At 39.1% G+C, this 258689-nt stretch overlaps 1 protein-coding gene across 2 annotated transcripts; it reads right to left on the reverse strand.

Annotated features, from left to right (window-relative positions):
- Nucleotides 1-89550: 89550 nt before the first annotated feature.
- LOC149138206 (nodulin homeobox-like) lies at nt 89551-237478 on the reverse strand. 2 transcript variants are annotated; one of them, XM_089452944.1, is made up of 18 exons: nt 237337-237478; nt 237202-237243; nt 232662-232787; nt 232401-232559; nt 153325-153408; nt 153104-153232; nt 151665-151889; nt 151285-151416; nt 151059-151154; nt 150766-150927; nt 150341-150662; nt 150067-150192; nt 149816-149915; nt 135327-135390; nt 134869-135087; nt 134142-134759; nt 133930-133967; nt 89551-91010 (listed from the first exon to the last, which is right to left on the reverse strand). In XM_089452944.1, the coding sequence occupies exons 2-18, from the start codon at nt 237241-237243 to the stop codon at nt 90374-90376; spliced, it is 3279 nt and encodes a 1092-aa protein (XP_089309070.1). In that variant the 5' UTR covers nt 237337-237478; the 3' UTR covers nt 89551-90373. The 2 variants fall into 2 exon arrangements, with proteins under 2 accessions (XP_089309070.1, XP_089309071.1); XM_089452945.1 differs by having other exon boundaries at nt 237427-237448.
- Between the last annotated feature and the right edge of the window lie 21211 nt (nt 237479-258689).

The following is a 258689-nucleotide window of genomic DNA, read 5'->3' on the forward strand; positions in this document are numbered from 1 at the left end:
TGTAACCCTAGAGATCCAAATCAATAACCTACAAACAACTATTCAAATCAAGGATACAAGTGTGTGATTCAAATGATTAAAGTCACCTTCTTCCAATAGTATTTTCTACAACCACTGTTCATCAAATGTTATAAGTGCATTATTCACATAAATGTAAATCACTATTCCTAAATGATTAAATATACAAGATCTTATAAATTGAATAAAAAATAGTGATCGGATATACAAGCTTGGTAAATCGAATAACCACAGGACTCAAATATGCATACTCTATTTCATATCAATCCAAATTGAATAAAATAATATTACAGGGTTTGCATTCAAAGCTCAACTCAAATGGTGGTTCCAAGTCACACTTGACTTACTAAAACAAGGGGTTTTTATTTTTCAACAAGTCTTAGTTCTAATAAGTGAAAACTAAGCCACAATACGCTTCGAATCTCAATAGACTTGTTAACTCATTCAACACTAAATGTAGATATCATTATATGATTTCAAACCCTGGTTACAATTTTAACAAAAGGTTTTGAACACCTCAAATATCTATCAACTTATGTTATGATAGAGGATTGTAGGATTTATAGTTCTTGTGTCAATAGTGATGCAAGAGTTGTAGATCTAAATCTCATTTTATGGTATCTCTGTATCATTACTTTATCAAAGCACTACAAATCATTAACAAAAATGAAACCCAAGACAAAACTCATATCAAAGTGTCAATAAAATGAATCACCCCAGAGCATATGAAACAATGTAATATATCTTGATATCCTCACTCGCACAGTCTAATATATAATGTTTCTTACACATATTTATCGCACTTATAATTGTCAACTTCCAAATATGAATATAAAACAAACGTAAGTTGAAGAGATATGAAAATGTTAAAGAGACAAAGCATAAACATTACACACACAAGATAATCATATCTTAAAACAAACTATGTTAGTTAATGTGCCAAGATGTAAAATAATGCACACCACACATAAGATCAACAAACGACTCAAATAAAAATATGAATAAGAGAGGTGATGAGTTAGTTTGGTCAGGACTTAACCAGCAAGCTCGCACCCGCTATATGTAACTTAAATCACAAAGTGAATGTAATCATCAAATACACCATGAAATAAGGATAGAAACTGGAATCATAGAGATTGTATTTAAATTACTCAACCTTTGTTACATCAAAAGTTATTGTTTCATATCTAACTGATAGAAAGGAGCAACACCCATATACGAGACTAGCAGCATGACAATACTATAATGTCGCTAGCTAGGAACAAAGTCATATCTTGGTTTATATAGACATTACAATACATATTAGGTTGTAACAGAGATGATCCAATACAAAATAAAGTAGATGAGATAACATTTTTCCATCGATAGAAGTTTGGTGTAGACACAATCTAAATAGAGGAATTGTAGATCTGGTACCTAAGGAGCTTTAGCAAATAGTCCCTCGATCATCAACCAGAGACTGACTATAGTCAAGGTAGGTGTGTTTTACAATAGAGAAATTTTAAGGTCTAAAATGGACCTCCTAAGGAACATTATAAAATAATAGTGGAAATAATAAAATAATATTAGATTACATCATCAAATTTTAGAGGGAAAAAAGGAAAAACTACTTTTCCAACTCATATTTTCAACTTATCTTTCTATGGTTTTACTCAAATTTTGAGCAAGAACACTTTTTGGATGCAAAATTTAGTTCCTCATCCAAGGAGTACCCATGCTACATACTTTTGATGGACCCTTCTATAAGAAATAAGAGAAATACATGAAAATGGTGATTGCAATCACATTTTTTCATGTATTTCTCATTTTTTGTGTAGTAGGGTCCATTGAAAGTATGCAACATATGTACTTGGATGAAAAAATAAATTTTGCATCCAACGAGTGCTCCTGTTCGAAATTTGAGTAAAATAATAGGGAAATAAGTTGAAATTACGAGTTGAAAAAGTAGTTTTTTAATTTTTTAATCTTTTTACTTTTTTACTCAAAAAATGGTTAATCATCCCCCATGGTTGACATCCTCATATTGAATCCTATTGGTTTTTATAAAGTTTATTTTGGTTGTATGTTTTTGTTTTGAGGCCCATTTTAGACCTCAAAATTTCTCTAATGACTTCAGACTAACTTCAAAAAGATCTATGACAAATGTATCCCATTATATTTAACTGTTGTCCCTTGGGGCACTTCAATGACCAAAGCAGCCTATGTGTTGATTTTCTCAGTGAGGGATCTCTATAGATAGTATAGCAACTAGATAACCCCTTGTTAGTGACTCATTAACAATCATAAACCTTGGCAAATACACATAAGTAAAAGGAATTTGATTAAAAAAATAGATTTTCCTTCTCACTTTTAAATAAATACAAATTGAGTGTAGATCTTCATAATTGCACCAAAAAGGATGTGGAAGTGTTTGGTAAAGGTTCGAAATTGATGAAATAGGGGAACAAAGTAGGGTAGTAAAGAGGCAAAAATAGAGCAATTTGTGGTCATGACAGTATCAAGGTTATCTCTGGATCTTGATAAAATAGACCTACAAGCAGCTTCTGAAGCCACACTGCTTCTTGACTTGTGGCATTGGCTATGATATCCTCTGCTTCTGTTGTACTAAGTGCGATAGAATTCACAAGTCAAAGCCATAACCACCGAAACACTTTCCTTGACTGTTATTGCAAATAACTTTGCCCAACCCTGTTCGCTTTCCCTCCTTCGCTGTCACATTCCCCCCGCAAACAATAGGACCATCACCATCCAATACAGTTTGAAATCTATATGGTTGCGATCCGCACTCTACCTTATTCCATGCACTACTCGAGCTTTATCACATTGCTCAATTCTTCCCTCGCATACCCTCTTCCATGCCAATGTTGTTTCCATCCTTGTCTCCCCCCACGAACATCATTCCCGCTACCAATGTCATGTATTCCCCCTTAGGCCAATGTCACCTTGTCCCCCACTACTAGATTTAAATATTACTTTTTTTATATAGTTAGTTAAATACCTACATTTAATTTGGTTATTTTAATTACAATTATATTTTTTCATAGTTATAATTATGTTCAGTTATAGAAATAATATATTAATTTGGTTTGATAATTAATTTTTTAATAATTATAGTTATATTATTTATTATTTGTGTGTGTATATATATATTAATTTAAAAAAATCAAAGAGTAAGCCAAGATAGATCGAAGAACACCATCAGTTACTAGAACTATGAGGATGAGTGAATTCAACAAGAGATTGGATAAATTTGAAATGATACTTAACTAGAATGATGAAAGATATATGTAGCTATAAAAGAAACCAAATGAGTTAGAATATCAGTTCCACCAAAATTATGACATCAATTGAATGGAGCAAGCAAACCTACAAAACTTGGTCAACCATAACCAAAATCAAGTGATGAATGCTTTAATCCAACTTATGTAATCAGGATAAGATGAAGCTACCCAACAACAAGACTCTTCAAATATGTCAAACTTGAAAAACACTCCTCACACTCCCAAATCTCTGGGTTCATCTAGTACCATACCAGATCCAAAAATCAATATATTGAATCCTCATTATATGATGATTCCTAACCAATTTTCACCATACCCCAACCAATCAATTATCACATACCAACAAGGGAAAATCTTGCATTGTCAAAATTTGACAGTAATGAGAAGCATGAGGTGGCATGGTTCAACAAATCATAAGAGTATTTTGAAATTTATAACATTTATAGCAACGATGAAAAAATTAAGCATGCATCCATGCAGCTTGAAGGTGACACATCAACATATGCAACCATTTGAAATAAATTCAAAGATGGATTGTTTAAACAATTATAAGGTATAAGAATTCTTCATAGAACTCAGTAGAGTACAATAGAAAGGAAGTGTGGATGAGTATACTTGAGAATGGGAAACAATGGCTACAAGAGTACCTATATTATCAACATGATGCCTTATTCAACCATATATTACTAGACTTAATTTATACTTCCATAATGAGCTTAAGCTTCATCATGTTAGAACTAAGGAAGAAGCAATTCATAAATAAAAGGAAGTTGAGAAAAAAATTGACTTATCAGTGTTGCAAAGATTTGATAAATTTTACTCAAGATGGAAGCCTGTACAACCTATAAATACAAAAAATTCAAAATACCTTCCACCTCATTTAAGACAAGATAGAAATACTAGTCTAGAAATCCAAAGACTAAAGGAAGGAAAGTGTAAATACAACGGAGAAAAATGGGACCGCATAAATTGTATTAAAAGAAACAACACCAAGAACATATATATGTGTGAAGAAAAAAATGATTTAGATAGTGAAGAGTTAGATGAAGAGGAAGATGAGACACTTTAGAACTTTTCCCCAGATTTCTAAAATGAGGAAGCGCCACAAATATCACTTGTGACTATCGCAGGGATAGCCCAACCACAATCATTAAAATTAAAAGGACATATAAAAAAGAATAATGTAATGGTCTTAATATATATTGGAATTACCCATAATTTCATCAACATGAACTTGGCAAAAAGACTAAATATTTTCATATATCCAATGCCCAACATGAAGGTCATTGTAGCAGATGGAAAGAAAATTGAAAATATCGCAAAGTGCCATAAGGTTAAATTACTAATTCAAAGCTACAATTTAGAGTCTCAGTTTTACACTATGCCTCTGGGAGAAGTAGATGTAGTCTTAGGAATGTAATGACTACAACAATTAGGCACTTATTTAGCAAATCATCAAGAGTGCTTTATTAAGCTCAAATGGAAATGACAAAGGTACAAATTATTTGGATTCTACCTACCGCGAAGTCAAATTATATCTTCTTAGTAGATGATGAAGTTAATTCGAAAAGCAGCAAAACCTATATGATCAAGTTTTATCAAATGGAATTATTGTCCTGAGAAGTAGTTAGTGATGAACAAATCAATATTCAAGAATTAATTTAAAAACACAAGAAGGTGTTCCAATATATTCCAAATGATTCTTTAAAGGGATATTTTAAAGGGATATTGAGCACATAATTGAAGTCAAGGGTCAAACCCTATCAACATTAATCCATATGGATTTCCACATCATTATAAAACTGAAATCGAAATAATAGTGCAAGGCCTCCTAAAATGCAGTATCATGATAAAGAGTAGAATCCCTTATGTTACTCTTGTGATTCTAGTTCGTAAGAAAGACAGATCATTCAAACTATGCATATATTACAAAGAACTAAACAAGATAACAATTAAGAACAAGTTCCATATTCACTCCATAGATGAAATGTTAAATGAACTCCACGGAGTGAGTATTTTTCAAAATTAGACCTAAGATCTTGATGCTACCAAATCAGAGTAAGAATAGAGGATATCGCGAAAAGCACATTCCAAACTCATGAAGGAAATTATGGGTGTAAATTAATTCTTTTTGGTTTAACTAATGCTCTAGCGAATTTTTAGCATACTATGAATGACGTATTCCGGCCATACTTAAGGAAGTTTGTGCTAGTTTTTTTTATGATATCATTGTATATAGTAAAACATGAAAGGAACATCTACAACACCTGGAACAAGTTATTATGGTATTAAAAAAATCAGTTTCATGCAAATATGTCCAAATGCACCTTTGGAAAAGAAGAAGTAGAGTACCTCAGACATGTAATATCCCAAGAAGTAAAGGTAGATCCCAATAAGATCAAGGCAATCAAAGTATGGCCTAAACTAATTAACACCTCCAAATTAAGAGGATTTTTAGGGTTGAATGGATACTATCGAAGATTTATTCGAAATTATGCCCATAGAAATGCTCCTTTGAAAAATATTTCAAAGAAAAAATTGTTCCTATGGGATGATGAAGCAGAACAATAGTTCAAGTATTAAAGGAAATCTTATCAACAACATCGATATTATCAAATCTTGATTTTTCAAAGCCTTGTGCAGTTGAATGTGATGCTTCTGAGTTTGAAATAGAATCCATATTAATGCAAGATGGTGATCCCATAGCTTTTGAGAGAAATAAGCTAAATAATAGGGAGTTATTGAAATCAACATATGATAAAAGAGATGCTTTCCATTATACATGCCCTAACCAAATGGAAACAATATCTTCTAAAAAGAAAATTCTTGATACATACAAATCACAATAGGCTGCAATACTTTCTACAATAGAAAACACTATCAATAGAATAACAAAAATGATTGGAGAAAATAACTACCTTTGATTTCAAAATTTTACATAAGAAGGGTAAAGACAATGTTGCAGTTGTGCTCTATCTTGAAAAGACAAATATCCATTATTATTTTCAATCTCAACTATAGTTCCAGAATGGTTAGATTAAATTCGAAGTGAGTATGTGAAGAATCTAGAAACATGTAACCTAATAAACAATCATATTCATAACTCAAAATTGAAATGGAAGAATGACATCCTTTGGTATAAAGGATGAATCTATGTAAGTCCAATTTCCAAATTCAAATCCCAAGTTCTTATTTATGGCTCCCCAATAGTTGGACATGTGGTATTTTTCAAAACCTAATATAATGCACATCAATCATTTTTTGGAAAGGTAAGGAAATCTAGAAATATGTGGCAAAATACAGTAAATGTCAGAGAAACAAAAATGATTTTATTATGACACCAAGATTGCTCCACCCTCGACATATTCCAAACCATAATTGGGAAGAAATGTCGATGGAATTCATTGATGGGTTACCCATGTCGAACGGGAAGGAAAAAATCCTTGTGGCAGTAGATAGACATTAAATATGCACATTTCATGGGCATAAAGAGATCAATGTTAGGAAAACAATTTTTTGAAATATTTTGCAAGAATATTTACAAATTACATGGATTTCCAAAAGATAATTGTTAGTGATAGGGATGCCAAATTTGAAGGAAACTTCTAGAAGGAGTTCTTCAAATAAATTGGGACATCCCTCAACTTGAGCTCAAATTACACTCTTGAAACTAAAATTGTCAATAAATTTTTGGAAGCGTATCTTAGCTGTTTTGTAGCAAACAAACAAAACAAATGGTTTGAACAGTTACATCTAGATGAATGGTGGTACAATTCCACTTATCACACTTCAGCAAACATGATACCATTTCAAGCTCTCTATTGTTATGAACCCTCTAAATGGAAGGAGATAGTCATAAATGATATAAAAAAACAAGCAGTAAAGGATCAATTTGAGGAGAACCAAAATGTTCTTCAAACACTCATGGAAAACCAAAATATGTCAAGAAATCTTATGAAGAATCAAGTCGACCAACATAGGCCAGAAAGAGAATTTAATGAAAATATTGGGTATATGTGAAGCTTAAATCATACAAACAATTATCATTAAAACAACAAGAAAAAACAAGCTAGCCCCTAAGTTATATGGGCCATATCATGTTGTCAAAAAAATCATTCAAGTAGCTTGTATTTTAAAATTACCTTTAAAAAGTCGCATCCATAAAATTTTCCATGTTTCCTGTCTCAAAATTGTGTTAGGGAAACATCAAACAATATAAACAATACTTCCTATATTGAATGATGAGGGAGGATTTGTATTAGAAGTAGAAGATATCATTGCCACCAGAGAAAAATGATTATGTTTTAGAGCAATTAAGGAATACCTCATCAAGTGGAAGACCCTACCAAAAGAAGATACTTTTTGGGAAACATAAGATTTTCGTCGACAACATCCTTCGTTACCTATGCTTTGAGGACAAAGCATTTATTTGAGAGGAAGGCAATGTTATGTATAAAAAATAAAATAACCATAATTACGTATTAACTATGTAGAAGGGACACAATCAAATATCATGGCCCCTTATGAAAATTTATTTGAAGGTAAGCCAAGACCTTCATTCCAAACAACCATCATATATATATATTCAAATTTGTGCGTAATAAATATTTAATATAAACATAATTGATATGGTAAAAACAAAGTCATCCACTTTAAAAAAAAAAAAAACTTGTAAAACATTTACAATGAAAAGAAAGGACAGGAATAATATATTGCACAATATCAATACCAATAAAAATTACAATTGATAAGTTGCTTGAAAGATTTTTTTTTAATCGCATAGAAATCCCTTAGCTTGGATCATTGATTGATATCGACTAGTCTTGATTGACTCATTATGAGACCCTATGAACCTCATCTCACCTAGAAATTGCTTGGTTGTTAAATATTGTAGAGACTATATAACCAATTTCCTCTTTAATTCCCCACATTAGCAATCCTTATTGGCTTACCATTCCTCAACTCCCAACTCTATTCATTGCTCAAAATTATGGGTGTGCTCTGTAATAAATTGTAAGTTAGTTTTTACTTGCTTGTAAGAAAGAAAGAAAGAAATTACTTTAACGTCCACGAGGCTAAAGATAGCCTATGGGACAGATTGCTTCTTCATCTGCTTGATGTATTCAACCCTTTTTCTGTGAAGATTCATAATAAATGCTCCTAGCGTCTCAACAAACCCCTCGCTAAATAGATTATCCCAAGAGCTAGCTGCCAGCATATCTGCATAACTTTCCCTGTTGTCTTTGAAGGCTTCACATTGTAAAATGAAATGTTTTTCTATTTCCACTTTTCTGGAAGAACAAAAAATGCATACTGTTTCCTCCCACACTTCCTTTGGCCTTTTCCAGTGCCCTGTTTCACAACGGAGTTGATGAGAATTAGTCCTTAACTGAGTAATAAGAGTTTTGGCTCTCCAAGAGATATTGGCCTCTATGTATGCTTTTGGTTGATGATTATGAGTGGGATTAAACACTTCAATATAGTAATGTTTCTTTCTTCCTAGCTCCTTATCCCAAGTCTGTTTGTGGAACTTTTCCATAACAAAAGCTTTTATCTCTTTGCTGTTTATGGGACACGCGTTCAAGCAAATACCCCATGTACTAAACCATTTGTTATTTTGTTGCATCCAAGTTTTTTTGCTCTTGCACAATCTATCATTAAAGACAACCTTAGGCCATCTACCCTCTTCCATTTTCTCATTTTTTTTTAAATACTTTATGACTCGTACCATAGCAATTGCTTCAATAGGAGCAGTCCCTGTTTCACTTAACAACATATCATAAGGAATTGCGCTTTTAATTTTAAATTTGTTTGTAATCAAATGCTTCTGAATTTTCTCAATTTTTCTCCACTGCATGTCGGAGGTACTGCTAGCCCACAGTTCACAACCATAGAGAATCACCGGAATCACTAGAAGCCCAAAAAGAGTTTGAGTGGTCTTCCAGTCCCGTAACTCTGCCTCTCTACACCTATTTTGAAAAGCATAAAATGCTTTCCAACCCCTCAAAGTTCTTTTCTTTCTAAAACCATTCCAGTTTAGATTTTTGTTAAAGTCAATTCCGAGGTATTTGTAATCTGCAACTTCTTCCAGAATGTTGCCTTCAAAGTAGAACTTATGCTGGTCATGTTTTCTTTTCTTAGACAAGACCACTACTTTCGTTTTGTTGATATTGACTTGCATCCCCACACTTCTACAAAATTGTTCAAGGGATAGTAAGTGCTCTTGCAAACCAAGAGCCAATTGACCAATCAAAGTAAGGTCATCTGCATACAAAAGAAGTCTTATAACAAACTTGCACAAATAGATACCATCACCCCCTTGTGAATTTAACCACTTCTCAAGCTTGTCGATATATAAACCAAAAAGAGTAGGAGACAGTGGGAACCTTGCTTGACCCCGATATCGCTTCTAAAACTTTCAGAAATGCCTACTGAAATTCTAATTTTGACTTTCACCTCTTCATACATCCTATGCACGACTGCTCTCAACTGTTTAGGAACCCCAAGTTCCTCCATTCTCTGCCAAAGTTTATCCCTAGGAACCGAGTCAAACTCTTTTCTAAAATCAACAAAACAACAAAAGACTTCTTCCTTTTTCTCCCAAACTATTTCAATGATGTGCCTTAAAGTTATGCAATGATCAACCGTGGAATGTTTAGGTCTAAAACCTGCTTGCCCTTTAGCACGCTTATCTCTTTCTTCTGCCCACTTGCTAATTTTGTTTTCTAGCATGCTTCCAAATAGCTTTGCAAACAAAGGGTTTATCATGATGGTCCTATAATTGGAGGGATTATTGACGTCACCACTCTTGAAAAGAGGTATTGCTAGACTAGTTGTCCAATCTGTGGGGAGCCCTTGTTGTATGACGTTGTTGAAGATTTTTGTAATGTGAAGTGCAAGAATCTTTGAGCCCCACTTTAGATATTCTGCTTGGAGTTCAGCTAAGTCTTTTGCTTTTCCAACACCCAACTTCTTGATACCCATCTCTACCTCTTGTACCGTGAAGAGTTCAGTATCAGTGTTGACCAAGGGGGGAGGGTCAACCTTGGGAACCTGCTCATAGAGTTGTCTTGCATAGTCAAACCATTTAGAAGCTGTAATATTATTTCCAATTTGTATCTTTTTCGGTTGGAGCTCCTTCCAAAATAATTTGGGATTATTTTTCCCAAGGAAGATTAGTTCTTCCCTCCTTGAAACCATGAAATCAGCCTTTTTCTTGCTTAATAACTACTTGTAAGATTTGAGCTTTATGTTATCCTTGTTTGACTCTTTCCACATTCTCCTTGCCTTTTTGCATTCCTCGTCAAACCAAGCATTAACCGAAAAGCAATTTGTTTCAGACTTCTTAATTTTTGTTCTTTTGCACTTTGCAAGTGCGCATTGAATTAAATGTGTTAATTCATGACTATGAAGGCTGTGAATTGTAATTTTCTCCTTCTCAAAGAGCCTCTCTAGCATCATTTTGAAGGTATTACAATTTTCTGGGGTCAAAAGAATTCTGCCCTGTGGGAGATTTTGTTGGACATGCTGAATTTTTTACTCTAATTGTTTCTTTCCAATCCAAGAGAAACATAAATAAATTGGCTTGTGATCTAATTTCAAATCCCACAGTTGATCTCCAACCAAAACTTCTTCCATTTTCTCACACAAACCATGCAAGCAAATTACATAATCTACCACACTTGCTCCATTGTAAGTATTGCAAGTGAAATTACCGAACTTTGCCCATCTAGTCAAGCCATTACAAATGACAAAATCAAAGGCCCCACATAGAGTAAGCAATTGTTCACCAAAGAGATTGCAGCCCTTGTCCTCTGAAATTCTTTCTCACTGATGATTACTTTCTTCTGTAAGCCAAATAGGGTCACAATCATCTTTACAACAAAGAATGTTAGCTTGCTCACTTGCAATTCTAGCATTGAAATCACCCACTATAAAGACTTCACCTAGTTGTGAATATGTTGCAATATTCGCTTTTAAAGTTGTGAATGGACCTTTGTGGTCAAGCCTTCTACCTTTGTAGATTTTTTAAACCTGTGGCGCAAAATAGCATGTTGCAATTCTAATGTGGTTTCCATTTTCTGATTTTTTAAACCAAATGAATTGCTTATTTGAACCTTCTTTTTCTAACTAAATGAGACGACCTTCTTTCTCCCTTACTAAAGCCATGATACCCCCGTGCCCTTTGTCATTCCTTGCTGCCTTGTTCCACACTGCCATCTTCCAGTATCCTTCAAACAAAGGTGTCTTGCACCCTTCATGCTCATGTGTTTCTATGAGGCAAATTATGTCTCTATTTTCTGCAATAGGCCTTAACCCAGGTTCTTGTTTCCTTGGGTAACCTTTGCAATTCCAACAAACTAATCTTAAGGAAACCTGGGTATGACTTGATTGCTATTTATTTTGACATGCAAGACTCACATTTGAGTCTTTGTCCCTATTTTCCCATACCGACCTTGCTTTCTGATTTCTTGTTGAAGAGTTTGTTGCCTCTTCTTTATTACCATCTCGTTGTTCTGTTCTAGAAGGAGCTCCAAATTGCGCTATCACAACTTTGACTTTATAAATCCATGCTCTCTTTCCTTCATCTCTTGCTGCTCTAACCTTTAAAATTTCTTCCCTTCTTTCCTCATGTTGTTTTACAATTAAATCTTCTTCTAGGAAAAAACAAGAACCCCTCAAGAGATGTTTCTTGCTTAGAATAATATATTTATCACACAAGCTAGGCATAATGACTTTTATGGGCCTGGCTCTCTCCCCGTTAAATATACCCACCCTCCATGCTTGGCATATTTGTCCTTGCCATAGCAACTTGTCTTTCAAGAAGTCTCTTGCAATGCAAGAGTACATTCATTTTTCCCATAGTCTTTCACCCCTTTAATAATTATGTTTGCTGCCCTATTTTGTCTTTCCTTGCCTTCACTATTTTGCATGTTGTCAACCTGAATATTTGTTTCTCTTTCTTTATTAGCAGAATCGTTAATAACTTGAGCCCAAGTTTTGGAAACTTTGGTGGAAGCTTCTTTCATTTTCTCTTCATGGTTGTTTATTTGGGCAATCATTTTCCCTTTATTTTAGGATGATTTCACATTCACCACCTTTGTACTTTTCACTACAGATTTCTTTATGTTTTGCACATCCGCCTTCATGCATTGCCATTCTATCTTCCTTATCAGGAGAGCTTCCTGTAGCAATGCCACTTGTTCTTTTAAAATCTTATTGCTTTCTGCTAACGTCGTGTTCTCAGTCGTTATTATATGAATTTTATGATCTCTTTCCTACCCTTTAGCTTCTAAAACCTCCAACTTTTGTTTTGCATTTAACAATTCTTTTACATAAAAATGAGATGACCAGGTGAGAGGTGTGGATGTGGGACTATATAAGGCAGAATCATCAATGATTTTTCCTTTGGATTTATTGTTGCCACGTGCTTGTGGAGGAGACTTGTTTGAATGCTTTTTGCGAAGAGTTCGATTACTTTTCTTTTTAGATCATTTCTTGCTTGTTTGCTCCCATTTTAGACGCGCTATTCTTCGTTTTAAAATGCCCCGATATTGTTTGGCATTGACCCAAAGCCACTTCCCAGCGTTGGCGGATGAGGCAATTTTCACTTGTTCTAAATCATTTGTCTCCACATGTTCTAAAATTTATGGTTCCTTTGTCATGTTTGAATGCATTTGCCGCTACTTGCTCGCTGCTTGATACTTCTGCTGCATAAAAACTCTCTGCTCTCACACCGCTCACTGTTCACTGCTCGCTGCTCTCACTGCCCACACTGCTCTACTCATAGTGCTGACCACACTGCTCACACCGCTCACCACGCTACTTGCTATCAGTGAACTGTTGGATGCCTCCAAGTTTGAAATAGTGACACCAATTCTATCTGCTGTAGACATCGCCCGATGAAACTGGGTACTCTTTGGAGATGAGATGACTGTCGCTACATAGTTGATTGAAAAACGATACTGTAATTTTGGCCTCCGAGAGCTCCGATTCGCTTCAATTTTGGCGTGCAAATAACCGAACAACCCTAGACGGCGGTGACACAAATCACAAGACTGAGACACGGTGGCCTGCGTATGGCTCCTAATGGTGGCCGTATGGCTCCTAATGGTGGCCTCTTTACTGGTCGCACCACCCATTATTGCTAAAACGCTTCCCTGACTTATCTCCCTCAGATTTCCTTCCAGCGCATACTGCTCATTTAAATCATTCATAAGTCGATTTATCCGTCCATGTGATTGTTGCAATATCCGCTTTTAACCGTGGGCTAACCCAAAAAGGCATGAAGAAGACAAGGCTGACCAACAATATTCTTCAGGCTAGAAGCCTCGAGTAAAATCAACGTTCGTCCTTCATCTTTCAATATTCCATTTGAAGTAGGTGAAACTTGAAAACCGCACTTATTTCAGGAGTTATTTATTTATTTTGGCATTTATTAAATCAAAGAATACAACATAGTTCCGTTGTCTATTTGAAGATGATTACACGTGCTCTGAGGTGGCAAGAAAGCTACGTAGATGCATTGAGTATGGCGAGCCATATTTCCCAGGCTATCGGGCCATAAATGAACGGCGGCGGTATACGCCCACCGTTCGATTTCGGCCTTAGCAAAATCGAACGGTGGGCGTATACAGCCGCCGTTCATTTATGGCCCGATAGCCTGGGATTTATTGGTTGCCATTGAGTATAGAGAAAAGGCCCATGATTACAAAATAGGAGGATTTAGGGCTTTGTAGTTAATTAATGCCTTTATTGTTTTAAATTATTTCCATTCTTTGTGGCCTCCATATATTCAAGTTTTTTATTCTGATTTGGTGAACTTGTAGATTTTTAGAAAATGTTAAGTTTTAATATTTGTTACGAAATAAAGATTATTCATTCTCATTAGTTTGTTTTTATTACTTAAATGTCTTTATATGTAAATTATTTTTCATTAATTGTCCAAAAATTCCATGTAAATAAAGATAACGGAAAAGAGGATGCCACTATAATGTTTTGGTTATCTAATTAGCTAAATGGTTACACATAAATGTCAAAGAGCAATCTCAAGCTAATTTAGAATAATATGTTAACAACTTTATAAAATGTAGATTGAATGAATAAATTTATAGTTCAAGTGCTTCAAACATTAATAAACAATTTACATTCAAAGAATTAATTCTACTCACCCATGTTATTGTGATAGAAAGTTTTAGATAAGATCTCATTATTCTTTTGAATCATACTATGTTTATATCCATGAGAAGTTGGATATTTGTAATAATATGTAGGTATTTAAAATCTAAAAAAATTATATGGTTTGTTTAAAAACAAAATTAAATACTACAAATAATCATTAAAAAAATAAGTTTTGTTTGTTATAGAAAGATATATAATTAGAAATTTTACTAAAAGTTGTTGAAAGGAGATAATCATTGCTCTTTGCATTACCCAACAATCAAGCAAGCCTCGAATCTAATTTCTTTGTGGTGAATAGGATAGGGACAACCCATTTCTTCCATATGAACAAGATGAGCTTCGATGGCACACTAGCGATCACAAACTAATTTAACCTTTGATTCTCTCTAAAAATAATGCATTCTAAGAATTGACAACCAGTTACGAATTCTTCATCTCCCTTTTTGTCTCAAAATGAATCCTCTTCATTCAAGTGATCATAAACTTAGAGATATGACAAATTCCCACCACATCCAATCCTACTATTTAAGCCAAGAACATCCCTCTGGGCACTCCCCTACATTATATGCATACCTTGGATAGTGGGAAAAATGTTGCAAGGAGTTCTTTACAAATATTTTGGTTTGTTCAACCATATCCCACAAAAAATTATCTACACCAAAAGTGAAATCCATATTCAAAGTGCAATTCCCTAGGTTGGTGTGATTACATCTTCCCTCACCTTTATACTAACATCAGAGATAATTTCAACGACAATGCCTTGTAGGTTATCATTGCCATGCGACTATTATCTATGTGATGTTACAAACTCGCTTGCCACTTGTCATTAATGAAGACAGTTCCCTGTGTTGAGAATATGTTCATACATTAACACTCATCTTGCCCAAGGCACTCTTGATTACATCATACTTAATATAAAAATATATATTATAATCAACAATATTGTAAATTATTTCGGAGACTCACAATAACACTCGCACTCATTCTTCAATGTGTTCTTATTTTTATTTACTACTCATACATGGTATAATATCCCCTTTAGTTAAACCTTATTTTCTTTCCCTTTTGATATCACCCTACATCTTATGAACTAAAATTTGTGTTTGTATATGTGCTAAGCACTAATTCTTCTGATTTGTACTTACCACAGTCTTAATCTCCTTAATCTCCTTTACCTCCCTTGGAGTATGATTAAAGTGCATTGATAGTATTCATCGCACAACCTTGTGCAGGTACAAGGCATTCATTCCTCATGATGACCTCCTATAATCAAGCTAACCCTTTTAACCCAACACTAATACACATCATTTCATCATGAGGTTCAAACACAATGCTCCTAGCAACCTCATGTCATCTCTAAGAACTAAGGTTTGAAGTGCAATGCCTAGAGATTTCAACAAGATTTCTTGCAAAAAATAGTAGGTGTGCTAACCTCCAACCTATAAATGCACACCTCAATCGCTTGCATGTGCCCACCTCAACACCTACGCACATAATTTCTCATCGCATTTGAAACAAGGATTATTACAGAAGACCAACCAACACACCAACATCACACCTTGCATGCCACGAAGATTAACAATGGAAAACAACTGACAAGACATTCTTGTAATTAAAAAACAACCAAAGAGACATTCTTGTAAATAAAAAGTATTCAAATGTATAATGTGCACAATGCAGAGCATATGAACATAACATCTCATTCTTTAGGTTTGTTTTCATAATGCCTTGTACACAATATTTACACAATAAATTGAACACTATCATAGCCTAAATTGTGATGGATGTATTTATTTATTTGTTTCATCTTCATTCATGATTTTTTATCCTTAATTAGTGCAATCTAAATAGTACAAACACTATTTTAGACTAAATTGAGGCGTATATATTTCTTTCACCATTTTCTTCATCTTTATTTATTATTTTCCATCTATAATTTTACTAAACAGATATAGTTTTCATCCAATTCACGTCATGGAATCATACCACTATTACATATCGCTCTATTTTATTGTGAGAAAAATGTAAAAGCAACGGCAACGTTCTTCGTGATAATTCTATTTAATTTAAATTCGGTCTAATCTATTGCCTCACAAAAATATATTATTCAATGCCCTTGTCATTGGTGATTAACATACATATTTGAATTTTGTTTCAATTTTGGAATGCTTTTAATATATGAAGGTGGAAATCAATCCCCAATTTATCATGTGAAATGGTTTGATTAATTTTCTAATGAGAGCAATTTTTTTTTCCTTGCAACATCCTTAAGTAGGCTCACCTGAAGGGGCTACATGGCCAATGGACCCAGCTATCGGGACCTGGCCCTGATGGAACCAAGGAAAATTGAACTTGCGCCTCATGATAGAGGTCCAATGACTTGGCAGCAGGGCTTCAACCAACTGGGCTACGCATCAGGCTTGAAATGAGGGAAGTTATAAACTCTTGTATTAACTACATTCACATTTTGATTTCTATGATATAATTGTAAATGAGGCATTAATAAGTAAACAATGTTGACAGACTAAAATTTAGTGGATCAATGGGGACAAAGATGCCCCTTGTGGGTGGATTTGTCTTCTTTGTACCTATGTGGGGTGCATTGAGCTAATGGAATCACATTTACATTTATTTATTGTAACGAACAAGGTTCATATACTTAGAAGTTAAAGGCTCTAGAAGAATTGGAATATGAAGATCTCCATTGAAGATACAAGAATATATATTAAAATGTATGAATGAGTTTGTATACACAGTGGAGTAATCTTCAAAATACTTCAAAGACAAATACATCCATTGTAGGACAAGTAATTGTATATTGAATATTATATATCGAATTGATGAGATGATTACAATGAGGGTGAAAGTCTTCTTATATACCCTAAGATGGTACATCTTCACCAACGGTTATGTCCTTAGGGACATACCTCTTCATTAACTTGTTACTAGCTGATTAATCATTATTTATTATTATTATTGTTTACATTATATATATATATATAGTCCTCAAAGCTTACTGATGAAAAGACTTGATCTATTTTTATGTCTTGAATGTCTTCTTGTCTCAGAACTGTCATCTTCATCGATATAAGACAAAAAGATCCTCTGAGTGATAAGAAAAAATTTCGAACTGAGAATGGATCTAGCCATCCTAAGTTAATCTTCTGTGGAATTGTTTGATTCATGAAGACTTGTGGTGAATTGTTATTACTAGACTAAATTGTGCACACTTCAGTATTCTTTGAAACATAAGTTTGTCGTTTATTTTCTAAGTGATATAGATTTATGGATTGATTGTGGTGTCTATTCTTGTGATTCGGATGTCAATAAGGAATTCTTTTGGTTTGACTTCCTCTTATCAATTGTGTGGCAATTTTCTGATTTACTTTAGGTATTGAGGTTGTTGAGTTGGTTACAAAATCTTCACTTGGATTTTCCGTTGTTTGAATTGCAACATTTGAATATGTTTTTCCTTCAATTGGTTTGTTATTTTCTTGAATTGTGATATTGATTGCATCGGTGTTCGTACATTTTTCTTCAATTTGGACTAAAAGATTCGACGCTTCTTTTGTGATAAATTCTTCTAATTTGTTGTTCAATGATTTCTTATCATTTTTAAGTTTCTTAATTCGAGTGGGTAGACTCTGATTATGATTTTGAGTCGTAAGAGTTCCTCATTTTTTGAGTCGACTTTATTTTGTCATTAAAACTTCTCATCTTTTAAACACTTAATTTGTTCTAATAATTTTTTATGAAGGTTCTTTAAGTGTAAATTTTCCTCTTCTTTCTCTGATAAAATTTCATTGAGCTTCTTCTCAGAACTTTCATTTTCTTGTTCTAACTTGTGCTTCTTAGTTTTACATTTTTTTACTTGTGCTTCTTAGTTTTACACTTTTTAACTTGTGCAAGTAGTTTCTGGATATGATATTTTAAACAAGATTTCTCTTCGTTTTTATTGGATATGACCTCCTCAAGCTCTTTTTGCTTCTCTGGTATTGTGTTTTGATTCTTTTGAGGTATTAATTTTGAAATACCTTTAAAGTCTTATGAAGAAGGCATCATCGATTTTGACTTCATTATCATGTCTGAGAATGTGATCATCCTTCCCTTATAAGAAAAAGTAAAAAAAAAAAAAAAAAAACTTTATGTTTAACATGAGCGTACCCAATTCTTTAAACCAAGGTTGACCAAAAATTAGGCCAACCTCTCTATCATACATAGTTACAATACAAAATTGAAATACATAGTCATAATGATTTATTGTCACTTTTAAGTCATTAATTTCATATTTTTTTACCAAAAATATATTTTGTTTCGCCTACATTGACATCTGATATTAATAGATGATTCATCATATTAATGTTAATGTGATTTTTTTCGTTGTTTGTACTGATAACCATATTAACTTTTTTCCCTTGGATGTTTCCTTTTAATGCAATTGTTTTGTAATCCATGATCGAAAAACCTTTACAGGAAAAACTTCCTTTCTTTATTTTCAAATTAGACTCGATTTTGTGTTTGTCACGATGAACTTAAGTTTTATTAACTCTTCAATCCCTTTAAGGATAACTATATTTTTTTAATTAATTATTACATAAATAGTTAACCTTTATAATTAGCTATTATATAATTATATAATTTATTATTAATCCCTTTGTTTATTTAATTATGTAAAGTTTATATATATATATATATATATATATATTAAAAAATGAATTAGGGAGGCTATTCCGAATGGCGGACAAGATTGGAAACAATGTGTCGGTTGGGATGGAATAGGCCCGTTTAAAGGGCAATGATTGGTTGGGAAGGGACATAGCAGTGGATCGACATAGAGTGTTGAACGAATGACAACACATTGCAAACTTAGCACGACAAAAGATTAACGACGGCTGCAGGGAACAAGTTCAAGAGAAACAAACAAAGGGTTAAACGATACCGAAACAACGGGATTGGACAGGTGGAAGGAGTCGGGCAACGACTCTAGTGGAGGTTGCAGATTTGGTGCAGATATGACATTTATACAGTGGCAGCAACTCTGGCGAAGGTTGCATATTTGGTGCAAACATGACGGTTATATAGTGGTTGCGTAAGGGACCGTTGGTAGAGTAAGGTGGATGACGATGGGTTATAGTGGAAGAGTGAAGGTGTAGTAGCTATGCTCGTTGTGGCTCCATGGTACGCGAAAACGCTGGTGTAGGAACAGGGTGTTTTGACATTGTTTAAATGGTGATTGTGGTTATTAGGGTCCAACCCTAACCCTCTTAGTTATGTAATAGGGTCGATTCATATTTATAGTTAGTTAAAGAGTCAATAAAGCCCATATTAATAATTGTAAGTGGTTGACCCACATTTAAAGAAGGGACCACAGTTAGTTGCAAATGGGCCATGGTATTAGATAGATGGTATTAATAAGAACCATGGTACTGACGCATGATATTGCATGTATGAATCCTATATAAAGGATAGAGACTCCCCTTGAGGAGTGTCATGTCTTATTTTATAATTAAACCCAGCTCTATTGGAGGTTACCCCCTCGAAGAGGCAAGTGAACATTGCTTTTATTTCTGAATAATAAAATACATGCTGTTGTTTCTTATTGTTCTATGTTTTGGGTATATTTCTTCGCATATTTGGTATTATGGTATCTTCTCGCAAGTCAAGAGCATAACAAGTGGTATCAGAGCACTTTCCAGGGCCGGTGGGATCTCCATTTTTAGCAGTTTATTTTTTGTTAGAGACGTGTTCCAGCGTCTTTAAACCACGGGATCTGTCATTGAGCGCATAAACCTGTGGATTTGAGGATGCATGCATGCAGGAAATACAAGAGGTGGTCACGCTTGTTAGAATCCCTTGTAACCTCTGTGGGTACCCCTTCGAGTAGTAGCGCATTAGACAGAACCATGCACGGGCTGTCTTCCAAATACCCTCTGGGTATATCAGAAGCCCCCTAGGCTCTCTTGAAACCTTGCCATAGATAAACCGTTGATCATCTTGTTGCTACAGTACACCGAGAATAACACTCGAGAAGATTACTCACGCATACGATAGGGTAGTCAGGTTGTATGGCTAAGGGTATGGTTGATCCTCCTTGGTTAGTGCCTTGAAAGACTGGGCCGAGTACTACTTTCGGACCCTTATGTATATTGCGATCTGTAGCATCTAACACTCCTTGAGACCATAGTTCCCTTGTATCTCTCTAGATCATGCATCATCTTTGCCAGATCATATCCAGCAGGTTGGGTTTTGTCGCAGCCGCAACAATTAGTTCCGCTATTTAGGATCTCTTAGATCCATCATTCAGATCTATCAGATCCGCCAATCAGATCTATCAGATCCACCATTCAGATCTAGCAGTTTGGGTTCTGTAGCAGTCGCAACAATCAGATCCGCCATTCAAATCTAGCAGCAGTGGTTCGATCATTGCCACATTCCTACTCATACTCTGTAGTTGAGGGTTTCGTCGAAAGATCTGACTATTTGTGTGGCTCCTATAACTGGGCATGATTCTCACAGGACATTGGGCTGAATTAACTTTTCTGGGAATCTGCTACTGCAGTATTCCTAAGTGAGGAGTAAAAATAAAAAGTCTTAGAGCCTCCTGGGACGCTTATAGGAGACTTAGCCCATAAGAATCAGGTCGACAGGCTAAGCAAGGTGGTACCATTCACTTGTCAACGTCAAATTTCGGGTGGTCCCAATTTTTTTTTTTTCACAGTAACGACAAGTGCAACGATTCGATGCATGGTACAAACCAGATCTCAAGCTATGGCCAATGAGAAGATCGACACCCTTGAACAAAAGTTGGAGGCATTAACGAAGCAGATCCAGACCTTAAATAACACATCACAAAGGGCAAGTCAGGGGCACAATCGGAGGTATATGATTTTAATGAAAACCTTGAGGGCGAGTCTAGCCATTCTCTTCACTTCTATGGAAACCAGCAACAATCCCAGCTTCGACCACCCAAGCTGGACATGTATAAATTTGATGTCTCTCATTCGGCCATATGGCTAGCACAAATGGAGCAATATTTCACATTGAATCACATCAGAGATGATGCGACTAAGCTAAGTGTGGGAAGCCTATACTTGGACCAAGAAATATGGCAATGGTGGCAGTGGCATGAACACTGCTATACAATGCCACTGACTTGGCAGATATTCTCAAAAGACCTTTCTGATCGCTTTGACCATGAATCTAACTTTTTGGGTCGTCTTACTAAGCTCTGACAAACAGGTACAGTGCAAGAATATATTAAAGCCTTTGAAGCATTAGCCTTCTGCACAGGATGTCTAGCAGATGAATTCTACTTGGAATGTTTTATCAATGGTCTCACAGACACCATACAAGCCCACGTCCGACTACAACACCCAGTCTCATGGCTGACAGCTTGCAAGATAGCTCGTGAAGTAGAACGCGCGTTAGTGGCCCAATCAACTTGTCTAAATTTCATAGCCAAGGGACACCCCAGCCAGGCTCCGAACACTACCCAAACACTTAAGGTTCAAAAGGTGTCACCAGCGGAAATGGCGGAAAGAAGAAAGCAAGCATTGTGTTACTACTATGATGAGAAATACTCCCGGGGCATAAATGCAAGGAACCCAAATTCTTTCAAATTGATGCTACTGATCACAGTTCATCTGAGGAAGCCCCATCATTTGAGGGACTAGAGGAGGAAGATGAGGACAACCAGTTGGACAATGAGCTCCCAGCTACACCTGAAGAACCAGTTATCTTGCTTCATGCTTTGGCAAGAATTTCTTCTCCCGAAACTCTCAAAATCAGAGGTTTTATGAAGCATCACCCTGTAATAGTCTTGATTGATAGTGGCAGTACGTATAACTTTATCCATCAAAGAGTCGTTGAAGCAGTGCATTGTTTTGTCAAAGCAGTCTCTAATTTCCAGGTCCAGATTGCTGATGGGGGGACAATGAAATGTGAAGGCCGCTGTGAAAATGTCAAACTTCAAATGGGGGATTATCACCTAAAGACCCACATGTTTTCCATCAACATGGGTGGGTGTGACATTGTCTTGGGTGTTGAATGGCTCCACACACTCGACCCAATCACAATGGATTTCCAGGAGCTATATATGAGCTTTAAGCAGAATAACCACATACATACCCTCCGCGGACTCCAGGCAAGTGCTCCTTCTATCATTAGCTCGCATAGGATGGAAAAATTGTTAAAAAAGGGCCACCATGGAGTTATAGCCCAATTTATTGCCATCCAGGCCTTCGAACCCACTTCTCGTCATATTCATCCTGAGATGCAACAGGTTTTAAACAACCATCTGCAGGTCTTTGACAAGCCTCATGAGCTTCCACCCTCAAGAGGGGAACATGATCATAGCATTACTTTGGTCCCAGGGGCACAACCACCAAATGTGCGCCCATATAGATATCCTTTCACCCAAAAGAATGAAATTGAAAAAATAATCAAGGAACTCCTGGAAGCCGGTGTTGTTCATCCTAGCATTAGTCCTTATTCATCGCATGTGGTCATGGTGCTCAAGAAAGATGGGGAATGGCATATGTGTCCAGACTTCAGGGCCCTCAACAAGCTGACAGTCAAAGATAAATTCCCCATCCCGGTTGTTGATGATTTGTTGGATGAACTAAATGGGGCTCAATTCTTTACTAAGCTCGACCTTCGCTCGGGCTATCACCAAATTCGCATGAAAGAAGTAGACATTCCAAAGACTACTTTCCGAATTCATGAAGGCCATTATGCATTCCTGGTCATGCCATTTGGTCTCTGTAATGCTTCATCCACTTTTTAGAGCCTCGTGAATCACCTGCTCAAACCATATCTCAGAAAATTTGTCCTTGTTTTCTTTAATGACGTCCTCATCTACAGCCTCACCTGGGAAAAACATCTTCAGCATGTAAATCTACTCTTGCAACTGCTTTGGAAGCATAAATTATTTGTCAATTGTCCAAGTGCTCTTTTGGCATGGAAGAATTTGAGTATTTGGGCCACACTTTGGGGCGTGAAGGTGTCAGGGTAGATCCCAAAAAGATCCAGGCAATGCAAGATTGGCCTCAACCAAAGACCTTGAAGAGCTTGAGAGGATTTTTCGGTCTCACCGGCTACTATCGCAAATTTGTTTGCAATTATGGTCGCATTGCTAGACCCCTCACTCACCTTCTCAAGAAAAATTCATTCTTCTGGAATGATGAAGCGCAACAGGCATTTATAGCTCTCAAACATGCCATGTGTTCCACTCCCATATTAGCACTACCCGACTTCACCAAATATTTTGTGATTGAATGTGATGCTTCAGGTAGGGTATTGGGGTTGTCTTAATGCAGGAAGGTCAACCCTTGGCCTTCACTAGCCAACAACTAAGTGGGACAAATCTGGGACAATCTACCTATGAGAAGGAGATGATGTACATCTTACATGTAGTGGATACCTGGCGACTATACTTATTGGGGCAGTGTTTCCAAATCCACACAGACCATCAAAGCCTTAAATATTTTTTGGAGCAACACCTATCCTCTCCACAACAAAATAAATGGCTAGCCAAAATGTTAGGATATTATTATGAGATAATTTACAAGAAAGGGCGAGAAAATGTTGTAGCGGATGCTTTATCACGCCAATTTGAGGAGGAAAGCACCCTGCTAGCAATCTGTCTTCCCATTCCAGAGTGGATTGAAGAGGCTCGCAAGGAATGGTTTTCACTTCCTTTGCTCTCCCAACTCATTAATAAATTGGAGGCGGATCCAAATTCCACAGCAGGCTACTCTTGGTAGGATGAGATTCTTCGCTACAAGAACAAAGTAGTGATCTTACCAACATCCACCCTCAAAAGTCGCATTTTGGCAAAGTTGCACTCATCTGCCACTACAGGCCATTCATGCTTTCAGAAGACTTATGCTCGCAATCAACGTTCATTCTTTTGGACAGGCATGAAAAAGGACATTCTTACTTTTGTAGCTGAGTGTCATGTGTGTCAGCACCACAAAGGAGAAACAGTCAAATCCCCAAGCACATTACAACCATTTCCCATCCCTGCCTCAATCTAGACGAAGGTTTCTATGGATTTCATTACGGGTCTTTTGAAGTTAGGAAACAAGTCAGTCATCATGGTGGTTGTGGACAAACTTTCTAAGTATGCTCATTTTTATACCCTACCCCACCCTTTTACACCAGCTTTGGTGGCTCAATCTTTCATGGGCCAGATCTTCAAATTGCATGGCATGCCCACTTCCATTGTGTCTGATCGTGAGCCGATCTTCACCAGTAGCTTTTGGCAAGAACTCTTCAGGCTACAAGGTACCCAACTACAACTCAGTACTTCCTATCATCGCCAAACTGATGGTCAAACTGAAGCAGTCAACAAATGCTTGGAGACCTACCTTAGGTGTTTCACTTCAGAAAAGAAACATCTATGGGTATAGTGGTTACCTCTAGCCAAATGGTGGTATAATACTAACTATCATGCCACCACCAAAATGACTCCATATGAAGCAGTTTATGGTCAACTCCCTCCTTCACCTACTTCTTATATCCAGGGATGCTTGAAGGTACAAGCAATGGATCAACTCCTACAGAACCATGCAACCATGCTGACCCACCTCAAAGAGAATCTCCATCAAGCTCAAAATCACATGAAGCAACAGGCAGAACAACATTGTTCAAAGTGCAAATTTCAATAAGGGGATTAGGTATTCTTGAGGCTGCAACCATATAAGCAAACATCACTCAAAGACAAGGGTTGTCAGAAATTATCTCCAAAATTCTATGGACCGTATCAAATACTTCAACGCATCGAAGAAGTAGCCTACAAGCTAGCCTTGCCGCCCACTACAAAAATCCATCTCATGCCTCAAGAAAGTGGTTGGGAACCATTGCAAAATTCAAACCAATCTACCAGAGTTGGATGAAGAAGGTTCAATCTATCTCCAACCTAAACAGGTTCTTGACACGCGAGAACGGCACCTGCGCGGCCGCACGATCAAGGAATTCCTCGTCAAGTGGAAAGGAACCTCTCCAGAAGATGCGACTATGGAACCAGCCACTATTCTTCAGCACTTTCCACAGCTTCAGCCTTGAGGACAAGGCTATTTTTATGGGGGAGGGCATGTTAGGGTCCAACCCTAACCCCTTTATTTATGTAATAGGGTCGAGTCATAGTTATAGTTAGTTAAAGAGTCAATAAAGCCCATATTTATAATTATAAGTGGTTGACCCCCATTTAAAGAAGGGACCACAGTTAGTTGCAAATGGGCCATGGTATTAGATAGATGGTATTAATAAGAACCATGGTACTGACCCATGGTATTGCATGTATGAATCCTATATAAAGGATAGAGACTCCCCTTGAGGAGCGTCGTGTCTTATTTTGTAATTGAGCCCAACTCTATTGGAGGTTGCCCCCTCGAAGAGGAAAGTGAACATTGCTTTCCTTTCTGAATAATAAAATACATGTTGTTATTTCTTATTCTTATGTGTTCTCGGTATATTTCTTCGCATATTTGGTATTCTGGTATCTTCTCGCAGGTCAAGAGCATAACAGCGGCTAATCGAGGTGGTTAGTAGTACATGTCAGCATTGGTGGCGATGACGATGGGGATAGATAACGACGTCGTTTGCTTCGAAGGCAACAGGAGATGAGGAAATTGACAGTTTTGGTCACCGTAGTCAAGACACTGGCCACTTTGCAGGGACAGCGACTGTAACAGGAGATCACCCAATTGTATTTCAATTTTGTTTTCTTTAGTTTGTTTGTTTATATATATTTATTTTTAAAAATTTATGTCTCCCTCCTATTAATTCCCCCCTATATATAATTTTTTGTTTAGTATTTTTTTAATATATATTCTTTTTTTTTTAATCTTCCTTTTTTTCTTTTCTTTTTATTATTTGAAAATGCAACAAGATGATGGAGCTTAGTGAAAAGAAGTCGCCTTCACTAAGTGGGCCCGCAGGCTATTTTTGGCGCAAAGTCTATTTTTAGACTATGTCTATTTTTAGACATATGGATCATGGTCTATGAGTTGCAGGATGTTATTTATGGATGATTGGTCATGTTGGTAAAAATAGATGGACTTCTATTTTTAGACATATGGGCGGAGTCTATTTTTAGACTGCCAGTCTAAAAATAGAATAGTCGAATATTATTAGCTCTTAATAATATTTGGACTATAAACATTATCTTATCCTCTTGCAGCACTTTAGTTCAAGCTACGGATGTGGCACATGCAACTGCCAGAAGGAAATACGCTTTTCTTATGGGTTAGTTGAGCTATTGCATGATGGACTTCAGTTAGAACTCAAGTGATTGAGTTTGGTGGAGTTGATTAAGGAGTTGATGGAGTTGTGTTCAGTTTGACTTAGTTGAACTAGTTGTATTTAGTCTAACTGCCAAATACACTAGTGATGGGTGATGTGAATTAATTATTAATTAATTCACTAATTATTAACTCATAAATCAACTAAAGAATACATCAGTTAACTCAGTGCATGGACAGTTCAGTGGAGACAAGTGTTAGAGGTGGGTGAAAGGGTGAGTCTACTATCAGTTGTGACTATAGCTGTGCATGAGATTTGCACAATCATTGATTGAGATTGCCAATGAGGATTGCGTAGTACAAGCCAAGGGAATTCGAACTTGGATCCATTCCTATTCTCATCTTGGATTGCGCAGTAGAGGCAGGCAAACAGTGGAGGAGATTTGAACCTGTGACTTGTTCAGATCTAAGCTGGTTTTGTGTGTAGCAGGTGGAGATAGTACTGAGTATTTGTGAGGAGTATTGTACTATGTATTGTTACATGTTCTCTATCATTATAATATACAGATAGTTGGGGGTTTTCAGCTGTATGCTTTCCCCATTACATACTGTGTTGATATGTGTGATTGATGTTTCAATGTGCGCATGCGATTGTTTTTAATTCCGCAAATTGATGATCAATGTAGAGGAGGTTATGTATTATGCATGCATTCCGAAAATAGTGTAATTATCTGTGAATAAGTGTTATATTATTCAAAATTTCTACATTTTTTCTTTCTTATTTATTTATACATTTATATGTGTGCGTATGTGTGTGTGTGTGTGTGTGAAAATTTTTGAATCTAACAAATCAGAAATCCTATTGCAGTAAACTGATTTACATTACCTACTTGTGTTCTTCATTTTAACAAGTTGTTTTAAAAAATATTCAGAAAATATTAATCCAAATACAATGTAGCCTACACCAGTATAGAGAGAAAGTAATGAAAAATAAATGAGATAACCACACAAAGGAAACATTTATTTTTGGACTAAATGTCCCCAGAAAAATCCAATGCGGGAAAATTGGTGCACCAGATATAAGGTTTTTATTATTAAGCAGATTTCTGAATGCAACTAGGGTGCCAAATCTGACTCACCCAACAGAGAATAAACCCGACATAAGTACCTCTATCTGGAGACCAGATATTTTGGCGGATCTAGCAACTGGATGAACAAACCCCACATGTGATTGCGTTGTCCCCATTGTTATGCAGCGATGGTTGCTCCCAGCTCTGCACTGGAACTGCGTCAGCCTCTCAGTGAGCCTTTCCAGCTCAAAAAACGATTTGTTGAACTGATGCCCAATTTACCTCACAGAAACCCCAGAGTTGCCTCTAAGTGACTATGTCAACCCTCCAGCCTCTGCATCACCCTCCTGGAGTTGTGTTGTCTATTTTTGGTGCTGCGCTACCTCTCTGTTATGTATTCTCAGCCTTGGATGAAATTCTTGTTGTCGAATTGCCCCTCTCTGCACTAAAAGCTTACTCTGAAATTCTCAGCAAACCACACCCCAGAATTTTGATCTATCTCAAGTGTTTCTCTCCATGTGTTTATATTCTCCAACTGACCTCAAGCCTTCCTTTATACTTTTCATGTTGAGAAATCAAGGACCCTGATCTAATCTCTAATCAATGGCTAAGATTAAATTAAACTTGATCTTCATCACTTACAAGCTTCTCACCCATATTTACATTAATTTACTTTAATTACTTTAATTTCCTAAGTTTTAACTTAGGCACCATTAAAAATAATTAATTATTTGAATAACATGCACTCTGGTTGGAATTTCTCCAAACGATTTCTCGGTCTTGGAGATCTCATGTGTTCTAGCCCCTCTAAAAAAATTCGGAGTTAGACCATATCTGATGCTACCTAAAAATCAACAATATATATGTGTGTGTGTGTGTGTGATATTTTAATGTCCAAGAGACTAAAAATAGTCTGTGGGACCATATGTTCATTGTTTTTTACCTTTTGCAGTTCAATCATTTTCTTATTCAAATTGATGATGAGTTGGCCCAACCTTCCAACAATCCCCTCGTTGAAAAGACAATGCTAATAAACCAATGCTAACATATTCCCATAACTTTCTCTAATGTCTTTTGACACATCACATTCCAAAATAAAATGTTTTTCTGATTCCACTGCATTAGACGTGCAAAATGTACACACTCGTTCTTCCCAAGCTTCTTTAGGCCTTTTCCACGGTCTCGTTTCACACCCAAGTTGATGTGAGTTCTTATTTGAGCAATAAGAACCTTTCCCCTCCACGAAATGCTAGCTCCAATGTACTCTTTTTGTTGGAGATCACACGTAGGGTTGAATTCCTCAATGTAGTACTTCTTCTTTCTACCCAACTCTTTTCCCCATACTCATTTACGAAACTTCTCCATGACAAAATTCTTTAGATCCTTGCTATTTGTGGGACAAGAATTGAAGTAGATATTCCACTTTTGCATCCATGTGTAGTTTTGTGTCATCCATGTTTTCTTTTTTTCACTCATACATTCATTGAGGATAACATTAGGCCATCTACCTACTCCCATTTGGTGAATTCTTTTTAGATATCTTATGACTCGCACCATAGAAATTGCTTCGATGGGAGTTGCTCCTGTTTCACTCAACATTATCTTGTACGATACCGAACATTTTATTTTGAACTTGCTCATAATCAAGCGTTTTTGGATTTTCTCAATTTGTTTCCATTTTGAGACGGGGGCGTTGCTAGCCCATGATTCACACCCATATAGCATCACTAGACAAACTAGGAGTCCAAAAAGCACTTTAATTGTTTTCCAATCCCATAACTCTGCCTCTCTATATCAGTTTTGAAGAGCATATAGTGCTTTCCATCCTCCTAAAATTCTCCTTTTGGCAGTCTTTCCAAATAAGTTTGTTTTTGAAATCAATCCTGAGGTACTTGTACTCATTTACTTCTTCAAGAATGATGCCTTCAAAGAATAACAGATGTTGGCTATGCTTCCTTTTATTAGAGAAAATCATTATTTTGGTCTTGCTAGTATTAACTTGCATCCCCACTGCTCTACAAAAATCCTCAAGGGTATATAGGTGCATCTGCAATCCATGGGCCGATTTAGAAATCAATACAAGATCATCAGCATATAAATGAATCTTTATCACAAACTCCCCCAACCGAACACCATCTCCACCTTGCAGATTTAGCCACACTTCCAGTTTATTAATATATAAACCAAAAAGAGTAAGATATAGAGGGAAACATTACTTGACACCAATGTCACTTCTAAATATTTCTAAAATACCCACTGAAGTTCTAATTTTTATTTTTCACCTCTTCATAAAGTCTGTGGACAGCAGCCCTACAATGCAAAGGAATTTCAAGTTCTTCCATTCTACGCCACAACTTATTGCTAGCTATGTCAAATGCCTTTTTGAAGTCAACAAAGCAACAAAATATTTCTTCTTTGTCCCCCTAAACCTTTTCAATAATGTGTCTCAATGTATATATGTTTTGGGTGAAAGCACCCTAGGGCTTTGGGTTAGAACCCCAACGGAGCAGAAGCAAACTACAACAAGAAATACTCAAACATCTCCGGAAAGACTATCCCAATCAAAGGAGACACTCCTAGAACTTGGAGGGGGAACATTCAAAGAAACCGGAATGCCCCCTATACCAGAAGACTTTGTACTAGAAATCAAACAGACTCTGTTGTTAGGCACTTAATGCATTAAGGCATCCTTCATTAAGTGCCTAACAATAGAGTCTGTTTGATTTCTAGTACAGAGTCTTTTGGTATAGGGGGCATTCCGGTTTCTTCGAATGTTCCCCCTCCAAGTTCTAGGAGTGTCTCCGTTGATTGGGATAGCCTTGCCTAAGTTGTTTGAGTATTTCTTGTTGTAGTTTGCTTCTGCTCTATTGGGGTTCTAACGCAAAGCTCTAGGGTTCTTTCACCCGAAACAGAATTGGCGACTCCAATGGGGATAAAAATCTTGTTATTCCTGGTTTGGGTTGTTCATTCTCAATCAGGGCTCAGCCTTTGGCTTGCTTGCGGCTACAGTCTTATTTGGTCTACTAGAGTCCCAAGCCTCAAGTCTGATCTTTTGGATCAGACTTTGTTTTTTATTTTTTCTTGCAAATATTTGTATACACTCTTTACTTTGTTTACAGTCGCGTATACACGCTTGTTTCTGTAAATTGAACTCGCGTATACGTGAGTTTCATGTGTCAGCAGCACGTGTGCACGCCTTTGTGTTTGCACACAGTCGCATATGAAAATTTTTGCATTGTTTTTTCAAATCCTTCATCCTAGATAGATTTGTTGCCTAGTCTTTTTCGTCTATGTGTGGTCAATTGTTGTCTGAAGAATTTAATTATTCTGCAAGCTTACTTTTTTGAAGTCTCTCCCTCATTGAAAATATTTGGCCTAGGTGTGCTTCTTTAGAGAGTTTGTAATTTGTGTTTTGGCACACAAGACTTCGTCCTGGAGTTCTTGATTGTTCTGGTCTTCCAGAACACGAGATTGTTTTCAATTTCAGTGTCAAGCCCAAATCTAGTCGCTTTGCTCTCCTTTGTTTCGTGGCCTCATAACTTTTCTTGCTTTTTGAAAGTCTTTTTGACGAATTTGGAAGTATTTATTTCCTGGCTTCTTGGTCAATTTGTCAAACCCTTTGCTACTATTTGGGTCGTTTTGTACAAGTTGAAGTCTTTTTGCTCAAGTTTTCGTTCATTTTCGAGTTTGTAACTTGCAAAGACTCCTTGTGCTCTTTTTTCGAATCTTTTGAGTTTTAGTAGCATTTTGGTGATTTCAAAAAGTTGTTTTGGTTGCTTCTTTAAAAAATAAAAGATCTCAAAAAACTTTGTTTTTGTTTTTCTTTTGCCAAGTTTGGTTTATGGTTTCTTTTTGTTGTTGAAAGTGAATTGCGATCTTTTACAATTTGTCCTTCTTGTTTGGAGAGAATTTTGTGTTCAAAATTTAGACCCTCTTCAGTAGTTAAGTTGGCTCATTGTTAGTTATAAACAATTGATTTTTCTTTTTGAGTGTTATTTAGGATCTTGCATCTCCATTATATCTTGCAATAGGGTAGTTTACATTGTTAAAGCATTCGTAGTCTTTTACTTTTTGGGTATGTGAAGTGTGTTTCAAGAATAGAAGAGAAAAGGTACTTTGCTTTGTAGAAGTTTCGTAGAACCCGTATAGAGATCTCTTTTCATCGAAGAAAAAATGACTGCATTCATGTAGTTATTTTTCATTGATTTCTGTTGCGTCATACAAACATCATTGGTTTCACTCCCATCTTTACTCTTGACTTAAATAAAATCCATTAAAATCAAACGATTAATTAAAATAAACTAGAACTTTTATGTTGTCATCAGAATACACCAACAAGTTTAGGTTTATTAGGGTCTTGGGTTAGGTGAGAGGAGAGTTAACTCTCCAAGGCCGCTCAAAATTACAAAACATAGAAGTTTGATTAATGAGTGAAATCCAATAGCATTAGGGAGACCGGGAAAGCTCTGTAACTGGGAGTAAAGCATGAGGGAGAGTGAAGATAAGGACGAGAGATACCCCCTCTCTTACTTGTCGGATCCCGCCTCACGACTGTTTCGCCCGACTTCTGATACGATTTGGTGACCATAGTTACCTATCCTAGGGATCACACAAGTGACTACGAAGGGGAATCTCGTGGCACCTGAGGCTGACGTTGTATCACGTTCAGCAGTACTTCTGGAGGGTAACCTTGCGAAGCTTGGATGCTTGCACCGACAAAGGCTATTGTCTGGAGGTCAGCGTAACTACCTCTGATACCTTCGCTGGTAGGTCTGGGTTGTCATTATACCAGACTATCTTTGGAAGGTCCCTTACTTCACTTTCTTGTATTTTGGTGTCTGGTCCTAATCACCCGGAGCGGAAATACTTGGAGGTTGCTTGATTGGTTGTATCTTTAGGGATTTTATAGTTGAGTGCTCTTTTCTCCTTGTATATAGTTGGCTTTAGGTATTTTTGTCGTCACTTTTGGACTTTAGATTCTGAGTGACTGACCTACCACTTCGCCGATCTTGAAAGGCTTTTGATCTTTCTTTTGAAAGTTGTGGAGTTTCCTCCTCAAGGGCAAAGGTTTTGATTGTGCATCTATCTTCCTTGGAAAGTCATTTGTACAATCCCGTAAGGGAAGGATCTGTGAATAAGTTAGATATGGCCCATATTCCTGTGGAAACGAACCAAGGTACCCTCCCAAAAGGGGATCCTTATGCTTTTCCTTTCTTTGGAAATGTTGGTACCCCCTTGATGGCCACTTTGAATATTCCTGGATTGAATGTTGGACTACCAGTTTGGTTGTGATCCAATCTGAATATTCCTAATATTCTTGAATCTTCTTAGATGAATGCTTTATTTAAGGGCATCAAAATGGTGTTAATTGTTCATCTTCTTTAAAAGAGAAATCTAGTATTCCTTTTTCTCCTCCCTCTTGTAATAAGAGATCTAAAAAGAAGAGAAAGAGGAGGACAAAGAAGAAGACTAGTTATATCCAATCATCATCAACCTCTGCAAGTCATGTTGGAGATGAACCTTCAGCCACTGCAAGTCATGCTGGGGGCACAATTCTAGTCACTACAAGTCATACTAGCAATTCATCATCAACCTCTGCTAGTCATGTTGTAGATGAGCCTTCAGCCACTACAAGGAATTCTGGGGGCACAAGTCTACTCACTGCAAGTCATACTAGCAATTCATCATCAACCTTTGCTAGTCATGTTGGAGATGAGCCTTCAACCGCTACAAGTCATGCTGGGGGCATAAGTCTAGTCACTGCAAGTTATACTAGCAAAGATTCATTAACCTATGCAAGTCATGTTAGGGACTTTCCACCAATCACTGCCAGTCATGTTGGTAGAATGGATGTTGATCAGAAACCTAAGCATAGAAGTATTAAACCTAAGTTCCCTTGTAATATATGCAAGGGAGACCATCTTACTCATTTGTGCCCTGGTATTCCAGAGGTACAAAGGATATGGTCTGAGTCTGAAAATTCTTCTACTCCTGAATCTGATATGGTTTCTCAATAGTCTCATCAACCATTGGTTGATAACGTGGTTGTGCCAGTGCAATCTCTGGCTGATTACACTCCTCTTTTAGGGGGTGAAGTGCCTAACAACAAATTCTGTTTGATTTCTAGTACAAAGTCTTCTGGTATAGGGGGCATTCTGATTTCTTCGAATGTCCCCCCTCCAAGTTCTGGGAGTGTCTCCTTTGATTGGGATAGTTTTGCCTGAGCTGTTTGAGTATTTCTTATTGTAGTTTGCTTCTGCTCTGTTGGGGTTCAAACCCAAAGCCCTAGGGTGCTTTCATCCAAAACAATATATTTTAATATATATATATATATATATATATATATATATATATATATATATATATATATATGATTTCTTTTATATAGTATTTTATTTTTATTCTTTTTTTTAAGTATGTATACGTTTTTTTCTTTCTTTTTTAATCTTCTATGGCCAAAAGCCTATAATGGAAAAAAACAATTGAATAAAGAAACTCCAACTATGTAGCGAAACGTTTGATCACACGACAACAAACTTGACGGATGTTGATGGTCAAAGCCTAGATCAGACTGGTTCTCTATGCAACAGTTTTGCGGCCAAAGGATCTAACAACTCTAATACCAATGTAATGAACAAAGATCATATTCTCATATGAATTCTATGATACCAATGTAATAAACAAGGTTCATATACTCAGAGGAATGCTTTGGTACCAATGTAAAGAACAAATTCATCTACTCAAAGGAATGCTCTGATACCAATGTAACTAACAACATTCATATACGCAGTGGAGTAATCTTCAGAATACTTCGAAGACAAAGACATCCATTGTAAAACAAGTAATTGTATATTGAATATTATATAAAAAAATTGATGAGACAATTACAATGAGGGTGAGGGTTGCTTATATACCTTAGGCAAGTACCTCTTCACCAACGGTTATGTTCTTAGGAACATACCTCTTCATTAACTAGTCACTAGTTGTTGGTCACCAAAATTGTTCTACTTTTAACCTCAATTTCACCCTATTACGCCATTCAAGCCCTTTTTTTTACCCATCGAACCTAACCCTTGCACCTATTCATGTACTCCTTCACGATTTTCGATATTGTGGGTTATATGAACTTAATTATTATCTAAAAATTTTAAAATGGTTTATTTTGTCTTTGCAACTTATATATTTTCTTTCCTAAGGAGGCACGATAGAGTGAAAGTATTAATCGTTATAGAATATGATGGGTGAAAGAACATTCTTGTACCAAACACCATTCTTATACTCGTGGGACAACTAGAAGCCTTATCGTAGTTCACTGCCAAAGATTATTCCAGTTCAGCAATCCGTGCGCATTCCTTGTCAAATATTAGTTGCACTCTAGATTAGGCTTGGAGTGTTGAGGAAAACGCAAAATATGGAAGTTGGGGTTTCGACTAGTTTTAGCCTCTGCTAACAGCCGAGAGCCTAAATTTGTAGTCTTGTTAATTTTTGTTAATGGCCATGAGCTTAGCGATGTATATTTAATAGGGTTTCTAGGTTAGAATAGGGGCAATACTCTGTAGAATTTTTTCTTGCACTATAATTTTGTGTCGCCATAATTTTGGGTTGGATCCAGTAATCCATCATGCATATTTGCAACTGCTGAATTAATACAAGGGGCTATGTCAGTTGATTTATTCATGTCTCAATATTTTATGTGATGAGTTATCTGGGTATTTTATTTTCCATCTCTCGTAAAAAGGGAAACAAGTTGGTTGGCTAGGGCCCATCCAACCCAACTTGTTCTCCCTCTATCTATAAGGTGTTTATATATATATATATATATATATATATATATATGCAAATTCAAAGCAAGAAGTATTTTGTTTTATTAAGCTAACAGATCTATGTTGTCTTCATAAATTGCGTGCTACTCGGATCCGAGGTTTGATAGTGTGGGTGTGTTCATCTATTTAAGATTATTGTAGTATTTCTTTCCTTTGATGCATTTCATGAACTCCTTTCTGCAAAGGTGTGTTTCAAGTGTGCTTTAATCCTACAAGTGTGAGTTATTTCAACAAGAGTGTTTATTCCTACAAGGCGATTTATTTCCTTTACGCAAGTGTGTTTCATTTCTAAGTACAAGTTTGCAAGTATTCTCAGCAAGAAAGTTTGACTTAGGATTGATTCATTAGTTATATTTCCCTGAGTCTGAATGAAACCTTGATCACCTTGTGAGGATCTTCAATTGTGTCTACTTCCCTGCGAGAATAGGCTAGTTGAGAACTAGAATCCATTGTGGGACCCTTCGAACTGAAACGTCCATTTGAGAAAGGCGCGAATCTAGGTTATATGGTGGTAGTCGTCTGAAAGAGAAGGGATGCTTTGATTCTTAGATTAGATGTTCATTCTTACATGAGAAATCTTTCTATTGCAATAGATATTTCCTTTGATTCCTGAAGTGCTTTTGCTTTTGAATGAATAATAGAGGAGTCTTGTGATTATGTGTGATTTATTCTCTTCTCTAATTTACTTTGCAATCAATTCATATTTAGCACCCTTTACATTTCATGCAAGTGGTTTAGAAGCCTGGTACAAGAATATTGGTTCTATAGTACAGGAATATTTGTCTTTGTACAGGAATCGATACTCTGGTACATGAAGAGTGCACCATGGTATAGGAACCCAGAATCCTAGTATTAAGTAAGGTTACTCAGTGCAAGAATCGAATATACTTCTGGTACTAGAACTTCGTTTTAGTACAGGAATATCGTTCCAGTACATGAATATTGTTCCAATACAAGAGCGTTGTTCCAGTGTAGGAACGTAGATTCAGACCAATGAAGGAAAATTTGTAATAGAGGCAAATGTACCTAAAAGTTTGATTTTTTTTTGTCTCCTAACTGCACTAATACTCGGTCTTAGATGTTTTCTCTCCTTTCTTTCATTGACCAAGATTGTTTATGCTGATTTGAATTCCCTTCATTAAGCTTTTGCAAGTATTTCCTTTTGAATGATTCCGGCACCAGAACTCTTGTCATGTTATTTTCGTTTCATTATTTTTTATTTTGCAAGCGTAGTTAGGAGAGATAGAAGTGGATTTGGTGAAAGTTCATACCATTAGTCTTGGCATTTCCTGTGCTACGCCTCTAAGTTTACGTAACCCCGGGTTGACAATTAAGTGTTGAAGGAGTTTGTTGAATTACAACTTTGGCACCGAACATTTTAGCGCCATTGTTGGGGAGGCATTTAAGATTCAGTAAGAACTTTCTGATTTTTTTGTGCAGTAGGGATGAGTCTGCTATTATTTGTCTACAATGTGCTTCTATTGCTTCAAGGATTTCTTAGTGTTGATCTTTTTATTTGTGCAGTAGGGGTAAGTCTGCTATTATTTTTCTGCAGTGTGCTTCTATTGCTTCAAGGATTTCTTAGTGTTAATCTTTTTATTTTGCAGCATTTCATTTTAGATTTTTCTTTCCTGTAATTTTAAAAGTTTTGTCATTCTTTTGGTTGATTATTTTAAGATGAATGCCTAAAAAGGGTAGGAGTTCGAAGCCCAATAAGGTTTGAAGAAACATTGATAAATCCAAAGACTTTTCTCTTTTTGGGTCTTATTTTGCAAGCAGAAAGTCCAAACAGGCACAGACCTCACCATGCAAGAACTGTCCACTTGGATTCTAGAAACAGTAGTTCGGGTGTGACACAACCCAAAAAGGGGAATAAGTGATCCAAATTGGATCCTAAACATTCTCTAAGTTTTCATAAACTCGTTCAAATTATGCCAAACAGATTCAAGTCTCAGAAAGATCAAGCTATCAGAAGGAATCCTCGCGACAATTGCAATTGTGATTAGCACAGAGCAACGAGGACCCTCGGTCGAGCGCGCAGACTGTTGGCTCATGGTAACACGCGCTAGCGCAAATTGGAAAAACCAGAGGCTAATTTAAGAAACAGGGTTGGTTTCTAATATGCGATTAGCACTAAAGCGCTAATCCCATATCAGAGGGCCTCCCCCTCAGTGAAGGAAAGCCCTGAAGTGCCCTGACCCAAAATGGCTATGAAATGCGGAAAAGTAATAAATTCGGTTCCATGGATTCCACAAAACTGGTAGGATATCGGAAGGCCTCAAGGCGGTAAGCAGTTTTGGCTGAGTCTCGCCCGATGCCACACATTGAGTGACAGGCATCCAGCGGAAGAGAGAAAAAACTGCTCACATCGGATGGGTAAACGTCATGCTACTTACCCGCCTGATATGAACAATGACCATAGGATCTGGGGGGTCCAGATCAACGGCGGAGGTGCGTCTCGATAAATGACCGGATTTGACAAGGTTGTAAAGCAAGATTACATGGGATTTGAAGTCTGACGTGGACGATGAGTTGGCAGAAGATTCGCGTTTCACGGGCATCTTGGAGCAAACGGAAATAACAACCGTTCAAATGTGTCCAAGGAACCTGACACACTCACCCATTGCAGAATAGGTGGCCACCTCCCTGTGAAGCATTACACAGTGATGATGATGCAGAACAGGGGAGTTTGAATGGACAGAGGAAGGAAAACCAAAAACCCAGGAAGCAAAAATGAACTGACAGAAATAAGACTAGCTTTAAAGCCACGAACTGACAGAGACAAAAAAAGCAGAAAAGCAGGAAAAAGAGTTAGTTAAGAGCAGAGAGAAGAAGTCGAGCTGACCTGAGGGCAGCATCGAGCCAGACAGAGCCAGAGAGAGTTAGAGAGTCTGTGCACTCCAAAGAAATCTTGAGAGGTTCAAGCGAGCTCCTCAGCATAGGCCTGTCATGTATTAGTTTCAAAGTGGGCTCATACTACTGTGACCGGTAGAGGTCAAGTACCAGTAAGGAGAGTCTGTGTACTCAAATCCTACTGATTCATATCTGTTGAGTGAGACCCAAATTGAGCTCATTGTTGTAAAGAAACTTTGCTTTGAAAACATAATAGAGAGGCCACCACTGAAGGTTGGACCGGGAGACATAACCCAGGAGTATTGGGTGAACTCCTTATTAAACTTGTTGTGTTTACATGTTTGTTTGTTATGTTTTCTCTAAACTACTTCAGTGTCTGTGTATTTCACAATATTATCGATCCATTGCATAAAGTAACATAGGCACATCCATGGAGATAAGTCTGTAATACCTTTAATTATTTGTCCTGGATAAATTCCAGATCAAGTGGTATCAGAGCTCTAGGTTACTAAGGTTAGACAAGCTTGTGCTGGATTTTGTTGTTGAATGCTAACTAGATCAAAGCGTAAATTAGGAGAAGGAGAGTTGGTTGAAACTAACCCTGAAATTGGAAGAGTCTATCCTGAGAGGAAAATGTCAGAAGAAAGTCCCTTGGAATCAGACCCTCAATTCATGGATAGTTTCATGACCATGAGAGCCATGGTAGAGGAAATGTATAGAGAATTTAAGAAAGGTAGAGAGGAAGATGCAGCAAACTCCAAAATAGATAAAGGAGTAGAAGAATCTCTCCTCCATGACCTCTCTAAAGGCAAAGGGAAAGAAGAAAAACTTCCCACACATCCTAGTAGCCCTGAAAACAAAAAGAATACATCTTTGATTAAATTAGATGTTAAATTTGATTTACCAATATATGATGGAGATTTGAATGCAAAGAAGCTGGATAATTGGATTAGACAGATTGATGTTTATTGCAGAGTGCAGAGCATCGATTCAGACAGTGGTAAGAATCAGCTGGCCAACCTACGCCTTGGAGGCACTGCCTTGGTATGGTAGGAATGCAGGACACAAGCTGACGTGAAGAAACATGGTAAGATTCTTTCTGTCTGGAGTGAATTTGTTTCTGCAATTAAAAATCAATTCTATCCACTAGCCTATATGCAGCAAGCCATGATGAGCTGGCAAACTCTTCGACAATTAAAAGGGAAAAGTGTACAAAGTCACACTCAAGAATTTAGGAAAAGAGCTTTGATTCTAGGAATTTCTGTAGACTCACCTGAAACTCTGTTGAAGTATATGGGTGGTCTACACAGCTACTTAAGACACATAATTCACATGTTTAATCCCACTAGCATAGACGAGGTATCTGTTCAAGCTACACATCTAGAGGCTAGAGGAAAGAATGTGAACCCAGAAGTTGGGGGATCATCCAAACCTATTGCAAGCAAGAAAAAGGAGAAAAGAAAACAGAAATGGAAAGAGAGGAAGACAAATATTGTACAAAAGATCAAATCTTCATGCACTCATTGTAAAAGGGATGGGCATGATGATGAACATTGCTGGATTTTGCATCCAGAGCTGAAACCCAAGAAGTTTGAGGGCAAGAAGAAGAAGACTACTGCAGCTATTCAAAAGGATTTGGGGTCAGACTCAGGAGATGAAACAATAATCGCAGCCACAGGTATAAAAGGTAAAAAAAAAAAAAAACTATCATTCATATTTTATCAAATTTGGTCTTGAGGATGGACCCCCTTTGGGGTTTGAAACGTCGACATAAGAAGCATAATACTGTGGAGAATACGGATAATGCTACTTCAAAAGGTAAAAATTCTGAAGCATCTACTAGTAATTCTGCATAATCTGCTAATAATGAAGAAAATGAGAGGAAAAGACATGAGCTTTTTCATATTAGAGTTGTTTCCAAGAATCAAAAGATTGATACTTTGTTTGATAGTGGCTCACAAGTAAATTTAATTTATGGGGCAATTGTAAAGAAGTTGGTATTACTAACCACACCTCACAAAAAGCCATATCCATTAGGTTGGTTATGTGATAAAGCACAGCTACAAGTGACTAGACAATGTAAACTTAGGTTTTCTTTTGGGTCAGCATTTGTAGATGAGGTTGAGTTAGATATAATCCTTTGGATATATGTGGAATTGTTTTAGGAAGCCCTTACTTGTATGATAGAAAAGCTATTTTCTATGGAGTTGAGAACAAGTATCAACTCATTAAAGATGGAATCGAAAATATTGTAAGAGCTCACAAACTCAAGAATAATTATACTCTCATAAACTCAGGGTAGATGAAAATAATTGTAAATTCATGCAAGCAATTTTTAATGATGGTTGTAAAGGAAAATAAACCTGATAAAACCAATGTATTTGAGGGCTGTAATGCTAAATAACAAGCTGATTTAGAAGAAGTTGTTTCAGAATATGATATACTATTTCAAGAACCTAAAGGTCTTCCACCCAAAAAGGAAATAGTACATGATATTAATTTGCAGTAAGATGCTCCATTGCTTAACATCGGAATGTACAGGTTTTCTGCTTTAGAGAATGCAAAAATCAAGAAGCAGGTACAGGAGCTACTCAAGAAGCAGTTCATCAAACCTAGCACATCACCATGTGGATCTCCAATTTTCTTGGTGAGAAAGAAATATGGCTCATGGAGATTGTGCATTGATTATCGAGCATTGAATAAGATAACGATAAAAAATCGTTATCCCCTTCCTCGCATAGATGATCTATTGGATCAATTAAAGGAAGTTGTTTATTTTTCCAAGTTGGACTTGCATAGTGGCTATCATCAGGTCAGAGTTGCAGAGCAAGATGCATGGAAGATTGCTTTCATAACAAAGCAGGGATTTTATGAGTCGTTGGTTATGCCTTTTGGCTTAACTAATGCTCCTGCTACTTTGATGAGAGTAATGAATGATGTACTCAGACCTTTTCTTGATGATTTTGTCATTGTATATTTGGATGACATTCTTATATTCAATAAAACATGGGAAGAACATTTAAAGCATGTTAAGCAGACTCTATATGTTTTGAAAAAAGAAAATCTCTATGTTAAGCTCTCAAAATGTGCATTTGGCAAAACATCTTTGAATTATTTGGGTCATATTGTAGGGGGTGGTGAATTGAAGATAGATCCCTCTAAGGTTGCAGTCATTGTAAATTGGTCTAAACCCAAATCTGCTACAGAAGTTAGAAGCTTCTTAGGAGCAGCACAGTATTGGAGAAAGTTTATTTCTAACTTTTCCTTGCTTGCAAATCCCTTACATGCTTTAACAGGATTGAACAAGGTGTTTCAGTGGGGAGGCAAACAGCAAAAAGCCTTCGATGCCTTAAAAGAAAATATTAGTACAGCACCAATACTAGCACTGCCCGATCTTCAAAGACCATTTGAGATTGAAACAGATGCCAGTGACTATGCCATGGGAGCAGTATTGATGCAGCACGGTAAACCCATATGTTATCATTCTGAGACATTTAATTCTGCAGTAGTTAATTATCCCACATATGATAAAGAATTGTATGCATTAGTACAGAGTGTGAAAAAGTGGAAACATTATTTAATGGGCAAAGAGACAGTTATACACACTGATCATCAACCACTACAATATTTGCACTCACAAACTAAGTTGCAGCAATCAAGACACTATAGGTGGATGGGTTTTCTACAATAGTTTCATCTTGTCATCATATATAAAAAGGGCATACACAATAAAGTTGCAGATATGTTGTCCAGACCAATCATAAATGCATCTGCTATACTTAAGCATAATTCAATATTGCATGAAAGCTACATTGAACAATATGCTCAAGATATAGATTTTAAAGATGTATATGCAACTTTCAGTCATGGCAAACAAGTAGAAGAATTGGATTATCATGTTAAGGACCAAATCTTGTATCATTTGGGAAAGTTATGCATTCCTCAAATAGAAAGAGTAAAGATAATTCGAGGGGCACACACTTCTCTAATATCCGGTCACTTTGGTGTAAGTAAAATAGTTGCACAGCTGTAAAGATTTTGTTATTGGCCAAAAATGAATGAGACGGTTTCTAGATATGTAAGAGGGTGTACCATGTGTGCTAAAAGCAAGCCCAACAATAGAAAACTAGGTTTGTACACTCCACTACTAGTTCCTTCTCATCCTTGGGAAAGTGTTTCAATGGACTGTTGGAGGATTGCCTAAATCTAGGAAAGGTCATGACTATTTATATGTTGTTGTGGATAGGTTCAGCGAAATGTGTATTTTAATACCTTGTAACAAACAGATTACAGCTGAACAAACTGCAATGTTGTTCTTTTAGCATGTATGGGTTCATTTTGGATTACCCACTTCCATTATATCTGATTGAAATATCCGATTTGTTGGGAAATTTTGGTCAAGTTTGTGGGAACTGATGGACACCAGGCTAAAGAAGAGCACAACTTTTCATCCGCAAACAAATGGCCAAACAGAAGTGGTCAACAAGACAGTGATCCAGTTGCTTAGAGGCTATTGTAGCAAGCATCCCAAGATTTGGGATGAACATTTATGTTATGTGCAGCATGCTTACAACCGAGCTAAACATTCTTCCACATAGAGATCTCCTTTTGAGACCTGTTTTGGTTTCACATCAAGGTCTCCCTTGGATTTTTTCTTTGGTAAAGACATAGCAGTTGATGGACACAGTGATGTGGACAAGGCAACCAAGTTCATCGAACAAATCCAAGAAATTCACCAGGCAGTACAAGAACAGCTGGAAAAGAGCCAAGCCAAGTACAAGGCAAGGCATGACAAGCATCGAATGGAGCATAGTTTCCAAGTTGGTGATCAAGTTTGGTTGTATATCAGTAAAGACAGAATGCAAGGTGAAGGTAAGAAGCTGAAGGCAATAAGGTATGGACCTTTCAAGATACTTGAGAAAATTGGTGAGAATGCTTTTCGCCTTGATTTACCATCTTACATGCACATCTACTCAGTTGTTAATGTAGACAACTTGAGATTATTTGAACCTTCATTAATTGAAGATCCCGAAGAGTAGAGTCAATTGTCTTCTATTGATGATCTGTTGCCTAAATATCTTAATGAATTGCAGGAAGATACAGTTCTGGACAGGAAGGTGAGAACTACGTGAAGAGGGAATGTTGAGTACCTGAGGATTGGACTCAAAGGTTCAAAGCCAATCAGTGTGAAATGGATAGAAATTGGGCAAGCGAGGAATCAGTACCCTCACTTGATTGAAGCTTAAAAATAAACTTTTGGTGGTCCAAAAGCTTTTTTAGTAGGAAGGTCATGATCCGAATTGGATCCTTCAAAGCCAAGCAGTGCAAAATGGATAGAAATTGGGCAAGCGAGGAATCAGTACCCTCACTTGATTGAAGATTAAAAATAAACTTTTGGTGGTCCAAAAGCTTTTTCAGTAGGAAGGTCATGATCCGAATTGGATCCTAAACATTCTCTAAGTTTTCATAAACTCGTTCAAATTATGCCAAACAGATTCTAGTCTTAGAAAGATCAGGCTATCAAAAGGAATCCTCGTGACAGTTGCAATTGTGATCAACGTGGAGCAACGAGGACCCTCGGTCGAGCGCGTAGAACGTTGGCCCATGGTAACACGTGCTGGCGAAAATTAGCAAAACCAGAGGCTCTTTCAAGAAGCGGGGGTGGTTTCTGATACGTGATTAGCGCTAATCGCGTATCGCAGGGCGTCCCCCTCAGTGAAGGAAAGCCCTAAAGTTCTCGGAACCGAAATGGATATGAAATATGGAAAAGTAATAAATTCAGTTTCGTGGATTCCATAAAACTGATAGGATATCGGAAGGCCTCGAGGCGGTAAGCAGTTTTGTCTGAGTCCCGCCCGATGTCACACACTGAGTGACATGCGTCCGATGGAAGAGAGAGAAAACCTCTCACGTCGGACAGGTAAACATTATGCTACTTACCCGCCCGATATGAACGAAAAATGTAGGATCTGGAGGGTGTAGATCAATGGCAGAGGCACGTCCCGATAAATGACCGGATCTGACAAGGTTGTAAAGCAAGATTACATGGGATTTGAAGCCCGACATGGACGATGAGTTGGCAGAAGATTCGTGTTTCGTGGGCATCTTGGAGCAAATGGAAATAACGATTGTTTAAATGTGTCCAAGGGACCTGACACACTCACCCATTACAGAATACGTGGCCACCTCCCTGTGAAGCGTTACATAGTGATGATGACACAGAATAGGGGAGTTCGAACAGACAGAGGAAGGAAAACCAGAACACTGGTAAGAGGAAACGAACCGACAGAAAGAAGACTAGCTTTAAAGCCACGAACTGACAAAGACAAAAAAAAAGCAGAAAGGCAGGAAAAAGAGTTAGTTAAGAGCAAAGAGAAGACGCCGAGCTAACCTGAGGGCAGCATCGAGCCAGACAGAGCCAGAGAGAGTCAGAGAATCTGTGCAGTCTAGAGAAAGCTTGAGAGGTTCAAGCGAGCTCCTCGGCATAGGCCTATCCTGTATGAGTTTCAGATTGGGCTCATACTACTGTGACCGGTAGAGGTCAAGTACCAGTAAGGAGAGTCTGTGTACTCAAATCCTACTGATTCATATCTGTTGAGTGAGACTCAAATTGAGCTCACTGTTGTAAAGAAACTCTGCTTTGAAAACATAATAGAGAGGCCACCACTGAAGGCTGGACTGGGAGACATAGCCCAGGAGTATTGGGTGAACTCCTTATTAAACTTGTTGTGTTTACATGTTTTCCTATTATGTTTTCTCTAAACTGCTTCAGTGTCTGTGTATTTCGCAATCTTATCGATCCATTGCATAAAGTAACATAGGCACATCCATGCACATGATTCTGTAATACCTTTAATTCTTTGTCCTGGATAAATTCCAAATCAATAAGGAAACTACCGGTGATCAAAAGAATAATTTAAACCATAGTCAACCTTCTGATTCTATCGGGAGTGGTTTGATTGGAGGTATGAAAATGGCAGAAAACGAGGACCAAGCTAAAGGCACTAGCGAGAATCAGGTAAGTGAGAAACAATCCACCTTTGGGTTTCCAATCGTGAATTCAGAAATAGTTGCACACATGAAGAACATTCCACCATTAGCTCTCCCTCATTTCCATTGTAAGATACATGAGGATCCAGATTCTTTTCTGTTTGAATTTGATATATTATGCAGAAGCTATGATTACTCTACAGATTCCCAGAAATTAAAGCTATTTCCTGCAACTCTCAAGGATTCAGCCTTACGATGGTTCATGGGATTAGGAGCAAATACTAAAATTTATTGAAAGCAAATGAAGAGATTATTTTTTACCAAATATCAGGCATATCGTAAAACTAGAGAAATACAGGATGAGATCTTCACTATTGTGCAAGGTGATGATGAGACCTTGGAAGATTATTTAGAAAGGTTTATATATATCCTGAAAGGTCAAAACATAAAATTGACATAAGTACTATTAGAACCTTGTTCTTATGTGGGCTTACTGAAGATTTTGGACATAATTTGAATTTTTTAGGACAAGGAGATATTTCTCAAAATGATTTTGATCAAATTTGTGACTTGTGGAGGAAGTTCTCATGGAATCAATCTAGATCCGGTAGATGAGGCAAAAGTAGAAGTAATAAACTGGATCTACAAATGTTATGATCTTTGGTTTGGAAAATAAAATGGACAACATGAAAATGAAATTATGAATATTGTTAATGAACAAATAGACAATTTGAAATTTCAACAGAAATTGGTAGAAGAACAAGAGTCGTTGTCTGTTTAGTATCCAAAGTGTAGGAAAAAACATATTTTAAGAGAATGTCCTCTTGATGTAAGGTACTAATAAATGTGTAATTTTTGCAGGAAAACATACTATTGAGGAGTACCCTTCTATATTGGGATTGAAAGCAACATTCGAAGGAGAGAAATCTGAACCTGAGCCATTGCATGCCATGGGAGCATGAAGAAATTGGCCTCAGGTAGGTACAGGTATGGTTCCTAAACCTCCACCACATTTTTATGGTTATAATGCATCACCATATTCCTATCATAATGCAAATCACTCTCAACCTTGGCAACATGGGAATCACTTTCAGTATGGACAACCTCCTCAACCTTGGAAACAAGGATGGAGGGGTTCAAATCACTCTCATTATTCCTATCCTGCACCTATGCAATCATATCCTACTACATATACACCTTATCCCATGTCACAACCATCTTTACCCTCCTTACCTCAACAAATTCAAGCAATGCCACCATTACCTTTACCACCACCCTTTAGACCACCCCAACTACCTGCTCAATCGATACCAAATCCTAATAATAAGGCGGTGCAATTGATTCATTCCATTGGACCACTCCCTTCTCCCATCTATTAGACCTTGCCGGTTGGGACCCATGAACTTCAATTGAGATCGGGAAGGGTAGTAAACCCAAAAAAAAAAAATATATATCCACAATGATTATGGAGGACAAAAATGAGGAGGAAACTCCCGATCATTCGAAAGAAGATGTCACCATTTGACCCATTCCCACATATTCAAAGTTATCATCTTGTTCAAAACAACTTCCCTATCCAAAGAGGCTAATCCCGATCATTCGAAAGAAGATGTCACCATTTGACCCATTCCCACATATTCAAAGTTATCATCTTGTTCAAAACAACTTCCCTATCCAAAGAGGCTAGTTATGGAGAAAAATGACCCCACCCCCAAGTTTAGTTTGGCTTTCGAGTTTAGGAATATTTGCATAAAGGTCCCTTTTCTTTAGGCTATTAAATAGATCCCCATCTGTATAAAAATCATTAGGTAACTCTATCTTAAGAAGCCAGGAAGGAAAAGAGTAGAACCTCAAACCATTCAGTTTGTTGGAAGAGCAGCCGAGTTGATGACAGGATGTGCACAAATGGAGAAATATACTGATCCTGGAAACTCGGTTGTTTCTGTCCAGATAGGTGATATCCTTGTCCCCAATGTGTTAATAGACCTGGGGGCGACCATTAATGTTATGACCAGGCAAACCATGGATCAACTTGGGTTGACCCATATTCGTCCTACCCCTATTGTGCTTGAACTCGCAGACAGATCTAAAATCAAGCTAGAAGGTGTGTTGGATGATGTGGTTGTTTCAATTGATTCTTGTGAATACCCCACATATTTTACTGTGCTTCAGCCAAACAATCCTATTGGTGGACATCCCTTGAATTTTGGATGATCGTGGCTTTCCAAAACCGATGCTTATATTGGATGTCACTTTGGTGATATGTATATTTCCCATGGAGATACTAGGAAGAAAGTCACCTTGTATCCACCTGCTAGATCTATTCAGGAGCTCTGAGATACCTTATGGCTAGACTATGATAGTAGTGATGAGGAGACTCGATCTGTTTCTTTGATCCACCATCATACCGAGTCAACCCAGGAGGGTGAGATACGGGACTTCTTGAATAATCTAGATACAATGCCAAATTTTGACATGCTTCGTCAAATATTTAGTCTAGATTTTCAAGAGAGTTACAGTTCTCAACCTTCTTCATCACATACTCTAGCAACACCTCCCTGTACTCTCGAGCCTGAGACCACTCTTGTTGAGATTAGTCCATACAAATCCGTACACATCAGCTCAGACCTGGATCCATCCCAACAAGAGAAACTTATTAGTCTGTTGTGAGATCATCTTGATGCCTTTGCATGGAGTTATGAGGACATGAAAGGCATACCTCCTGAAACCTGCACTCATCATATTTACATTCAGGAGGGAACCCGACCTGTTCGACAACCCTAAAGACGCATGAACCTTGCGCCAAGAGAATTTGTGAAGGAAGAATTACAAAAACTCTTAGATGCTGATTTCATTTATCTTATATCTGATAAACAATGGGCCTCGCCATTGGTGATAGTCCTAAAAAAATATAGGAGACGGTGTGTTTCTATTGATTATAGAGAACTAATAAAAATCCACTCTCAAGGACTATTTTTTATGCTTCCTTTTATTGATCAGGTGCTAGATACCCTCATTGGTAAAAAGTAATTTTCATTTTTAGATGGTTTTAGCGAATATAACCAAATTCAAATCGCACCTGAGGATCAAGAGAAAACCACCTTCACATGCCCATAGGGGACATTTGCCTACCAAGTGTTTCCCTTTGGGCTATGTAATGCTCCAACTACCTTTCAAAGGAAAATTTTGGCTATTTTTGCTGACCTCGAGTGTGTAGAAATTTACATGGACGATTTTTCAGCATTTGGTGATTCGTTCCAAGAAGCCCTCAAAATTTTAGAAAAAGTGTTTTTTTGTTGCCAAGAAGCTCGCCTTGCTTTGAGTGATAAAAAATGTAGATTAATGTGCAAATTCTGAGTGGTTCTTGGTCATTTGATTTCTGACAAAGGTATCCAGGTAGACCCAGCTAATATAGAAGTTATTTTGTGTCTTCCTACACCCAAAACACAAAGGGAAGTGAGAGGTTAGGGCATGTGGGTTATTATCGAATATTCATTGAGAACTTTTATAGGATAGCTACCCCCCCTTTTCTAATTGTTAGCTAAGGATAGTGATTTCTCTTGGTCCACAGCTTGCCAACAGTATTTTGAAACATTAAAGGAAAAGTTAGTACAGGAACCAGTTTTGAGAGGACCTAACTCATCCCTTCCTTTCCATATTTCCTCTGATGCATCAGATACTGCCATTGGCACAACTTTAGGACATGAAGAGAACCAGCAGTGCTATGTTATTTACTTCATCAGTAAAAACTTATCACCTGCTGAACTAAACTACACAGTAACTGAGGAGTTCCTAGCTGTAATTTTTGCTATAAATAAATTCAGATACTATATTACAAGATACAAAGTATTTGTACATACTGAGCATTCCACTATTAAATACTTAATGAATAAACCATTGACTAGTGGTAGAGTGATAGGTGGTTCCTTTTGTTACAAAAATTCAATGTTACTATTATTGATAGACCAAGAAAATCTAATGTTGTAGCTGATTGTCTTTCTAGATTGAATAATCCTGGTGAAGTAATTCATGTTGATGATGATTTCCCTAACGAACATCTTTTTTCTATGTCAACAAACTCCCCATGGTTTGTCGACATAGCCAATTATTTAGTCACAGGAAAGACACCACCTCGCTTATCCGCTCATGAAAAACATAATATCATCCAAAAAAGTGCTTCATATTTCTAGATCCAAGGGGACCTCTTTTACACGAACCAGATTTTATCATTTGTAGATGTGTAAGAGAGGAAGAAGTGTTTGGCATTCTAAAATCTGCCAATGATGAACCTTGTGGGGGCCATTTTGCTGACAAAAGAACTACATATAATATCTTAAGAGCTGGCTATTTTTGGCCTTCTTTATTTAAGGATGCCAAACAATATGTCAAGCGATGTGATAGCTGTCAGCAAAGGAGTCAGGTTGTTCAATCCAATGAAATGTCTTTATGTCCTCAGGTTATGATTGAGCCCTTTGAAAAATGGGTTATTGATTTTGTAGGACCAATAAATCCAACATCTTTAAATAAAAAGGATATCTTGGTTTGTACAAACTTAGTTACAAAATGGGTAGAGGCTAATGTTGTTTCTTTCGCTACTGAAAAAGTTGTTGATTTTTTTTTAATGAAATTTTCACTAGATTTGGTGTTCCTAGAGAGATTGTTACTAATAATGGACCGCAGTTTATTTCTAATATGGTTCAGGGTGTTATGGATCAATATAAAATTCGGCACAGGAAATCTACATTGTACCACTTGCAAGAAAATTGCCTGGTGGAAGCTACCAACAAGGTGATCGAAGTCATCCTTACCAAAACAGTAAATCTGCATAGAAAGGATTGGGCCAGCAGGTTACCTGAAGCCTTATGGGCTTATCGAACCACCTAGAGGAATAGTATGAGGCATACACCATATGAGCTGGTATACGGGAAACAAGTCCTTTTGTCGATCGAGTTCCAGATAAAAACTTTCTGAACTGCAATCCAATTGGGGCTAGATCTCTCAGAAGCACAACCGTAGCGTCTATTGCAGTTAAATGAGTTAGATGAGTTGGGAAGGGATGTTCAACAGAATGTGTTAGTACAACTGCAGCGCAGGAAGTGGCACAACAAGTGGATCAAGAAGAAGTAGTTCCAACTAGGTGATTGGGTACTCCTCTATGACTCTATATTTAAATATTTTAAAGGAAAATTCCACACATGTTGGATGAGGCCTTATGAAGTGATTAAAGTTTTTTAAAAAGGGGTAGTAGAAATCAAAACTATTGATGGACGAGAATTAGTATTCCTTGTGAATGGGCATAGACTTAAAGTATATTTTCAACCGCTCAAAAAGGAAGATTTTATGTAGCAAGTATAACAGCTATCTGAACTAAGGATGGTAGGTGGCCATGCCAACCTATTGCAAGTCTGATTTTTCTTTTTCCAGTAAAAAAAAATGATAGATTAAAAAAGAAAAAAATGTATTTTTCCTGTGGTTGTGAAAATAAGTTTACTCACATGATCACAGAAGGATTACCCTGAAAACCGGCATGTTGGCAGGAGGATCAATCTCTAATAAAATGGGAATGTCACTTGAACTTCATAAATGTTAATTGTCACCGAGAAGAGGCAGGTTTTCATGAAATTTTTGGTGCAACAGAATTATTAACGGAACTGAGCCCTTATCCAAGTTCGAGGCAGTCGACGTGGCAAATCTTGTCCAAGCAACACTCAATTCCCGCTACAGTTATTTTTGTTCAGCACTATTTGGCAGAATTATAGGTGAAACTCTGATTTTCTTCTTATTCCTCTTTCGTAATTTTCCTCTAAAAATTATTTTTTTGTCCTATTGAGTTTAACCATCCGTTTCTTCAAAAAGAAAATTTTCCCTATCTAATTTCATTTCTCCCTCTATTTTCCCTGGAAATTTTTCCCTATCCCTTTTCCTTATGTCCCTCTTGGTTGGTCTCACTCTTAGATTCCCTAATGATTTCCTTCCCATTCTAAAAAAAATTATCCTTGTCTCACTTCTCTCTTCCTTTAGGAGTTTGATTGCAAGATCTGATGAGCCATCAAAGAATTTATGGATTAGATCAAGAAGAGCACGATAACACCAGGAACGGGCGAATAAAACTCCTCGGAAATTTGCAAATATTTAAAATCCAACTTGTATATTATATTTTTGTAAGAGACCTTTTTAAAGTAAGTTGCAACACTTTTGAGTGCAGGAACGAGTATTTCAATGCAGGAACTATTCCTCGGTACAAGAATACGCGTTGTAGTGCATTCATTAGTGCAGAAACATGTATTTTAGTACAGGAACGAGTATTTTAGTGCAGGAACCACATGACTCTTTGGTACATGAATATGTGTTGCAGTATAGGAATGCAAGCCCCTGGTGCAGGAACTCATGCTCAGCACCGAGAAGATGGTCCAAGAACAAGGATTTTGTTCAGTACAGGAACCTTGTCACGAGCATAAATGGATGCATCACTTTGAATTATGACATGCAATTAGAGGTTGTATATTCGATTAGATTTTTATTTTATCATTGCTTAATATGAATGATATTTCTAAAGTACAAAGGCATTATAGACATTAAACCTTATCTTAATTTAAGTGTTATATATACCCCATGCAAAGTCATGATGTGATCGGGATATGTGTGAAACCTCTCCGTAATTAAATGTTAACCCTTGTCAATTATTAACGATTGAGTCGATACCCTATCATACCTTGTTTTGTTTTGATTTAAATCCTCCCTATAACCGTCGCCCTTACTAGTCATCATTGCTCCACTTACCTCGAAATCATGCCCATATCTACAGATTTTCCAAGATCGAAATTTTCATAATGAATGCATGACCGTTGAGATCGCCAATAGAGGAGCATGAAGTGAATTCGGTAATTGCAAATTTCCCAAGACATATCCCGAATTCTTTTTTTTTGATTGGCACACTTCAGAATTGCAGGAAACTAGTGTAGTTTTTTAGTCGTTATGGCACCTCTTCGTATAGAACCATGGTTCATGAAGGAGCTGGAGTGAATAGTTGCGCACAAGGATAGTCTACCCTTGTTGAAGGAGTCGGGATTCCTCCTCTTTCTACCTAAATTCGACAAGTATGACTCGATTGTCACGCTTGAATTTTCCTGCACCTTTGATGGAAACATTGCCAGAGTCGGGTCCCTAGAATTTCAAGTCATTGAACAGTCCATCTACCAAGCTACGAGGCTAGCAGCCACAGGAGAACAATGGTTCAAGAAGGGGGAAATTGAAAATGGAGCCTGGCGACAGTTTTTTCTTGATGAGAATTAGAAGATAGATTCGAAAATCAGTTTGTAGAGGAAGACCATGGTGGAAAAGTGGAAGCACCTATTGTATATTTTTCATAAATTCCTCAACAGCGAAGGGAGGTATTCGTTGACCTTCTTGTACCACATATGCCTACTACTTCACTTTGAGTTGGATAAGTTAATCAACTTCCCTTATTTTTCGCTGAAGAGTCTGGTGAAAATGTCAAAAAGTGTCTAGAAGAGTCAAGAACATCAAATAGGGTTTAAACTATGCCACTATGGTCTGATTAAAATTTTAATTAAGAGAGAATTAGAAGAAAAGGGAATGATGTGGAAGGAGTTTTTGGAATCATTTCAAAGAGAAGGCACGGTGGAGCAATCAGAGAAAAATGGCAAGGCTATTAAGAAGAAGTACGGACAAAAGAAAACGTTACCAATCCCGAAGACTAGTAAAGCTCCAAAGACCAAGGTCAAGAAACCACAGTCCAAGAAGTCGGCATGTAAAGAGAAGTAGAAACCTATAATTGAAACCCCTAGCCCTTCGAAGAGATTGGCCAGGAGCTCTTTGAGAAAATGATGTGCCTCCTTAAAAGGAGACCCTGCTATATCAACCTCCCCGATAAACATTGATGATTCAGAGGAATGTGCCCCCTCTACAGAGTCTCATGCAGATAACCCCCCCAGTCTAATTCACCAATTGAAAACAATCTCTCTCTCCTAGCAGACATCGCAGTTCATTCAGTGTTCAATACAAAATATGTAGAGGAAGAAGACAACATTCCTCTGGCAACTTTGATTAATAAAGTCAAGAAAAAGAAAATGTCTGAAGTGCAGGATGCAAGTGCAGAGAAGAGATTGGCCAGGAGCTCTTCGAGAAAATGGTGTGCCTCCTCAAAAGGAGACCTTGCTATATCAACCTCCCCAATAACATTGATGATTTTGAGGAATGTTCCCCCTCTACAGATTGTCATGCAGATAACCCCCCGTCTAATTCACCATTTGAAAAAAATCTGTCTCTCCTAGCAGACATCACAATTCATTTAGTGTTCAGTACAGAATATGTGGAGGAAAAAGACGACATTCCTTTGGCAACTTTGATTAAGAAAGTGAAGAAAAAGAAAATGTCTGAAGTGCAAGATGAAAGTGCAGAAAAGAATCTGACGGTAGACCAGACTGAGGGTACTATTCGTCAGAGTGTGGAAACACATTGTGAGACAGCCCTTGATGACATTGGTACTTGTCATGAATCAGTTGCTGAAGGAGTTCCAACACAGGAAGAAGCGAAGGAGGAAAATCTTGCTTTTTATATGCACAGTCAGATTCAAGAATTGAAAAAACGAATTTTTGGGCTTGAAGTATTAAATCGGACTATTAAGGACCAGAACACGATGATGCAAGGCATGAATGCTGAGTTGATGAAAGAGGTGTAGGAAAGGAAACTACAAGAAAACATATGGAAGTTTCAAGCATCTAAGTGCTACATTCACCTTAAGAAGGTAATGAAACGACTCATGAAGGCCCGCAGTGGAAAGACAAAGACAATGAAGATAGGGACTAGCATTCAAATTCAAGACTAAGGGGAGTCTTCCATGTTGGTTTTTGCAAAAGGTAAGGTTGTGTGAGTACACACAACGAGATGGGGATGGGAGGATGTAGGTCACTGTTATAGCTCCAAATCTCACTCTTGATGTTTGTGATGTTGCACTCATGGCCTAGGGCAACCCCTCCTTCCAGACCTGGTCCAAATACTTAAAAAATAGTGTTTTACTCCCTATACGCGACATTGCCCTGAGCTAAACGCGTGTGTACGTGGGTCTGTGTATACCCAACCCGTGTATATGTCTTAAAACACTTAAAAAAAATAAATCTCCTTAATTTCGGGCAGAGATCACGGGTTTTACCCGTTGATTACCTATCAGTGCTCATGGCCCAACTGTTCCCAACAAATTCCCAACAAAATTACTACTTTGGGAGAAGTATAAAAAGGCTTCAATGGGAAGGCTTAAGGAGGAGAGAAGAAAGAGAAAAATCACTCTGCTGAGATTATCCCTGATCAGGTCTAAAGATCCTTGTGCTTCCATCACTTCCCCCATTACAGGAAACCCTTGTTTTCTTGAGTTATGATGTCTTTCCATTAGTTGAGATATCTTTGAGTGAGTCATGGAAGGAGCTTGTTGAAGGCTTGAGATTGGACGAATCCAGAGGACGGTTTCGCTTGGAGCTTGCGAAAGGAAGACTTAGGTGAAATCATTCCTTTTTGTACTTTAGTTATCTATAATAAAATAAATACTTGTCTTGTTCCTGATATTAATCTTCTTCATGCTTATGATATCAATGTTATGATTTACATATGAATGGTTGTTTCAATTGTATAACTAACTACTTTTCAATATGCTATGAAGTTGATTTCCTTATGATGCTTGGTCCATATACTGCTATGCTTTCTTGAATTGATTGTTTTGCAGGTTGAAGGATCAAGAGGAACTCCAAGAGGGTTTGGACCCTGGCTGGATCTTCCCAAACGAAGGACCCCCAGGTGCACCTCTCTTCGTGTAGTTTGTTTATATTAGTATCATGGTTGTGTGGAATGCTTGTTTTTCTTTATAGATAACCCCCGATCTGCTAGGGTATCAACCCAAGACCCTAGGGAACTTTGTCCCTAAACAAAATTAGCGACTCCGCTGGGGCAACAGTATTTTTATTCCTAGTTTGGGTTTATTCAAGCCAATCAGGGCTCAGCTGTTTATTTGCTTGTTGTGACTGAGTACTCTGTTACTGTAGGAACTTGAACTGTAAGTTTTATCAGTTTCTTCAGACTTTTTTTTGTTTTTTCTTGAGATCTGTTGTATACATTGTTTTTCCAGTTTACAGAGGCGTATGTACGCAAGTTTCATCAAGTAAACCCGTGTATACACAGGTTTCCTTGGGTTGAATAGCGTATACACGCAGTTGTGCATTGACACAGTCGCGTATACCCTAAAATTTTCAAGATTTTTCAAATATTTTTGTTTCTGAAGATCTGTTTGCTGGTCTGAGTCTTTCCTGAACAGTTACTTTTCTATGTCAGTCTTTATTTTTACAACAAGTTCATGATTTCAAACTCTCTCCGGTTGTGGAAAGTATTGGTCTTGTTTTGTTTTGTTGCAAGCGTCATCATTTTTGTTTAAGCACACAAGATTTCTTTCTGGGAATCTTGGTTGTTCTGGTCTTCCAGGGCAGAAAGATTGGTCTCAATCTTTGTGGAAAATCTTGTTTTGGTGATCTTTTTGTTTGCGTGTCAAAACTGCATCTTTGTGGCCATTTACTTTTCTTACTTTTTGAAATTTGTTGTGTGACGATTTTGAGAATTGTCTTTCTTGATCTAGCGATCATTATCACCAAGCTCTTTTCGCTGATTTTTTATTGTTAAGAGCATCTTGAAACACACTTTTTGTTGAGTTTTCACCTGTTTTGTGCTGTTAACTTGCAAAGTGTTTTGTTGCCTATTCTTCGATCATAAAGTTCAGTCTTAATTGGAGCACTTTTGAAAAGTCATTTTTGTTTTTGCTTCTGAAGAAAACTTTTTGAAAACTTGGTTTTTGCTTTCATTGGCCTTGTTTTGATTTAGTTTCCTTTTTGTGAGTGAAAGTACAATTTTGTTTGTCTTGACATTTGCTTTTAGTGTTTGGACGAAAATGAGCATTAGCAACTTATATTCTATCTAAACATCTTAAGTGGCTAATTAGAATTGATAAACAAGTTACTTTCATTCTTTGATTTAGAGTAGTCTTAAGTTTGCATCAGCATGTACTCATTGCATTAGGATAAATTTATGCATCTTTTAGGGCATCCATAGTTTTGTTAATTTTTGTGAGTATGAAGCTTGAGTAAAAGAAAAGAAAAAAGAAAAAAAAAAATTATTTCTTTCTTAGAAGTTCCTCAGAACCTATTAAAAATTTCTTTCATCGAAGAACAAAACGAGTGCATTTTCATATAGTTTGGTTTTTATTAATTTCTTTTGCATCAAAACACCATCAATTTCACCTCCGCTTATCCCTTGACTTAAGAACATCCCATTTAAAAACAAGCGCTAATTAAAATACACTAGAACTTTTTATAGTTGTCGATTTAGACACATCAACAAGTTTTAGGATATTTTAGGGCCTTGGATTAGGAGTGTGGAGAGAAAACTCTCCAAGGCCATTTAAACTGTCAAACATAGGAGTCTGAATAGTGAGTGCAAATCCAATAGCGTTAGGAAGACCAGGAAAGCTCCGGATCTGGGAGTTAAGCACGAGGGTTTTTGAAGATAAGGAAGAGAGATACCCCTCTCCTACTTGTCGGATCTTACCTCACGACTGTTTTGCCTGGCTTCTGACACGAGTTGGTAACCTTAGTTGATTCTCCTAGGGATCTACATAGGTGGCTGTGGAGGGGAATCCCATGGAACCTGAGGTCGACGATGTATCACTCTCAACGGTACTACTGGAGGGCACCCTTGCAAAGCTTGGGGGCTTGCACCGGTGCAAGCTGTTGTTAGGAGGTCAACGTAACTTCCTCTATTACCTTCGCTGGTAGGACTAGGCCGTCATTATCCCAGACTATCTTTGGAAGGCCCCTTACTTCACTTTCTTGTATTTTGGTGTCCGGTCCTCATCACCCAGAGCAGAAATACTCGAAAGTTGTTTGACTGGCTGACTTCTTTTAGGGACTTTATAGTTGAGTGCTCTTTGCTCCTTGTATATAGTTGGCTTTAGGTTTTTTTGTCTAGTCACATTTGGACTTTGTGTTCTGAGTGACTAGCTTACCACTATGCTGATCTTGAAAGGCTTTTGGTCGTTCTTTCGGAAGTTGTGGAGTTGCCTCCTCAAGGGCAAAGGTTTTGATTGTGTATCTATCTTCCTTGAAAATTCATTTCTATATTCCCATAAGGGAAGGGTCTGCGAATCAGTTAGATATGGCCAATATTCCTACAGAAACCAACCAAGGTACTCTTCCAAAGGGAGATCCTTGTGCTTTTCCTTTCTTTGGAAACGTTGGTACTCCCTTGATGGCCACTTTGAATATTCCTGGATTGAATGTTAGACTACTGGTTCGGCTGTGGTCCACTCCGAATATTCCAAATGCTCTTGAAGCTTCTCAATTGAATGCTTTATTTCAGGGGCATCACATGAGTGCTAATTGTTCATCTTCTTTCAAAGAGAAATCTAGGATTCCTTTTTCTTCTCCTTCTTGTAATAAGAAATCTAAAAAGAGGAGAAAGAGGAAGTCAAAGAAGAAGAATAATTCTACCAATTCATCATCAACCTCTGCTAGTCATGTTGAAGATGAGCCTTCAGCCACTGCGAGTCATGCTAGGGGCACAAGTCTAGTCACTGTAAGTCATACTAGCACTTCATCATCAACCTCTACTAGTCATGTTCAAGATGAGCCTTCAGCCACTGCGAGTCATGCTGGGGGCACAAGTCTAGTCACAGCAAGTCATACTAGCACTTCATCATCAACCTCTGCTAGTCATGTTGAATATGAGTCTTCATCCGTTGCAAGTCACGCTGGGGGCATAAATCTAGTCACTGCAAGTCATACTAGTAAATAGTCAGGATCATCGGCAAGTCATGTTCAGGACTCTCCGCAAACCACTGCTAGCCATGTTGGCGGAATGGAGGTTGATAAGAAACCTGGACGTAGAAGTTTTAAACCTAAGTTCCCTTGTAAGATATGCAAGGGAGACCATCTTACTCATTTATGCCCTGGTATTCCAGAGGTACAAAGGATATGGTTCGAGTCTGAAAGTACTTATACTCCTAAATCTAATACGGTTTCTCATCAATCCGATCAACCATTGGTTGTTAATGTGGTTGAGCCAGTGCAATCGCTAGTTGATTACACTCCTCTTTTCGGGGGTGAAGTGCCTAACAAAAGAGTCAGTTTGATTTCTAGCACAGAGTCTTCTGGTATAGGGGGGCATTCCGGTTTCTTTGAATGTTCCCCCTCCAAGTTCTAGGAGTGTTTCCTTTGATTGGGATAGTCTTATGGAGCCTCGTCTTCCTTCCGCTGCACCTTTCCAAATAAAGGTCAGAGTTAATTCCACAAATGTCTATCAATGTATGGTGGATGAAGGGTACTCTTCAAGTATTATATCCTCTTTGACTTGGAAAGCTTTGGGTTCCCCAAAGTTGTTGTCAGCTCAGAGTCAATTGTTAGCCTATGATAGAAGACCTGGTGAATCTATGGGTGTTCTTCCTCAATTGCCTATTACTTTAGGTGGGAAGACTGTCTTAATCGATATGATGGTGGTTGATAGCCCTTTAGACTTTAATATGCTACTTGGGCATGATTATGTCTATGCTATGTGTTAGTGTCGGTCTTGAGCCCTCCATCGGTGATCAAAAGCTCTTTGCATTTTGCATAAGTAGGTGTCTCATCAGTGTCAGTCTTGCATCCCATTAGGCATGCCATAACACTGATGGAGGAGCTGGTCTTTTGTTCCCTTCTTGGTTTTGCTGGAGCAGGTCATGTCATTTAATGAGCTTGTGTTATACTTGTTTATTTTGGTCTTGAGATCCCAAGTCTTAGGTCTAGGGTTTTAAGTCAAAAATCACTGCAAAGTCATGAGTCAAAGGTTCATGTGCCCAGCAAACCAGAAGGAAGCATGTACATATGTTTCATTAATATTTTTCATCAGTTACAGATCATTTATACCTTGGTTTTAAAAACTCTGTTTTTAAACCCAAGGTCATGTGAAATTTGCAAAAATAAAGAAAATTTTCAAAATTCTCCAAAATGCTGGCAATAACCCCGGTCTCCTCACTAGCATCCCTCAGATGGCTAACCTGCAAAAAGAACAGAGTTAAAACATTCAAAAGGCCAAAATCAGGACAAAATGAACTCAAAAACAGTGTTAAAATGAATGCCAAAGCAAAAACATTACAAAGTTGGTTTGGTAAGTTAATTTTTTCAAATTTGGGCATATAAAGGCCAAATTTCCCTCTAAGGAGCCTCATTATGCATTTGAGAGCAAGCAAACACACTTGAGAGGTCGAAGAAGGCGATTTGCAGCAAAATTGGGTATTTGCCTGGTGCGCGACCACTCAGGCAGGGTGCGCGACCACTTGGGTGGGGCGCGACCACTCAGCGCAATTTTTGCTGTGTAAATTTACAAGGGCGCGACCACTCAGCAGGGGCGTGACCACTCAGCACGGGGGCGCGACCACTCAGGCCGATTTGCCCAGGAACCTCCAAAATCGACCCAAACTCTCTCTCATTCACTCAATCGGTCGAGGCAGGGCAGCAATCAGTTGTGTTCTTTTTCTCCACCTTGCTCAATAACATCATGTCAACCACTGAAACTAATGAGCAAGGTGATGACCGGTCTTCTTCTTCGGAGTCTGAGGTACAGAGGCCTCGGAAGGGTGGCAAAGGTGGTCATCATAAGAGAGAAGAGCCCACTTCTCTAGCAGAGTTACAGGCTTGCCCTTTGGCAGTGACTTTTTTCCGGTACATGTCATGTCTTGAGTTTTGTGAGAGGCTGGCCCAGATTCAGCACCACAGGGAGTTGGCCCGATTATTTGTTTTGCACCTTCATGACGAGCAGGTCACTCTTGCAGGGGTGAATTTTGTGTTCTCTCCTGAGATGATTTCAGAGGCTACCGGGATACCCAATGTGGGTGAGGTGTGGCCAAAGCGCAAGATGCTGGATTATGTTTATTTTGAGCCATATGTCAGGCCAGCATTCATGAGTCATTTGTCGGGGATCTTTCCTTTCAGGTTCCTCCGGGCGGAGTATGCTTCTATTATGCGGCTTATCATGCACTACTTCACATGCGAGGGGAGATTTTCTCGGGTCTTCTCTTATCACATTCGCTTGCTGATGCACTTCACCTGGGTGAGGATGATGAACATCCCGGTTTTCTTTTTCCATGATATTCAGAGGATGGTGTCAGTGTTCCAGAGGCGGTCTCCAGCTCAGCAGTATCGGAGTTTGTGCCATCACAGTCTTATCCAGCTTATTGTTGCCCATCAGTTGACTCAGCAGCGCATTGCATGGGCAGACTTCATTTCTCGGGATTTCTTCACAGAGCCACAGCCAGGGCCACAGCCCGAGCCACAGCCAGAGGTCATTTTTGAGGAGGGAGGTCCTTCACATCAGCCTGAGATCACTGTTCCGAGACACATGGCTTCCTCACCTCGCCTCACTTATCAGAAAGGCCCGAGGGCCTTGTTTGCAGCAGCTCGGCGAGTACTTTCTCCACAGCAGGTAGAAGGGGTCTCGCCATCATCATCAGCTACAGGTCAGCGAGTGTTATCTCCACATCAGGTGGAAGGGGCCTCGCATTCTTCATCAGCAGTACGAGAGGGCAAACAGCCCGTGACAGAGGAGGAGAGAGCCATTGACATGCCGGTTGACATCATTGATCTTAATGCTCGCTCCCCTACATCAGATTTGCACGAGATCATCCGACAGAGAGAGGCGGAAAACCGCTTGCTGCAGGAGAAGCTTGATATGGCCAAGTGGACAATAAATTACTTGGAGCAGCGCAACAAGCAACTAGAAGAGGAAAAAGAGTTGGATGAACTATGGAGAATTCGTAGCAACCGAGACTTGAACCGTAGGACGCCGGGTGACTTGTGGCCTAGGGACCGGGAATCAAGGCTCATCAGTTCAAATGTACACTTGCAGCAGCTGTTGGAGAAAGCCAACTGAGACAAAAGGTTGCTCAGACACATGAAGGATCATTATTGGGCAAGAATGCATGTTTGCAAAGCAAGGATGAAGATCCTTCAACGGCGGTTGAACGAGGCTCTTTCGAGGAAGAAGAAGGCCAACCCACTCTGTATCTTGGCTGAGGCATCACTCACTCACCATGATACTCATTAGTATCCTCCCAGCAGCAAACACAAGAAATTTTGAGGATTTTGAGGCATTTTTGGCATTTTTTGGCATTTTACAGGTTTTGGTCATTTGAGTGGTCTCACCCCCTGCGCGACCACTCGTGGGGACAGCTCAGATTGAGGAAAACTCTACATATTTGGATTTTTCATGACAAAATACACTTGGATATGGATGGGTTTCAAATTTTATGGAGATTTGGGCCTCCAGAAGCTCAAAATACATGCAAATTTTGACTTTATGCCCCTTTTTTGAGTTGCAGAAAGCTGCCTTTGGAGAAATTATTTTTGAGGGGTCAAATCAACTCCAAATTCAGAAATTCCACTTGGGTTGGAAAGTAGACTCCCAGACCTTTCTAACGAGCTATCTTGCACCTGATTTGGACACCGGGAAGGCCTTCAACCAGAGCTGCAAAGGGGCGCGATCACTCAGGATCAGGGGCGCGACCACTCAGGGAAAATTGCCAGATTTGACCATTTCGGCCAGCAAAACACTGTTTTTACTCTTGGATGACTTTTGGGCATGTAAATAAGAAACTTTGGTGTAATTTTCATGGCACATGGATGCATTTACTCTCCTTTGACACTTCTAGAACTTTCTTTGATGTAAATAGTGAAAATTTAATGCATGGATTAGTTTCCTAAGTTTTAGAGGCAAGTTGTTTTGACTGCCTATTATCTAGTTCTTAGTTTAGAATTAGTTCAAACTGCTCCTAGGAAGCTGAGCTCGACCCCTAGAGGTGGGGAAAGGAGTTAGATCAGCTATATGATGCCTTCTCATCCTCATTTTGATGGTTGGACTTTTGAGGGAGAAGCTCTATTGTATATTTTACTTGTATCTCTGCAATTTGAGGAAAAGGAAGGCCAGGGTTTTGCAGACATCATTGTGGATTCTTGTGGATTATTGTGTTGATGGTATGTTTCCTACTTGTCATTGTAAGTGTGTTTATGTGTTCCATCTCTTATTCTATTGCTGCTAATTAAACAAAAGAAGTGATAAAGTTTGAATTCATGCATGCCATGCTCAGCTTTCAATTTTGTTTAATATTTATGTTTTCCACTGTCTAAAGAGGATTCAAAGTCATTGTTTGCCCTCTTTAGCTCCCTCTCTTTCTTCCTTGATCATCCATCTCAGCTTAAGGCATCAGCACAAACTCCTTCCTTGCCCCAAAGACCCACCTGCAAAAACTGAGCTCAATCCCCACACCCTGAATTGCACTCCCTCCAATTGCCACCAAAAACCCCAAAAACTTTAAATCAACCCTCCTTATCAGTTTACTAGCCTAATATCAGTGTCACTGTATTGGTCATCTCTGTCCATTGAATATTTTACTGAGATTGACCGGAGAGAGCCTTCTCATACCCCGTAGGGCTAGCTACGAGGTGAAATGGTTTGATGTTGCCTTGAAGGTTTACCTTCCTCAACCTAGGGTGAAATCTCAAGCGCTAACACTATGAATGTTGTGGTGTCTTCACTCTTTCTAGTGATGTACTTTCCTCATGAAGGGAATATTGTCACTATTGATCAGCTTGTATCTGATAATTACCACCCTAATTTGACTTTACTACAAAATACCCCTTGGTTTGTTCCAAGTGTTCAAGTATACTCTACCCCGCCACGAGTGAATTATGTGGCATTGAATCCTCAATGTTTAATCACTACTGAGAAGGATCCTTTGACATATTATTCTCCTTCTTGGGACTTGGTCCCGGCAATTGACCTAGAGATTCTTCCTATAGGGACATGGGACCCCTTAATTCCCTCTTTTGATCCTTGTAGTTCTCATGATTTCTCAGAACTTGATTTGCCTTCACAGGAGGAAATCTTTGAAGCCATGAGTTTTGACTACCAAAGGAGACCTTGGCCTAGTCCCTGCAAGTGGTTTGTCCAAAAGAACTATTATGTGTAAGCCGTAAGGTTGCGTGGTTCCTTGTACCATATTGTATATATGAGGTACGCATTTTCAAGTTTTGTATTCTATAACACAAGATTTTATATGAAGTTTATATGTGGGATGTATTAACTTCTTGTCTAGCGTTCCTATTTATGTTTACAGAACTTGGAAGAATTCTGCTTTGGGGAATTTTTATGGTTGGTCCGTTCTGACAGGTATTGGTTCTCAAAACTGGCATATAGGTTAGGTTTTTCCCTGCATTGTGCACTTATCAGTTTCCTTTCCAATTTTGGCCTTAGGATCGACCCAACCAAGTTATGGTGTGGAACTTTCTCATTGCTTAGAAGTATCATGACTTGTGTGGTAGAAGCCTACCTTATCATGTGTGCCCTAGTTAGTAACTTGTTGTCACTTGGCACTCATGCCGATGTTTTGTCCCTATGCTCAGGAGTCCTCTTTAGTCCCGCCATGACTTATGCGTTGAAGACTCATTGCTCTTTACTTCTTCGCTTCATTCTGACCATATATCCTAGAGGCTCCTTTGTGTTGAGTTGTACTACTGCATTGCATTTTGACCATTTACACCTTTTGGCCTTGAGCCAGCTTCACTTGGACTCGTGTTTAAGCCAACTTTTGACCATGACGACTGAAAAATCAAACTTGTATCCCCTTGACTTCTGCAACTTAACACACCTTGACCCGTGGAAGGAACACACCTTTGAGTGTCTTTGACCAGTTTTCACCTCTCTGCATTGAGCATAAGATTGTTTCAATCCCAGGAACTAGATCATCTATTTCACCGACACTCGTTCTTTCCACTGCATTCTTTAATTCTTTTTCCAGCTTAAAGAAAAAGACAAAAAAATTATATATTCCAAAAAGAGCAGAAACGGGACAATATTTCCACTTATTGTTGGCAGCTAGAGTCAGTCGTGTCGCCCTTGAACAAAGCACTCAAAACAAAGACTCCTCCATTTGGGCGGGATTTAGTTTGACTTAGGTACGCCTTAACCTTGTTATTGAGTTAGTTATCCCCCGATTGATTATCTCTTCCAATCATATGGAGGGTTCGTTTGTGCCTCTTGCATGACGAACTTATACAGATTCATCATATGCTGCCACATAGTCACATTGAGTCGTGCTTTTGTTCAAGGGAATTTAGCCTGAGTCGGCCTCTCTGCGGTGTCTCTTGACTCATTTTTCAGTCGGCCATCCCTGGTTTTCAATGCCTTGTCTATCATCACATCAGTTATATTGGTCCTTTACTCGTGCTGGTTTGAGAAGGTCTCCATTGACTTCTTGTTAGCGGGTCTTGTCCTTATCGACGACGACATCTTGCTCTGAGGACAGGCCTAGAGCCGCACCCTAGCCCTATTTTCATTATTGATAGGTCACCTTGTGCTCAGCATCGATCAGTATCATGGGTCTTTGACTGAGTGGTTTCCCTTGTGTTCGACATCAGCTTACACTATCACACATTGGGATTCGTGCAGTACCTTGGTTTCCATTTGACCCTATTGGTGGATACCTCGCCTCTGTGTCAGCTTTCATTATTGGTTGGTTCAGAGGGTTTCTGTCGTGCGCTAGCCACATCTTGTGTACGCCGGAAACGTGCTTCAATCAGGTTACTACATCTTTTTTCGTCTGATTCCTTCCACATTATTGGCCTACGGGTTACACCCGCGCTAGATTGATGAAGGATGCCTTAATGCTTTCTTTCTAGTGGATCTGTCCCTATCGACTACGACTCATTGCTCTGGGGCAATGATCTAGAGTCCATTTGGAAATACCTTGGGGTTTGCAGTCACTAGTGGCAGATCCTTCGCTATCAACAGTGGGAAACCATCATTGTCTCCTGATTGATAGATTCTTACAGGTGTTCAACTCCAACTCATCTATTCACACTTGTTAGATTGTACTGGGTACCTTGACTCTCATTATCATTATCGGTGAGTAGTCTCGCGTTTGTTAACGGTATACATCAATGACCGGTAATCAAACGATTTCTCACATGGTCGACTTCATATCATTTATTCCCATGATGTAGAAATGTACCACGGCGGTCGGTGAATACCTCAGGTTGCATCAGCATTCATTGGTTCACTTTACGGTTTCTCATGTTGCTGCTAGTTGTTACCACTCCACCTTATATGTTGCAGTTATTCATGGTGACATTCTATATGCTGGCACCTGAGTTTGCAGTGTAGTACCATCTTACTCCATCATGTTCATTTGGTACTTTTGGGATCAGTGTTTGATATTAGTGATCCCCTTCATCCTTCAGCATCATTGACATTCTTATATGTGATATCCAGACATGTGCTTGTTCGATCGTGATCAGATGATCCATTATGTATTTTCCAGTGTTATATACTTGTATACTTAGTGGATCCGCTTGTACTTGATATGTGAACATGCTTTACTTTCTCTGAGCATGGGTATCCCCGCCTCAGACAGTGTTTCTTGCTGATCTCCTTTTGTGGCTTGGCAGGCTGAACTCTGGTGAAGTCCTTCTCAGTTTTTGACAGGTTTCCTTTCCATGCACTTACTTAATACATTTCGGCCATCATGTACCCCTTCTAACCTCATATATTAGGGGGCATCTGTTATAGCTCCAAATCTCACTCTTGATGTTTGTGATGCTACACTCATGGCCTAGGGCAACCCCTCTTTCTAGATCTAGTCCAAATACTTAAAAAATAGTGTTTTACTCCCTATATGCGATATTTCCCTGAGTTAAATGCGTGTGTACGCGGGTCTGTGTATACCCAACCCGCGTATATGTCTTAAAACACTTTAAAAAATTAAATATCCTTAATTTCGGGCGGAGATCACGGGTTTTACCCGTTGATTACCTATCAATGCCCGTGGCCCAACTGTTCCCAACTAAAAAACTACTTTGGGAGAAGTATAAAAAGGCTTCAATGGGAAGGCCTAAGGAAGAGAGAAGAAAGAGAAAAATCACTCTGGTGAGATTATCCCTGATCAGGTTTGAAGATCCTTGTGCTTTCAGCACTTCCCCCATTACAGGAAACCCTTGTTTCCTTGAGTTATGATGTCTTTCCATTAGTTGAGATATCTTTGAGTGAGTCATCGAAAGAGCTTGTTGAAGGCTTGAGATTGGACGAATCCGGAGGACGGTTTCGCTTGGAGCCTGCGAAAGGAAGACTCAAGTGAAATCATTCATTTCTGTACTTTAGTTATCTATAATAAAAGAAATACTTGTCTTGTTCCTGATATTAATCTTCTTCATGCTTATGATATCAATGTTATGATTTACATATGAATGGTTGTTTCAATTGTATAACTAACTACTTTTCAATATGCTATGAAGTTGATTTCCTTATGATGTTTGGTCCATATACTGCTATGATTTCTTGAATTGATTGTTTTTCAGGTTGAAGGATCGAGAAGAACTCCAAGAGAGTTTGGACCTTGGCTGGATCTTCCCAAACGAAGGACCCCTAGGTGCACTTCTCTTCATGTAGTTTGTTTATATTAGTATCATGGTTGTGTGGAATGCTTGTTTTTCTTTATAGATAACCCCCAATCTTCTAGGGTATTAATCCAAGACCCTAGGGGACTTTGTCCCTAAACAATCACCAAAATTGTTCTACTTTTAACCTCAATTTCACCCTATTACACCATCCAAGCCCTTTGTTTCACCAATGGAACCTAACCCTTGCACCTATTCATGTACTCCTTCACGACTTTTGATATTGTGGGTTATATGAACTTAATTATTATTTAAAAAGGTTAAAATGGTTTATTGTCTTTGCAACTTATATATTTTCTTTCCTAAGGAGGAATGATAGAGTGAAAGTATTAATCATTATAAAAGATGATGGGTGCAGGAACATTCTTGTACCAAACACCATTATTGTACTCATGGGACAGTTGGCAACGTTCTCATAGTTCACTGCCAAAGATTATTTCAGTTCAACAATCTGCGCGCATTCCTTGTCAAAGATCAGTTGCACTCTAGATGAGGCTCGGAGTTTTGAGGAAAACGCAGAATATGGAGGCTGGGGTTTCGGCTAGTTTCAGCGTCTACTAATAGCCGAGAGACTAAAGTTGTAGTCTTGTTAATTTCTGTTAACGGTCATGAGCAGAGCGATGTATATTTAATAGGGTTTCTAGGTTAGAACAGAGGCGATACTCTGTAGAATTTTTTCTTGCACTGTAATTTTTGTCGCCATAATTCATGGCTAGATCCAGTAATCCACAATGTATATTTGCAATTGCTTAATTAATACAAGCGGCTATGCCAGTTGATTTATTCTTGTCTCAATATTTTATGTGATGAGTTATCTGGGTATTTGATTTTCTAGCTCTTGTAAAAATGAAAACGAGTTGGTTGGCTAGGGCCCAGCCAACCCAGTTTGTTCTCCCTCGGTCTATAAGGTTATATATATATATATATATATATATATATATATATATATATATATATTTATGCAGGTTCAGAGCAATAAGTATTCCGTTTTATTAAGCTAACAGATCTATGTTGTCTTCATAAATTGCATGCTACTCGGATCCGAGATTTGATAGTGTGGGTTTGTTCATCTATTTAAGAATATTGTAGTATTTCTTTCCTTTGATGCACTTCGTTAACTTCTTTTTGCAAAGGTGTGTTTCAAGTGTGCTTTAATCCTTCAAGTGTGAGTTATTTCAGCGAGAGTGTTTATTCCTGCAAGGCGATTTATTTTCTTTACGCAAGTGTGTTTCATTTCTGAGTACAAGTTTGCAAGTATTCTCGGCAAGCAAGTTTGACTTAGGATTGATTCATTAGTTATATTTCCATGAGTCTGAATGAAACCTTGTTCACCTTGTGAGGATTTGTAACTATGTCTACTTCCCTGTGGGAATAGCCTAGTTGAGGACTAGAATCCATTGTGGGACCCTTTGAACTAAAACCTCCATTTGAGAAAGGCACAGATCTGGTTTATATGGTGACATTCGTCTAAAAGAGAAGGGATGCTCTGATTCTTAGATTAGATGTTCATGCTTACATGAATAAGCTTTCTGTTGCAATACAGATTTCCTTTCATTCCTGATGTGTTTTTTCTTTTGAGTGAATAATAGAGGAGTCTTGTGATTTTGTGTAATTTGTTCTTTGCTCTGATTTACTTTGTAATCAATCCATAGTTAGCACCCTTTACATTTTATGCAAGTAGTTTGGAAGCTTGGTATAGGAATATTGGTTCTCTAGTACAAAAATATATGTCTCGTACAGGAATTGATACCCTGGTACAGGAACAGTGCACCCTGATACAGGAAACCAAAATCCTAGTATTAAGTAACGTTACTCAATGCAGGAACCAAATATACTCATGGTACTAGAACTTCGTTTTAGTACAAGAATATCGTTCTAGTACAAGAACTATGTTCCAATGCAAGAATGTTGTTTCTGTGCAAGAACACAGATTCAGTCCAAGAACGAAAATTTGTAATAGAAAAAAATGTATTGTTGTAGCATTCATTGTCACTTGAGGTTACTTGATAATATTTAATAATAAAAATAAAAAATAGATTAAAAACACAAAATCAAATATTATGTATGTAATTAAAAAAAAAAAAAAAAAATCAAAAGACAATGGGCTTGACCCATTATCTAAAGGTCATGCAAGTTCAAGAGGTGCGATCAAGTGATAGCTTGATAAGTACATTGAGGTGTGCTGCGGGGAAGCAATGAGCACGAAGACTAATTAAATTTCAACCCCCGCAGTTGATCGTGACGTTACCATGGTTGACCACAATGTGTGGCCTAAAATTACTGTGAGGGTTCAACCTCGTTGAAGCTCCCGTAAATTCTTTAACCCCGCGGTGAGCTCCCAAAGCTTTTTGCCCCACGTCGCTCATTCCACATCTTCCAATGCTTTCATCTGTTAATTGCCCACGTCACTCACCATACCCCCCCACTTCATCCACTACTCTATTAAGGCTCAAGCTATAGATTCTAACAACGAGCAGCAATCTCCCATCATTCTCTGATTTCTATTACTTCTTATTATCTTGTTTTCTTGAAATGAATGAAGTGTTTTTACCCTCAAATGTAATATTTTGTAATAAATTTTACTTTAGACAGTTAGGACAATAGTTAAGTTGTATCATAATGTATAAAAAGGGAAAAATTTACAGAGAAGAGGTTCGAACTTTGGAGAACCTGGAGACTAGGACACTGTATTCTTGATAAAACTGTTGATTAATGAAAGAATCAGAAGTTTTCCACACATTGTTGGGTATGATTTTGTGACTTCTCTGTTATGTGTCATTAAATTTTTATTTCCTTTAAGTATGGTAATAAAGTTGCAGGCCTTTCTTTTCTTATGTAAATGAAGTTAAATCCCTTAAAAGAGCGCTTCTATACTTGAAGTTCCCACCTCTGCAATTCTTCTAAGTTACAGATAGTAGTTTTTTTGTAAGACATCATATTATCTTTAACTTCTCCAAGTGTCACAGGTAGTAGATTATATGTAAAATAGCATATTGTCTATGACTTCTTCAAACTTTCTTCATTCATCATTTATATTCAACAATCAAATGGCGTTTTGAGATTTTCCTGTCACCTAAGTATTGATGGTTTAAAACCAAGTCTTCTAGGTCCTTCATTTGAGAATACAACATACAATTAAATGACAAACAAGTAACATTAATTATAAACATTAATGTCTTAAGCACAATTTCTACACAACGAGGAAATTGATTTCTTAAGGGACAACATTAATTAGCGTCATTGCCGGGGAGAGAAGATAAGAACACTTTTCCCTGAGTTTTCAATAGTTTCCTCTCGTTGTTCAGTGAGGAGGAATTATTTGGTTGTTTTGAACAAAAGCAATAACTCTAGCTCCAAAGAGACCCCATACAAGGTCAGATACCTCACAGCAAAAAGTTCGACCCCTTTCAGATCCTAAGAGGATAGTTTCCAAGAGGGTTGGAAGGCCTAAAACACCATTTACACCAAGTCCTACACTGTCTACATAAGGCAGTAGTTCATCACATCTTTCACATTCATCTTTTATTGACCAAGAGTCACCTTCTACATCCAATTCATTCCAAGAACCCAACTGTCAGGAACAGTGTTTAGAGTCTATTTCTTTTCAGTATCTGCTATAGTTATTCAGCCTAAACCTATAAATACATTACCACCTTTGCACACTCAATTTATTCCTCAGTCAGGTTCCACATTTGTTGTTAATCAAGGTTCAGTAAATTCAAGAGCAAATATGGCAGCACCTGCATTTTTTATGAATAGGTATGCACCTATTCAATTGCCACAACAGTTGAATCAAATGCCACAAGAATACTTGAAAATTCTTCCCCATTTCACAGGGGAGGATAAACAAATAGCAAAGAATCATATATCAATATTTTGTAATTTCGCAAAAAACCTAAATGTTGAACACCTGGATTTTTTTCTAAGACTTTTTGTCCAATCCTTGGATGGAGAAGCAAGAAAATGGTTTAAAGGGCTTCCTAATAACTCTATTACAACATGGGAAGAGATGGAGCGCCTTTTCACCTAGAGATGGGGAGAAAAAAGAGACCATGAGTATTCACTCACAAAGCTTAATGCTATCAAGAATAAATTTGATGAAGGTGTTGCTAAATTCATCCAAAGGTTCAATAACTTGTAAAATAGTCTTCCAATGGAGATTAAGCCCCCTCCTGCTGGTGCAAAAATAACTTTTGCAGGAGCTTTTGAGTCAAATTTTGGATTCACAATGAGGGAGAGGAGATCTCCAACCCTTGATCATATCCAAACAGATGCATTAGAGATAGAATCGAATACAGTGGCTGCAGGTAAAACACCAAATGCACAACCTATCCAAGATAAAGGAAAGGCTAAAGTAGAATCCTATCAAGATCAAACATTAGAGGATATGAATAATGTAATTAGAAATTTGTCTAATAAAATGATTAAATTGGAATTAGAGAGTAAGAATTCTTAAAGACAAGTACAACAAAATAGAAATTTTAATCTTCAATATAGAAGACAACCTCTGAAAATTTTACAGAGAGAGAGAAAAGATCAAGATCAAATTCAAGCACCACTGTATATAGAGGCAGATCCTGATGGAGTACCAGAGCATTCCAAGGATCATGATGACCATATTTTCACATTGTATGCAGTAGATGAAGATTAACTAGGTGTTGAGGGAGGAGAATATAGTGAAACAGATGTCATCTATGATGATAATGAAATTGATGAATGTTGGAAGCGGTTTTCTGATTTTATGCAGGCAAAACTACATAAGAAATATGACTTGAGATCAAGGAAAAGATCTAGAAGTCAAGAAGATGAAGGTGAGCAGCAATTTCCAACTTCCTTACAAAAGGCGACTCCACAAGAATAAGAACCACAGCCTGCAAAACAATTGAATAAAGGAAAGCAGCAGCAGAATACAAGTAGCAAGACTCAAATGCTTCAAGGTGAGTCTTCTCAAGACAAAAGTGAAAAAATTCCTTTAGAGAAACTTGTTTCCATTCCACAAGAGATTTCAGTCATGATGAAAAGTGAAGATGAGAATGAAAGGAATTCTAAATAGAGCCATGTGTTTAGTTTCACCAAAGAGTTAGAAAATACCAGAATTCAGGTACACCTCACAGAGTTGGTTAAAACACCAACTTATCAAAGAGAAATTACAAAGTCTACCAATCTATCTCAGAATGTGAATATAAATGACATTGTGAATTTGCAAGAAGATAAACTAGTAGTGGTTTTTGGTTCACATGTGGAGGAGGTAGATTCTTCAACACCTCCTTTTTACATTTCTTTATTGGTTCATGATTTACTCTTGCACAATTGTGTGTTTGATTCAGGAGCCTCACATAACCTTATGCCATTATCAGTGTTGAAACAACTAAACCTATAAGTTACTAAACCTTACAGAGACTTGTATTCTTTTGATTCACATAGAGTCAAGTGTCTGGGGGGCATTAAAGATATGGTGGTGTCAGTAGCCCAGATTCCAACCAAAAGTTTGGTAATGGATGTAGTGGTAGCAGATATCCCTGCTAAGTTTGGAATGTTACTATCAAGGTCATAGGGCGCTAAATTGGGTGGTGTTTTGAAACTAGATTTTTCTTATGCTATCATACCAATTTTTGGTGGGAAAGAAAGGAGGTTGTACAGAGAAACAAGATTTATTAGAACAATCACAAATAACGAAGCAAGTAATTCACCTGTATATAGCTAGGAAAAAGATGACTTTTCTTGCTTCATGCTGCATGACAATGCAGAATTGGCTGAAGATAACCAGAGGCAACTTACTTCACCCTGTGTAAATACAGAGCTGCAAACAGATGGGGTGTGGAAGTGCTTCTTTGATGGAACCTATTCTAAAGAAAGAACAGGGTATGGTTTCCTTTCACAGGATGAATAGATTCAAGATCACAATATTGGAACCCAAAAGGAGCCCAAGTTGGCAAATTGTTCAAGGAAGTTTCACTTAATTGTAAGGAGAGATATATTAAACTTTTTAAGCAATACACTGATGTTTTGGCTTGGACCTATGAAGATTTCAAGACATATGAGGAAGGCATGTTCAGCAGACTTGGATGCTATGTCAAAGTCATAATAGACAATGCTCAAGTGTTCAGTTCAAAGAATCTTGATGGTGAAACTCTACAGCTCCCTATCAATGGGCAGCACCTCAATCATTACTTCCAGTTCTAAAGCATAAGCATCCTATCATTGTAGATATCAGAGTGAACTCATTGTACAAATTCCATAGAAGTTTAATTGGCTAAGTAATATGTGACTCTATGCCCAAGGTGAAGGCACTAATCTATGGTTCTTAGTGCTCCTGAGGTAGAAGCACTATCCCCAAGTGGAGCCAAATGTTGTAGCATTCATTGTCACTTGAGGTTACTTGATAATATTTAAAAAGAAAAATAAAAAACACAAAATCAAATATTATGTATGTAATTTAAAAAAAAAAAAAATCAATAGATAATGGGTCCGGCCCATTGTCTAAAGGTCATGCAGGTTCAAGAGGCGGGATCAAGTGATAGCTTGATAAGTACGTTGAGGTGTGTTGCGGGGAAGAAATAAGCACGAAGATTAATTAAAGTTCAACCCCCGCAATTGACCATGACGTTAGCATGGTTGACCGCAATGTGTGGCCTGAAATTACTGCGGGGGTTCAACCTCATTGAAGCTCCCATACATTCTTTACCACCATAGATAGCTCCCAAAACTTTCCACCCCACGTCATTCATTCCACATCTTCCACCGCTTTTATCTGTTAATTTCCCATGTCACTCACAATACCCTGCCATTTCATCCACTACTCCGTTAAGGCTCAAGCTATAGATTCTAACAATGAGCAGAAATCTCCCACCATTCTCTGATTTCTATTACTTCTTATTATCTTGTTTTCTTGAAGTGAATGAGGTGTTTTTACCCTCCAATGTAATATTTTGTAATAACTTTTACTTTAGACAGTTAGGAGAATAGTAAAGTAGTTTGAAAGTTTTGGTGATTGCCAACTGTCTCATAATGTATAAAAAGAGAAAAATTTACAGAGAAGAGACTAGGCCACTGTATTATTGATAAAACTATTGATTAATGAAAGAATCAGAAATTTTCCACACATTGTTGGGTATGATTTTGTGACTTCTATGTTATGTGTCATTAAATGTTTTCTTCCTTCAAGTATGGTAATGAAGTTGCAGATCTTTATTTTTTTATGTAAATGAAGTTAAAAACCCTTAAAAGAGCACTCCTATACTTGAAGTTTCCACCTTTGCAATTCTTCTAAGTTACAGATAGTAGTTTTTGTGTAAGACAACATATTATCTTCAACTTCTTCAAGTGTCACAGATAGTAGATTCTGTGTAAAATAGCATATTGTCTACGACTTCTTCAAACTTTCTTCATTCATCATTTATATTCAGCAATCAAATGGCATTCTGATATTTTCATGTCATCTAAGTATTGAGGGTTTAAAACCAAGTCCTTCATTTGAGAATACAACATACAATTAAGTGACAAGCAAGTGACAATAATGATAAACATTAATGTCTTAAGCACAATTTCTACACAGCTAGGAAATTGGTTTCTTAAGGGACAACATTAATTGGCTTCATTGCTAGGGAGAGAAGACAAGAACACTTTTCCCTAAGTTTTCAATAGTTTCCTCTAGTTGTTCAGTGAGGAGGAAATATTTGGTTGTTTTGAACAAAAGCAATAACTCTGGCTCCAAAGAGACTCCATACAAGGTCATATGCCTCAGAGCAGAAAGTTCAAGCCCTTTTAGATCCTGAGAGGATAGTTTCCAAGAGGGTTGGAAGTCCTAAAACTCCACTTACACCAAGTCCTACACTATCTGCATAAGGCAGCAGTTCATCACATCTTTCACATTCATCTTTTATTGACCAAGAGTCACCTTCTACATCCAGTTCATTCCAAGAACCCAACTGTCAGGAACAGTGTTTAGAGTCTATTTTTTTTTTTAGTATCTGCTATAGTTATTCAGCCTAGACCTATAACTACATTACAACCTTTGCATACTCCATTTACTCCTCAGTCAGTTTCCACATTTGCTAGTAATCAAGGTTCAGTGAATTCAGGGGCAAATATGGCAGCACCTGCATTTTTTATGAATAGGTATGCACCTATTCAATTGCCACAACAGTAGAATCAAATGCCACGAGAATACTTGAAAATTCTTCCTCGTTTCACAGGGGAGGATGAACAAAAAACAGAGAATCATATATCAATATTTTGAAATTTCGCAGAAAACCTAAATGTTGAACACCTGGATGTTGTTCTAAGACTTTTTGTCCAATCCTTGGATGGAGAAGCAAGAAAATGGTTTAAAGGGCTTCCTAATAACTCTATTACAACATGGGAAGTGATGGAGCGCATGTTCACCCAGAGATGGGGAGAAAAAAGAGACAATGGGTATTCACTCAAAGTTTAATGCTATCAAGAAGAAATATGATGAAGGTGTTGCTGAATTCAGGAGAAGGTTCAATAAATTGTACAATAGTCTTCCAATGGAGATTAAGCCCCCTCTTGCTGGGGCAAAATAACTTTTGCAGGGGCTTTTGAGTCAAATTTTGGATTCACATTGAAGGAGAGGAGATCTCCAACCCTTGATCAGATCCAAACAGATGCATTAGAGATAAAATCATATCTGGTGGCTGCAGGTAAAACACCATATGCGCAACCTATCCAAGATAAGGGAAAGGCTAAAGTATAACCCTCTCAAAATCAAATATTAGAGGATATGAATAATGTAATTAGAAATTTGTCTAATAAATTGATTAAATTGGAATTAGAGAGTAAGAATTCTCAGAGACAAGTACAACAAAATAGAAATTTTAATCCTCCATATAGAAGACAACCTCTGCAAATTATATAGAGGTAGAGAAAAGATCAAGATCAGATTCAAGCACCACTGTATATAGAGATAGATTATGATGGAGTACCAGAGCATTCCAAGGATCATGATGACCATATTTTCACATTGTATGCAGTAGATGAAGATGAACTAGGCGCTGAGGGAGGAGAATATAGTGAAACAGATGTCATCTATGATGATAATGAAATTGATGAATGTTGGAAGCGGTTTTCTGATTTTACGCAGACAGAAATACATAAGAAATATGACTTGAGATCAAGGAAAAGATCTAGAAGTCAAGAAGATGAAGGTGAGCAGCAATTTCCAGCTCCCTTACAAAAGGCGACTCCACAAAAACAAGAACCACAGCTTGCAAAACAATTGAATAAAGGAAAGCAGCAGCAGAATACAAGTAGCAAGACTCAAATGCTTTAATGTGAGCCTTCTCAAGACAAAAGTGAAAAAATTCCTTTTGAGAAACTTGTCTCCATTCCATAAGAGATTTCAGTCATGAAGAAAAGTGAAGATGAGAATGAAAGGAATTCTAAACAGAGCCATGTGTTTAGTTTCACTAAAGAGTTAGAAAAAACCAAAATTTAGGTAAACCTCACAGAGTTGGTTAAAACACCAGCTTATCAAAGAGAAATTACAGAGTCTATCAATCTATCTCAGAATGTGAATATAAATGATATTGTGAATTTGCAAGAAGATAAACCAGTAGTGGTTTTTGGTTCACATGTGGAGGATGTAGATTCTTCAACACCTCCTTTCTACATTTCTTTATTGGTTCATGATTTATTCTTGCAAAATTGTATGTTTGATTCAGGAGCCTCACATAACCTTGTGTTATTATCAGTGATGAAACAGCTAAACCTACAAGTTACTAAACCTTACCGAAACTTGTATTCTTTTGATTCACATAAATTCAAGTGTCCGGGAGGCATTAAAGATATGGTGGTATCATTAGCCCAGATTCCAGCCAAAAGTTTGGTAATGGATGTAGTGGTAGCAGATATCCTTGTTAGGTTTGGAATGTTACTATCTAGGTCATAGGGGGCTAAATTGGGTGGTGTTTTGAAACTAGATTTTTCTTATGCTGTCATTACCAATTTTTGGTGGGAAAGAAAGGAGGTTGTACAGAGAAACAAGATTTATTAGAACAATCACAAATAACGAAGCAAGTTATTCACTTGTATATAGCTAGGAAAAAGATTACTTTTCTTGCTTCATGCTGCATGAAAATGTAGAATTGGCTGAAGATAACCAGAGGCAGCTTATTTCAACTTGTGTAAATACAAAGTTGCAAACAGAAGGGGTGTGGAAGTGCTTCTTTGATGGAGCCTATTCTAAAGAAGGAACAGGGGATGGTTTCCTTTCACAGGATGAACAGATTCAAGATCACAATATTGGAACCCAGAATGAGCCCAAGTTGGTGAAATTGTTCAAGGAAGTTTCACTTAATTATAAGGAGAGGTATATTAAGCTTTTCAGGAAATAGACTAATGTTTTGGCTTGGTACTATGAGGATCTCAAGACATATCAGGAAAGCAGGTTCAACAAACTTGGATGATCTATCAAATTCATAACAGACAATGCTCAAGTGTTCAATTCAAAAAATCTTGATGGTGAAACTCTACAGCTGCCTGTCAATGCACAGTATCTCAAGCATTATTCACAGTTATGAAGCATAAGCATCCTATCATTGTAGATACCAGAGTGAACTCATTGTAAAAATTCCATAGAATTTTAATTGGCTAAGTAATATGTGACTCCATGCCCAAGGTGAAGGCACTAATCTGTGGTTCTTAGTGCTCCTGAGGTAGAAGCACTATCCCTAAGTGGAGCCAAATGTTGTAGCATTCATTGTCACTTGAGGTTACTTGATAATATTTAAAAAGAAAAATAAAAAATAAATAAAAAACACAAAATCAAATGCTATGTATGTAATTAAAAAAAAAAAAATCAAGAGACAATGGGCCCCACACATTGTCTAAAGGTCATGCAGGTTCAAGATGAGGGATCAAGCGATAGCTTGATAAGTACGTTGAGGTGTGTTGCGGGGAAGTAATGAGCATGAAGATTAATTAAAGTTCAACCCCCACAGTTGACCGTAACGTTAGCGTGGTTGACCACAATGTGTGGCCTGAAATTACTGCGGAGGTTCAACCTCGTTGAAGCTCCCATACATTCTTTACCCCCGTGGTAAGCTCCCAAAGCTTTCCACCCCACGTCGCTCATTCCACATCTTCCACCACTTTCATCTGTTAATTTCTCACGTCATTCATCACACCCTGCCACTTCATCCAGTACTCCATTAAGGCTCAAGCTATAGATTCTAATAGCGAGCAGCAATGCCCCATCATTCTCTAATTTCTATTACTTCTTATTATCTTGTTTTCTTGAAATGAATCAGGGGTTCTTACCCTCAAATGTAATATTTTGTAATAACTTTTACTTTAGACAGATAGGAGAATAGTTAAGTAATTTCACAGTTTTGGTGAATACCAACTATTTCATAATGTATAAAAAGAAAAAAAATTACAGAGAACAAGTTCGAACTTTGGAGAACCTGGAGACTATGCCACTGTATTATTGATAAAACTATTGATTAATGAAAGAATCGGAAGTTTTCCACACATTGTTGGGTATGATTTTGTGACTTCTCTGTTATGTGTCATTAAATGTTTTCTTCCTTTAAGTATGGTAATGAACCTATAGGTCTTTATTTTCTTATGTAAATGAAGTTAAAATCCTTTAAAAGAGCACTCCTATACTTGAAGTTCCCACCTTTGCAATTCTTCTAAGTTACAGAGAGTAGTTTTTGTGTAAGACAACATATTATCTTTAACTTCTCCAAGTGTCACAGATATTAGATTATATGTAAAACAACGTATTGAGTATGACTTCTTTAAGCTATCTTCATTCATCATTTATATTCAGCAATCAAATGGCATTCTGAGATTTTCATGTCACCTAATTGAGGGTTTAAAACCAAGTCTTTTAGATCCTTCATTTGAGAATACAACATACAATTAAGTGACAAACAAGTGACAATAATTATAAACATTAATGTCTTAAGCACAATTTCTACATAGCCAGGAAATTGGTTTCTTAAGGGACAACATTAATTGGCGTCGTCGCCGAGGAGAGAAGACAATAACACTTTTCCCTGAGTTTTCAATAATTTCCTCTGGTTGTTCAGTGAGGAGGAAATATTTGGTTGTTTTGAACAAAAGCAATAACTCTAGCTCCAAAGAGACCCCATAGAAGGTGAGATACCTCATAGCAGAAAGTTCAAGCCCTTTCAGATCTTGAGAGGATAGTTTCGAAGAGGGTTGGAAGGCCTAAAAATCCACTTACACCAAGTCTTACATTGTCTGCATTAGGCAACAGTTCATCACATCTTTCACATTCATCTTTTATTGACCAAGAGTCACCTTCTACATCCAATTCATTCCAAAAACCCAACTGCTAGGAACAGTCTTTAGAGTCTATTTTTTTTCTAGTATCTGTTATAGTTAGCGTGAACCTATAACTATATTACCACCTTTGCACATTCCATTTACTCCTCAGTCAGGTTCCACATTTGCTGGTAATCAAGGTTCAGTAAATTTAGGAGCAAATATGGCAACACCTACATTTTTTATGAATAGGTATGCACCCATTCAATTGCCACAACAATTGAATCAAATGCCACAAGAATACTTGAAGATTCTTCCTCGTTTCACAGGGGAGGATGAACAAACAATAGAGAATCATATATCAGTGTTTTGTAATTTTGCTGAAAACCTAAATGTTGAACACCTGGATGTTGTTCTAAGACTTTTTGTCTAATCCTTGGATGGAGAAGCAAGAAAATGGTTTAAAGGGCTTCCTTATAACTCTATTACAACATGGGAAGAGATGGAGCTCCTGTTCACCCAGAGATGGGGAGAAAAAAGAGACCATGGATATTCACTCATAGAGTTTAATGCTATCAAGAAAAAATCTAATGAAGGTGTTGCTAAATTCATCAGAAGGTTCAATAAATTGTAAAATAGTCTTCCAATGGAGATTAAGCCCCCTCTTGCTGGTGCAAAAATAACTTTTGCAGGAGCTTTTGAGTCAAATTTTGGATTCACATTGAGGGAAAGGAGATCTCCAACCCTTGATCAGAGCCAAACAGATGCATTAGAGATAAAAGAAAATCTGGTGGCTGCATGTAAAACACCAGATGCACAACCTATCCAAGATAAGGGAAAGGCTAAAATAGAATCCTCTCAAGATCAAACATTAGAGGATATGAATAATGTAATTAGAAATTTGTCTAATAAATTGATTAAATTGGAATAAGAGAGTAAGAATTCTCAAAGACAAGTACAACAAAATAGAAATTTTAATCCTCAATATATAAGATAACCTCTGCAAATTTTATAGAGGGAGAGAAGATCAAGATCAGATTCAAGCACCACTGTATATAGAGGTAGATCCTGATGGAGTACAAGAGCATTCCAAGGATCATGATGACCATATTTTCACATTGTATGCAGTAGATGAAGATGACTAGGGGTTGAGGGAGGAGAATATAGTGAAACAGATGTCAACTATGATGATAATGAAATTGATGTATGTCGGAAACGATTTTCTGATTTTATGCAGACAAAACTACATAAGAAATATGACATGAGATCAAGGAAAACATATAGAAGTCAAGAAGATGAAGGTGAACAGCGATTTCCAGCTCCCTTACAAAAGGCGACTCCACAAGAATAAGAACCACAACTTGCAAAACAATTGAATAAAGGAAAGTAGCAGCAGAATACAAGTAGCAAGAATCAAATGCTTCAAGTTGAATCTTCTGAAGACAAGTGAAAAAATTCCTTTGGAGAAACTTGTTTCCATTCCACAAAAAATTTCAGTCATGAAGAAAAGTGAAGATGAGAATGAAAAGAATTCTAAATAGAGCCATGTGTTTAGTTTCACCAAAGAGGTAGAAAAGACCAGAATTCAGATACCCCTCACAAAGTTGGTTAAAACACTAGCTTATCAAAGAGAAATTACAGAGTTTATCAATCTATCTCAGAATGTGAATATAAATGACATTGTGAATTTGCAAGAAGATAAACCAGTAGTGGTTGTTGGTTCACATGTGGAGGAGGTAGATTCTTCAACACCTCCTTTCTACATTTCTTTATTGGTTAATGATTCATTCTTGCACAATTGTATGTTTGATTCAGGAGCCTCACATAACCTTATGCCATTATCAGTGTTGAAACAACTAAACCTATAAGTTACTAAACCTTACAGAGACTTGTATTCTTTTGATTCGCATAAAGTCATGTCTTTGGGGGAGCATTAAAGATATGGTGGTGTCACTAGCTCAAATTCCAGCCAAATGTTTGGTAATGGATGTAGAGGTAGCAGATATCCCTGCTAGGTTTGGAATGTTACTATCTAGGTCATAGGGGGCTAAATTGGGTGGTCTTTTGAAACTAGATTTTTCTTATGCTGTCATTACCAATTTTTGGTGGGAAAGAAAGGAGGTTGTACAGAGAAACAAGATTTATTAATATAGGAGCTTTTGGACCAGAAAGAATAGTATCTCCAATCATGACCCCTCTGGGATGCAGAATATACATCTTATCGCCATTCTTGTAATGCACCTTGCAAATGTATGCACTTCTATTAGGGTCGTATTCTATGGTTACCTTTCCGCAAGGGGTGGCTTGCTTCCTTGTTTGCAGGGGAATCCTTCCCACTGAACGTGGAGAGCTCCCGAGAACAATTAGAAAATCGCTAAACTTCAGATGCACAAACAGATTCCTTGACGGGACTGTTTCGAAGCAAGTAATTCCCCTGTATATAGCTAGGAAAAAATGACTTTTCTTGCTTCATGCTACATGATAATGCAAAATTGGCAGAAGATAACCAGAGGCAACTTACTTCAGCCTATGTAAATACAGAGCTACAAATAGAAGGGGTGTGGAAGTGCTTCTTTGATGGAGCCTATTCCAGAGAAGGAATAGGTGATGGTTTCCTTTCACAGGATGAACAGATTCAAGATCACAATATCGGAACCCAGAGGGAACCCAAGTTGGTCAAATTGTTCAAGGGAGTTTCACTTAATTATAAGGAGAGATATATTAAGCTTTTCAGGCAAAACATTGATGTTTTGGCTTGGTCCTATGAGGATCTCAAGACATATGAGGAAAGCATGTTCAGCAGACTTGCATGCTCTGTCAAAGTCATAACAGACTATGCTCAAGTGTTCAGTTCAAAGAATCTTGATGGTGAAACTCTACAATACCTCAAGCATACTTCCAGTTCTGAAGCATAAGCATCCTATCATTGTAGATACTACAGTGAACTCATTATACAAATTCCATAGAAGTTTAATTGGCTAAATAATATGTGACTCCATGCCCAAGGTGGAGGCACTAATCTGTGGTTCTTAGTGCTCCTGAGGTTTCAGCACTATCTCCAGGTGGAGCCAAATGTTGTAGCATTCATTGTCACTTGAGGTTACTTTATAGTATTTAAAAATATAAAAAAAAAAACACAAAATCAAATAGTATGTATGTAATTTAAAAAAAAAAAAAACAAGAGACAATGGGCTCGACCCATTGTTTAAAGGTCATGCAGATTCAAGAGGCGTGATCAAGCGATAACCTGATAAGTATGTTGAGGTGTGCTGCGGGGAAGCAATGAGCACGAAGATTAATTAAAGTTCAACCCCCGCAGTTGACCGTGACATTAACATGGTTGGCCGCAATGTGTGGCCTAAAATTACTGCGGGGGTTCAACCTCGTTAAAGCTCCCGTACATTCTTTACCCCCGTGGTGAGCTCCCAAAGCTTTCCACCCCACATCGCTCATTCCACATCTTCCATCGCTCTCATCTGTTAATTGCCCATGTCACTCACCATACCCCGCCACTTCATCCACTACTCCATTAAGGCTCAAGCTATAGATTCTAACAGCGAGCAACAACCTCCCATCATTCTCTAATTTCTATTACTTCTTATTATTTTATTTTCTTGAAATGAATAAGGTGTTTTTACCCTCAAATGTATTATTTTGTAATAACTTTTACTTTAGACAGTTAGGAGAATAGTTATGTAGTTTGACAATTTTGGTGATTACCGTCTCATAATGTATAAAAAGAGAAAAAATTATGGAAAAGAGGTTCGAACTTTAGATAACCTGGAGACTAGACCACTATAGTCTTGATAAAACTATTGATTAATGAAAAAATCGGAAGTTTTCCACACATTGTGGGGTATGATTTTGTGACTTCTCTGTTATATGTCATTAAATGTTTTCTTCTTTTAAATATGATAATGAAGTTGCTGGTCTTTATTTTCTTATGTAAATGAAGTTAAAATCCCTTAAAAGAGCGCTCCTATACTTGAAGTTCCCATCTCTACAGTTCTTCTAAATTACAGATAGTAGTTTTTGTGTAAGACAACATATTATCTTTAACTTCTCCAAGTGCCATAGATAGTAGATCCTGTGTAAAATAGCGTACTGTCTATGACTTCTTCAAGCTTTCTTCATTCATCATTTATATTCAGCAATCAAATGGCATTCTAAGATTTTCATGTCACCTAAGTATTGAGGGTTTAAAACCAAGTATTTCAATCCTTCATTTGAGAATACACAAACAATTAAGTGACAAACAAGTGACAACAATTATAAACATTAATGTCTTAAGCACAATTTCTACAAAGCCAAAAAATTGGTTTCTTAAGAGACAACATGTACCTAAAAGTTTGATTATTTTTTGTCTCATCACTGCACTGATACTCTATCTCAGATGTTTGCTTTTCTTTTTTCATTGACCATGATTGTTTATGCTTATTTGAATTCCCTTTATTAATATTTTGCAAGTATTTCCTATTGAATGATTTCGGCACCAATGTTGTAATTTCTAATTCTAACCCACTAAAAATTCTTCCTGTACTATCTGGCTTATTTCTTCCTACTTGTTTAATTACTTAACAAGTTATTTACCATGTAAACACTGAAAATAAACACAAGTATAGTATCAACATCTACAGATCATCCACTTAAAGAAAACAAACACACAAGTGACCCCATTAGTTTTGGACCAATGTCCCCGGAAAAATCGTGCGAGAAAATCGGTGCATCTATTCAGAGGGTTTTATTATTATGTAGTTTCATAATACAACTAGGGTGCCAAAAATGGTTCACCCAATAGAGAATGCCCTCAGTAGTAGTACCTCTCCTCGGAGACAGATATTCCGACTAAATAATCACCTGATGAACGATCCCACAGCAACAATTGTAGCTCCCACTATTCTGTGTCACTCTAATAGGCTTTGCGTCACCCTCTCTAGCTCACCAGCACCTAGTCTGTCCCACGAAATCCTTCCAGCGCTACCTCTTGGCCCTACGTTAGCTCTGTTAGCCTCCGTGTCTCTGGAGCCTTTGCATCAGCCCCTATACCCTTTGCGTCTCACACGTTGGCCTCTCCTGGCTTTGTGCAGCTTCTGGCTGCCTTTGCGTAGTACCCAGTTGCCTCTGCATCAACCTCTCCGAGCTTTGCACTGTCTCTTTAGTACCAACTCTGCATCTCTGTTATGTACTCACTGCCCCTCGTCGTTGATCACTGATTCTATCGCTGGTAGCAAACCCCAATCTAGAGAATAGAATGACTTATCACTCTCGTGTGTTCTCCAACTGACCCTCAAGCCTCCTCTTATTCTTTTCTCGTTGGTCCATCAACGGCCGAGATTAAATCTCTAATCAACAGCTAAGATTAGATTTGGCTTGATCCATGACTTTTGGAACCTTTTAACCCAGTTTTATATTAATACCCATTAATAGTTTATTTTTCCTAAGTTTAGACTCAGGAACTCCATTAAAAATATTAATTATTTTAATATCTCTCAAATCGGTTAGAATATGCCCAAACCATTTTTGAATCTTGGATATCTCATGTGCGTTAGCCTCTCTACCAATTTTCATTGCTAGAGCACATTCAATGTTATCCCAAATCAACACTTCCTCTTAGCGAGAGAATGTGCTCTAGTAATACTCCATACTGAGCATCAACCTGATTATCCAGCATCGGTCCCTGTGTTGATGCTAGGCCTCCCCGCCCAACATCCTCTGCACTACTGCATCTTGTACTACTGCCCATGGCCCTGCCATTGCCACTGTTGCATCTGTATGGAAGCTCCATTTGCATCCGTGTTGCTGCTAGTCGATCCTTCCAGCACTGCAGCTACACTGCAGCCCTTCTCATCATGTTGCACCGTGCTGCATATAGCACTGCCACTACTAACTGTTGCACTGCAACTCAGTTACCGAGAAGTAGGTAATTGATCCACCCAACTTTGACATCCCTATCAAGCTAGAGACACTCCCAATGTTGAAGCTCCCTCTATCGCTAAGTGCTCCATGTACTAACCTCTACATTGTTGCAACAACTCCCTGCATCTCGCACCGTTGCACACCTCTGTGCCATCCTGCACTGATGCAACACTCTTGTGCCTCACACTATTGCAGCCTGCTAGCCTCGCACTGTGCCGAGATTCCTGCACTGTAGCACTCTCTGTCGCTTCATCCGCATCCGTCTCTACCGACATCTGCCAATCATGTTACTCCTCTTCAGAGCTCTCGTAGTAACGTATAATCCAAGAGGTTGGGTACCTCAAGGATCCTGCCCCTCATCGCTTGTAGTCCTCCTGACTACAGCTCAATGTCTCTCCACTTCTTCTTAAGTGGCAAATGAGCACTCATGGCACAATCATCCTCCTCCTCGACTTCTTTCTCTGCCTTTGCAGGTGCTACCTTCGAGTCTGAAGCCTCTCCCTTGCTCTTCTTCATAGGACACTGGTTCGCAAAATGACCCAGTTCCCCACAATGAAAGCACTTGACCTTGGAGAGGTCTTTCTTCTTCCTCTTCTCCTGCTTCCTCGCAGATGCTAGAGCCGCATCCTCTTCTTCCTCTTCTCCTGCTTTCTCGCAGATGCTAGAGCCACATCCTCTTCTTCCTCCTTGATTCTCACCCATTTGCCGCTACCCCCCGCCTTGGTCAGCCGTCTAATCTCTTCTTGACAAAGAGCCACCCACAATTCTTCCCAATCTGAAAGACTTGTCCTACCCAGTATGCTCTGGACAAATACCTCCCAATCCTCGAAAACTACGTTCAGTGCGGTCCTCACCATCAATTCCTCATCCGACGTGGCCCCTATGGAAGTTAGCTGGTCACAGATCTCCTTCAAGCAACCGAGGAAGACATCTATCTGCTCTCCCTTCTACATCTGATATGCCCTTAGCTGATTCTCCAGGGGCATCTTCCTTTGCACAGAAGTATGCTGGTACAATGTCTTCAAGGCATCCCACATCTCCTTTGTCGTTTCCTTCTCAACAATATGTGGTACCACATGATCCTCGACCCCATCAAGGATGATGCACTTCGCCTTCGCCATTGCCTCCTCATACCTTTCATTAGCTACCGGAACAACTAGAACAGCTATTACTCTCGTGACGAAGCCCTTGAGGCGATGCCTATCTAGAATGGACAAGATCCTGGCCTTCCAAACCACAAAGTTGGACGCTCCGTCTAGCCTATCCTGATCTCTCAGCCCATTCACGACCATCTCGCTACTCTTCTTTCCACTCCTCCGAGTCTCTCTACTTCCCTCCTAGAAGTCCTTTGTTCGATTCCTGTTGAATCTCTCAACTTCTCGTCTTGAAGTTCTCGGTTCGACTCCCTCTGAGTCTCGATTTCCCTTCTGGAAATCCCTATGCCAACATCAAGTTGCCGCACTCTGATCGTCTGTTGATCTGGATTCCTTGGCTAGAAATCTGTCTCGGCAACAACTCCCTCCACCTTGGTCTTGCCCTGTTAGGTATTGTTCTGACCAAAGTACCCCACCAGCGTCGCTCCACAAATTACCCACAGCCTCCTATACCCCAGCAACTGAAGGATTGAGCCACTTGGCTTTGTGCAATCCCGACACCGACAAATCAGCTCCCCCAGCGAACTGCATCAGCCCTCCTGAAACCTCTGTGTGGGCCTAATTCTGCGTCCCTTAGCCTCTGCGCTACCTCTCTCTAACCCAGAATGATGACGCAGTCTCTGCATCACTCCTTCCTTTGTCGCCTTCTGCATGGATCAGCTATGTCACTTGGGAGAGTTGAATTTGTTGATACTACTATGCTAGTTGATGCCTTCAGTTATCCTATGATCTACAGCCATGCTCTGATACCATGTTGTAATTTATAATTCTAACATGTTAGAAATTCTTCATAAACTATCTGGTTTATTTCTTCCCACTTGTTTAATTACTTAACAAGTTATTTACCATGTAAATACTGAAAATAAACACAATTACAGTATCAACATCTACAAATCATCAACTGAAAGAAAACAAGCACACAAGTGACACCGTTATTTTTGGACCAATGTCCTCGGAAAAACCCAAATGCAGGAAAACCGGTGCAACTATTCAGAGGGTTTTATTATTATACAGTTTTCAGAATACAACTAGGGTGCCAGAAATGGTTCACCCAATAAAGAATGCCCTCGGCAGTGGTACCTCTCCTTGGACACATATATTATGGTTGAATAATCACCGGATGAACGATTCCACAGCAACAATTGCAGCTCCCACTACTCTGCTTCACTCTGATAGGGACTTCATCACCTTATCCGGCTAACCAACACCCAGTTTGTCCCACGAAATCCTTCTAGTGTTGCATCTTGGCCCTACGTCAACTCTGTTAGCCGTTAGCTTTTGGAGCCTCTGCATCAGCCCCTAGACCCTCTACGTCTCACACGCTACCCTCTCCTGGCTCTATGCAACTCCTGGTTGTCTCTACGTAGCACCCAATTGCCTCCGCGTCAACCTCTCCGGGCTTTGCACTCTCTCTGGTACCAACTCTGCCTCTCTGCTATGTATTCACTGCCCCTCGTTGATGATCACTGATTCTATCTCTCTTAGCAAACCCCGTTGTAGATAATAGAATGACTGATCACTCTCGTGTGTTCTCCAACTGACCCTAAAGCCACCTCTTATACTTTTCTCGTTGATCCATCAACGACTAAGATTGAATCTCTAATCAATGACAAAAATTAGATTTGCCTTGATCCATGACTTTTAGAACCTTCTAACCCAGTGTTATATTAATACTTGTTAATATTTTATTTTTCCTAAGTTTACACATAGAGACCCCATTAAAAATATTAAGTATTTTAATATCTCCCAAACTGGTTAAAATATACCCAAACCATTTCTAGGTCTTGGAGATCTCATCTGCTTTAGCCTCTTTACCAATTTTCATGACTAGAGCACATCCGATGTTACCCCAAATCAACAACCAAAACGCTCGTGGTGGTATTTTTCTTTTTTATTTTTTTTATTTTGCAAGCCTAGTTAGGAGAAATAAAAGTGGATTTGGAGAAAGTTCATAACGTTAGTCTTGGCATTTCATGTGCTAGGCCTCTAAACTTACGTAGCCCCAAGTTGACAATTAAGTGTTGAAAGAGTTTGCTGAATTACAACTCTGACACCCAACACTAGCTAATTAATCATTATTGTTTATATATATATATATATATATATATATATATATATATAATTCATAACATTTATGTAATTGAATGCTTGAATGTTTGCTCTTCTTTATGGTTCAATTCTCTCTCAAATTGTCACAATGGTATCACAGGTTGTTTTGATGTTGTGTTAATTGTCATTGTTGCATTTTCTGAAGCTTTTAAAATGGTTATCACAGTTTTTACCTTGGAATAGGAGAGAATTTCACCCTCAAAAGAATTCAGATTTTACAACCATATGAAAAGTGAGAACATTCTTCAGATCTTGATCAATGATGAAGTTGACCTGTTACGTGCAGCAAGACAGAGGGCGAAAGAAAATGGGGCCGCTTTGTTGTTATCATTTTTTGTCAGTCTTTATGACTTAATGCAAGTAGCATGGGACAGCCAGAAATGTTGTTAGCAACTCAAAAATAGTCTACACCGTAGCAAGAGTTTGAATGTCCTATTGGGACAGTTGAAATTTTGAGTTCTAGGAACCCATGGAGTTCAGATCAAGCGGCTCCCCATGTTTTTAGTGACTTTATTGGATCCTTTTGCGGAGGTGATTTGGAGAGTCCCCTGGGTCACTGGCACTACTAAGGTTGAAATTGTAAAAGGGTGTATTGTGCTAAAAAACTGACTGATGCAAACCAAGTTCCTAGAACTCAAAATTTCAACTGTCCCAATAAGACATTGTCCATATGCATATCAACTGTCCCAAGTTGATATGCTTATCAATTGGTTGATGACAGATGCCACTTTTCCTGAACTAATTGATAAGCATGTCAACTAGAAGAGCCAGATGAACAATAAAAGTATCAGTACCAGCTCAGAACATTAATTCTATGAAAGCCAAAAAAAATAGTATTCCTAAGACACTGGAAAAATATAGCATGCAACATACATAAGGTACTTGCATCACCCACACAAACAGTTATCTAAGATCGCAGATACCGAACAATACCTCTCTCAAACAATACCATAAATTAGAATACCAAGAAATTGCAAGACAAACATTGTAGCAGATTCAAAAATCAAAAATTTTACAGAACTCCATCCTAGTATATGTGCTTAAAAAAAAGGTAAATGCATAGGGATGAGCAGAAGTCTAGAGAATTCAAACCTAGAAAACACTACAGCATAGGAGATGCATTAAAAGAAATATCTTCCCAAGATAGAGTGGCATAAAATTCTTAAACAAGTTGTGTCAATATAAAAATACAAAGTTTATCTAGGATACACAACTTGCACTAACTACACTTGTTGGATTTACTGAGAAAAGAATTCTCTATCAAGCTATTGTTACATGAATAGCCTTGGGGATAAGGGTTACAATACAAGAGGTATTCCCAAAGAAAATATGTCAGATGTATCAAATGTAAAATCTGTAAGTTTGGTTTCTTGTCATCCACCTTACAAAATCCTTCCATTCATTTAGACAATCATAAAAGAACAAAGGAATATGACAACCAGAGACATTATTGGTTGAATGAATGCTTTGCCAATAATGATTATACAATAAATGCAACTTACTATATCGGATTAATGAATTCATCCCATCCCTGGTACATTCTGCATCACTGTGAATACAACGAAAGCCAAAACTCTAAAGGGCAGATCTACAGATTATTTCAGTGATCCAGTTGTTTTGGGACATGGACAGTTGGGTTGCCAGTTGGACACACTACTTCATTCTGCCTGGATTCATTGAATAACAAACTGTTACTGCTGTAGCAGACTTTATTGGAAACACTGCAGAATTTTGACCTTGCATGAAATAATTTGCCATGAACTCATGACACTTATATAGCATGAATGGGCAATCTGCAAAGGTTCATCATACTTATGACCCATAAATTAGTTTCCACTAGTACAAAAGCAGCACCAGAACTCGCTGATAGAACCATATCCTTGTTTATGAATCTAGCTGGGACACTTTCCCGTATTTTTAGTATTTCACGTGTATCAGTATTGGATTAATCTTGTACATTTGAAGGCATCAGAAAAATTTTATGTGTATCCCAGGCAACTATCATTTTACTATTCAAGGATTCAGCTTCTTCAAAGGTGTTTCCAGAGATATCCGAAGGATGTGGCAACCTTGCCCATCTCTCAACACTAAGCTTTTTAATTTCCACAACACAAAGACCCTGCTCGTCCAGCTTCCTACCATGCCATATTCCTTCTACTTGGAAAACAATACCCTGTGCAACTTCTTCCCCCGCATCGTTTCTCAGTGAGACAAACTGACCAACTTCACATTGCACAAATCTAACTGGTGCACAATGCCTAGAAGGAGTAACCTTTGCATGGTCAGAAAAGTCAAAATCTGATGTAGACATACCATGTAAATCTTCAGCAGATGACCTCGAATTTATTGGTGTGGAAAACCTTGCAGACTTATTTCCTCTCCTAGGGCCTCCCAATGCTCCATAAAAGTCCTCACCATTGTTGCTCTCTGGTGACTCATAGAAGGAACCCATGATAGCGGGATGCTCACCACTTATGGCTGGAGAAGACCTCGCTAGACCAAGCTTATCCATCATATTCTCACCATCGGGAGTGCGTGATTCACGTGCAGCACGTGCTAACCTGGCTTTTCGATTATTCAGCCTGTCAAAAATTACACTTAAACATTGTCACAAACCATATAAACACAGTCTATCTTAATGATATAATTCATATACATGCCTGAAATACAGAAAAGGTTCAAATTTGAAAACCAAAAAAAATGTACAAAGCAGAAAGTGTATTCAAGTCTTCATGGCAACAAAAATTAATGCATTTATAATAAATTGTAGATACCACCAGAAATATGTTGAAAAAAGAGTGTGGTTACCACACAATAATTTCAGAACTAAAGAAACCTCGAAACTTTAAAGGAATTCCATTTCTCAGTTTTCTTGCCTCTAACCTGGTTCTGAAGTTTAATATGGGTGATTCACTCCACAGAATTTAAAGACCTTTACTTCTCATATTTCTGCCATCTGTTAGTCCAAAAAAATTGTTCTTAATGCCAGATATCTTCGTGACATGCCGAATAACACATAACATTCCTTCTGAGAAATGACAATGGTTGGGAAAGAACCCATTTGGAAAGTAAATCTAAGTATTATTTGGCGACAACCCCAGGGGAGAAGCTCACTTGGCAAAGTGTTCTATTGTGTTATGTAAAATATTATGAGGCCCTCGGTTCAATCCCCCCAATTTACCCATGTCCATATTAGGGGCAGCATGGTGCATTCAGTGGTTACAGTGCTAGCAGATAGAATCGACCCCGGGTCAGACTACCCCTGTTGCCGATTCCACTAGTCAGAATATAAAGAAAAAAAGAAAAAAGAAAAAAATAACATCTATTTGGCAACACTGCTCAACCATTCATTACTCTGTTCAACAAGCTCAAGGGGCAGTTTAGATGAAGTAATCTGAAGAGGGCGAGCTGGAAATATATATATATATATATATATATATATATATATATATATATATCAATGTTACATTTATCATTATCGGCAATTTATTGCCAGGGGTCCAAAATTTAAATTATCGTGAAACTTTAAATAATACAAAAATAAAAAAAATTTGCTCAATGTTTTAACTTCTAAACAAAGTTGCTTGAGAGCAGGAGTGGGGAGTGACATTTTCAAAATCTCCCAGTTCGGGAGCGAATCGGGAGTGAATTTTTATATAATATATATTTTTATATATTTTGATGCATATATGTCGACAAATGCATGTAGAATGATGAATTAGATATAAAACACATAAAACATGGATTGAACCATATAACATCAATCATCTAGAAGTTATAATCTTCATCAACCATGTCCAAAAGTTAATAATATCTAACATATCGTGTCTCATGATTCATCAATCTTAAAGTGTGAAGCTTTCAAAATTCGGGATATAACATTTATCATCATTGATCACTAAAGTTGTAACTTGTACTTGTAACCATTACCATTACCAAGTAACCAAATGATAACAAAGAATATCTAACATGAAATGAAATATTTCAACTCCAACTTTCACGAAGCATCATATTCATAATTCATTACCAATGAGTTATAATTGCCAACTTCAAACTTCAAACTTAAATTGTCATATATTGTTTACAAAAAATATCATAATAAATGTGAAAGAGTCAACAATTATAAAATCTACCAGAAACTACAAAAGACAAGTAAATCTATTATCTATTGCTAATGCTTGGGCCTCTTGCTCCAACGAGAAATGTCTAATTCCTAAGAAAGCATGTAGAATGATGAATTAGTTATAAAAATCATAAAATCATGGATTAAACCATATAACATCAATCATCTAATATTTACAATCTTCATCAACCACAGGTTCAGAAGTTACAAGTTTTGATTTATATAGAATGTAAGGGTGCACATAACTAAAATAGCCTCGAGTGCAATCCATCTCTGTACCAAAAATACATCAAAAAATAGGTTCTGCATGGTCTCTATCATCCAAAAAAATCATGCTACAACAAATACCTACATATCATCAAAATCGTTGCCTATCTTGGGATTTTTGTCATTAATATCACCATCTAAGCATTAACATAAGATAGAAAAGACGTAGCATGTCAAGTCAAGATTTTGTTTGAGTGATGCGTACATTTTTAGTAGGGTCATGATAGAGGCATTGGCGCTCTTGATTAAATACGAGTTCCATACACTAGTACATAACAAAATCTAAAGGAAACATTGCAATTCCCCCAATCCTGAAATCCAAAAAAACTGAAAACTCTGTTGGATTTGATTAAGATCTAAAATTATATTTTATCCATATGAAATTCAATGAGGTCGTAACCACTCTCAAACATCCTGAGTCATTTCATGGTAATGTTAAAAATTTAATTAAAAGGATGAAAATAAAAGATAAAGGAGAATATCACTTTTTAAGAATTTAACATTGCCACGAATTGCATATCAATACTAGGGCCATAGGCGTGATCATTAGGCTGCCCCACTCGAAAATTCTTGTTTCTTTGAAAAAAAATTGCGTTTGGAACGCGTTTACAAAAAAACATTGTGAAAAAAACTAAAGAGCAGAATTTTTTTTTGGGAGTGAGGAGCGAATTTCAGGAGCACACTCCCGGGGTCACTCTCGATGCGCACCAGAAGGGAGCGCACTTCTAGGGGGCGGGCACCTCCCCCGCAACCGTATTCTAAAACAATATCAACATCAAGCAAACACATTGCTACATAAATATGAAAATAAAATTGATATAGAAGATGTGTAAGATGCCAAGTGATACATTAGACATCAGTATTGAAATATGATATTTGTCCCTTGTCATAAGATCTAATAGAATGATACAAAATCATATCAGAAAAAAGTATCTCATGAGATGAATCATGGCAATGAAAACAACATATTTCCCCTTGTTTACTTGATGGAAAATGGTTACAACATCCTCAGTTGGACCAAAAGATTGGTCGAACAAAAATAAATAAAATATTCAAATTTTAAGAAGAACATATAGTTCATGTGCATCCATATGAATCCAAATTATTATACACATATATGCAAAATTTCTCATGTATATAGTGTTACCCACCACCAATGGGTGACACCCATAGGAGAAATTTTCTTCTAGATTTGTCTTCAACCGGCAGCCAGCAACACATTGCAGCCACTACATAGCTCGATCTGCCATCATTCTCCACCACCTAAGCCAACCATTTTGTGCCCTCGCCCATCTGTTATGATCATATGTTTGAAGGTGGACCTTCCAACCCCAAAGGTATGGATTTTCATTATGTAATTGGGTATCTTTGCTTACTTATCATGGACACATATAAACATGAATTAGTGGGGGGATTCGACAGAAAGAATGAGCTTGTCTATACTCTTGTCCCCTTGTCCAACTTGGTGGTTACTCTGGTATCCTAGTCCCATGGGATCTCCTCTACTGGCTACTAGCTTTAGGAGTGGCACTACATAGGAAACCCCGATTTTGAGTGCATGGTCCTGCTTCCTGACACCAAATGCATCACTCCCCTCCCCTCATTATAACCCCTTTTCACATATTTCTCATCCAAGTCCACATTTGTCCATTGGACCCACAAGGAGTTAGTCTCCCCCTCCCTTTGTCCACATTTTGGGTCGGGCCTAGAATGATGCCCCAGAGGTTGATGCAGCTTGTTAAACACACATATGGCAAAGACAAAATAGGAAAGATAAACATGAGATTGTATTTCTTATTCACAATGATACATATTTATAATACATAGGAGCAACCCTTGGTTACATATTCCAAGTGGTCCCTTGGACTCCTTTTGGTTGTTCAGCTTCCACACCAACCCTTAAAGGATTAGGTGTCCAACATTCCCCCCCTTAATCCGAAGGGTTATGTATGAGTCCAAGAAGAGAGCTCCTAGAATGATGCCCCAGAGGTTGATGCAGCTTGTTAAACACACATATGGCAAAGACAAAATAGAAAAGATAAACATGAGATTGTATTTCTTATTCACAATGATACATATTTATAATACATAGGAGCGACCCTTGGTTACATATTCCAAGTGGTCCCTTGGACTCCTTTTGGTTGTTCAGCTTCCACACCAACCCTTAAAGGATTAGGTGTCCAACATTCCCCCCCTTAATCCGAAGGGTTATGTATGAGTCCAAGAAGAGAGCTCTAATACAAAATGTGCAAAAATGCATGTCAGCACTAGGCTGAATGTGCTCTCTAAAATGTTGATATAAGGCAGGTGATTTAAGGATGACCACCAACACTGGAATGCTTAGTACAGTTCCAGAAACTCTTCCAATTCTGGCATGAAGCTCAAGTCTTCTACTAGAGGAAGTGCTCCTCATATTTTGAAGAGGGAAACCTTCAACCTTGAAAGGGGGGTCTCACCCCACATAAAAGGGAGAACCTCAACCTGAAAAGGGAGGTCTCAACCTGTGATGGTTTAAGAATGACCAACAACTCTGGAATGCTTAATGCAATTCATGGAACTCTTCCAAAACTGGCAAGAAGCTGAAATCTTCTACTAGAGGAAGTACCCCCAATTCTTTGAAGAGGTATCACCGACTGAAAGCATGCTCACGGGCATCTTTGTGACTTTGTCTCTAACTACAACTCTAAATCTAGTATGGCAGGTTGTGGCTCAGGCTCGCTTGATGTGACTTTGAAGCTTGTAGATGACCATCATTTCCCCCCCTGTTAGATACAAGGTGAGATGATGGAGAAAACTCAACTGCAAGACTGTTCAATACTCTAGAATAAGTTCGGACATATGACTGAAATATCTTCTTGGCTGTTGATGCCCATTGCCAAGAAGCGATCCATCCAAGATGAATCTTTGTCCTTGCAGGAGGTTTATTTCTGAAGCATTTGTTTGAAGAATCACTGGTTTTATGACAGTGCTTACATGGATGAAGATCAAAACAGTGATCTTTCATATGGCCAACTCGGTCACAGTGTTGGCATTTCACAATCTGTTGTTGTTGTTGTGGAAGAAGAGTAGATTCTGGAACAACTGAAGGTGAACTATCATGAAGGAATCCAGCACTCTGAAACTGGATGGGCTTTGAGTAGTCTGGAATATGAAAGGACACGTCCTTGTCATATCCAAGACCTGTTTTGTGCTTGTTATGGACAAGCTCTTCCCAAGATCTGATGATTGGCTTGGGAAGTGTAGGCTGGACTTCTAAATCTGCATTCACATCTACTCTTGAATCAACCTCAACTTTACTATCTTGATTAGTTTCTGCATGTTGATGGGAGTTTGTGTCAATGTTTTGAACAGAAACAAGTTCAGAATGATGACTATACTTCTGTAATTCTTCCTGTTGCAGTTGAGATTCAAGCTGCAAAAAATCAATATGTTCTTGTGCATTTTGCAGAGAGGTTTGAATATCTGTGAGAGTGTCTTTGCTGACTTTAAGTGTGCTTTCAGCAGTAGACATAATTAGAGTTCTCAATAACTCTAATAAAGTGGTAATTTTAGCCATTTTATAAACAACTCAAACTCAACAAAAAAGGAGATTCAAAAAACTTGGATGCTTGAGCTTGTTATACTGCCTCACAATAATGACCAAGGGAAACTCCAAAAAAATCAAGCTCGATGTGCCCAAAACATGAGTGAGACTTTGATGGTGACTGCAAATTTTTTTTTGAAAATGATAACCAATTTTTTATTTTTTTTGAAAGACTTCCAACTAAAGAATTCCCAAAGGACAAGCCCTACTACTCAAATTATGGACGACCCAACTCAGAATATAGAACTAACTTGGAATTTTAGCAAAGGGATAAATAACTAGCTCCAAATACTCTCTTTAATGAAGAATTCTTGTAAAAACCATATACAAAAACAATACCGAAAACTGAAATCTTCAGGGACTAATGCAGTTTGTTTTAACAAAATATACCCAGCGCTGAATGTGGGAAAATTGTACCAAGAATCTGAAATTTTATGAGGTAGTTGAATTCCCAGGGATCCTCTGACAATCTGTCTTGACAAGGAAATAATCCTCCCCTTTCTTAGGTTGTGCAACATGACCATATCTAATGCAAGGTTTCTCAAACTTCTCGTGTCTAAGCTCCTAGTCGATCAAAGAAGCCAGAGGAACCAAGTGCTACCATGTTGGCTGGAGTGAAATTGGAAGCGATGACGCTTGCTACAAACACTCCGGATGAAGGGCGCACTGTTGTCGACTTTCAAATGCCACCCATTTGTTCTCCGGATGTTCGGCCTAGCAGACCTGTAGATACAACAACTGTGATTTCTGAGCAATTGTTTAGCGTCCTTGCGAGTTTTGGGGTTATCAACTTAAAGGAACTATCAATACCAAAGGGACAAGCAGCTTGGATGGCATACTTGGATATATACTATCTCGATGCCGATGGTGCTCTGTTTGATGTTGCTTTGCTTGCAGCTATTGGTGCCTTTGCACACTTGCGGTTTCCAGCTATTTCTACGACAACAGACAGTGGTAAGAGCGACCACTAACTTGAGAATTTGATGAAGTATACTGTCATACCGCTCCTTCAAACTCACCCACAAAGCATTAACTTCTTGTTTAACTACATTGTAATATATTTGCAGGTGTTTCTATGCATGTACATTGTCCTTGAGAGATCCACACTTCCAGCGTCTAGCGAATTCCTTCGCTTGGCATTCGATCTATAAGATTCTGAAATGCCAATGGCAATGAAACTTCAATATGCTCAGCAATTATTCCTTGTACATTCCAGTCATGGTTCAGATTAGCAGTGCGCAAGTCAAAATGTTTTTCTAGAATTATATTGGCCGCAAAGGATCGTTGATTTGTTAAGCAAGGGTACTTTATTAAACTTCCTCCTGAATTCTAGTTAGGGCAACAAATTCCGTTTCAAAGATGTGCCTTCAAACTTCATTGAGAAAATTTCTGCAACATATCTTGAATCCCTCAGTCATAACCACGTTCTGGTCTTCAAACATCCCAGCGTATACCTTTGACGAATGCATAAAACAATAACCCAAAAGAGTCAAGCCAAAATAGATTCGACCTCCCAGTAAGACATTTAGTACTCTACTTAGGCCGCAGAAAGATTATCTCTCAGAATAGTGCTTTATTTCTATCAGTGAAAAAAAACCCAGAAACCTTCAAAAATTTTCGACCTCCTAAAATAATAATCATGCTGCACAAAGCCGGTATTTCCAAAATGGAGGTGTCATATTCAATCAACAAAGAGAACAGATTTACAAATATACAAACAGCTTACGGATCCAAACTGAAAAGAAAATGATCCGATCCATAGAAGAAATATCACTGCAAAAAGCAGCAACCGAGCTGATTTCCACATAGCTGGAAGACTGTATTCCATTTGAATCAGTTGCATGTCAGGCTACAGAAATATTCAACAGAGCCATTCATTCATGCGCAGAGAATCACCATCGTTCAGAGTCAGGAATTTGTGCTGGCAGAAGGCAGATGTGTCAGGCGCGTTTTTTTCTATTTGAGTCAGTGGATAGAGAACCCAGCACAAATCTAGCTGAGAGAGGTCAGCCGAACAGTGTGCAGCATGAAATAGGCATGCACACAATAATGGAAGTTCTATCAGCACGCATGTAGAATTGACATGCACAGAGAGACCACAATTAGTGGCTCAAATTTGAGCAGGGCAGAAATTCGCCAAAAGCTCTGATACCATGTTAAACACACATATGACAGAGACAAAATAGGAAAGATAAACATGAGATTGTATTTCTTATTCATAATGATACATATTTATAATACATAGGAGTGACCCTTGGTTTCATATTCCAAGTGGTCCCTTGGACTCCTTTTGGCTGTCCAGCTTCCACACCAACCCTTAGAGGATTAGGTGTCCAACACAGCTAAAAGAAAAGTTCAAAGCATAATTTAGCCACTCTCAACCGGAAATGTACCATAAAGTGCGAAAGATGGTCAAGACATAAAAATTTAGCACGTGGGCAAAAGCCAAACATGAGCTCTACCCGTATCATTATGGCCATCACCCTAGTTCCTAGGACCCCTGATGTGATTCCCCTACATCATTAAGGAACCCATGATTGTCCCAAGCCCTAGTGGGCAATGAATTGCCCAATCTTAAGGGGGTATCCATTGATATATCATTCACCATTCCCTGGAGCCCCGAGATATCAAAAATCAATAAAAGGAAAAAGGCATATGGAGAAAGGAAAAAACAAAGGTCGGGGTAACTCACGTACTATGATTTCTCCCTCCTACATTTGTACACCCAAATGTGGGCTTTCCTTGTTATAGTTACCCATGTACCATGGCATGTGGCTTGTAGCCTTCCCTGTTGCCCCACTATGTGTGGAAATTTCTAAGTCTGGCACATCAGAAATCCCTACTGCATTATCTGGTTTATTATCTCCTACTTGTTCTTTCCATTAACAAGTTATTTATTAATATAAATACCGAAATAAACACAAATGCAACCTTCACACATACAAATCAACAACTGATATAACTAAGACAACACAAGGGACACCGTTATTTTTGGACAATCATCCTCGAAAAACCCACTGCGGGAAAACCGGTGCAGCAGATATGAGGGTTTTATTATTATGCAGTTTTCTGAATACAACTAGGGTGCCAGAAATGGCTCACCTTTCAAAGATTTTCCCTGACAGAAGTACCTTTCTTCAAAGACAGATATTCTGGCTAATCACCAATTGGATGATTGGTCCCACAGCAACTTCGACTGTTCCTTAGCTTGACAACAAAAGCTGCTCCAATCTATCTTTTGGAACTGCATCACCCTCTAGGGATTGCGTCACCCTCTACAGGTCTGCATTTGCCTCTCAGCTCTTAGTTTGCCCCAGGAAAACACCACAGTGCAACTCTTTCTGCCTACCATCAGCTCTGCTAGCCTCGGAATCTGCCTGCGTCAGTTTCTCGGCCTCCTGCATCACCAGCATTGGCCCTCCAAACTTTTGTGTCAGCTCTGCATCAACTCTGGCTACCTTTGCATCAGCCAAGGCTACCTCTGCATTGTCTCTCCAGCATTGTCTCTGCCTCTCTGCTATGTATTCTCAGCCTCCTGCCGAACTGCGCCTGCTGCAACAGATCACTAACTCGATTTCTTGGCAAACCCTACCCCAGAAAATCAAATTGACCGATCAATTTGGTGTGTCTCCAACTAACCCTCAAGCCTCCTCTTATAGTTTTCTTGTTGATGATTCAACAGCCGAGATTAAGTCCCTAATCAACGGCTAAGATTAGATCTGGCTTGATCCTCGTTATTTAGAACTTTCTCACCCATATTATATTAATACACATTAATATTTTAATTTTCTTAAGTTTAAACTTAGGGTCTCATTAAAAATATTAATTATTTTAATATCTCTCCATCTGGGTGGAATTTCCCCAAACAATTTATGGTCTTGGAGATCTCATGTGCCTTAGCCTCTCCACCAATTTTCATGGCTAGAGCACATCCGATGCTACCAAAAATCAACACTCCCTCTTAGAGAAAAATGTGCTCTAGTAATGCTTCACCACAGAAACATCACACTGATCCTCCGCATCGATACCTCTGATGATGCTTGGTCTACTGCCTCACATCCCCTGCACTGCGGCTTGTTGATTTGGGGTAGCATCAGATGTGCTCTAGCCATGAAAATTGGTGGAGAGGCTAAAGCATATGAGATCTCCAAGACCCAGAAATCGTTTGGAAAATTCCGTCCAGATAAGGAGTTATTAAAATAATTAATATTTTTAATGAGTTCCTAAGTCTAAACTTAGGAAAATAAAAATATTAATGGGTATTAATAAAGATAAGAATGAGAAGCTTCTAAGAGATAAGGATCAAGTCTATTTTGATCTTAGCCATTGATTAGGGACTTAATCTCGGCCGTTGATTCATCAACAGGAATAGTATAAGAGAAGACTTGAGGGTTCGTTGGAGAGACACCTGAGGGAGACCAGTCAGTTCGATTTCTGGAGTGGGGTTTGCTAAGAAATTCGAACTAGAGGTCTGGATTGCAGTGAGAGATAGCGAGGACATAACAAAGAAGCAAGGATAGTGTCGGAGGACCAATGCAGAGATCAGAGACGCAAACACAGAGGCAGTTGGATTGCACAATCACTAGAGGGCCTGCATGGGTGAAGCAGAGAGGCCAAGTGCTGACGCAGTGAGGCAGAGTGCCGACGCAGAGGTATGGGAGCTGTGCAGAGGCCAGCTAGACTGACGCTAAGCTCAAGGAAAGCGTCGGAGGTTTTATGGTATTACTGTTGTGTGGTTATCTCTGTTGGGTGAGCCAGTTTGGCACCCTAGTTGTACTCAAGAAAAGCTTAATAATAAAATCCTCCTCTGTTGCACCGATTTTCCCACATTGGGTTTTTCCAGGGTCAATTGTCCAAAAATAACTGCATTAATGTGTTTGATTTTTGTGCATGTATTTGTTTCTGTATAATGGTGTGATATCTGCAGTAGAATTTATTTTAATATTTACTGAAGGGATTTCTTAAATAACTTATTGGAAAATAAGTAGGTAAAATAAATCAGTTGCTGCAGTAACAAAATTTTCACATGGTATTAGAGCAAGGAATTAGAGACAGAAAGGGAAAATCGATTATGGGTCAAGATCATGATGCAGAGGCATCTACATCAGGAGACTCGTGCAGATTTTCAGGAAATTGCACAAGAGATAGAAATTTCGATTTCTCTATGCTGGCTTCCAGATTGGAAGAAGTTGCTTGTGTAACAAGCTCTGCGTCATCAAAGGTATGGTATATAGACAGTGGAGCCTCCTGGCATATGACGGGAATCCGAGAATGTTTCTCAAATTATCAGGAGGAAAGGATGAATTTTTAGATCACCATGGGGAATAAGGAAAAGTGTACTCCAGTAGGGAAGGGTACCATAGTTTTTCAAACAAAAATGGGAGAGCAATTCTGAGCTACCAATGTGCTGCATGTGCGAGGACTAGGGATGAACTTACTTTTCGTATCACAACTTCAAAGCAAGGGCTATGATGTTTTCTTCATTAAGGAGAAAGTATATGTCAAACATACGAGTTGAAAAAATAAAGTGCATCTCGGAATCAAAAGTAACAGGTTGTACAAGTTACAGCTAGAATCACCAATGGCACTAATAGGCAGTAATGGAGATAAGGATTTGAATGAACTATGTCACAGAAAAATGGGACATTTGCACCATGGGGCTTTGAGAATTCTCAGGAAAACTATGATAGGAGTTCTAGATCTTAGTACAAAACGAAATGATGAACGCAGAGGATGTGCTCTGGGCAAGTATGACAAAGCAGCATTTCCTAGAAGTAAAAACAAGGCCAAGAGTGGTTCTAGGATTGATACACTCAGAGATCTGCAGACCAATGTCCACTAAAGCTCTTCGTGGTGCCGAATACTTCGTCACCTTCATCGATGACCACTCTAGGAAAAATTGGATTTATTTTCTGAAAACCAAGGATGAGGTATTTTGTCGATTCAAAGAGTTCAAGGCTCTAGTGGAGAATCTGACATGAAAGAAAATAAAAGTTTTGCGCTCAAACAATGGTGGAGAATATGTTGATAAGGACTTCACCAATTTTTGTGATAGGGAGGGCATCAGAAGAGAGTGGACAGCTCCTTACAATCTAGAGTAGAATGGGGTAGCAGAAAGGAAGAATAGGACTATCGTGGAAGCAGCTAGGGCCATGATGTATGATCAGGATATGCCAAAATTCTTGTGGGCAGAAGCATGCAGCACGGCAGTCTATGTCCAGAATAGAACTCCTCATAGGGCATTGGGCAAGATTACTCCAGAGAAAGTCTTCACCGGGAAGACACCTGAAGTCAATCATTTCAGGATATTTGGGAGTTTAGCATATTGTCGTATACCCAAGGAGAAGAGGAAGAAGTTGCATCAAACTGCAGAGAAAGGATATCTAGCGGGATATAGCGAGAACGCTAAGGCATATAGAATCTATCTTCCAGGGAGCAGGAAGGTAGTAGTTTGACGAGATGTGAAGTTCATGGAAGATAGGGCCTTCAAAAATCTCGAGAAATGTCTTCCGAGGAGCAATCAAAAGATGATTCGTTGGTCAAACCACTTCAACCAGCGAAAGCCAAGAATTCTCCCTCTTAACAAGAAGAATCACAGGAAGAGGAGGAGCTAATAGAGGCACCTGCTACCAGAGGAAGAACGAGTCGAGAACTACGATAGATTCCGCAGGATGCAGAAGATTTCATCAGCGCACCAAGAAACAATAAAAGGGAGCGAAAACAGCAATATAGATATCAGGCCTTAGTAGCTCAGGGCGGGGAAGCCTTCCAGTTTTCAGGAGGCCGCTCAACATCAAGTTGGGATGGATGCGATGGTAGAGAAGTACAACTCTATAATGGTGAACGATGTCTGGGATTGTGCCTAGGCCTCAGGACAGATTGATGGTAAGTTCGAGATGGATCTACAAGGTTAAATACACTGCAGACGGCAGTGTGGAAAAATACAACGCCAGGTTTGTGGCTAAGGGGTATGCTCAGAAGGAAGGAATAGACTACGAAGAGACATTCGCCCTAGCAGCCAAGTATACATCCATTAGAACCGTGATCTCTGGCAGCACAGATGGGATGGGAGATTCATCGGATGGATGTCAAAATGGCATTCATGAACGAAGTAACAGAAGAGGAAGTATACATTGAACAGCCATAAGGCTTTGAGACACATGAGAAGTCTCATGTATGCCGATTAAAGAAAGCCTTGTATGGGCTCAAACAGGCACCTAGTATGGTCAAATTGATGGCTACTTGCAGAAGATGGGGTTCGTCAAGAGTGATGTAGATCCAAATCTCTACTATCTGGTTGTAGAGAATGAGCCTCTAATCCTAGTATTATATGTGGATGATCACTTCCTGACAGGATCATCCAAGCTCATCAAGCACTGAAGAAGAATCTAGCCATAGAATTCGACATGAAGGATTTGGGACAGATGCATTATTTCCTGGGGCTGGAAGTTTGGTAGCAGCAGGGGGAGATCTTCCTTGGACAAGGGAGATATGCTACAGAAATTCTAAAGAGATTAAGAATGCAGGACTGTAGGAATTTAATCAACTAATAAAACACTCATCTAATAAATAGCAAAAATATAGAAAAACCAAACATGGCAGAAAAGGCCTCAGCCTTACTATATTCCTCTCATAATGCAAATCAATGTACAAAAAATGATAATAGTACACATAAATACATGAGGAAGTTTGTCTCAAGATAGTACATCTATCTTGGAAATTATGGTTGAGCAAATATCTCAACCAAACACTAATCTAGGAGCCTAGCTAGTTGGAGAGAATCTCTCAACCAACTAAGCCTAAACTGACTCCTAACCATGAGGAACAAACTCAATCTAGAAAGGTAGGATTAAATCCAACTTTCTTGATTTTAATTAATTTAATTATTTTGGACCTATAATTGTTTTCATCTCATGAGAGTGAGGCTAACATTCCCCCGCTCAATGATAAGTCCAAAATAAGAACCAGGAACCATCTTCCAAGTTCTCATGCTGAAACTGTTGATCCTCAAAAAACACTACCTGAAAAACCACCAAATTTGGATGCTGAAGAAACTGCAATATGAAGAGACCATGAGTCAGCTGCATGTCTAATTCATCTCTGAATGTCGTTTGACATCTCCATCATGTGCCAAGCTGCAAAAGGATCCAACTGTCCTTTGCTTGAAATCAACATCTTGTGTCCACTGAAAAAATTTGATGAACGCCCACAGGCGTATTTGTTTGTCCACTGACAAAAGTTGATGAACGCCCATTCGATGATGACGTTGAAAAACAACTCACTGTTGCTTTTGTTTTGTTTGAAAACTGCTCACTGCTGATGTTGCTATCGATTGCCTACAAGTGAATTTTTTGATGCTCACTCGCTAATGAAAATGCCCACTGGCTGCTTTGCGGATATTGTCGAGACTTTCAGTCTGACAACCACTGTCAATTTCATTGACATTTTCCCCCTTTGTCAGCTGAAAGGAGAGACAATCTTCTTCAAATTATTTATGAACTCCCCCCCTTCAGGTGTAGGAGTGTTTCACTGGTGTACTCCCTCGTTCAACCGCACGAGAATACCATCTTCATTTTTACTGTTGGCTGCAATATGTGTGAGTGAATTCGATTGTAAAACTTATACAATCTTTTGACCGTGGATGACCATTCCCAGGGATCAATCCATGAATAAATTATCTTCAATCTGGTTGATTATTGTTGTTTGCTGCGTTGTGCTGATGAATGATTTGACTTGCCACAATGGTAACAAGGATGGAGATCAAAACACTGATCTTCTAGATGACCGGTTTTTTGACAATGAAGGTATTTTGGTTTGACTGCAACTTCAGTTTGTGTGCATTTCTGTTTGTCTTCAACTTTCTCAGAACTAGCCAATGTGAGTTATGCAAGAAACCCTACACTGACAAATTTATGGGCCTTGAATAATCTGGGATATGCATTTTGGCATCATCTTTGACATATCATAAGCCTCGTCGATTTTTGTTACTTTGGATTTCTTCCCATGGCTTGATGATTGGTTTGGAAGAAAGTTAAACTGGATCAGGGACCACTTCGCACTTGAAGTTGGTTGGATCAGTGACTTGGAATCATCCGCTGTATTTGTATTGTTCAAAGACTTGGAAGCATCACTCTTCTCTAGCAACTCAATTCTTTGTAGTTGCAACTCTAGTTGAAGGAACTCAATCATTTCATGTGCATGTTGAAGATGCACTTGAATATCAGCAACAGTTGTTTTGCTGATGTTCACCATGTCGCCAGCTGATGATAAAATCAAATTGTTAAGAATTTGGGACAGTTGAATGTGTGTCGCCATGTTAGCTTGCTCACTTTGAATTTAAGCTCGCTTGTACTGTTGCTTGGCTGATGCTGTAAACACTTGCTAGAGTTTGATAACTTGGTTGCTTGAACTCTTGATTTCACGCTCACTTGATGACGATCGCTTTGCTTGAATGCTTCACTGACACTCTGTGAATGCTTCAATCAACTTCACACTAGCTTGTTTGTTGTAGATGTCGTGCTTTGAACTTTCACACTTGATTTTGACACGCTCGCTTGCATGGTTGTTTGAATGACACGCTCACTTGCTTTGTTGCTTAATGCACTTGCATTAAACACTGGCTTGATGTGATGCTCACTTGAAGAAATTCACACTTGTTTGATGATGGTTGCTTGTTAGATGGCTTGCTTGAACTTGCTTGATTGATTACTAACACTTTGTGTTTTCTTGAATGTACTCACTGAATGTGCTAATTTTAAAAAAGGAAGGGTGTCGAACACTATCAAAAATACACCCAAGAGACAAATGACAAATTCAATCTTGATGACTCAGTTGAAGACTTACTTGACTAGCTTAACAATTCAAATTAGAGTGTCGATTACAACCGAGAATGCACCCATACAATTTAGTTAAAAAATGTTTATATCTATGTTGCCAGGAAACGTGGGTTCGGGGACGGGAACGGGGACGGGGACGGGGACGGGGACGGCATTTTTGGAAACAGGGTGCGTGGGTTCGTCGGGTAATATAATAATATTAAATTTTAATAATTATATTTTATAAATTATAAATTTATAATTAATAATATATATGAAATTTGAATTTGTATATTTTTTCAACTTTAAACAAGAAAACTTTAATGATAATCATTTAAACATGCACATCATTGAACATTCAACATTGACATTGAAATTTCAAAATTTATCACCAAAAAACTGTTCATTGTTTACATATTAACATGAATCATGATATGGGACAGATTTTGTCACACATAGCTTACTGAGATACACTAGCCAAGTTTCCTACAAACTCAGGAGTACGCTCAAAAATCCTAAAGTATTCTGAGTTCTCAAAGACTCAACATTTTAAACTTTATTTTATTGGGTTGCCTTGTGTGTTTTGTGGGACAGTAGTGAAATATATGCTGCCAGCAGCCATAATTTATGCTTTAATGTAGCCACAAGCCTTAAAAAAAACCACAGAATTTATATGTTAACGTAATGATTCAATTTTTCAAAAATTAAAATATATATACTATGAACTGTTTTACTTTTTCCTGAACAAATTCTGAACCATTTAATTGGATTTGATCCATGGTGAAATTACATTGCAAGGGCAAGCAACACCATTGATAGAGGGTAGATAATGAACTGGCTTGAATGTTGTGTAGATGATTGAGTTGAAATACATTCTCACTGAACGGTTTATATTGTAAAGAATAGCATTGAGCTATATTCAGTGTATGAATGCATTTATGTAATGCCATTCATTAATGCAAAAAATGATGAAGATTTTTTGCGCTTTATTAATCTAATTGCAACTATTTCAGGTTAAAAGAACTGAAACGTATACTTCTCATATTATAGTATATAGTATAAAAAATTAAAAGTTTAACAAGTCTGGGCTGAGTAGAGGTAAGTTTGTGGCCTTGTCATCTCTGTTTAGGGCTTCGGTTGGGTACAGGAGTCTGCATAGGGAGGTTGAGGTCTGTTCCTTAGTGAACAGTGAGTTGTTTTATGTAAACAGTGGCATGAATCAAGCCCTACAGCTCAGCGTTTGACAACAACAAGGAGGGACTATGCCACAGCTGTAGGAGGCAAATTGAGTGTATAAAAGTGGACTGACAGTTGTGGATCATGTTGCAGACAGTCCGAAACAACAAGAAATTGTAACATTCATTCCGGCAAGCCTTTAAAAGAACCCAAAGAACCCCACCCGAAGAACCCAAGAATCCAAGAACCCAATTTTTTTTTTGAAGAACCCGGTTCTTCTGGGTTCTTCTAGGAAGAACCTGTACCCGAATCCGGTACTTGGGTGCGGGAACTTGGGTGCGGGAACCCGGGACGGGTTCGAGAACCCCACCCCCGGGTGCGGGAACCCGTGCAACATAGGTTTATATGCAAGTGATACAAAAAGTGTTGATGATGTTGATGTCGTCTTGGCTTGAAATGCTTGATTTTGTAGCATCCTTAACTTGATTGCTTGTAGTTTGATTGATTACATAAGCTTGAATGGAATTGTTTACGTGCATGCATTGCCTTAATTTGTTGTGTACTTTGTGTGTACCATATTAAAAGGATAGTGTCAAAACTAGACACAAAAATAAGCAACATCAAGAATCATGCACTACACAAGGTGTTCCTAAGATCCCCTTATTCAATTTCAGGCGAATCTAGGACACAATCACCATCAAAAAGATATGTTATTATTGAGTACATCAACCTTTTATCTTTACAACATCGTCGTGGAAACTTCTCAAAGTTCCAAAATTCCTTGGAAGCAAATTGTCTTCAAAAACTGGATGTTCACCAACTCAATCTCTCTCAAAGCAAAACATTACTTTACATTACAACAATATCTTTCTCTAAAAAATTCCACTTATCACTCCAAAGACAAAAAAAATCATTTCACCTTATTACTCCAAATACAAAAAATCATTTCACCTTATTACTCCAAAATCAAAAAATTTATATTTATCACTCCTCACCTTATATCTCCGCAATAAAAAAATTTAATTTTCACTTTCATAAATTTCAACTCCATTCCCAAAATCTCATACAAAACACTACACCTTATTACATCTCCAAAAAACTTTTGTTTAAAACTATTACACCTTATCTCTCCATCACTTCAAAATATAAGTTACATAAAAAATACAAACACTACTTATCTCTCCTTGATTTTTTAAATCACTTTGAAAAAAGTGAATTAAACATTTTTCTTTAAACATTCACCATAAGTGAATAATGGAAAAAATGCATTTGAATATGAAAACGTTTGTATTTTTCTTTTCTTTTCTGCATACCTTTAGGCAAGTCCCTTTAAAAAAATGATCTAAACGTTTCAAGATTTATCCACCTTTAAATAATTTCTTTGGAGAAGTGGCTCAATGCGGGTCTGTTTTTTTTTTAAATGCCGTCACTTCCTCGACACTCGTTCAACCATACATTCATGTTTCAGAAATCCACGTAGCAGCAAAAAACCTACATGATATTAACTTTCACGCAGGTCTTGTCGAAGCATAGTCAGCACTTTCATGCTGGTTCATTCACACTGGTCTCTAAATGTTGTTAGCGCCTAGGAAACAAGATGATGCAACTGTCGAGAAGCTTGAGGTGATCCATCCATAAAATGCAGTGCTCCAGTTAACCCAACTCGTATATTTACTTGATCATGGTACAGGTAGAGATATTTCACTCGTGCATCCATTTACACGAACATTATATTGCAGAACTTCAACCATTGGACAGGCCTGAATTATAGTGCCTGTCCTGCGATAAACCCACGATGGTCACTTCTTCCAATCACGCAGCTACTCATGCAATTTCCCAATGATGCTGAATCCCAACCAGTTCTCAAGCAATAAGAAAATAAACTGATCTGCACCTTGCTGGCTCCAAATACAGGTGCGAGGGTTACTGATTGTCCTCTTTCTTTGTGGCTCTACATAAAATCTCCTCGTTACATTTTTGCCATGCATGGAGCACTGTACTATGCAAATCTCACAGCGGAATAATTTAATATGTTCTCTCAATTTAATTCAGACTTTAGCAAAATTCAACGTTGATGCATCTATGCATTTTCTTCATGCCCAACATGGGTTTCTCATATGGGTGATGTTGTGCTCCATACAACGCTCGAACTGTCGTATATCCAAGGTAGCCAACAACAAATGCAGCATTCAACCTTCCATAGTTACGCAAACAACAACATATGCACTGTGGATGGGATGTGCAGAGTTGTGTCAAGGAACAACAAGGATGAAGCCTTGCCTGAATTCTTCAAATTTTGTAAATTCCTCACACGTAGAAAGCATACATACGTTGGCATCTGCTCATGAGAAACGTTCTTCTCTATACAGCAGTGTATGCACTAAATTCCATACATCAGTGAATGTCATACAACAACGAATTCCTTATAGTCACCACTGTAATACATGAGACATTCAAATGGCTTCTATAATCATGTGCCAACGGGTTACTCACCCTGAGTTAGACTCGAACAGCTACTCTCATATCTTGCAGGAATTTATAGGGGTCTTCACTGCTTACTTCCTCCCCAAGAGAGGAGCACAAGTGACATTGGTAGAGAAGTCTGGTATAGCACGCACGGCCTCAAGCAAGGCAGGGGGTTTCTTGGCCTTAGACTGGTGCGACAGCGGCCCGGTCTCCTCTCTTGCAAGGGCCAGCTTCCTTTTGCATCAACAACTCGCCGAGGAGCTCGACGGGTCGACCTCTTATGGGTATCGATGGTTGAACACTCTGAGTCTCAATATTCAAGAACATCTCACTTCGAATTCTGAGAAATCGGCCCTCAAATCCACTTCGCATTCAAAGAACTCGGAGCTCATTCCGTCTTGGGTCGATGGCAACGGTGCTATCAATCCTACCTCCATCGGAATTTGCATACCTTTAACTCCAATTCCCCTACGTGCCCTGCTACTCTCTCCTCTCGCATGCCTCCTACCTAGACCTGGAAACTTATCTTTGGCAGTGTTTGTAGTTCTGGCTTGCAACGGTATTCAAACGAACTCTCCACGCAGATCTATTTTCCTCTGCCCATAATGACATCCATTCATCTGTTCACACGCTACTATGTTTATGCACAGAGTTGCATACACCTCCATGTGCGACATTCTTCCCACACGCAAAAGGAATTCACACAACAGGTTGCATGCTCCGTAGATCTTTTTAGCTCCAATACCAATTGTAGGAATTTAATAAACTAATAAAACACTCATACAATAAATAGCAAAAATATAGAAAAACCAGACATGGTGGAAAAGGCCTCAGCCAAACTGTATTCCTCTCATAATGCAAATCAATGTACAAAGAATGATAATAGTACACATAAATACATGAGGAAGTTTGTCTCAAGATAGTACGTCTATCTTGGACATTATGGTTGAGCAAATATCTCAACCAAACACTAATCTAGGAGCCTAACTAGTTGGAGAGAATCTCTCAACCAACTAAGCCGAAACTGACTCCTAACCATGAGGAACAAACTCAATCTAGAAAGGTAGGATTAAATCCAACTTTCTTGATTTTAATTAATTTAATTATTTTGGACTTATAATTGCTTTCATCTCATGAGAGTGAGGCTAACAAGGACAGTAGGCTTATGGCTACTCCAATGATCACCAACTGGAAGAAAATTGATGAATCAGAAGAGAAGGATGTTGATCCCACCTTATACAAGCAGCGCATAGGGTCCCTGATGTATCTGGTCAATACCAGGCCAGAGATTTGTTACGCTATCAACTGTCAACACCCTCAGTCAATTCATGGTGGAACCGAAGAGGGCGCACTTGACAGCAGCCAAACATGTTCTCAGATATATACAGGGAACAATCGAATATGGACTCTTATACACCATAAGCAATGATATCAGACTGAGTGGGTTTACTAATGCAGATTGGGCTAGAAGTTCAGTAGATTGGGAAAGCACCTTTGGGTACTGTTTCAACATTAGATCGAGGATGACCTCCTGGTGCAGTAGGAAACAGAAATCCGTAGCTCTGAGCTCAGCTGAAGTAGAACATATGGCCGCTAGCATAGCTTCATGCGAAGCCATATGGATTAGAAAATTGCTTGTGAACCTATTCAGATGAAGGATGGAGGCGACTAGGATCATGTGTGATAATCAGAGTTGTATCAAGCTCTCTGAGAATCCAGTATTTCATGATCGGTCAAAGCACATTGATATTCGATGTCACTTTGTCAGAGACTGTGTCCAACGAGGAGTTGTGCAGTTGAGCTACACTCCTACAGGAGAACAAGGGGCAAACATCCTTACGAAGGCCCTTGGAAGAACCAAGTTCGCTTATTTCAGGGATAAGATGGGGATGGTAAAGAATCCATTTCAGTAGTAGAAATGGATAAGTGTCAGGGGTTGTAGTGCTATGAGCAGCATGATGCAACATTTGAGAGAGAGTTGCAGTACAGATGCAGTGTTGGGAAGAACGACCAGCAGCAGCACAGATGCAGAGGGAGTTGTAGTTCAGATGTAGTAATGGTAGTGTTAGAACCATGGGAAACAGTACAGGAGGCAATAGTACAGAGGATGTTGGGCAGCAAGCCAAGCATCAGCATAGGTACCAGTGCAGGATGAACAGGGTGATGTTCAGTGGTGGAGCATTACTGGGGCACATTCCTCGCTAAGAGGGAGTGTTGATTTGGGGTAGCATCAAATGTGCTCTAGCCATAAATAGTGGTGGAGAGGCTAAAGCACATTAGATCTCCAAGACCCAGAAATCGTTTTGGAAAATTCCATCCGGATAAGGACTTATTAAAATAATTAATATTTTTAATGAGTTCCTAAGTCTAAACTTAGGAAAATAAAAATATTAATGTGTATTAATAAAGATAACGATGAGAAGCTTCTAAGAGATAAGGATCAAGTCTATTTTAATCTTATTCGATGATTAGGGACTTAATCTCAACCGTTGATTCATCAACAAGAATAGTATAAGAGAAGACTTAAGGGTCAATTGGAGAGACACCTAAGGGAGACCAGTGAGTTCGATTCCTGGAGCAGAGTTTGCTGAGAAATTCGAACTAGAGGTCTAGATTGCAGTGCGAGGCAACGAGTACATAACAGAGAGGCAGGGATAGTGTCGGAGGACCAGCGTAGAGGTCAGAGAGGCAGACGCAGAGGCAACTAGATTGCACAGTGACTAGAGAGCCTACGTGGGTGACGCAGAGAGGCCAAGTGTTGATGCAGTGAGGCAGAGTGCCGACGCAGAGGGTCTGGGAGATGTGTAAAGGCCAGCTGGACTAGCGTTGAGCTTAAGAAAAGCACCGGAGGTTTTATGGTATTACTACCGTGTGGTTATCTCTGTTGGGCGAGCCAGTTTGGCACCCTAGTTGTACTCAAGAAAAGCTTAATAATAAAATCCTCGTCTGTTGCACCGGTTTTCCTGCATTGGGTTTTTCCATGGACAATTGTCCAAAAATAACTATGTTGATGTGTTTGATTTTTGTACATGTATTTGTTTCTGTATAAAGGTGTGATATCTGCAATAGAATTTATTTTAATATTTACTAAAGGGATTTCGTAAATAATTTATTGGAAAATAAGTAGGTATAATAAATCAGTTGTTGCAATAACAGAATTTTCACATTGCTTCCAGAACTGCTGACCATGACACTGCCACTGAAACTGCTACATTTGTACTACAGCTCCCTCTCAAAACACTGCCTCATGCTACCCATAGCACTACCACTACTAACTGTTGCACTGCAACTCAGTTACCGAGAAGTAAGTAACTGACTTCTCCCAAATACTGACATCCTAGTCAATTTGGAAGTCTCGTGACGCTGAAGCTACCTCACTGTCTTGACATGACTGACGAGAATGATCAGATCTATCTATTTGTACCAGATTCCCATCGTGATCCCCTCTCTCGAATCAAGAATCCATCTTCTCAAAGATCACGAGTCTTTCAAAACAGCGATCATGAATTTTATGATCCAATCATTGGATAGCTGGAACAATCTTACTTGGCGAGTCGTGTTGCAAGTAACAAGCTTTAGCCCTTCCTCGCACTCGCTAAGAAACTTGGTGCAGATGAACACACACTTGTAAGGCTTCTAAGGTTTGTTGAAAACGCTAATCATCAAAGAGGTAAGCATGTGTGTTGGGTGGTTGTGACACATCTTTCTGCCCACAGGCAAGACCTTCTCTCTCATGTGCAAGATTATCAAGTTTTGGTATTTTCTGTTGCACACTATTTTTTCTCTATTATAATCACTTGTATCTTTGTGGTTGCAAGTCAAGTATGCCTACGATGGCTTCACTAGAAATTTCATTTCACGTGACCCCGACTGTTTAGCGTAGGAGTAGAAGTAGTGTTTGCTTTCTAGTTTGCATGTTTGTTTGCTTGCTGACTTGGTTTGGTTTGTTTGCTTGCTCGCTTTGCTTGCTTGTTGTCTTTTTGCTTTGCTTTACTATTTTTGCTTCGCTTTGTTTTGTTTGCTTAATATCATGCTATTTTTATTTTGCCAGAGATCCAAAGAGTCTTGTGACACTGCAGCACTTGATCAGTCATGTGTTCGTCTTCTCTGTGATTGGTTATAGCATTCGGCCGATAAAGTCTTGACGGAAAATACGAGCTATCTACAAGGGAAGCTCTGGTCCAACCATGAACCTGTGTCCACAATGGGAAACCCCAGGCCTGTACTTAGCCTTCTGCTTTGTATGTTCAAGCTCATCCAACTAGTAGAAATGGAGAAGGGGAAATCTAAACGAGCAAACCTATATCAGAGGTCTTACATGTTTCTTTGAAGGAACAAACTCTTCTGCTCTCAATAAGTCAGGATACCTCTTCCGCCCCAAAAATAAATAAGTGCCTATGCATAGTCCTCTTTTAAAAATACAAAGGTGAAAGAAGAGAAAGGCTTCCTAGGTAGAGAGGTGAAGCATGCAACTCCACCGGGGTACCGACCAGACTCACCGACAGTGGAGCAATGTGTGCGTTCCTGAGTGACTCTGTCGGGATACTATGCAGACCTACTGGCAGCAAAGCAACACCAGAGATGAAAACTTATACTCTAAAAATTTTAAACTCGCGAGCCAAACTACCCTTTCCCATTTTGAAACACTGTGATCAAGCTGAAACTTCTTGTTGTGTTTGACTGAGTTGGCAAAAGATGAACCATGTTTGTCCATGGGGTAAGTGAGGAAACCAAAGTAACCCTCACAGCGATTCAATACTCCCTGATAAACCAAGGCCCTGTGCTATCAATGGACCGAAACAAACAAGCTCGTATTCAACCAGTGTGTTGCCAAGTGTTGTAGCGCCTGCAACACCCTCCAAAATTTTGGGTTGCATCCAATTTCAAAGCGTTCCTTAGTTTTTTCCTTGGTGTTTGCAAACACTCAGGCTCATCCCTTGAGCTCGTGTCGAGTCTTTTCACCCTCCTTGCTTGACCGTTCACCGGACATATTTAAGCATGTTGGTCACAATGTCATGCTTGCAGTAATGTTCTGGCTATATTGAAGGTCTGTCTTCATGTGTACAAGTTTTGTTCGCTATGTAAGCAATTGTCACACTCACACACGAAGTTGTATGCAATGTTGCGCAAGTGTCGTCACAGTCGTTCAACGATCTATCTCAAGTGTCGCAGTTGTCGCCCGCACTGGTCGATCAGTGACACAGAGCATATGTTGTCTTGTTGGTTCGAGGTGTCTTGTCGTAGAGTCATGTTGAGTGTGTGTTCGCAAGGTCATGCATGCACGAGTTCACTCGTTCACACACTTAGTCATATTGTCGATGAACTGTCGACCAAGCCACCCTCCACCAGCCAGACCTCCACTTAGCTGCACTGTGCAGTCTCAACCCTCGGTGATCATGTACTACTGCCCAGAATTGTGCAGAGCTTGAGGCTGCCTTCCAGGCAGTTTGCACTACGCAATCCTGGAACTGACCAGGCTGACTGTCACCCAGAACAGCACAGAAGTTGCCCAAGAAGCCATCTCAATATGCAGTGCCCGCAAGCCAATCTATCAGGCCTCCTACTAGTCATCCAGAGAGTTTGACCGGGCAGTGACACCAGGGTTCACTCCTCCAAAAAATTGTGCAGAAGCTGTCAGCATGTCCGCTTCTGCTGGCTGAAAAAATTGCGCAGACATGAGGGATAGGCACCCAGTACCTGTCACCGCATCATCCACGAAATTTGCGCAATTTAGTCAGGGAGTCCCTCTGCCAGTCGGTCTGCTGCTCCTCCTGAAAACTGCACAGTTTCCTTGGGTTGTCCTTGTGAAAATTCTATCGCTGCAGCAACTGATTTACTTTTCCTACTTACTTCATCATAAGTTATTCATGAAATTACTTCAACAAACATTAAAATAAATACTGTTGCAGATATCACACCGTAATACAGAAACAAGCATATGCACACATTGACACAGTTATTTTGGACTAATGTCCCCGGAAAAACCCAATGTGGGAAACCTGGTGCAGCAAGGGATGATTTTATTATTCAACAATTTTCTAGTACAACAGGGTGCCAAACTGGCTTACCCACAGATATACAAATTTCCAGCACTTTTGACCCCTGCGTCAACCTAAAACCTCCTTCGTCAACCTGAAACCCTCTGCGTCAACCTGCTGAGGCTCTGCGTCAACCTACTGAGGCTCTGTGCAGCTTCTCTTGCCTTCTGTGTCACTCTTGCAACCTCTGTGTGGATGACGCAAGCCCTTTTGGCTCTGCGAAGTCTCTGCTACCTCTGGGTGGCTTCCTCTAGCTCTGTGTCTGCCTCTTCTGCCTCTTTGCTGATCTCTCGTCTCTCTGTTCCGTACTTGCTGCCTCCTCGTTGCTCTCCAGACCACTGGTTCAATTTCTCAGCAAACCTTGCTCCAGAAATTGAACTGACTGGTCTCCCTCAGTGTGTACTCCAAGTGACCCCCAAGCCTCCTCTTATACTTTTCTTGTTGACAAATCAACAGCCGAGATTAAGTCTCTAATCAACGGCTAAGATTGGATCTGGCTTGATCCATGTCTTTTGGACCATTCTAACACAGTTTCATATTAATACACATTAATATTTTATTTTCCCTAAGTTTAGACTTAGGGACTTCATTAAAAATATTAATTATTTTAATATCTCCTGAACTATTTAGAATTTGCCTAAACCCTTTCTGGGTATTGGAGATCTCATGTGCCCCAATCTCTCCACCAAATTTTGTGGCTAGAGCACATCCGATGCTACCCCAAATCAACACTCCCTCTTAGCGAGGATTGTGCTCTAATAATACTCCTCACTCAGTATTACCCTGATCAACCGGCATTAGTCCCTATCCTAATGTTAAGCCTCCCTGCCCAACATCCTCTGCACTGTTGCATCCTGTACTGCTGCCCATGACTCTGCTACTGCCACTATTGCATCTGTACAACAGCTCCCTCTGCATCCGTGTTGTTGCTGGTCCTTTCTCCCAACACTGCATCTACACTACAAATATCTCTGCATCTATGTTGCTGGTGGTCCTTTCACCCAACACTGCATCTACACTATAACTCCCTCTTCATTCGTGTTGCTAACACACTACTTCTGAAAGGGGTTCTTTACCATCCCCATCTTTTCCCTGAAGTAGTCAAATTTTGACTTTCCAAGGGCCTTGGTGAGGATATCTGCCACTTGTTCCCCTGTAGGAGTGTAGCTCAACTGTACAGCTCCTCGTTGGACACAATCTCTGACAAAGTGACACCAGATATCAATATGCTTTGACCTATCATGGAATACTGGATTCTCAGAGAGTTTGATGCAACTCTGATTATCACACATGATCCTAGTCGCCTCCATATTTCTTTTGAATAGGTTTACCAGCAGTTTTCTAAGCCATATGGCCTCACACAAAGTTGTGTTTGCTGCCATATATTCTACCTCAGACGAGCTCAGAGCCACGGACTTCTGTTTCCTACTGCACCAGGAGGTCATTCTTGATCCAATGTTGAAACAGTACCCAAAGGTACTTTTCCGATCCACTGAACTTCCTGCCCAATCTGTATCAGTAAATCCACTCAACCTAATATCCTTCCCCTTGTTGTATAAGAGCCCATAATCAATTGTTCCTTGTAAATACCTGAGAATGTGTTTGGCTGCTATCCAGTCAGCCCTCTTTGGTTCCACCATGAACTGACTGAGGGTGTTGACAATGTAGCAAATATTGGGCCTGGTATGGACTAGATACATCAGGGACCCTATGAGTTGTCTGTATAGGGTGGGATCGACATATTTGTCTTCTAATGCATCAATATTCTTCTAGTTGGTGATCATTGGCGTAGCCATAGGTCTACAATCTCCCATACTGAACCTTGTCAAGATTTTCGTAGCATACCTCCCTTGCCCAAGGAAGATTTCTCCTTTCTGCTGCCAAACTTCCAACCCTAGGAAATAGTGCATTCGTCCCAAATCCTTCATATCGAACTCTGTGGCTAGATTCTTCTTGCAGTCCTCAATGAGTCTGGATGATCCTCTCAAAAAGAGATCATCTACATATAATACTAAGATAAGTGACTCGTTCTCTACGACTAGATAGTAGAGATTCAGATCCGTGTCACTCTTAACAAACCCCATCTTCTGCAAGTAGCCATCTATTCAACCATACCACGCTCTCGGTGCCTACTTCAGTCCATACAAGGCTTTCTTCAGTCTGCATACATGAGACTTCTTCTCATGAGTCTCAAAGCCCTCTAGTTGTTCAATGTATACCTCTTCTTCTATTACCCCATTTAGAAATGTCGTCTTGACATCCATCTGATGGATCTCCCATCCCATCTGGGCTGCAAGACATATCACAGTCTTAATAGATGTATACTTGGCTACTAGAACGAAGGTTTCCTCATAGTCAATCCCTTCCTTTTGAGCATACCCCTTAGCCATAAACCTGGCCTTGTATTTTTCAACACTGTCATCAGCAACATATTTGATCTTATAGATCCATCTTGAACCTACCACAGATCTACCTTGAGGCCTTGACACCACCTCCCAAACATCGTTTACCATTATGGAGTTATACTCCTCCACCATCGCACCTAGCCAGACCTGATGCTGAGCTGCCTCCTTGAAGCTGGCAGGCTCCTCATCCTGAGCTATTAACGCCTAATACCTGTCTGGCTATTTTCGCTCTCTTTATTGTTCCTTGGCTCTCCGATGAAGTTCTCTGCATCACGCAGAATCTAACGAAGTTCCTTGCTGGTACTTCCTCTACCAGCAGGTGCTTTTGTTCGCTCATCCTCCTCATCTTGAGAATCTTCCTGATCTGAGGAAGAATTCTTCACTTTCGTTGGTTGAAGAGGCATGACCAACAGATCCTCTTTCAACTTCTCCTCGGAAGGCATTTCGCAAGATCTCTTGAAAGCTCTGTCCTCCATGAACTTTACATCTCGTCGTACTACTACCTTCCTGCTTCTTGGAAGGTAGTTTCTGTATGCCATAGCGTTCTCGCTATATCCTACCAGATACCCCCTTTCTACAGTTTGATCCAACTTCTTCCTCTTTTCCTCGGGTATGCGGCAATATGCTAAACTCCCAAATATCCTGAAATGACTGACTTCAGGCGTCTTCCCAGTGAAGACTTTCTCTGGAGTAATCTTGCCCAATGCCTGATGAGGAGTCCTGTTCTGAACGTAGACAGCTTTGTTGCATGCTTCCGCCCACGGGAATTTTGGCATATCTTGATCATACAGCGTGGCCCTAGCTGCTTCTACCATCGTCATGTTATTCCTTTCTATCACCCCATTATGCTTCAGATTGTAGGGAGTTGTCCACTCTCTTCCAATGCCCTCCCTAGCACAATAATCAGTGAAGTCCTTATTGACATACTCTCCACCATTATCTAAGCGCAAGACTTTTATTTTCTTACCTGTTAGATTCTCCACTAGAGCCTTAAACTCCTTGAATCGACAGAAAACCTCATCCTTGGTTTTCAGAAAACAGATCCAAGTTTTCCTCAAGTGTTCATCAATGAAGATAAGGTAATACTCGGCACCGCTGAGAGCTTTGACGGACATAGGTCCACAGATATATGAGTGTATCAATCCTAGAACACTCTTGGCCCTGTGGTTGCTCCTAGGAAATGCCGCCTTGCCATATTTTCCTAGAGCGCATCCCCTGCATACATCATCTCGTTCCGTACTCAGATCCAGAACTCCTGTTACAGTGCTCCTGAGAATTCTCAAAGCTCCATGGTGCAAGTGACCCATCCTTCTGTGCCATAGTTCATTCAAGTCTTTGTCCCCATGACTGCCTATTAGTGCCATTGGAGATTCTATTTGTAATCTATACAACTGATTACTTTTGATCCCAATCTGCACTTTTTTTTCCAGCTCGAGTGTTTGACATATACCTTTTCCTTGATGAAGCAAACGTCATAGCCCTTGCCTTGTAGTTGTAACACGGAAAGTAAGTTCATCCCCAATCCTGGTACATGCAGCACATTTGTGGCACAGAACCGTTCTCCTGATTTTGTCTGAAAAAACTATGGTACCCTTTCCTACTGGAGTACACTTTGCCTTGTTCCCCATGGTAATCTGAAAATTCATTCTCTTCTCAATATTCTGATAAACACTCCCTGATTCTCGTCATATGCAATGAGGCTCCACTGTCTATATACCATACTTCTGATGATGCAGCACTAGTCATGCATGCCACTTCTTCTTCCAACGTGGAAACCAACATAGAGAAATCGAAATTTCTCTCTTATGCAATCTTCTGAAAATCTGCATGAGTCCCCTGAGCTGGATGCCTCTACATCGTGATCTCGACCCATAACTGATTTTCCCTTTCTGTCTCTGCTTACTTCCTCTAATACCATGTGAAAATTCTATCACTGCAGCAACTGATTTACTTTTCCTACTTATTTCATCATAAGTTATTCATGAAATTACTTCAACAAACATTAAAAAAATATTGCTACAGATATCACACCGTAATACAGAGACAAACATATGCACACATTGACACAGTTATTTTGGACTAACATCCCCAGAAAAACCCAATGTGGGAAAATTGGTGCAGCAAGGGAGGATTTTATTATTTAGCAATTTTCTAGTACAATAGGGTGCCAAACTAGCTTACCCACAGATATACAAATTTCCAACACTTATGACCTCTGCGTCAGCCTGAAACCCTCTGCGTCAACCTGCTAAGGCTCTACGTCAGCCTACTGAGGCTCTGCACAGCCTCTCTGGTCTTCTGCGTCACTCTTGCAGCCTTTGTGTGAATGACGTAGGCCCTTCTAGCTCTGCGAATTCTCTGTTGCTTCTGCGTGGCTTCCTCTGGCTCTGTGTTTGCCTCTCCTGCCTCTGTGTTGATCTCCTGTCTCTCTATTTCGTACTTGCTACCTCCTAGTTGCTCTCCACACCACTGGTTCAATTTCTCAGCAAACCCCATTCCAGAAATTGAACTGACTGGTCTTCGTCAGTGTGTACTCCAAGTGACCCTCAAGCCTCCTCTTATACTTTTCTTGTTGACAAATCAACGACCGAGATTAAGTCCCTAATCAAGAGCTAAGATTAAATCTGGCTTGATCCATGTATTTTGGACCATTCTAACACAGTTTCATATTAATACACATTAATATTTTATTTTCCCTAAGTTTAGACTTAGGGACTTCATTAAAAATATTAATTATTTTAATATCTCCTGAACTGTTTAGAATCTGCCCAAACCTTTTCTGGGTATTAGAGATCTCATGTGCCCCAACCTCTCCACCAAATTTCATGGCTAGAGGACATCCGATGCTACCCCAAATCAACAGTCCTCCAGCTTCCCAACAGCCCGCTCAGTGCAGAAACTGCACAGAAATGTCCTACAAGCTAGCCTCCCAGTGCTGTGCAATTTTGGCCAACAAGTTCTCGGAGCCCACTGCCAGCCTCACCAGAGAATATGCGCAGTTTTCAATGCCAATGTCGTCCCTACTGCCCACACTGCCTCCCTGAAGAAATTGCGCAGTACTTCCCTCCAGCTGAGCCAGATCCCGCAGATGGTCGTTGTTGTTCCAGACTGCTCATCTCAGTCACCTAGTGACCTCTGCACAATTTTCCTTGACAGTGTCCTAGAGTCCACATCCCGGTTTGAAATATGCTCTGCGCAGTTTCAGATTGTGAAAAATTCTAAATTTAACACATCAGAAATCCCTACTGCAATTTCTGGTTTATTATCTCCTACTTGTTCTTTACATTAACAAGTTATTTAACCATATAAACATCAAAATAAACACAATAGCAGCCTTCACAAATATACAGATCTGCAAATGAAATAAACTGAGACAACACAAGGGACACCGTTATTTTTGGTAAATCATCCCCTGAAAAACCCAATGCGGGAAAACTTGTGCAGCAAATATGAGGGTTTTATTATTATGCAGATTTCTAAATACAACTAGGGTGCTAGAAATGGCTCACCCTTCAGAGATTTTCCTTGGCAAAAATACCTTGCTCCGGAGATAGATATTCCGACTGATCAGCAACCAGATGATGAATCCCACAGTGACTTCAATTGTTCCTCAGCTGGACAGCGAAAGTTGCTCCAAGCTTCTCTCTGGAACTGCATCACCCACCAGGGACTGCGTCACCCTCTATGACTTTGCGTCTACCTCTCAGGTCTCAATCTGCCCCACGAAAACACCACAACGCAACTCTTTCTGCCCAACATCAACTCTGCTAGCCTCTGCATTTGCATGCATCAGCTTCTTGGCCTCCTGTGTCCTCTGCGCTGGCCCTCTAAGCCTCTGTGTCAGCTCTGCCTGCCTCTACATCAGCTCTGCCTGCCTCTGCGTTAGCCCGGGCTGCCTCTGCGTTGTCTCTCCAGCGCTTTCTCTACCTCTCTAATGTGTATTCCCGGCCTCCTGCCAAACTGCCCCTCGCTGCAATAGATCACTAACTCGATTTCTCAACAAACCCTACCCCAAAAAATCGAATTGACTAATCAACTTGGTGTGTCTCCAACTGACCCTCAAGCCCCCTGTTCTACTTTCCCTGTTGACGATTCAATTGTCGAGATTAAGTCCCTAATCAACAGCTAAGATTAGAACTCGCTTGATCCTCGTCTCTTAGAACTTTCTCACCCATATTATATTAATATTTTAATTTTCCTAAGTTTCGACTTCGGAACCCAATTAAAAATATTAATTATTTTAATATCTCTTCATCCGGGTGGAATTTCTCCAAACAATTTTGGGTCTTGGAGATCTCATGTGCCTTAGCCTCTCCACCAAATTTCATGGGTAGAGCACATTCAATGCTACCCAAAAACCAACACAGATCCTTTTCCTCTCTCCCGGTCACCTGCACCTGAAAACAAAAGATGATGCATCATGGTAGACTAGGAGATTTCTGGATTTGATGTCGTCCCGCCATGAGTGATTACGGATACAGGTACGCGGATGAGACATGACGTGATGACGAACGGGATGAACAAGGAGCGCATGCTAGAAGACTTGTTCGCGAACGGATGAACACATGAAGCATGCCAAGTACCAACGAAGGAGATACATGCACGTGCAACATCAAGCGAACACCAAGACCATTGAAGACTTCACACACCTTGCAATGTGGAGGTGAAGCTATGATACACCAAGAGCACACTCATCACTCAGCAATACTGCAACACGACATTGACACCATCATCAGGATGAACCTACCAGCACTGTCATGTCGAGTCATGCCATGAGTCATCTCGGCCACATCACTACTATGGGCCATACTTTTGTAATCAATGTAATATAACGTGGAAGTCCAAGAGACCCACATGTAAAGTTGAAGAGTCATGTAAGTCAAACAATCATGAGGGAAGTCGAACAGTCAAAAGGGTCAGTCTCACCCTTGACTATATATACCCCTCATTTGTACATGCAAAAGACTTTTCACCTTGGCTCCTCCCACATAGCCTTTAGAGTCTGTAATCTTTTCTTTGAGGAGCGAACAGTGGCTCCAATGCCCCGCTATCGAGGTTAGTGATGTAATGGTGTACAAATGTGTCTTGGAACTTTCGCTTAATTTAGAAGCTTGTTAACAGGGCAACATGTTTTCACACATGTATTGTATTCGTTTGTAAGACTATTCTTTCGACGCTTGTAATGCATGTTGCTTTAACCTGTATTTAGACAGTTGGACTATTTCGTTTGTTTTAGTGCATATGTTGTGGGAAATGTGTTGTATCAGTTATTAACATTGTCTCGCCTGTGTGGACTATTCCGCCAGACACTCGACGGACTCATTCTTGTAAACTTGTTATAACGACTATCGCACTCATGTGGACTATTCTGTTGGGTGTTGTGCATGCTATCTGTTCACCTTGTGTTTGTGACTGTCGCATCCGTGTGGACTCTTCTGCTGGAAGCTGCGCACGTCCTGCTGTGTTGTGTCTCTAAAAGAGTTGGGACTATTCTCTTTCGACTTGAGAACCTTGAAAAAAGCAACACTAAGCACTCACTAGGCACGCAAACCTCGTTGTTCGAAGGCTAAGTAAACCACTCTCATGTGCTGACAAGCAAGAGCTAAGGCATATCTTTAAGATAATGGCAATCAAGCCATTGTATCGGATGGGAATCCTACACCAAACGGTGTGAGGTCTACTTGGGACTTCATACCAGGGAGATCCCCTGAATGTTGGCGGGTCCAACACCGTCAACATTTCTAGTGCAAGAAGGGGGCAGATGACAAGCTGACCCGTTACATCTAGTTTGAATCTCCTACCAAATGGATCATACACAATTTGTGCTCCTAGGGTGTTTCTCTCATTTCTCCCTTAATCAACTATCAATCCCCAATGAGCTTCTCGATCAGTTGTCCTTGTTAAAGTTTGACGGTGAGGACAGAACGTCTGTAACCAAGCACATTTCTGATTTTCTTCATTTCTGCGAATCTCATGAAATTGATAGTGAAGAACTTGTTTGTGTACTTTTCTTCCTCACCCTTGAAGGTCATGCTAATCGGTGGTGTCATACCCTGCCACCTGCTTTCGTCCATTCCCTTCTTACTCTCCTCAAGGAGCTCCATCAAGCCTTCGATAAGTGTAGCCATCAAAATGTCTATGAAAGAATCTCTTGTTTAAGAATGAAGCTTAGCGAATCAGTTGACGACTTTGCTACCTGCTTCCTTCACCTCTGTCACGAAATTCCTAAATGGTTTGTGGACCTTGACTTCATGAGCCAAGAGTTGAAACGCTTGGTTCATGTTTACTGACACGGTGAACCTCCCGATTTCCCTTCTCCCTCGACTCTTGTAGATCATGAGGCCCCTCAATTTGCAGAGGAGGAACCCAACACCGCGTTTGTTCGTTGTCCTCCTCCCTTTCCAGTCTCAAAGCGGGCGCCCCATCCTAATGGTCGCAAAGCTAAGAAATCTGCGCAGCATGTTCCCAACTCATCTTCTCAACTGTCTCTCGCTCCAATGGAGGAAATTCCATAATGGCTCAAAAAGCCTATGGCGAAGACTCATTCCTCCATTCCGCAAGAGGACATCATCGTTCATAACCTAAGTCTTGAGTCTAATCTACATCTTTGTCATCCTCCATCATCTACAAGCCATGACTCCTTGTACCATGACTTGTTTGATCAATCCACTTCACAAGCTAGTTGTGCACATTCTCTTGATTCTCAAGTTGCTGGCTCAAATTGCAGTCATGTGCAAGGCAATCCCATTACACCGGCGAAGGAGCAGGAAGGTGAAGACACAATCAATTCCTCTTCCATGTTTCAAAATGGTTCACATCAAGACAATGAGCTTCCATTCTTGATTGATTCTCAATCCGCTAATCTTGGTGAAACATCATGCACAATTAATTCTTTCAATCAACCTCTAGTCTTGGGCTGTCATCACTCCCATGCTTCCGTATGTGGTGATGAACACCCAAACACATCATGCGATCTGTTGTTCTCTCATGTATGCTCTAACTCAAATCTAGAACGTGCACTGGTAAAAGAAGACATCCATATCGAAACGTCCTATTCACCCCACTTGCTTGCGTGTCCTACCATCCACAGCACATCGACATGCGTCGGAGATACTCCACGTTCTCTTGTTTCTTCATCCGATGAGTTATCTCCTCGATCGACACAAGGCAATGAGGTTGTCCATGATGAAAACAATCTCAACACACAGGACTCTTCCCACTCGTCATCATCTTTTATGTTGCATGAGGAAACCTCGTCAAGGCAGCTTGCTGAAGCTAAAAAATTTGATGAAGCCTGTGACAGAGATGGCTGTCATCCTAAGAGCAGTTTTGAAATCAGCAACAACAGCTATCCTCAAGCCATGTATGATCTCGTTCACATCTCAAAACGCCATTTTTCAATTCTAGAAAGCTTCGAGACGTGTGAAAATTCTATCACTGCAACAATTGATTTATTTTACCTACTTGTTTCTCAATAAGTTATTTATGAAAATCCTTCAGTACAACTGGGTGCCAAACTGGCTTACCCAATAGAGAAAAATTCTCTAGTACTTCTCCCAGTCTCAACGCCAGGCTTGCTGGCCTCTGCACAGCTCCCAACCCTCTGCGTCAACTCCTGCCTCTCTGCATCACCCACACAGGCCCTCCAGTGACTGCGTTGTATGTTTCCTTTGCGTCTGCCTCTCTAACCTCTGCGTTGGTCTTCTAGCGATGTTCCCAACTCTCTGTTCTATACCCGCTGCCTCTTGCTGCTCTCTAGATCACTAGTTCAAATTTCTCAACTAACCCCGCTCCAGAAATCGAACTAACTGGTCTCCCTCAGTGTGTTCTCCAACTAACCCTCAAACCTCTTCTTATACTTTTCCTGTTGGTCCTTCAATGGCCGAGATTAAATCTCTAATCAACGGCGAAGATTAGGTTTGGCTTGATCCATAACTTTTGGAACCTTCTAACCCAATTTTATATTAATACCCATTAATATTTTATTTTTCATAAGTTTAGAGTTAGGAACTCCATTAAAAATATTAATTATTTTAATATCTCCCACACCAGGTAGAATCCGCCCAAACATTTTTGTGTCTTGGAGATCTTATGTGCTTTAGCCTCTCCACCAATTTTCATGGCTAAAGCACATTTGATGCTACTCCAAATCAATAGGACGTGACAAGGATTCGAGGCACTTCAAGGTCCGTTGATGGTTATGTCAGGACCTCGCGACTCTGGTACGCGCATTGAACCGAAACAAATCTGGTTTCTCACACACAATCCGTCTATCTGCATGGTTTCACTCGACATGGATCCCCGTGTAAAAAATGTTCAATATTCCAGGTGTGATATTTCAAAATTTCAAATTTTCACTAATAACCAAATCCACGAGTTTGTTACAGCGAGTCCGTCTTGATGCACTTCTCTTACACCCAATTCGGGTTGGGAGTGTCCATCTCTCATGCAATAATGGAACTGTGAAGTTGATCATCTCAAAGACTTTCTTTGTCTGGAATCATACTTAGCAGATGTTCTCTCTCGTGATCAACTCCTTGGTCTTCTTGTGAATCTTGCACATCAAATTTGCCCGCTCATCACACAGCGTGTTGCAAGCGCTAAAAGGGTTGTAGCCAAGGGAAAACAGTTCCTTAGGGACCGCGCAAGGAAAGAGGAGGTCATGGGGCCGACGGAAGGGATTAAGGAAGGGAAAAGAGGGCAGCAAAGGTAGTAGGAGGTTCACGGAGGGCAAAAGAGGTAGTGCAAAGGAGGAGAAAGGCAGGTCGAGGGAGAGAAACCAAAGGAAAGCCTACTACTAGGGCTTGACGGCAAGAAAAGAAAGGGGAAAGGATGCCCACGGCAAGGCCTTAGAGGGCTATTTAGGCTTGTGGCTAGCCAAGGAAGGAGCAAAAGGGGCCACAGCTAGGGTTATAGGAGGAAACCCAAGGCCTAGGAAACCTGGATAAAATTTCGAACCACCTGCAAAAACTTAAATTTTACTTCAGATCTCCAAAACCGCCCAAAAATCACCACGAATTCTTCCTTGAGGGTTGACGACTTGTTTCCTTGCTTGGACGTTAAGCTTGGAGGAGAAATAGAGGGTGGATCTTGCCTTTCTAGGCCTAGATCCACCCCTAAGAACCCCTTCCAAATTTTCCAAGGGTAGAAACGCTTCCAAATTTTTAGAATTAGCTTGAGATGTCCCCTGCACAAATAAAAACAAAAATTTCCAGAAATCCCCAATATATATACAAAATTTCAAATAAACCCCAAACCCTGATTGCTACAAAACAATTGTTAGAAAAAATTATTTTACAAAATATTGACACTTATCTACAAATATCTAAGTCACCGGATTCATCCTAAACACCCTACGAATCCCGAATCCAGCGAATCCGACACAATTCGGTCCGGTTTCGTGTCCAAATCATATGACACGTCGTGTCTGTTTCCGACACGTCGAATCCGAGGTCGTGTCACGATTTTCAAAAGCGTGTTGCAATTTTGGGACACGTGTCCTGTTTCCAGGACTTGCTAAGCTCAGTGCGGGAAAGAAAAGGGCGTGTTTGCTCATTAATATTTTCATTTGGCAAGTGATTTGTGCTGTTGCAGCAAGGAGTAGAGCATTTTGGCAGCTTCATGATCAAGTCTAGGCCCTAGTATTGATATGCTATTCATGGTAATGTTAAATTCTTAAAGTAAAAGTGACATTTTCCTTAATCTTCATTTTCATCCTTTTACTTAAATTTTTAACATTACCATGAAATGACTCGGGATGTTTGAGAGTGGTTCCGGCCTCATTGGATTTCATATGGAGAAAGTAGAATTTTAGATTTCATTCAAAATCCAGCAGACTTATCAGTTTTTCAGGATTTTAGGATTGGGGGATTGCAATGTTTCCATTGAATTTTGTCATGTATTAGGGTATGGAACTCGTATTTAATCAAGAGCACCAAACCAAGAGCTTCTGATTATGTCGCTCCCGCTCCCAAGTAATAATGTTCCTGATGATATGGGTCTGGACACCACTGTTGAGTTGGCATTGGCCAACATGGATCTCAATGATCCAGTGCTAGAGCCTGTTAGATTTGATGACTTAGAGGGGTCAACCTCCATACCAGCAGATGCAGAAGCGACTATGGATACAGGGGAGGAGGAGGATGCAGAGGAGAGCAGTGGGGACCATGATGATGGGGATAGTGATGTTGATTCTGATGCTGATTGATGCCTTGAGGCTTGTATACCTGTAGTTGTTTTATATTTTCTATTTCTATTTGCAATTGGCATTGCACCAACACTACCTATGTAACACATTTTGATTTGATGACTTAATGAGAAAACTACAATTGTCAGTGTGTTTATCTTACTATCTTGTAGTTGTAAGTTGTCTTTCAGTTATGAATTATGAATCATGATTTAAATTTTTAATAGATTTATCATTTATGTGACCAGTACCACTGACATTTATTTGAATTTTGTATGTACTATGCATGCTAATAGCTATAGATGAAGATCTATGTTTGAAATCAATAAATTTGTATCATTAATTAAAATTTGTGTAAGAAATATGATAATATCTAATTTTTAATATATATATATATATATATATATATATATATATATATATTTTTAATAAAATAATATATAACGTGTCCTGTTCCAGGGGGTCAGCGTGTCCGAATCCGACACCACGAATCTCGAATCCTACGTGTCCCGAATCCCCGTGTCTGGTGACTTAGACAAATATACAATGCTTGTAAAATGAAATTTCTTGAGAACTAATTTTTGAAATAATGACAATGGATCAATGTGTTTCAAAAGTTATAGCATTGACCATAGCCTCTAGCAAAGAAAGAAAATCCCATAAAAATTACCAGAGCCTAAACAAGGTTGGCTCTTCTCCAAAGTCTGTGAACTTAGAGCCCAAAGGTCAGTGTACTTGCAAATCTCTATATTTTTCCTCAAGCAAACTTGTTAGACATATGGTGAATCAAATCACCTAAGATTGACCCAAAATCTACCAACAAAATGTTCTTATCACCGACAAATGAAATAACAAGCTTATATAAAAATTTAGCACAATATAGGAAAGCACATAAACAGCACTACCACAGATCAATTGACAAATAAAACCATGAACTAAACCCCAAAGTATTTTTATTATGACCTCAAACGTTCCCAGCAGATCAATGGTTCAATACCAGCGTTACAAAATTACATACACCAGAGCCAAAATTTTCATCATGACTTGAGAAGAAAAATGGCTTCTTCTAATTTATATATAAATCCTCCAAGTGAAAAATAACAGCTAGTTGACTTGATCCCCATCAAAATAATCTCGATTGTTAATAATCTTTTGATGATCTTTTAATCTCCACTGTTGAAAATATTTATTTTGTGGAAATTTCGAATTTTTCATAAAACCAATTTTTTATTAAGCCAAAAATTAATTTTTTGGATTAATTTCCTCAAAATTTTGACTTTGACATAATTTTTCTTAAAAAATCCATTTTTGCCTTGGTGGGGGACCTCCAAAAATTAACTTGCTTTTGACCCACGAATTTTTTGGTCATTTTCCACTTGGAGAAATTAATTTCTTTGGAATTATTTTTTGACTCTAAATTAATTAATTTTTCTGGCTTAAGATTTAATTTTATTTTTGCCAGAAAATTAAATAATTGACACAAGAGGGGATTAATTATTTTTTTCACCCTCAAATATTTTAGCCATGGTGTCTAGATATGAGGGACCATGCACTAAAATATTTTTTACATTAGATATCATAAATTCAACCCTCAAAAGAGGAATACTCTTTTATATATAGACCCTCAAAATAATTACCCATTTCTACAACATAATATGATCTAGTAGACCAAGTGATTTGTAATAAAATAATTTAGCCAAATAGCTTAAATCATTCCCAAATCACTTTTACAAAGACATGATATAACACAAGGACTCACCTAAGATTTTGTCAATGAATTCCACCCTAGCTTTGGGATTTAAGCTGGAGGAAAAACTTTGACAATTATCTGTGTTTAGAAACACACATAATGCGGTGAGGTTGAAAAACCTCCTAGGATGAAATTCTTCGCCACAATCAAAGGCTTACCTAGGTGTTGTTACATAATTAAACGGTCATACTAGTATCATTTACATTACAATTTGCAGAAATTAAGTTTACAATGATACATCAAAGTGTTGGCTGATGATTCTAAACTTTGAAAACATTGCACAACTGCTTCCTTGGACTTGTGAAAACAAGGAGAATTATCAAGAAACACAAGATTTGGTCAAAGACTAGGGAAAACCCCACAAGGGGGAAAACCCTTTCAAATTCTTCTTCTTATTAGATTGTCATAAAATGTTTAGCAGAGAGATACAATGATTCAATTCATCAACAAAAGAGTCAAAGTCAATTCTTCAACTATCCAAGAGATCTACCAACCAATTTCCAATAGATGAGCCTCAAAGTCAAATCTGGTCAAGGAGTCAAATCTGCAATTCTGTCAAAGTCAAAAGCAGTCAAGGATGCCCTAACTAGTCCTAAAGTCAATTGTCAAACTCCTCCAAAAGAGCTTGGTCAGGAGTCAAAATACTCGGCCTTCCTTGCTAGTCAAACCTAAGTCAAAACAATCCCAAACAACTCGATCAAACTTGGTTAGAGAGAGAAAGATCCACGGTCAAACTGTAGTCAAAGCCTATGGTCAACAGAAGTCAAACTGCCCAAAAAATCTTGATCTTTGTGCCAAAGAATGCAGCCTCCAAAAGAAAATCCCAAACTGAAGTGAAACCAAGTCAAAATATGCACAAACACCAAAAAGTCAATATTGGTCAAAGGCAGGTAAAAGACAGATTTCGGCCCTCTTCAAACTCTCTCTTATTCACATGTGTGAAAGAAGACCTGCAATTTCAGACCTGTAGAAACCTCCAAGAGAAGAATATGATGTGAGTGATGTGTGTCCAAATCAATGTTATCAGAACTGAACCGGTCATCGAACCGAAAAACCTTGTGGAAACCAGTTGGAACCAGAAATAAAAAAAAAAAAAAAACGGTTTACCAAAAACACATAAAATATTCATATTTTAAAGAAAAAACAGATATATTCATGTGCATCCATATGAATCCAAACCATTTATACACAAATATGCAAAAATTCTCATTTATATATAGCAAGTAATAGTGCATATAACCGAAATAGCACTTAGTGCAAAACATCGTTGAACTAAAAAAGTTACAAACATCAAGAAACTAGGAAAAACAATAATAATAATAAAAATTTAAAAATAAAAATAATAAAACGTTTTTTTTGCCCAGGCCGCGCGACTACAGGCCTTGTGAACCGGTGGAACCGGTCTTCGAACCGATCCGGACCAAACTAGTATTGAACCGGCCGGTTCAGTACCAAACCAGTCTTTTCCAGTTTGGACCAGTTTTGCCCCCAAACCAGTCGGACCAGCCAGTTCCGATAACACTAGTCCAAATCAGATTGACTTGACTTTTATTTATATGCTTCTTTGGAGACCCAATTTGTCCTTTAGGTCGACTTGTACATTTGTGCACATGTGGGTTTTCACATTAAAAATATATTTTTCCTTGACCAAATTAAATTCTTCCAACGGCAAAGAGGATATTCTCTAGATGAGAGGCTATCCAAGAGAGGGAATTTGTCCCCGCGCTACCAAAATAGCGTGAATATAGCATCAACTATTCGACATGGATTCATGTTAGTTTGTGTATACGCAGTAAATGTTCTCCTTTTGATGTGGGGGAGATACAAAATACAAAGAACACGCATTATTTGGGAGCGTGTAGACTCTAAAGCGAATGCAAGGCTAATGACATCTAACATATCAAACATTACTCCAATAAAGCTTATATTTGGTCCATTGAGATGCACTTCTTCTCATCTACCTTATCATTTTATTCATGCATTTTAATGCTTGCTTTCAAGCATTGATCTTTGTAGAGTGTTTGCGAATGGGGATCTGATGTATCCTAGGGTGATCTAGATTCTAAACACAATAGGGGATATTTTGTAGTTATAAAAAATCATTTTATACATCTTAACTCCAAGCCTTAAAAGAAACAGTGTTCCATGCAACATAAATGAATAGAAAAAAAAAGTTGGTTGTAGTGAATGCAAAATACATGTGACCAACTGAGGAAAACCACTTTCCCAAGGGATATAACAGAAACATCTTGAGAGATTAATTTGTATCCTCCACGTTGCATTTATGAAGTTCATGCTTTGCCACTTAAAACCTATGTTACCAGATCCGCCAAGCCAAAGGGCTAGATCCGCAGATCCCCTGATCGGAGACAGATTCGGATCCAGATCCGATGAGATCCTCCCCCAACATCGGTTAGCGGGTTAAGTTGTCAGACGTCAGCGCAAAAATCAGAATGAAAAAATCTGTCATCGAGTTAATGCATAACCCAATAATATGTGTTAATAAATGGATTATTCAACTGGCGTCACCGAAACTGGATAATTCAACATCAACTAAAATGAAAAAAAATCAGAAGAGGGAATAATAAACCACTATCGGGTTAAGAAATGGATTATGGTTAAGAAATGAATTATTAACAGGTGTTTGTGAAACTAGAAAATTGAGCGTCAACCAAAATGAAAAAAATCAAACGTGTGAAAATAAACTAGTTTGCTGCTAGTTACTTTTTCGTTATTATAAGCTTTAATGCATATATGGTAAGCCACCAAACATTCATTTAGATATTTTAATTAAATTTAACAAACAAAACCAAAAAAAAAAAATGGAAGTGTAAAAAAGTAAGTTTTATAAATTAAGTTTCATAACCATTTAATATAAATATAATAACTATGAATTAAAGTTTAAATATTTATAAACGATGCATTAATTTTAATATTATTAAATTAATAATTTTTAAAAATATTGTATAAAAATTATATATTTAAAATTTAAATATTTTTATATTAATTTAATTATATTTATAAATGATACAATAGTTTTAAAATTATTCATGTAATAATTATTTTGATAAGTACTAAAAATTACATATTTAAAAAATAATGTGTTTCTATTTTTATTTTTATATAAATTTAAATTTAATAATTATAAAATATTTTATATTTGTTTATACTTGCCGTTTCCTTGTCATATCCGGATCCTGGCTTTTCAAAAAGTTGACGTATCCGTATCCGAATCCTGGTAACTTAGCTTAAAACCAGTCTTGCCAAAATTACACCACTTGAAACCAATCGGCCCAAACTAGTGTCTTACAGCCTTATTCACAGTAAGACCAAACATTCCAAATCGGATGCTTTAGTTTCAACAATAGAAGACTATAATTTCTTTAAAACCTTAAAACCTCAAAATTTCAAGCAAAATCTCCACATAAAGTTTAAGAATGGCTCAGGCATGTGCAAAGATTGGCATGCACAAGTGTAGAACAAATATAAGCGAATTTGCTAAAAGCCCAAATGCGGGTTGTGGACATGTTGTAGACACAAAGTGCAAAATGGTTTGGTAATGCAATCAACATGAGAAATAGAAATCATTCCTACGCAATTATAAATAAGCCAGTTAAGCATCCCGATTCCCAACAAGAAACTCAGGACAAGACACTCAGAAAAACAATAACAAGCAATAATAATGTGAGTACCAGTTCTTGAGCTGAGAGGTTGTGAGGTCTGAACTGCCCTGAAAAATAGAAAAGTTGACTTATCAGACAGTTGCAGAGCCCAAATATGACACGAAAGCAACAGATGAAATGAACAAATATTGGGAGAATTCTCTAAATCTTTGACACATCTGATAGAATTCATGCAGAAATCAATACTTCAATTTGATTCACTATCAAGCAAACTCACTTACAAGATCCCTAAGTTTTTCTGTCCACAACTGTAATAGAGGGGCACTTCGCTGCATCTCTGGCTCATCCTGAAGAGCAGTCTCAATTAAAGCTATCTGCTTGTCATTCATAACATTCCGCTTTCTTTTCTTTGGTTGTTTGTCTTCCCCAATGCTAGTATCTACTCTCTCAGATGCTTGTGACATCACTCCTGCTGCTTCATCTTCCTTTTCACCATCTGCAAGATTTTGATTCTCCTCAGATTCCCTTAATAGCTCATCAAAGTAGCCCTTATCTGCTGCTATGGAATTCTCATTATTTCTGAATTCAAGCATACTGTCCTCATGATCAATCTCTGCAGCACTTTCTACTTCACTTCTAGTATTACTATTTATGCCTTCGTTTCTGTTCTCGTCTATATCAGCAATTGCATTCATAAGATTTGTGTGCTCAATTTTACTCTCCTTGAATTGGTCTACCTCTTGAATATCTCCCATCTGCAATGTCTTATTTGCATCCTTTAATTCATAGTTTTCTTCAGGCTCCCTCATCCTTTCATGTAAACTCATGCTTTCCTCAACAGCAGTTCCCTCTTGATTTCTCTGGGATGATGGCCTATAACCTCCTGTACTTTGAGCCTCCTGTAAAAACCAAGGGCTTAAGGTTATCTAGCTATATATCCATATAATATACACTGCAATCAAAGTTTCTCAAAAGCTAGAAGGGTAAACTATTAACACTGGATATCACCTCAGATGTCTGATGGCCATCTTTCTCCAAGTTTTTCTGAGCAGATGGATGGTTCTCAATGTCTTTATCAATAGAAATTCCAGTATTGATCTGAGTTTTCTCACTATGTTCCGGAGTATTATTATAAGACTTTGTCCAGCACTCCTGTTGGTGCTTTTGAAACATGCCCTTGAACTTCTTGTCATGCTTTTCTCTTACATATTCAACCATCGGCTCCTCCTGCAAACGGAAAGAGCAAAATTAAGTTGCTTACACAAGGCTAAATTCATATTATACAGTTAGATATCTCTCACCAAGCCTGAGCAATAGGTCATCATATCTAGCTGTCTTGTTAAGGATAGGATGGCCCGGTATTACTTGCCCAGTAACTCTAGCATAATAGTGGCCACAGTAAAGCTTGCATGAGATACATTACAACTTTCTATCTTATATACCAAATCAACATGATATCTTCTCACCTTAATGGTCCCATTTCGTGGTTGTTCTGGACATATTGACTGATGTAGTTGAACAAGGAAATCACTGCAAAGACAAATTTTCATCAAACATGAAAATAACATGTTATCTAAATCTGTACAATGTTCTTAGATGGTCACAATGATCTAAAGCACTATGTATAGCTAAATTGCTAGTCACTAACAATACCACACGTCACTCTCAATCAAAATGATATCAGGGGGAGAAACTGATAAAGGTTATTTTACAGGATTGGCACTCGTTTTCATAGTAAGAGAGAAGAGTTATTTCTAAAGTTCCTAATTCTACTTACAACAAAATAAGCAAAGTTGCTGGATAAAATCTAAAACTAAACAACTTATCAGAATTTAAGGAACACACATCATGAAGCATAAACTAAGACTTGCAAGTTAATCACGGTAAGAGCAATGTGGCACGAAGCAGGGGCGAAGCGGGGAAGTTTTTTGGAAACGGGGACGTGGAAGTGTCATTTCCCAAAAATCTAGGAAGCAAAGTGTCTCGGAATATCCAAAATACCAAATTAGTTGTAGACGACACGAAAACATGCATATTTTACATAAATCCAGATAGATATGGCATCCATGATTCCGTTGTACATCAATGATTAATTATTCGAGCATCAACCATCTAGATTCTAGCAATTACAAGCATACATCATATTTTTAAGCATATCATGAAACATAAAACATTTTGAAGATAAAATCATCAAACATTCAAGTAACTTATCTAGCAAGTGAGCAATTGTCAACGTGAGTCATGTCCAAAATTCACATAATAATGTTTACAAAATAGGCCACTTGGCCACCACCAAGACTCAACTACACACTGAACTAGGAAGAGTAAGACAGGAAAGTTCAAATTCAGAACAAGACTACAACTCTAATCTATGAAAAAAGTAGTAAACTCTGAATATATCTACTAATCTCTTCTCCTTCCACCATGAACAATACATGAGCTTCCACATGATGGCAATGAAGATGGTGGCTCTGGAAGTTGTGGAGTGGAATTGATGAAGATGAAGCCCCTGATGTTGGTGTTGAAGGATGGACCCTGAGAACAAAGGGACTAGATGGGGGTGGCATCTCAACTCAATCATCATCATACTGGATAAGAGCATCCTCCAATTGCCCTAACCACAACACTCCATCCTCCAAATTGGGCTTTGTTGACAACTAAAGTGTACGCAAATATTTTTGAAGACTCCATCCTCCATGCCAAAGGATGTATCAGAGGCTTCATGTACCATCAAAAATCATCATATCACCAGAGTTTTTCAACTCTACTTCTTCTTCTCATCTTCTTCTCTTGTACTCAGATTCCACAAGCCCTGTGGGGATGATGTGAAGTGATGCTAGTAAGATAATGTTGATTTGGGGTAGCATTAGATGTGCTCTAGCCATGAAAATTGGTGAAGAGGCTAAAGCACATGAGATCTCCAATACCCAGAAATGGTTTGGGCAGAATCTAACCAGTTTGGGAGATATTAGAATAATAAATATTTTTAATGGAGTCCCTAAGTCTAAACTTTGGGAAAATAAAATATTAATGTGAATTAATATAAAATTGAGTTAGAATGGTCCAAAAGTCATGGATCAAGCCAGATCTAATCTTAGTTGTTGATTAGGGACTTAATCGCGTCCGTTGAATTGTCAACGAGAAAAGTATAAAAGGAGGCTTGAGGGTCACTTGGAGAACACACCGAGTTGATCATAAATTTGATTTTCTAGGCCAAGGCTTGCTGAGGAAATCAAAGGAGTGATCAGAGTTGCAGCTGAGGGGCGGTGAATACAAAAGCAGAGAGGCAGAGAGGGTACCAAGAGCATCAGCGTAGAAGCCAGGAGAGAGGGACACAAAGCCAACTAGAGGCCACGCAGAGGCAGCCAGGAGCTGCACAGTGCCCGAGGAGAGCCAACGTGGATGACGCAGAGCCTCCAGAGGCTGACGTAGAGCCTCCAGAGCTAACGCAGGGCTAGTTGGGCTAACACTGGGCCAGAGAGGTTGACTCAGTCCCTAGAGGCAGACGCTGGGAGATTTTGTGGGGCAGATTGCAGCTGAGAACTGTGGGATTGTTCATTCGGGGTTTTTTAGCTGGAATATCTATCTCTGACTGAGAGGAACTACTTCCTAGAGCATTCTTTGTTGGGTGAGCCATTTCTGACACCCAGATTGTATTCTAAAACTGCTTAATAATAAAACCCTCAAATAGCTGCATCGGTTTTCCCGCATTGGGTTTTTCCGGGGACATTAGTCCAAAAATAACGGTGTCACTTGTGTTCTTGTTTTTTCCTTCAGTTGATGATCTGTATGTGTTGAGCATGTACTTGTATTTATTTTCAGTATTTACATGGTAAATAACTTGTTAATTAACAGAACAAGTAGGAAGAAATAAATCAGAAAGTACATGAAGGATTTCTAACAGTTAGACTTAGAAATTCCAACATATAAGTTGAGTCATGTAACACGCCTATGTAACTTGGGACCTTGTCATCAAGTCAGTTTACTCTGGGAGGTTATTTTTCACTTCGTTAATTATTATATCCTTACGAGGACTTAATAATTAATTGAGTTTTTCCTCCAAACATAACCCTAAAGCCGGAGTACGGCTTGAAGGTGAGGCCTTGGGTGAGCCCTAATGTTTAGAATCATTGTATATTACCATACTAGATCATTCATAAAATTTCGTGGAATTTGATTAGGTTTAGGGGTCATTTAAAAAAAAAAAATTAAAATTTCTCGTAGGGCAAAAATTAAAATAAAATCTAAATGTAGTATATAATAAGTGATGTTTAGAGAATTTGTTTGGGATATGTGTGCTCAAAATTACACCTCTCACCCTCAACTTTCTACTATGACACCCTTTGAGGGGTAAAAAATAAGTTCTAAACCCTCCAAACACACTTTTCCTAAGTTTTGTGTAAAATGTGGCAATAAATTAGCCCACCAATTAAATAAATTAGAGAAAATAAATATCCACACATGCTAAATGACGTCGAAATGAGGTGGGAAATTATCAAGGAGTTAAGGAGTTCACACGTTGTTGAACGCTGGAGGACCTAGTATGTCTCCCAGGAATGGGCCTGAGACGGAACTGCTGCTGAGATCTTGTGTGGCAGGGTGAGGTCACACGAATTCTCACTGATCTGGATTCTAGAAGAGTACTTCTAGTGTAAATATAATCTGGGAGTGTAAAAGCAACACCTAGATCAATACAAAAAACATAAAAGACTAAGAACTAAACATCTAGCTAAATATTTATCCAACATAAGGTATGAAAGAAGGTGCAAGTGCAAGAGAACCTCCATATATAAGAACGGAGGGGAGGATGTCAGGCAACTCAGGCCTGCTAGAGCTAAAACTAGCTACTACTGCCACAAACGTGTGGGGGGACTGTGATATAGACTTCTCATCACAATCATCAAACATTGTAAAAGGGCCAATGCAATAGCAGATAGTATACTCTAGTGTGGAGAAAGCATCATTGAATGTAACTTTTTCAAGGACATCTTCAATAAAGGGAATGAAGAAAGCATCAACATCTTCAATAAAAGTAATAGATTGTTCCCAACAAATGTCCTCATTTGTGACCTCCGATAGTTGACAGTCAACCTAGTTAAAACCAAGGTCATAATCTTCAATGGAACGAATAAGACACTCTTTGATCCCCACTTCTTTTTCAGAGGAGAGGAGATTGAGATCACTTATACATACAACTACTTGGGGGTATTATTCACAAGACCTCGTTTCAGTCTCTGTCATGCACTCCAGCCCCAAGTCAACAAAGCCTATGGCTTTGTTGCCCTTCTTCAGAAGCAAAGTTTCCAGAACCACTTCCAAGGCATATCATCCAAGTTGTCACTCAAAATACTTTGGTTCAACCCACTATCCTAAATGGTTTTGAGGGGTGGGTGTCGAAATATGGTAGCATTGGAAGGCACTCTCACATGCCCTTTGTGATAGGCTTGAAACACTCATAAAGTGTGATTGCATCAGCGTGTGGGCTTTCCACCCAAAGTGCAGGGTTTGTACCCAAAGTGATAGGGTTTTATGCCCAAGGAAAACATTTAATCTTCAAATTTAATGTTAAGGTCGATGTTGGAGGTTTCTTGAACAAAAAGGGGGCTTCCATGGGGACCTAAGGACAAGTATAAAAAAGGAGCCAATGGAGAGGTGTAAGGACAAGAAGCATAAAGGATCATTGTCCTTGAGAGGTGAGTTCATCTCGTGAAGAAACCATGGACCTAGCCGCAAAAAAAAAAAAGTAGGACAACTTTGTTTTAGGATTGATAAAGCCAACCATAGCCAAGAAGGGCCAAGGGTTGTCGAAGGAAGTCACAACTAGGAGACGTTGGCCATGACTAGGAAAAGGAATGGTCGCAAAAGATCTACGGCCTAAGAAATAGGGCATAGACACATCAAGAGGGTCGAGCCCTTAACAATGCTTAAAAAGATGGTTGAAGGTGACTCGCAGCGAGGACTCAAGGAGGTTTGTTAGGGCAACCTACTACAGCAAAGGAAGTCAAGTCACATGCCTGTAGGAGCAGTTGAGGGCTACAGGAAGGTTGAGAAGGTTGGTTGAAGGTTAAAACAACAAGTCGAGCCTAAGCAGCAAGGTGAAATGAACAAGAGGGTGGTTGAAGGTGGTTGAGGGCTTAACAAGGCTGGTAGAGGGCTAGTTGTCAGAAAACAAAAGACTAAGGTTACCAAGTGGGCAGAGAGTTGACTGTGAGCCTAAAGGGAGCTAGTTGGGCAATATAAGGTAGGAAAGGAGTTCCCTATGGGCTATAGCAAGTAGTTGTAGTTTTTGTTGGCAAAGGACAACTAATGGTCAAGGCAAATGAGAGTTGAAAGGACTCATCCTCAGTTCAGGTATTTTGGTTAAGTTTTTGTATTGTATTTTTGGCATTGTAAAGGGATTGTAAAGGGACACTATCCCTGGTACGAGTGCCTTGTGGATTTTTATCGTAATGGACAAATAAGAAAACAAGTTTGGGCATTAATTCTTATGTACTATAAATTGATTTAATTGTTGGTATATTCCATTGTTCAAACGTTTAAAGTAGTTATCCTCCATGGTACTAATTATTTGTAATTGCCTTTCTTCCCTAGTTCTTATTTGTTGTGTGTGATCATCCTTCATGGTCTCAATGCTCCTATCCTTCATGGTATTCATTTGGTTGGAATGCTCATGCCTAATAGCACTAATTTCCTTGGCATGATTTTTCTCCACGGTGATCAAATGGTCTTGCATGGTGATCATCTAATTAGAATGATTAGTCTACATGATTTTCAGTTCCTCAGCATGTCCCTCCTCTATGGTATCTATCATGTTCTGAAAATTGATCTTTTGATTATACTAATTAACTTCCATTACCTTTAACCTGTTCCCGAGAGAATTCATTTCTCTAGCGTGATCTGCTATTAATTTTGCTTGACTAGATTGCATGTCTTTGATAATTTGAGTTGATTCCTTAACAAGATGCTTATCATTTTCCTTTTCATCGTCAAAATGATTAATTTGGTTACTAGTCCATGCAATGCCACTACCCAAGATTCCTCTCACAAAAGCACAAGTAGATTCCTCATGAAAATTTTCACAAGTACTGCAATATGGCCAAGCTTGATCATCATTATCCTGCAGCTTATTTTTTTGAGACTCCTTCATATTAAATAGGCAGTTTTGCATGATGGTGACTCGAATTTTATGCTCATCTTGCATATTTTTAATGCTTTGAGCTAGTTCTTTAACATAATCATTTTCCTCTTCCTTTATATTTGGAATCTCAAACTTCCCAGGTGCTTTCTTGTCATTTTCTAATTTCCCGGCTAAAGTTTGAACAACCCTTACATTAGTGGGCTACCCGTGCACCAATTCGTAAGAAGTGTTAGCATCAAACGCATCAATGTAATGGTCTAACAATATTTGTCAGGAGGCTTGTAATCTTGAGATAATTCTCTTATAATGCCGTTGAACCTCCTATTAAATTCTTTAACAATTTCATCTACATTCTTTTTCACACTATAAACAACGTGAAGTAAAACCTTTTCATCCTTCTTATCTCCATATTCATTGATAAAGGCCTTGACTATAGCTTGCAAAGAATCCAAAGAACCATTAGGGAAATCATGAAACCAATCAAAAGCATTATCTTCCAAGGAGAAGACAAAGAGACGCGTCTTAATGTCTTCATGATTATAGTTAGTATTGTGGCACCACTTAGCTATACAAAGATAAGATTTCTTGAGATGATCATTGGCATTAATTGCACCATTGCCTTGAAAAGAAGGTAAATTATCAATGGCTTTTTCTAGAATATCATGGGGATAACCCTAAATGTTAGTAAAATTACAAGGGGCAAGCAAGTCATTCATGATGACTTGCTCACTTGAGAGCAAATGGATATCAGCGAGAGGTTTGTGTCCAAGATAAGTAAGAATTCTACAAGAAGAAGGCTTTTACCAGAAATTCTTGCAGAAAACAAAAGAAGTGGAGTCACCACTTGAACATGAATCTAACTCTAAAATCCAAAAGTAGAAAACAAAAAGTTAGCTAGGGAGAAGAAGGTGGATATCAAGGAAGGCTCATGTCTGAGAAAATTTAATGTTCACTATAATGTAATCTGTTTAACCAAGCCCAGAGAGCGGGGTTAACCAAGCTACCCGTGAGCTTTTATGAATGGATGAATCAGTGAAGTCGCCACCAAAACAAGAAACTAACCTAAAAGTTCAGGTGCTAAAGTGCAAATAAAGAAGTGAATAAGGCAATAAGAAGATTAATGAGATATCAAAGACGAATGCAATCTCTGATGGATCAAGAAGATGAAAATAGATTAGAGGATTATGAAGATCAAATGACGATGTCGTTAAATCCAAGGTCCAATAAATTGGTCCCCAGTAACAGTGATAAAAATGGTGTGGCGTTGGTGGGGCAACGAATGAAGGATGAACTATCACAAGATGATAGAATGTCGTAAACCCCAGCAACGAGCAAACTCATCCCCGGCAACGACGCCAAAAATGTTGTCACTCAGGTTGTACAAGCACCGCTACAACCGCTCATGATGGGTTTGTCACTCTCATCCCCGCCCACTCCGTCCTAGCTGTCTCCCAACAGCACGCTATGGGGGGTAGTCCCTATGGAATGAGGTGAAAGAGAACAAGTTTGACACCAACTTGTTTGAGAGACATAGATGAGTGACCTAGTTACTTGGTTAAATTTAGCAAGATTAATGATTAGATTAGATTTTAAGTATGAGACCAGTGCCTTAATGGAGTCACAATTGATGCGTATTATAAATTGAAACCAAGTGGCTGGATGGACACCCATTGCTTAAATGCTTGACTAATATATATGAAATGCAAGTCCTAAAATCTACGTTAAGTGCGAGGATCTTGGTTAGTTTTAAATTATATGCCTAGTCTAAGTATGACCTTCCTTTAACTATTTTGAAGTTGGGCTCCAAGGTAGGTTGTGGGAAGGATGCCAACAAGAAGCAAGCCAGAGCTTGATTAACGATACCTTATGTTGTGCTCCTATCACCCGATGTCTTCGGCGTCGCAGAGACTGTGGCTCTGATGACTGCAAGGTCACCGTGTTAACCACCAAAGAGTTGCCAAGCCACTCAAGCTAGATAAGAAGGGTTGCCCTAGATCTCTATCAACCTAGCTTATGCTAGGAGGTAAGTTTCAATCCAAGTTAGATCCTAGAATGCTTATGCAAGATGATGAGTGAAATTATCTTGAATTAAGATTGTTTATGTTACTTAAGTACTTAGTTTGAATTAGCTTATAATGAATGTACTTAACAATGATGAGATGACAATCTTGAACAAGATAAATTGCTTTAGAAACACCAGTGCAAAACTTCAACAAATTCTCACAAAATGTAAAATGTCAATTTTTCAAGAATGTTTGATACCACTTTAAGATAAACTAATCACCATTCAAGATAGCCAAATGAAAACTTAGATGCCAAGATTTAGAGTGATTACCAAAGACAAGGATGCCAATTAGATTCCAATTATCACAAGATCAAATCTAGAGCTTAAATATAGGAGTGCTTTCAGTGTCAAATTCCGGAAATTTTACAAACTTAGAGTAAACCACACAAATGTTAGATCTCAATAGTTAAATCAGCAGTAGTATTTCAGAAAATTTCAGCACTTATTAATGTTATGACAGCAGTTTAGATCTCAACAGTTAAATCAACAGTAGTATTTCAGAAAATTTCAGCACTTATTAATGTTATGACAACAGTAGAAAAATCACTCTAAATTATAAAATTTGCCCAACATATGAAGTACAAAACTTTCCAATGAACAATAGAAGTAAATTTATGTGTCTAGCTTACTTTATGGAGATGTATTCAGAAATATTTCAGACCTATAATAAGTTATTACAGCAGTAAATTGACCCACATATCAACAAGCTAGAGATGTCAGAAACAATGTCCAACAGTTACTATAGCATTGAATAATCCATAGATCAGCAAGCTAATCCAATTACAATCAATGCCTAAATTGCCTAGAAATAGAAAAATTTACCAGAAACTGAAAACTTCAAGTTTTATACCCTTATTAAGTGTATGCTTCAGAGGTTTCAGATCTAAAAACTAGCCTTTTAGGTTGGGTAAGGGCTAGGGCCTTCAGAAAATGGGTTTTTTCCCTGATTTAAAAATAAGCAACCTGCAAAAATAGCTTGAAAACCCGAGACATCTAGGGTTTCTGAGGCCTGCAATGTCAATTTCTTCCCCGATCCTAAAACAAATTTAGAATAGAAACCCAAATAACCAATGTAAAAAATTTAAATTTCAAAACCCCAAATACCATACAAAAATTCAAAACCCCAAATATATACAAAAATACTAAAATTCCCCAAAACCCAAGTTAGAAAAAATAATTTACAAGTTAGATCTACAAAATTGTTCACAAGATCTACAAATATACAAGGGTTTTAAAAAAATGAGAAAAATATTTTTATGGAGTTTTTCGTTTGAAGAATGGCTAAAAATGCTTTAAAAACCCCAATATATATACTATAGTCGTCGCGAAGATTTAATCCACCATATAAATATTTGGAATCCAAGCAACAATGATTCTTACCCAAGTTTGTGAACTTGGAGGCCAAAGACTGAAGTCCCAACAAGCACTATGAATTTATCTCAAAATAATTTGTTAAATCACATGGGGAATCAAACCACCTAAGATTAGCCCAAAACTATCAATAGTATGGTTTTGTTCAACACAACATAGAGATGCCCATAGTCAACACATACCACAAATGAATAAGAAAGAAGACCTTGAATTGCACCCCAAAGTCTTTATTATGATTGAAAAAATAGTTCCTAGCAGGACAATAGTTACAAAGTTGCTTCAACAGAAATATTCTAGCCAGATATCAAGATGCTAGAGACTCAAATGACTCTCTAATTTATAGATTTATTCTCCAATTGGAAAAATAATGGCTAGTTTCTTTGATCCTTGTCAAAATAATCTTGGTCGTTGATAAACACTTCAAGATCTTTTAATCTTGGCGCTTAATTTTTTTTATTTTTGAGAAATTTTCGAATTTATCATTTAATTCCATTTTTCATTAGCTCAGAATTAATTATTTTGAGCTAATTTCCTCAAAAATTTGACTTTGACTTAACCACCATGGTCCAATGGTCCAAATTTTCATGAAATATACAATATTCCCTTGTTGGAGGACCTTTAAAAATTGATTCCTTTAGGACCCACGAATTTTTCCACTTGCAGAATTATTTTTCGTAAGACAACTTTATTTTGACTTTATTAATTAATTTTTTGGATTAGGATTTAATTTATTTTGCCAAAAAAATTGATTAATTTAGTTTACAATCACAGATAATCAATGAAGTTAAAAAACCTCCTAGGATGAAAATCGTCGTTGAAATCATACGCTTACCTAGGTTGTTACATATACTCGAGGTCTTACTAGAATCATTTACATCATATAACTTGCAAAATGGGGTTTACAATGACATATAGACTGCTGACAAATGACCTAATCTTGTTGAAAAAAATTGGCACTTCCGCTTCCTTGGAACTTTGACAGATCCGGTGCAACAGGGTCGAAGTTGCATAAGAAACTACTAGGGTCTAAATTATAGAAGAAATTGTTGGGGCCAAAGTTGCTAAAGCAGTTGTTGAGGTCAAAATTGCTGGAAAGAAAGCTCATCAAGGAGAAAGGTTGTCTTGATCTTAGAGGGGTCTTTTCAAGGGTCTTAAGGTCTTGGAATTCGTCATTTGAAGATTCCATAAGAAGAGAAGAATCCTTGTGGGTTTTCCTCACAAAACGAGAGGTTTTGGCTCTGACTGATTGCCTACATCTTGTGTCCTCTTCTCTCATTATTCTTTATGATTTGCTAGTTGTTTGATGATAAGAACACTAAATAGAATCAAGAGAAAGAAGAAGCTAATTAATACAGCAAAAGCAATTATCAAAGAAAGAGAAATCACCTAATTCAGCTGCCATAGATTTCTCAACCCCTGCAAGTGACCCACTTGCTCTGCCTCCAAGTGATAGATCTGACACTGGCACAATAAATCGAACTCCTATTTGTCACTCGCAATGGCTATCTAGCTACTCGCACTACTAAATTTGGCCTCCCCTTCTGCAAATAAAATCAACCTTCTTCCTATTGCTAGAAACTCGAAATCACTGAAGAAATCTCCTTCTAAATTCTCTATTAAAACCCTTGTTATCGGTGTCCCCCCTTTTTTTCAATTATGCCCTTGCTAATCACTGCAACTAGGTAAGTAGAACTGCTCAAGTGTGTTGAAATTTCTAACTCTAACACGTTAGAAATCCTACTGCATTATTTGGTTTATTTTCTCCTACTTGTTCTTTTCATTAACAAGTTATTTATAAATATAAATACTGAAAATAAACACAAATGTAGCCTTAACTCATATACAGATCAACAACTGAAATACTGAGACAAACACACAAGGGACACCATTATTTTTGGACAATTGTCCCCGAAAAAACCCAATGCGGGAAAATCGGTGTAGCAGTTCTGAGGGTTTTACTATTATGCAGATTCTTGAGTACAACTAGGGTGCCAGAAATGGCTCACCCAGCAGATATTGTTTCATGACAGCAATACCTCTTCTCGGAGACAGATATTCAGCGTCTCAACTCTAATTTTCCCCACGAAAATCCTTCTAGTGTTTCCTCTTGGCCCTGTGTCAGCCCTGCTAGCTTCAGCTTGACTCCTGAAGCCTCTGTGTCAACCTTAAAACCCTCTGCATCAACTCACTGGCCCTTTGCATCACCCATGCAGGCCCCTCAACCTCTGCGCAGTCCCTAGTTGCCTCTACGTAGCCTCCACTGCCTTTGCGTAGCTCTAGTTGCCTTTGTGTTAGCCTCTTCAGTCACTGCACTGACCCTCTGGCACTATCCATGCCTCTCTGCTATGCACTCACTGCCCCTCGCTACAACAAATCACTTGTTCGAAATTTCTCAGCAAGCCCCACTCCAGAAAATCCAACTGACTCTCAAGCCTCCTCTTATACTTTTCCTGTTGACGATTCAACGGCCGAGATTAAGTCCCTAATCAACAGCTAAGATTAGATTTGGCTTGATCCATGTCATTTAGAACATTCTCACCCAGATTTATATTAATACCCATTAATATTTTAATTTTCCTAAGTTTAAACTTAGAAACCTCATTAAAAATATTAATTATTTTAATACCTCTCCAACCGGCTGGAATTTCCCCAAACTATTTTTGGGTCTTGGAGATCTTATGTGCCTTAGCCTCTTCACCAATTTTCATGGCTAGAGCACATCTGATGCTACCACAAATCAACAAAGTGTGTCATTCCAAAGCCCATCAACCTGCTCTTATAATATTTCATCGAGTAATCAATGACCATGATCTAATCAAAATCGATGGCTAACTAACATCATAATTTTCCTCAATTAATATGATTTAATTAACCAGTTTTCCTAAGTTAGACTTAGGAAAATATGTAATAACTGGCTAATTAATCTAATTGAGGTGTTTCCTGCAAAACCTTTTCTGGGTATTGGAGAAAATGTGTTCCTTAGCCTCATAGACACCATAGAGACTAGAAAACATATTCGATGCTACCAAAACTAACACCTAGCACTTTTCTCCTTGGAGGATATTTCTTCTTCTTTTGCAAGCCTCCCCATTAGATAACAATGATGTTCGTTCTCTAATATTTCTTTGCTCCTTACTAGATGTTTCTCCTTCTTTTGCGAGCCTCCCCACTGGATAATCATGATGTTGGTTCTCCAATCTTTCTTTGCTCCTCTAATCTATCAACATTTCTCTTAATCAACTCCCCCTTTCAAGTATTCTCTTGATGCCCTCGGTCACCCCCTACACTCCAAATAGGAGTTGAACAAGGTGATAAGAGAGGATATTTACAAATAATACATACATGTTACCTAAATTACCCCTCCCAAGGACCTCTATACTAAAATGGCTTTCGATTTTGAGCCTTATTACCAAAGCCAATAATGATTGGAAATATTGGATGCACAATCTCAATATTGCTTTAGGATAACTCAAAGTGTGTTACCACCAATGTCATCCTTAGACAAACTACCACATTCCAAGGTCTGAGAGAATTTGCCATATTAGCCACCTACAAGACACCAATTCAAAGGACAACCTTATCTCTTGATGCCCACTAAATTATGAGAAGGGGAAGTTCCATTTTCCTATACAAAGATTCAGAGGCATCCCTCGCAATTATATTCAAGTACCCAAACCAGAGGTGTCAGTCTTGTTCAAAAGGGAGGTACTAGATCTCAAGGACAGATATTTAAAAAATTACTGGGTTGAGACAAGACAAAGCTTGACAGATTGATTACCTATTTCTTCCCCCCAATATCAATAACAAATGATCATAAGTTATGTGTAGAAACCCATGTGGCATCGGTTTCTACATCAATGAGAACCCATATCTCTTCTAGAGTCTAGATATGCAATGAGCATATTGGTTTCCACAATGGCTTCTATGAGGCTTCATGCTCAACTCAAAATACCTTCAGATCAACAAACATCCCAGCTACAACAAGCCTCAAAGTACATCTCAACCCACAGCATGTATTTCCCATCAACGTTCCATTATTAGATTCATTTCGATGACCTTGTGTAAGGAAAGTTTTAGTGGATTGTTAGCACCCACCTAGGATCTCATAACCCATCCCCCTAGATACTCTTTGAAATCTTCAAATGGCACAGTCGAGCTTTGCATCGATCCTTTCTCAGCCAACTAAGGGTGACAGTGGTTCCCCTTCTCTTTCAACCCCTACTCATATTCCTATCTATGACATTGATTTTGAGCTAGGGCCTCATAGTTATGAACTTATATCTAGTCGATGCATCTTTTCTTTCTTCCAACATTAAAATATCATTCTCATTCATGGAAAACTCATCTACTGGTTGGTTTAGTCTGCTTCATGTTTCTGAGTAGCCTTAGGCACCCCTGCACATAATTATTGCTGATTGTAGTTTGTCAGTCCAATTAACCTATCTTTTTGGTCATTCATCTGACATTAATATATTTATTAGTCATTAACTAGTTAATAGTCAAGACAACTAATATTCAACGCCAGTTCCAACTGGTTAGTTAATGAGCAGATAATGTAATTTATTTGGAATTACTTTTCAGCAAAGAGGGGTACATGTCAGAGAAGCGTCATACAAGCATGTCTAAGAAAAGCAGGTGGGTTTATCCTAAGATCTACCACTCATGTTTTCTATTTTTTTATTCATCCATCAAGGAAATCTGCTCAGTTCACAACTGTCTCTTCTTCTGATCTCGATTGCCATGAACTCTTTCATAATCTTTCATTGAAACTTGGAAGTTTATTGTGGAAGTTTAGAATTTGATCAAAGTATGTTAATGAAAACTGAAGATCACAAGAAGTGGACCTCTCTACCAGTTTTATGAAACTTGGACTAGACATGGTTCCAGATTGTTGGAAATAAAACCATGCAAAAATCACCTCAAAATTAAAAAAGAGTTGCAAAATCTGCTGTTAAGCGACTTTTCTGCTTTAGCTGCCAATCTTATGAAACTAAACACTCAGCTGAATTGCAATTATTTCCGAAAAAACAGCAATTTTCAGAAATATTGTTTTCTACAATTTAATCAAGTCATCCATGGTGAAACTCAAGAGTTGGGTATGATGAGAAAATATCCCCACACATTTTGTAACATGTTGAATGATTGAGATGGATAAAGAACTACTTTAACCATAGGTTTCACCCCCATTGCCTTCCTTGCCTCTCTAAATACCTTTTTTATGCTTTCTCAAACAGTACTTAAGAAACATATGAAACAAGAATAACCATGGATAAAATCTTACATAAAGAAGCTTGCCATTTAATTTTTGAATGATAAGGTAACACAACTTTTAGCTATTAACATTAAACATAATTTCAGTTTGCAAGACACATTATAATCACCTAAGAAGTTGGACATCTTCCTCATTTAATAGAGGGGGACGTTCGACATCTTCCTCATTTAATAGAGAGCGAATTAAAATTGCATGATCCCACAAGGCACCTGCATATTAAAGTTCAATCTATTAATAAAACAGTAAATCAGTAAACAAATAACTTAGTTCAAACTCCGAACAGACATGCTCATGTGGAAACCAACAAGAAAGTAGTGTCTAACTATCCTGGTTTATATGACAAGGACAAAGGAGATTTACAGAGGTTTTCACATATTCGAACAGCAGTTTGTGCTTCTGACAAAAAGTAAAGCCAGCTTGCAGAATTAAGAGGCCCCATTGTCAGGCACTCAAGGAACTTGTTGAAAAATTGGTTTTTCTCTTGTTCTGCACGAAAACATAAAAGACTATCAAGCTAGCTCTTTTGGCTGGTACATCACCCATGGAAGACAAAAACAATCCAGGCAGAGTAATTTATGGAAAGAAAAAGAAACCCTTAGCATAGAGTAATAACATGTTGGAAAATATCCCTAACCTTTACAAATGTCAGGGACATAACAATGCAGGTTGGCAAATATTTTCACCAAGAAAGCTGTCCTTTGTTGAGAATGAGGGTCAGTAGCCATGCGAATTGGAATAACAGAGCACATATTAATGGCCTCATCTGGGATGCCTCCTGCAGCAGGTCCTGAAGAAGCAGATCCACCACCTTTAAGTGATATCATAGCAGCACCAGCAGCACGGAAAGGGTCATAAACAAAAGTGGCATCTTTCTCTAAAGCTTGTGAATCAACTGCACACCAACTTGATGAAAATTCTCCAGGAGGTAAAGCTGAGATTTCTGCTAGATCTTGAGTCTGAACACAAACTAAGGTTGAAGAGTTAAAAAGAGATAAAGTCCAGTATTATCTTTTCAATCTTTTCCAATTTACAGCATAATTATGAAGCACCACTACTTACAATCTTATCCATGACAAATGTGCGGAAGTTGGAATCATCTGAGAAAATATCAACCAATCGCATTGAATTGAGAACCACGTGACCCCTTGGATTATGGTTGTCTTGTGAACCTTCAAGCTCTTTGGGATCTTTATGCAAAGTGTTTTTAAGCAAATCAAGGACCTGACAACCAAAATAAACCTCTAATTTAATGCTAGAACTAAGTTTAGCATCAAAGAAAACTCAGCCTTCAGGTGATGCAGATTAGATAGTTTGCAATAATTCTTTGACAGTCCACATATTAAAGGCCATACCTCTGACGCTACTGATACTGCCAAACACATACTCCTAGGAGAACTAGCAACTTCATCCAAATATGAAAAGTTTTCTGTCTCACAAAGCAGCAGCAACTGCCAGAGAAACATATATTAGACTAGGACAAGCTCTGCCATGTCTAATGACCAGATAAAGGAGGTAAGTACAAAACTGACGAAATGTTCAATAGGTGGCAGAGATTTAAGGTGGTGTTTTAAGACCTACCATTGATAGAACTTTGGATTTTAACCGAGACACTGACGTAGTAACATTTGATGAGTCCATAAAGTTTGAGGGCACGTGAAATTTCAGTACAGATAATGCAAAAGAAAGTACACCTCCATTTTTGCAGAGTTCCTGAAAATATAGAAATGAAAAGTCATTGCCTACAAGGGAAAAGGAAAAACTCAATGTTCCATAGATGCCACCTCAAAAGAAACTAATACGCTCAATTTTCTGTTTGATTTAACATATCATCTTATATTTGACCTATAAGAATTACAGGCAGAACAGCCTCATATATGACAAATGTGTTAAAGATTATATTCTAAAATACCTTACTAGATTTAAAAACGGCTTAAAGGATCAAACATTGCACTTCTGACCTTATTCCTGAGGAGACGCTCTCGAAATAACTTTTGTACACAAAGTGAATGAAGTGCCTGTAAAGAAGCTTCACAGTGTTTGGACATAATTTGAGCTATTCTTTCAGCCGCATCAAAAGTGGTTTTATTGTTCATTAGTTTGGTATTCAGTGTACGCAGCTTAAGTTGGAAAAATAGAATATCTTTTCTTACTGCATCAAATGCTGCATCCATAAATATGTCAACCTGTTACAACATTCTTTCTATTAGTTCCTTCATGTAAGATTCATGATGACTTCATTCAAAAAGGCTACAGATTGCCTCAAGTGCCTAAATGTATTGAAGATTCTAACTGAAATCTAAACTAACCCAGCAGAACTAATGACTGTCTTTTTCATACCAGTTGCAGGCCCCTGTGCATCAGTTTTCATTAACATACTTTCTATTAGTTTCTTCAAGTGAGTTTCAAGATGGTGTCATTCATTATTCTGAAATCATTTAAAAATGCTGCATATTGCCTTTAAGTCCCTAAATATATTAAAGATGCAAACTGAAACCTAAATAACCCTGCAGAACAAATGACTCTGATTCTTTCATATCAATTGCAAGACCCTGTGCCTCACTTTTCATTTATAAGCAAGGAAACAAGCTAAACACGGCAAAATAAATTTCCCCTTGAAACCATTTGGATGACATTTTCTCTAAAACAAGCATTCACCTAAAGAAGAAAAAAGGAAATTATATTGACGTCCAAATGTCGAGAACCAGAGAATACAGATGCTGCATCAGGCCTCACTTGAGCAGCATCTTTTGCAAGGGAGGCAATGACTTTTGTAAACTGGAGTTTTAAACTATTTGCTATATCAATTTTGGGATTCCGGAGCAATTAAACTATTTGAAATTTTGATGATAGTTATTCAATGTTTATGCCTGCATGAACTTGTGTTTATATTGTACAATCTTATTTTATGGATTTTTCATGAATTGGAAAATAACTGATTTTTTCTTATAAAATTTTGAATATTTTATATATCTCTTAATATGGGAAGTTATTGCTAGGGTTTGCACCGAGCTATTCCTACTTCCAAGTCATCAAGTTGAGAATCTATTTTGGGTTTGTCATGCTGTTGCCTAGTCCTAGTCGTCTGACTTTGATAATCATAGAATTCTTAGTCAGATTCATAATTTCTTTGCAAACAGATATTCCCCACCTCCACAGCCAAGACTTTGATTTGGATTAGAAATATGCCATATTTATAGAGCACAACCAAAAAAACAAAAAACTACAAATTTTTCCAGAGTCTGGTCTATATTGTGGCAATGAAATCAACCTGAAGTAGGGCCATGATATTTTCCTCTGCCAAAGTACTTAATGAATGGGGTTAAATTTGATACTTGCAAATATTGTTGAGCTTAAATCTCAATGTCATACAAAAAGTGCAATAAAGTTTAGAAAGAACCTTTGGATGCGCAAGCAATACATTTACAACATCTTGCCATTGAGGAGACACAAAAGCAGTCAAAAGATGAAAGCTACAAGCAACCAACGCTGCATGTTGAAGTGTCAAGAAGCTCCCTATACGGCCTTCCTACACAGCATAAGCATCAGCAGCAGACTGCAGTTACTGTTTGAACTAATATCAAGATAGATCAATAAGCGCCCAAACGGAAAGCTCTGTACCTGCTCAAAGCGTGCAAGAACAAGAAGCATGTAGAAGACCAAATCCAAAATCTGCTCAGTTATCTTCACTTCTTCAAGTAATATCTGCAAGAAAAACCCAGAAAGTTCCATGACATGTCTATTGTGGAACAGCCATCACTTAAGTGTGACCATAAGATTCCACAAAATTATCAGATCATCCTATGCTGTAGAAAGAAAAACTGGAAAATAGTAAACAAGAAACTGAAATTGTCTGGAAACTATAAAGATAAATTCCTATATCTAAGATAACTATCTGATACTACATTAGAAAGGGGAAAGACAGACAACGATGACATAGGGTAGATAATTTTTTTGTTCCATTGAATCCCGAAGTAAATTCATGTAATTAAACAAATGTCAGCGCGCAGAGTTGCAAACACAGAAAGTGATATTATGATTTATATGACTGAAGCATTTAAGATAAGCACATTTATATATCGTTTTCAAATTCACCCAAATATCACACCCTAACTGAAAAAGTAAACCACCACAAGGAACAATAACCTCCAAGATTTCAGGTGAGAAAAGCAATATACTGAGAAGAGTGCAACTATACAGGAAAACAAAGCAGAAACATAAATAAAGTTTGTCTCTCACGTATAATCCCAAAGAAAGTTTTATTTTTAAAACAGGAGTGAAAGGAAAACAGAAAAGCAACAGCCCCAATGTTATGACACCAAGGGGTGCCTCTATTGGGTTAAATGTATATAGTATGACCCCAAAGGGGAACATATATGGAGTTAAACATACATGTAAGATCATAATATGTAAATGTATATGTAACAGGTTCAACCAAGTGATGAAGGAGCCACATGGGCAATGTTTGAATAGAGATCATAAAACCCATTGAGGACATGTGGTTTGGGATGTATGAATATATTGAGTATTTGGATGAGTCTCTCCTATTACTATCTATATTGGAGTTGTGTTCCACACTCACATCGGTGCACATGATGTGTCCCCCTAATTTTCATGTGTTTGGTTCATAACATTTGTTATATGAACATATAAATCAAGGGTTTTGCTGCTTCAAACAAGTCATCTTGGCATTTTTCGCTTTTATTTTTTTCCTGTGAATCTACGAACTGTGATATTTTGGGCGTATTAAGAAGGGATCTCTAGGAACCTTTGGTCAAAAATTCAGATTCTAGTTCACTATTGTTGGAAAATAAAAGTAGTTATATTAGGGTTTGATTCTCCTTTCTTGATAATTACTTGCGAATGTGTTGGCTTCTTTTACTTCTTTATCATCTTATCTTTCATTAAGCAATTACCATATTATGTGTGTATGAAGATCACAATACAAGAGACATAAGATATAGGCACTATGCCAGGGCAAAACCCCCTCGAGGGGAAAAGCCAATCAAGATAATTCTTCATTTCAATAGCAATTTTTGAGACTCTTCACCCTAGACCAAGACCAGATCTTCCCTCCACACCAAGTCAACCTTCCAGATCTTCCACCCCTTCCAGCAACTTCGACTAGGTAGCAAATTCCGGCAACAGGCAGCGTCCAGCAACAACGAAACTTAGGAGACTTCGATCTCCCAATCCAGATCACGAAACAGAGAGAGAGAGGCACCAAAATCTGAATTTTCTTACTCTCCTTAAACTTCCCCAAACTCGCACTTTTTTCGGCTTCTCGACAACAGACTTCACACTTCTCTAGCTACGCTTCAGATATCGAACTAGCTTGAGAGATGATCCTCCAAATGACTTCGACTAGCTTGTATTTATAGGCTTCTTGTGGGTCGAATTAGGGTCCTTAGGCTGACTTGATGTGGAGGATACATAAATCATATTTGACTCAATACTAAACCTTTTTACATGATTCAAAAGCCCAAGAAGGGTCTCTTTGAATGTACAATGACTCTATAAACTCAATATTAATCCTAAGAGTCCACAATGGGGATTTTGACTAATATAATGATGACCCAAGCATGAACCCCGTGCTTTAATAATTCATTCTTACAATAATAAAAATTGTTTTCTTTATTCTTTTGACAAGTACATTACATGATGACTGAAGTATATTAATGAAGACCGAACATAGTTATATTTTCCAACACTCCCTCTTAACTAGGGAGGTATTCATAATGTACAAATACAATAGAAGATCTCAGACTATACGAACCATGAAGAACTTTAGGCACCGCAATGCCATGGACTAGATTCCTGACCAAGGCAATCTATCCAAGCGGGACTAAGATGGCTCAAGCTTTCAACCTCTCTAAGTACCATCAGAATTACTTGCTAACCATCAACCCAGAAATTCAGTGTGTGTCAGAGCTCAATGACCAACGCCACCTTTCCAACTTCGGGACCTAGACATCAACACAAAGTGTCAGCCAGATGTCTTCCCAAGCAATGTTGCACTCACAAAGCCTCAACACCCCTTGATCCCGCAGATCAAGGTCCACAAATTTCTCCCGATCAAATTGATTGGTAAACCAGCATGCTATCAAAAACCTTCAAGAGATTTACCTGTACAAACACAACCCCAATCAATAATATATTTTCACATGTACATAATCAAATACAAACCTCAGGGATCGTTCTAGATGTTGCTCCTCAACTCAGTAGGACTATCAATCGAATCTTTGATAGATTCCTCAATTATATACTTTCCTTTCCTAATTCTCATGCAGCAACATATCCTCCGAAATTCATTAATCAAAACCAAGTTGTGCCCTCCCCCTCATCTAGGAAGCATCTCTTCATTTGGACTCCCTCTTAATCTTAGGGAGATCTCTTCTATGCACGCTTCCTTAGGGAGATCAACTTCTTCTTTTCATCATCGGAGAATCTTTCGCGACTTCCAACCATTTCATCAGAGTTATTATCATCCTCATCATGCTTGTCACATCGAGCATCTTCACCAAGTTGAAGATTGTATACCTGCACAACTTAGATAGCAAGTACAACCAAAATATATAGAAGCATGAAGTTAGCCATATTAGAATCATAGAAGCATTTCAACTTTATACATATCAGATACCCAACTTAATTACAAACAAGAGACATATACTCTTCAACATCTTGCTAGGGACTTTGTCATACACACCATACTACTTCATAACAAATTTTCAATCCATCTAGGGTTTCAATGTTTCTTCCAAAGGTATGACATACCTTACTTCAACATATAGCAAGCCCAAGAAACTATTCAAAAAAATATAGATCTACAAAGCATCTAACAACTTTCAGAATTCATATGTTAGACTTTCCACTGGGGTTTCATACAAATCCTAGATTTCATACAAAAGAATCAATCAAAGTCAATCACAGCTTAGTCATTAACATGACCAGCTTCCATTAGGGTTAGTTGCAAACCCTAGATTTTTAATCAAACATCAATCCCAACTAAAACTCAGATTTCAACAACCTTACACAAATTTCAAATTATCTTATTCTCATCATACATCAGAGATTTTTACTTCTACTAAGGTTCAACTCCAAAACCGTAGAATTCTATTTTCACAATCTCAACAATAGATCCAAATTGTTATATCACACATACTAGCAATTTAACTATTACTAGGGTTTAGCTAGAAAACCCTAGATTTCCAAATATCATCATCCTAAAATCTCATACAACAACTTCCATTAAATCCTAAGACTTATTACCGTTAATAACTAGGTCAACACATATCTAGGAATTCATTATCATTCATAAGCATATCATACGTCCGACAACATTAATACATCTGACCGAGACCAAGCTAGGGTTTCGACCAAAAGGACATATCTATATATACATAGGGTTTCATCATCATGCAAAGGTATTTCATAACATGCGTTAAGCCAAACCCAACTTCAAAAAAATCAATAGAAGTTAGACATATAACAAGCTTGATTAGACTAGGGTTTCATTAGACACACACACATACCAAGGAAATCATTTTTAAGACATTATAAGGGTCTTGCTTACACATTCCAAAAAACCCTAATGAGTTAGGGTTTTAATGTAGAAACATAACAAACCCAATATTACCAAAACATCAAAGGTTCGAGATTTTAGACCTTATCATTCAATCCTAACAAGTTAGGTTTTCTTGATCATTCCAAAATCCCAAACATGGCATCATCAATAGAAAACTTCAAACATCGTTTCACAATATTCCTAAGCAGTTTAGCATTTCAAACATTCACATTAGTGTTAAACACACATGGCAGCAACATAATCTAAAAGATAAAACACGAGAATACATTTTTGTTAACAAATGATATACATTTATAGTACATGGTTTGACCGTTGGGTTCCACATCCCAAGGTCTCTTGGACTCCTTTTCTCTATTCGGCTTCCACATTAACCCATTGAGGATTAGGTGTCCAACATTCCCCCCCTTAATCCGAAGGGTTATGTATGAGTCCAAGAAGAGAGTTGTGATACAAAATGTGCAAAAATTCATGGCAGCACTAGGCTGAATATGCTCTCTAAAATGTTGGTATAAAGGGTGGTGGTTTAAAGATGACCACCAACACAGGAATGCTTAGTGCAGTTCCCGAAACTCTTCCAAAACTGGCAAGAAGTTGAATTCTTCTACTAGAGGAAGTGCTCCTACTGTTTTGAAGAGGAAACCTTCAACCATGAAAGGGAGACCTCACCCTGCATAAAAGAGAGAACTTCAACTTGAAAAGGGAAGTCTCAACCTATGATGGTTTAAGGATGACCAACAATTCTGGAATGCTTAATGTAGTTCTTGGAACTCTTCCAAAACTGGCAAGACGCTGAAGTCTTCTGCTAGAGGAAGTGTCCCCAATTTTGTTCCTGGAATTCTTCCAAAGCTGGCAAGAAGCTGAAGTATTCTGCTAGAGGAAGTGTCCCAGATTACCAACTGAAGGCATGCTCAGGGGCATCTTTGTTTTCGGCTACAACTCTAAATCTGGTATGGCAGGTTGTGGCTCAGGCTCGCTTGATGTGGCTTTGAAGCTTTTAGATGACCATCATTTAACCCCCTATCAGATACAAGGTGAGATGATGGAGAAAACTCAACTGCAAGACTGTTCAATACTCTAGAACAAGTTCTGACATGTGATTGAAATATCTTCTTGGTTGTTGATGCCCATTGCAAAGAAGCAATCCATCCAAGATGAATCTTTGTTCTTGCAGGAGGTTTGTTTCTAAAGCATTTGTTTGAAGAATGACTAGTTTTATGACAATGCTTACATGGATGAAGATCAAAACAGTGATCTTTCAGATGACCAACTCGGTTACAGTGTTGGCATTTCACAATCTGTTGTGGTGGCTGTTGTTGTTGCTGTGGAAGAGAACCAGAATCTGAAACATCGGAAATAGAACTATCATGAAGGACAGGTGAAGATGAATCATCCTCAAGAAATCCAACAGTTTGAAATTGGATTGGTTTTGAGTAATCTGGAATATGCAAGGACAAGTCCTTTTCATATCCAAGACCAGTTTTGTGCTTGTTATGGACAAGTTGTTCCCAAGGTCTGATGATGGGCTTGGGAAGTGCAGACTGAGTTTCTACTTCTGCATGTACAACTGCTGCTTTATTGGGCACTGGATCATAATGAACTTGCTTCTTATGGGAGTCTGTTTTAATGTTCTGAACAGAAGCAGGTTCAGAATGATGACTCCTCTGTTTTAATTCCTTTTGTTGAAGCTGAGATTCAAGCTCCAAAAATTCTATCTTCTCTTGTGCATTTTGCAGACAAATTCTAATGTCAGCCAGAGAGGATTTGTTGATTTTCACTATGTCATTAGTAGTAGATTGTATCAGAATTTTCAAAAACTCTAATACTTCATAAGCTTTCCCCATTTTCTCCAGTTCAAGAGTGCCAAGAAAAATTCAGAATAATGACAACAATTTTAAGCACTTGAATCCTCTAGAAAGAAATATGTAGACACTTGCAGCACAATCGATATAAAACAATCTTGTCCCCTTTGAAATAATTCCCTTCCTCAATTAATGGCTTCATATTTCGAGTATTTGAAGGAAATTGAAAGCACTTCAAGTTAGAACATGCTGGAATTTATACATGTGTTTGTCCTTTACTGTATTGCAATGCCGAAAACAACAAGCGAAACACTCATAAATCTGAATTGTTGTTGCAAACACATAGCAGACAATCTGGTGCATATAACACTGATATCACCCCAAAAATTAAAGCAACCTTCTCATTAGAACCTATTGAGAAAAACAAATTTGTTTGTTGCACATAAATTTATACCCAAACTGCACAACAGAAACAAGTAAATTGAACAAGCAGCAACTTTAAATTGAATTGGATCTTTCAAATACTCCTTCACTTTCTCGGCCAGTGGAAAATAATAGTCAAGTTCAATAGCGACTGCTAACACATTCCTGTAACCATTGATGATAGCATGTGGAACAGCTGCGATTGTGGGATTGCAGATCGTCAGAGAAAGAGTTGTACATAATCTCATAAACTGCAAATTGCTTGCTGTGGTGTGCCAAAGATGGTCTTCCAGAATCGCATATATCACCAAGTTGTATTCTCAGCATATCTTTAATGTTCTATCATGAATGGTTCAATGCACCTTCTTCACCAATACACGGTCATGCGCGGGAGTCTTCAACGAACATCGTTCTAGCACCACTCTTTTTTTATGGGAACTCAATGCATACCATATATTGAATATGTATCACTGCTGGTCATATATACCATAGCATTTTACCATGACCTTCAAAAATATTCAGCTCGAAATTAAATTCACCAACGGATCATCCAGTTCAAGTGCATAGTTCAAATGTAAGAATCATGTGGCACAATTTTCACACACTAGTTGCGTGAATCTGATCTTAGTCACCTCCCTTATACCATATAAACAAAATACTCAGACATATTTCATAACAAAACAAGGAGAGCTGCGAGCAGCAAGTCCCTGAATTTGATTGACTGCTCTAGTCCAGCTACATCGCCAATAGCAAATGCTACTGAAATCCTTCCAATGGGCTTCTCAGTCAAGTAGCTTTTCGGGGCTTCAATGAATGCTCTCAAGGTTAAAAGTCAAGTCCTCTCATCAGACTGACCTACTGCTAAACTCCAAAGCTGGAAGCTGGAAATCAAGGGAAGACAATTTGTATGGCATTGAAGACATCATTACAGTAATGCGTGCCTTGGAGCAGTATTAATGCGTGCCTGGAGCAGCGTTTGCGTGGAGACTAAGACAGTGAGACAGCACTATAAATTGGGAGACTACCACAGCCAGCACCACAGATACCTGAATGGAGAAGATTTACAGTGTTATACAATTGGGAGACCAGACCAACAGCGTGGTATAGAATAGCTTGGAATCTTTGGTTCTATCCACTAAACCTTGCGTATCTCACGGCAACACCTTCAAGATAAAGCTTTAATTGACGTTGAGAGAGTATTTCTTGTGATTCCCTCTGAACAATTATGAACAATCAAACGCCTTTTGCAAGTCTGTCACCAATTGCAAATATTGGTTAACTGAGGCACGACAGAGATAACCCCATCAAAAACCGGCAGGGGTTTGAGCTTGTAGAGCAGCACACCACACCAAGCACACCAAGCGACATCGCATAAATGATTCAACACGTAATACAACTGAGAAAGCGGGAGATTCGACTGTGACTATTCGACTTTCACAACCAGTGCAATTAATATAGCTCTATTCAACTTGGCAAAAAACTCTATTCAAATATCAGCATACACACAAGACTGGAGTAACAGCGCGTAGAAATCAAATGAAATACTAAGAGTGTGGCGTTACACATATTGTGCCATTCAATGACAAGTCAGAGGTGTGTTTTTTCTAGGGCAGAGATGGCAGGTCTGAGCAAGGAGCGTTTTTTAGAAGGCAGGTTGAGAATGCAACGAATAGCTCTAAGCGAAAGTTAGGTTTGGCAGAGTAACGCCTACTGCGGTCGGACCAGTATGTAGATTGACAGAACGCATCAGAGTTGGTAATATTTTCTCTGCGTTCTTAATGTAGGTATGCAGGTGACAGTTGGAGGGTGGACTATTCATAGAGAATAAAACGTATACTGACACCATCAACAGGGTATTATATGTCAGAGCAAAGCAAAGGAGCAGTGCTTTTATATGCAGGTGAATAAAAATGGTGTTGGAGAAATGACAGGTTGCAGCTAAAATTTCGCTGAGAAAATATTCATGAGAACCTGTCTAGGGTTCTACAAAATCAGTTAAGAATATGAGTGGGGTGGGTAGACTTCTCAAAGTGATGAATCACCCAAAACAAGAATCACTATGATTCAATATAGCTAGACACAACAATGTTAGTAATAGATTGTCAAATGAATAAACAAAAGAAATCAATGTTTAAAGCATATCTTTGTTATTTGACAAACCTTGTCTTGTCCTCTTTCATACTCCTTGACAATATAGCAGATGTCTTTTGGAATATGAATATATGTTGGATTTCCAAAGATTCAGAGGTGATCCGCACTTGGCTTCTTTCCTGTGAATACTTCTTCAGGTGTACTATTATCAAGACTCTTATGAGGACTTCTATTTTGACTATATACGTCTATCATTGTTGCTTCTCCCCATAAGAACTTTCGTAGATCTTGATCAAGGAGCATAGTTCGAATGCCTTCTTCAATAGACCTATTCTTCCTTTCAGCCAATCCATTTTGTTCAGGATAATAGGGAACAATGAGTTCCCTCTTAAAACTTGCTTCCTTACAATATGCAATCAATTCCTTAGAAGTGTATTCCCCGCCATTGTCAGACCTCACAGTTTTTATCTTTCTTTCGGTTAGGGTTTCCACTTCAGCCCTAAACTCCTTGTACTTATCAAATACTTCATTTTTTGTCTTGAGGAGGTAGAGCCATGTCTTTCTAGAATGGTCATCAATGAATGTTACATAGTAGAGATGAGCTCCAAGTAATTTGTCAGACATGGGCCCACACACATTGGAATGGATGAGGTCTACAATCTTTTTAGACCTAGTTTCACAAGTTTCACGAACTCTAATAACCCTAGCTTTATCAATACTAGAGTCTTTCCATCAACAAAAGCAATTATTTCCCCTTTATCTTCTAAACAAGAAATAGAAAGTAAATTTTATTTCAAACCTGGAAGTGCTTATAGAATGTTATTGAGATGCAGCTCCGATCCATTATCCAGCTTCATCCCAGACATCTAACAGCATAGCTTTTGTTGTCACACAATCCCACTGCATGAGAAGATGACTCCTTTGATAGTGTATGAAGTTGTTTACTTTCACCTGTCATGTGTCTCGATGCTTCACTACTAATGATCCATGCATTGTCATCAATAAGGCAACCTATAAGAGCAACCAAGAATCCTTTGTTGAACAAGTAGTAGATGATCTTCTTGATCCAACTTCCAACAGTGTTGAAACCAATACTTATGTAGTTCATCATGGAGGGAGAATCCATGCCAAAAAGTGATCTTCGACTCTTCCTGGCCTTACCTCTGATACCATGTTGGAAAATCGAAGTAGTTATATTAGGGTTTCATTCTCTTTTCATAATAATTACTTGTGAATGTGTTGGCTTCTTTTACTTCTTTATTATTTTATCTTTCATCAAGCAATTACCATATTATGTGTGTATGAAGATCACAAAACTAAAGCCACAAGATATAGGCACTGTGCCATGGCAAAACCCCCCTCGAGGGGAAAACCCAGTCAAGTTAATTCTTCCTTTCAATAGTATTCTTTGAGACTCTTCACCTTAGACCAAGACCAGACCTTCCCTCCACACCAAGTCAGCGTTCCAGATCTTCAACCCCTTCCAGCAACTTCGACTAGGCAACAACTTCCGGCGACAAGCAGCTTCCGACGATAGTGAAACTTAGGAGACTTCAATCTCCCAATCCAGACCACGAAACAGAGAGAGAGAGGCACCAAAATCTCGATTTTCTTCCTCTCCTTCAACTTCCCTACACTCACACTTCTTTCGGCTTCCCGGCAACAGACTTCACACTTCTCCAACTACTCTTGAGATATTGAACTAGCTTGAGAGATGATACTCCAAATGACTTCAACTAGCTTGTATTTATAGGCTTCTTGTGGGTTGAATTAGGTCCTTAGGTCGATTTGATCTCTCTTAGGCCGACCTGATGTGGAGGATACATAAATCATATTTGACTCAATACTAAACCTTTTTACATGATTCAAAAGCCCAAAAAGGGTCTCTTTGAGTGTACAATGACTCTATAAACTCAATATTAATCCTAGGAGTCCACAATGGGGACTTTGACTAATATAATAATGACCCAAGCATGAAACCCATGCTTTAATAAGTCATTGTTACAATAATAAAAATTATCTTCTTTATTCTTTTGACAAGTACATTACACAATGACTCAAGTACATTAATGAAGACTGAACATAGTTACATTTTCCAACAACTATAACTTCAAAGTTATACCCTGTGGAACATATGGCTTATGAACAGTCTTGAAATCAATTGCAATGAGTGATCATGGAATTTTCACCATAACGTGTTTGGGAGGTGTTTCAGACCATGAAATTTTGATAAGATTAAGAATATGCATCAAGGTGCATCTAGTAAAAAATTTACATTCTGGCTCATTATACCTTCAGAGATATACGCTATGGAAGTTAGGGTTTTTGAATGGGATGCATGAATATCATGGGTATTTTTTTCCCGAGGAAAATCTGGGTAGATCCACCCAAAGGGATCACATCCAGTTGGCCAAACTAATCAAAGCCTAACACAGAGGGCATCTAGGATAATTGACCCTGTGACCTCCAAATGGCAAGGTGCTTTAGCAACTAGACCTCGACCAATTGAGCTAACCCTTGGGCCTGAATATATTAGGTATTTGCAGCAGTTTCTCCTATTATCATCTATATTGAAGTTGTACTCCACGCTCACATTGGTGTACATGGAGTGTCCTTCTGATTTTATGTATTTGGTTCATAACAATTGGTACATGAACATATGACCCTAGAGTTTTTCCACTTCAAACAAGTCATCTTGGCATATTTGCTATAACTTTTTTCTGCGAATCTTCAGAGTGTGAAATTTTGGGCCTATTGAGAAGAGATCTTCAGCAACTCGTAAAAAATTCAGATTCTGGTTCACTATAATTTAAGAGATATACCTTTTGGAATGTAGGGCTTGTTAATCGTCCTAAAATATCAATTGCAACGAGTCATCATGAGATTTTCACTATTAACATTTTTGTGGGGATGTTTCAGACTGTGAAGTTTTGATAATATTGAGAAGATGTCTAAAGTCGCATTTGGTTAAAAATTTACATTTTGGTTCACCATACTTTCGAAGATACACCCTGGAAGTTAGAGTTTGTGAATGGTCCTTAAATCAGTCTCAAGCAAGCGACATTGGCATTTTCGCTATATTATTTTTTGGGAAGCTTTAGATAGTGAAATTTTCAGCATATTGAGAAATCAATACAGGGGACTTGTTAGATTTTGTAGCTTAGACAAGAATTCTAGCCTTGGGGGGTGTCATTGAGGCTAAGAGCACAAGAGAATAAAATATTTCCAAGCCCAAGAAATTTTTCTAAAGGGTAAGTGTCTTAGTGTCTTACTTAGATTGTTAACTAGTTTTTAATGGTTTTCCTAAGTATAACTTAGGGAAAAAGGTTAAGTAATCAATATTAATTGAGACAAGTCGATTTCTCTCTAGTGAATTCTAGAAAAAGGTACTTGATAGGGTCAAGATGATCTTAGCCATCAATTGGAATTAGACCTTGGTCATTGAATTCTCAACAAGAGACTATAGGAGGAAATCAATGGGCATCTTGGAGATCAATAAATTGAGGCGCAGTGACAACGTGTGGTTTGACACCAGCAAGGGCTTCAGCAATAATTGAGCGAGAAGTAATTTTCTAGAGCATATTCTTCATCTGAGAGACTTCTAGCTTCTAAGTTTTAGAGGGAGGTTTTGCAAGGGCTAAATTATTTTGCGAAGGGGCGAGTTTCGCCAATTCTACAAATTTCCAAAGGGAGATCAATTTGCCAAGAGGAGGTTGATTTGCCAAGGAGAGGTCGAATTTCCAGAGACATTGATTTGCAAGAGAAAGGTCGATTTGCCAATGGAGGACGAGATTTTTCTTCAGTAGTGCAAGCTGCCAATGGAGGCCGAATTCTTCCAAGCTGCACATGTGGGCCAAGATTGTGTCATATAAGAGGGCCAAGTTACTTCCAGAGGGTCAAATTCATTTCCAGAAGTGAAAAACATTTTTTGTCAGAGCTTTGTCATTCTATAGCAAGCATTTGTAACATCTTTCAATTATTGATTTGTTGAAGAAATAATAAAACCCTCATCTACAGAACCAATTTACCCCACATTGGGGTTCTTTCAAGGACATTTGTCCAAAAATATCAATGTCCATTTTTATGTGTGGTTTTCTCAATTCCTGTGAATTTTAATTGATGAATATTGCAGTAGTGTTTTTATTCAGTATTTACAATAAATATTTTTGTTGGGACAAATAATCTTTAAAAAGATAGGTTCGATAATTACCAGATAACTACAATAAGTTCTAGATCAGAGTTAGACATCGAATTTTCACATGGTATCAAAGCAAATCTAAAGCGCAGAAGGTTATTTGAGAAGCTCAACGCAAGGTGCAGGAGAGGACACTGAGAGTTTGTAAAACCCAAATCGATTTGTACCAAATTTATTTGGGGCGTGCTTATTTTATTCTGAGGGTTTCAGTGAAATGGCTTAAGTTGGTTTACGAGACCAGGATAGATTAGAAGGAGCATCTAAGTTTGGCATTTGGAAATCTAGAATCCTATTAATCTAGGTGGAGAACGGGGTAAATGAGTATGCGACCAATGATTTAGTCGTATCGGCAAATGCAGCACAGTTCCTTACCTATAAGAAGGAAGATGCTAAAACTAGGCACATTATTCTGGATGGGATAAAGCATCACATCATACCTCATGTAGTTGAAGAAGATATGGGGAAGAAGATGTGGGATGCAATTTGTAAACTCTATCAAGATTCCAGTGTAAACATGAAGTTGATCCTGAGGGAGAAACTTCGAAGCATGAAACAAAACAAGGGTGAAACCATTGTGTTATCTTACCAGGAGAAACATGTCAAGGAAGAATTGGCAATTGTTGGTGAGAAAATTGAGGACGATGACCTCATTGGGACAGCCCTCAATGGGTTTACTAAGCAGTGGGATGTCTTTGTACAGGTTATTAGAGTAAGGCAGGATCTCCCAAATTGGGAAAGGCTATGGTCAAATTTTACCCAGGAAAAGCTTAGAAGGAGTCTCGTCATCAAAACAAGAAATAGCAGCAAGAAGGGTGAGAGAGAACAGGAAAACATGACTCTTACAGGGAAGAACAAAGCAAAGAAGGGATCCAACAAAGGGTCCAGCTCCAAGGGGGACAAAAAGAAGGATCTACTGAAGGTCAAGTGCTATTGTTGTCATGAATTTGGCCACTATGTCAACAATTTCCCATAGAGAAAGGAAGGTGACAAACAGGGAAAAAACCAAAAAACAACTTCAGTGAATGTAGATGAGCTCTCCTACCGAATGGAACAAGAGTTCACACTCATAGCTTTGCCTGACTAGCTCAACCGTAGAAGTTGTTTGGTACATTTGGTAGATAGATATGGGAAAATTCTATCACTGCAACAACTAATTTATTTTTCCTACTTATTCCACAATAAGTTATTTATGAAATTACTTCAATAAACATCAAAATAAATATTGTTGCAGATATCACACCGTAATACAGAAACAAACATATGCACAAGCATTGACACAAATATTTTGGACAACAGTCCCCGAAAAAAACCCAATGTGGGAAAACGGTGCAGCAAGGGAGGATTTTATTATTCAACAATTCTTTAGTACAACAGGGTGCCAAACTGGCTTACCCGCAGAGAGAAATAATTCTCCAGCACTTATCCCAATCCCAGTGTCAGCCCGGCTGACCTCTACGTGGCCCTCAAAACCTCTGCATCAACCCCTGCTTGACTGCGTTAGCCCTGGGCCTCTTCGTGTCACCCACGCAAGCCTAGTGAGTGACTGCGCAGTCTTTTATTGTCTTTGCGTCTGCCTCTCCTGCCTCAGCACTGATCTCCAATGGTTGATCCCACCTCTCTGCTCTGTACTTGCTTCCTCCTGACTGCTCACCAGACCACTGGTTCAATTTCTCAGCTAACCCTGCTCCAGAAATTGAATTGACTGGTCTCCCTCAATGTGTTCTCCAAGTGACCCTCACGCCTCCTCTTATACTTTTCTCGTTGACAAATCAATGGTCGAGATTAAGTCCCTAATCAACAACTAAGATAAAATCTGGCTTGATCCATGACTTTTGGACCATTCTAACATAGTTTTATATTAATTCACATTAATATTTTTTTCCCAAAGTTTAGACTTAGGGACTGGTCACTGGACTACATTAAAAATATTAATTATTTTAATATCTGCCAAACTGTTTAGAATCTGCCCAAACCCTTTCTGGGTATTGGAGATCTCATGTGCCTTAGCCTCTCCACCAATTTTCTTGGCTAGAGCACATCCGATGCCACCCCAAATCAAGACTCCCTCTTAGCGAGGATTGTGCTCTAGTAATACTCCTCATTGAGTATCACTCTGATCATCCGACATTGGTCCGTGTGCTGATGCTAAGCCTCCCTGCCCAACATCCTCTGCACCGTTGCATCATGTCCAACAACTCCCTCTGCATCCGTGCTGCTGCTAGTCCTTTCTCCCAACAGTTCATCTGCACTGCAACTGCCTCTATATACTTGCTATTATCACTCCCATTTTTGCTACTGAAACGAGTTCTTTACCATCCCCATCTTTTCCCTTAAGTAGTCAAACTTTGTCTTTCCAAGGGCCTTAGTGAGGATGTCCGCCACCTGTTCGCCTATAGGAGTGTAGCTCAACTGTACAGCTCCTCGTTGGACACAGTGCCTGACAAAGTGACACCGGATATCAATATGCTTCGACCTATCATGAAACACTGAATTCTCGGAGAGCTTGATGCAACTCTGATTATCGCACATGATCCTGGTCACCTCCATATTCCTTCTTAATAGGTTCACAAGCAGTTTTCTAAGCCATATGGCTTCACACGAAGTTGTGCTTGCCACCATATATTCTGCCTCAGATGAGCTCAGAGCCACAGACTTCTGTTTCCTAATGCACCAGGAGGTCATTCCTAATCCAATGTTGAAACAGTACCCAAAGGTACTTTTCCGATCACAATTGTTTTGGTTTCAGGTGGAACAAGTGTTGAGGGAGAACATGGTTGCTGGTCTGAATGATGATTGACAGATGCTGCTGATGATAGTTGTTGATGACTATCATAGTCTTGTTGTAGATATTTTGCCTCTATGTCTTGTATATCCTTTATCATCAAGGTCATGTAACGACCTATCTTGTTTCCCCACTATGCCTGGGATGGATGATGTAATGTTCTTGTTTTATCATATGTAAACTTATGATGTATCCCCACTTGATTGGGTGGATTGGTCAATATTGGTATATCCCCACTTGGTTGGGAGATGGATGTATGTATGAGTCTTTGGTGATAGGAAGGTCATTTATAGAGTCATGTTCTTTCTTATAGAACATCTTCTTGCAGACCTTGCCTATAATCAGGGGGAGCATGGACAGCTCAGCAGAGCAGAGATTTCAGCATGTACTCAGGGGGAGCACAACCCTTTTCCCTTGATGACAAAGGGGGAGAATGACTTTGAGTGACTTGGGGTTGCCATCAAGTCCAAAGGGGGAGATTGTTGGCATTATGACTCAGGTTTGGCACTATGACACAGGTGTTGTCCTTGATGGCAACTCACTCAGATGACAAATCACAATTCAGGCTCTCAGAATAAAGGAAAAAGAGATATACGCAGTTTCCACTTAACCAAGGTGCGTATATATGCGGGATCACCGATCAAAAGTCGTGTATGCATATGCATGCACTTTCATGCACGAAAAAGCGCGTACATGTCGAAAAACTCATTTTTAGTCCATGGAATTTGGTCCTTGGTATTTGGACCTATGGTTTTGAACCATGGTATCTCGTCCGTAGTGTTAAACCCAGGTATTTGGGTCCCAAGTATTGGTTCTAAGTGGTTTTGGACCATGGTATTGAGTAAAGCCTAAGACTATAAAAGGGGAAGGAGATCATTAGGCAAATTCACTCAAGTATTGAATATCTTATGAAGAGCAAGATCTAGAATACTGGTCATTGGGTTATGGTGCATAGCTGGATTTGAACCAAGGAAGAACCTGAGCGCTAGAAGAAGAATAAGTTCTATTGATGGGTCAAGATCTTAAGGCTTGAATAGTAGTATCTTTGTGTGATTTTGATATGTTATATTTGGCACATGACTTGATCCATAAATCTGATAATCTGGGTATAACTGATGTCTGAATATTTGAAAAGGGAAAATTGTCTTTTATAGATCTATACATACGTTCGGCACAGCAAAGGCGCGTATACACGTTGGTTCAGTAATTCAAAATAGTGTATACACTGGTTTGCCTTAATACAGAAACGTATGCACACAGGTTCTTCATCTTGAAGTAGCATTGGGATCAGGATTGGTGTCTGGGTACTGTTACTGTATTGTGGTTACAACATTCAGAGAAGTGATTGATTGATTCAGTGTTGGTTGATGCAAAGGGGATTGGTTGATGCAGATACATTTGATGTTTGATTGATGTTATTTATGGATCCAATCTAAAAATTTAAGAAACGTGGTCCTTGGAAGAAAAGAGAAGGTTGTAGCCTTCTGTAGGTCAGCACCTACGTACTAGTACATCAGCGAGTACAAGAGCTAAGGGGGTTGTAGCTCCCTTCCAAGAGAAGTTGGAGAACGAGAGAAGGTCGTAGCCTTCTGCAGGTAGAAGCCTGCGCATCGGTATAACACTGCACCAGTACAGAAATATTGTAAAAGGAAGTTTCTTATTAAAAGAAGATAGAGACGAATTGCAGCAAGTGGTTTTCACCCACATTGGGTTTCCACCTTATATCTTGTGTTCATGTGTATGATGATCTGTTATGTTTTACTGCACCTGTTTACTGTCTTATGGTTAATGAAGTTTTGATGCACTGATTAAAGATCAACATTTAATGGATTAACTAAATCATAAGTTTACTAGTATACGCTGGTTGCTTTAGACACAATTGCGTATATACGTGGGTTCCCATAACTGAAGTAGCGTATATATATCTATGAAAATGAAAATTGTTTGATTTAATAATACAGATTCACCCCCCCTCTCAGTATTATTTCCAACAGGTGCACCACCGAACCGTGATGGGCTCTGGCCCTTTTGCTGCCACTCTTCGATCGTTGACTGCTGCTCAGTTCGTTCCGTTTCGTCCGAGCCCGCCTGATAAACATCCTCTGCCCTCAGTCCACATTCATGATGCACTTGGTTTGGACTGTCCCTCGCTCTCTCCAGCGACCTTGAACCTGCCTCCAACCCTCTCCTACTTTTGATGCACCCCTGTTTCACTCTTCTCAGACCTCAGCGCCCTATTGTGCTCCCTCTACCTCCCGCATTCCCCCATCCGGACCCCCTCCCCTCACCACCCCTGCCTTCACTTGTGCTACCCTAGCTCCTGGAGATTCAAACCCTAACACCCCCATCTGTTCAGGTTGCTTTAGCTCCCCTATCCCTAACCGTAAATCTACCCCATCCACTCCCCAAACTGTCAACCAGGGTTGTCGGGGTCATCTAAAGGAGCATTCGACTACTCGTCGCACAGATAAAACCAAGAAAGGCAGGTGCCTTAAATCAGTGGACAAGGACATCAACCTAACCCTTGGTGAGGACATTCCGATGGGAGAAGTTGCAGATACGGCAAAGAAGGTTCTGGTGGGTCGAGTATGGGGCAGAAACTACTCAATGGATCGTCTTTGCCTCTGGACCTCGGAGATTTGGGGTTCTTTACTCAAAGAACTACCCATTATCAAGGTCTTGGCTCGTGAGTGGTTTTCCCTATGCTTCCATAGGGAAGAATACACTAATTGGATACTATCTCGTTTCTGGCACATCGAGCTCGCACCAGTACTGTTAAAAAGATGGGACCCTTTATTTGATCCAAAATGTGAACAGTTGGGTGCTGGGCCGGTCTAGGTCCATTTACCGAGCCTTCCAATGCAATTATGGACCCCTATTGTGTTCAAGCGCATTGGAGACGCGCTGGGTACCTACTTAGAACATGACCAATCTTTTGAAAAGTCAGGGATTATGACAATGGCGCGAATCCTAGTTCATCTAGATACCAAGGAGGGGTTGGAGGAAAAGATAACCCTCCACTGGAGGCACTTCTCGCATCGTCAAAATCTGGATTACGAAGGAGTGCCCTTTCGATGCCAAAGATGCCACAAGGTCGGCCATCTATGCAAGGATTGCCTGCCGCTCACTCCTTCTACTCAAGAAGCCGCAAGGGGTATGAAACATCGACTGTCTGAAGACCCAATTGTGGACGAGAAGCCCTCAGGTCAGGATCACTCAAAGGATGTGGATGGAGTCACTGCTCAATAATCCAGTGCTCCAAGGATACCACCTACATCCCCTCCACTGACTCGATCCCGGTCTGCGGTGGAAGCTGCTCCTACATCGGGTAATGCTCCTACTTCTTGTTCCTTTGCTCTATTTTTCAATCATTTAGATGCATCATTACACCTTCCTGTGTCTCACTCTGTATCCCTATCATGTACTCAACCCTCCATTAACTGTGGTTTTGAGCCCCCCTCCCCCATATTCTCTACTACCCCGCCGTCTCTACAAGCTCTAAACCCTCTACTTCAACCTCCTCCCTCCCCCTCTGCATCGAGCTCGCACTCCTACAACCTCTGATCTCATCCCTTGATCAATACCCCCTGCTTGGTCTCGACATCCCCCCCAACCTGTCAAGATTAAACCCTCCAAAGGTAAGCCTTCAAAGATTGCCAAAGCCATCAAATCTGCGGTGGCAGATGTAGTGCAAGGTCGACAGTCCACCCTTGAAAGGGCACATAGAGCATCTGAACCCCTTGATTCTGTTCCCTAATGATTTGGCTTTCTTTCAATTGTAGGGGCTTGGCCAGCCAAAAAAAAAAAACTAGCTCTCAAGCGCCTCTTAAATCGTTCCCCCTGTGATATGATACTACTACAGGAAACCCTAGGGCCCTCTGATCAGATCACTAAGATCCTACAAGTTCTTCTACCTGGCTGGTACTTTCAAGGCCTGGACGTTGTGGGCCGATCTGGGGGGTCAGCCATTGGAATCAATCCAAAATCAATTAAGGTGATATCCTCTTGGGGGGGCCTAGGATTCCTGGGCATGGACATTCTCTCTGCAGATTTAGGCAAACAAATCCGCATCATCAATATCTATGCCCCCAACCAAAACAGACTTGCTTTCTGGCAATCTCTACTGGATAACCCCTTGATTAATAGCTCCACCATTCTAGGGGGAGACCTGAACTTCTCCATTGCATATGAGGAATCCTAGGGGCGTCACTCGCAGCTTGACCCTCTCTCAGACCAGCTGAGCTCTCTTCTGGATCAAAATGGGCTTATAGATGTTCCCATGAATAAGAAGATGCCCACATGGCATAATAGGCGTACTGGCAAAGCTGCCCTTGGAAGAAGGCTGGACAGATACCTCATACATGAAGAGCTACTCAGAACTCTTGCCCTATACAGACAATGGGTTGGATCGGGGGGAATCTCGGATCACTCCCCCATCTTCTTGGAAGTGGCTGGCCCATTCAGGAAACCAAGAGCCCCTTTCAAATTTAATTCATCTTGTTTAAAAGACCGGAATATGTTAAGATGGTCTCGGACTTCTGGCAAGCCCAGCCACCCCTCAGAGATCATAGGAAGGCAATGGACTTCTGCAGGAACCTGAATCAGCTCAAGAGATTAACCATTGACTGCTCTAGAAGGAAAAAAGAAACGGATGACCAATTCCTTACGGATATCGAAGAACAGCTGGCCTCCTTAACGGATGCTAGTAGGCTTGGCTACTTATCCAATGAATCAAAGCTTCGTCTAGTGGAATTGGAATCACAGAGATCCAAGATCCTTCTAGACAGGGAAGAATTATGGAGACTCAGAAGCATAGCAATTTGGCTGGAAGCAGGGGATGGCAACACAATTTTTCCACAATTTTGCAAATGGAAGGAAGGCCTGCAATACTATTTGGCAGATGCCCTAGGGACAAGATCGATTGGCCACCACTCACTCTCAGCTCGCCCATCTTGGTATCTCCCACTTCAAGCAACTCTTCAAAGCTCCCCTTGTGCCCTCTCTATCTGAAATCATTAACCTAGCTAGACATTTCCCTAGGTACTTGGAACCAGATGGAACTGATGACCTTATAAAACCAGTGTCTTTGGGGGAATTAGAAAGCACTCTCAAATGGTTCAAGAAAGACAAAATCCCAGGGCCGGATGGCTGGCCAGTGGAATTTTATATTGCTTTCTTGGACATCATTGGACCGGACCTGCTAGGAGTGATAGAAGAAAGTCGGACTCTTGGACGCATATATGCCCCCCTCATTCCAAAGACTGACCGCCCCACCTCCTTCCACGATTTCCGCCCTATATCACTCTACAATTGTCTCTACAAAATTATCGCCAAGATTATAGCCAATCGAATTAAGCCTATCCTCTCAGAACACATTTCTCAAGAGCAATTCGCCTTCCTCCACAATAGACATATTCATGAAGCCATTGGCTCTGCCCAAGAGGCCCTCCACTCCATTAAATTGAGAAAACTAAAAGGGATGGCACTCAAAATTGACCTATCAAAAGCATTTGATAAAGTAAGTTGGTTATATCTAAGGATGATTCTCACTCATCTGGGCTTCCCTCTGGAGCTCACTAGATGGATAATGGGATGTATAACTTCAGTATCCTTTGCACTCCTTAAATGGGTAAGCCACCCATTCCTTTCAGGCGGAAAGGGGAATCAGGCAGGGATGCCCTTTATCCCCCATTCTATTCCTTCTAGTCATGGAAGGCCTGAGTAGACTATTAGATTCGGAGAAGCGAGCTGGGAGACTTAGGGGACTTGAGATTACTGATCACTTCCTATTGACCCATCTACTTTTTGTTGATGACATCCTCATCTTTCTCAATGGGGATATACAGGATATTATTACTCTTAGGGAGTCTTTAAAACTCCTTAGTGCTGCTATAGGAATGGAAATCAATAGGGGAAAGTCTACTGTATCTTTCTTTGAATGCTCCCAACAAGAAATTCACCTCACCCTACAAAATTTCCCCTATCAAGTACTGGATATATAGAACGGACTGAAGTATCTAGGCTTTAGGATAAAAGCGAACGGCTACAAAATAGCAGATGGATCCGGTTAATCACAAAAGTGGAGAAAAGAATAAATATCTGGTGTCATTGCCTTCTATCCAGGGTAGGAAGACTGGTACTCATTAAAGCAGTAATAGAAGCAACCCCAGTCTTTTAGATGTCCTTGGCCTGGATTCCCTTGGGGATTCTACATAGGATCCAACAAATTTGCAGCCATTTCCTGTGGAAGGGAAAAAATGATGGAAAAGCCTTATATGTGGGTCAAATGGAACAAAATTGTGACTCCCAAAAAATGGGGAGGATGGGGCTTAAAGCATCTCCTGGCCTTTGCACAAGCACTCACTGCAAAGCAAGGTTGGTTACTCCTGAAAAACTATTATGGATGAAATTGTTTTTCTTAAAACACATTTTGATCACATTTCATGCACTCACATCTACAATGAGCGTAATGAGAGTGCGGACAAGCTATCGAAAGAGGCAACGCATCGTCCTCTAGAAGAATGGTTGATCACAGAGCACACACCGGAGAGGACCTACCAGTACTTCCACAAGCCATACATAGATCAGCAACTTCGAAGGGCTGATAGCCCCTAATATCAGCAGCATATACTTTGTCTCTTTTTTACAGCTACTTCATTATATTGTAATTAGCAACTCCTGGCTACTGAACAGTGATCACCCACTGGTGATTTTTTGAATATGTAATTACTTATATATGTACAACATACCCAACTGGATCTATCTATTACACAATTTTGTAACTATAATCGCTGACTACGGTCACAGTATTCGCATATGCCTACGGGCATCTACAGCATGTAATTTTCAACAGTTAATGGCAATTACGATTTTTCTTCCCGGGAAAAAACTATGTAAGGTTATTTTATTACAAATTGCTTGGTCTGCTGGATTATATTTGTGTCGCAGAATTGGGTAGTCTGTGAGGGTCTTTTGCGAATTGGTTTTCCCCCTTGAGATGTAAAAAATGTAAAAATCATGATGTAAAGTGTCTTGAGGGTTGGAAAAATAATTTATCCCCTCATAGGTTAATTAATTAAATTTTCTGGCCAAAAATTATTTAAAATCCTAAGCCATAAATTTAATTAATTCTAGGTCCTAGGTAAATTTAAATTCTCTGAAGGCAAAATTCGTCGGTTCTTAAAATTTAAATTTTAAGAGGTCCTAGGACTAAGGTAAATTTATCATTTGGTCCCTAGGGTTAAGTCAAAGTCAAAATTTTGAGGAAATTAAAAGAAATTTTGATCCTCATCAACAGTTGAGATTGCTTTGATGAGGATCACTCGAACTAGCCGTTGGAGGATTTCTCTTTAAATAGGAGGTCATTTGTCAATTAGTGCATCCGATCTTTTGATCGTGTGCTAAGCGAAAAGCTCTTGTGTAAACTTTTTCCAATAATAAAGAAAGACTCTGGGGTTAATTTTCACCAGTGTTACTCTTCATGGAAATACTGTAAGATGTGTCGTTTTTCATGTGTAATTTCTATTTGCCATTGATAATAACTTCAGAAGAGTGATTTGAGTACAAGTATCTTGCTCAGTCATTGGGGTTTGAATAATAATCTAAACTCTATACGTAATAGCAGGTATCTCTATTTGTCTGAGTTTTATTATTGTTTTCTCACTCTATGTTGATCGCTGAATTGAGTTTTGCAGGAAAGTCTTGATTTTTAGATCATCGGGCGTTTGTAGAAGTTTTCAGTTGGACCAGCCAACTCCTGATCCGTGTTTTCTGAAGAGTCCAACTTAATTTGATCCAGGGCTTATCATAAGATATTTTTTACTGATGATGCATGAAGGGTTTTGAGCTCAGCACCTCCTTTAAAATTCAAAAAAAAAATTATGCTAAATCGATAGATCTGGTTGTTGAGAGCCTCAAATTATCAAATCTGGAAGCGGAGTTGGACTCACACTCCCTAGATCTAATAGATCTGCCATTCATGTACATAGATCTGTAATTATTTTTAGTTTTCTGACTTGGGTTTTTCTGGGTATTTTGTATATATCATTTGGGTGTTTTCTTGTTGTGGTGCAACTACAGATCTGAAGGAGCAAATTGTGTATTGTCCAGATCTAGGCCTTGGAGGGTAAGATCTAGATCTCTGAGGTTCATCAACATCACTTTGCAGAGATTTTATTCAAAAGAATTTCGCAGTCCAAATGTTCTAAATTTTTTAAATCTAGAAAAAATTTCGCCAAGGTTACATTAATAAATCTGAAGCAAGTGGATTCAAAAGTTTAAATTAAGTTGGCTGGAAAAAGTTTTTAGAGGTTCTGGTGGATTTAAAGAAGTTCTGGGCCATCATTTTGCAGATTGATTTGCTGACTGGTTTTAGGGTTTACTGTGCAATTTTTCAATTTTTTTTTACAGCCCTTGTTGCCCAAGTCTGCTACAAAATCCGTCGTCAGATCAGCTCCTCATCACCTGCAAGCTGCCATACAGGTACGCTGCCTCTATCATCCCTCTACCCAGTTCATTTTACCCTCTTCTCCCATCCACTACCCCATTCTTTCATTACCAATCTACATTCTTGCTCCCCCATTCCCACACTAAACCCTCTGTCGCTGCCTTATTCCTCCATCAAGCTACGTTGCCCACACCTCTCCTAATCCGCAGCCTGTCTGCAGCCCTTCGAAAACCCTTCCATTGCTCCCTCAACTCCTCTCGTTGTTTCTTTGCGTTGCCCTCCTCGCTGCAACTCGAACCCACGCCGCTTGTCCAAACCCTCATCCCTGGCCTGACTCCTCCCTTCTCGCCTTTCCTCACTGCCTGCTTCAAATTGTCCATCTTAACCGTTGTTATCTCTGCGTGATCCCCTTTCCCTTCCGCGTGCTGTCTCACTCACACATCCCTATCCTTCTCCGTCCCCCTGCGCTCTCCTTACCTCTCCCCCATCGAACTCCTTCCACGATGTCCCTTCTGTCCATCTACTTATCCGCAACCTCTACGTGATTTCCTTTGCTCCTCACGGCTTTTTTTTTCTCTGTCGACCTGCATAAAACAACAAAACCGTTCGACTATTTTTTTTGTATATTATTTTATGTGTTTGTATATAGTTAGGATTAGCTTAGATTTTAACACGTTCAACCTTTTTTGGGGTTTTATTTGTTTATTTTTTTATTTTTTTTGTTCCGTTAGGGTTTAGGTTAGTTTGTAAATGTAATTCGATTCATTTCTTCGGAAGCTTTAGATTCATTCATTTTTTTTTTATTTTGATTTTGTTTTGACTCTTACTTCTTATATTTTGACTTGGTTCCATTTTTTTTAATTCAAAAAATGTTAAAAAATCTAAAACCTTAAAAAAAAAATTAAAAATTAAGAACATTAAAAAAATTCTAAAATATCCTAAAAATCCTAAAAATTAAAAAATCTAAAAACAAAAATTAAAAATTTCTAAAATCATAAAAAGTCTAAAAATGAAATAAACTAAAGTAAATTAAAGGAATTACGCTTAAACATTATAAATTTTTAATGTGGCCTATGGCCCATTAAAAATTTGATTCATTGACCCTTTGATTTATTCATCTTTCACATTAAAGCGTTCCCTGAGAAATTATTAAGACGCTAACTTAAAATTTCTTGGTGTTTAAAGAGAAAAATCTAAAATTTTCATGATTCTTCTATGGTCAAGGTGCGACAAATGTTTTAAATCATATTGACTGATGGAGAAATTTAATTGATTCTAGATCTGGGTCATTAATGAAAATTATTTTAAATCTAGAATCTCTTGCATATTGCAGTTTTGGGCGTTTATATTGATGATTGTCACTATTCGTCACATATATAAATTGTGTTGGCTAAATTGTTTTCTTATTTAGTCTATGGTTGATGCAAATATTAAAGGCACTAGTCTGTAGTCATTTATATCTTGTAATTGTGTCTTATTTTAATCCACCTATCTTACTTGACCGAGACTTGCTTTAAATTCAACAAGTTGTCCATCACTAAAATCTCCTAGAGTCTGTGTTTCACAAGCTACCCTCATGTGAGTAAGGATTAGAGTGACAGCCCTTAGTCTATGGTTAATGCAAATATTGAAGGCACTAGTTTGTAGTCATTTACATCTTGTAATTGTGTCTTATTTTAATCCATCCATCTATCTTACTTGACCGAGACTTGCTTTAAATTCAACAAGTTGTCCATCATTAAAATCTCCTAGAGTCTGTGTATCACAGGCTACCCTCATCCATTCACCTTAGGGACTACCCCTCATAGGTTAATTAATTAAATTTTCTGGCCAAAAATTAATTAAAATCCTAAGCCAGAAATTTAATTAATTCTAGGTCCTAGGTAAATTTAAATTCTCTAAAGGCAAAATTCGTCGGTCCTTGGATATTAAATTTTAAGAGGTCCTGCAACTAAGGTAAATTGATTATTTTGCTAAATTTTAAGCCTTTGGTCCCTAGGGTTAAGTCAAAATCAAAATTTTGAGGAAATTAATTCAAAAATTTAATTTTTGAATTAATTAAAATGCATTTAATTGAAAAATTAGAATTTCCTCAAGAATTCGAAATTTCGGCGGATGAAATTAAAAGAAATTTTGATCCTCATCAACGGTCGAGATTGCTTTGATGAGGAAAACTCGAACTAGCTGTTGGAGGATTTATCTTTAAATAGAAGTAATTTGTCAGTCAGTGCATCCGATCTTTTGATCGTGTGCTAAGCGAAAAGCTCTTGTGTAAACTTTTTCGGATAATAAAGAAAGACTTTGGGGTTAATTTTCGCCAGTGTTACTCTTCATGGAAACACTGTAAGATGTGTCGTTTTTCAGCGTAATTTCTTTTTTCCATTGATGATAGCTTCAGAAGAGTGATTTTTTTACAGGTATCTTGCTCAGTCGCTAGGGTTTGAATAATAATCTAAATTCTGAATGTAATAGCGGGTATCTCTATTTGTCTGAGTTTTATTATTGTTTTCTCGCTCTTTGTTGATGGCTGAATTGAGTTTTGTAGGAAATTCTTGATTTTTAGATCATCGGGCGTTCGTGGAAGTTTTCAGTTGGACCAACCAACTCCTGATCCCTATTTTCTGAAGAGCCCAGCTTAATTTGATCTCGGGCTTATCATAAGATATTTTTTACTGGTGATGCATGAAGGGTTTTGAGCTCAGCACCTCCTTTAAAATTCAACAAACAAAAAAAATTGTGCTAAATCGATAGATCAGGTATCTTGCTCAGTTGTTGGGGTTTGAATAATAATCTAAATTCTGAACGTAATAGCAGGTATCTCTATTTGTCTGAGTTTTATTATTGTTTTCTCGCTCTATGTTGATGGCTGAATTGAGTTTTGCAGGAAAGTCTTGATTTTTAGATCATCGGGCATTCGGGGAAGTTTTCAGTTGGACCAGCCAACTCCCGATCCGTGTTTTCTGAAGAGCCCAGCTTAATTTGATCCCGAGCTTATCATAAGATATTTTTTACTGGTGATGCATGAAGGGTTTTGAGCTCAGCACCTCCTTTAAAATTCAACAAAAAAAACTTGTGCTAAATCGATAGATCTGGCTGTTGAAAGCCTCATATTATCAAATCTGGGAGCGGAGTTGGACTCACACTCCCTAGATCTGCGATTCATGTACATAGATCTGTAATTATTTTTGGTTTTTTGTCTTGGGTTTTTCTGGGTGTTTTGTATATATCGTTTGGGTGTTTTCTTGTTGTGGTGCAGCTACAGATCTGAAGGAGAAAATTGTGTAGAGTCCAGATCTAGGCCCTGGAGGGTAAGATCTGGATCTCCGGGGTTCATCAACATCACTTTGCAGGGATTTTATTCAAAAGAATTTTGCAGTCCAAGTGTTCTAAATTTTTTAAATCTGGAAAAATTTCGCCAGGGTTTCATTAATAAATCTGAAGCAAGTGGATTCAAAAGTTTAAATTAAGTTTGTTGGAAAATGCTTTTACAGGTTCTGGTGGATTTAAAGAAGTTCTAGGCCACCATTTTGCAGATTGATTTGTTGCCTGGTTTTAGAGTTTACTGTGCAATTTTTCAATTTTTTTTACAGGCCTTACTGCCTAAGTCTGCTACAAAATCGGTCATCAGATCAGCTCCTCATCACCTGCAAGCTGCCATACCGGTACGCTGCTTCTATCATCCCTCTGCCCAGTTCATTTTACCCTCTTCTCCCATCCGCTGCCCCATTCTTTCATTACCAATCTGCATTCTCGCTCCCCCATTCCCACACTAAACCCTCTGTCGCTACCTTATTCCTCCATCGAGCTACACTGCCTCAGCTCCTCTCGTTGTTTCTTCTGCGTTGCCCTCCTCGCTGCAACTCAAATCCATGCCGCCTGTCCAAACCCTCATCCCTGGCCCGACGACTCCTCCGCAGCTTCTCCTCTTGCGTGTTGCCTCCTCCCTTCTCGCCTTTCCTCGCTGCCTTCTTCGAACTGTCCATCTTAACCGCTGCTATCTCTGCGTGATCCCCTTTCTGTTCCGCGTGCTGCCTCACTCACGCGTCGCTATCCTTCTTCGCCCCCTGCGCTCTCCTTACCTCTCCATTGTCAAACTCCTTCCACGATGTCCCTTCCGTCGATCTACCTATCTCCAACCCCTGTGTGATTTCCTCTGCTCCTCACGTCTTTTTTTTCTCTGTCGACCTGCATAAAACAGCAAAATCGTTCAACCCTTTTTTTGTATATTATTTTGTCTTTGTATATAGTTATTTTATGTGTTTGTATATAGTTAGGATTAGCTTAGATTTTAACACGTTCGACCTTTTTCGGGGTTTTATTTGTTTAGATTTTTATTTTTTTGTTCTGTTAGGGTTTAGGTTAGTTTATAAATGTAATCTGATTCATTTCTTTGGAAGCTTTAGATCATTCATTTTTTATATTTCGATTTTGTTTTGACTCTTACTTCTTATATTTTTTGACTTGGTTCCATTTTTATTTTTTCTATTCAAAAAATGTTAAAAAATCTAAAACCTTAAAATAAAAATTAAAAATTAAGAACATTAAAAAGATTCTAAAAAATCCTAAAAATTAAAAAATCTAAAAAAAATTAAAAATTTCTAAAATCATAAAAAGTCTAAAAATGAAATAAACTAAAGTAAATTGAAGGGAATTACACTTAAACATTATAAATTTTTAATGTGGCCTATGGCCCATTAAAAATTCGATTCATTGACCCTTTGATTTATTCATCTTTCACATTAAATCGTTCCCTGAGAAATAATTAAAATGCTAACTTAAAATTCCTCAGTGTTTCTGGGGTTAAGAGAAAAATCTAAAATTTTCATGATTCTTCTATGGTCAAGGTGCGACAAATGTTTTAAATCATATTGGTTGTTGGAGAAAATTAATTCTAGATCTGGGTCATTAATGAAAATTATTTTAAATCTAGAATCTCTTGCATATTGCAGTTTTGGGCATTTATATTGATGATTGTCACTATTCGTCACATATATAAATTGTGTTGGATAGCTTGATTTCTTATTTACTCTATGATTGATGCAAATATTAAAGGCACTAGTCTATAGTCATTTATATCTTGTAATTGTGTCTTATTTTAATCCATCTATCTTACTCGACCGAGACTTGCTTTAAATTCATCAAGTTGTCCATCATTAAAATCTCCTAGACTCTGTGTTTCATGAGCTACCCTCATGTGAGTAAGGATTAGAGCGACAGCCCTTAGTCTATGGTTGATGCAAATATTGAAAGCACTAGTCTGTAGTCATTTATATCTTGTAATTGTGTCTTATTTTAATCCATCTATCTTACTTGACCGAGACTTGCTTTAAATTCAACAAGTTGTCCATCATTAAAATCTCCTAGAGTCTATGTTTCACAGGCTACCCTCATCCATTCACCTTAGCGACTACCACCCTTAACTTGCCTAGGAGAGAGTCTAAACGGAGTAAGGATTAGAGTGACAACCCTTACTCTGAGCGTTGTCGCGGTGCCTAGACATTCTGTGCGACAACAGAGCACATCCGATGCTACCAGAAATCAACATTGTATGCCTTTGGGTCTCGCTATACCCAGCAAGAGACCTTCTATGCAGTCTGATCCAATTTACTGTGTTTTTCATTTGGCACGTGGTATTAAGTTGCACTCCCAAAAATCCTCAAGCGACTTACTTCAAGCTTCTTTCCTATGAAGACTCCCTTTGGCACTTTCTTCCCCAATGCTCTATGAGGAGTTTTGTTCTAAATTTACATTGTTGTATTACATGCCTCTGCCCATAGAAATTTGGGCAATTCCTGATCATTTAACATAGCCTTTGCAGCCCCAATTATTGTTTTGTTTTTCCACTCTGCTACTCCATTCTATTGAGGCTTATATGGAGTTGTCCATTTCTTTTAATGCCTTCCTTCACGCAGAAATTTGTGAAATCTTTATCTATGTATTCTCCACCATTATCTGAGCGAAGCACCTTGATCTTCTTCCCTGTCGGGTTCCCTACAAGTGCCTTAAACTCTTTGAACCGATCAAAGACCTCATCTTTGGTCTTTAAGAAAAAGATCCAGATCTTTCTGGAATGGTGATCAATAAAGGTGATGAAGTATTCGCCGCCAACTAAAAACTCTAATGGACATAGGGCCACAAATATCTGAGTGTATCAATCCTAACATACCATTTTCTCTGTTCTCACTTCTCGGTAATGTTGCCTTCACGTACTTTCCAAGTACGCATCCTCTTCATACATCATCGTGCTCTGTACCGAGAACTAGAACTCTTGTTACAGTTTCTCTGAGCATTTTGAGTGGTCCACAGTGTAAATGTCCCATCCTCCCATGCCACAATTCGTTCAACTCCATTCCACTGCTACTATCACTGCCTATTAGTGCCATTGGAGAATTGAGTTGCAACCTATATAGCCCGTTGCTTCAAGATCCAATTTGTTTCACCTTCTTCCAGCTTGAGTGTTTGACATAAACTTTCTTCCCTACATCATACCCCTTGTCCTGCAACTGGGACACTGAAATTAAGTTCATACCCAATCCAGGCATATGCAATACATTAGTAGCGCTGGTGTTGGCTCCCTTTGAAACTCTATGGTGCCTCTCTCTACAAGAGTAAATTTAGTTTTGTTGCCCATAGTGATCTAGAAGTCCATCTGCTCTTCTTGACAGCTAGAGAAATATTCTCTAACTCCTGTCATATGCGTTGAAGCTCCACTATCTATATACCAAACGCCAAGTGAGGTTGATCTTGATAGGCAAGCAAATTCATCCTCCAACCTAGAAGATAAATCTGAAACATCCTCACTGTTAATTTTGTCCATAATTTTATGTGCTATTTCTCTTTCCTCCCAATGTTGAATCTGCTCAGCAAACTGCTGTAAAAATTCTTGCGTTTGGCTAGAGATTTTCTCTCCAAAAAGTATGGGGCTACTACTTCTGCCTCTGGACCTTATTGATCTGGAGAAATCATGTTTTTTTACGCTCTCTCAGAAAAGTTGGCTTTCCTCAAAAATTACAACTTCCTGGCCAAGAGACTACGCTACCCTCTGGGGATTTGAATTGTTGCTCATGCTAAGTAGTGAACCTCTTCCTTTCTCTGCTACTAAGCTCTCTGACTAATCATGTCTGCTCTGATTCCATGTGAAAATTTCATCTATTGCAATAACTAAAAAATACTCTTCTAACTGTCAAATAAATTATGCAATTTATTTTGTAAGGCAAATATCAAATAATTTTACTACTGCAATTTTCACAATAAATTACTGCAGTAAATGAAATGTTGGAAATAGAGAAATTCTAGCACACACATAGAAAATATTAACACGGTTATTTTTTGACAATTGTCCCTGGAAAAACCCAGTGTGGGAAAACTGGTGCAACAGATGAGGGTTTTCTTATTAATTTTCAGCAGCAAATCTGAGTACAAGAATTCCAGCAATCGAGACACAGAAAAATACTAAGATAAATTTTATAAGAAAGTTCTCACTCTCCACGGCAACTTCTTGACCAAGAAATGGACCCTCTACCCATACGTTAGTGCCTCTGTGTTACTATCTGCGCAGTGACTACATAGTCCTCTTGTGGAATACGCTCTCCCTCACACTGCCTCTTCCTAAATTCAGAAATCTGCCTTCCGGACTCCTGCTACCCTCTCTCTCACCTGTTACTCACCCTTTGGCTCTATCTCCTCTGTTGAATCACAGCCTCTGAGAAAATCAATCTGCATGGGCAACTCAGTAACTGCACTAGTGTTCTCCATCTACCCATCGACTGTTTCTTAAAGTCTTTTGTTGGAGCACCAACGACCAAGATTAAAACATAATCGATGGCCCAAATTATTTCCCTATCGATCTGTGTTAGTTTCTAAAATATTCACACCATGACTTAATTAATTCAGATTAATTAGTCATATTCCCTAAATTTAGACTTAAGAAATATTTTAAAAATGACTAATAATCTAATTGAGTCGTCTCTAGGTGGAATTTCCATAAACGATTTTTGGGTTTTGGAGATCTCATGTATTCTAGCCTCTCCACAAAATTTCATGGCTAGAACACATCTGATGCTACAAAAACTAACAGGGGCATCGTTCCAGGCCCACCCAAGGTGTCGACAAGGGGTATGGGAAGGCTAACCCTACATGGACACACTGGAGGAATGTGGACCCAGGTGGGAGGAATGATTAATGGGGTTAGAATGAGCAGAAGGGGAGTGATATATGTGGATGAGGGAGCGGGACCACGCAACCAAAATCAGGGTTTCCCATGAAGTACCATCCCTAAAGCCCAAGGGTCAGTAAAAGAGATCTCACGTGACTAGGGTCTAAGGTTAACATCCAAAAGAGGTCTAAGGGAAAAGAGCACAAACCTAGCCCACTCTTTCCGTTGAATCCCCCCATTAATCCATGCCCAAAAGTTTTCATGATAAGTAAACTACAATACTCAATTACCAAATGACAAGGTATACCTTCGGGTTTGAGAGGCCCACCTTCAAACATACGACCATGACAGATAGGTGAGGGACCACATGGTTGGTTCAGGTGGCAGAGAAATGGCACAATGAGCTAGTTGGTGGTCGCAAGGGGTTGTTGGCTGTCGTTTGACGACCATCTTCTAGATAATTAAAAAATTCTAGGAATATCACCCACAAAATGGTGGGTAACAGACTCTTATGTTCCTAAAACCCAAGTTATAGAAACTCTCCAAAAAAAATAATTCAATCCAAAATGTCCCAAAGGATTTCCTTCCCCTCCTTTTAAAGATTGTATAGATCTTTCTCCAGCGTTGTAGAAACACTTTATTTTATTATTTTATTGTCACTCTAGAAGCTTCTCCTCTTTACTTAATTTAAGTGACTTTTTATTTTATTTTATTTAGTCACTTTCCCCTTCTAGCCTTTTTCTCATATCAAGCACCTTTCCCCTTTTTATTTAATAAGAGACTAATTAAAGTTACTTTTAATCCTTAGAAATGGTTAGTTAGCCACCATGCTTTCTCCGACCACTGGAAGTCACTTTTCAACATCCCATCCTGTACATCTCTCTGTACCAATTCTAGTGAGCTATTACACTAAGGTGCTCCTCCAAATTACACCTTTAGCTTATTTAATTAAAATATGTTGATAATAACCCCATTTTATGGGACTTGTGAAAATAAAACAGAACCAAGAATGAACTATGTGAAATTGCCCCTAATGGTGAAATACAGTGAGTGAACTCCTTTAAACCCCATATAACTCCTCCAAAACCCTGCAGCCCCTCTAATAACATAATCTCGCTCCTATAAACTCGCTGCCACCAACCCTAGAAGTCCATCCAAACTGCATCACAAGAGAAACTGAAAATGGGAACATTACAATATTAGCCATCAATCATGATTAGATCTTGGTCAATGAATTCTCAACAAGAAATATGAGGAAATCGATGGGCATCTTGGAGATCAATGAATTGAGGCGCAATGAAAGCAAGGAGTTTGACACCAACGAGGGTTTCAATAATGACTGGGCGAGAAACAATTCTCTAGAGAATATTCTTCATCCTAGAAACTTTCAGCTTTTGAGTTTCAGAGGGAGGTACTACATCTTAATTTCGCAGCTCAAGGACAAATTCCCTCCTTTTGAGGGCCTTTCTCATCAAGAAAGACCCCTCCTAGCCCTTAGAAGAATTTAATTTGGTCAAGGAAAAAATTAATTATTGATGGAAAACCCACAAGGACACAAAAGTATAAGTCGGCTTGGACAAGGAAAAGCCACCTCTAAAATCAACTATAAATACAAGTCAAGGCAACCTCATTTGGACATCATCACACGCATCTTCTTCTTCTATTTGGAGGCTTGACTTCTTCTGAAATATTGCAGGTCTCTTTCACACGTGCAAGTAGGAGAGACAAGACTTTTGGATGGATCGAAATTTGTCTTTCACCAATGTTGACTTTTTGGAGTTTTGGAGCGGTTTGACTTGTTTTGATTTGAGTTTTTGGAATTGTTTTGGAGACTGAATTATTTGGCAAGGAGGACAAACTTTTCTAGGCACTTTGACCTTGGTTGACTGCAGTTTTGCAACTAGGGTTTCAGCAGACAGACTTTGACTGATTTTGGAGGACAGTTTTGGGATTGTTTTGATTGCAATTTGACCAACATTCAAGACCACATTTTTGGACAGCTCACCAAACTCTTCTAGAGACAAGTTGACCATTTACCATTTGGGAGTGTTGTTGTTGTCATTGATTTTGATCAAAATTGCAAATTTGACTTGTGGACAAGATTTTACTATTGGGCTCGTCATTTGGACATTGATTGGTTAGTTTTGTTTGTTAGTCAAAGATTTGACTTTGAATCTTAATTGATGAATTGGAACATTGTAATCTCTCTGTTGAACATTTGATAACAATCTAATAGAAGAAGAATTTGAAAGGGTTTTCCTCCTTGTGGGGTTTTTCGTTGGTCTTTGACCAAATCTTGTGTCTCTTGTTATTGCTCTTGATTGTCTTCTATTGTACATTGCATTTATTGCTCTATCTACGATTGTTATTTATCATTAGAATTTTAAATTTGATTGCTAATTGAAAAAAAGATTGGGCTAAGTGTAATATTCCTAATTAGCCATGGCTAATTGGAATATTCGATTTTTGCTCAATTTTGCCTTCTATATTTAGTTATGAATAAAAAGGTGACATAACTCACTTTTAGAATAAAGTCACTCCCTAGTAGCACAACGTTGTAACTTAAAAGGGAGCCAAGGGGGCCAAAGGACCACGTAGAGGAGGGGCCCACGTAGACACTTGGAGGGACTGCGCAGATAGATAGGAACACGTGGCAAGAGGGAGGCTACGTTGGAGAAGGTTGGCTCTAGGGTTTGAGAGGGGCCAACGCTATAAAGAAGAGAGGAGCCTCCTCATTTTGGCATTCGATTATGTGCATTTGAGCTAGTCACTTCGACTTAGAGCACGCTGGCTGTTTAGCTAGTCTGCAGCAGTGTTTAGTGCATTGAGTGTCTCCGTTCGGAGATCTCACCCTTAGACCCAGGGGACTTCGAGTGCCTGCTCGAGCAAGGTATTTCCATCAGTATTTTTGCAGTAGTTTCATCAGCATTTTGGCAGGAGGATTGAGCATCTTGGATGACTGCGCAGTCTTGAGAGAGGTGATGCAGTTCTTTCTGGCAGGAGTTCTAGATTGAGGTTTTGCATGGGGATTTGTGTTGAGAGATTGAGCAGGGGATCAGCCCTTGCATATTGGAGGATTTTGGCTGAGTTTCAGGCAGAGTTTTGGTGGGTTTATTTCAGTGGCAGCGCAGAGCCTTGAGGGATCGGCCATTTCAGAAAAGCTTGCTGGGTTTCTTGAGTAGAGTATGATTCCAGAGTTTCAGCATTTTCTGAGGAGGGGAACAGCCCCAAATCCTCATTTGATTTCCAGCAGCACCGCAATTCTCCAGCAGCTTGGACGCAGATCAGAGAGAGGTCATTCCTTTGCTATTCTGAGTGTATTTATTCACTTGCCTTGTGCAAGTCGAGGTGCCATCTTTCTGATCACCTCCTGTACTCATTCTATTACTCAGTATAATAAAATGGCTTAGCATTTCTCTCTGCATTTCTTGAGTATCTGCTTATATTTCATGTTTATATTATTATATGTTGCACCATTGTTATTTCCATCACTTTAAGCTTCCCGGTTATTATATCATTTATATGTATTTGGTTGGACTTTGCTGGGGTTTGGGGAATATCTCGAAAATGGGATATTACACTAAGTGATCGTACTAAGCATAGAACAATGGAAAATTAACACTACAAGGGCCAAATTATTTTGCAAAGGGTCATTTTTCCTCGAATTGTGTGAATTGCCAGAGGGAGTTTGATTGTCTAGGAGATCGATTTTCCAAACAGAGGCCAATTTGCCATAGACGTCGAATTGCAAGAGGAAAGTCTGATTGCCAGAGTAGGTCGATTTTCCAGTGGAGGCCAAGATTTTTCAACAATAGTGTGAGTTTCCAGTGGAGGTCGAATTCCTCCAAGCTACATGTGTGGGCTAAGATTGTGTCGTACAGGAGGGTCGAGTTGCCTCTAGAGGGTCGAATTCATTTGCAAAAGTGAAGATTGATTTTTGTCGAAGCTTTGCCATTCTACGGTAAGCAATTATAATATCTTTCAATTATAGATTTGCTAAAGAAATAATAAAACCCTCATCTGCAAAATTGCTTTTCCCCACATTTGTCCGAAAATATCAGCGTCCATTTTCATGTGTCTAGTTTTCTCAGTTCTTATGAATTATAATTGGTGAATATTGCAGTAGTGTTTTTATTCACTATTTACAGTAAATATTTATGTTGAGACAAATAATCTTTAAAAAGATAGGTTGGATAATTAACAGATAGATAAGGGTTAGATTTGGATTTTCATAGGACGTTTGGCAAACATTAAGACTCTCGTTCCCTATAATTTAAGAGATATAACCAATGGAAGTTATGGTTTGTGAATGGTTTTGAAAAACAATTCACGGAAGAGTTTCAAACTGTGAAAGTTTCAGTTTTATGAGGAGACATATTGAGGTACTTCAAGTAAAAAATTTATGATCATGTTTGAACATTTGAACATGTAGCAAATTGTACAAGTTTACTCAAGGGAAAGAGCCAAAAATCGGCAAGTTTTGGAAAGTTATCATAACATTCACTCAGCACATCAAATTTTGGTCATACCTATGGAATTGCAGAGAAGACATGTCAGAGTACTACAAGAGGAAATTTCAAACCTAGAAGGGTCAAAATTACAAAGACACACTAGAATAAAGGTCAACCAGAAGGACAGACTCCATAACAAGGCTTTAAACAGTATGTTAACTTCAAATTATTACATATTTTGATTGGGATGTCTGACTGAGGTGATTCAAAATCTATTGAAAAGTGAAAACATAAAATATTATATCAGTAAAATGATAGTATTTATTTGAGATTATTGTTGATAACAAATTGAAGTCGTAAGTTGGAAGATTTGGGTTAAACCTCACTAAAGAATCAATGGAAAAACTAGTGCTTTATGGAGATGAGGATAAACATAAAATCAATCCTAGGGAATGGTTGATGATGGTAAAGGAATATGGAATTACACCTTCGACAACAATAACTTATTTGTAGTGTGTGTGAAAATTCCTACACTGGAATCCCTACTGCAACAAACTGATGTTACTTCTCCTACTTGATTAAATCATACAAGTTATTTACTGTCTTCTACGGTAAATTTCAAAGTAAATACATCTGCAGCCTTCACTTAATTAATATATTTGCGGAAACAAAATACTGAGCAAGAAAGAATAATGCAACACATAGGACACAGTTATTTTTGGACAAATAGTCCCCGGAAAAACCCAATGCAGGAAAACTGGTGCAGCAGCTCTGAGGGTTTATTATTATGCAGGAGAAAATTCTGAGTACAAATCTAGGATGCTCAACTAGCAATCCTTTACAAATAAAATATTGGGCAAAAGACTGGTGAAATGATCTCACCCTATCACTGGAGAATCAATGACTGATCCTTCAGCTCTAGAGGCTCTGCGTCACCCTCTACGTGGCTTCTGCGCAGAACTGTGTCACCTTGGGCAGCTTCTGTGTCACCCATCTTGGGTATTACGCTGCCTCTCTGCTCTAGATCCTCTACTGGTTGAGAAAACAACTTTCCTGCCTCCCAGACTCACACCCTGGCTTCCGGCAACTAAACTTCGAATTCCCTCAGTAGAAAGTTGACTTCCCCTCACTATTTGTGTTGCCTTTGCGTCAACACTACATAGGTCAGAGTCAGCCTTCCTTTGGACGTCTTTCTGTCCTTTCTCTGCCTTGTACTCTACGGAAATTCCTTCTCCTGGACACTCACTGCCCCTCTATGGCAATATCTCCTCAACCGATTTTCCTTCTGAGAACTTCTCACCTCAGAAAATCGATTTTCTCAAACTCTCTATGTGTTTTCCAAATGACCCTCAAGCCCCTTCTTATATCTTCCTGTTGGACAACCAACGGCCTAGATTAAAACATAATCAAAGGCTCAGATCGTTTGGCTTGATCTGTGGCTTTTTCTAGAAGTTTCACCCCTGATTAGATTAATACCCACTAATATTTTAATTTTCCTAGGTTTAGACTTAGGAACCCCATTAATAATATTAATTATTTTAATAAAATCACTTCTGGGTGGAATTTCCCAAAAAGCTTTATGGGTTCTTTGGAATACCTGTGCCCAAGTCTCCCTGCAAAATTGCAGGCTTAGAGCACATCTGAAGCTACCCCAAATCAACACTCCCTCTTAGCGAGGAATGTGCTCTAGCAATACACTGCCTCTTTACATACTGCTCTGACTCTGAAGCACCGTCGTTGCGCTGCTAATGTCTGACGTATTGTCCGCCAACCACTGCGCTATTGCTGCTATTGTATTGTTGGCTTTGACACTGCCATTGCCAATGCTACATTTGTACTACAGCTTCCTCTCAAACGCTGCATCTGCTCTGCTGCTAACACTGCATCCGTACTACAACTCAGTTGCTGAGAGAAGCAACTGAAAACACCCAAAATTGGACAAGTATCCAGTGGTTACTCCTCGATACTGAAATCCTAACTGTTGCTAGTCCTTTGCTACCTCTGAAGCCATTGCATTTTTGAAGCTCTACATTGTGCCTCCGCACACTGCTGCCTCCCTACTCTGCGTTGCTCAGTCTTTGGCTCTCCTAGCCACTGCATTTGTCGAATCAACACTCCATGGCACCAACTAAAACTCTACCATCCTGATCTCCTCATCTCTTCTTGTTTTAGAGTTGCCCACATCTCATCCCAATTTGGCAATGTTGCTCTGCCTAGGATACTCTGGACGAAGATCTGCCAATCATCTGAGACGAAATTTAGAGTTAGTCTCACTAACTCTAAATCCTGAGTTGCATGTCCTGCAGCCGACAGCTCTTCACGGGTCTCCTTCAATTTCGTGAGGAATGGATCCACACATTCTCCCTTCTACATCTTAGCAGATCTCAGCATCTGCTCTAAGTACATCTTCCACTGCTCGAAAGATCCCTGATACAATGTGGCCAATGCATCCCACATCTCCTTAGCGGTCCCTTTGCTTGCAACATGGCACACCACATGATCCTTGACTCCATATAGGATCATCCTCTTTGCCTTAGCAATCTCAGCTTTGTACTCCTTCAGCGGATCTGCATCCGCTGGGACAACTACCACATTATCAACATAAGTCTTGAGGGCATGCTCATCTAGCAAGAAGGTCATCCTAGCCTTCCAGATAGCACACTTGAAAGCCCCGTCCAACCTATCATGATCCCTCAAGCCACTGGTTTCCATCTCCTCCAAAAACTGTCGAACAACTCCCTCTTTCTCCCTACTGCGTAGCTCATAGGCTGACTTACGCATTCCCTGATGGAGTTGGTAAGTTGTTGCTCCTCTGCTACTCAGCAATTGAGAAATGCTAGTTTCCTCGCCAAGAAATCACGGAGGAATTATTCCCTCACTATGCTCCGCTGCGTCTTTCTTCTGACATATTTTCAGCCCAGCTAAGTTGTCTGTTGAACAAAATAGAACAAAAAATATGTGTCCACCAACGTCTCCTCACATTGAGGCTCAGCGGTTCTTCCTCTGCCATTGCAAAAATAGAAATAGAATCTCTTTCTCTCTGTCAACTCACTCAGAGAAAGACTCCCTTGGATTTTCAACCCTTTGGCAGGAACTGCGCAAACCCTCTTGGGTTTTAACTTGCTGCGTCCTGCAACTTTTCAATTTCCCCTTCTGCTCAGCGCTAGGGTTTATGGTTCTGCTCCTCTTGCTTCTCCTGTACTACCTCTGATACCATGTGAAAATTCCTACACTGGAATCCCTACTACAACGAACTGATGCTACGTCTCCTACTTGATTAAATCATACAAGTTATTTATTGTCTTCTACAGTAAATTTCGAAGTAAATACATCTGCAACCTTCACTTAATTAATATATTTGTGGAAACAAAATATTGAGCAAGAAAGAACAATGCAACACATAGGACACAGTTATTTTTGGACAAATAGTCCCTAGAAAAACCCAATGTGGGAAAACTGGTGCAACAACTCTGAGGGTTTATTATTATGCAGGAGAAAATTCTGAGTACAAATCTAGGATGCTCAACTAGCAATCCTTTATAGAGAAAATACTGGACAAAAGACTGGTGAAATGATCTCACCCTATCACTGGAGAATCAGTGACTGATCCTTCAGCTCTAGAGGCTCTGTGTCACCCTCTGTGTGGCTTCTGCGCAGAACTACATCACCCTGGGCAGCTTCTGTGTCACCCCCTAGGTATTACGCTACCTCTCTGCTATGGATCCTTTGTTGGCTGAGAAATCGACTTTCCTACCTCCCAAAATCACACCCTGGCTTTTGACAACTGAACTTCGAATTCCCTCAGCAGAAACTTGACTTCCCTCACTAATTGTGTTGCCTATGCGTCAGCACTGCATAAGCCAGCGTCAGCTTTCCTCTGGACGTCTTTCTGACCTTTCTCTACCTTGTACTCTCCGCAAATTCCTTCTCCTGGATTCTCACTATCACATCCGAAAAGTTTGAAGAATTGTTCTTCAAAAAATGGATTGAGGACTCAAAAATGAAAGTAATGCATAAAAATTGAAGATGAGTTAAAAGAAGCAAAAGAAGAGTTCACAAAGAAGGGTGATGAGCTATTTAAGAGAAAAAACCTTAATCAAGCACTCATTAAGGAGATTCAACAATTAAAGCAGGGAAGTAGCCAGGGATTTAAAAAAGGATGATTTGGATGAAGAAATGAGAAAGAAAGATGAAAAATATGTAGATTACAAAACCATAATAGCAAACTATTGGATGATGTCAAAAGATTGAAAAAACAAGAATTGTCAAAGTCAAGAAAAAACAAATATTTGGTGGAGAGACTACCAAAAGACTTGAATAGGATATCAAGAAGATTGAAGAAGCCCTAAACAAAGATGAGGTGAAATCATAAATGCATACTAGAATTGAAGAAGTACATCAAAATTCAATAGATGTGATCACATTATAGCTTCAAAAGGAAAAAGAAGAGAAGATTCAGGAGCGTATCTACATGATACTTGAAGAAGTTGAACTCCATATAGAGGATGTGCATGTCAAATATGATGGTATTATCTCCAATGCTAGACTAATCAATGATCGGGCAAACAAGATAGAGGAAACCATGATCTTTGGAAAGAACAAAGATGAAATGGATATGCAGAGTGAAGGAAAGCCATCAAAAACCATATCAAAATCCTCATTAGAAAGAAATATTTCAAGGAAGACAAGAGGATCGATATCAGCATTATCAAGGAAGACAAGAAGATCCATATCACCATTATCAAGGAAGAAGATGGAGCACCCTTAATAACAAATCTTTGAGGACAAAGCTTTTTAAGGAGGGTACTATGTTATGATGCCAAGGGGGGCCTATATTGGGTTAAAGATATATGGTATGACCCCAAAGGAGGGCATATATTCGGTTAAAAGTACAAGTAATATGTAAATGTATAAGTAATAGGATCGAACTAGTGATGAAGGAGCCACATGGACAGTGTCTGAATGGGTATATATATTCAGATCAAATAGCCATCAATGAGGAAGTGATTTGGGATGCATGAATAAGTTTGGTAACTACAGGAGTTTTTCCTACTATTATCCATATTGGAGTTGTGCTCTACACTCACATTGATGTGCATGGTGTGAACTATTTTTTATGTATTTGATTCATATCGCCCGGTGTGAGTACAGGTCCCATCTACTTAAAAGCAAAATGACATTGTGCTAAAAAAATATAGTTCCATCTTAACCCCAGATCTAGAAAGTACCAAGAGGGATCAAAAGAAATAAAGACATAAATATCTCGGTGCTTATAAGCTTTGGGGTTGATGTTGATTGGAGTAGAGAAGAAGTGATATGTTTGTCTAAGTGCTAAGACTAGACAAATATTAATTTATTTAACTATTTCCTATGGTTAGACTTTGTAAAAAGTAAAAGTTTCTAAGTTAACTTATGATTTTATCACAACCATTGATCATGATTTAATCTCAGTCGTTGAGAAAGAGATTAGGATTGAGGTCGAAATTATTATAAGAGGAGATAGAGTGAGTTCATGGCAAGTCAGCTGAGCACAAGCAGGTGTGACAGTGCAGCAAAGAAAGAGTTGAGAGTTTAGCAGTTCACAAAGGTTCAGCTTCCAAGAGAGATTCAGATCAAGTAAAGGCTGAATTGCATTAGCCCCGAGATCAGTTGCACAACTCTAGTTAGCACGTGTGCGCTGGAGAAGAGAATTTGTGCACGCACAAGCAAGCAAACAGGCAAATTCGCATAGCTTTTTGGCAAATAGAGGAGGCAGAGATCAGATCGATTTATCTTGGAGAATTGAAAACTTGTATTTATGTGACAAAAGGGAAGTTTCTCCCTTCTTGCAATTCTAAAAAGAAAATCTTATCCTACAGAAGAATAATAAAATACACACAGCGATGCATGTTTTCCCCGAAGTTGGGGTTTCCTTGGTGTATCTTGTGTTCTATGGTTTGATGTGTATTATGTCTTCTGATTTATTTTCCATTGTGCATATTAACTTAGAAAACTCAGTGTACTAACTTTCCAGAATATCAGTTGCTTTTGTTTTTGGGTTTTTATACTTAGAAGATTGCAAATCAATTTATTGGGTTTAAAGGAGATATAACATGGTATCATAGCTCAATTTGTGATTGAAGACCAAGCACGGATTTTATCTTCAGGAGCAGATTCTGCAATTCAAAGGGAGCGAATATATCAAATTGATTTAGCCATTAGGGTTCTAAGCAGCGCCCATTGATTTTACCAATGTGATTTCTATTCAGCAGATTAATTTAGCAGTATGGCATATCAAAGTCTCAAATTTGAAGATAGATTGGATGGTGCGTCCAACTTTTCTTCGTGGCACGAAAGGATTGCAGTGGTGTTGGGCAAACAAAGGGTTTGGAATTTTGTTGATAATGTCCAAGTTGCACCCACAAATCCTCAGCAGTTGGCTCAACATAACAAGATGGATGCCAAGGCAAAAAAGGATTATCTTGGAGGGAGTAAGAGACCACATTATCCGTCACCTCACTAGGAAGAAGAAATCCAAAGAAATGTGGACTGCCAACATTGGTCTCTATCAAGGTTCAAGCAAGGCTAGGAAGTTGGTGTTGATGAACAAGCTCAGGAGCATTAAAATCTCCAAGTCAAATTTTGCAGTTTCTTACCTAACCAAGTTCTCCAAGGTAAAGGAAAAATTGGTTGTTGTGGCTAAGATAGTTCCAGATAGGGATTTGGTGAATTTTGCTCTATTGGGTTTCACCAAATTGTGGCAAGCCTTCATGGATAGCATATGTGCCCCATTAAACATTCCAGATTAAGAGGGTTTGTGGGGTGACTACATCTAAGAGGAGATTTGCAGACAAGCTCAAACTGAATCTCATTTTAAAAGTGAGGAAGATGAAGAAAATTTCGCTCTAGCCAGCAAAGGGACCAAGTCCAAGGGTAAAAAGAGCAGTGGTGGTGGAGAACCAAGTTTCAAGGGTGAAAAGAAGAAAAAGGATCTCAACAAGATCAAGTGTTTTTCATGCCACCAGTTTGGGCATTACACTACTAAATGCCCTAACAGGAAGAAAGGGTCCAAGAAGGACCAAGTAGTAGCCTTTGCAGAGATAGATGAGTTTTCCTCTCATTTTGAGGAGTTCTCACTCATTGCATGTATGGCAAGTTCAATGGCTACCAGTTTATGGTATGTGGACAACAATGCGTCTTGTCATATGATAAGAAACAAGAAGTATTTCAGCAAACTATTAGATATTGAGATGGGACATGATGGGAAGTACTAGGTTGAGGGTACTAGTACAATTCATTTTGAGAGGGTGTCTGGAAACCCTCTATATCTCATAGATGATCTTTACGTACTGAGACTCAAGAAGAACCTTGTTTCAGTATCAGCTTTGGAGGATAAGGGGTACAAGGTGACCTTCAGACAGGGAATGGTTTTTATAAAACCCTTAGACTCCAAGGTGTTGACGCAGATCAAGGTTAGGCACAAGAGCCTATACAAACTACAATTTGAAACAGCCACAACACTAACTAGCAGAGAAGGTCGTGACTCAGGCAACGACTTTGGGGATTTATGGCATAGACGCATGAGACATTTGCACCATGGAGCACTGAAAATTCTTAAGGAGATTGTGACAGGCAACCACAGTACAGCATGGATTAGCATGAGGTGTGCAGAGACAACAGGGCCAAGGGTATCTTGGACCTTGTTCATTCAGATGTATGTAGTTCTTTCTCTATAGTGTCCCTTAGTGTGTACAAATATTATGTCACCTTCATTATGATCACTCAAGAAAGACCTAGATATTTTTCATGAAGAATGATGAGGTCTTCTCGAAATTTATGGAGTAATGCCTTAGTTGAGAACCATACTAGCAAAAATATCAAGGCATGGAGGTCTAACAATGGTGGGGAATATACCTCAAATGCATTGTTAGAAAACTAGAAAGGCAAAAAGATTTTCTTATTCTTGATAATTACTTGTGATGTTTCTTGTTATTACGATTCTTTATATCTTCTTTCTTTTAGTTCATCAAGCAATTACCAAAGCAACAACACATAAAACAATAAACACCATATGTAGGCACTATTGCAGGGCAAAATCCCCCTCGAGCGGAAAACCCAGTCAAGAAATTCTTCCTTTCAATAGTATTCTTTGAGACTCTTCATCCTAGACCATGACCAAAGCTTCCCTCCACACCAAGTCAGCCTCCCAGATCTTCGACCTCTTCCAACAACTTCGACTATGCAGCAGCTTCCGGCAACAACGAAACTTGAAAGACTTCGATCTCCCAATCTAGGGCACGAAACAAAGAGACGGAGGCACCAAAATTTTGATTTTTCCTTTCTCCTTAGACTTCCCAAACTCACACTTACTTTAGCTTCCCGACAACAAATTTCGCACTTTTCCCATCTACAAGAGATATCAAACTTCTTGTGAGAGAATGATGCTCTAAATGATTTTGACTAGCTTGTATTTATAAGCTTCTTAGGCCAACTTGATCTTCTTCTAGACCAACTTGGTGTGGAGGATACATAAATCATATTTGACTCGATACTTAACCTTTTTACATGATTCAAAATCCCAAGAAGGGTCCCTTTAAATTACAATGACCCTATTGACTTCGAATAAATCCTAAAAGTCCTCAATGGGGACTTTGACCTAAAACAAGGTGACTTATAATAATAAAATTTATTTTCTTTATTCTTTTGACATGTACATTACATGATGACTCAAATACATTAAATGAAGACAGAACCTAGTTACATTTTCCAACACTCCCTCTTAACTAGGGAGGTATTCATCATATGCAAGTACAATGGAAGATCTCAAACTATATGAACCATGAAGAACTATAGGCACCACAATGCCATGGACTAGATTCCTTACCAGGGCAATCAATCCATTGGTCTCTCAACGATTTCGGCTCCACAATGCCACAGACTAGATTCCTGACCAAGGCAATCTATCCATTGGTCTCTCAAAAATTTAGGCACCGCAATGCTATGAAAATTCCTAATCCTCAAAGAACCCCTACTGCAACAAATTTGAATCTACTTCACCTACTTGATTTTTTAAATTACATTCATCAAGTTATTCTTTTGAATACTGAAGCAAATTACTTCTACAACCTACACAAATTAAATATTTGATCTCATGAAACTGAAAACAGAGCAAAGAACAAGATACATAGAACCCACTTATTTTTGGACACAATAGTCCCCGGAAAAAGCCAATGCGAAAAAACCGATGCAGCAGCTCAGAGGGTTTTATTATCTGAATACAAAATCTAGGATGCTCATCTGGCAATCCTTTACAGAGAAAAATATTGGCGGAAAAACCTGAGTCAGTTTTACCTCACTTCACCCGATAGAATTCCAATTGATTCGGCACAAGACTAGCTAACCCCAACTATTTCTACGTTGGCCCTGCATTGCCTCTTCTGCCCTCTACGTCAGTTATGCCCGCAATTCCAACAGTTCCGGATTTTGCGTGACAAGCAGCTTTTCTGCTCTGCGTTGGCCCTTTGGCTCTACGTCACGGCTGCGTGGGCCCAAACTAGCCTAGCGTCAGCTCTCCCGGCTACCGCGCTGCCTCTCTGTTGGCTCTCTCTCTCTTCGCCTCTCTGAGACTCTACGCTGCCTCTTTGCTGGATTCTCACTGCCCCTCTGCTATAGAATGATCACTTAATTCAAAATCCTTAGCAAACCCTGCCCTAGGAATTGAATTCTTGATCAATTCATTCTCTCTATGTGTGTTTCCAAATGAACCCCAAACCTCCATTTTATACTTTTCTTGTCAAGTCTCCAACGGACAAGATTAAGTCTCTAATCAACGGCTAAGATTAAAACATGACTTGATCCACCTTCTAGATCATTCTCACCCATATTTTGATTAATACCCATTAATATTTTAATTTCCCTAAGTTTAGACTTAGGAAACCCATTTAAAATATTAATTACTTTAATAAAATACAATCCGGGTGGAATTTCACCAAACGGTTTCTGGGTTCTTTAGAACTCATGTGCCTTAGCCTCTCCACCAAATTTCAAGGCTAAAGCACTTTCAATGTTACCAAAAACTAACAAATGCCACAGACTAGATTCTTGACCAGGACAATCTATGCATGTGGGACTAAGATGGACTCAAGCTTTCAGCCTCTCTAGGTACCATCAAGCTTACTAGCTAACCATCAACCCAGAAACCGAGTTGTGTGTCAAATCTCAATGATCAACACCATCTTTCCAACTTCGAGACCTAGACATCAATATAAAGTGTCAGCCAGATGTCTTCCTAGGCAATGCTTCACTCACAACGCCTCAACTCTCCTAGATCCAACAGATCAAGGATAACCAATCTCTCCCAATCAAACTGATTGGTAACCATCATGCTATCAAAACCTTCGAGAGATTCGCCTGTACAAACACGACCCCAATCAATAATATACATTCATATGTAGATAATCAATTACAAACCTCCAGGGTTGTTCTAGATGTTGCTCCTCAACTCAGTATGACTATCACCTGAATATTTGACAGAAGATTCCTCAAACATACACTTTCCTACTTCTTATGCAGCAACATATCCTCCGAAATGTATTCTTCAATCAAAACCAAGTTATTCAGACCCCCTCTTAATCTTAGGGAGATATCTTCTATCCATGCTTCCTCTGTGAGATTAGCTTCTTTTCGTCATCGGAGAATCTTTCATGGCTAACAACCATTTCATCAGAGTTATCTTTATCCTCATCAGGCTTATCACATCAACGAGCATCTTCACCATATTGAAGATTGTGTACCTGCATAACTTAGATAGCAAGTACAACCAAAAACTATAGAAGCATGATGTTATCCATATCAGAATTACAGAAGCATTTCAACTTTATACATGTCAGATGCCCAGACTTAATTACAAACAAGAGACATATACTCTTCAACACCTTACTAGGGACTTTGTCATAAACCCTAGACTACCTCATAACAACTTTTCATTCCATCTAGGGTTTCAATGTTTCTTCCAAAGGTATGGCATACCTTACTATAACATATAGAAAACCCTAGAAACAATTCAGACAAATATAAAATATCTAACAACCTTTCAAAATCCATATGTTACACTTCTCATTAGAGTTTCATACAAATCCTAGAATTCATACAAAAGAGTCAATCAAAACCAATCACAGCTTAGTCATTAACATAACCAGCTTCCACTAGGGTTAGTTGCAAGCCCTAGATTTTCAGTCAAACATCAATCCCAAACAAAACTCAGATACAAATCTCAAATTATCATATTCTCATCATACATCAGAGATTTTCACTTCTCCTAAGGTTTACCCTAGAATTCCATTTCCACAATCTCAACAATCTTTATATAAATAGATCTCAAATTGTTATATCACACACACTGAGAATTAACTTCCTACTAGGGTTTAGTTGCAAAACCCTAGATTTCCAAATATCATTATCCTAGAATCTCAGACAAGGATTTATATTAAATCCTAAGACTTATGACCATCAATAACTAGGTCAACACACGTATCTGGGAATTCATAAGCATATCATATGTTTGACAGCGTTAATACATCTAACCTGGACCAAGCTAGGGTTTCAACCAAAAGGACATATCTATATATGCCTAGATTCTGTCATTATGCAAAGACATTTCATATCATGTGTTAGTCAAACCCAACTTCACAAAAATATCAAATAAGAGTTAGACATACAAACTTGATTAGACTATGGTTTGATCAAAGAAACACACCCATCCCAAGAATATCATTTCTAAGACATTATAAGGGTCTTTCTCACTCATTCTACCAAACCCTAATGAGTTAGGGTTTCAATGTAGAAACACAACAAACCTAACATTACCAAAACTTCAAAGGTTCGGGATTTTAGACCTTATCATTCAACCCTAACAAGTTAGGTTTTCCTAATCATACCAAAATCCCAAACATGACATCATCAGTAAAACTTCAAATAGCATTTCACAATATCCCTAAGCAGTTTAGGGATTCACATTAGCATACCCTTAGGTTAGGCTTTCCCAGAGACCTTGAGTAAGGTTCTATCAAATCAGTTAAGAATATGAGTGGGGTGGGTAAATTTATTAAGTTATAAATCACCCAAAACAAGAATCAATATGATTCAATAAAGCTATACACAACAATGTTAGTAAAGGATTGTCAAATGAATAAACATTTACAATAAAGAATTTCATGTTTAGTAGTTTAAGGCATACCTTTGATTATTGAGAAACCTTATCTTGGGTGGCTTCTTTCCATATTCCTTGAGGATATTGTAGATGTCTTCCTAATCAAGACAATAGAGGGAGAATGATGATTAGTATTAATATAATCAAAACTTAAACAAGTACATGAAACCTAAAACTGATTATAGACTATGACGAGATATTTGCACCTGTTTCTTGATATACCACCATCCGCTCGATCATAGCCCTTGCTGCTTCGTAAGGATTGAACCTACATCAGATGGATGTCAAGACTGCATTCTTGCATGGTTCGATCAAAGCGCAAGTCCATGTGGAACAACCTGAAGGATTTGAGATTCATAATCGAAAATCTCATGTATGCAGGTTGAAGAAAGCCCTCTATGGGCTGAAGCAAGCACCCCGAACTTGGTATGAGAGAATCGATAGCTATCTAATGAAGTTGTGATTCACAAGGAGTGAAGCCGACCCTAACCTTTACTTTAAGGTTGAAGATAATAAACCTCACATATTGGTGTTGTACGTTGAAGACCTCTTTCTGACAGGTGCAGACCCCCTCATTCACAAATGTAAGAGGGAGTTGGCTTCCGAATTTGAGATGAAGAACCTAGGACTGATGCACGATTTCCTAGGATTGAAAGTCTGGCAAAAGACATAGGGGAGGATTACGATGTACTCCTCGTAGTAGGCTGGACCAACATCCAGCCGAGAGAGGACAGCCTTTAGAAGAAAGAAGCAACAGGTTGGGTGGGAAAGATATTTCGAGAATCACCAGATCATTTGTGGAGGAAAGATGATTCTATAGTGAATTACGGCAACTACGATCGACCTATAGTGACAGAATTACGGCACTATAGATAGATCGAAAAGAGCATAGCTCACTAAGGACACCAAGGGAGATTTTACTATCTCAAGGAAAATACATGGTGAAGATATTGGAGAGATTCGGTATGGTGGACTGCAAGCCCGAGACAACCCCGATGGAGCTTGACTTCAAGAAGTCAAGAGGTAGTGTTGCCGGACCTGTTTTGCAAAATGCTACCGAGTATCGTCAACTCATCGGAGCATTGATGTTCTTGGTGAACTCCCGTCTGAATATATATTTTGCAGTCAACACGTTGAGTCAACATCAGTGTTCCACGAGGACTCGCCCCCTCCCCTAGGGGTCTAGTTTCCTCGCTCCCCCACGCTTCGGGGACTTGGGGACGAGTAGGGGACATTTCCCCACGCCCCCAAAAATGAGGAAACTCAGGGGGACATGCCAGGGAGTCGTTTCCCTTTCTTGAGGGGGCGTTTCCGAAAAGGGGGATGTGAGGGGACGTGGGGGGACGTTAGCAATCTCATTTTTCCTTGAGAAGAATTGCATATCTAATTGGAAGATATTGTCTCTAATTGATACATAACATAAGAATATCTTAATTGATATCTTACGATTTTGCTCTGGTTATCTTGTGATATCAACTCCTTTGAGCATTAGTCATAAGCAATATTGTGATCTCAATTGAATAATCCTATTGCTAATTGGTATTGTTTCCTTTTGTTTCTAATTCACATATCCAATCTGGGGGACGTGGCACACGTTTATGCAAAAAAAACGATTTTAATTAACTTAACCTTAAAACTAATCTTTAATTAACAGTTAAACTAAGCATAGGGTTTTGGAATTTAGCTGTTTCATGTTATAAAAACGGCAGGGTGAACACATAACAACACACAGAGCCTTCGCGCACTGTGTGTGTTGTTATTACTAAATTTGATCACTCCCATGCATGGAACCTCGATGGCATCTATTGGAACATTGCAGATTGCAGAATGTACCCTTGATATGGCTATCACATTGGTAATGTGATTTGGTTATTTGCAAGAATTCTGGAGTGCACATATTAGACAGAATTGAAGACAAATCTTGAGGATTTCTATCACTATGAACCATCAGCCCTCTGATTAGACAAATTCTGAGTTTGATCCAAACAAATTCATTTATCTGTGGTTGCTGCTCAATATTACCCTACACATTCTGTGAGGAGATCATCCCTGAAATGGTTACTCATCAATGCTTCTCTGCTTCTCTCAAAGCTCGACTCTTCAAGATTCACTATGGATGATCAACATCAGAGGCTCCCTCTTGTGAAGAATTCAGTTTGTGACGATAAGAAATATTAGAAGGCAAAGAAGTTCAACATCAAATTAACTTAACTTTTGTGTGGCAGTGCTTGCTTTCTAAAAGACACACCAATCACGTTGAAGTATTTTTTATTTCTCTAAGTAACCCTAACTGGTGTCTTACAAGTATCTGTATAATCAAGTTACAGTAATCCTTGAGGTCATTGTAATTTGAATTTAAACAAGAGTTTCAAAGTAAACGAGCAGAAGCTGTAATACATATAGCCAAATTGTCAGATATGGAAGCTACAGGTCTAGACACAAATGTGCATCAGTGGATAGAGGCATTAGCATCTTGTTATGCCATCAGGAGTCTGCACAACAGTCACTCTTCAACAAGGATACAATTGACAATAGAATTCACACGAGCATAACACAACACTGTTGTTTTGTATATCCTTGTAATTGATACTATGTACAGATGGGCAAAACTCACCAATGATTATAGCAGTTTGGCCTAGAACTGAACAGAGTTGCCTTGATAACATATTGTTGAAGTTGCAGAGGACAGAAGTGTTAAGATTCTGAGATTAAGATCTTTTATTGATAACAGAGATGCAGGAAGAATAGATCTACAGTGATCTTCTACAACGACATTGTTGAGGTTTGTTGTGTATTATCAGAATGCTGAAGATGGTGGTATTGTTGTCTTTGTATTTTGTTATAATGTATGATCATTGATGTATGATTATAAATTAGAATTTTAAATTTATTATTTTATATGATATTAGAAATTTAGATAATGATATTCATATCAATGATCATGCTTTGCAGCTTTTCAATTCAAACCAAATTGTCATAGTGGACTCAATTAATAAATTATATTTTATATTTATAAGTTTTTAAGACCCTGATGCTCCCCCACGTTTCCTAAAAAATGGTGGGGAGCTTTTGCATAGGCCGCTCTCGCGCCCCTTGCTCCCTCGCCCCCTTGTCCTGGAACCTTGGTGGAACATTGGTCAACATATGGTTGAGCCTCACCACTCATATTGGATTGGTGCCAAGAATCTGTTGAGATATCTTCGTGGCACAATCACTCATGGATTGAGATACACTGTCGAAGATGTGAGACTACATGGATATACCGATGCTGATTGGGCAGGCAGTGTGGTGTACCGAAAGAGCACTCCAGGTGTTGTTTCTCTTGGGGATCTGCCTCAATATCCTGGATGAGCAGGAAGTAGAAGTCGGTGGCTTTGAGCACCGCTGAGGGAGAGTACATTGCTGCAAGTATGGCCTCTTGTGAGGCTGTCTGGTTGCAGAAGCTCTTCAGTGCACTGTTTGGAATTACATTGGATACTATCGTGATCTTGTGTGACAACCAAAGCAGGATTCGTTTATCTGAGAATCCCATATTTCATGATCGCTCCAAACATATCGATATCAGGTACCACTTTATCCAAGATATGGTACAGCGGGGAGCAATAAGGCCCCAACATATCGGTACAGATGAGCAAGTCGCCAACATTCTGACGAAGCCCCTAGGAAAGGTCAAATTCTTGACTTTTCGAGAACAACTTGGAGTCGTTGAAAGACCCTCTTATGAGGGTCCTGCATGATGTATGCACTGAGCTTTGGGAGCTCCGGGGGCCATGGGGTACTTCTTGGAGCGACATGCGACCACAAGGCGACTCACCCTCCCCTAGCGGTGCACTATGTACATGGTGAAAGGTTCAACCTTCCCCTGTGATATCCCATGGCGACTTAGGGACGGGATGAGTGGTTCTCCTATCGAGGCATCCTACCCATGCAGTCTAGGACTCATGGGAAGTACCTCTCATCTGGCCAATGAGTAGGGAAATGGGGTTAGGGACCATAGTAGTACTATCGATGGACGCATCGTTGTATCTACCATACTCCCTATGCTAGGATGATCTCCATTAAATTGGGATCAAAGAAACTGATCTAGGATCAATAAGAGTGGTATGACGCACTCTCTAGGACTGACTTCGGGTCAGTGGAGGATGGTATGATACATCCTCGATCATTTCTTCTTCTTCATAGTTCATCAAAGCATAGTAGAGCAGTGCAGGGCAATGAATTTGATGGCAGAGATAGTACTAACGGTCAGATGGATTAGCAAATGGAGTTCTCCCTAGTTGAGAGGGAGTATTAAAATTGGCAACTAGGGCCAAACTCCATGTGGAACATCTTATTTATGGCAGTTGATATTTTTCTTGGATTCCTCTCATCGAGAGGTGTAAAATTGATCTAACGATCATCCGATTCCGACAAGTATTTATGGAAATATGAATTTATTTGTATTTACTTGACAAATTGTCAAAGGTCGGCCAGCAGCTAAATGTGTGGCACCATGCTCAACATTTCATATAAATACAAGAGAGGTTGAGGCATTATTCACTCATCTCATCTCACATTCTTCTCTCCTTAGTTGATTGGGTTTACACACAAGGAGCAGCACACACGTGGGAAGAAGGAAGGACAAAGTTGGAGGACGCAGAAGGACGCAGGAAAGAGGACGCAGATCTGTTTGACTGTGTTGACTTTGACCAGGGCTGCAGCAAGACATTTTGACCAGCATTGACCAAGCGTTCACCTTTCTTGAGTGCGGTTTTGGTGTGGCTGTCTCTCCTAGGAAAGCCGCAGATTTTGGCACACAAACCGAGGCATTCTGACCTCTAGTTTGACCAGCATTGACTGCCCTAGTTTGTGGCAGAAGGTTGACTTCAGATTGACTGCGTTTGACTGGGTTTTTCGGACTGTTTATGGGCTGCCTCTTCTTGCTGTTGGAGGCCTAGTTGACTAGGATATTGACCAAGCATATTGGAGGTCATTTCTATCTTGTTTGACCAGCTCTTACTTTGCTGATTAGGGTTCTCTCTCTACTTAACTATTGAAGATTATAGAAGAATTGATCAAAGGGTTTCCCCACATTGGGGTTTGTCCCTGGCTAGCAGCCACATCTGGTGTCTCTTGTCTTGGCTTGCTTTCTGTCGATCTATTAATGTTCTATCTGCATTTCACTGTATGTTAATGTGATTGCTAAACAGTGGCTAATAAGAAGAAATTGAAGTAAACTGCACTAAGCATGGAACATACCATAAATTAACATTATAGGCTATAGCAGTGTTTTCATTGACATGTTTCTCTGAAAAACATATCTACATAATCCTAATAACTCAAAGGAGTAACATCATTCATCTAAGGGCTTAAATAACTTGTTTTCATAAGCTTCTCTTGCTAATCTTGGGACTGTTTGCATCTTAATATCTTGCTGGTCTGATTTGATTAAATCTGGTGTATTTTCAAAGTGATAGCATTGTGAGAAATCTAGGGGTGAATTGGTCATTTGAGTTTTGCCTTGACTTTCCTCTTGCATCTTTGCATTATTGGATCATTGTATTGTGCATCTAGCATTCACTTTTAATCACTGTTAGCAATCTCATTTTTCCTTGAGAAGAATTGCATATCTAATTGGAAGATATTGTCTCTAATTGATGCATAACATAAGAATATCTTACTTGATATCTTACGATTTTGCTCTGGTTATCTTGTGATATCAACTCCTTTGAGCATTAGTCATAAGCAATGTTGTGATCTCAATTGAATAATCCTATTGCTAATTGGTATTGTTTCCTTTTGTTTCTAATTCACATATCAAATTGCAAATGATTCATTAATTTGGTGATCCTTGCTTCTTATTGATTATTTATTTAGAGCACTTGTCATTTTAAGTTTGCTAATCATTGGATAGATCTTTAAGTGACTTATATTTGGGCATCTTGTTGATCTTGCACATTGTCTTAGTTAAGATTGTCTCCATAATTGCTCTCTTTAAGTACTTATTTGTGCTCTTGAATTGAACATCATAAATGTCTAATTTAAATTGAAAGTACTTAAAAGGATCATCTAATAATCTCATTTAAGGCAAAATATTGTAACTTGCACTTCATCCTAGGATTAGTTGTGCAATAATTAATTCACCTCCAAGCATAAGCTTGGTCGATAGAAAGATGGGACCACCTTTCTCACCTAGCTTTCGGAGTTTAGACCCTCACTTGTGGTTAACATGGTGACCTTGCAGTCGTCAGGGCCACAGTTCCTGTGATGCCGAAGGCGTTCAGGTGGTTGGAACTCCAAGGAGAGTATAGTTAATAAAGCCACAACTTTCTTCCCTTGGGTTTCTCTCCACAACCTACACCTGAGACTAACTACAAAATAGTTGATAGAGAAGATTCACTTAGAATAGGCATTTAATCTAAAAGTAACCAAGAGTTTGCATTTCACTTAATTCTAGGTGCCGTATCTCATATAGGATAGTTTTCATCCTAGCATCAACTGTTCATTCGGTAACTTGGTATCTTAATTCACATTGTGCGAGTATTTTGACTCCTAAGGCACTGGTCTCATACCTAAGAAATTCTTAAATCTAATGAAATTGTGCTAAATAATCTTAACTTGTCAATTATCTTCAAACAATTTCTAGGCCATTTAATTGTGTCTCCCAAATTCATTGTTTCATCCATAGGGACTATCCCCCTTAGTCTGATGTAGGGAGACAGCTTAAACAGAGCAAGTCGAGATCAGAGTGACATCCCTGCCCTAAGCGTTGTCACATTCACGTGTACAATTTGAGTGACAACAGGTCTCGTCAAGGTCATATCATGCCAACCTTTCAATGTGCTTTATAGGTGACCTTTTCCTCTACCGATACTCCTCCCATCGGTGAAAGTTCATAAAAAGTTAGGGTTTTGGCTATGGTGACAGTGGACCACTACCCCATCGTTAGCACTTGGTTTAGTTTTACCCTTGTAAAGTTCCCACTCGAAGGCCTACTAAATTTCATGGTAACATGACCGATCTTGACTATATTATTATTCCCCGCTTCACTTGAAAGGCTAGTCATTGACTCTAGTCTAGTGGGACCTCCTATGAGGCCTTGGAGTTTTAGGAAGGACACTACTTGGGAGGTTTTGATTGAAGAAGTGTGTTCATGATATTCCACACTTACCACATTCCATCTTTCTCAATATTTCATCTCCATTTTGGGGGTTGGTGGTCATTACTCATGGGGATTGGCACCCTTTCTTCTTCATCTCTGGGTCTGGGTCATAAAACTTTGCACTGGAGGTTGATGCAGCAAAAAGAAAGATAAAAGCATAAGAAAGCCACAATGAAAGAAAAAGATAATTGGGATATTTGATTAGTGCTTGGAAAAAATCCTACCATGAGCTCTACCCCCCTCATTAGCCATCACCCAGTTTCTCAAGCAGATGATCCTTCATCTATTAAAAGGAACTCTTCTATCGTCCCAACCTTGACGAGCAATAAATTGACTCCTCATTAAGGGGTATTAAATGAAAAATATCAAAAGGCATGCTTGGGCTCCTGAGTTATGCACTCAAATCAAAGCAAATCATAATGAAGAAAGGGATGCACAAAAGGGGTGGAAAAAGCAAGCCAAGGAAAGTCGTAATGCATGCCTCCATGATTGCTCCCTCTTTACATCTATACAATTAAGATGTTGGACTTTCATTAGTAGGTCACTTGGCTATGGCGCCTTTCCATGAAGTCATTCCCACTCTGCTGCCACCATTCTCATGAACACCTATCAATTGATGGGCTAACTTGGAACATGTCACTTCCCCTTGGGGGCTAGAAACACCTAATAAAGTTATTCATCTAACCATTCCTAACATAAGGAGGTAAGTTCTTTATAGTACTTTATCTCGTTAAACATTTGAAGTTGAGCTTTGTGTGAATATTATTTTGCCCCCAACATTAGGTATTGTCCACAATGATGCATTTATAGTTATTGTCCCTAATGATTGGTGATTTCACTTGAATTTGAGTAAGGTTTTGTCAGGTGGTATTGTCACAGCGATAGAGGCCTTTGGAGACATGATTATCACTCCATCTATGATGCATTTATGACGATTATCACTGCATTATGACACATTTATGGTTATTGTCCCTAATGATTAGTGACTTCACTTGATTTTGAGTAAAGTTTTGTCAGGTGGTATTGTCACAACGGCAAAGGCATTTGAAGACATTTGAGGGTGAGCTTTGTGTGAATATTAATGTGCCCCCAACATTAGGTATTGTCCACTATGTTGAATTTTCCACGGCACTTAAGGATCAAGTTTGAGTCTAAGATCATGATCACAAACACACTCAAATGCCACAACACAAACACTTTGCACAACGGAAAACACATAGCAGTGAATCAATCTCGTGCACAAGACAAATTTTAACCTACAACTTGTTATATTACAAACATTAATACAAAAAACTTAGGGCTCTCGTACTAGGTATCATCGCCCTTACAATCAACTCTAATATAAGAATGACTAGGGCTTGGTATCAACAACTATGATCACCAATCTTTCCTTGAACAAAGTACACTTGAACTACTTGTTGATGTAGTGTTTCCACAACCCTTTCAGTCCACATACCTTGAACACATCTAACAGGTACTTTGCCTCCTCTTTTGTGGATCACTGCAACTTCAAAATGCTTGCATCTCCAGTCGTCCAATCTGCCACTATCAACCCTCCTGGCTGCTCCAAGAGTGATTGGACATAGCCTCGTCAAACTGCTCGATCGCTGCTCTCCTACTCCTCGAAGATCATCAGCTCTTATAGTCTTCACCAAAGCTGACCTCTAGCACTGATATGACTCCTCCAACATCACTACTCTTAGGGACTTCCAAATCTACCTTCTTATCATCAAATCACTAAACTAGCGCATCACCAAATCTACCTCTTAACAGTCCCTTAGTTGCTCCAAAGATCATTGCACATGGGGTCTTTATGTCTACCCACTTGTCAACCTTCTAATTGCTCCAGAATGTTGATCCTAGGGCACTTTAGATAGCCCACACAACACTAACAAGATTTCCCTCTATCACTATACTTAGGGCTTCAACATCTAGTATCCAAAACATAATGAATGGACCTCCAAAAACCCTTTTTTTCACAAAATTTATCAACCCTCTTCTTTGTCTAATCACCTCTGCTCCAATTCACTCTTGAGCATATTTCGGCCTCACTAAGGATCAGTACATACACAAAACTTGTGTACAAACCAGCGGCCCTAATCACAGAGATACACCAGTGATCTAGCCTCTCCTTTAGGGTCTCGGCCCTTCCCTTTAAAACATAACTAAAGCACAATAAAATCGGACTTTTGGACAAAGATACATGGGTTGTGACTTTACTTAAATAGCCCTAACTATGGCACATAAACCTTTGTCCTAAACCCTTTAGGACAAAGCCTATCCAACCACATGAAACCATTAACTTAAGGTCACAAACTTGCTTCCATAGGAGACTCGGCACAGCTCATATGGAACCACAGTTCTATGCATTTGCTTGACTGAATCTTAGCCTAATTCATTATCTCTGCAACCCCACAACTAGGGTTACCTCAGACCTGTGGCCACCTTCAAACATGCGGTCATACAGTCATACATAAACACTTGATAACCCTCTACACAAACCTGTGATCATTTGCGCAGCTTCTTGAGGTAACACAGCCCTCACATGGCCTTGATTTATGCTCCAGCTAGGTTTCTCATCCATCCTACAAAGAATTCTAGTCTCAGCTGTTGAAATTTCTGAATCTAACACGTCAGAAATCCCTACTGCATTATCTGGTTTAATTTCTCCTACTTGTTCTTTTCATTAAAAAGTTATTTATAAATATAAATACTGAAAATAAACACAAATGCAGCCTTAACTCGTATACAGATCAACAACTAAAACCACTAAGACAAACACACAAGGGCCACCGTTATTTTTGGACAATCGTCCCTGGAAAAACCCAATGCGGGAAAACCAGTGCAACAGATATGAGGGTTTTACATCTAGAGTGCCAGAAATGGCTCACCCAACAGAGAATGTCCTCGGCAGTAGTACCTCTCCTCGGAGACAGATATTCCGACTGATCAAACATCGGATGAACGATCCCACAGCAACAATAGCAGCTCCTCAGTTGGACAGCGAAAGTTGCTCCAAGCTTCTCTGCTGCTCTGCATGGACTGCATCACCCTTCCCGGCTCACCAGCACTCAGTCTGCCCCACAAAAATTCTTTTGGCACTACCTCTTGGCCCTGCATCAACTCTGCTAGCCTTAAATTTGATGCCCTTGACATTAAATATGGCCCACTCTATACTCTTATAATTCTTGCACCCATGATGTTGATGTCACTTGATTCTGAGAGTATGTGTTAGATATTTGCTCCCAAGTACAGTTATCATCCCTTGAGTGATTATATGATGCTTCTCCAACACTCTAGAGAGGACGTCCAACCCCTTTGATTATAAAAAAGGGCATTTTGACAAAGAACATTGAGAACTTATTGAGGAGCATTGACCTTGGGATGACTTGATGCAATTGATGAGACCCTCACTTACCTCTAGGACCTTTGACACTACGTTTTAGAAACAAGGCAATGCCCTAAGAGTAAATGTACGCCAGAGATGGCAGGATGCCCCCAGGTTGGAAATGCACCTACTTGATGGACATTCCCTTGCTTTTGAGGATATTTGATGTGATGATGATGATGACATGGTACCTGTTTAAAGGGGATGGTACATTGTTGATCATGATGATGTCATGCCCTAGCATTATGACATCCTCTTCTTGATGTTTTGGGGGATGACGTAACCTTTACGGATGATGTTGGGTTGAGGAGATTTTTCTTGATGATTAGGCACCCTTTTGATGAGGACCTATGACTTTTGGGATGAGATGCAACCCTTGGAGCCATCCATTTCATTTTTCATGGAGAGACATGCCTTTTGGAGGATGATGTCACCCTTGGAGGGAATTTAACTCACGCATGTGGGTTTATTGAGGCAAAATTCATGTTATTTCATTGATATAACTATCTTTAGGTGTCGGCTTGTGCCTTATCCACTTTGTGATCATGATTTATTATTATTTTAGGGCTTTCAGGCTAAATTAGGGCAAATTGACTTCCTTACTCTCATATAAATAGAGGGAAGCCGATTTCCCTTGGATCATTGTCACACTTGGAGATCAACTCACATTAGTAACTTGTCATTTCTCTCTTATGCGCTACAGAACACTAGTGTAGAAAATTTCTCTTGGAGGATGTTTTATGGATAGTTCTCTCTCTTGGATGAATATCACTGATTCTTTGATGATATGCACTATGTTGATGTAAGTTATCATCTTCCATCTTGTTCTTGTTGATGAATTAGGGTTTAATGAAATTTTCACGAAAGCTTTGTTGATGTTTATGGCTCTAAAATCTCCTTACACAAAAATTTTATCAAGTTTCTCTTGAGGTGACCTAGGTTTAGCTCCCTCCCTTTCCATATCCAAAGAAGATAGAAGGACACTAGGGTTAAAGAGTTGAGGAGCACATGTTTGTCTCCCTTGGTTTCTTTGAATCCACATCCATTTCATTTCTTCTAAAGATTGTTTCTCCTAGACTCCATTGGCCCTAGATTGAAAAAGGAACTAGTCTTATATCTTGTGCCAATCCTTCAAAAACCCTAAATATTTTCTTATTTTATTTGTTCGATCGTAAATGAGGGTTTAGTTACAGCAAAATCATTAACTTTTAGCATTCTTTGCTTTGGACATTATTGTCCTGGAGTTAAGACTTGTGTGTATTTATTTCGAAAAGTAAAAATATCATTTCTCATGCCTTTTCAGTTATAAATTAGAGCCGACATCTAGGGATTATTGTGCTATTATATGTGTTTTCCACCACATAAAATTGTTGTACTTTATTCTCTTGTTTACTCATTAATTATCCCTAATTTTACATGTCTTTATCATAGATTATAGGGCATTTTCTTACTGCCATTATAAACTAATATTTTGCAGCAATTTATGGTTTAAAACCCCCTAGTTTATGACAGTCGGGTATAATTTCTTGATTGTGTGTGTTTGTGAACTTATTTGATCCTCTGTTGGTTGACCTAAACCTCTAGATTAGGCCATAGGAACCACGGAACACACTTTCTTAAAAATATACTGTAATCCACCCAAAACCCTAATTATTGCATACATATTCCCAAGTGAAATCTTTTTGTATAACTGTTGGGGGCATTTAACCTAAGTCACAGTGTGTTATCTGATTCTTAAGATCTACTGATGAAGCCTCCCCTGTGTTGGCTTGTATCCAACCGTTAAAACAAGGGGAGTGGTTGCTAAGGTGGCAGTGGTAACACTCCCATTGTTGCGCTCAATCTAGGCTACTTAGAGAGGATTTACACAAAGGTGCTAGATTTTTCATTTACAGGAACCATTGCCAAATCACCAAACAAATACAATTCTAGAGACAAAGAATAAAATGTCTAGAGTAAAAGAACTCAACAATTGACAAAAATATATATATATATATATATATATAATTGAAAAATGATGATACAATTATGGGAGGCCCCTGGCTTAAATACAACCTCGGGTGCCTCTTGGTGAATGGGCATGATCTTTGGTCATGCCCTTTAGCCTTAATTTAACTAATCATTACAGAGTTAATTAATTTTTACATAACATTGCCTTCCTCCTGAAAAGATGCTTTGTCCACAAAGCATACGTAACAACGAATGTTGTTGACAAAACATTTTAGTCTCCCAAGAAGCTTCGTCTTCTATTAAGCCCTTCCACTTGATCAAGGATTCTTTGATTACTCGAGATCGCAGCTTCTTTTCCCTGATGGGGATGATGCCTTTTGGTTCTAGAATGACCCTTCCTAAAGTTGGAAGTGTTGTTCACTAAGTGCCTTTTTAAGGCAGGAAACATGGAAAACGTTATGAACATGACTTTTATCAAGGAGGCTTAAACTATATGCTACTTAGCTGATCTTTTTGTCAATCTGCTATGGTCCATAAAACCTTGGTACCAATTTGTTTTTTCCCTTTTGTTTTAAGGATAACTGCTTGTAAGGCTAAAGTTTAACAAATACCCATTCCCCAGCTTCAAATTTCCTCTCTGTTCTATTACGATCAGCTTGTTGTTTCATACGATTTCTTGCATTATTTACATTTTCTTTAAGAGTTTGGACGACTTTTTGAGTTTCTTCTAACTGGCCTTTAACAGCTGGAAGTCGTGTCCTGATGACAGAAGGTCCTTCCATTTCGGAGGTTCATAACCGTACAAAGCTTGAAATGGAGTCATTTTCGCTGACGTGTGGTAAGAAGAATTGTACCACCACCATTCAAAGAGATGTAACCAATGAACCTGCTTGTTTTGTTTCTCTGTGGCATAACAACGTAGGTAGGCTTCTAAACATTTATTGACAACCTATGTTTGGCTATCTGTTTGAGTATGGTAGGTTGAACTCGTGTTGAGGTAGGTTCCTATATGATTAAAAAGTTCCTTCCAAAAATTACACTTATATTTGGCATCTCTATCACTCACAATGACCTTGGGAAATCCATGTAATTTGTAAACAATTTTGCAAAATATCTCAGCGATTTCTTTTGTTGAGTCAGATTTCTTCATTCCAATAAAGTGAGCATACTTGGTGAGTTTGTCGACTACTACAAGAATTTTATCCTTACCCTAAGACACAGGTAAACCTTCGATAAAGTCCATTGATATTTCTTCCCATTTATGATTCGGGATATTTAAAGGATGAAGTAGTCCAGGTATCATAATATTTTCATTTTTATTCCTCTGGCATTTATCACATTTTGCTACATATTTCTGAATATCATTACTCATTCCCTTCCGACAGATCAATTGGCGTGCATTATAGTAGGTTTTAAAGAACCCTACATGTCTGATTGATAGTGAATCATGTGACTCCTTGAGAATCTTGGCTTTAAACTTGGAATTTGAATTAAGATAAATTCTTCCTTTGTGCCATAAAATATCGTTCTTCCATTCAAATTTTGAATTTTGAGGAAAGTTTTTTATTATGGCACTAGTTTCTGGATCTTTCGCATATTCACTTCAAATCTCATTAAGCCATTCGAGAACAATGACCAAAACTACAAATAATGATCGTTTTTCGTCTTCCTAGACAAAGCATCTGCCACTATATTGTCCTTTCCTCTTTTATGTAATATCTCCATGTCAAAAGCAGCGATTTTTTCAATCCACTTTTGTTGTTCTTTAGAGAGCGTTTTTTGTTGGAGGAGTACTGGAGACTATTATGTTTTGTTCGTATGGAGAACTTACTTCCCAAAAGATATTGGCTCCACTTGGCTAGTGCATGCATAATAGCAAGCATTTCTTTGTTGTATGTAGATTTAAGACGTTCTCGCTTATTGAGTTTCCTGCTTTCGAAAGTTATTGGATGACCATCTTGCATTAACATTGCTCCTATACCAAAACCTAAAGCATCACGCTCGATTACAAAAGGTTTTGAGAAATCTGGAGTTGCCAATACAGGGGCATTAGACATAATTTCCTTCAAGTCTTCAAAACACTTTTCTACTTCATCATACCATCGAAATGAGTTCTTCTTTAGAAGGTTTGTTAGGGGTGCCGTTATATGGGCATAGTTTTTAATAAATCTTCGATAATACTCTGTCAATCCTAAGAATCCTCTTAGCTTGGAGATATTAACTGGTTTGGGCCATTCCCTTATAGCCTTGATCTTATTAGGATCCACTTTTACTCCTTCCTTGCATATTATATGTCCAAGATACTCTACTTCTTCCTTCCCAAATGTGCATTTGGACTTCTTGGCATAGAACTGATGTTTTACTATAAATTAGAATGTCATCAAAGAAAACTAACACAAACTTCCTTAGATATTGACGGAATAGCTCTTTCATAGTAGCTTGGAATGTTGTTGGTGCATTGGTTAAACCAAAAGGCATTACCTTAAACTCGTAATGACCTATTGACAAGGCTGGACCCGCCAACATGTCAGGGGATCTCCCCGGTAAGAAGTCCAAACTAGACCGCAAACTGTTTGGAGTAGGAGTCCCAGCAGTGGGTAGTACGGTATTGCCTTGACTGCGATTGCGCACAGAGGTAAGTAAGATGTCCTTGTTGGAAGCAAGGGTGTGACCTTGCAGCAAGTCAAGGAAGGTGCATGAAAGGCTCTAACACACGGAAGGGGAGAAGAGTGCGCCCCTTAGAAGCATGTGATAGCATGCACACACGAGCTAAAAGACATCATGAGATGGAAAGCAGGATAGCCGACGATCCAAGTGATGAGTTATACCAACAACACTCTTCAATAAGATTCATACAAACACATACGGAATAGTCCATACATACATGTGTAAATTACAACTACATACATCGTTAGAGTAACCAGAATAGTTGAACTACAATAACAATATATGCATGAAACGTGTTGGCTATGTTATATTAAAAGAGTGAAAGATCCAATCATACATACAACCATGACAGCCACTAGCCCCAATAGCCATGTGTGACTCTTTAACTACCCTCATGACTCTTCAACTTACACATGATTGTTTACAATCTACTATTGACACTTGGTCTTTCACTTTACAATATGTTTACAATACAATCTTCACATGTACCCATGTGAGACAAAAATGGGCTTGAGTAAGCCATACAAAACATTACTGAGACTCGGATAGCTGTGGGAAGACTAACTCATCGACATCCTCTTAGTGATCGATGGTGGCGAACAGATGCCAAGCTTGGTAGTCTATTATGGTGTCTGCGTACTCTGTGGTGACATCCTTCTGAAAGCGAACTCTTGCCTCCGTTGCATCCAAGTACACTGATCTGGCACCTTTGTCCAACTCATCATATAGCATGCGCATCATGGTCTTGAGTGCAGTCGGACCAGCGACATACTAGTGCATAGTGTTTGCGCTCATCTACAAGTTTGCGTTGGTGGCTATGAGCATCCACTGCTCGAAGTACATGTCCAGCTCCAGTTGGACTTGGTTCTTTGCCTTCGCCTCAATGAGTGTGCCAATGGATGGGATCGCACGCGCGCGCACAATGACATCCATTCTCCTAAACACTGATGCATGTGAAGTCTGTAAGCTGGTGATGAGCTATGGGAGTTCCTCATAGTTCTGGATCTGACTTTGGATGCATGCCTTCAACTCCACTTCCTTTGGCTTCATCATCTTTGGCAAGTACAACGGGGCTCCCTTGTACCTCATTGTCCATATCTGCATGTGATCGACAGCAGTGTGTATGTCTGTCAAGATGCGTGCTCTCCTAGCACAGCGTTGCTGCCAACCATTAAGATGGACAACTGACTTATGCACGGTGACAAACCTGAAGTACAACTTCCGCATGATTGTCTCGAGAGACGATACTTCATCAAGTATTGCTTTCTTCAAATCTGCTCTGGCGGATGTTGTAGCTTGCTCTTCTCCCTGCTTGGTCGCTTGCAACTCCTTAGCCATGCGCTCATTCTCAGCTATCAAGAATCTCACACTTGAGTTGGTGGCTTCAGCATATGCCTTTGTAGCATCAGCCAATGCAGTTGGATGTTTGCGCACATTAGACACAATCACTCGTTCTTGAAAATGCGCAGGAGATACATGGACATCTGGAGTGGGCACTCTACGCGACTGCACAACTCTGTGTTGTGACTCGTCGAAAGATATGTTGTGCACATCTGCTTCTGGATTGTCCTCAAGGATTTCAGTGTCTCCTTGATCACTTAGGACTTGCTCTACTCCCGGATCTGGTGGAGTGACCTCCTGGTCTTTGGGCATGAGGTCTATATCCTAATCTTACTTTTGTTGAACCACATCTGTGTCCATCTGTTCAATCTCTTGAGCAAAGTCTTGTTCCTGCAAATGCTCAGCCTATTTGCTATTTGCCAGTTGTGATGAATCGATAACCTGTATTGGTGCAATTTCATCAATGTGTCCGCGTTTCGCCTCCTATTGTTCTTGTTCCTGTTGCACTTCCTTCTCTCTTCAACGTAGCTCTTGTTCTCCCCATACTTGTTGCTTCACCTCCTGCAACTTCTTCTCTGCCTCCTCCAATTTCTACTTCTCCCTTTGTCTTTGCGCAATCCTTCTGTTGTGTTGTCACGTCTTTGCCTCAATCTCTAAAGTTGCTCTTAATACAAGTGGATCTGCCTTGAACTTGCAGTTGTGCTCCGCCTCTGTATTGTCGACAACCTTTCTCTTTCCTTTGTCATGCGTAGGTCTGCTGCCCTCTGTTGTTGTTGATGTTGCTGCTCTCTGAGATGTTGTTTCCTTGTGCACTGCTAACCATTCTACAACCACTATGACTGGTTCATTGAGCCTTGAGGAGTTATAGCAGTATCTCCATGGGTCTTCCTCAAGCTAATGACATGCCCCGTGGATCCAAGGATGATACACTCTCGCACAGTGGTCTTCCACTAAGCGATGTGGGTCATATGGATTGAAAATTCTGGTGCCAAAGGTGAACCTCTTGAATTCCTTCATCTCGACCTCAACATGCTTGAGATTCTGGATCTCATACAACCTGATCCACAAAGGAAGAGCAGGCCAACGTGCCGCCTTCTTCCTGTGCAGTCTCAGTGACAACCCTCCTGTCGAGATGTGTTATGAAACCTCTTGCATGACTAGCTTATCCATGGAAAACTTCGATAAAACACGCGTTATGCAGAGCCTTCTCCGCGTTGTACATCCGGATGAAGGTGCCAAGGGTTGAGGCATACCAATCTACTATGTTAACCAATGCATCCATCGTTGCTTGTGACATGCAAGGCAGATCCTGCTCAAAGATCATCCTCAACACCGGGGTGACAAAGTGGTCTGATAGCTATAGTATAACTCCACGAAAGTTGCACTCAAAGAACAACCTGCAATAGGTGTGCACAAAGGTTTCTGAAGTTGTCCATGCCCAATACAAGCCTGGGAACTGTTGACAGGAACAGATTGCATCAAGCATGTAGGCGGACATGAATAGCTTTGCTCGCTGACCCTTGGGCAAATGTCGGGCTTTCGTTACTTGCTCTTCAGCTGGAAAGCCAACATGTCTGACCAATTTAAAGGTTTTCCTTCATTCGCCCGCTGATCCAACACAACCACCCAACTCTGAGAGAAGGTCTTTGTACTCTCCTAGCTGTATAAGCAGCATGCGAAGACGACCAAGAACTGATAAGCCTTCCGCAGTACCTTTGTCTTGTATACTTGGTTGGGCATCGTCCTGAACTTGGTCGGCTCTCTTACCCAGCTCTTCAAGATGTCTCTTGAGTTTGCACTACTGTTGGGATTGGTGAAGGGTGCATCCATTGTGATCACCAGCTGTGGTAAGTGATACATCTCTTGAAAGTTCTCTGCCTTGAAGGTAAAAGGTTCGGTTACATTGACATTGCTCAACGCCATTGTCTCTGAATCAGTATGCAAAACAATCCAGTGGATCATGTCCGTGCATGGAAATGCGGGATACCTGCATGCAACCCGGTACAAGCCAGACTTATGTATGTTGACATAGACTCTATGGTCCTCCAGATTCTCCTCAAAGGTGCCTGAGAAGATGTCATTGATGTCCTGCCATTTGATCTTGATCTCCTTGTCTATGAACAGCTTAGTGTCTTCATAGATGGGCAAGCTCATAGACACTTGCTCAACCACATGTTGATTTGGGGTAGCATCAAATGTGCTCTAGCCACGAAAATTGGTGGAGAGGCTAACGCACATGAGATCTCCAATACCCAAAAAGGGTTTGGGAAGATTCTAAACAGTTTGGGAAATATTAAAAGAATTAATATTTTTAATGGAGTCCCTAAGTCTAAACTTAGGGAAAATAAAATACTAATGTGAATTAATATAAAATTGTGTTAGAATGATCCAAAAGTCATGGATCAAGCTAGACCTAATCTTAGCCATTGATTAGGGACTTAATCTCGGTTGTTGATTTGTCAATGAGAAAAGTATAAGATGAGGCTTGAGGGTCACTTGGAGAACACACCAAGAGATCAAAATTTCGACTTTCTGGGGCTGGGTTTGCTGAGAAAGTTGAGAGTGATCAGAGTTGCACCTGAGGGGCAGTGAATACAGAAGCAGAGAGGCAGAGATAGCACCGGGAGGATCAACACAGTAGCCAGAGAGAGGGACGTAGAAGCAGCCAAGGGTTCACGCAAAGCCAGCCAGGGCTCACGCAGAGCCAACCAGGAGCTGTGCAGTGCGCCAGCGTGGGTGACGTAGAGGGCCAGAGGGCTTACGCAATGCCTCCAGACGCTGACGTTAGGCTAACGCTGGGCCAGAGAGAGGCTAACGCATTCCCTAGAGGCTGACGTTGGGGTTTCGTGTGGCAAATTGGAGTTGTGGAGCTGTCGAAGTGTTTATCCGACATTTCAACCAGAATATCTGCTTCTGAGTAAAAAGGTACTACTGCCGAGATTTTTCTCTGTTGGGTGAGCCGGATTTGGCACCCAGATTATATTCTAAAACTGCTTAATAAATCAAACCCTCATATAGCTGCACTGGTTTTCCCACATTGGGTTTTTCTGGGGACATTAGTCCAAAAACAACGGTGTCACTTGTGTGCTTTTTTCTATTTCCTTCAGTTGATGATCTGTAATGTGTTGAGCATGCATTTGTATTTATTTCCAATATTTACATGGTAAATAACTTCATTGTTAATTAACAGAACAAGTAGGTAGGAATAAATCAGTAAAGTGCATGAAAGGTTTCTAATGTTGTAGACTTAGAAATTCCAACATGGTATCAGAGTGTGGTTGCAGATCACAGGAGAACTGAGAACATCAGCGAAACAGAGCAGCAGCAGCAGAAAACAGTTGTCCCGAGTGATAGAAGTTGTTCCTAGCAGAGTAGCAGTAAGGAAGGGGTGACGCAATGCCTACGTCATCAAGATTGAGCCAAGAAGAGGCAGCGCAGAGGTTGAGGGAGGCAAAGACAAGCTCATGCAGAGCCACACAGAAGCCAGGAGCGCTGACGTAGTTGGCTGAGGACGCTGATTTGCCAGTGTCGGGATTGCGCAGAGCCTAGGAGCTCTAACCTTCAGTTTGTTGAGGTTTAGGAGGTTGTGAGTAAGTCGCAGAGTGCAGTTGGTGGGGTACTGTAGTCAGAACAATACCTAGTCAGAACAAGACCAAGGTAGAGGGAGTTGTTGCCAAGGTGGATCTCTAGCCAAGAAATCCAGATCATTGTTGCAGTTGCACAGACGATTGGAGAGGGGCATGTCAACATTGGCAGAAGGGTTTCCAGGAGGGATATCTAGGCTCAGAGGAGTCATACCAAGAAATTCCAAGAGGGAAGTAGAGGAGCATCAAAATGGCACTACACAGAGTAAGAGACCAGGACACACTGGACGGAACCTCAAACTTCGTAGTCTGGAAGGCCAGAATCTTATCCATACTAGACAAGAATCGTGTCAAGCACTTCACCTTGAGGACAATAGCTATCCTAGTTGACCCGGCTGATAACGACAGGTACGAGGATGCAATGGCGAGGGCTACGAGTATCATCCTTGACAGAGTCAAGGATCATATAGTACCACATATTGTCGAGAAGAACATGGCACAGGAAATGTGGGAGGCCCTGACCAAGTTGTATCAGCATACTTCCGTGCAAAGGAAGATGCTACTAGAGAATCAGCTACGATCATACCAGATGAAGAAGGGAGAACAGATCGACCCATTCCTCGGTCGATTGAAGGAGATCCGGGATCAGTTGACTTCTGTAGGGGCAACGCCGGATCTAGAATTGATGGTGAGAACATCCCTAAACGCAGTCTTAGAAGACTGGGAGGTGTTTGTCCAGAGCATACTGGGCAGGGCGACCCTTCCAGATTGGGAGGAAATGTGAGCTGCTCTTCACCAAGAAGAGATCAGAATGCTGAGCAAGGCGGGAAGCAGCTGCAAGGGGATCAAAATCAAGGAGGAGGAGGAAGTTGTTGCCCTAGCATCTGAGGGAAAGCAGGAGAAACGGAAGAAGAAGGACCTCTCCAAGGTCAAATGCTTCAACTGTGGGGAGCTGGGTCATTATGCAACCCAGTATCCAAGGAAGAAGAGCAAGGGAGAGGCCTCTAAGACCAAGGCAACGCCAGCAAGGGCAGAGAAGGAAGTGGAGACAGACAATGACTATGCCATGAGTGGAAACACACCACTTGAGCGGAAGTGGGGAGACATCGAGTTGTAGTTAGGTAGACTTCAGGCAATGAGGTGCAAGATCCTTGAGGTACCTAGCCTCTTGGATTAGACCTTGCTACGGGAGCCCCAAAGAGGAGTAGCAGGACTGGCGGATGGAGGTAGAGACGGATGCGAATGACGAGGGAATGTTGATTTTGGGTAGCATCGAATGTGCTACATTCTAGCCACGAAAATTGGTGGGGAGGCTAAGGCACATGAGATCTCCAATACCCAAAAAGGTTTTGGGCAGATTCTAAACAGTTTGGGAAATATTAAAATAATTAATATTTTCAATGGAGTCCCTAAGTTGATTCTAAACAATTTGGGAAATATTAAAATAATTAATATTTTTAATGGAGTCCCTAAGTTGATTCTAAATAGTTTGGGAAATATTAAAATAATTAATATTTTTAATGGAGTCCCTAAGCCTAAACTTAGGGAAAATAAAATATTAATGGGAATTAATATAAAATTGTGTTAGAATGGTCCAAAAGCCATGGATCAAGCCAGATCTAATCTTAGTCGCTGATTAGGGACTTAATCTCAGCCGTTGATTTGTCAACGAGAAAAGTATAAGAAGAGGCTTGAAGATCACTTGGAGAACACACCAAGAGATCAAGATTTCGACTTTCTGGGGCTGGGTTTGCTGAGAAAGTTGAGAGAGTGATCAAAGTTGCAGCTGATTGGCAGTGAATACAGAAGCAGAGAGGCAGAGATAGCACCGGGAGGATCAGCATAGTAGCCGGAAAGAGGAACGCAGAAGCAACCAAGGGTTCACGTAGAGCCAGCGAGGGCTCACGCAGAGCCAGCCAAGCGCTGCGCAGTGCCTCAAAGGGCCAGCGTGGGTGACACAGAGGGTTAGAGGGTTGATGCAGTGCCTCCAAAGGTTAACGCAGGGCAAGTTAGGGTGACACTGGGCTAACATTGGGCCAGAGAGAGGCTGACGCAGTCCCTAGAGACTGACGTTGGGGTTTCCTGGGGCAGATTGGAGCTATGGCGCTGTCAGAGTGTTTATCTGGGGTTTCAGCGAGAATATCTACTTTCGAGTAGAAACGTACTACTGCCGAGATTTTTCTCTGTCGGATGAGCTGGATTTGGCACCCAGATTGTATTCTAAAACTGCTTAATAAATCAAACCCTCAGATATCTGTACCGATTTTCCCGCATTGGGTTTTTCCGGGGATATTAGTCCAAAAACAACAGTGTCACTTGAGTGATTGTTTCTATTTCCTTCAGTTGATGATCTGTAATGTGTTGAGCATGCATTTGTATTTATCTCCAGTATTTACATGGTAAATAACTTGTTAATTAACAGAACAAGTAGGTAGGAATAAATCACTAAAGTGCATGAAGGGTTTCTAACGTGTCAGACTTAGAAATTCCAACACCACATCTCCAGTTGCGCTCTCAATGGTGTCCTTTGACCCTGCTCTCTTCGAAGTCATTGTATCTGTGTTGCTGAAACACTGATGAACACCTGTGATACCTGGAGACAGAGCAACACTCATGGCAAGCAAACTGTCAATTGGAAACCAAAAGCAACTTGAGGATTGACATGCAACACACCTGGGTGATTGACTAGAGAATTTGCACAATTTTCTATAGGAGACTGTCTGCCAAAACTGCGCAAAGCACAGTCTAGATTGCCAGTGAGCTGACTGACTGATGAAACTGCACAGAGCATAGTCCAGCTTGGTCTGCTAAGGACTGGAACTGTGCAATGCGCAGTTTCAGTTAGCATGACTGCAACCCGAGAAAATTGCATTGCACAATTCCGGGGGCCAACTAAGGCACTGCCTCTCAAAATTATGCAGAGCACAGCCTGGGAGGCCAGTGTGAGGCAAGCTCTATGCAATTTCTGGGAGCAAGGCAAGGCCTTCCATCCTATAAATGCATAGTGCAAGCCGGGCAAGGCAAGGTCTGGGCCAAGGCAACTCAGACCCGCCAACGGGCGACTAAAAACAGTAAGGAATGAATGCATGTGCGAAGCTAGGTGCAGACATGAGTGAATGAACATGCATGTAATCAGTGAGTGCAGGATTCAGTAAAACGAGAAAACAATGAAGTGTGTGAAGCAAGTCATCACAACGGTCACCATCAGTGCAAAAATAGTGTCATGCATGCGACAGCAAGGAGATGCAATGGAAAACTTGAAACAATGCTTCTACAAGCTAACATGCATTAAAACGACAGCAAACATTCAACAAAACCAAGCAAACAACACTCACACAAACCGAAATACAAAAAGTGACAGAAAAGCAGCAAAAGACATGAAAAGCGAACTTACCCGGAAAAAGTTGTGTTGAGTGTGCTGAATGTTCCTAGATGCGTTGGGAATGCCAGAGCTCCAAGATCGAAGTGAAGAATGAGCTCTGAAGCGTCGAATAAATAGTTTTGACAAGATCGAGGCTTATGACACGCATGCCACAAATCTAGGAAAAACGACACTTGGTGGGAGGTTTCTAAAACGGCTTTTGCATGTAACCCCAGCTACTAAAAATAGATCCCTAAAATCTAGGGATGCTTTTTGTTTTTTTCTTTTTCAGGAAAAAGTTGCCCATGCATGCAAGGCAAGATTGCACAGTCCTGGAGGGAACCGGTCAACTTGTGAGCACATGCAACAAACAGCAAGCCTCAAGATGACTTTTGTGCAGTTTCTAGGCTGAGTGGCTCTGGCTACCCCTCAAGCTTTGCACAATTTCTGGACTGAAGCCAAGGCTGCTAGCCAGAACTGCGCAAATTCTGAGAGCAAGCCCAATGATGGGCTACTCTACGTAATTTTCAAGGGGAAGGCAACCTGCATGCTTTGCGCAATTTTGGAGAGCAGTTGGTTGCCTTGATGCTCTGCACAATTCTGGAGAGCAAGGCTGGTTGCCCTCCAGTTCTACGCAATTCTCCAAGTCAGCACAAGAACCAATTGAAGACCAAGTCACGAGAAGTCAGCTTGTGGGTGAAAGGCAAACAAGTTAGCGAACACAAGTTGATAAGCCAAAGAAACTCAACTGAAAGCATATGTACCTGGGCAATGCAAGACATGCTGCTAAGGATGGTTGGTAGGGAGGCTCCAAAACAAAGCTAAGGCAAAATTTTGGAGGATGGTTGTAGTCACTACAACATTGGCGACACACTGGTAGAACTCCAGCTCTCTGAATGGACCTTGTTTCGTGAAAAGCAAGTCTAACTCCTCTGAAAGTATTGTTCGATTCTTTGATCATCATGGTTTCCACACTAGCTTGAGTGAAAGATGTAGCACCTGCCATTCTCTTGATCGATCAGCACACATTCCAAGCCAAGTCAACTTAGTTGTTTCGATTGGGATGAGGGGTATATTGGTGCACAAGTAATATGATTGTCAGAGTTTATGTTTCATCTCTAGTGTTGCTCCGCTACCAACAGGCCTGAACAGTACCCCGGCGGAGTCACGCAAGAACACAAGCATCGCTCCGCAGCTAGCGAGCTTGGTCAGTACCCGGCGGAGTTACATCACCTCTCTGCGCAAGAAGCCTTTCTCTTCTTTTGCCTTATTCACTGTTTCAATTTTTTCATTTTTTTCATTTTTCAAAGAAATGTGCATAGGCACTTATTTATATCAGAGGTGGAAGAGGGAACACGACTTATTGAGAGCAGAAGAGGTTATTCCTTCAGAGAAGTATGTTATATATACCTCTGACATATTTGTTAAGGTTTTATCCCTCACTTTACTCTACTTGACTGAGCTGACAAGGGTTAACCCAAAAACAACCGACTAGAGTAGGTTGTACTAGTTAAAGCGCATGTGTTGTGTTTTCACCTAGATTCACTTCGAACAGAATGTATTTTCCATTGGTGTATCATTGACTGAAGACAACAAGTTATGCATAAAGAGAGAGGACAACAGCTAACCAAGTGTTGGTAGTTGTACATGTCCTCTTGTACTTTACCCTGCTTGCCTTAAGAGTCGCATGGTTCCATGCGAAACAAACCTACGGATGTAAACCAGGAAACAAAACAATAAAGCAAAGAGCAGAAGCAAATGTGAAAGCAAAGCGAGTAAGCAAAGTAAGCAAGAAAACAAACAAACAAACAAAGCAAAGCAAACATGCATGCAAGCAAACCAGACAAAAACAAACACTACTCCTACTCCTAAGCTAACGGTACATGGGTCTGCTCACGTGAAGTGATATTTCCAATGCAGCCACCAGCGCATTGGTTGACCCATGTTGGTGAAGGCATGGTTCTCAAATAGGACAGTCAAGTGAACCAGCAAACATGAAAGATATAACAATGAAGACCAACACACTCTGAGTTTAAACGCGTCCACAGAAAAGAAAAGAGGGAAAGCACAACACAAGCACTCTGTGGACTTAACATGGTGTTGTGACACACTGCGTGCGGATGATAAGCATACGCACTCTCTTGACTTTGACAGACAAGCAAACATGAGAAAGAGAGACAACTTACGTCTTGCAAGTGTGCTTGTTGTGTATAATTCCTCCAATGCATGAGCGATGGGATCATGTGATTGAGGTGGAGAAAGCAAAATCTGTGTATTGGATTGATCTTCAGTGCATACAGATGAGTGATGAGGAGCCTTTGGTGTTTCAACAATTTCTTGATCGGAAGTGAAACTAACCTCAGGACAGCAAGGGCCTGACCATAACCATTAGCTCGAGCTGAAGTGCCTCGAGAGCTTGCGAGGCTTCGACTTCATTGACAAATAGATCATCATAAACAAGTGGCTTTGTTTTTAATTGTTATTTCGTTTAGTCCTCGATAATCGACGCATAATCTGAACAATCCATTTTTCTTTCGAACTAATACAACTGGAGCAGCATACGAACTTTTACTTTTTGTGATAATGCCACATTTTAAAAGATCCTATACTAATCTTTCAATTTCAGTTTTTTTATGATGTGGATATCGATATGGCTTGATGTTGATAGGATTTTATCCTGATTTGACTTCGATTGTATGCTCGATTTCTCTTTTAGGCATCAACTTCATTGGAAGATCTTGGAATACTTTTTCGTGTTTTTGAATTAGCTCTTGAACCTTTGGTGCTTCTTCGTTGACCAGATTTGAAGTTAACATTTCTAATTGATGACACTGTACTAAATAAGCTAGTGCTGCATTCCGAATCATTTTCATCATCTGGGGTGATGAAACAAATTGATTCTCAAGGGGCTGGAACCCATATAGCTTGTATTTATGCCCTTCCCATTTAAATTTAATAAATTGCTTTTGATGGTTGGCAGAGTAAGTACCTAGGGTTTGAAGCCATTAGATACCTAGGACCACATCCACTCCTCCTAATGGTACAGTGTAGAATGGAGATTCTAGATTATAGTCTTGAATTTATAATTTGACTTTATGGCATTTCCCTACTTTTTCAATTTTCTTACCATCGGCTACCATAACCTTCATGTTGGGCATGGGAAATGTGAAAATGTTGAGTCTTTTCGCCATAGTTGAGTCCAAAAAGTTGTGGGTGCTACCGGTATCGATCAGAACCATTACGTTGCTCTTCTTGATATGTCCTTTTAACTTTAATGTCTGGGGCTGCGATATCCCTGCCATGGCTAATAACGAAACTTGTGAAATATTCTCGACATCCAGTTCTGGAGAGAATTCTAGGGAACCTTCGATTTCTTCTACGTTTGATTCATCACTGTCTGAATCATTAGTTGCTTCACATTTATACAGGTTCTTGGTCTCTCTTACGGTCCCATTTTTCACCACAACCAGTGTTGCGGGGGAGCGCCCCCCCCCCCCCCCCGCGATCCCGCTCCCAATCCGCGCGGGAGCGACTCAGGAGCGAGTCGGGAGCACGCTCCCTGCCTTTTCGAGAGCGTTTAGCCTTTTTTGCAAAAAAAAAAAAAAAAATTGCAATAATGTTCCAAATGCAATTTTTTCCCAAAGAAACAAATAAGTTTTGAGTGGGGCAACTTAATGATCAAGCCTATGGCCCTAGTATTGATATGTGATTCATGGTAAGGTTAAATTCTTAAAGTAGAAGTGACATTCTCCTTAATCTTCATTTTCATCCTTTTATTTAAACTTTTAACACTACCATGAAATGACTCAGGATGTTTGAAAGTGGTTCCGACCTCATTGGATTTCATATGGAGAAAGTAGAATTTTAGATTTCATTCAAAATCCAACAGACTTATCAGTTTTTCAGGATTTCAGGATTGCAATGTTTTCATTGAATTTTGTCATGTATTAGGCTATGGAACTCGTATTTAATCAAGAGCACCAATCCCTCTATGTACCTTGATGTTAGTGACATAGGTTGTCGAATCCTCTATCATGACCCTCCTAAAAATGTACGCATCACTCAAACAAAATCTTGACTTGACATGCTATGCTTTTTCTATCTTATGTTAATGCTTAGAGGGTGATATTAATGGCAAAGATCCCTATACAGATACAGAGGTAATGACAAGATACCTCTGGAATCCAGAGTCTGGATATTAATGCTTAGAGGGTGATATGAATGACAAAGATCCTGATTTTCCAACAAGACTAAAAAGCTAGACATTTCTCGTGGTGACAAGAGGCCCAAGCATAAGCAATAGATAATAGATTTACTTGTCTTTTCTAGTTTCTAGTAGTTTTTATAACTATTGACTCTTTCATATTTATTATGATATTTTTTTTAAGTTTAAACAATATAAGAAAATTTAAGTTTGAAGTTGGCAATTATAACTCATTAGTAATGAATTATGAATATGATGCTTCATCAAAGTTGAAAGTTGTTTCATTTCATTTTATAACATTTCATTTCATGTTAAATATTATTTGTTGTAATGGTTACACTTAGATCACAAGTACAACTTTGGTGATCAATGATGATAAATGTTATATATTGAATTTTGAAAGCTTGAAACTTTAAGATTGATGAATCACGAGACTCAATATGTTGTATGTTACTATGTTACTAACCTGTGGATGTGGTTGATGTAGATTATAACTTCTAGATGATTGTTGTTATATGGTTCAATTTATGTTTTTTTATATCTAATTCATAATTCTACATGTTTTTGTTGACATATATGTATCAAAATATAAAAATACAAAAAATATATATATTATATAAAAAACACTTCGGGATTCACTCCCAAACCGGGAGCTTTTGAAAATGTCGCTCCCGCACCCGTTTTCGCTCCCGCTCCCAAGTAACACTGACCACAACGTTTGCACTTGCCCTCTTTCATTCTTTGCATTTCCAAGTTAGTTTTTTCTCCTTCACGAAGATGTGGTGGAACATATTTTGTGTTATCTGTGTTCGCAACTTGGGAAAATCTTCGTCTCGAATATACTCTTTCAACCTTCGGCCACTGCATTTTTTCGTGTTTCTTTTCAGCAACTTTTGCCTTCTGTCTGGCTACCTCTATAGAAGTGATGTCATGAAGCTCGAGCTCAACCTGGAGATGGGGTTTAAGTCTCGTGGTGTACGATTGAATGAGACAAGTTTCTGATAATCCAGGTACTCGCGTAGCTAAAGTTTCCCATTCTCAAGTGTATTCGTCCACATCTCCTTTTTGTTGCAGTCTGGTGAGTGCTGAGAAGAACTCTTCTTCCTTGACACCTTGAAATCTTTTAAAGAATGCATTTTTGAATTTCCTCCAGCTAATAGAAAGTGTCATCTTTTTCCACCACATATACCAATTATATGCTTCACCTTCCATTTGCATGGATTCATGCCTAAGCTTTTCATCATTATTGTCAATACCATAAATCTCGAAATATTCTTCTGCTTTATTGAACGATGCAACACTGCACTTCTCGTTACCGTCAAATTTGGAGAGTTTAAGTTTTGCTCTTCATTGATATGTCGCAACTGTAGGAGTAAAGAGAGTATTGCTTCGCAAGCTGCATATTTGAGAACTGATTCCAAAGCTGCATGTTTTGAAAATTCGTGTTACTATTTTGTTGATGGGGTATGGACGATGCTTTTGGAGACTTGGGTTTCTCATGTGACGATGACGAGTTTGATGAATCTGGAGAATTGAAATGTTGAGTAGCTTCATTATTCTAGGGTATTTGATCAGGTGTCATCTTCAACTTGTCACAAATACAGGTCAACATCACCATTGCTTGACTATGATTTAGATTCACCGTATTTGAAAGGATTGCATGATCCTATTTAAATTCGTTATGGTTTTGTTCGAGTTGACTTTATATTCTCTTTGTTGTATCCTGGAGCTCTTCGATTTTTTTTGCCATGTCCGGTCACCTTAGTCTCAAGACCTATCAATCTTTTATTAAAATCAGCCATCAACATTGATTGAGACATCGAGCGGGTCTGAGGCAGCGTATACTATTCAACTTAGCCTTTTCTTTGACTTTAAAAAAAAATTAATTGATGTATATAATACATATATATTTATGATTATATGATTATTAATTAATTCTAACGTTGTAACACTACGAATATCATTATTACTCAGCACACTATGAATAGCTTAATTCACAGCGTAACCATAGTTGTAAAGTCACGATGGTTGACCCGTAGCATCAGTGGAAGGGTATGCGCGGATTAGTTGTGGGCTGTCAAATGGAAACTGCGAAGAATGAGGACCGTGGACAGATGCTATCGGGATGGTGTCAACGTTGGTTTTGAAGGCAACGTCAAGGAGAGGGCACGACTGTCACACAGGGGTCGGGCAGAACAGCGGAAGTTTAGAAGAACGTAAGGTGACAGGAGAATGGGGGACAGGAAGACAAGATGAAGCACAGCGAATTGAGGCGAAACAGGGCGTGGACACGTTGTACGAACAGTGGCAGCTCTGATACCAAATGGAGTAAAATAACTCAGCGATTGACAGAAATATATATACATATATAGATATATATATAATTGAAAAATGATGATACAATTGTGTGAGGCCCCTGACTTAAATACAACCTCAGGTGCCTCTTGGTGAATGGGCATGATATTTGGTCATGCCCTTTTGCCTTAATTTAACTAATCATTACAGACTTAATTAATTTTTTACATAACAATGTCTGCCTCTACAAAATATATGCACAGTTTAACATCTTATGCCAAGGTTATCTGCATGACGTTGTCCCAGCAACATTCAGACAAAAGCTCCATATGAACTTAAAGCCCAATAGAAATACCAGTTTCGATTCAAGCAGTTGCAACAACAGATCACAAAAGTTTGGCATCAAATTAACACAACTTTATTTCTACTGGAATATTAAAAGCATGTCTACATTAGTTTGACATGATGGAAAAGTGATAGAACAAAAGCATAAAACATGAAGACAATCTATTTGAGTAGTTCATGACCGCGATTAGCCTTCAGCTCAGCAAGTGCAAAATTGACACAGCAAAAATTTTGTCTTCAATCTCCTGATGAAAATATGCTCTAAATCAGTTTTACAAAATATGAAGTAAACAAGTGAAAGGATTACCTGTTCAAGTTTGGCATGTCTAGATGCAAGTTCACTTAGGGAATGCAAAAGTCGAACACCACGTAACAAGTATCGCAGGCGTACCTCCCCCCCATTAGAAGATACTAGAACAGCTAAAAGGTGCAAAGGCAAGCACCCAGCCAGTCTTTCCATGTCAATCTGAATGAGACAACTTTTCTGTTGTTAAGTACATTTTTTAATGCAAAGTTAGGGAATGGACATGTCACAAAATAAAAATCAAAATAAAATAAAATTATTCACCTGCATGGTAGAGCCTTTGCCAGTATTCAAACGCAGAGTGAAATTGTCAGAATCCCTCAAAAGCTTGATCATTTCTGTTGAACTGAGACCATGTAATTCTTCCACTGCTGAGCAAAGATCAAGAACCTACCCAGCAAAATAGAAAATCAACACATTAGAAAATACGATGAAAAAAATTAAACTGGCTTGATGAACTTTAGTGTTTATCAGTTATAGGCAGATCAGGGCAATGATTTATATGGCATGGATGCCTTGTTTGTGCACTGAGAACCAAATTATTCCTATGTAGGAAACTTTTATATCAAGAAAACAAAGTGACAATAAAAATCTGACCCAACACAGGAATACATTAGTGGATTTATGTAATGTTCCCCATAAATTGATTGGCTAATGGAGGAAGAAGTAGCCTATCAATCCCTGTAGGCTATAGTCTTGGATAAAGGGAAAAACACCAAAATTTCCAATGTTTGGGCAACAGTGGACAAGTTTTGGGACAGCTGAGGCAAAAAAGCCCAAAGTTAAGGTTTGTTGTCAACCCCACTCAATTAATTAAGGAGAAAAATCCTCTCAAGGAAATCTATAAATACAAGAGGTTTAGATTCATTCAAGGGGCATCAAATTGGAATTAAATTGTATCTGTTTTCTTGAGCCTGAGGCTCTAAGGGTTTTAACTTTTAAGACCCCTTTTCTGCTATACTATTTTCGGTGGTGAAAGATTCCACCCTAGTTCATATTATTAAAACTATTTTTATCTTTTCTTCTTTGTTCTGGCAAACAGGGAATCATCTAGCGGAAGAAGGAACGAGGTCAATTGTAATTTGTATCTAAAGCAAGTCAAATCCAAAAAGCTTGAGGCAACTACAGATCTGCTCCAAGATCAAACACCAAATTTTCTGAGGCAGACAGGATTCTGTGGCCAAAATTGTGCAAAACTATTCTGGGTCAGATCAAGAAACCCTCCTGTGACAGTCCGTAGTTTCTGAGGTTAAACAGAGAGTCTTCTAAGAAAAATCTGAGCCAGTCCTGAGGTTAGGTGGATTTAGCATCTGAAGCAGGATCCGAAGTTCCTGAGGCAGACGTATACCCTCTGAGGCCAGCAGACTGAAACTCGGAGGTGGCCAGAAGTCTTCTGAGGTCAATAGGCCAAAATTTCTGAGCCAAGTCTTTCAAATCTGTGGCAATCTTCCTGAAGGAGAAAGGATTTTTAAGGCTGGACTGATGTTCAAGTCATTCTGAGACACAACTGGGATCATCTCCAACTTGACCAAGACTTGGCTGAGCTTGAACAAAGAACATTCATGCCATGGACAAGTCCTTTAGTGGCAGAATGAAGCAACTGAACCTTTCCTGCGGGCATGCGAAGGAATATACCCCATCTGAAATCATTCAGCCCCTTGTAACAGAGCTCAGGTTGGCTCCTTAAAGCATCTCAGAGGCTCAGCAGCAAATTCGGCTTAAGGGTACTCCATCACTTCTTTGACCAGAGCTCCCAAGGAGATATCAACTGTGCACTACTTTAATCTGTGGACTTGTACAGACAGTCCAAGTCATTGGTATATAGGTTCATTGACTACATTCTGTTGAATTTAGCACTTGCGGTTTACTGGTTGAATTACAATACTCTGGATGGACTATTGCATGAGTAGTGATATTGTTGTAGATCATTCTGTACTGTACTATTGAAGGAATTGTTTATGCCCTTATTGAATGAGCAAAAGAAATATTGATTGAAAAACCTAGTATCTGAAAGAAACCCTACAGCAAAAATCTCCCTAGAATAATACAATTTACAACAATCGCAACACAAACAGTGACAAGTCAACATACAGTCTCTAATTTATGGCATAGCAGATTACTTAGCTAACTCAAAAAAGATTAAACCATTCACAACATAAACGTTGGCCTGATGATATTGGGCAGCATATCAACACTGAATTATTATTTGGAGCGATGTACAGCAAGAACATGAACAGAATGAATCTACAACAACTCTACAACCAACCAGATAATTATTTGACCCCTTTACAATCTTGTGAAGGGGAAAACAGAATCAGTCACAGGAAGACGAAGAATTCCAGTTTCCTCAGAATATGACAGGGTTTCATATTCTCCATATTACACATTATAATGAAAGTGAAGGAAGGCGAAGAGAGAGAAGGAGTGATCCAGATTCCATCATGACTGTTGGTATTACACATGTCAGCTGCTAAGCTGCACAACCACACCAACACACTGCACACCTTGGTTGTGTGTCTACAACAATGTGGGAGCACCAAGTTGTGCAACAAATATTAGCACAACTCGATTTGAGCAAACATGATCAGGACTGCACAAAGAATTTGTAAGGGCCCTAAATTCATAATTTAACAGGGTTTAGCAAATTCATGTTCAGAAAAACTGTGAAGCCCTAAATTCGAAATTTAACAGAGTTTAACAGTGAAGGGGTATACAGAATCAGTCACAGGAAAACGAAGAATTCCAGTTTCCTCAGAATATGACAAGGTTTCATATTCTCCATATTACACATTATAATGAAAGTGAAGGAAGGCGAAGAGAGAGAAGGAAAGTGATCCATCATGACTGTTGGTATTACACATGTCAGCTGCTCAGCTGCACAACCACACCAACACACTGCACTCCTTGGTTGTGTGTCTACAACAATGTGGGAGCACCAAGTTGTGCAACAAATATTAGCGCAACTGAATTTGACCAAACATGATTAGGACTGCACAAAGAATTTGTAAGGGCCCTAAATTCAGAATTTAACAGGGTTTAGCAAATTCATGTTCAGAAAAACTGTGAAGCCCTAAATTCGAAATTTAACAGAGTTTAACAATATTTCTGCTCACAAATATGAAATTTTAATACAGAATTTATCCATTCTTCTATTGAGTACCAACCTGTCTGCTCTGCCACGACTCTTGCTCCCGCTGCATTACCAAAACGACCAAAACCTCCCTGCCAAACTGAGCACAGCTTCAGTGCCCAGCTCCAAAGTACTTCAATTTCGAGGTACTCTGGCCCCCGTGCCCAAAACTTCAAGAACAATTGAACTCAGAATGTCTTCTATCAGCTCAGTGACACTGTGAGAATTTCCTACTGTCTCTCTGTAAATTTTCCAAAATTCCTCATTCCACTTCCTTCAAAGACCAGCCCCCCGTCTAAGTCATACCCCTCCTCCTTATATCTCTTTGAATCACCGTCTTACTCCCTTTTCACCGTCTTAGTGTTCTGTTACGTGTAACTCAACATGTTCTCCAATCCTTTTAACCTTATAAGATTCGATTTAGTAGGTTATTCACCTTTAGAGAATATGCTTAGTCGACAAGTTTAATCCTTTGACTTTATTAAAAGGTTATAGTTTTATGTTCTTTTAATTTTATTTATCATATTTCCTTAAATTCCCTTATATTGTAATTAATACAAAGTATATAATTTCATTTATTATATTTAATAATTAACAATAATTAATATAATATTATGCTAAAGTTCTTATTTGGTTAATATAATTCATAATATTATAGTTACTTTCTATTTTGTATAACACTTTGTATTTACTTTTATTTTGGATAATATGTTAATGGTGGTTTTCATAGTAAGTAACCCATCTTAATATATACATTATATTCTGTCAAGTTTGGTATTTACTCAGTGTCTCAGTAATTCATTTATTGGACTTTTCATAATTAGTTAACACGTATACTAGTGCAGTGCATACGATGCATGCATATGTAGCTAACATATGCATGCTAATATTCACATTCTATTTGTAATTGTAGGTGGTTCATTACAGAATTTTAGCAAACAGGCATCACAATGTTACTTGTCACTCTGATCTGCACCAAAAGGTTAACGAAAAATGCCACCATCAGGTGCTGTAAAAGCATTTCCACATTTCCGAACTAAATCCTTAGACGAAACATCTAGGAAATGTCGCTCAAACATTTCAGCAGCATTTCAGATTTTTGAAACATCATATTAATAATGAGACGTCTCAGCCAGAATTCCAGCCATTTCAGCAAGTGTTTCAGTCACTAAAATGGAAAGAAGAATACATAGAAAAACTAATAAAAAGGAATGCTAAGCCTAATTTCTTACAAATCAAGCTATAAATAGAGTGCTTGGGCCTCCCTTAACGATAACTCTCCTTTTGGCATTATTTCCAAATTTGAAATCCATGACAGGTAATCTAAAACTTTTGTCTCGTGGTATTTTTGCATATATATATCAATATTTTAAAAACCAGAACCTGTTTTATAAAGGCAGGATCCGTTTCAGATCTAACTCAATGAGAAGTTAAGATCCCTTGGCATGTTCCTCACCAAACATCAGTCGTTATTTTTTTCATTCTTCTGTAACTTCATCTGGTAATTTTTGCATACTTATTAAAGCACTTCAGTATATTTCAACAATAAAAAATAGGGTGGTTCACACAAGCAGTTATATTCATTATGCTATACACTTGAAATCACTATTTCAGCTACAAGAAGTTTATTCATCCTGCAGAGATTACTGTTTTCAAAATAGTAAAATCACTTACATGATCACTACGACGTGCCGAGTCTTCTTTCATAACCTTCATCTGGCAAAACAAAGATAAGTTATTTACTGTGCACATTTTTAGTGGAGTAAGTTAATTTGCATTGAAAACAAATCTTGAAATATATATACACACAAACAGCTTAGAGTGGTCCTGATGGTTAAGAACAAGTGTTAATCCTTGGAGGTCATAAGTTCAAATCCAGAGGGCAGATACGGTATGTACTTCTCCATCACTTCAGTCATATCAGTACAGACAAGGGGGTCTCATTCATCAATTTGGTGTCTGTATAGGCCATCACCTTTAACTTAGATTATTTATATTTTAATTTACAAGATAAATCAAAGTGACTGTAAACACAGAATTTTTAACCTTTCAGATAAATTATTTTCACTGGAACATAATGAAATTTTATTGCATGTCAAATGGCAAGACCTCTATGGATAGTCCTCCGACAGAAGAATAGTTAAAGATGTAAGTTTCCAACCCTGAATTAAACAGTATTTATGAAGAAGAAGCCAACAATAGCTATGAAATGGAAATATTGATTTCATTACTTCTTTGCAATATCTGCCATGTTCACTGGAAATGCAAATTCAATATAGTTTTCTCTGTGACAGTATCATATTATAAAGAGAAACTTAATATACAACATAATCCTAGAAATCCTTCCAAAACTCTACTACGAGAATATATACAAATATTGAAAACAAGGATACAAAAAAATAGCTACAGTTGCATTCTGTTCAGAAGATTGTTTTAGCGACTTTATTGAAAACACAATCTCTGTTTGTGATGATTGGTTAAAAAATAAAATCAAAGAAATCCCACATTTATATCCCATCTTTTACAACAAAGACCAAATGAGCCATAATGCCAATTTGTGACAGCCACAATTATTTTGCACTCATGTATGCAATGTAAATATTTTTACAAAAAAAAAATATGGGCTGAATAATGGAACACGGATTCTAGAGGCCGGGGGGGTTACTTGCTGGGATATTTTTAAAATTCCTTACAGCAAGAAAATCTGAGCTGGTACATGGCCACTGACAGCTATGCAAAAGGGAAAATGTGAATTTTCTTATCAGCTGTGCTTTTACAGCAGTAGACAACAAAACAGGGACAGAAATTTAAAAAGGGGAAAGGAGGAGTTGCCAGCTGGTATGGTGTGTGTTGAAAATGTAACCAGTATCGGTCTTCATAATTGTTGTCTAGCTAATGACATGATGTAATTCATATGTATTTGTAAAAGGAAGAAAAAGAAAAATTATTGTAAAAAAAAAAAAAAATTATAAAGCATGGGTTTCATAAGTCATTGTCCTTGTCATTATGTCCTAGACCCTTCTTGGGCTTATTATGTCAGATAAAGAAAATTTATTTTATGTAAATTAGTCATATATTACTCCTCCACCAAATCAGCCTGCCCTCTATTCAAGTAGGCCTCATAAAGGGAATTCTACAACACAAAAAGACTATTTATAAGCAGTGCATTCAACCTATTTGAGAATTCAACCAAGACAAATTTGATCATCACATCTGAAGTTTCTAGTGAAAGTACAGAACTGAGCCGAAGGTGCATAACTGCGCCGAAAGTAGAGAACAAGCCGAGGGTGCAGAACAGAGCCAGAGGTACAGAACAGACCGAAGGTACAGAATTGAGCCGAAGGTGCATAACTAAGGTAACAGACTGAAGGTACAGAACTGTTTTCTTGGGAGGCTGACTTGGTGGTTGGAGGAGGTATTTGTCAAAGGGTCTTGGTTGTCTCATTTGATTTGGTTCTAAAAGAAGAGAAGAAAATTTTTGGGTTTTCCCTAGAAGAGGGTTTTCCCTGGCTAAGAGCCTACATCCTGTCTCCTTGTTGTTTTGATCTTCATGCATTTATGTTTTGATAGTTGCTTGATGATAAGAAGATAAAATAAGACATAAAAGAAGATAATAAGATTACAAATAAATCACAAGTAATTATCAAGATAAGAAAATCTTTCTGCCTTTCTGATTTTCTAACATGGTATCAGAGCTAAGGTGAAGAAGAAGAAAAAAGGCAGCTTGAAGATCAATAGCTCTCATCATTTTAAGGAAGGATTCAAGAGAAGTTTTTAAGGTAGATCATAAGGAGAAGTGAAGTCTTATCTATTGAACCTTTTGAAGATCCATTGAAGGACTCCATTTGCTAGGAGGAAGGAAGTATTGAGAGATCTTATAGAAGTCTTGAAAGGTAATAAGCTAACTTGAAGAAGAAAGCTACAAGGATATCTAGACTCCTTCATAAGAGTAACATTGACAAGTTTACCTATGGCCTCATCAATGAAATCTGAGAATAAACTTCAAGGAGCTTCTAACTTTAGAGCATGGAAAACAAGGATGGACCTCATCCTTGCAAGGAATAAGGTATTGGAATTAGTACAAGGAAAAGTCAAAGAACCTACAGATGATGCTAGAAAGGAGAAGTACAAAGAAAATGACATTATAGCCATGAACCTAATTGTGGATGGAGTTAAAGACAACTTGATTCCCTACATATCCACTCTAGATACTTCAAAGAAAATGTATGATGCTCTCTCCAAGTTATTTACAATCAAGAATATTGGACAAGTGGCAAGTCTAAAGAATGAACTTCGAACTATCAAAATGACCAAAGATGATACAATGTCATCTTACTTTGTAAGAATTGCCCGTATAAGAGATGAACTACAAGCAGTTGATGAAATAATCCCTGATAAGGAACTTGTGATTGTTGCCCTTCTAGGACTACCAAAGTCTTGGAATGCCTTTGCAGCTGGAATTAGTAGTTGGAAAAATTCTCCCTCCTTTGAAGAAATGTGGTCTGCCTATACTCAAGAAGAAGCTCGTCTTTCCTTGATAGGAGGTAAGCAAGAAGATGAAGAAAATACCTCAAATGCCTATTCTGCCCATTTCAAGAAGAAAGGAGGAAATAAGAAATTTAAAGGGTCAAAGAAAAATCATGGGAAGATTGACCTTTCTAAAATAGAATGATATCATTGTCACAAGATGGGACATTATAAGAACCAATACCCCAATAATCCTAAGAACAAGAAGAGAGAAACAGATCAAGCCATTGTTGCCACTAATGAAGCTCCTCCAAAGAAGAACAAAATTGAGGACTCTGAAGTCAAAGACTTATTCTATTAAGTCTTTGGGGATATTATCCCTTGTATATACTTTGCTTATAGTATAGGTCATTATTTTAGGTCTTGTAGAGTTTCTATTATGTTTGACTTTAGGATTAATCTTTCTTTTGATTTCTAGGGTTTATAAATCTAATATGCATTGTTAGAAAGTTCTTGAGTTGTTTTCCCTCCCAAGACTAGATTGATGCAAGATCAAGAGGGAGCTTCCAACTTTTCACAAAAGATAAGTATCATGTTCTTTATTTCCTTTTCATTGTTAATTTCCTCTATATATCTAGCTTCATTTTTGCTTGATTATAATCCTTTTTCTTGTGTTTTCCTTGGAAAGAGAAATTTTGTAGGAATGTCGAAAAAAGAAAGGATTGTGGCTAGATTCAGAGGGGGCCTTCAAAGGAAGACTTGAGTTATGTACGAAGTTTTATTGCAAAAAAAAGCCCTTCAAGGTCTGTAAATGGAGAAACTCAAGATATGTTTAATATTATAATATTTGTAGCAAGTCTTCATCATGAAATAAGGTACAATCATTTTTGTCTATATCAATAACTCTTTCATGTCTAGGGTTTTGCTATAGAATCATGAAGATTCTTATATTGTTAGGGTGTTTGATTTCTAAAATTAAAATCAACCCATGTAGTATTATCTTTTGGTATTTGTTCACTTTGGTAAAACCCTAACCTTTTGATTAGGGTTTGTTGATGATATCTAGGGCATACAATAAAACCCTAGCTTTTTAGGTTTTGATGATATTATCTAAGGTTTATGATAAAAACCCTAGTAAAAGTTGAAATAAGATTCTAGGACTTGAAAGAGAAACCCTAGATGCTTTCGTTATGGTTAAAACCCTAACATGGTTTATTTGTTGAAGGTTTAATATTAAAGTTTTGATAATAATATCTAAGGTTTGTGACAAAACCCTAACAAAGGTTGTTAGGATCTAGGGCATGTAAGTGTAACCCTAGTTGATTGTTTCTGCTATAATTAAAACCCTAACTATGTTTAGGTTTTGAATATCTAAAGTTTAAATTCAAAAAAATTGATAACCTTAGATGCTAACCCTAGAAAGTTAACTTCATGCTCTTGTATATTTGTGCTTGGTTGTACTTGTTGAAATTTGCAAGCACATAGTTTACAAGATGTCATAAAAATGTCTACCTCATATTTGATGATGAGCTTGATGAGCATGCTGGAAAGAGGGAGTTGTGAGAACTCTAATAACATTACATTAATGTGTTGAAATTTGAAGACTAAAAAGTTTGTTGCAATCCCAACCTGGTTTTAATTTGACCTTATCACTCTCATTCAGTTAAATGCCCTTTCCCATAAACATACACTCAATATATAGAATTCTGGAAATGAAATTTTTAGATTAAAACACATGGGACTGTCAACATATGTTGAAAATAAATATGAACATAAACAGACCAGCTACACACATAAAAATACACAAATTTTTGGTCAACTTAGACCCAGGCAAAACCCCTTCAATCTTCTCTGGGGAAAACCTATTAGAGAGCTCTTCAAATTTATTTATCTTTCAAGTTCAGGAAAAATACATTTGCAGACAAAACAAAACAGCAAAATACAACTTATCTCTTCAGCCCAAAACTCCTTGAAAACCGTGCCCACTTTGCCTCAATTTTCGTGCCCACTTGAAGCTGAAAATATATATTGTATAGATATGGTCTGTACGGACAGTACTATATGGATTCTGTACGAACTGTACGGATTTACGTACTGCTTTACGAACTGTATAGATCTTCCAAAAAATCTCAAAAACTTCTCTCGAACGACGTGCAGCTCACAGCATTAAATGGTGTTCGTATTGTACCTTCTGTTGTCTTCTATGCCTTGATTTTTGTGCCTTACTTTGCTCAAAAATCACTCCTTCAGCTCGCTACAACAAATTTCTCCCTCAGAACTTTTCTCCAGCTCTCAACCTCTTTTCTCCAATCTGCTCATGAAGAATGAATGCAGTCTCTCTTTTCTTTTTGCCCTTTTGTTTCCCTAAATGACTTTTGGGCAACCCTAAGATCTAATGGCTCAGATTCATTTAGATCAACGAATGAGAATAAATGTGCATTTAATTCTCACTTTCTATTTTTTAACTCACCCATTAAATAAAGTACCCACATTGTACTTTGTCTAAAGTCACTTTTCACTTTATAATTTAACATTGACTTTACAACTTATAAAGTCACTTTCACTTTACAAAGTCACACTTAGGAAAAGAATTATTTTGGACACTTTTCTCTAGGTAGAGACTAACCCATGGGAAACCACTTGTCCAAGGTACATTAAAAATCAACACTCCCTCTTATTGAGGAAAGTGTTTCTCACCACACCCATCTTGTCCCTAAAATGGACATGCTTGCCTCTTGGTAAGGACTTCGTGAGAACATCGACCACCTGCTCATCTGTTGATATATACTCCAGCTTCACTGCCCCCTTTTGAACATAGTCCCTGATGAAATGATATCTGATGTCAATGTGTTTTGACCTGTCATGAAACATTGGATTCTCCGTGAGTTTAATGCAACTCTGATTATCACAGTGAATAACCGTCAGTCTCAACTCCTGATCAAATAGGCCATACAACAACTTGCAAAGCCAAATGGCCTCACAACTAGCCTGGCTAGCAACCATATACTCAGCCTCAGAAGAGCTCAAAGCAACTGACTTTTGCTTTCGACTGAACCACGACACAACTGTCGAACCCAATCCGAAGCAACACCCTGAAGTGCTTTTCCTATCAGAAGCACAGCCTGCCTAATCTGAATCTGTGTAACCTGCCAACCTCACTCCATCTCCACGCCTATAGTCCAGACCATAATCAACAGTGCCCTGCACGTAGCAAAGAATGTGCTTTGCAACTACCCAGTTGTTGGAATTTCTAAGTCTGACACGTTAGAAACCCTTCATGCACTTTACTGATTTATTCCTACCTACTTGTTTTGTTAATTAGCAAGTTATTTACCATGTAAATACTAGAAATAAATACAAGTACATGCTCAACACATTACAGATCATCAACTGAAGGAAATAGAAACAAGCACACAAGTGACACCATTGTTTTTGGACTAATGTCCCCGGAAAAACCCAATGCGAGAAAATCGGTGCAGCTATTTGAGGGTTTGATTTATTAAGCAATTTCAAAATACAATCTGGGTGCCAAATCCATCTCACCCAACAGAGAAAAATCTCGACAGTAGCACCTCTCTACTCGGAAGCAGATATTCTAGTTGGAAACCCCGGATAAACACTCTGACAACTCCAATCTGCTCCACAAAACCCCAGCATCAGCTCTCCCAGCAATTCCGACTATTCCCGGCAGTTCCAACGTCTGCCCTCTACATCAGCTTTCCCTGTTGTTCCGGCTGTTCCTGACAGTTCCGACTATTTCTGCATCCCTCTCTTCAGCTACTGCGTTGATCCTCCCAGTGCTATCTCTGCCTCTCTGCTTCTCTATTCACTACCCCTCAACTGCAACTCTGATCAATCTTTCAACTTTCTCAGCAAACCCAGCCCCAGAAAGTCGAAATCTTGATCTCTTAGTGTGTTCTCCAAGTGACCCTCAAGCCTCCTCTTATACTTTTCTCGTTGACAGATCAACAATCAAGATTAAGTCCCTAATCAACGGCTAAGATTAGATCTGGCTTGATCCATGACTTTTGGACCATTCTAACACAATTTTATATTAATTCACATTAATATTTTAATTTCCCTAAGTTTAGACTTAGGGACTCGATTAAAAATATTAATTATTTTAATATCTCTCAAACTGTTTAGAATCTGCCCAAACCCTTTCTGGGTATTGGAGATCTCGTGTGCCTTAGCCTCTCTCCACCAAGTTTCATGGCTAGAGCACATCCGATGCTATCCCAAATCAACACCAGTGCACTCTCTCGGGCTCAACCATGAACTGTCTAAGTGTGTTCATTCCAAAGCATATATCTGGCCTAGCGTTGACTAGATAAATCAAGGACCCAATAAGCTACCTATACAATGTGGGATCCACCAAACTAGAATCTGAAGCATGAAGCTTCTTCCAGCCGGTGATCATAGGTGTATACATGGGTCTACAGTCTGCCATGTGAAATATGCTCAACACATCCACAGCATACTGCCATTGCCCCAGAAAGATATCCCCCTCCTGTCACACCTCAAGCCCCAAAAAGTAATGCATCAGCCCAATGTCCTTCATCTCGAACTCCATAAAAAGATCCTCCTTGCAACCACTAATCAGTCTCTCTGCCCCAATAATGAACAAGTCATCAGTGTACAGCACAAGAATGGGCGGATCATCCCTACAACAGTGTAGTGTAGGTTTGGGTCTGCATCACTCTTCGTGAAACCCATCTGCTGCAAGTATCAATCCTCGAATACCAAGCTCTTAGAGCTTGCTTAAGTCCATAGAGTGCTCGCCTCAACCGGCATACATGGGTCTCCCGCCCAAGTACCTCAAAGCCCTATGGCTGCGCAACATACACCTCCTCCTCTATAACTCTATTCAAAAATGCGGTCTTCACATCCATCTGATGGATCTGCTAACCCATTTCTATAGCAATAGAAATAAGGGACCGGATAGAAGTGTACCGAGCTACGGGAGAGAAGGTCTGATCATAGTCAACTCCCTCTATCTGTGAGAACCCTCTAGCCACAAACCTCACCTTGAACTTCTCAGTGTCGCCATCTGCAGCATGCTTGATCTTGTAGAGCCACTTGGAAGTCACAACTGACTTGCCCTCAGGCCTAGGCACCACTTCCTAGACATTGTTCAAAATGATAGAGGCATACTCCACCATAACCTCTCTCCATACCTCCTAGTCGGCAGCCTCCTCATAGCTAGTAGGCTCAAAGTCAACAATGTTAGTAGCCTTGGCTACATAACTACAAAACCGCTCAGGTGGCACACTCTCCTTGTTCACCCTCTTCGGAGGACAAACGGACTTTGCTTCCTTCAAGGTGTCTTGAAGCCACTTGGACCTCCTCTTCCCTGAAGAAGCTTCCCCATAGGGAACCTCATCCTCTACCCCCAGAGTCTGGTGAACTTGAAGGTCTGCCAACTAACCCTGGTGTGCCTATTGTACCAGCACCTGTCCTCGAAGAACCTAAACTGGCACCTATGTTTGTGTCAACTGAAGTGCCATGTGAACTCTGTACCAGTGGACTCCCTAAAGAAGTGCTCAGTGAACTCGCCACTGGTGCCCTAGATGTCACTGACACTGAAGTACCTCCTGTACCAGTCGATCCAGAACCCTGAGGTCCTACTCCCTATACCTGACCTCCCTACTGAGGAGAAGTCTGTGACTCTCTCTCATCATACTCCTATGATCTTCGATAGGCCCTCTCTGGGTATTGGAGATCTCATGTGCCTTAGCCTCTCCACCAATTTTCGTGGCTAGAGCACATCCGATGCTACCCCAAATCAACACTCCCTCTTAGCGAGGACTGTGCTCTAGTAATACTCCTCACTGAGCATCACTCTGATCATCCGACATTGGTCCCTGTGCTGATGCTAGGCCTGTTGCCCAACATCCTCTGCACTGTTGCATCCTGTACTGCAACCCATGGCCCTTCCACTGCTGCATTCGTACTACAACTCCCTCTGCATCTATGCAGCTACCCATGGCCCTACCACTGCCACTGCTGCATCTGCACTACAACCCCTCTCATCATGTTGCATCGTGTTGCCCATAGCACTACCACTGCTAACAGTTGCACTGCAACTTAGTTACTGAGAAGTAAGTAACTAATCTCCCAACTCTAACATCTCCATCAGGCTAGAAACACTCCTAATGCTGAAGCTCCCTCTGCCACTGACAAGTGCTCCCTCTCTGACCTCTGCGTTGCTACAACAACTCCATGCATCTCGCACTGTTGCACACCTCTTTGTGCCATCCTGCACTGGCGCAACACTCTCGTGCCTCTCGCACTGTTGCAGCCTGCTAGCCTCGCTCTGTCCTGGGAATCCTGCACTGTAGCTCCCTCTGTCGCTCCATTGCATCCGTCTCTACTGACATTGCTAGTACTGCTACTCTTCGGGGCTCCCATAGAAAGGTCTAATCCAAGAGACTGGGTACCTCGAGGATCCTGCCCCTCATCGCCTGTAGTCTGCCTGACTACAGCTCGATGTCTCCCCACTTCTAAAATGGCACATGAGCACTCATGGCACAATCATCGTTTGTCTCCACTTCCTTCTCTGCCCTTGCTGGCACTGCCTTGGTCTCGGACGCCTCTCCCTTACTCTTCTTCCTTGGTCACTGGGTCGCATAATGACCCAGCGCCCCACAGTGGAAGCATTTGACCTTGGCGAGGTCCTTCCATTTCTCCTGCTTTCCCTCAGATGCTAGGGCAACATCTTCCTCCTCCTCCTTGATTTTGATCCCCTTGTCGCTGCTTCCAGCCTTGCTCAGTGTTATGATCTCTTCTTTGCGAAGAGCAACCCACATTTCCTCCCAATCTGGAAGGATTGCCCTGCCCAGTATAATTTGGACAAACACCTACTAGTCTTCTGAGACTGTGTTCAGGGTTGTTCTCACCATCAATTCTAGATCCGACGTTGCCCCTATGGAAGTCAACTAAACCTGGATCTCCTTCAAACGACCGAGGAATGGGTCGATCTGTTCTCCTTTCTGCATCTGGTATGATCGCAACTGATTTTCTAGTAGCATCTTCCTCTGCACGGAAGTATGTTGATACAACTTGGTCAGGGCCTCTCACATCTCTCGTGTTCTTCTCAGCAATATGTGGTACTATATGATCCTTGACCCCCTCAAGGATGATACTCTTAGCCCTCGCCATTGCATCTTCGTACCTATCGTTATCAGTCGGGTCAACTGGGATAGATATTGTCCTCAAGGCGAAGTGCTTGACACGATTCTTGTCTAATATGGATAAGATTCTGGCCTTCTAGACTATGAAGTTTGAGGCTCCGTCCAGTCTAACCTAATCTCTTACTCAGTGTAGTGTCATTTCGCAGCTCCTCTACTTCCCTCCTGGAAGTTCTCGATATGACTCCTCTGAGCCTCGATTTCCCTCCTTGAAACCATTCAACCAATGTCGAGATGCCCCTCCAATCGTTTGTGCAACTGCAACACTGATCTGGATTCCTTGGCTAGAAATCCACCTCGGCAGCAACACCTCTACCTTGGCCTTGCCCTGTTAGGTATTGTTTTGACTACAGTACCCCACCAGCTCTACTCTGCAAACTGAAGGTTAGAGCTCCTAGGCTCTGCGCAATCCTGGCACCAGCAAAATCAACATCTCCTAGCCACGGGCGTCAATCCTTCCTGACTGATGAAGATGACCGAGCACTGCGTAGGTCGAGCCTGCTCCCCTCTGCCACTGCATTGATCCTCTTCCCAGCTCAAACTTGATGACGCAAGCACTACGTCACCCTTCCTTGCTACTTCTTTGCTAGGAACAACTTCTGTCACTCAGGACAATTGTTTTCTACTGTTGCTGCTCTGCTCAGCTGATGTCCTCAGTTCTCCTATGATCTGCAACCATCATTTCATACCATGTTGAAAAATCTAACTCGTTAGAAAACCTTCATGTACTTTACTTTATTCCTGCCTACTTGTTCTGTTAACTAACAAGTTATTTACCATGTAAATACTAGAAATAAATACAAGTACAAGCTCAACACATTACATATCATCAACTGAAGGAAACAAAACAAGCACACAAGTGACATTGTTTTTTTTTGGACCAATGTCCCCAGAAAAACCCAATGCGGCAAAACCGGTGCAGCTATCTAAGGGTTTGATTTATTAAGCAATTTCAGAATACAATCTGGGTGCCAAATCCGGCTCACCTAACAGAGAAAAATCTCGGCAATAGCACCTCTCTACTCGGAAGCAGATACTCTAGCTGAAACCCCAGATAAACACCCCAGCAGCTCCATAGCTCCAATCTGCCCCACGAAACCCCAACATCAGCCTCTAGGGACTGCATCAGCCTTTCTCTAGCCCAGCGTTAGCCCACCGTCAATCTGTCTTGGCCTACATCGGTCTCTCTCTGGCCCAATGCTAGCCCAGCCCCACTCTAGCTTGGCCTGCGTCAGCTTCTAGAGGCACTGTGTCAACCCTCTAGCCCTCTACGTCACCCACGCTGGCCCTTTGAGGCACTACACAACTCTTGGCTGCCTCTGCATGAACCCTTGGCTGCTTCTGCATCCCTCTCTCCGACTACTGCACTGATCCTCGGTGCTATCTCTACCTCTTTACTTCTGTTCTCTCCCCCCTAATTGCAACTCTATCACTCTCTCAACTTCTCAGCAAACCCAGCCCCAGAAAGTCAAAATCTTGATCTCTTGGTGTGTTCTCCAAGTGATCCTCGAGCCTCCTCTTATACTTTCTCGTTAACAAATCAACAGCCCTGATTAAGTCCCTAATCAACGGCTAAGATTAGATCTGGCTTGATCCATGACTTTTGAACCATTCTAACACAATTTTATATTAATTGACATTACTCCATTAAAAATATTAATTATTTTAATATCTCCCAAACTGTTTAGAATCTGCGCAAACCCTTTCTGGGTATTGGAGATCTCATGTGCCTTGGCCTCTCCACCAATTTTCGTGGCTAGAGCACATCCGATGCTACCCCAAATCAACACATCCTCCTCATCTGCTATCTTCTATGAAAATTCCTAAATCTAACACATCAGAAACCCCAACTGCAATAACTGGTTTACTATCTCCTACTTGTTCTTTATATTAACAAGTTGTTTAACTGCATAAACATCGAAGTAAACACTATAGCATCCTTCACAAATTTACAGATCATGCACTGAAATAAACTGAAACAATAACACAAGGGACACGTTATTTTTTGACAATCGTCCCCGGAAAAACCCAATGTGGGAAAACCGATGCAGCATATATGAGGGTTTTTTATTAAGCAGAATCGTGAATACAACTAGGGTGTCAGAAATGGCTCACCACAACAGAGAATGTCCTCGGCAATAGCACCTCTATCCAGAGACAGATATTCTGGAAAATCAGCAACCAGATGATCAACCCCACAATGACTCTGCTTGTTCCTTATGCTGGACAGCAAAAGATGCTCCAAGCACTGCTCTGGAACTACATCACCCTCTCTTGCGCGGGATTCGTTGATCAGCTCCCAGTCTGCCCCACAGAATCTCCTAGCGTTGCCTCTGAGGCCCTCTGTGTCAGCCTCTACGACCCTCTCCATCCTCTGCGTTGGCTCCTTCAGCCTCTGGGTCAGCCCTTCTAGGGCCTGCGTTGTCTCTACCGGCAATTCACTGCCTCTCTGTTATGTATTCTTCAGCCTTGGATGGAAATCCCTTGTTGAACTGCCCCTCACTGCAACTGATCACTAACTCGATTTCCTCAACAAACCCAGCCCCAAAAAATTGAATTCTTGATCTCTCCTGGTGTGTCTCTAACTAACCCTCAAGCCTCCTCTTATACTTTTCCTGTTGACGATTCAACAGCCGAAATTAAGTCCCTAATCAACAGCTAAGATTAGAACTGGCTTGATCCTCGTCACTTAGAACTTTCTCACCCATATTATATTAATACACATTAATATTTTAATTTCCCTAAGTTTAGACTTAGAAACTCATTAAAAATATTAATTATTTAAATATCTTTTCATCCGGGTGGAATTTCTCCAAACGATTTTTGGGTCTTGGAGATTTCATGTGCCTTAGCCTCTCCACCAAATTTCATGGCTAGAGGACATCCGATGCTACCCAAAATCAACACTCCCTTTTAGCGATGAATATGCTCTACCAATGCTTCACCATAGAAGCATCACACTGATCTTTCGCATCGGTACTCTGTGTTGATGCTTGGCCTACTGCCCCACATACACTGCATTGTTGCTTCCTGTACTACTGCCCATGACACTGCCACTGTTACATCTTTAATGCAACTCCCTCTCAAAATGTTGCATCATGCTTCCCATAGCACTGCCACTCCTAACTGTTGCACTGCAACTCAGTTACCGAGAAGTAAGTAAATGACTTCACCCAAACACAGACATCCTGGTCAGTCTCGAAGCCTCGTGATGCTAAAGCTACCTCTACTGCTATCTTGTGCTCCCTCTATTGCCATTGCATTGTTGCAACCTCTTTTGTGCCTCTCACACTGTTGCAACCTCCACTGCACTGCAACAGACTTTTGCACTCTAGCACTGCCTCGCCGCTCCATCACACCTTGCTCTACCTAACCCCTATCATCATGCTACTATTTTTAAGGGCTCCCTTAGTCGGATGTGATCCAAGAGTTTGGGCACCTCAAGGATCCTTCCCCTACATGTTGTCCTCCTGACTACAACTCGATGTCACTCCACCTCTTCTATAGAGGCGCATGAGCACTCATGGCACAATCGTCATTAATCTCGACATCCTTCTCTGCCTTTGCTGGAGTTGCCTTTGAGTCGAAAGCTTCTCCCTTGCCTTTCTTCCTGGGGCACTGAGAGGCATAATGTCCCAGCCCCCCACAGTTGAAGCACTTGACCTTGGAGATGTCTTTCTTCTTCCTCTTTTGTAGCCCCTGTTGTCCGTTGATGCGAGAGCTACATCCTCTTCCTCCTCCTCCTTGATTCGAATTCCCTTACAGCTACTCCCTGTCTTGGTCAATCTCCTAAGCTCTTCCTGTCGAAGAGCTGCCCACATCTCCTCCCAACTGGGGTGAGTCGCTCTGCCCAAAATTCTTTGGACAGATGTCTCCCAGTCCTCGGAAACTGCATTCAAGGCAGTCCTGACCATGAACTCTGGATCCAGTATAGACCCCACAAAAGTGAGCTAGTCGCAAATCCCTTGCAACCTGATAAGGAAAGGATCTATCTCCTCTCCTATCTCATGGAAGAGCCCTGAAATAAGGTGGTCAGCGTCTACCACATCTCCCTTATTGTGTTCTTCTCAACAATATGTGGAATTACATGATCTTTGACCCTGTCTAGGATTATGCATTTCACCATTGCCTGGGCCTCCTCATACTTCTTGGCTGCATCAACGTCAATCGGGACAGCTACTACTCTCAAGGCATAGTCCTTGAAGTGATGTCTATCCAGGATTGCCAAGATCCTACCCTTCCAGATGACAAAATTGGAAGCCCCATCCAATCTGTCTTGATCCCTCAATCCGTTCGTTGCCATCTTTGCTCCTCTTCTCAAACTCCCTTTGAATCTTGATTCCCTTCTTGGAAATCCTCTGGCCAACTGTTGAATCACTCCCCTCCAATCCTCCTTTGCCGCTATAACCCGGATCTAGATTTCTTGGCTAAAAATCTGTCGAGGTAGTGCTTCCCTCTACCTTGGTTCAATATCCTTAGACATTGTTCTGCCCTGACAGAAACAACGTCCCACCAGCTCCTCAAATCGAAATCTGCCCAGCTCCCTTAGCCCCAGCAACTGAAGAATCTGAGCCCTTCTGGCTCTGCGCAATTACAGTGAGAGTTGGATCAGCTCCTCCTGGCCACTGAGTCAAGCCTTCCTGGCACAGAAAAATGACTTGGCACTGCGTAAGTCTAATCTGCCTCCGCACTGGCCTGGACAGTTGACACAACTACTGCGTGGGCTCCTCCCAGCGACTGTGTCTTCCTCTCCCAGCTCAGAATGCTGACACAAGCACTGCGTGAGCCTCGGCGTCAACACTCCCTACACTGCATCACTCCTCCACTTGCCTCTTCAGCTCTGGAACAGCGCTATCTCTCGGGACAGCTGCTTTTTTGTTGCAATTTCTTAGATTTTCTCGACTGGTGTCTTCAGTCGCCCCTGATCTGCAATCGCTCTGATACCATGTGAAAATTCTTGAAGCTAACACATCAGAAACCCCCACTGCAATTATTGGTTTACTATCTCCTACTTATTCTTTACATAACAAGTTGTTTAACTGCATAAACATCGAAGTAAACATTATTGCAGCCTTCAAAAATATACAGATCATGCACTGAAATAAACTGAAACAATAACACAAGGGCACCGTTATTTTTGGACAATCGTCCCCGGAAAAACCCAATGCAGGAAAACCGGTGCAACATATATGAGGGTTTTATTATTAAGCAGAATCTTGAATACAACTAGGGTGCCAGAAATGGCGCACCCAACAAAGAATGTCCTCGGCAGTAGCACCTCTATCCAGAGACAGATATTCCGGCAAATCAACAACCGGATGATCAACCCCACAGTGACTCTGACTGTTCCTTGTGTTGGACAGCAAAAGCTGCTCCAAGCACTGCTCTGGAACTGCGTCACCCTCTCCCGGCTCAGGATTTGCTAATCAACTCCCAGTCTGCCCCACAGAATCTCCCAGCGCTGCCTCTGAGGCCCTCTGCGTCCTCTGCGTCATCCTCTACGACTTCTGCGTCAACCTCTACAGCCCTCTGCCCTGGCTCCTTCAGCCTCTGGAGTCTGCGTCAACCCTTCTAGGGCCTGCGCTGTCTCTCCCGGTACTTCACTGCCTCTCTGTTATGTATTCTTCAGCCTTGGATGGAAATCCCTTGTTGAACTGCCCCTCACTGCAACTGATCACTAACTCGATTTCCTCAGCAAACCCAGCCCCATAAAATCGAATTCTTGATCTCTCCTGGCGTGTCTCCAACTGACCCTCATCCTCCTCTTATACTTTTCCTGTTGACGATTCAACGGCCGAGATTAAATCCCTAATCAACAACTAAGATTAAAACTGGCTTGATCCTCGTCACTTAGAACTTTCTCACCCATATTATATTAATACACATTAATATTTTAATTTCCCTAAGTTGACTTAGGAACTCATTAAAAATATTAATTATTTTAATATCTCTTCATCCGGGTGGAATTTCTCCAAACGATTTCTGGGTCTTGGAGGTTTTATGTCCCTTAGCCTCTGCACCAAATTTCATGGCTAGAGCACATCCAATGCTACCCAAAATCAACATCTTCACCACACCACTGTCAGTCTTCTGTATCTCATGTTGCACACAATCACCCCAGAATATATCCCAATTTGGAAGATTCTCCCTAGAGCTAATAGCATCTCCAAAGACCTCCCAAGACTTAGGATGTCTCACTATAGCTATCCAGATTAACTCTGTGGGTGCAACTGCCTCACCAATAGCAGTCAAATCATCACGTACATGTGTGACTTTGCTAAGATAAAGAACTACACTTTTAGCCTTTGTCATCCTAATGTTCTTCAACTGTTCTTTGGGTACCATCTTCTTGCTCTCATTGGTACTCTGATAGAGTGGTTAGAGTTATCCACATCTAATATGCATATGTATTTCCTCTCACTTGAGGAACCACATGATCCTTCGACTATCCATCAAAATTCTTTTTGCCTTTGCATTATATTTTGTGAATTCAACAAGTTCATCTGCAGCAGTAGGAGGTACAACCACTTGCCGCACTATGTCCTAAACTGTTGCCTCTTCAAACACTGTCTAAATTTTGTCCTTCCAAACGGCATAGTTGGATATCCCATCCAGTCTATCCTCTATCCTTAAGAACATGGCAATGACTGCTATCCAAAATTTACAAAACCAAGAAAATAGAGAAATGAACTTTCCAGCGCACCTTATTGTCCCAAAAGTTCAGTCTGTGTGAAATTTCACCTTGCTGTCCAAACTGAGTTTGTTGTCCAAAAATTCAGTTTGTTGTCCAAACCACTATTTGTTGTCCCAAACTACTGTCTGTTGTTCAAACTGCAATTTTCAACTTGTAGCTCTGATACCATGTTGAAATTTGATGACTAAAAAGTTTCCTGCAACCCCAACCAGGTTTTAATTTTACCTTATCACTCTCATTCAGTTAAATGCCCTTTCCCATAAACATACATTCAACATATAGAATTCTGGAAAATAATTTTCAGATTAAAACACATAGGACTGTCAACACATGCTGAAAACAAATATGGACATAAACGAACCAGCAACACACATAAAAATACACACAGATTTTTGGTCAACTTAGACCTACGCAAAACCCCTTCAATCTTCTCCGAGGAAAACCTGTTAGAGAGCTCTTCAAATTTATTTATCTTTCAAATTCAGAAAAAATACATTTGCAAACAAAAAAAACAACAAAATACAACTTATCTTTTCAAACCAAGACTCCTTGAAAATTGTGCCCACTTTGCCTCGATTTACATGCCCACTTGAAGCTGAAATTATATATTGTACGGATACGGTCTGCATTGACAATACCATACGAATTCCATATGGATTGTACGAATTTTTCAAAAAAAAAAACTCAAAAACTTCTCTAAAACAACATGCAGCTCACAGCTTTTGATCAAAGAGATTTAGAACAGTGGGTGAAGGAGCGCGTTGTTAAGGCACTCCCTAAGCAAAGATCACTGGTTCTAGTCTCGCCAATACAAAAAATCCAGCATGGTTTCCGCTGGTGCAGCTCAGGCCGGGTGCGATCCCCAGGTGACTTTGACGGCTTAGATGCCCTTGAGTCATGGCCTCTCAGCCACAGGGTAAGAGTGATTTTCAGGATTCACCCACTTATCAACCAAAAAAAACTTGCAAGCTCACAGCATTAAATGATGTTAGTACTATACCTTCTATTGTCTTCTATGCCTTGATTTTTGTGCCCAACTTTGCCCAGAAATCACTCCTTCAACTTGTTGCAACAAATTTCTCCTTCAAAACTTTTCTCCAGTTCTCAGCCTCCTTTCTCCAATCTGCTCATGAAGAATGAATGTAGTCTTTCTTTTCTTTTCCCCCTTTTGTTTCCCTAAATGACTTTTGGGCAACCCTAAGATCTAATGGCTCAGATTCATTTAAAGGGATGAGAATAAATGTGCATTTAATTCTCACTTTCTATTTTTTAACTCACCCATTAAATAAAGTACCCACATTGTACTTTATGTTAAAGTCACTTTTCACTTTATAATTTAACATTGACTTTACTACTTATTAAGTCACTTTCACTTTATAAAGTCACACTTAGGAAAAGAATTATTTTGGACACTTTTCCCTAGGTAGAGACTAACTGATGGGAAAATGTCCAAGGTATTAAAAATATCAACACGATGTTTGATAGCTGACCTTGTTGCCATGAGAAGATAAAGAATGATGTTTTTGAAGGTCGAAGTTCTCCGATGACATGATGATGTAAAAGAAAGAACTTGTGGAGCTAAAAGTTGTTAAGAAAGAGCTTGGATGAAGGAAAGTGTATATCCTCCATAGTTGAGTTTGGTTCTGCTGGAGAAGTTGAAGAAGGAAGATTTTCGTCGAGATTTGATTGGATATTCTGATGAACTAAGCAACATCATAATGGTTAAGGACTCTGGAGATTGTGCTAGCATATCAATAATAAGAACCAATATATTGGAAGTGATTGGGGTCATGAGGCTACAGTATGTTCAGATGGATGATCAAAGAGTTGATGTACTGATCTCTCTCTGATGGCTGGAAGATTAGCAGTTGCTGGGTCCCAGCGTTGTCTTCCTAGCCTCCACCCTTCCCTCTTTGAGCCGAACAATCTTAATAGGGATGATGGCTGGAAGATTAGCAGTTGCTGGGTCCCAGCGTTGTTTCCTAGCCTCCACCCTTCCCTCTTTGTTCCTTCTTAAAGTTTCTGCCGAACCTTTAATAGGGATGATGGCTGGAAGATTAGCAGTTGCTGGGTCCCAGCGTTGTTTTCCTAGCCTCCCCCTTCCCTCTTTGTTCCTTCTTAGGGTTTCTGTCTCTCTCTCCTCAAGTCTGGTTTTGCGGGTTGCCTTATTAATCTGGAGTGCTTGATTTTAGTTTGTTAGTTTATCCTTATCCAAGGGGTATTTTAATTAGATTAGATTGTTTCATTGATTTTTACTTTTAATTGATTTCTTATATTGAATTAATAAAGGCCTTCCTTTCTATAACCTTATAAAGTAAATAAGAATAATATCTAATAACATAATTAATTCTAATAAGAATTTTAGTAAATTATTATTGATAAATTATTGAATATTATTAATGATAAGAGGTAATCCAATTTTACCTAATGACCCTTAAGGTTAAATGATAAACAAGAAGTTTTAGAAAAGTATATGGTATACCAATAATATTAGGTTAATGATATACTATTATTAATAAACATGTATGTTAATTAGGGCATTTACCTTAGTTAAACAACACATTAATATTAATTTAACTAAAATACTATTTATTGTTTTTTAATATTATTTAGAACTATAAATTATTAGGAAAATATAGATTAGTGGTTAGTACTTATTAATTTAATTTCAGAATGGGCTTTTACAATTAAAAAAAAAATTAAATTAAAAATGATTTTTTGGTATTAAACTTTTACCTATTATAACTTGATTCTAAAAACAATAGTAATTTATTACCATCTTAGGTAAATAATTTGGGAATATTAATATAATTCATTAATGACCATTATAGGTAGTTTACCATTATGAATTTACCATAATTTATTAATATTTATATCTTTTACCATTGGGATCCTTAGGTATAAACAATTTTTAAATACCAATTACCATTGTAACTAAATTCTAAAGATTAATAGTATTTTAATACTATTTATTTGGAATTAATTAATTTAAGAATAATAATAATTATAGATTTTTAATAAATATAATGACCATTATTTTTAAAATTATATTTATTATATTCAATTAACTAATAATAGTAGGTTTCGGTTAAATTATAAATTATTAGTTGACTAAGTCAAAATAGCCGTTGCATATAAACGTTGGGATCTCTGCACACTCTATTTAATCAAGCTTAGCCAGATCAGTCCTTCAACTTGCTGACGATGAACCACACTGGTGGTTCGAAACGCGTCGACAAAGATTGATTATGTGATTTTGCCGAAGATTTTCTAAACAATGTTATGGATCACAGAAGTCTAAATTCCTTAAAAGTTTGTATATTTTAGAAGCATGCTTGGACTGGTGGATATCTCTGATTTGGTTAAGAGGGAGAGATGAGTAGCATAAGTTGCCCATATGATGGTACTTGGGAGGAATCTTGGCTTGGTTGGTGTTTTGAGATTTAGTTAATGATGCCTAATCCAGTGTGGGAGGGTATCTTGGTTATGGAGCTTCGTTTTAGTGTTTGACCTTGATGATACCTAGATCCCTATGAGAGTTGGTGTCTTGGCATGGAGGGTAGATGGTATTTATTATATCCATTTGCACTGGTACCAAGGTTGTAGCCTGATGGTACCTATAGTGGCAAGTTGCCTTTGATGAACCTTAGTCCTCGTTGGGAGGATAACCCTTGGCAATTTTAGTATTCTAGCATTGGTTATGTTGTTGTACTCTTCTTGGAATTTCAAATTGAAGTCAACATTGCACCAATTGAACAATTACGAATACCTCCCTAGTTAAGAGGGAGTGTTGAAAATGTAACTAGTATCGATCTTCATAATTGTTGTCTAGCTCATGACATGATGTAATTCATATGTATTTGTAAAAGTAAGAAAAAGAAAAATATTTTTATAAAGCATGGGTTTCATGCTCATTTTATTTTGTTTCTAGGTCAAAGCACCCATTGAGTGCTTCTAGGATTTGTGTCATAAGTCATTGTCCTTGTCATTATGTACTAGACCCTTCTTGGGCTTATTATGTCAAAGAAAGAAAATTTATTTTATGTAAATTGGTCATATATTACTCCTCCACCAAGTTGACCTGCCCTCTATTCAAGTCGGCCTCATAAAGGGAATTCGACCACACAAAAAGACTATTTATAAGTAGTGCATTCGACCTATTTGAGTATTCAACCAAGACAAATTTGATCATCACATCTGAAGTTTCTAGTGAAGGTACAGAACTGAGCCAAAGGTGCAGAACTGAGTTGAAAGTACAGAATAGGCCGAAGGTACAAAATTGAGCCGAAGGTAAAATTGAGCCGAAGGTGCAAAACTGAGCCAAAGGGACAGAACTGAGCTAATGTACAGAACAGGTTGAAGGAACGGAACTAAGCCGAAGGTACAGAACAGGCCGAAAGTACAAAACAAGACCTAAGGTGCAAAACAGGCAGAAGGTGCAGAACTAAGGTAACAAACGAAGGTGCAGAACAAACTGAAGTACAGAACTATTTTCTTGGGAGGCTAACTTGGTGGTTGGAGGAGGTATTTGTCAAAGGGTCTTGGTTGTCTCATTGATTTGGTTATAAAGAAAGAGAAGACAACTTTTTGGGTTTTCCCCTAGTAGAGGGGTTTTTTCCTTGGCTGAGAGCCTACATCGTGTCTCCTTGTTATTTGATATTCATGCATTAATGTTTTGGTAGTTGCTTGATGATGAGAGATAAAAGAAGTTAATAAGATTACAAAGAAATCACAAGTAACTATCAACATAAGAAAATCTTTCTGCTTTTATGATTTCTAATAGTGTGTTGGCCATCCACTGCAACAACAAA

The sequence above is a fragment of the Pinus tabuliformis genome, chromosome X (assembly GCF_031772625.1).
Source record: "Pinus tabuliformis cultivar Carrire ecotype Pingquan chromosome X, CPIR1, whole genome shotgun sequence".
Classification (NCBI taxonomy): Eukaryota; Viridiplantae; Streptophyta; class Pinopsida; order Pinales; family Pinaceae; genus Pinus; species Pinus tabuliformis.

Coding starts and splice junctions, on each gene's coding strand:
- LOC149138206 (XM_089452944.1), bottom strand. CDS start 237,243: ATGAAGGTTATGAAAGAAGACTCGGCACGTCGTAGTGATCAT. Junction 232,560..232,661: donor GCAAAGGCTCTACCATGCAG/GTGAATAATTTT, acceptor TGTCTCATTCAG/ATTGACATGGAAAGACTGGC. Junction 153,233..153,324: donor TTCTTGCACGCTTTGAGCAG/GTACAGAGCTTT, acceptor TATGCTGTGTAG/GAAGGCCGTATAGGGAGCTT.